Source organism: Mobula hypostoma, chromosome 4, assembly GCF_963921235.1.
Source record: "Mobula hypostoma chromosome 4, sMobHyp1.1, whole genome shotgun sequence".
Classification (NCBI taxonomy): domain Eukaryota; kingdom Metazoa; phylum Chordata; class Chondrichthyes; order Myliobatiformes; family Myliobatidae; genus Mobula; species Mobula hypostoma.
Genome location: NC_086100.1, coordinates 123,622,164 through 123,895,559, shown reverse-complemented (window position 1 = coordinate 123,895,559; position 273,396 = coordinate 123,622,164). Strand labels below are relative to the sequence as shown.

General features: G+C 41.3%; 3 protein-coding genes and 1 long non-coding RNA gene across 6 annotated transcripts; 2 read left to right on the top strand and 2 right to left on the bottom strand.

The window, feature by feature from the left end:
• Positions 1-45,227: 45,227 nt before the first annotated feature.
• prmt9 (protein arginine methyltransferase 9) lies at positions 45,228-123,225 on the top strand. Its single transcript, XM_063046451.1, has 12 exons — positions 45,228-45,608; positions 71,477-71,625; positions 73,100-73,336; positions 80,265-80,432; positions 90,822-90,924; positions 105,414-105,520; positions 114,167-114,359; positions 115,548-115,731; positions 117,584-118,298; positions 120,259-120,412; positions 120,518-120,640; positions 122,918-123,225. The coding sequence occupies exons 1-12, from the start codon at positions 45,432-45,434 to the stop codon at positions 123,134-123,136; spliced, it is 2,529 nt and encodes an 842-aa protein (XP_062902521.1). The 5' UTR covers positions 45,228-45,431; the 3' UTR covers positions 123,137-123,225.
• A 4,122-nt stretch (positions 123,226-127,347) lies between these two features.
• On the bottom strand, positions 127,348-160,032 carry tmem184c (transmembrane protein 184C). Of its 2 annotated transcripts, none has more exons than XM_063046450.1 (10): positions 159,479-160,032; positions 158,547-158,677; positions 158,415-158,451; positions 153,817-153,905; positions 149,002-149,076; positions 139,482-139,575; positions 139,071-139,183; positions 138,772-138,871; positions 133,949-134,120; positions 127,348-129,420 (listed from the first exon to the last, which is right to left on the bottom strand). In XM_063046450.1, exons 1-10 carry the CDS (start codon positions 159,593-159,595, stop codon positions 129,167-129,169), a joined length of 1,182 nt encoding a protein of 393 aa, XP_062902520.1. In that variant the 5' UTR covers positions 159,596-160,032; the 3' UTR covers positions 127,348-129,166. The 2 variants fall into 2 exon arrangements, with proteins under 2 accessions (XP_062902520.1, XP_062902519.1); XM_063046449.1 differs by having other exon boundaries at positions 153,817-154,022; positions 159,479-160,031.
• Positions 160,033-161,217: 1,185 nt separating this feature from the next.
• LOC134344912 (uncharacterized) lies at positions 161,218-202,731 on the top strand. 2 transcript variants are annotated; one of them, XR_010017562.1, is made up of 3 exons: positions 161,218-161,702; positions 193,822-194,161; positions 202,358-202,731. It is a non-coding gene; the product is annotated as an uncharacterized LOC134344912 (long non-coding RNA). The 2 variants fall into 2 exon arrangements; XR_010017563.1 differs by lacking the exon at positions 202,358-202,731 and adding an exon at positions 199,724-199,777.
• A 10,291-nt stretch (positions 202,732-213,022) lies between these two features.
• On the bottom strand, positions 213,023-270,869 carry ednraa (endothelin receptor type Aa). Its single transcript, XM_063046448.1, has 7 exons — positions 270,060-270,869; positions 269,163-269,275; positions 243,305-243,503; positions 233,691-233,843; positions 229,164-229,297; positions 217,224-217,332; positions 213,023-215,394 (listed from the first exon to the last, which is right to left on the bottom strand). The coding sequence occupies exons 1-7, from the start codon at positions 270,531-270,533 to the stop codon at positions 215,248-215,250; spliced, it is 1,329 nt and encodes a 442-aa protein (XP_062902518.1). The 5' UTR covers positions 270,534-270,869; the 3' UTR covers positions 213,023-215,247.
• Between the last annotated feature and the right edge of the window lie 2,527 nt (positions 270,870-273,396).

Genomic DNA, 273,396 nt, shown 5'->3' with positions numbered 1-273,396 from the left:
CAATCAACCTCAGTGGGAAAACCCTGCTTGCATTTACCCTGTCTATTCCCCTCATAATTTTGTATACCTCTATCAAAACTCTCCTCAGTCTTTTGCGTTCTGAGGAATAAATTCCTATCCTATCCGATCTTTCCTTATATCTCAGGTCTTTCAGTCCTGGCAACATCCTCATAAGTTTTCTCTGTACTCTTTCTACCTTATTTACATATTTCCTGTAGGTAGGTGACCAAAACTGCACACAATACTCCAAATTAGGCCTCACCAATGTCTTGTACAACTTCAGTATAACATCCTATCTCCTGTACTCAATACCTTGATTTATGAAAGCAGTGTTCCAAAAGCTTTCTTTGTGACCCTGTTTATCTGCGCTGCCACTTTCAATGAATTACGGACCTGTATTCCCAGATCCCTTTGTTCTACCACACTCCTCAGTGCCCTACCATTCACTGTGTAAGACCTATCCTGCTTGGTCCTATTGAATGCAACAGCTCGCACTTGTCTGCATTAAATTCCATTTGCCATTTTTCAGCCCATTTTTTTCCAGCTGGTCCAGATCCCACTCTGATAGTCCTCACAACCCTAATCTCGGTGTTATCCACAAATTCACTGATCCAGTTAACCACATTTTCACCCATATCATTGATGTAGATGACAAACAACAACAGACTCAGCACCAACTGCATTTGCCACAGGCCTCCAGTCAGTGAGGCAACCATTTACTACCATTCTCTGGCTTCTCCCACAAAGCCAATGTCTAATCCAATTTACTACCTCATCTTAAATGCCAAGCAACTGAAACCTCTTGACAAACCTCCAATGTATGACCTTGTCAAATGCCTTGTAGGCACATCCACTGCCTTGCCTTCATTAACTTCTCTGGTGACTTCCTTGAAGAACTCTATAAGATTGGTTAGACATGACATACCTCGCACAAAGCTGTGCTGACTATACCTAATCTGTCCAAATATGTGTTCAAATACTCATACATCCAGTCCTTTAGAATACCTCCCAATAACTTTCCCACTACTGATGTCAGGCTCAACAGCCCATAATTTCCTGTTTTATTGTTAGAGCCTTGCTTAAACAATGGAATCACATTAGCTACCTCCAACCCACCAGTACCTCATCTGTCACAGAGGACGATTTAAATATCTCTGCCAGGGCCCCTGCAATTTCTGTGCTTGCCTCCTACAGGGTCCAAGGGAACACCTTATCAGGCTCTGGGGATTTATCTACCCTAACTTGCCTCAAGATAGCAAACAGCTCTTTAATCCTTTGTGAACTGTACAGGGTTCATGACCTCGCTGCTATTTTGCCTCACTTCTATAGACTCTGTGTCTGTGTCCTGAGTAAATACCATGCAAAAAAATCCATTTAGGATCTCCCCCATCTCATTTGGCTCCATACAAAGATTACCACTCTGGTCTTCCAGAGGACCGGTTTTGTCCCAGTGCAGCCTCCTCTCCTTTGGTGAGTCCCATTGTAAACTGGGGGACCACTTTGTCGAGCACCTCTGCTCCATCCGTCAATAGCAGGACTGCCCGGTGGCCAAACATTTTAATTTTGATTCCTATTCCCATTTCGACATGTCAGCCAATGGCCTCCTCCTGTGCCACGATGAGGCCACTCTAAGGGTGGATGAGCAATGCCTTATATTCTGTCTGAGCAACCTCCAACCAGAAGGCATAAATATCCTTCTCTCCTTCCAGTAAAAAAATCCCTCCCAATCCCCTCTTCCTCTATTCCCCACTCTGGCCTTTTACCACTTCTCTCCTGCCTATGACTTCCCCGGCTCCCTTCCTCCTTCCCTTTCTCCTGTGGTCCATTCCTCTCCTATCAGATCCCTTTTTCTCCAGCCCTTTATTTTTCCCACCTACTTGGCTTCACCTATCACTTTTTAGCTAGCCTTCTTCCCCTCCCCCCACCTTTTTATTCTAGTGTCTTCCCCCTTCCATTTCTCCTGAAGAAGGGTTTTGGCCCCAAATGTCGGCTGTATATTCATTTCCATAGATGCTGCTTGACCTGCTGAGTTCCTCCAGCATTTTGTGTGTGTTGACCTGGGAGCTTTCGCCAGTGGCCAATCTGGACATCAGAAGTGTGTGGAGGAGGGAACTTCAATTAGTTCCACTGCCCAAGGATAAAAGACAGGAGTGGGTCACAGCAGCGTAATAGAGCTTTTGCCAGTGACCAATCAGCATTTGTGAGAGCAAATTAAAGGAAAGCGGGACTGTCATCACAGCGACGATCGTCTGGGTGGACACAGAGTGATGATCTTAAGGCTTTAGCGCTTTGTGGCTTCAGCAAAGAGAGGCTTCACTCAGAGAAAGCAAAGGAAAAAAAAGCTCATTTTTTTGCTTCTCTTCTTTATATCTGCTCAGCTAGGACAGCAGGGATGACCGGCAAGATAGTGAAATGCTCCTCTTGTGGGATGTGGGAAGGCAGAGAGACCACCAGTGTACCAGACAACTACAACTATGAGGTGCACTCAGCTGCAGCTTCTAACAAGCCATGTCAAGGAGTTGGAGCTGGAACTGGATGCACTCTGGATCATTCGGGAGGCTGAAGGGGTGATAGATAGGACATATGCAAGGTGCAGGACACAAGAAACAGGGTGACAGTCAGAAAGAGGAAAGCGGGTAAGGAGCCTGTGTAGAATAACCCTGTGGCCATCCCCCTCAACAACAGGTATATCACTTTGGATACTCCGGGGTGGGGGGGAGGGGTGTGGAAATGACGCAGTGGTTGCGTCTCTGGCACTGTGTCTGCCTCTGTGCCTCAGAAGAGAAGGGGGGGGGGAAGAGGCACGCTGTGGTGACAGGAGATTTGTCAGTTAGGGGAATGGACGGGCGGGTCTGTAGGCGAGAACAATTTTCCCAGATGGAATGTTACCTCCTGGATGCCAGAGTCCAGGATATCGCAGATTGAGTCCTTAGCATTTTTAGTGGCAGGGTGATCAGCCAGAAGTCGTGGTCCATTTAGGTACTGATGACATGGGTGGGACGAATGATGAGGTTCTGCATAGGGAATTTAGGGAGCTTAGGGACTTAGATGCTAAGTTAAAGAGCAGGACCTCCAGGGTTTTGATCTCATCAGGATTGCTACCTGTGCCACGTGCTAGTGAAGCCAGAACCAGGAAGATTATATGTTTAATATGCGGCTAAGGAGTTGGTTTAGGAGTGAGGGCATAAGATTTTTGGATCATTGGGCTCTCTTCCAGGGAAGATGGGACTTGTACAGAAAGGACAGCTTGCATCTGAACTGGAGGGGGACTAATATCCTAGCAAGGAGGTTTGTTAATGCTGCACAGTGGGGTTTAAACTAGACTTGCAGGGGCATGGAAACCAGAGTGCTCGAACAGTTAGTGGAGAGGTTGTGGAGGCAGATGTTGGTAAGACCTCAGGCAAAGTTAGGAATCAAAAGGTTGAGCCAGGTGTGACTAGTGTCCTGAGCAGCCTATATTTAAATGCAAGAAGTATCGTAGGAAAGGCAGAGAATAGTGCTGAAGTTGAGGTAACTGGTTTACAAGGAGGCAATGTGTTGTGAAGAGAGGTTGTTGATAAGGCAAGATTGCAGTCAACAGGATGAGTTGCAATGTAAAAGGCAGACAAAGTCAAAAAGGTGAATACAGGACTGAAGGTGCTGTACCTGAATGCGCGCAGTATATGGAATAAGGTAGATAAACTTGCAGCACAGTTGCAGATTGTCAGGTATAATGTCCTATACATCATGGAATCATTGCTGAAAGATTATAGCTGGGAGCTTAATGTCTAAGGATACACGTTGTATCGAAAGGATGGGCAGGAAGGCAGAGGGGGTAGTGTTGCTCTGTTGGTAAAAAATAAAATCGAATCATTATAAAGAAGTGATTAAGGTCAGAAGGTGTTGAATCATTGTGGATAGAGCTAAGGAAATGCAAGGATAAAAATACGTCGATGGGAGTTGTATACAGACCCCCAAACAGTAGTAAGAATGAGGCCTACAAATGACAACGGGAGATAGAAAATGCATGCCAAAAGGGGAGTATTACAATAGTCATGGAAAACTTCAATTATGCAGGTAGATTGGGAAAGTCAGGTTGGTGCTGGATTACAAAAGGTGGAATTTCTAGACTGCCTATGTTACATACCTTGTGGGTATCTTGTGACTGTCTTATGACCATGATGTAATTGAGTATCTTGTGAGCATGATGTAATGGTTTTGTGATGGTGGGGTGATGTAATTTTCCTGCCAGTGTGAATTCACATGATGACATGTTCTCAACAGGTACATAACGGGAAATCCCTGTTACGCTGCTTAATTCGTCAGTTACTCTGTTATGTTGCGTATTCGTCTCATGGTGCAGTTTCATTTTAAAGTGGAGTTTTACTTTCTATTGTAAGTCTAGTATTGGAGAGTGAAGACCTTATTAAAGTACAGGAACCTGAAGGATTGAGTAAAGTTGGTGTCGTTCGGCGGTTTCATACAGGATTGACCTTATTGAATTTTCATTCAGAAATAGTGACCTGCATCTGAGATAATCCCTGTAAGATCAGGAAGGTTTTTGCAGTGTTCATTCTCCAGGAAAAGATCATTTCCTTTAAGCCGTTTTATTTCCTTCGTCGTGAATCCTTTGGACAGAATCAGCAGTAACGTCACGTCTTCGAAGAAATCCGTTTCCAGAGAAGTCTCACCTTATTGACTGTGTAAATCACTTGGACTTCCGAATTTACCATTTTAAGACTGTGCTCGAATTTACCACTTTAAGACTGTGTTCAAATTTACCACTTTAAGAACTGTTCCAGATTTGCCGTATAGCAGTTAACTTCCAGTTAAGTTAGTCGTTTGAATACTTTTTGCTATTGTTGAGCAGAGTTTAATAAATGTTTATGTTTGTTTTTAAAACCTGACTCAATTCTATATTCATTGTTGCTGGTCACGTGACACCTATGACATGGCTTGTTAGAGTAGCTCATGGTTGAGTCCACTAAAGGATCAGCTATTCTGGATTGGGTTTTGTGAAATGAACCAGAATTGATTAGAAAGCTTAAGGCAAAAGAACCCTAAGGGGAAGTAACATGTTCGAATTCACCCTGAAATTTGAGAAAGAGAAGCTAAAGTCAGATGTGTTGGTGTTACAGTGGTGTAAAGGGAATTACAGAGGCACAAAGAGGAGCTGGCCAGAATTGAATGGAAAAGAACACTGGCAGGGATGATGGTAGAGCAGCAATGGCTGGAATTTATGGAAGCAATTCAGAAGGCACAGGATATATACGTCCCAGAGAGGAAGAAGTATTCGAAAGGAAAAATGACACTGTTGCTAACAAGAGAAGTCAAAGCCAACATAAAAGCCAAAGTGAGGGCACATAATAGAGCAGAAATTAGTAGGAATTTAGAGGAATGGGAAGCTTTTAAAAACCAAATGAAGGCTACTAAAAAAGTTATTAAGAAGGTAAGGATGGAATATGAAAGTAAGTCAATAATATTAAGAGGATATTAAAAGTTTCTTTGGAGACATAAGGTGTAAAAGAGAGGTGAGAGTGGATAATGGGCCACAGGAAAACAATGCTGGAGAGGTAGTAATGGGGGACAACAAAATAGCAGACAAACTGAGTAAGTATTTTGCATCTGTGGAAGATACCAGCAGTATGGTGGAAGTTCCAGGTGTCAGAGGGCAAGAAGTGTGTGAAGTTACCATAACTAGAGTGAAGGTTCTTGGGAAACTGAAAGGTCTGATGGTAGATAAGTCACCTGGACCAGATGGTGTACATCCAAGGGGTCTGAAGAAGGTGGCTGAAGAGATCATGGAGCCATTAGTAATGATCTTTCAAGAAACACTAGATTCTGTAATGGTTCCAGAAAACTGGAAAATTGCAATTGTCACTCTACTCTTCAAGAAGGGAGAGAGGCAGAAGAAAGGAAACTATAGGCCAGTTTGTCTGACCTCAGTGGTTGGGAAGCTGTTGGATTTGATTATTAAGGATGAGGTCTCAGGGTACTTGGAGGCACATGATGAAATAGGCTCTAGTCAGCACGGTTTTCTCAAGGGAAAATCTTGCCTGACAAATCTGTTGGAATTCTTTGAAGAAGTAGCAAGCAGGTTAGACAAAGGAGAATTGGTTGATGTTGTGTACTTGAATTTTCAGAAGGCCTTTGACAAGGTGCCATACATGAGCCTGCTTAACAAGCTACGAGCCCATGGTAGTACAGGAAAGATTCTAGCATGGATAAAGCTGTGGCTGATTGGCAGGAGGCAAAAAGTGGGAATAAAAGGAGCCTTTTCTGACTGGCTGCCAGTGACTAGTGGTGTTCCACAGGGGTCTGTGTTGGGACCAATCCTTTTTATGTTAAATGTCAATGATTTGAATGATGGAATTGATGGCTTTACTGCAAAGTTTACAGACTGTATGTAGATAGGTGGAGGGACAGGTAGTTTTGAGAAAGTAGAGAGGCTACAGAAGGACTTAAAAAGATTAGGAGAATGAGCAAAGAAATGGCAGATGGAATATTGTGCCGGGAAGTTTATGGTCATGCACTTTGTCAGAAGAAATGAAAGGGTTGACTATTTTCTAAATGGAGAAAAAATTTTTTAAAAACTGAGATGCAAAGGGACTTGGAAGTCCTTGGCCAGGATTCCCTAAAGGTTTATTTGCAGGTTGAGTCTGTGGTGAGGAAGGCAAATGCAATGTTAGCATTCATTTCAAGAAGACTAGAATATAAAAGCAAGGATGTAATGGTGAGGACGTAAAGCACTGGTGAGGTCTCATTTAGAGTGTTGTGAGCAGGGGTGGCCCCTTATCTTAGAAACAAAGTGCTGAAACTGGAGAGGGTTCAAAAGAGGTTCACGAAAATTATTCCAGGATTGAATGGCTTGTCATATGAAAAGCGTTTAATGGCTCTGGCCCATGTTCACTAGAATTTAGAAGAATGAGGAGTGACCTCTTTGAAACCCATTAATGGTGAAAGGCCTTGATAGAGTGGATGTGGAGAGGATATTTCCTATGGTGGAAGAGTCTATGACCAGAGGACACAGCCTCAGAATAGAGGCATGTCCTTTTAGAACGAAGTTGAGGGGAAATTTCTTTAGCCAGAGAGTCGTGAATCTATCGAATTATTTCCCACAGGCAACTGTGGAGGCCAAGTCTTTATATATATTTAAGGCATAGGTTAATAGATTCTTGATTGTCAGGGCAGGAAAGGATACAGGGAGAAGGCAGGAGAGTGGGTCTCAGCGGAAAATTGGATCAGCCATGATGAAATGGTGGAGCATCCTTGATGGGCCAAATGGCCTAATTTGGCTCCTATATCTTTTGGTTCTATGGTCTTATCTTGTTTTCATCCACACAACCTCCTTTCTGTTCTCCTAACTAATGAATCCCCATCATCACCGCTGACCTTTTCTCCACTCACTTCCTTTCTGAGTCACAGAGCCAGACTCTGTGAGAGAGACCTGACTACGGTGGCCTTCCTCTGCTTGGTCATCTGTCCCAACGTAGGTGGTATACCTGTTGTAATAGAATGCATACTGTGCCTGGAAGTCAAGTCATAGCAGTAATGGCAAGTAATTTTTAAGTATTCCATCATCCCTTCAACCATTTAAGTATAGTGAGGAAAAATGCTCTTACATTATTGGAATTTCATCATCAGTACATAATGTCAGTTAACTACAAGTGCCTGGGAAGCTGAGTGCATTGTGAACTAACTCTCATCTTTTTATTCTGATCCCTCCAGCATACAAAAGCAACATATGCAATACCTCCTACACCAAAACAACAGATTGTGTACTTTTGATTGATATTGTGTATGCAGCAACCTCACAATTTTGAATCCTTTGATAGCTGTATCCCTCCTGAAAATAAACGTATGTTAGCTAGCTCAATCCATTGGCCATTGTTTCTTGCACAGTGGCTTCCACTGTAGAGAGCCAGCCTTAAATACAATCACAAAACCAACAGCAGACTCTCGAAGCACTTTATTCCAAGCTTTCTTGTGGGATGTTATGAGCTGATTAAAGCTTCAAGGATGTGACGAATACTCTCTTGTAGAAGTGCAAAATCACCACTGACTCCTGGGAATTACTTACAGCAGAGGAGCAACATTCAGATGGTACTGGGACCCTCAAGGCCATACATCAGTAGCATGCAGTGGGAGCACATAGAAGCTCTTCATGATCAGTGGAAGGAATATACCACAGTACAAACTATTTATCCATAAAGTTAACAACTGTCCCATCTGTGGAAGAGTCTGCAGTACAACATTAATCTCATTAGCCACCTCAGAAACCACAAAACTAAAGCAAAACTCATCCTCTCTTCCAAAGGAATCCTTATCAAAAAGATCACTACTGTGCACCCCACTACAATTGTTCAACAACAGACAATTCAGTGAGATAATAGATGGATTGTTTTTTTTATCTATACATGGAATAAATTAAACAAGACAATTTGCTGGTTGTCATTTAAGATGATTACCTGCAACCAATTGAAAATAAATAAATAGGGAAGGTGATATTGAGGGTTGGTATAATGGGTCTTTAGGGCTCTCGGTGTCATTTGCACAAATATTTTTCTGACTTTTTAAAAAATTTCTGGTCAATCAATGTGCTCTTTAGTAATGTCATTGCCTTCATTTATGCTGGTCTATTTCCACTGATGAAACTGGGAGAGTTTTAGAATGTAGAATTCCCCTGGGAATTTCAGCAAGTCCCTTATTTACAGGATTCAAAAGGATTCCACTAAGTCATGGATAGCCTTGATATAAGAAGACATTCACAGTGTATTACACAGGAATAGAACTGTTCTGACTGTCATTTAAAGTTTGCCCTGAAGATATTCTTGGGTCCTCTGTAGCAGAAGATGTCTCAGACAGGAATTGTCCTGTAAACAAAATTGTTAAGTATATACACTGCAGAAATAGAAGTGGACTCCTCACAATGAGGCTCTGAAGATATAAAATCAGGCCTGCTTCAAGATACTTCTTTTGATTCTGATTCAGAATATAAATATTTAGAAGTTTCTGTCATTACGTCATTAACACATAGTCCTGACCATTGCTAAGGTTGTACATTGTAGAAGGCACTAAATAATAATTTGCATTTTCTTGTTAGATGGCAGTGAGTTTTAGCACTAAATAGTGCTAAATTTAGAAGAATGAAAGGGAATCTTATAGAAACATACAAAATTATGAAAGGAACAGGTAAGACAGAGGCAGGAAAGATATTTCCACTGCTAGGAGGAAGTGTGATTACACACGTGAAAATTTACAATTTGTACCTTAAGTCCTGTAAAAAACTTGGATTGATTTGCGTGATGTTACTTCCTTAGAATAGCTGCCAAAGGCTTTATACCAATGAATTATTTTAATATATATTCACTGCTATTATATACAAAAAAGATGGCCGCCAATTTACACAATACAAAAAAGCTATTCACTAATTGTCTGATTTGTTTCTCACTATTTACTTTTAATATTGCTCTTTAGTAAATTGCCATTAATAGTTGATGTTGCCAATTGACCTAAAATGCATGACTTTTCTTTTGAATTAAAATGATGATGTAATATAATATTTTCTAGGAGTCTCTTATGCAGCATTAATCATTGTTAACATTTTAAACACCTGAAGAAAAAGAAAAGGATTGAAGGGCGCCCATTCAGAACAGAACTGTGAAGAAATTTTTTTAGTCAGAGGGTGGTGAATCTATGGAATTTGTTGCCACGGGCAGCAGCGGAGGCCAAGTCATTGGTTGTATTTAAGGCAGAGACTGATAGGTATCTGAGTAGCCAGGGCGTCAAAGGTTATGCTGAGAAGGTGGGGGGAGTGGGACTAAATGGGAGAATGGATCAGCTCATGATAAAATGGCGGAGCAGACTCAATGGGCTGAATGGCCAACTTCTGCTCCTTTGTCTTATGGTCTAAATCCTTTCAGAAAGATAAATGAACAAATAGTTGAAATATTTTATTTAATCTAATCTATTATTGTGAATTAGGAGGCTTTGTTCCAGCTTGTAAATATTTAAGAAATTAAACCCAAGGGGCAGATATCCAATAGATGGTTAAAAATTAACAGGTGCGTTACCTCACAGAGGTTTTATGGGATCACAGTAATCATTGCACATAATAAACATCAGGAATGTCTGTTTGTAAGAGCTCAGTGTATCTTCCCAGAGCTAACATAAGAACGTAAGAAATAGGAACAGGAGTCAGCCATCTGGCTCAATGAGATGATAGCTGATCTTACTGCGAACTCAGCTCATCCCACCTGCCTTTTCACCATAACTTAATTCTCTTGCTATGCTAAAATGTATCTAACTGTGTCTTAATTATATTTAATGAGATATCCTCCATTGCTTCCCTAGGCAGAGAATTCCACAGGTTTGTTGCTCTCTGGGAAAAGAAGTTTTTTCTCATCTCCATCCTAAATCCATGCCCCCTAAGTCTTGAGGCTATGTCCCCAGTTCTAGTCTCACCTAGCAGTGGAAACATACTTCCTGCCTCTACCTTATTTATCCCATTTATAATTTTATATGTTTCTGTAAGATTCCCTTTAATTCTTCTAAAGTCCTGTGAATTTAGTCCTAGGCATCTCACTCTCTCTGCATTAACTAATCCCTCATCTCCTGGATCACCCTGGTGAATCTCCTCTGCATTGCTTCTAAAACCAGTATATCTTTTCTCAAATAAGGAGGCCAGAACTGCACACAGTACTTCAAGTGTGGCCTTACCAGTTGCAACATAACCTCCCTGCTCTTATATTTAGTCCCTTTAGCAATGAAGGCCTACATTCCAATTGCCTTCTTGATAATTTGTTGCACCACCAAATCAACCTTTTGCAATTCATGCATAAACTCCCCCAAGTCCTCTGCACAACAGTATGCTGGAATCTTTCATGATTTGAATAATAATCTGATCTTGTACTTGTCCTTTCAAAGTTGTTGATCTCACATTTACCAACATTGTGTTCTATCTGCCAGACTCTTGCCCACTCTTTTAATCTATCTAGATCTCTCTGCAGAGTCTCTACATTCTCTGCAAATTACTTTTCCTTTCAATTTAGTGTCATCAGCAAACTTAATTAGATATTCTACACTCAGTCCCCTCTTCTGATGTATATCATGAACAATTGCGGGCCTAGCACCAACACCTACAGCACTCCTCACCCCACTGATTACCAACCAAAGAAACACCCATTTATCGCAACTCTCTCACTATTATTTAACCAGTCCTCTATCTGTGCATTCATACCCTATGAATAAGTCTTTCATGTGGCACTTATTGAAGGCCTTCTGAAAATCCAAGTATACAATATTGACCTGTTCCTCTCGATCCACAAAGAACTCCAGTAAGTTTGTCAAATGGGACTTGCCCTTCATGAATCCAATGCTGTGACTGCTTGATGGATCCATGACTACAACTTCCATCATTTCTTTCAGTACCCATGCATCCCATCAGGACCAGGGAACTTGATTACCTTTATGCCCATTAGTTTGCTCATCACTTCCTCTTTAGTGATAGCGATTGTGCTGAGGTCCTCACCTCTCATCACACCCATAACTTCCCTTTGGCATGTTAGATATGTCCTCCATCATGATGACCAACAGAAAACAGTTGTTCAAAGCCTCAGCCATTTCCACGTTATCCAATATTATTTCCCCTTCTCATCTACCAATGGACCTACGTTCACTTTAGCCAATAATTTCCTCTTTATATAATTATAAAAGCTTTTTCTGTTTTTTTTAAATTTTTAAATCTTTTTTATTAATTATTATTGAAAATCAAAAACAAAGAAAAGTACATCAAGATAATCAAGACAGCATATCCATATGCAGAATAAGAGTTAAACTATTAACCAAACTGAACAGTATATCAATAATAATAAAAAAAACCAAAATGTTAAAGAAATTTTTTTTTTGGAAAAAAGAAAGAAGGAGAAAAGAACCCCTACTAACTAAACAAAAAAAAAACCCTAATAACAAAAAAAAGGGGGAAAAAAAACATTTGGAGCACAAACCCAGAGCTATACGCCATACTCACAGCATGCTGGAGGAACTCAGCAGGTCGGGCAGCATCAGTGGAAACGATGAGTCGACGTTTCGGGCAGGACGGAAGAAAGAAGGAGGGGGAAGGATTTGAAGAATGCTTGTAGGTTCAGTTGAAAGACCAGTAATTTGAAAGACAAAGGGGTGGGGGAGGGGAAGCAGGGACGTCATAGGCAGGAAAACAATGGGTAGTAGAAGAAGGAGGCAGAACCATGAGGGAGATGATAGGCAGCTGGGGGAGGGGCAGAGTGAAATAGGGATAAAGGAAGGGAGGGGGAGGGAATTACCGGAAGAGGGAGAATTCTATGTTCATACCAAGGGGCTGGAGACTACCTAGACGGTATATGAGGTGTTGCTCCTCCAACCTCCTCGATCACCTCCCTCAAGGTTCCACCTCCTTCTTCTACTACCCATTGTTTTCCTGCCTATTACGTCCCTGCTTCCCCTCCCCCACCCCTTTGTCTTTCAAATTACTGGTCTTTCAACTGAACCTACAAGCATTCTTCAAATCCCTCCCCTTCCTTCTTTCTTCAGTCCTGACGAAGGGTTCCGGCCCGAAATGTCAACTCATCATTTCCACTGATGTTGCCTGACCTGCTGAGTTCCTCCAGCATGCTGTGAGTGTTGCTTTGATCCCAGTATCTGCAGATTATTTAGTGTTTACGAGCTATACGCCATACAAGCTTCCATAAAAAAAAGACATCAATCCGCCAACCAAATCCATTTACCCAAGAATCAGAAAAGGACCATCTTAATTAACTCAAATCAAATGATAATAATGAGCAAAAGAAACCCACCTTTTCTCGAAGTCAAATCTAGGATCAAAAGTTTGACTTCTAATTTTTTCCACACTAAGACATAATATCGCCTGAGAGAACCATTGTATCCAAGTGGGAGCAGAGGCATCTTTCCATTTTAATAAAATAGCCCTTCTAGCCAATAATGTGACAAATTCAATTACGTGTTGGTCTGATATAGAAATATCGTGAATATTTTGAGGAATTATACCAAACAAAACTGTCAATTTATTAGGTTGTAAATTGATTTTTAAAGCTTTAGAAATTGTAGAAAAAATAGCTTTCCAAAACTGTTTCAATACAGAACATGACCAAAACATATGTGTCAATGTAGCTATCTCAGTTTTACATCTATCACACTGACTATTTACATTAGGAAATATTTTAGACAATCTTTCCTTTGTCAAATAATAACGATATATAATTTTAAATTGAATTAGAGAATGACTGGCACAAATCGAAGAAGAGTTGACCAACTTCAAAATTCGCAACCAGTCCTCTGTTATCAAGGTCATGTTAAGCTCTCTTTCCCAATCTTGCTTAATCTTAAGTAAAGGATAGTTATCCTGCTGTAATAGTAACTTATAAATTTTCCCAATGAAACCTTTCACTAAAGGGTTCATTTTAAAAATAACTAACTGTTTTTATATATTATAGAAACATAGAAACATAGAAAATAGGTGCAGGAGTAGGCCATTCGGCCCTTCGAGCCTGCACCGCCATTTATTATGATCATGGCTGATCATCCAACTCAGAACCCCGCTCCAGCCTTCCCTCCATACCCCCTGACCCCTGTAGCCACAAGGGCCATATCCAACTCCCTCTTAAACATAGCCAATGAACTGGCCTCAACAGTTTCCTGTGGCAGAGAATTCCACAGATTCACCACTCTCTGTGTGAAGAAGTTTTTCCTAATCTCGGTCCTAAAAGGCTTCCCCTCTATCCTCAAACTGTGACCCCTCGTTCTGGACTTCCCCAACATCGGGAACAATCTTCCTGCATCTAGCCTGTCCATTCCCTTCAGGATCTTATACGTTTCAATCAGATCCCCCCTCAATCTTCTAAATTCCAACGAGTACAAGCCCAGTTCATCCAGTCTTTCTTCATATGAAAGTCCTGCCATCCCAGGAATCAATCTGGTGAACCTTCTTTGTACTCCCTCTATGGCAAAGATGTCTTTCCTCAGATTAGGGGACCAAAACTGCACACAATACTCCAGGTGTGGTCTCACCAAGGCCTTGTACAACTGCAGTAGTACCTCCCTGCTCCTGTACTCGAATCCTCTCGCTATAAATGCCAGCATACCATTCGCCTTTTTCACCGCCTGCTGTACCTGCATGCCCACTTTCAATGACTGGTGTATAATGACACCCAGGTCTCGTTGCACCTCCCCTTTTCCTAATCGGCCACCATTCAGATAATAATCTGTTTTCCTATTTTTGCCACCAAAGTGGATAACTTCACATTTATCCACATTAAATTGCATCTGCCATGAGTTTGCCCACTCGCCCAACCTATCCAAGTCACCCTGCATCCTCTTAGCATCCTCCTCACTGCTAACACTGCCACCCAGCTTCCTGTCATCCGCAAACTTGGAGATGCTGCATTTAATTCCCTCATCCGAGTCATTAATATATATTGTAAACAACTGGGGTCCCAGCACTGAGCCTTGCGGTACCCCACTAGTCACCGCCTGCCATTCTGAAAAGGTCCCGTTTATTCCCACTCTTTGCTTCCTGTCTGCTAACCAATTCTCCACCCACACCAATACCTTACCCCCAATGTTAATATACTTTCATTATATATCTTCCCTTTCCTTGTTGCTTGCTTAGTAGTACTTCGTTACTTTGTAAAGTTTTCACTACTTTTGGTGACTTTATGTACATAAGTCTTTAGTTTGATGCTTTCTTTTATTTCCTTATTTATCCAAAACTGTCTCTCCCCACCTTTACTGACTTTGCTTATAACTGGAATATACATTTGTTGAGCACCGTGAAAACTGTCTTGAAAATCTTCCATTGTTTCTAAACTGTCCCACCATTTGGTCTGTGTTCCTATAGTCCTCACCATATAGGGAGTTGCTTCTAATTACATTCTATACAAAGAGTTGATCTGGAATTTAGGAGGCTGAGAGGGGATCTTATTGAAACATATAAGATTATTAAGGGATTGGACACGCTGGAGGCAGGAAGCATGTTCCCGCTGATGGGTGAGTCCAGAACCAGAGGCTACAGTTTAAGAATAAGGGGTAGGCCATTTAGAACAGAGTTGAAGAAAAACTTTTTCACCCGGAGAGTGGTGGATATATGGAATGCTCTGCCCCAGAAGGTTGTGGAGGCCAAGTCTCTGGATGCTTTCAAGAAAGAGATGGATAGAGCTCTTAAAGATAGCAGAATCAAAGGTTATGGGGATAAGGCAGGAACTGGAAACTGATTGTGGTTGATCAGCCATGATCACAGTGAATGTCGGTGCTGGCTCAAAGGGCTGAATGGCCTATTCCTGCACCTATTGTCTATTGTCTCAACAGAAATTTAATATTCAGAATCAATCTGGCAGCTCAAAGCCAAAATTCCAAGAAACACCGTGGACCACCACTAGCTGTAGAATTTTATGATCTTTTTGACCTTTACTATACCCAGAAATGGATATATTTTTTCACGCTAGTTTTATTGTCAAGTCATCAGGCCAAACCTGGTTCACTGAAGACTGTAGAAAGGTATGTCAGGAAAAGCACCAATTGAACCCACAAATGAAGTGTCACACAAGATGCCAAATGCAGCATACAGTATTCAGAGTTACGTGAACCCTCAAGCAATGGATCAGATCCTAACCCTGCTGTGAACTATTACTGAAAAAAGAAAACTCTAGAGACATTGCCTTACTCAAAGACAATGAAACCTAATACGTGTGACTGAAGCGTTGAAATGATCTTTACCCAGAAGTGGATATACGTTTGGTTTGATGCTTGAAAGCGGAAGCATGCAACAGCAGCCACACCCCGGGCAATGGCTTTGATAAGCCGGCTAAACCAGGTGAGGGTAGCTGATGGGTCTCAAACCCTCGATGAGATAGGGAGTTGTCTATCCCAGCATGTGAAGACAGACTCCAGCAGACTGAGCGAACAAGACAAATGGAAGGTCCAACGGTCAAGAAGGCGGTCTCTGCAAGCGTTGTGGAACGTGTAGAGCACGACAAGACACAGAAGACATCCTGGTCATCCACTGCACCTAGTCCCATCTCCAGCCGTCTCGACTCTTGTCTTGCCACTGGATCTAGATGGGAATTGGGAAGAGAGGGTGAGGCTGACGCTGCGCAACTCTCCCTCACTTAAATCCAAATTACGTGCTAGTCTCGACACCGTCATAGTGGTGTCGAGGTCCTCATTGACATCGACGATGGACAAGCGAACACATAGGGTGATGGTAGGCTAGTGGGGTACCTTAGGTGTTGGTGGAGGGCCTAATGTCATTTCTCATTTATATTTGCAGATGACATGAAAGAAAGTGGCATAGTGGACAATTGAAAAAGTTACCAAAAATTACAGGGTGATCTTCATCGGCTGAGGAAGTGGCCAAAGTGGAGTTTAATTCAAATAAGTGCAAGGAGGTACGTTTTGAAAAGTCAAATCCAGGTAGGGTTCTCACAGTAATTGGCGGGGCCCAGGTGAGCGTCGTAGAACAGAAGGGCCTTGGAGTACAAATATGGTCCACTGAATGTGGAGTCACAGGTAGTGTTATGAAGAAGGTTTTTGACATGCTGGCCTCCATAAGACAGGACATTGAATATAAAAGCTGGGAGGTCTTCTTTCAGTTGTACAAGATGCTGGTGAGTCCACACTGGAGTACTGTGTTGCCCTGCTAAAGGAAGGATGTTATTAAAGTAGAAAGAATGCAGAAAAGATTTACTATGATGTTGCCAGGACTTAACAGACTGTGTTACAGAGAGCAGTTGCACAGACTAGGACTTAATTTCTTGGCACATAGGAAACTGAGAGGGGTGGTCTTATAGAGGTTTATAAAATCATGAAATGCACAGACAGAGTCAATGTGCAGGGTTTTCCCCAGGGATTGGAGAATCAAAAACTGGAGGGGATAGGTTTAAAGTGAGAGTGGAGAGCTTTGATAGGAATTTGAGGGGCAACTTTTGCATACGAAGACTGACAAAGTGGTCGAAGCTGGTACAGTTGGACAGTTTTGGAAAAGTTTAGAAGCTTATAGTACAAAGCTTGAAAAGTAGGATAGTTGGATGGGACATCTTGGTCAGCATGGACCAGCTATGCTGAAAGGCCTGTTTCTCTGCTGTGTAACTCTCTAACTCTAAGTGGAAACTGGATGATTCTTCTTACCTTCCTCCAAAAGCCCCACCATCACAAAAGCCCATTTTCAATTCACACCTCTTGATAAGAAGCAGCTGAGTGCCTGAAACCAAGCAAAACCATGGCATAAAGAAATATCCTAATTGTTGCTGATAACCTGTGCCCCAGAACTAGCCATATCTCTAGCCAAATTCTTCCTGTGCATTTATGTAACAATGCAGAAAATATTATTTACAAAAACAATAAATCTAAGCTGGCCAATTTTTCATCCAATCTCTTAATTACCAAGCAGCGTTGAAAGGTATTGTTGGCAATTGCACCAAGCTGTATTTCCTGGAAAGTTGTTCACTGCTGCACAGTCTAGGTTTTACCAGCATCACACAGCTCCTCACCTCATAGTGGCCTTCATCCAAACGACACAGATTTGAATTCCATACTACCCATGGCAGTAGGGGAACATTTAACCAAGCATGGTACCAAAAGTTCCAAGTAAAACTGATTTCATTGGGGTTCGTCAGAAGAAAAAAACCTTTTGCAAGCTGAAGCTGTAACTTGCATAAGGAAAGATTCGAAAGGCAGTGCCTCGGTGGGTGGCATCCATCATTAGGAACCCACACCAGGACATGCGCTCCTCTCAATACTACCATTAGGGAGGTGGTATGGGAGCCTGAAGACCCACATTCTTCCCCTATGCCAACAGATTTCTGAATGGTTCATGAACCCATGATCTCCACCCCTCTGTTCCTCCTTTGCACTTTTTATGTAGTTATTTTTATTGTAACTTGCAGTAAAGTTAAAGATAAAAAAAAGACTCTGATTCTGATTAGTTGTAGATGTTGGAGGGCATTCTTTCTTCTCAGCTCCAGGATATTTTTGAGAAATTCTTCAAGGCAGTGTCATTGACCACACACATTCAGCTACTTAATTCCCACACCATAGCTATCATCATATGGGCAGATACTCACTTATGATTTCATGATGCTGAATTTCATTTACAACTCCTCGGAAAATAAAGCAGTCCACACGTATTTGTAGTGAAGCTTTGACAACATTTCGGCATGGGCTGATCAGTGCATGAAATGATCATGCCACACCAATGTCAGGCAAAGATGCATCTACAACAAAAGAGAGATTAACTCCCTGCATTTAATATTCAGTACCATCAACATCACTGTATCTCCCAATTTACATTCAAAGGGGTGGTGAGAGCAGACACCATTCACCAGAAATTTAACCAGACCAGCTACTGTAAACACAAGAGATTCTGCAGATACCGGAAAGCCAGATTTAACACACACACAAAATGCTGGAGCAACTCAGCAGGTCAGGCAGCATCTGTGAAAAAATATAGTCAACATTTGAGGATTTGAGGCCTAGACCCTTCATCAGGACTGAGAAGGAAAGGGATAGAAGGTAGAATAAGCAGATAGGGGAGGGGAAGTGTACAAACTAGAAGATGATAGGTGAATCTAGGTGAGGATTGGTGGGGGAGGGGGATGGAGTGAGAAGCTGGGAGGTGATAGGTGGAAAAGGTAAAAGGGCTGAAGGAGCAGGAATCTGATAGGAGAAGAGAGTGGACCATGGGAGAATGGGAAGGAGGAGGGAGACCAGAGGGAGGTAATAGGCAGATGAAGAGAAGAGAAGGGGTAAGAGGGGAGCCAAGGTGGGGAATGAAAAAACAAAGAATGGAGAGGGGAAAGAAACTACCGTGTTTAAGAAATTGATGTTTATGCCATCAGGTTGGAGGCTACGCAGACAGTATATAAAGTGGTGCTCCCCCAACCTGAGAGTGGCCTCATCATGCCAGTAGAGGAGGCCATGGACCGCCACACCGGAACAGGGATGGGGATTGGAATTAAAATGTTTGGCCACTGGGAAATCCCGCTTGTTGCGGACGGAGCAAAGATGCTCAGCAAAGCAGGCCCCCAGTCTATGTCAGGTCTCACCAATGTAGAGGAGGCCACACTAGTGGCACTTTATAGATACTTGCAGGTGAAGTGTTGACTCACCTGAGTGTGGGGCCCTGAGTGGTGATGAAGGAGGGAGTGAGTGGGCAGGGGTGGCACTTCTTCCACTTGCAGGGATAAGTGTCAGGAAGAGGAATGAATGGACAAGGAAATCATGGAGAGAGTGATCTCTGCAGAAAGCAGAGAGTTGGGGGGGAAGAGATAAAGATGTGTTTGGTGACAGGATCCCATTGAAGATGGCGGAAAGTGCAAGGAATAATGTGCTGGATGTGGAGGCTCATGGGGTGGTAGGTATAGACAAGGGGAACAAAGCAAGTAAAGATCCTGGAGGAACACCAGAGATAATGGAGCAGGAAATGAAGTAACTGGACAACAGCAGAGAGGTAATAGAGAAGAGTGGTTTATCAACCTTATTAGGTGCTGCAGTCAAGTCAAGAAGGAAGAAGGTAGTTACAATTATCATAATCACATTGGATGTCATTAGTGCGATTTGACCCATTGGCCACATACATGATGAGCTCTGAATAGGATGAACTAAATGTGAAGAAGATTGACAAGATGATCCCCAGATGATGAGGTCAATGCCATGAGTCACCAGGGCTTTAGGGATTGTGGCCAGGACAGATTGAGTGATGGACGTGCAAGAAGCTGTAAATACTGGAATCTGGAGCTACAAATGATCTGCTGGAGAAACTCAACAGGTTGAGCAGCACCTGTGGGGGAAAGGAATTATTGATCTTTTTGGTAAAACAGGCAAATCCAGGATAACATGAGAAAGGATCTAGTGCTTTCCCAGCATATATGATGAATAAGCTCTTCTCAGGCTTCCAGCTGGGTACAGGTATCGATTATAACTGACATTTCAGTGACAAACTCTGACACCTTCATCAGAGATGATGCCTGGGTATGTCTAGTCCGGTGGTATTTATACCCCCATAGTCCATCCCCCCGATTGGTTAGTCCTCATCCAATCAGGGTTTCCGCTCTCCCACCTTGTTTACAATCGAATTCCAGGTCTTACTCAGAACAAGACCTTAATCTTTGTTAAAATTCTTTTCCTCTAGTTTTATTTCAGTGGCTTCCTTTACCAGGCGGTCCCAAAAGGCATTGGTGTAGCAGAGTAGTTTTGTGCCATTGAAGTCCATCCTATGCCCATTGCAAATGCAGTGTTCTGCTTCTGCCAATTTCTCCAGGTAACCCAAACAGATACAGCTCCTGTGCTTCTTGATGCAGGTTTCCACTCTGTGTCCTGACTGGCTGACATACGCTGCTCCGCATTCCCAGGGAATACTGTAAATGCCAGCCTTCCTGACTCCCAGATCATCTTTGACCCACAAAAGCTGGGACTTGAACTTCCTTACAGGTTTGTGGATGGTTTTAATCTGGTTTTTCTTCAGGATCCTGGCAATCCTTCCAGAAACCGTGGAAATATAGGGAAGACAGGTTGTAGTGATGCACACCTTCCCAGTATAACAACAGGTCAAAGATGACCTGGGACTCAGGTTGGCTGGCATTTATAGGATTCCCTGTAAATGCAGAGCAGCATATATCAGCCAGATGGGGTACATGGTGGAAACCCGCATCAAGAAGCACAGGAGGTGTATTCATTTGGGTTACCTGGAGAAATCAATGATAGCAGTATACTGCATTCGCAGTGGGCACAGGATTGACTTCGGCAGTACAAAACTACTGTGCTACACCAATGGTTTTTGGGACCGCCTGATAAAGGAAGCCATTGAAATAAAACTAGAGGAAAAGAATTTTAATAAAGACGAAGGTCTCGCTCTAAGTAAGAACTGATATTTGACTGTAAACAAGGTGGGAGAGCAGAAACCTGATTGGATGAGGACTAACCAATCAGGAGGGATGGACGATGGGGATATAAATACCACCGGATTAGACATGCCCAGACATCATCACTGATGAAGGTGGCAGAGTTTCTCATCCAAATATCAGTTATAATTGATGTCAGTACCCGGCTGGAAGCCCAAGAAGAGTTTATTCACCAGGATAACATTGTCAAATTCTCCAGCAACATTCCAAAAGGATGACATCTTACATGAAATCTGATCTCATCTTAGAGCTTGACCTATTGTTTTTGAAGGGTGGCTCAAGCTGAGAAATGCCCAGTTGAAATTCTGACGTGGTGCAAAACAACTGGGAAATGTCTATTAATAAGGTAATTGTGGGAGAAGTCTATTTTAAATCCAATAGCACAGAATTTTGAGGTACAGTTTCTACAAATGACATTTAAAATTGAACTAACGTTATTTTTCAAGTATGGTGTATAGTGTGATGGCCTTTATCAACCGTGGGATTGAGTTTAAGAGCCGTGAGGTAATGTTACAGCTATTTAAGACCTTAGTTAGACCCCACTTGGAGTACTGTGTTCATTTCTGGTCACCTCACTAACAGGAAGGATGTGGATACTATAGAGAGAGTGCAGAGATTTACAAGGATGTTGCCTGGATTGGAGAGCATGCCTTATGAGAATAGGTTGAGTGAATTTGGCCTTTTCTCCTTGGAGTGACGGAGGATGAGAGGTGACCCGATAGAGGTGTATAAGATGAGAGGCATTGATCATGTGGATAGCCAGAGGCTTTTTCCCAGGGCTGAAATAGCTAACATGAAGGAGCATAGTTTTAAAGTGTTTGGAAACAGGTACAAGGGGGATGTCAGAGGTAAGTTTTTTACACAGAGAGTAGTGGGTATGTGGAATGCATTGCCAGTAACAGTGGTAGGGGTGGATACCACAGGGTCTTTTAAGAGACTCTTAAGTAAGTACATGGAGCTTAGGAAAATAGGGGACTATGTGGTAGGGTAATTCTAGGCAGTTTCTAGAGTAGTTTACATGGTCGGCACAACATTGTGGGCAGAAGGGCCTGTAATGTGCTGTAGATTTCTATGATTCTATGATTATATGATACCTGTGAAGTTTGGTCTAATTTCCATTGAAATTTTGCCATCAAATGAAACAAAAGTAAAAAGAATTGTAGATGCTGGAAATCTGAACTAGAAACAGAAACTGCTGGAAAACTCAACTCAGTAGGTCAGGACAGAGGAAAAATTTATATTTCAAGTCCACGACCTTTTTTCAGAATGGGAAATGAACTCAAATCTGAAACAATAAAAATTTCTATTTCCAAAAATGCTGCTTGATCTGCTGAAAGTTTCTAGCATTTTCTGAATCAATTGCTGTTAAAGTAGACTGACTTCAAAGTCAAAATCAAGTTTATTTTCAGATGCACAAGTGAAAAACTTGCAGCAGCATCACAGGGACATAAAATTATATAAGCAGCATTCACAAGAAAACAAATTATATGCTATTTTTACATGAAAGAATACAATTATATGCAATTTTTACAGTAAAAAATATGGTCATAGTGTTACTAATTGGTTGTGATTAGAGTTGTGCCAGTGATTAAGGTAGCTGTTCTTAAACCTGGTGGGTTCCAAATTCCAGAGAAGCAAAGATTATATAAATATTTGGCAAATCACATATTTTAAAATTATATATTATCCCAAATAAGCTAGCTTAAGACACGCTGTCTCGCATTTTAGAAGTATTGACACCAAAGTATTGCACTGGTTTCCATTCAGTCATGCTCAGCCTGGTTAATCAAATCATTAATTTATTTTTCATGACTTTTGTACTAAGTTGTGCGTTGATGGTCCACATAGTAAACTGCGGGATAGGTCAAGAATTTACGGGGAGAATAAATTTGATATTGGTCTGTCAACAACTGTTAAAAATGGCAAATATCCTGCTCTCTCATTGCCAATGGGAAGTTAAGTCAGCTTGCTGACATGCAAGTAAATCTTAAGGAGAAAAATCAATACAACCAGATTAGGAATTGCTAGTTCGTACAATGAGCTGAGCCTCTTCGTAAGGATACGTGGCATAATTGCTTACTTTACCATAATGCTAGAAGCAATATGTAATAAACATATTTCAATCTGCCTTCCAAAAAGACAGGAAAGTACATATGATGATGTATGTAAGATAATACAACTATACAGCATTAAGTGCAATGAGTTATCTTATTGTTACATTCCTCAGGTCATATTATAATTTAAAGAAAGAAAGAAAAAATAAATAAATATTTTTTATTTAATTATAAAATTTCATGAAAATAAAGTGGTCACAAATTACAAGGGGGCACTAGCAGAGCTGCGAACTAGATTCACCAGAGAAGTCTGCACATTCTCCTTATATTTGTATGGATTTCCTCCAGGTTCGTCAGTTCCCCTCATATCCCATAGGCTGGTATTGCTTGGTTAAATAGATGATGCAAATTGCTGATAGGGTTAGTGGGAAGTAAAACCTCAGGGGAGTTGTCGTGTACAGGTTACAAATAAAATTAGTGGGAAAAGTGATCATTCTGTGAACCGGCATAGACTTGAAGCACTGATTGGCTTCCTGCTATGTAATAAGGAAACAGGAAGATGTTACAAATGCTTTACATTCACTGACGTATTGTTTTGAATAATTCTAGTATGATAAATGTAACAGGCAATTTGAACATACAGTAACAATCTCCAATTCAGCACTGAGAAAAGACCTGTTTTGGAGACATTGATCAAGGGATATACTGTACATGGCCCAGGAATAAATGATTATGCTACTGGTTCCTTCCTACTAATGCTGTGGACTCCCTTCTGTCCATCTGAGCAGGCAGAAGGAGCCTGATTTGATACCCTACTGTAAGATGCCACCCTCCAGTGTCAGACTGCACTGCCACTCTCGTTTTTCACATATAGCTCTTTGAAATGAGACTTGAAGTGATGAAGCTATCATCTCAACTAGCAAAGGTATCCTTCAGTTCAACTGAGGTCCATGTTGGGGTTTTAGCAATGATCCTAAACCCAAGAGTAAATGTTGTCATATAGTCCAGTGGCTAATGGTGTTTTTGTGTGTCAGGAATATAATGAGAGTCATCTTCCATTACTAGTGTCCTTCGGCTCACTGAGCAATTTTTAAAAATATTTAAAATATTTAAAAAATATTAGATATCAGATGATTGCAAGTGATTAGTTTCCTGTTGCCTTTATCGCACAAAGGCAGCAGGAAATAAACGTAGATGAAGAGACACAGAAGTTCATCTCCTAGAAAGAACTAAACTGTTACACAATGCAATTTGACTGCTTCTGTAAATAGGCAAATGGGCTAAATGTACATGTTTGGCAACAGTCAGTTAAAATATATTTCAGAGATTTTGCTCGTCTCGATGGTTGATTTGCACTTTCTAGAAAGAAATTTCATAAGATATAAGTTATATAAAATACTCAATTTAAAATAATTTATAAAAACATTTATGCTGTTTTAAATACCCTCACAAATACCATACAAAATCTTTAGAAAGAACCCTTGCTATTTTAGAAAAAAGTTAAAACGTTGGCTGTTCCTCTTATATACAATGCTTTACAGTTAGTCTGGGATCTCTCTTTTAAATGCTGTTTTAAGAAGCAAAACTGAATTTACCCAACTTGTGCAGCTAAAGCTGATGGTGAAATTCTCAAGTGTCAGGAAATCACAAAAGCACCTGCAGATGCTGAAAATCTAAAATACAAACAGGAAATGCTGGAAATGCTGAGCAGGTCAGGCTGAACAGTTGGGAGGAAAGAGTTACTGTTTTAGATTTCAGGGTCTTTGACCTGAAACATTAAAACTTAACTTCTGCTACTCTTCTTGCAGATGCAACCTCACCTCCTGAGTATTTCCAGTTTCTGTCTTTCATTTACAGTGGCATGCAAAAGTTTGGGCACCCCTGGTCAAAATTTCTTTTACAGTGTATAGTTAAGTGAGTAGAAGATGAACTGATCTCCAAAAGTCATGAAGTTAAAGATGAAACATTCTTTTCAACATTTTAAGCAAGATTAGTGTATTATTAAGATTATTAAGATTAGTGTCCTGATGAAGGGTCTCGGCCTGAAACGTCGACTGCACCTCTTCCTAGAGATGCTGCCTGGCCTGCTGCATTCACCAGCAACTTTGATGTATGTTGCTTGAATTTCCAGCATCTGCAGAATTCCTGTTGTTAGTGTATTATTTTTCATTTTGTACAATTTTAGTGGTTAAAAAAAAGGAAAAGAGTACCCCAAGAGATTTGAGCTCTCAGATAACTTTTACCAAGGACTCAGACCTTAATTAGCTTGTTAAGGCTATGGCTTGTTCACAGTCATTGTTAGGAAAGGCAAGGTGATGCAAATTTCAAAGCTTTATAAATACCCTGACTCTTCAAATCTTGTCCCAACAATCAGCAGCCATGGGCTCCTCTAAGCAGCTGCCTAGCACTCTGAAAATTAAAATAAATGATGCCCACAAAGCAGGAGAAGGCTATAAGAAGATAGCAAAGCATTTTCAGGTAGCCATTTCCTCAGTTCATAACGTAGTTAAGAAATGGCAGTTAACAGGAACGGTGGAGGTCAATTGAGGTCTGGAAGACCAAGAAAACTTTCCGAGAGAACTGCTCATAGGATTGCTAGAAAGGCAAATCAAAACCCCCGTTTGACTGCAAAAGACCTTCAGGAAGATTTAGCAGACTCTGGAATGGTGGTGCACTGTTCTACTGTGCAGTGACACCTGCACAAATATGACCTTCATAGAAGAGTCATCAGAAGAAAACTTTTTCCTGCGTCCTCACCACAAAATTCAGCGTCAGAAGTTTGCAAAGGAACATCTAAACAAGCCTGATGCATTTTGGAAGCAAGTCCTGTGGACTGATGAAGTTAAAATAGAACTTTTTGGCCGCAATGAGTGAAGGTATGTTTGGAGAAAAAAGGGTGCAGAATTTAATGAAAAGAACATCTCTCCAACTGTTAAACACGGGGGTGGATCGATCATGCTTTGGGCTTGTGTTGCAGCCAGTGGCATGGGGAACATTTCACTGGTAGAGGGAAGAATGAATTCTATTAAATACCAGCAAATTCTGGAAGCAAACATCGCACCGTCCGTAAAAAAACTGAAGATGAAAAGAGCAAACACGAGGAAATCTGCAGATGCTGGAATTTCAAGCAACACACATAAAAATTGCTGGTGAATGCAGCAGGCCAGGCAGCATCTATAGGAAGAGGTACAGTCAGCATTTCGGGCCGAGACCCTTTGTCAGTGTGACGGTTGAGTAAAAAAACAGCGCAGCACTTGTTTCTTCAGGAAGGGACAGAGTCGACTGAGTTAAAAAAGGCAGAAAATGGACAATTACATGGGTTCATAAACAGTGAGTACTGGATGATTAAAAAAAAGCAGAAATGGCTGGCTATATCAGAAAGATAGATGCATTAGATTGCACAAGAGATAACAGGATATTGTATACTGTGCGAATTGACTTGTATTTTGAAGCAAATGAAATAGCGAATGAAAAATGAGTGCCACTTTTGCTGAGTGCTTTGGGTTTAAAGGCATACAGTTTGCTTAGAAAGTAAACTGCTTCAACCAAACCAGCTGAAATGATCTTTGCTATTAACATGAACATAATTCAGGAACATTTTGAACCAAAACGATTATTGATAGCTGAACGCTTTAGGTTTCATTGGTGGAATCAAAAGAAAGGGGAATCCATTTCAGTGTATCTGGCTGAATTGGAGAAGTTGTCTGAGTATTGTCAGTTCAATGATAGGCTTAAAGATATAGCTTGTGGAATCTTACAAGAAAGCATTCAAAAATGGCTCCTAACTGAAGCACAACTCACATTTAAAAGAGCAATTGAAATTGTGGTATCAATAGAAACAGCTGATAGAGGTGCAACTCAGTTGCAGTCAGGAATGAAAGTGAACATGAACAGAATTGCAACGTCTAAACAGAAACAGTCCAAGCCAAACAAATTGTGCTACTGTTGTGGCAGGGGTTCCCATAGACTAGAACAATGCAGGTTTAAAGGTGAAACACAGAAAATACAATAAAATATGACACATACAAAGAGCATGTTGGGCAGACAAAAATAAATGGACAGCACAGGGAAGATAAAAAGATAAAAAGTCAAGTTGCAGTTTCAAAATGAGCACCAATCTGCATTCTGCTGATGAAAAATATGGGAATGTTTAGTGACACAGGACTGGGTAGTCTTCAGATTTACAATGTGAGTACTAATAATAAACAAGCAATATGGCTTAGATCAGAAATGAATGGCAAATTAATTAAAATGGAATTGGACACTGGTCTGGCCATTTCAGTCATTCCACAAAATGAGTTTGTACAGCATTTCAAAGATGGTGAACTGAAGCCTGCAGAGATCCAACTGGAGAAAAGATAACTCCTGTGGGAATGACATTCGTAACAGAGAAATACAACAACCAACAGGCCGCATTGGGCTTGTATGTGGTAAAACTAGGAGGGCCAGCGTTGTGGGGATGTGAGTGGCTGATCCAACTACAATTTGATTGGAGATCCATCCACAATTTGCATGGCACATCCTCTGTAATAGTATCAACTGAATGCAAATTTAAAGAAGTACTAGATGATGCCACGGCAGTGCTAAAGGATGACAATGGAGAACTAACATATACCAAAGGGTAAGTTAGTGTTATATGAAAATGTCACACCTGAGTTTTACAAAGCCCATCTGGTTCCTCATACTATCCATGATAAAGTAGCCAATGAGTTAGATTGCATGGAGGCTGAAGAAATTATTTTCAAGACTGAGTGGGGCCCATGGACAGTGCCAGTGGTCCCAGTAGCTAAGAGGAATGGGGCTATCCGGATCTGTGGAAACTTTAAGGTCACCATCAACTCAGTACTGAAAGTAGATCAATACCCCCTGCCCAGGATAGAGAATATCTTTGCAAACCTTTCTGAAGGAAACATTTCAGCAAAGTGGACTTAGCCAAGGCCTGTCTATAGATGGAGGTGGAAGAAGATTCCAAAGTGTTTCTTACCATGAACACTCACTAAAATAGGCTTATTTTTGGAGAGGCATCTGCACCTGCACTCTGGCAGAAATCTGTGGACCCGGAGCTACAAGGCTGCCCAGGCACTCAGTGTTACTATTGTTGTTATTGGTAAGGATGACAAGGAACATCTTCAAAATCACTGGACAGTGTTAAAATGATTATAAGGTTATGGGCTCAGAGTGCAGCACGATTGCAAATTCTTCAAACCAAGCATCACTTGCTGTGATCACAATAGTCAATAGACAACAGACAATAGGTGCAGGAGTAGGCCATTCGGCCCTTCGAGCCAGCACAGCCATTCACCGTGATCATGGCTGATCATCTACAATCAGTACCCCATTCCTGCCTTCTCCCCGTATCCCTTGACTCCGCTATCATTAACAGCTCTATCTAACTCTTTCTTGAAAGCATCCAGAGAATTGGCTCCACTGTCTTCTGAGGCAGAGCATTCCACAGATCCACAACTCTCTGGGTGAAAAAGTTTTTCCTCAACTCCATTCTAAATGGCCTGCCCCTTATTCTCAAATTGTGGCCTCTGTTTCTGGACTCCCCCAACATCGGGAACATGTTTCCTGCCTCTAGCGTGTCCAATCCCTTAATAATCTTATATGTTTCAATCAGATCCCCTCTCATCCTTCTAAATTCCAGTGTATACAAGCCCAGTCGCTCCAATCTTTCAACATATGACAGCCCCACCATCCCGGGAATTAACCTCGTGAACCTCTGCTGTACTCCCTCAATAGCAAGAATGTCCTTCCTCAAATTTGGAGACCAAAACTGTACACAATACTCCAGGTGTGGTCTCACCAGGGCCCTGTACAACTGCAGAAGGACCTCTTTGCTCCTATACTCAACTCCCCTTGTTATCACACGATTGACGAAAACAATTAACCAAGTGTGCTGAGAAAATTCAAGCAGGGTGGATGCCCCAAGGCCAAAGGACATGTCACAGTGTGGCGTTTTTTAGGATTTGTCATTTATTAAAACAGGTTCCTGCCAAACCTGGCTACTGTACTCCACCTATGAACTCATTACTACAGATCAGGAAAAAATGGTAATGGACAAAGTAGTGTGAGGTGGCTTTCCAAAAGGTAAAGGAAATGGCAGACACTGCACTCACACATTGTGCTGCACATCGTCCATTGAAGCTTGGCATTCACTATTCAGGATGCCAACACGTCCAGATGAAAGGTGTCTAGAGCCGTCAAAATCATTTCCTGCAGTCACAGAGTCAACTTCTACAACCACCATGGAGGAGGCCCCAGAACCAGAGATTGTTTCACAGTCACAAGCCTCTCCTGCCAAGTAGAGTGATCGTCCTTACTCTTTGTCAGGAAAGACATTATCCCACGAGAGTACGAAATCCTCAACAATGATTAAATATTTGTGTGTGTGTGTGTGTGTGTGTGTTTATAAGCTGAGATGCATTCTAATTGAGTTGGAGTTTATAGCTAAGCAGGGAAGAGTGTTTTGTATTTAATATTTCAGTATATCTGAGTAATATTGTAAATCTATTGCTTGATTAAGCAGTCTTTGTTGTTTACATAATTCATTATACGTTATATGTAAAAGTACGTGAATGTCATACATCATCACGCCATCACATCATATGTGCATCTTGCTGAAAGTAAAAACAAAAGTAGACATACATTATATTCTGGCTCCTTGATTTTATTTTCATTAGTTTTATATTTTGGAGTTACAAAACATATCAATAATGCTTCTTGATTAGTAAGGTCACCAAAGGTTGTGGGGAGAAGGCAGCAGAATGGAATTGAGAGAGGTAATAAATCAGTCATGATTGAATGGTGGAGGAGATTTGATGAGCCAATTGGTTTAATTTTGCTGCCATGTCTTATGATCGTATGGGCTTATCACTAGGTGTGGCCTGGCAGCTATGATACAGACAGACACCTGAGGCAGGCTTCCCTCTTGTCGTTCAATGTTCAAAGTTCAAAGTAAATTTATTATCAATGAATGTATGTGTTATCATATAGTACCTTGAGATTATTTTTCTTTCAGGCATTTACAAGGGAAAGAAAAAGAAATAGAATCAAATTTACAAAAATCAATACATAAATAAAGACAGACAAACAAGCAATGTGCAAAAGAAGATAGACTGTTCAAATAAAAAATAAATAAAAGACATGCCCTCAGTGAGATGCCAAGTTGTCCTCTGCACTCAGCAAGCAATTCCTTAACTGAACTTCAGTGAGGTGCAATTTATGAAGGATGAAAACTAGATTTCAATTATCCTTACATGAATTGGATAAGGAACAAAGCAAAAAATAAAAAAAGGTACAACAAGCTTAAAATGCCTTCATGGAATCTTTTTATTTATTATATTGCTAATCCAAGAAGAGAGGTGGCAATACTAAATATAGTCTTAGGCAATAGTCCTCAGGAAGTGGAAAAGCTGGCAAAAGCGGGAGAAATGTCCTAAATTACAAGTAAGCTAATTTTTAAGAGGCTGACTTATAATTTAGTGAGGGTGGTCCAGTCACAGCTGTCTGAGGGTAAAACACTATGAGAATAATCTCTTCATTGGGCATTCGCATGGGATCCAGGATGACTTACTTCACTCTGGTTTTGTGGGTTTTGAGGTAGGTAATGCCATGAAGACAAGCACTTCTACTGAAGGGCCATAAGGTAGATGGTTTGTGAAGTGGTGCACGTATGCAAGGTTTATGTTTGCTCCTGATCCTTACTGTTGATGGTGATAATGTATCTCTTGCAGTTTGCTGCTCCAGAAGGTGGTGTGTCTGAGCAACGCACACAAAATGCTGGAGGAAGCTTTTCCTGTGTGTTGCTCTGGATTTTCGGCATCTGCAGAATCTCTTGTGTTTATGGTGTACTGAGTTTGTTTAAAAATGTTTAAAAAATGTTTAGGAGATTAAATCAATGAATATTCTCAGAATTTTTTGATGTATAAAAGCATAGAATAGTACAGCACAGGAACAGGCCCCTTGGCCCACAATGTTGTGCTGAACCAATTAAACTAGTAATCTCTCTCTCAGTGGCACTGAGGCTGTGAGTCTGCTCCTGCTGCTACGCACTTTGAGTCTGCAAGCTTTGTGGCAGTCTGTCCCGCTATACGATGAACTTAAGACCCAGGCTTTGGGCCTACTCTAGCTGCTCCAGGGATTCGGGCCTATGGATTCAGTTTGGCTCTGAATGCTGTTCCTTGCTTCTATTATTTGTATGATTTGTGTTTATTTTCCTCTTCCACTGCCCTTGGGTGTTGGTCTTTCTTAAAATCAGGTTGTTTTGGGTTTCTTGTTCTGTGGCTGCCTGTAAGCAGGCAAATCTCAAGGTTGTATAATTTATACAAACTTTGATAATAAATGTACTTCAAATCTTTTAATATTTTTCAATTTTTAAAAGTCTGATAAACTGGACCCTTCAACTTATACAAGTCTATACCCCTTTGATCTCTGTACATTCGTGTGCCTATCTAAGAGCTTCTTAAATACCTCTAGCATGTTTGCCACCACTACCATCCCTGGCAGTGCTTTCCAGACACCCACCACTCCTTGTGTAAAAGAATTTCTCTGCACATCCCCTTTGAACTTATCCTTTCTTACTTTGAATGCATGTCCTTTGATATTAGACATTTCAATCATGTGAAAAAGATACTGGCTGTCAACTCTACCTATGCCCCTTGTAACTTTACAAAATGCTTTCTCCTTTTCTGCTCCTACAGCTGCTCTCTGTCCCTCCCTAACCAATCCCTCATCTTTCCCCTTAACTCCCCACCACTTTCCCACACTGCATCCTCTTGCTCTCCAATCTCTCTGTTCTCCCACTCACAGCTGGTTATTCGCCTCACACACCCTCACTAGACTCTCTGTACTCTACCTGCTAATAGCCTACTTTTCTTCCCAGTCTTCTTCCTTACCAATTCCTTATATGGTTTCCACCATCTCTCTCCCCCACTTCTCATCCATGCACCACTTCCCTCCCCATCTCTCTTTCCAAACCTCCTAAGTGCTCTCTCATCACTTTCTCCCCATCTTTTCCTCCTATTCCAACTCCACTACTTACCCCTCCCTTTCTCCTTCTTCCTCAACCCTCTTCCCCCAAAGCCTCATTCCCTCCCCTCTCCCATTCTCCCTTACCCTTCCACTTTTTTCCAAACAGAAATTTATGGTTAAAATTAAAGCATGTTGAATCAGCCTTATATGCAAGCTCGGACTGAAAATGGATTGACTGACAGGGGACGGAAAGTTGGAATAAATAGATCTTTATCAGAGTGCCAGGTAGTGATCAGTGCTTGGCCTTTATTATTGATGATATATAGCAAGGATTTGGAAAAGGGATCTAATTTATTATTTTAGGCATACCGATGATTTGAAACTGGCTGGGCATGTGAAGAGGACACAAAAAAGCTTCATGGTAATTGAGTGAGTGGAAAATACATGGCAGATGATGCATAATATGAGTAAAAGTGAAGATATCCACAGAAAAGCAGAGTATTATTTAAGGAATGAAAGATTGAGAAACGTTATGTGCAAAGGAACCAATAAAAGTGTGATCTGCAGGTAAAATAAGGTAGGTTGTCCCTAATTGTAAGAGGTTTTGATCACATTTGCAAGTATACCTTATTATAATTTCACAAGGCCTTGGTGAGGCCATACCTGGAGCACTTTTGATTTCCTTACCAAAAATAGCAGTATACAGTACTTGCTAGAACAATTCCAAGGATGGAGAGACATTTATAAAAGGAGTAATTGGATTCCCATCAAAACATACAAAAATGTGACAGAGTTTGGCAGAATACAAAAAGGGTAGTTTTCATGGCAGAGAAAACTTAACAAGTTAGACTTTCCACTAGCAGAAGAACCCCAAACTAAGGGACATAGTGGCAAAATTAGCAGTCAGTCATTTCAAACTGACGTGTGAATTTGTGCAGATTAGATTAGATTATGAGGACACTCATTCCTTGCTCATTGTCACTTAGAAACGCATGCATTAAAAAATAATACAATGTTCCTCCAGAGAGATATCACAGAAACACAGGACAAACCAAGACTAAAACTGACAAAACCACATTAATTATAACGTAACGTTACAACAGTGCAAAGCAATAACGTAATTTGATAAAGAGCAGACCATGGGCACGGTAAAAAAAAGTCTCAAGTCCCGATAGCCCCATCATCTCACGCAGACTGTAGAAGGGAGAAACTCTCCCTGCCATGAACTTCCAAGCGCTGCAAACTTGCCGATGCATTGGAAGCACCCAACCACAGCCGACTCTGAGTATGTCCGAAAACTTCGAGCCTCCGACCAGCCCTCCGACACCGAGCACCAAGCGCAATCCTCTGCCGACCCCACTCCGACTGCCGAGCAACAAGCAAAGCTGAGGACGCGGGGCCTTCCCCTCCGGAGATTCTGGATCACACAGTAGCAGCGACATATTATTCCCCACTCTCTTCTTACTCCTTCCCTTCCCTTTTCCCATTCTCTCTGCCCAATCACCACCCCTCTATATTTTCCCTCCTTATTCTTCACTTTCTCCCCATCTATCCCTCCCTAAACTTTCCTTCTCTCCTTCCCACTCTCTGCTCCTCCTTCTCTCTCTCCCCTCCCCAATCTCTTCCTTTCTTTTCACTTCCCCTGTATCTCCCACCTGATCCTGACCCCTCCCTTTTCTACTCTCCCTGACATCCAGATTCCTTGAATGAGTAAAATAAGTGCATGATGATACAACCATTGTTGGTAGAATTTCAGGTGGTGACGAGAGGGCGTACAGGAGTGAGATATGCCAACTAGTGGAGTGGTGTCGTAGCAACAAACTTGCACTCAACGCCAGTAAGACGATAGAGCTGATTGTGGACTTCAGGAAGGGTAAGAAGAAGGAACACGTACCAAACCTCATAGGGGGATCAGAAGTGGAGAGAGTGAGCAGCTTCAAGCTGATGGTGTCAAGATCTCTGAGGATCTAACCTGGTCCCAACATATCGATGCAGTTATAAAGAAGGCAAGACAGTGGTTATACTTCATTAGGAGTTTGAAGAAATTTGGTATGTCAACAAATACACTCAAAAACTTCTATAGTTGTACTGTGGAGAGCATTCTGACAGGCTGCATCACTGTCTGGTATGGAGGGGCTACTGCACAGGACCGAAAGAAGCTGCAGAGGATTGTAAATTTAGTCGGCTCCACCTTGGGTACTAGCCTACAAAGTACCTAGGATATCTTCAAGGAGCGGTGTCTCAGAAAGGCAACGTCCATGATTAAGGGCCTCTAGCACCCTTTTCTCACTGTTACCATCAAGTAGGAGGAACAGAAGCCTGAAGGCACACACTCAGCGATTCAGGAACAGCTTCTTCCCCTCGGCCATCCAATTCCTAAATGGACATTGAACCCTTGGACACACCTCATTTTTTGAATATATAGTATTTCTGGTTTTTTTGCACTATTTTTAATCTATTCGATATACGTATACTGTCATTTATTTGTTTATTTATTTATTTATTCTATATTATCTATTGCATTGAACTGCTGCTGTAAAGTCAACAAATTTTATGTCACATGCTGGTGATAATAAACCTGATTCTGATTGTGAAACGAGGGTGAAGTGGGACAAGGAAAGGATAATGAAGATTGATGTTCTTATTTTCCATTGCTTCAGCAGCCCTACCTTTAGCCATTACCTCAACATCAGCTGTGTCAGATATTCAAAAGGCCATTATTAAGGTACCCCTTGATAGACTAACGGATATGGTAAAAAGTATGGAGTTAGGAGACAAGTAGTAAAAGTTTCTTAGTTGGTTTCTGAATTAAAACCAGAGACTGATAGTGAGAACTCCCTATTCCTAGAGGAAGAAAATGGGTAGTAGTGTTTCAAGGTGTTTGTTGGATCAAAATTTATATGAATACCTTAGAATCTGAAATCAAAAATACAATTTCTAAATTTGCAGATGATGCTAATTTGGAGGGTGGAACTGGAAGGGAAATGGGAAATGGTCATTACTGATAATGATTCCAAAAGATTAGGATAATATTAATAAACATATAATGGGTGAATAATTGGAAAATGATTTTTATCATAGATAAAAAGGCTGATGTAAATCTAAAGAAGAACTTACCAAAGGTTCAAAATACTAGGTAATGATAGAGATCAAGAAGATTATAAGGCTAGCAGGAGGAAGCTTCAGAATGAAATTAGGAGAGCCAGAAGGGGCCATGAGAAGGCCTTGATGGATAGGATTAAGGAAAACCCCAAGGCATTCTACAAGTATGTGAAGAGCAAGAGGATAAGATGTGAGAGAATAGGACCAATCAAGTGTGACAGTGGAAAAGTGTGTATGGAACTGGAGGAGACAGCAGAGGTACTTAATGAATACTTGGCTTCAGTATTCACTACCGAAAATGACCTTGGCGATTGTAGGGATGAATTACAGCAGACTGAAAAGCTTGAGCATGTAGATATGAAGGAAGAGGTTGTGCTGGAGCTTTTGGAAAGCATCAAGTTGGATAAGTCACTGGGACCGGACGGGATGTACCCTAGGCTACTGTGGGAGGCAAGGGAAGAGATTGCTGATCCTCTGGCAATGACCTTTGCATCATCAATGAGGACGGGAGAGGTTTGGGAGGATTGAAGGGTTGTGGATGTTGTTCCCTTATTCAAGAAAGGCAGTAGAGGTAGCCCAAGAAATTATAGACCAGTGAGTCTTACTTCAGTGGTTGGTAAGTTGATGGAGAAGATCCTGAGAGGCAGGATTTATGAACATTTAGAGAGGCATAATTTGATTAGGAATAGTCAGCATGGCTTTGTCAAAGGCAAGTTGTGCCTTATGAGCCTGATTGAATTTTTTGAGGATGTGACGAAACACATTGCTGAAGGTAGAGCAGTAGATGTAGTGTATATGGATTTCAGCAAGGCATTTGATAAGGTACCTCATGTAAGGCTTATTGAGAAAGTAAGGTAGCATGGGATCCATGGGGACATTGCTTGTGGATCCAGAACTGGCTTGTCCACAGAAGGCAAAGAGTGGTTGTAGACATGTCATTTTCCACATGGAGGTCGGTGACCAGTGGTGTGCCTCAGGGATTTGTTCTGGGACCCCCTACTCTTCGTGATTTTTATAAATGACCTGGATGAGGAAGTGGAGGGATGGGTTAGTAAATTAGCTAATGACGCAAAGGTTGGGGGTGTTGTGGATAGTGTGGAGGGCTGTCAGAGTTTACAGCCGGACATCGATAAGGATGCAAAACTGGGCTGAGAAGTGGCAGATGGAGTTCAACCCAGGTAAGTGTGAGGTGGTTCATTTTGGTTGGTCAAATATGATGGCAGAATATAGTATTAATGGTAAGAATTTTGGCAGTGTGGAGGATCAGAGGGATCTTGGGGTTCCAGTCCATAGGGCACTCAAAACAGTTGCACAGGTTGACTCTGTGGTTAAGAAGGCATACGGTGCATTGGCCATCAATCGTGGGATTGAGTCTAGGAGCTGAGAGGTAATGTTGCAGCAAAATAGAACTGTGGTCAGACCCCACTTGAAGTACTGTGCTCAGTTCTGGTTGCCTCACTACAGGAAGAAAATTATTTAGATTAGAGTGGGATCTTGATCAAATGATTGGTTAGCTAATGGATGAAACATAGACATATAGAAAACCTACAGCACAATACAACCCCTTTGGCCCACAATGCTGTGCTGAACATGTACTTTCTTTAGAAATTACCTAAGGTTACCCATAGCCCTCTATTTTTCTAAGCTCCATGTATCTGTCCAGGAGTCTCTTAAAAGACCCTATTGCATCCACCTCCACCACCATCGCCAGCAGCCTATTTTCCACACACTCACCACTCTCTGCATAAAAAACTTACCCCTGCATCTCCTCTGTACCTACTTCCAAGCACCTTAAAACTGTGCCCTCTCATGTTAGCCATTTCAGCCCTGGGAAAAAGCCTCTGTCTATCCACACGTTCAATGCCTCTCATCATCTTATACACCTCTATAAGGTCACCACTCATCCTACGTCGCTCCAAGGAGAAAAGGCCAAATTCACACAACCTATTCTCATAAGGCATGCTCGCCAATCCAGGCAACATCTTTGTAAATCTCCTCTGCACTCATTCTATAGTTTCCATATCCTTCCTGTAATGAGGTGACCAGAACTGAGCACAGTACTCCAAGTGGGGTCTGACCAAGGTCCTATATCGCTGTAACATTACCTCTTGGCTCTTGAACTCAGTCCCACTGTTGATAAAGGCAAATGCACTGTATGCCTTCTTAACCACACAGTTAACCTGCACAGCTGCTTTGAGTGTCCTATGGACTCGGACCCCAAGATCCCTCTGATTCTCCACACTGCCAAGAAAGAGTCTTACCATTAATACTATATTCTACCATCATATTTGACCTACCAAAATGAACCACCTCATACTTATCTGGGTTCAACTCCATCTGCCACTTTACAGTCCAGTTTTGCATCCTATCAATGGCCCGCTGTAACTTCTGACATCCCTCCACACTATCCACAACACCCCCAACCTTTGTATCATCAGCAAATTTACTAACCCATCCCTCCACTTCCTCATCCAGGTGATTTATAAAAATCATGAAGAGAAGGGGTCCCAGAACAGATCCCTGAGGAAGATGAATCTTAATTCAGAAAAACACAAGGTATCGTATTTTGCTGAGACTAACCAGACTTACAGAATAAATGGTAGAGCCCTGGGGAAATGGTTGGTGAAGAAGGTGTCAGGTATCCTTGCCTTCTTGGGCGGCTATCATGTGACAGCTATAAAAGGTGTTGGTAAGGCCACATTTAGAGTACAGCAGTCCATTCTGTGCACTCTGCTATAGGAAGGATATCATTAAACTGGAATGGGTACATAGCAGATTTCTGAGGACATTACCAGGATTGTAAAGCTTGGGTTATAAGGAGAGGCTGGATAGGTTAAGACTATTCTCCCTAGGAAGCTAAGGGAGGGTAGGTGGGATGCTTGTTGAAATTTCCAAAATCATGAGTCGCATAAAGACAGGAATCCAGAAAGTCCTTTCCCCAGGGTAAAGGAGTCCAAAACTAAAGGGCACAAGTTTAACCTGAGAGAGGAAAGGTTTAACAGAAACAAGAGGGACAACTTTCTCACACAGACGATGGTGAGTATATGAAATGAGCTGCTGGAGGAAGTGGGGACAATTCTAACTTTAAAAGGCATTTGAACAGATACATGGATAGGAAAGGTTATGGGCCAAGTGCAGGCTTAGCTCTGCTTATCAGCTTAGTCAGAATGGATGAGTTGGCGAGGAACCTGTTTCTGGGCTGACTCTGTCTATGGCAGGAAGAGTCTTGTATTTTATCATTAGTGGTGAGATTTGATCTCCGGCATTGCACTGTTTTAATATTTGCATTTAATTACTGCAAAGCACAATTAGGCCATATTGTCATGTGTTAAACATTTGCCCTGATTTATCTCATTTCATCCTGTACGTGCAGCACACAATGATTGTTATTTATAATAGACTTCAATACATGATACAGAAATCATAGTTATCCCTTCCTACAATATTTAACAGTCAATTTTCAAATACCTCAGTAAGAGAAGAAATAAACATCTTTAGAGTAACTTCATTTACGCAACAGGTCTATTTACATGCACTATAAAACTGAGGTGGCCGAGGAATGTACTTGCTGAAGCTAAAGCATGCCCCTACCTGTTCACAACTAGATATTGCTTAAATTTCTGTTCTGCGCCTGTGATTTCATTGTGAGGTGTGTCCGGTTTTGAGACCCTAACTGGATTAATTAGTCTGCTGAGAGGATTTTAACTCTTAAGTAGGTCTCAGACAGAAAACTTCCAAGTTTTTTGCCAAACAGGAGAGTTTCGGCCATCTTTGTTGGGCCGGAATGGGTGGAATAGATCATAGCATGATTGTAAGTAGCCATGGATAAGGTGGATCTGGGTAATTGGTTAGGGAAGGTTTGAAAAAGAATTGGACCCGATGGTAGTGGGATTGAAGGGAGTCATTGTAGACTGCCCCTGCTGTGTCGTTATGTGGTGTGATTCAGGGTGGAATTGATAGGAACATGTAAGAATAAAACATGTTTGTGTGTGTGTGTGTGTGTGTGTGTGTGTGTGTGTGTGTGTGTGTTGGAGCTGGGGTGGGCTATGGCGTCAGATTCTTTCACTGACAACTGAAAAACAAAATGACTTCTCTGGATCTGAATTAATGTGTACAAATCATAGAGTCATGGAAACAGGCCCATTGGCCCAATTTATCCATACCAACTGACTTGCTCAGTAAGCTGGTCCTATTTGCCCATATTTGGTTGTTAACCAACTAAACCTCCCATATCCAGATACTTATCTAGATGGCTTCTAAAGGCTGCTAAGTGCCCACCTCAACCACTATTTCTCGTAGTTCCTTCCAAATATGCACCACCCATTGCATGAAGAAGCTGCCCCTGACGTCCCTTTTAAATTTCTTGCCTCTTTCCTTTGACCTATGCCCTCTTGTATTTACCACCATCACCCTGGGAAAAGGACTATGTGCTCTCACCCTGTTTATGCCTCTTATGATGTATACATGTATTAGATCACCCCTCAGTTTCCTATATAGGCATCCGTTAGTCTCGTGAGACCATGGATTTGCACCTTGGAAGCTTTCCAGGGCACAGGCCTGGTCAAGGTTGTATGAAAGACCAGCAGTTGCCCATGCTGCAAGTCTCCCCTCTCCACGCCACTGATGTTGTCCAAGGGAAGGGCATTAGGACCCATACAGCTTGGCACCGGTGTCGTCGCAGAGCAATGTGTGGTTAAGTGCCTTACATGCTGCCTCAGCCAAGGCTTAAACTAGTGACCTTCAGGTTACTAGATGAACGCCTTAACCACTGGGCCATGTGCCAACACAGTTTCCTATATTTCAGGGAATAAAGTCCTAGTTTACATAACCTTTCCTTGTAACTCAGGCCCCTGTTACATATTTCATGGATATCTTGTGACTGTCTTGTGAGGATGATGTAATGGCCTTTTGGAGGTCACCTGATATAATTTTCCCGCCGATGGGAGGTCATGTAATGACCTGTTCTCACCAGTTATATAAGAGTAGACCCTTGGTGACACAGTAGGTTTTCCAGTTAGAACATCAGCCAGATACGCTGCTTAGCTGCGTATTTGCCTTATGACGCAGTTTTGATTTAAAACAGAGTTTTACGTTCTATTGTAAAGTACAAATGTGTGGGCTGGCAGTTTAACCAATTGCTGCCAGGTTTGTAGATGTATCTTTTCAGTAAAATTGGAGAATGAAGACGGGAACCTGAAGGAGTCGTTCAGCAGTTTTGGTTAGGATCGACCATTATTGAATTCGTTCAAGAAAGAGTGATCTGCATGAGATAGCCTCTGCTAAAAGCAGCAGAAAACGCTGTGCAGTATCTAGTATCCAGAGGGAAAGGTCAGTGCCTTTAATCATTTTTATTTCTGTCATCGTGAATCCTGCGGACAAGACAGGATCCGGCTGGGATTGGCAGTGACATCGTGTCTTCGAGGAATTCTTTACTTCAGGAAAGTCTCTCCTAATTGACTGTATAAATCTCTTGGACTTTCAAACTTATCAGTTGAAGAACTGTGTTTGAACTTACCACTTTCAGACCGTTGTCGCAATTACCGCTTGAAGAACTAGTACTGAGAGGCAGTTTGTTAAATGGCCGCATAGCAGTTTACATCTGGTTAAGGTTTTTGTTTGTTTATCATTTTATTAATTTTGAGCTGAATTTAATAAATGTTTGATGGTTTTTATAAAATCTGACTCAATTCTATATTCATTGTTGCCGGTCACGTGACACCCCCAAGTCCAGCCAACAGCCTGGTAACTCTTTGCTGCACTCTTTCAAGATTATTAACACCTTTTCAATAACAGGGTGACCAAAACCGTACACAATACTCTAAATGTGGCCTCACCAACACCTTGTATAACTGCAGCATACAGCAACTTCCTGACTTCTACACTCGATATCCTGATTGAGGAGGGCTAGCATGCAAAACATCGTTTTCACTATCCAATTCTCTATAGCAGACAACCCCAATAGGGGCGGACCGCGAGAACCAAATGTCTGGACTGCGCCGACCCATTGGCACTTACGTGAACGCACCTGTCATAACATGTAAATAAAACGCGTACTGCTTTAATTTATTTTAACCTCATCCCACACCGTACACTTGACCAACGCCCCCGTAGAGCGCGCAACCTACTGCACGCTCTCTACGGTCCTCAACTAGACAGTGGCACGCACCAGCTACCCGCTTGTCATCTAAGAAGCGAATCTGTTATCTAAGCAAATTGTTACCAGCAGTAAGTCACGGATCCTAAACCAAGAACAACATGGCCTGCGCGAAAAAGCACAAAGTCGACCAGGAAACCCGTCAGTTCAAATCTGACTGGACTAATCAGTTTTGTTTTATTTTACTGGACCATGCCAATGCTAAACCGACATGCTTAATATGCATGCAGTCCGTAGCTGTCTGCAAACCAGAAAATCTAAAGTGGCACTTCAACACTATGCATGCTGCCACTTTTAATGCCAACTACTCCGCAAAATCAGATCAACGCAAACAAAAATTGCAAATATGATAACATCATACAAGCACTCCGTTTCTACTATCTGTAAGTCAACACCTGTATAAGAGAGTGCAACAGCTGCATCATTGTATGTGTCATGGAATTTTGCCAAAGCTAAGAAGCCATTCACTGATGCCGAGTTGATTAAAAGGTGTGCAATCGATATGGTTGGCAAGTTTTAAGTCATGATGAGAAAACCAAGGAAACGGTTGTGGAGCTATTAAATATGGTGCCATTGTCGGCTAACACAGCAACAAGAAGAGTAGAAGTTTTAGCGGACAGAAACAGACTCTCCAATGCACATCTTGGCCAGTGCCTCAGGATTGTGACAACAGAATACAGGCCCAACATCAGAAGGATTGCCTTATCCCGTCGCTGTCACTTCTCTCACTGATTTGTGAGCGAATCAATTTATTTTTGTCCATTTGTCAATTTTATTGTGGTATAATAATTTTACAACAACGATAATACTTATAATTTCATTTATAGCTACACTTCATACTTCAAATGGTACATAGCTTAATTAAAAAGAACAAATAGATTAAATGAGAGAACAGAAACAGTGGAAAAGGCAGTACTACTAAAACTCTTTGTGTGGAAGAGAAGTGGTGAAGACTACCATGTTTACAATGTGTGTGTGTGTGTGTGTGTGTGTGTGTGTGTGTGTGTGTATTTAAAGTCCCAGATGAGTTCTCAATGTGACAGCTGACAGTTGTGATAGCTAGAGTCATAATTAAATGGTTGGTTTTGGACTTATTTTGTTTCAAGAGTGCATTTTTTTTCTTATGTGACCCACAACACAAGCTTTGAGAATCCCAGGCCTAAATTATTACTACTATCACTACTACTACTACTACTACTAATGGTAATAGCAGCAACAACATCATCTGCCCGAAAAACTTACTGGTGCAATGAAAAAAAACCCTGGACGTTTTGGCCCTTGGCTTGGCATGCTTGACATAATTTGACCCTTGTGGAAAACTAATTGGGGAACCCTGCTCTATAGTATAGCAATTGCTATCTTTAGTGATTGTGCATGCTTAAAAGTTTTTGAGGGATTCTTCATTTTGTCTACTTCCTGACTACTGTTTCATGCTGCTATGACCTCACTTTTGACCAATCAAGACTGATAATGATGCCTTACTGAGGCAGAGAGAGAAAGGTCATGAGTTTACAACTATCAGTTTTCTAAAGATTATGGGCATTAGTATCCAATTTTGATGACAACATCCATCGCAACTATTAAGAAAGGATTGGTGCATTTCAGAGTGTAGAGTGTAACCTTTCCAAAATAATACTGACTCATAATTGAAAGAAACCAACTTATATTTTCTTGGTTCTTTGCTTGGTGCACAGATACCGTGCAGTGCAACAGATTTAAGAAAATTAAAGGGCTTCAAGGTTCCTGTTAAAAATCTTATTATTCCACAGTAATCCCTTGTATCTGGGCACTGCAGCCAGGAACATGTTTGCAGTTTACTCAGTTCTGTGTCAGGTACCTTATCACGTTTATTTGCAAGACATTGCTGCATCAACATGCCAACATAGATTTCTTCATAACAAGTCCTAAACCATCAATGATCAATTAGTAGTGGATCTGATGCAATACAGGCATTAGAAGAGCTTCCTCTGTCTGCTCGATATATGCTTTAATATTGGAGAAATACAAACAATTTTAATTTGAGCAATGAATGTGCAGAAATACTTGAATATTGACACTGAAGTTGCTTGTATACAAGAGACAGGGAATTAGCATTATTAAAACACCTTCTTAAAAATAATCATTAATTACTGGTTAAGTTGTCGGTCTAGTGATATGAAGGTCGCTAGTTCGAGCCTCAGCTGTGAGGCAGCGAGTTGTGTCCTTGAGCAAGGCACTTAACCACACATTGCTCTGTGATGACACCGGTGCCAAGCTGTATTGGCCCTAGTGCCCTTCCCTTGGACAACATCGGTGGCGTGAAGAGGGGAGAGTAGCAGCATGGACAACTGCCGGTCTTCCATACAACCTTGCCCAGGCCTGAGGGCTGGAAACCTTCTAAGGCATAAATCCATGGTCTCACGAGACTAACAGATGCCTATATAAAAAAAAATCATTGATCTATTTACACAAGTGATTCTGCAGATGCTGGAAGTCTTGAGCAATATACACAAAATTCTGAAGGAACTCAGTAGACCAGGTTGAGACCTGAGTCTTGGTCTGAAATATCTACTGTTTATTCCCCTCCACAGAAGCTGCTGAACTGCTGAGTTCTTCCAGTATTTTTGTGTGTGTTGCTGATAATATATTTACAATAGTTACATCAGTCTTAATTACATATTTAATAGGTTTAAGGCAACGAAAGTAGTTTGGAATAAGTGCCTGGATTGCCTTAGCTCAGTTGTTAGGCTTGTATTTAAAAAAACTACTTGACTCACCCAGACTTTATGCCTGAGCACGTTATCATTGCCTCAGCTTCATTCCACAGGAGAAGGGTGTATCTCCAACTATTGCAAAGTCAATATAATTGTGGAGAGCTGAAAAACCGAATTGTTACTCAGAGTTATTGGAATGTTTACAGTCTCAGTTATCCGATAAAAAGGGTGTGCTCCTCAAGTTTTATATTGTTAGAGAGGGCAAGTCCAGTGCACGAATACAGGTGACGTGGATTAAGGGAAAGGGAAGATTGTGAGAATTCAGAAGATACTCAGCGAGAGTGTGTAGCAATAGAACATGGAGGACGGACACAAATGTGGAAATATTAAAGGAGGCAGACAGTCTTGAACACTGAAAGGTGCATTGTTCAAGAAGTCCACTGAACTATAAATAGAATATCTTCAATTCCTGACATTATGAAATACTATGAATGCAAGAAAGATGAATTCTACAGTTTGCTATCTTATATAGCAAAAAGCAGGATGGAGAAAGAGTGAGTGAGATTGGAGCAGGACCGAGAGAGTGAAAAATTCTGAAGAAAGGAACAGAAGTCGGGGAACTTATCAGGGAAAGCTTTTGTGGTTGGTAGAAAAGGAAAGGGGTGGTGGGAGTGGGAGGCAGGATGAGGTGAATGGGAGGGGGTGACAGGGAAGGGAAGGGGAAAGGGAGGGGGAAAGGGAGGGGAAAGGGGGGAGGGGAAAGGGGAGAGGGGGGAGGGGAGGGGAGGAGAGCGGGGAGAGGGGAGGGAATGTTAGGAAAGGGAGGGGGATTGGGGAGGGGAGGTGGTGGAGGGTAGGGTCTGGAGAAGTGGGTTGGGAGAGAGAGCAGGAAAGGGAGGAAGAAGTTAGAGGGAGGGGGTGGGGGAGCAGGGGCGAGGGGGAAGAAAGGGGAGGGAGGGGGTGAGGGAGTGGGGTAAGGGAAGGTGAGACGAAGCGTGGGTGGTGGAGGGGAGGAGGGGAAGGGGAGGGAGTGGAGTAGGGTAGTGAGGAGGAAGAGGGAGAAATTGTGTGGATTGGGGTAGTTATGGTAGTGAGGGGAGGAGGTGGGGGAAGTGGGGACTGGGAGGTAGTGAGGTGGCAGGAGGGGTTGAGCTTGAGGGTGAGGCGGGGCAGTGGAGGGATTGTAAGAGTGTGTTGGGAGGGGGAGAAGTTGTGGGGACGAGAGGTTGGATTGAACTGAGAGGTGTGAGGGAATGGGAGAAGTTGTGATGGTGGGGGAAGGAGAGAAGTTGTCGGGGTGGGTCGAAGGTCGAGGTGAGTTAGGAGCGTAAGGTTCAGCAGTGACGAGAAGATTAGAGGTAAAGTGTAAAATGACGGGGAGAGTAGAGTGGCTGGCGAGGGATGTTGGGTGGAACTGTTCTACAGCACCACATTTTCCCCGGCTCGGTATCTGTGCTGCGCTTCCGTAATTGTGCCCCCGGGCCGGAATCCGTGGGTTCCCTGTCAGTTCCTCGGACCGTCGTCTGTCCTCATGTCGGCTCGCAGGTCCGGGCGACGTGCCGGCAGCGGCAGCCGAGGGCGGGTGCGCCTGGTTTACCGCTCGTTGCAGAGCGCCCAGGATTACCTAGAGAGCGGAGACTTCGGCACGGCGTTCGCTCACTACTTGTTGTTGCTGAACCTGGCGCCCGAGCTGAAGGAGATCATCAGGGTGAGTGGGGCTGGAGTGTCGCTTCGGACATTAGGGCTGCGGACTTGGAAATAGACGCTGAAAATCAAATGACTGCAGGAAATCGGAAATAAAAGCAGAAACCATTGGAACAATCGGCAGGTTAGGTAGCATCTCAAAAGATTTAAAAATAGATAATATGATGCTGCCTGACCTGTTGATTGTTTCCAAGACACAAGCTATTCTGCAGACGCTGGAAGTCCAGAGTAATAAACACAAAACGTAGGTAGAACTCGGGCAGCATCTATGGACATGGACAAACAGTCGACGATTCGGCCGAGACCCTTAATCAGACTGAAGTGCTTCCAGGAGTTGCCTTCTTGATCTCCATCAAAGTTGTCCCGATGGAGCTGCTACTTTTTCATAGAAAAAATAATTCCCAAGAAGGATGTTGTTCTGCCTGTCCTGTCCATGCTTCCTTCCTATTTAGGCTGATTCCACTTAATAACTTACTTTGAATTTATTTTGGGATCTGGGCATTGCTGGAGTTTATTGTTTATCCCTGACTGTCCCTGAGAAAGTTGTGTGAGAGGCCCTCGTGAGTGAAGATAACTCTATGGTTCTATTAGATTTGGAGTCCAGAGATTTACAATTAGCGATAATAAAAAGGCTGGCAATATAATTCCTAATTGAGTTCTGTGTCTTGGAGCCTTCAGGTACGTATTGATATCCCCGTGACCTGCTTTCTTGCCCTTCTTGATTAAGTACTAACAGTAGATGAGTAAGTATCTTTAGTCAATTTTGTAGCAAACACATTAGAATTCATTTAAATCTTACATCCATCCCACATTCTAGCCAGCATTGCTTAAACACGTGCTTGTGAGCAGCCGTTAGCAAGATGAGTTCTAAGGTATTGGAAAAGCCTAAAAGAGCTCGTAAGGGTGTTACACTTAGCATAAAACTAGACATAATTAAGCATTTTGATCGTGGTGAACGAAGTAAGGACAAAGTTTGGCTTGTGGAAGTTGACGAAGATGATGTTGAAGAGATTTTGGCACCCCATGACCAAGAACTGATAGAAGAAGAGCTGATGCAATTGGAAGAGGAAAGGATAACAATTGAAACCGAATGCAGTAGCGAATGGACCAAAAGTGAAGTCGTCCAGGAACTGAATGTGAAGCAACTGCGTGAGATTTTCGCTGCAATGATTGCAGAAAAGTATGACTTTAATTTTGAAAGGGTACATAGGATTAGGGCATATTTGCAGGATGGTTTGAGTGCTTACAAAGAACTGTATGATCTAAAAATGTGCGAGGCTAAACAGTCAAGCATACTGTCGTTCTTCACAGGCCTTCCACATCAGCCACAGCAGACGATGAACCTCGACCTTTGACATCAAGGCAGGCAGACATAGAAGAAGATGACCTGCCTGCCCTGATGGAAACAGACGATGATGAGATGACACCCCAGTGTCCCACCACCCCAACCCCCGGGCCGCAGACCGATACATTGCCGTGGAGAATGCAGTGGTAGCCGGGATGCACCCAACACATCTTTAAGAAAAAAGCCAAAATAAACAAGCTAATTAATTAGGTGTTATTTGACATGATTTGGTAGGTTATTTTTTGGGTCTGCGAACGCTCACAAATTTTTCCTATATAAATAAATGGTAATTGCTTCTTCACTTTACGACATTCTGGCTTACGAACCGTTTCATAGGAATGCTGTACCTTCGGATGGCGGGGGAAACCTGCAACACATAAAACCTAAAATAACAGTAACATATAGTAAAAGCAGGAATGATATGATAAATACACAGCCTATATAAAGTACAAAATACTTTTCCGCAGCACTGTCTAGCGCAGCCAAAATCTCGCAGAAGCACTCTCGGCAGAAACATGGCGCAAGCGCTCACAGCAGAAACACTCTCTCCGGTAAAGTAACCTTTAAACTATGAAGCTGACAAATCATACCAAGTAACACATAAAAATACACAGCCTATATAAAGTAGAAATAATGTATGTACAGTGTAGTTTTACTTACCGGAATTGGGAAGTCTCCAATAAATTGCAGTTTCGTCACAGTTAAACACTTGCTTATACGAATAACCACCTGACGCAAGCAGCAATCGCCTCTGATCTGGGCTGACATTTACGTGCCAGGTGGCACCTAATTAATTAGCTTGTTTATTTCGGCTTTTTTCTTAAAGCTGTGCTGGGTGCGTTCTGACTACGGCTGCACCCCTGCATGCTTTGCAGCAATGTATCGATCCGCGGCCCAGAGGTTGGGGACCACTGCTTAAACTATGAAGCTGCCCTTGCCTCAGAAACCGATCAAACCACCCATGACTATCTTTAAATTCCACTTTCGCAACACTTTCATCACCACCGTCCAGTGCTTTCTGTTTCAGCTTATTAAAAAGACTGACTGATTTCTCCTCAAGTATAAGAAAACTTAACGGAACTCCACACTTTGTACACCCATCAATCCACTCAAGCAATAGACTTTCCATTTTATCCATTATTGGATGCCGACTAAGAGAGACCATTTTGCTATGAGCAGAACCAATAGTAACATCGGCAGCTTTCAAAATTCTTTCTCTCTGCGTATAAATAGTGCGAATGGCGGACGCAGGCAAGTTCAACACGCGGACAATGTCCTTACTTAGTTCACCATGATCGAAACACTTAATTATGTCTAGTTTTACACTAAGTGTAACACCCTTACGAGCTCTTTTAGGCTTTTCCGATACCTTAGAACTCAGCTTGCTAATGGCTGCTCATAGGCATGTGTTTAAGCAATGCCGGCTAGAATGCAGTTCCGGGGGAGGAGCTTGGCTGTTCAGGCGCGTGCTGCCTTTTTTTCGTAACAGTGAAAACACCTTCTGTTAGCGAAAACAGGTAACTAATGTAGGTCTTTCGTAACAGCGAGGTGTCGTAAAGCGAATGTTCGGAAAACGGGGGCCACCTGTATAATGCCTTCAGTCCTGTAACTGTAGCCCTTTTCGATTTTGTCCCCCTCTTGCACTGCAACTCATCAGGTTAACTACCTTATCTTTGATATTTTTAAATTTCTATGCTACCACTGTCAATTTAATTGCTTTAATTTTGCTTGGCAATATTTTATGTACTGTACAGGACATTTGGAGATGCATATAATTATTGTACCGTGGAATCTCTGGTTTCATCAATGAGTCCAAATCAGGTTATTCATACACATTTATCTCTAATAGATCTATTCTGATTTTCCTATATCTTTGTAAATTCAAATTGCCTTTTTTTCTCTGGGTTTAGTGTCCACATTAGGATATTATGGACTGTAGTAGTTGGTTTATTGTCTTTTTCTGTTTTGATTTGGGATGTTATAGACTGATAACTTGTTTAGTGTTGGGATGCATTTCTGGGAGCGAGAGTGCTCACAAATCGGCGCAAGAAGGTAAATTACAGCATCTTGATATTGATTAAACATCTGTGCTGGGAACATGGTGTAAAGTGCCCTCACTGCTGCTGTGCTGGGGATCTGGGTGCTGGCATCTGGTACAGATTTCTGCCCTCTGCTAGTGTTCCCACTGCAGTAAAGCACCTGCAGCTGCCTTTGTGCTGTGGTATTGGTCGAGCCGCAGCAAGCGGTGTGGCTAGTCACTGCTTTGAAGAAGAGCTCCATGTTTCACTCTGGACAGCACAGTAATTCTGGGCCATTGTTTAGAATAGGAAGTGGCTGATTTATATATGGACAACATCTGATGGAAGCTATTGTCTAGTTTTATCTTCATTCATCTATAAAGCTTTCTGCATTTCAGAGTTGTCTGTGGAAACAAGCTCAATGGCAAGTGACCATTGAGAAATCTCAGATCTTGGGACATCGTTAGAGTGATGGTACGCTCAGGCTGGCTTTTCAATATATGGAGTACCTTAGCATTTGCCATGCCAGCCTGGTCAAAGCCCTGAGGTCCATGTGTGGATGCTGAATAGCCAGGCTACCTGCTCCAGGTAGCCCAAAACCACCTCTCAAAACTAACTTCACGTGACAGTGAGTATAGGGATAGAATGAGGTGGAGAATAAATGCGTGGCTGAGAGATTGGAGCAGGGGACAGTGATTCGGATTTCTGGATCATTGGGACCTCTTCTGGGACAGGCGTGACCTGTACAAAAAGGATGGGTTGCACTTGAATCTGAGGGGGACCAATATCCTGGCGGGGAGGTTTGCAAAGGCTATTGGGGAGAGTTTAAACTAGAATTGCTGGGAGGTGGGAACCAAACTGAAGTGACGGAGGAAAGGGAGGTTGGCTCACAAATAGAGAAAGATTGGAGACAGTACAAAAAGGAGGATAAGCAGGTGATAGAGAAGGGACGCACTCAGACAGATGGTTTGAGATGTGTCTTTTAATGTGAGGAGTATTATGAACAAAGCGGATGAGCTTAGAGCGTGGATCAGCACTTGGAGCTATGACGTTGTGACCATCACAGAGACTTGGATGGTACAGGGGCAGGAATGGCTACTTCAGGTGCCGGGTTTTAGATGTTTCAGAAAGGACAGGGAAGGAGGCAGAAGAGGGGGGGGGGGGGCGTGGCACTGTTGATCAGGGATGGTGTCATGGCTGCAGAAAAGGAGGAAGTCATGGAGGGATTGTCTGCAGAGTCTCTGTGGGTGGGAGTTAGGAGTAGGAAGGGGTCAATAACTCTACTGGGTGTTTTTTATAGACCACCCAATAGTAACAGGGACATCGAGGAGCAGATAGGGAGACAGATTCTGGAAAGGAGTAATAATAACAGGGTTGTTATGGTGGAAGATTTTAATTTCCCAAATATTGATTGGCATCTCCCTAGAGTGAGGGGTTCAGATTTTTCTTGACACAATATGTAGATAAGCCTACAAGAGGAGAGGCTGTACTTGATCTGGTATTGGGAAATGAACCTGGTCAGGTGTCAGGTCTCTCAGTGGGAGAGCATTTTGGAGATAGTGATCACAATTCTATCTCCTTTACCATAGTATTGGAGAGGGATAGGAACAGAGAAGTCAGGGAAACGTTAGTCCTGACCAAGGGTCTTGGCCTGAAACGTCGACTGTACCTGTTCCTAGAGATGCTGTCTGACCTGCTGCGTTCACCAACAACTTTGATGTGTGTTGTTAGGGAAACGTTTACTTGGAGTAAGGGGAAATATGAGACTATCAGACAGGAACTTGGAAGCATAAATTGGAAACAGATGTTCTCAGGGAAACGTACGGAAGAAATGTGGCAAATGTTCAGGGGATATTTGTGTGAAGTTCCGCGTAATACGTTCTAATGAAACAGGGAAAGGATGGTAGGGTACAGGAACCGTGGTGTACAAAGGCAGTTGTAAATCTAGTCAAGAAGAAAAGAAGAGCTTACGAAAGGTTCAAAAATCTAGGTAATGATTGAGATCTAGAAGATCATAAGGCTAGCAGGAAGGAGCTTAGAGTGAAATTTGGAGAGCCAGAAGGGACCATGAGAAGGCCTTGATGGACAGGATTAAGGAAAACCCCAAGGCATTCTACAAGTATGTGAAGAGCAAGAGGATAAGACATGAGAGAATAGGACCAATCAAGTGTGACAGTGGAAAAGTGTGTATGGAACCGGAGGAGATAGCAGAGGTACTTAATGAATACTTTGCTTCAGTATTCACTAGGGAAAATGATCTTGGCGATTGTAGGGATGACTTGCAGCAGACTGAAAAGCTTGAGCATGTAGATATTAAGGAAGAGGATGTGCTGGAGCTTTTGGAAGGCATCAAGGATAAGTCACCGGGATTGGACGGGATGTACCCCAGGTTCCCGTGGGAAGCAAGGGAGGAGATTGCCGAGCCTCTGGTGATGATCTTTGCATCATCAATGAGGATGGGAGAAGTTCCAAAGGATTGGAGGGTTGCGGATGTTGTTCCCTTATTCAAGAAAGGGAGTAGGGATAGCGCAGGAAATTACAGACCAGTGAGTCTTACTTCAATGGTTGGTAAGTGGAAAAGATCCTGAGAAGCAGGATTTATGAACATTTGGAGAGGTATAATATGATTAGGAATAGTCAGCATGTCTTTGTCAAAGGCAGGTCGTGCCTTATGAGCCTGATTGAATTTTTTGAGGATGTGACTAAACACATTGATAAAGGTAGAGCCTTAGATGTAGTGTAAATGGATTTTGGCAAGGCATTTGATAAGGTACCCCTGAGAAAGTAAGGAGGCATGGGATCCAAGGGGACATTGCCTTGTGGATCCAGAACTGGCTTGCCCACAGAAGGCAAAGAGTGGTTGTAGACCGGTCATATTCTGCATGGAGGCCGGTGACCAGTGGTGTGCCTCAGGAATCTGTTCTGGGACCTGTTCTCTTCATGATTTTTATAAATGACCTGGATGAGGAAGTGGAGGGATGGGTGAGTAAATTTGCTGATGACATAAAGGTTGGGGGTGTTGTGGATAGAGTGAAGGGCTGTCAGAGGTTACAGCGGGATATTGAGAGGATGCAAAACTGGGCTGAGAAGTGGCAGATGGAGTTCAACCCAGATAAGTGTGAGGTGGTTCATTTTGGTAGGTCAAATATAATGGCAGAATATATTATTAATGGCAAGACACTTGGCAGTGTGGATGATCAGAGGGGTCATGTGGTCTGAGTCCATAGGATACTCAAAGCTGCTACGCAGGTTGACTCTGTGGTTAAGAAGGCATACAGTGCATTGGCATTCATCAATCGTGGGATTGAGTTTAAGAGCCGAGAGGTAACGTTGTAGCTATATAGGACCCTGGTCAGACCCCACTTGGAGTACTGTGCTCAATTCTGCCTCACTACAGGAAGGATGTGGAAACCATAGAAAGGGTGCAGAGGAGATTTACAAGGATGTTGCCTGGATTGGGGAGCATGCCTAATCAGAATAGATTGAGTGAACTCGGCCTTTTCTCCTTGAAGCGAAGGAGGAAGAGAGGTGACCTGACAGAGGTGTATAAGATAATGAGAGGCATTGATCGTGTAGGTAGTCAGAGGCTTTTTCCCAGGGCTGAAGTGGCTAGCACGAGAGGGCATAGTTTTAAGGTACTTGCAAGTAGGTACAGAGGAGATGTCTTTTTTACGCAGGGAGTGCGTGGAATGGACTGCCGACGACAGTGGTGAAGGCAGAAATGATAGGGTCTTTTAAGGGACTCCTGGATGGCTACATGGAGCTTAGAAAAATAGAGGGCTATGGGTAAGCCTAGGTAGTTCTAAGGTAGGGACATGTTCGGCACAGCTTTGTGGTCTGAAGGGCCTGTACTGTGCTGTAGGTTTTCTATGCTCCTAAGCCACGGCTAAATCACTTATGTGGAGGCACCACTGGGGAGAGTTAGTATTTTTCCTGACATTGCAGAGCACAGATTCCTTTCTTCAGAGTACAGAGGGGAATGTATCTGCAAGTGCTTGGATTGAAGGATCAAGAATGATATACTGAACTAGTGTTCTGTGGGGTGGTGTTAATTGGAACACTAGATCTGTCCCACATTTAAAAGCTGCTGCAGTTCTCTAACTGACCTTATATGCCTCCTTCGACTTCACAAGTAAGCACTTGATTCTAAGGAACTGTCTAAGAAGAAGAGTTTTTTTTTATCTCCTGTTAATATTTATGTATTTATTAATTTTATTTATTTGGAACTTTGGCTATCCATTCACATATTTGTTATAGTTGTTCATTCCAACATCAGCTTTTTTGTCAAATCTCAGATTTAATCATAATGATGTTTACAAGTTAAGCAGGTACAGTTCTTGGATCTTGTGGTTACTTAAGATTTTATGTTCTTTTAAAATCTGTTATCCTCTATACCTTTTTGCAGTCCAGCCAGGCTTTCTCTATTTATAATAGTTGTTGTATAATGTCAACCATAAATTTGTTGATATTCCCTTTTCATACTAATTTAAAAAAATCTTTGCTGTGTGTATCTAGGATTCCCTTGTGAATGATGTCAGGATATAATTCAAGTTCTTTGTGATGCTTGTGGATATTTTCTAGAAGTAATTTAGCAATTAGCTTTTTAAATGCAGCCTTAATTGATATCTGTTTGAGATATCAATTCTTCACATCATTATAACAGAAAACACTTTAACTGACTGTTGTCTTTGCCTTTCGAACTGATGCTCAATTCCAAATGCCCTTTATGTTTTTGGCATGTACCTGTGTATTTGCTAATGGCTAATCTGTTTCTAATCTAATCTATATGGCAGACACAAGAGATTCTCCAGATGCTGGAAACCCAGAGCAACATGCGCAAAATGCTTGAGGAACTCAGCCGGTCAGGCAGCATCTATGGAAATGAAAGAACAGTTCACATTTCAGGTGGAGACCTTTCTTCAGGATTGTTTATTCATTTCCATAGTTGTTGTCTGACCTGCTGAGTTCCTCCAGCAATCTTACTTGTGTTTCTTATGGTAGATTTTGTTTAAGAGTTTGCTTTTCTTATTTGTTTCACTTTGGGAAAACAGGATCGGATTGAAAAGAAAACATGTAAATGTCAGTTGAAAGAAGGTGGAGATAGCTCATTAATTGCAGTTGCTGTCTGGAGAGATGTAACTAGAAAGAGGAGAGAATATAATACAACATGGATGCCAGAACTATGAGATCCGTAACAGCGAAGTCTTTGAAACTTTAAAATAAAATAGAATACTGGAATTAATGCAGCATGTCAGTGGAAAGAGAAAAATAAGTTAACTTTATAAGTTGATAACCTTGAATAATAGTGCTGCACAAATTTGAAAAAAGTGGGATCGAAAATTATTAAATTCAGTTTTGTGTCTGGGAATGATGAGCTCATTGCAGAGCTGAAATGCTCTTCTTTGATTTTGAGTTTTATTGGAGCAATATAAGATGCTAAAGTGACAACTCAGTTTGGGAGTGGGATGGAGAATTAAAGCGAAGGCAGCTGAAAACAGACTGAGTGGATGCATTTTGCAAAGCTGTCAGTCAATATGTGTTTGGTTTATCCAATGTGACGGATCTCATCACGAGCATTGAATGCAGTGCACTAAATGGGAATACACGCAAGTGATTGCTGCTTCACCTGGAAAGGATAATTGTGTCTTGGATGATGGGGGCCGGTGGGGAGATGTTAAAGGACAGGTGTTGCATGTCTTGCAGTTGATAGGAAAGTGCCTTAAGAAGGGAAATCAGTGTTGGTGAAAATGGAAGAGTGGAAGTTTCAGATGGAATGGCTCGATGGATCTTCAGAGATGCTGAAAAGGGAAGGGAGGTGAAAATGTGTTTGGTGGTATTTCACTGGGTGATGTGGAGGATAATTCACCGAATGTATAGGTTAGTGGAATGGAAGGTAGAAGTCTTTTCTTGCTCTGGGGGGCGGGGGGGTGGGAGGGGGTTGACACCAGAAGTGCAAGAATTATCACTGATGTGGTTGAGAATCCTGTCAACATTTCTGGAGGAGAAACCATAGTAAGGGGTAACACTTCAGAACCACCGGTATAGCAGGTGTCATTATCAGAATAGATATAAAAGAGCCAGAGTAGCTGGGAGAATAGAATAGAGTCCTTGCAGGAAACAGATGGGAGGAGTGGTTGAGATAGCCATTTGAGTCTGGAGTTGCAACTTGGATATGAAGTTATTAAATTATTTATAAATATATTGAATAACCTAGGTCTTTGTAGAGATCCCTGAGTACACGGCACAACTTCCCCTAACATTTACTCATATTTTTTATCTATTGTCTCCTAACCAACAGCTATCTCCCAACTTCATGGATTCTACCAAATGTTCTTGATAGTTTTCAATTTATCAAAAGCCTCTTGACAAGGCTCTGTCCAAACAAACTTTTCATTTTTCCTCAAGAGGTTAGTTAATGGAAGAGCAATGTTTGCAAAATTCAAAATTTTCGGTAATATCCTACCATACCCAAGAATCTTCTGAGAGTTTTCTTACCAGTTGGAGTGGGTACTTCTAAAATTGCCTGAACTTTTGCCTGAACAGGAGCTAATTTTCCTTCACCCACAACATAACCAAGGTAGGTCACCGTGGCATGACCAAGTTCGCTTTTAGCTAAGTTAATAGTTAGGTTAGCTTTTGAAAGTCTTTCAAATAGTTTCTCCACTGCAGTAATACGTGCTTTCCAAGTATTATTTCCTGTAAGTAAATCATCAATATAGACATCTGTATCTTTTAACCCATGAATCACACTATTAATCATCCACTGGAAAGTACCTCGTGCATTCTTCATCCCAAATGGAAGAACATTATATTCATATAACCCAGATGGGGTTACAAATGCAGAAGTCTCTCTACATCTATCCGTCAATGGAACACTAATAACCTTTTAACAAATCAATCTTGGTAAGGAACTTTGCTTGTCCAACTTTATCCACACAATCATCTACCCTAGGGATTGGATATGCATCAGTTTTTGTCACAACATTCACCTTCCTGTAGTCTGTACAAAACCTAACACTATTGTCTGGCTTAGGCACCATAATACACAGTGAACTCCAATTAAAATTAGAAGGTCTAATAATATTATTCTCTAACATATACTTAATTTCTTGTTCAGCAAGTTCACATTTTTTCCCTGTTCATCTGATATGGTTGTTGTCTTATGGGTTTTGCCTCTCCAACATCTACATCATGTGAAACTACTGTGGTTCTTTTAGGAACGTCTGTATTTAAAAATTAACTGTTTCATCTGCTCTGGCTGTAAATGAGCTAATTTCTCATCAGTATTCTCCAGAATTGTGGAGTTTGGTAATCTGGCAGAAATAATGTTGGGTTTAAAATAAGTTTCAGATGAATTATCCATTAAGTTCCCCATGGGATCAAACTCATTATTATTGACCACAACAGTCATAGTAGCAGCCTGTTTCTCATAATACAGTTTTATCATATTTATACGACACAGCTGTGTTGCCTTTCTTTGATCTGGGGTTTTGAATCACGTAATCCGCATCATTTACTTTAGATTTAATCTCATAAGGACCATGAAATTTAGCTTGTAATGGATTCATTTGCACTGGGAAAAGAACTAACACCTTATCTCCAGGCTTAAATAACCTCATTCTAGCTTCCTTATCGAACCAAATTTTCATTTTCTCCTGAGCGGATTTTAAATTTTCCTCGGCTAAACTACAAGCTTTATGTAATCTTTCTTTAAATTTCAAAACATAATTCAGCAAATTAGTATGTACCTCTTTATTAATCCACTGTTATTTCAACAAGGCCAAAGGTCCTCGAACTCTATGCCCAAACACAAGTTCAAAAGGGCTAAAACTTAATGATTCCTGCACTGCCTCCCGTACTGCAAAAAGTAGTAAATATACGCCTTCAGCCCAGTCCTTTTCATTTTCCACACAATACGTCCTAATCATAGTTTTAAGGGTAGAATGGAATCTCTCCAAGGCTCCTTGCGATTCTGGATGATATGCAGATGAGGTAATCTGTTTTGCTCCCAGTTTATAAACTATCTGCTGAAACAATCCAGACATAAATTACTACCTTGATCAGACTGTAGTTCCTTAGGCAACCCAAAATAAGTAAAGAATTTTATAAGAGCCTTTGTCACAGTTTTGGCTGTTATATTCCTAAGAGGTATTGCCTCTGGAAACCTAGATGCTGTGCACATGATGGTCAGCAAATATTGATGTCCAGTTTTAGGTTTTGGAAATGGGCCTACACAATCTATAATAATTTTGGAAAACGGCTCACCAAATGCTGGAATTGGTTTCAGTGGGGCCACTGGAGTAACTTGATCAGGTTTACCCACAACTTGACATGTATGACATGTCCTGCAAAATGTCGCTACATCTTTTCTTAAACTAGGCCAGTAAAAATGTTTAAAAACCTTGTTCACAGTTTTCTTTACACCTAGATGACCACCCAAAGGCATACTATGAGCCATAGTTAAAATCTCATTGCAATAAACTTTAGGAACTACTACCTGGTGATTAACTTCCCATTCCTCACTAGCAGGAATTGTAGGTGATCTCCACCTTCTCATTAATACTCCCTTTTCAAAATAATATCCTACTGCCACCTTCTCAATTTCACTATCTGGAAGAGCTTGTTCCTTTAATTTGATAATCTCAGGATCTCTACTCTGCTCTGCTCTACTCATCTCCTTCCGAGATAAAGACAAATCTTCATGGTCAGACTTACTACAATAATCTTGATCAAATAATGAAGGTAAGAAAGTTTCTGGCACATCCTCAAAATTTGAATCCCGAGCTGAACAGCCATGGGTAACAACCTCATCCTGTACATCAATCTTTTTAGCCATAGCTCGGGTTACAACAGATGAAATATCTGTGTTAGAATCCCTCTGTGGTTCCTCAGAAATAGGCTTTATTGTCCAATGCACTTCAGGAAAAACCTGTCCATCTGCTAAGTAATTCCCTAACAAAAGGGAAACATCATTCACGGGTAAACTGGGTTGTAGTCCTACTTTAACAAGCCCTGTAACTAACCCTGACCTTAAATTTACTCTATGCAAGTGTACCGGCATAAGGGCACTCCCAGCTCCTCTTATATAGTTTACCTCAGCAATGTCAGACTCATCACTAAACTTTAGAGCACTGTCTAGCATTAGTGATTGAGAAGCTCCAGTATCTCTAAGGATTCTTATTGGTACTGGATTGGATCCCTCTTTCAAGGATACAAATCCTTCGGTTATAAAATGATCATATCCTCTCTTAACTTGGTCAGACTCTGACAAAGCTTCATTAGTATTTGTCGAACTCTGTGGATTTACAGGTGTTTCAATATGCTGCACACAAGCATCTGGGACTGCTTCCTTCTCTTTCTTCTTCAATCTAAATCAGTTAGCTATTACATGTCCAGGTTTCTTACAATAATTACAAATAGCACCAAAATGTCTTTCCTTCACATGTCTCCCTTCATCCTTACCTTTCTCACTAACTTCAGATTTAATTTCTGGTTTACCTTGAATCTCTGTGCTATTTTTCCTTTTAAAAGTTCTACCTGGAGAAAATTTACTCTTATCAATTAAAGCATACTCATCAGCTAATTTAGCAGACTCTTGCAATGTAGCAGTGTCCCTTTCATTTAAGTATGTCCTCTCTTTAACAGGAATGCTCCTTTTGAATTCCTCCAGTAAAATCAACTCTTTTAATTTATTATACTCTCCATTCACAGTTTTAGAGGAAACCCATCTCTCAAAACACACAGATTTCTCATAGGCAAATTCCATGTAAGTTTTTTCCACAGAGTTCTTCAAATTTCTGGATCTTTCTCCATAAGCTTCTGGAACCAGTTCATATGCTTTCAATATATGCTGCTTCACAATATCATAATCAAGTGCTTGCTCAGCAGTTAAAGCTGTATAAACATCTTGTGCCTTGCCTCTAATTACACTTTGTAACATCACTGGCCATTTCTCTTTCAACCACTCTAAACTCAGAGCAACAGTTTCAAAATGTTGGAAATATTTGTCCACTTCTGCTTCACTAAATGGAGGAGCCAAAATAACCTCTTGACTAGGAATAAACTGTTTCCTAGAACCAGAGAACTGATTCTCGGACTTTAATTTCTCCATCTGTAGCTCAAACTCCCTCCTATTATTTATAACCATATAACAATTACAGCACGGAAACAGGCCATCTCGGCCCTTCTAGTCCATGCCGAACTCTTACCCTGTCCTAGTCCCACCGACCTGCAGTCAGCCCATAACCCTCCGTTCCTTTCCTGTCCATATATCTATCCAATTTAACTTTAAACGACAATATAGAACCTGCCTCAACCACTTCTGCTGGAAGCTCATTCCACACAGCTACCATTCTCTGAGTAAAGAAGTTCCCCCTCATGATACCCCTAAACTTTTGTCCTCTAACTCCCAACCCATGTCCTCTTGTTTGAATCTTCCCCACTCTCAATGGAAAAAGTCTAACCACGTCAACTCTATCAATCCCTCTCATAATTTTAAACACCTCTATCAGGTTCTCCCTTAACCTTCTACGTTCCAAAGAATAAAGACCTAACTTGTTCAACCTTTCTCTGTAACTCAGGAGATGAAACCTGGGCAACATTTTAGTAAACCTCCTCTGTACTCTATCAATTTTATTGACATCTTTCCTATTCGGTGACCAGAACTGTACACAATACTCCAGAATTGGCCTTACCAATGCCTTATACAAACTCAACATTACATCCCATCTCCTATACTCAATGCTCTGATTAATAAAGGCCAGCAAACCAAAAGCTTTCTTCACCACCCTATCCACATGAGATTCCATCTTCAGAGAACAATGCACCATTATTCCTAGATCCCTCTGTTCTACAGCATGCTTTAATGCCCTACCATTTACCATGTATGTCCTATTTTGATTAGTTCTACCAAAATGTGGCACCTCACATTTTTCAGCATTAAGCTCCATCTGCCATCTTGCAGCCCACTCTTCTAACTGTCCTAAATCTCTCTGCAAGTTTTGAAAACCTACCTCATCATCCACAACTCCACCTATCTTAGTATCATCTGCATATTTACTAATCCAATTTACCACACCATCATGCAGATTATTAATATATATTACAAACAACATTGGACCCAGTACAGATCCCTGAGGCACACCGCTACACACCGTCCTCCAATCTGACATGCAGTTATCCTGACGAAGGGTCTTGGCCTGAAACGTCCACTGTACCTCTTCCTAGAGATGCTGCCTGGCCTGCTGCGTTCACCAGCAACTTTGATGTGTGTTGCTTGAATTTCCAGCGTCTGCAGAATTCCTCGTGTTTGCACAGTTATCCACCACTGCTCTCTGGCGTCTCCCATCTAGCCACTGCTGAATCCATTTTACTACTTCCATATTAATGCCTAACGATTGAACCTTCCTAACTAACCTTCCATGTGGAACCTTGTCAAAGGCCTTACTGAAATCCATATAGACAACATCCACCATTTTACCCTCGTCAACTTTCTTAGTAACCTCATCAAAAAATTCAATAAGATTTGTCAAACATGACCTTCCACGCACAAATCCATGTTGACGGTTCCTAATCAGACCCTGTCTATCCAGATAATTATATATGCCATCTCTAAGAATACTCTCCATCAATTTACCCACCACTGACGTCAAACTCACAGGCCGATAATTGCCAGGTTTACTCTTAGAACCCTTTTTAAACAATGGAACCACATGAGCAATACGCCAATCCTCTGGCACCATCCCCGTTTCTAATGACATTTGAAATATTTCTGTCAGAGCCCCTGCTATTTCTACACTAACTTCCCTCAAGGTCCTAGGGAATATCTTGTCGGGACCCGGAGACTTATCCACTTTTATATTCCTTAAAATTGCCAGTACTTCCTCTTCTTTAATTGTCATACTTTCCATAACTACCCTACTTGTTTCCTTTACCTAACACAATTCAGTATCCTTCTCCTTAGTGAATACCGAAGAAAAAAAATTGTTCAAAATCTCCCCCATCTCTTTTGGCTGCGCACATAGCCGTCCACTCTGATTCTCCAAGGGACCAATTTTATCCCTCACTATCCTTTTGCCACTAACCTAACTGTAGAAACCCTTTGGGTTTATTTTCACCATACTTGCCAAAGCAGCCTCGTATTTTCTTTTAGCTTTTCTAATTTCTTTCTTAAGATTCTTTTTACATTCTTTATATTCCTCGAGTACTTCATTAACTCCAAGCTGCCTATATTTATTGACGATCCCTCTCTTTTTCTGAACCAAGTTTCTAATATCTCTTGAAAACCATGGCTTTCTCAAACTTTTAACCTTTCCTTTCAACCTAACAGGAACATAAAGATTCTGAACCCTCAAAATTTCACCTTTAAATGACCTCCATTTCTCTGTTACATCCTTCCCATAAAACAAATTTTCCCAATCCATTCCTTCTAAATCCTTTTGCATCTCCTCAAAGTTAGCCTTTCTCCAATCAAAAATTTCAATTCTCGGTCCAGTCCTATCCTTCTCCATAATTACACTGAAACTAATTGTATTGTGATCTTGTATTTGCTTCTCTTTCTTCAAATTGCCTTTTCCTATGGGCTTCCCTAGCCTCGAATTCCTTCTAACAACACACATCAAAGTTGCTGGTGAACGCAGCAGGCCAGGCAGCATCTGTAGGAAGAGGTGCAGTCGACGTTTCAGGCCGAGACCCTTCATCAGGACTAACTGAAGGAAGAGTGAGTAAGGGATTTGAAAGTTGGAGGGGGAGGGGGAGATCCAAAATGATAGGAGAAGACAGGAGGGGGAGGGATAGAATCAAGAGCTGGACAGGTGATAGGCAAAAGGGGATACGAGAGGATCATGGGACAGGAGGTCTGGGAAGAAAGACAAGGGGGGGGGACCCAGAGATGGGCAAGAGGTATATTCAGAGGGACAGAGGGAGAAAAAGGGGAGTGAGAGAAAGAATGTGTGCATAAAAATAAGTAACAGATGGGGTACGAGGGGGAGGTGGGGCCTTAGCGGAAGTTAGAGAAGTCGATGTTCATGCCATCAGGTTGGAGGCTACCCAGACGGAATATAAGGTGTTGTTCCTCCAACCTGAGTGTGGCTTCATCTTTACAGTAGAGGAGGCCGTGGATAGACATGTCAGAATAGGAATGGGATGTGGAATTAAAATGTGTGGCCACTGGGAGATCCTGCTTTCTCTGGCGGACAGAGCATAGATGTTCAGCAAAGCGGTCTCCCAGTCTGCGTCGGGTCTCGCCAATATATAAAAGGCCACATCGGGAGCACCGGACGCAGTATATCACCCCAGTCGACTCACAGGTGAAGTGTTGCCTCACCTGGAAGGACTGTTTGGGGCCCTGAATGGTGGTAGGGGAGGAAGTGTAAGGGCATGTGTAGCACTTGTTCTGCTTACACGGATAAGTGCCGGGAGGGAGATCAGTGGGGAGGGATGGGGGGGACGAATGGACAAGGGAGTTGCGTAGGGAGCGATCCCTGCGGAATGCAGAGGGGGGGGGAGGGAAAGATGTGCTTAGTGGTGGGAGCCCGTTGGAGGTGGCGGAAGTTACGGAGAATAATATGTTGGACCCGGAGGCTGGTGGGGTGGTAGGTGAGGACCAGGGGAACCCTATTCCTAGTGGGGTGGCGGGAGGATGGAGTGAGAGCAGATGTACGTGAAATGGGGGAGATGCGTTTAAGAGCAGAGTTGATAGTGGAGGAAGGGAAGCCCCTTTCTTTAAAAAAGGAAGACATCTCCCTTGTCCTAGAATGAAAAGCCTCATCCTGAGAGTAGATGCGGCGGAGACGGAGGAATTGCGAGAAGGGGATGGCGTTTTTGCAAGAGACAGGGTGAGAAGAGGAATAGTCCAGATAGCTGTGAGAGTCAGTAGGCTTATAGTAGACATCAGTGGATAAGCTGTCTCCAGAGACAGAGACAGAAAGATCTAGAAAGGGGAGGGAGGTGTCGGAAATGGACCAGGTAAACTTGAGGGCAGGGTGAAAGTTGGAGGCAAAGTTAATAAAGTCAACGAGTTCTGCATGCGTGCAGGAAGCAGCGTCAATGCAGTCGTCGATGTAGCGAAGGAAAAGTGGGGGACAGATACCAGAATAGGCACGGAACATAGATTGTTCCACAAACCCAACAAAAAGGCAGGCATAGCTAGGACCCATACGGGTGCCCATAGCTACACCTTTAGTTTGGAGGAAGTGGGAGGAGCCAAAGGAGAAATTATTAAGAGTAAGGACTAATTCTGCTAGACGGAGCAGAGTGGTGGTAGAGGGGAACTGATTAGGTCTGGAATCCAAAAAGAAGCGTAGAGCTTTGAGACCTTCCTGATGGGGGATGGAAGTATATAAGGACTGGACATCCATGGTGAAAATAAAGCGGTGGGGGCCAGGGAACTTAAAATCATCGAAAAGTTTAAGAGCGTGAGAAGTGTCACGAACATAGGTCGGAAGGGATTGAACAAGGGGTGATAAAACCGTGTCGAGGTATGCAGAAACGAGTTCGGTGGGGCAGGAGCAAGCTGAGACAATAGGTCGGCCAGGACAGGCAGGTTTGTGGATCTTGGGTAGGAGGTAGAAATGGGAAGTGCGGGGTGTGGGAACTATAAGGTTGGGAGATCCCCTGAGCGGATAAAGTCGGTGATGGTGTGGGAGACAATGGCCTGGTGCTCCTTAGTGGGGTCACGATCGAGGGGTAAATAAGAGGAGGTATCCGCGAGTTGTCGCTGTGCCTCGGCAAGGTAGAGGTGAGTATGCTAGACTACAACAGCACCCCCCTTATCGGCGGGTTTAATAATAAGGTTAGGATTAGTGCGGAGGGAGTGGAGAGCAGAGCGTTCCGAAGGAGTGAGGTTGGAATGGGGACAAGGTGCGGTGAAGTCGAGACGGTTGATGTCCCGTCAGCAATTAGCGATAAAGAGATTCAGAGCAGGCAGAAGACCAGAGCGGGGTGTCCATGAAGAAGAGGAGGGTTGAAGACGGGAGAAGGGGTCATCGGTGGGGGTGGAAGAGTCCTTGCCGAAGAAGTAGGATCGGAGACGGAGACGGCGGAAGAAAAGTTCCGCATCATGGCGAAACTCGAATTCCTTCTGTTTATTTTCAGCATCTATCCAACTTCTTTCCAAATCAGCTTCTAATTGCTTTAACTTTATTTGTTCGATATGTAACTGCATCTCTAGATTACTCAATGGAAACCTGTCTAACACTTTTTCCTCAAAAACACCCGACTCTTTACAGTGTGCTGTGATTTTTCTCTGAATTACTGGCTTTGTTGTAACCTTCGTAATTCCTTTAAGGTCCAACCTTCTAGCAATCTCGGATACATTACCCTTTCTCGCCTTCGCTAAAAACTCCGGGTTTGGCGATTCCATAAAGTCGTCGATATTCATTGCTGCCGAATACCACCCACAGACCAATCAAACAAAAGAATTGGATATTTCCCTTTTCCAAATCAGGTTGATAATTAAACTCAAAATTGGAACAATTCTGGACGAGCCCCCAATTTTATGTCACGTGACGGGCAACAATGAATATAGAATTGAGTCAGGTTTTATAAAAACAAACAAACATTTATTAAACTCTGTTCAAAAATAGCGAAAATGTATTTAAACGACTAATTTAACCGGAAGTTAACTGCTATACGGCAACTCTGGATCAGTTCTTAAAATGGTAAATGCGAAAACAGTTCTTAAAGTGGTAAATTCGAACACAGTTCTTAGAATAGTAAATTCGAAAATCCAAGAGATTTATACAGTAAATTAGGAGAGACTTTCCTGAAGTATTTGAGTTGGGCACGTGGCCAAGTGGTTAAGGCGTTCGTCTAGTGATCTCAAGGTCGCTAGTTCGAGCCTCAGCTGTGGCAGTGTGTTTACACTGATCAAGGCACCTAATCATACATAGCTCTAGTCTGTGCGAGGAGTGGCGCCCTACACAGACTTCCAATCTGCACCTTGTAAGGCATGAAAATGCCCGACGCAGGCCTCTCATGGTCTGAGTCGACTTTCCCTCCCTCCCCCCCCCCCCCCACTTCCTGAAGTAAAGAATTCCTCGAAGATGTCACGTTACTGCTGATCCCAGCCGGAACCTGCCTTGTCCGCAGGATTCATGATGACATAAATAAAATGGTTTAAAGGAACTGACCTTTTCCTCTGGAGAATAGATACTGCACTATCCTTCCTACTTTAGCAAGGGATATCTCAGTTGCAGGTCACTTTTTCTTGAACGAAGATTCAATAAAAGTCAATCCTCTACAAAACTGCCAAACGATATCAGCTTTACTCGACTCGGCGAATTCCTGTACTTTGGTAAGGTCTTCACTCTCTAATACTACTTACAATAGAAAGTTGTACTCCACTTTAAAACAAAACTGCATCATAAGACGAATATGCAGCATAACGGAGTAACTGACTGACCATCTAAACTGAAACTAACTGCGTCACTGGGGTCTCCCTTTTATACCCGCGGTGAACATGTCATCACGTGACCTCACATCGGCGGGAAAATTACATCGGGTGACCTCCACAAGACCATTACATCATGCTCATCAGCTACTCAATTACATCATGGTCATAAGACAGTCACAAGACATCCATGAGGTATGTAACACAGGTTACCTTGAATTTTAAGTGTCCTTCTATAACAAATCTACAAATAGCTTCAAATTTTTTCCTTGGTGGTAGACCTGTAATGCCCTAATTTCAGTGTTAAGGTACTTAGACAAACATCCTTTTGAATAAAGTAGCAACATTCTTTATTTTCCAATGTAATGGAATTTCTTCCCAGTCAAAGGAATTTTGTAATATTTAAAATAACAAATCAACTACCTCACTCGCCACTTTGTCTAAGACCTTAGGTCAGAATGTAGTACATCAGGACCCAGATGCTGGTTTGCTTGCAGCTCCAGAAATTCGCTCGTTACTACTTTTCTGGTCTTTGTGATTTTTCTAGTTCCTCCCTCCCTTGCAATTTATAGCTATTTTTGGGATGTTAATAATTGTGAAGGCTGATGGAAAAATACCTGCTTAATTTATCTACCATCTCCTTGTGTTTCATTTACAATTCCTTAGCCTTGCTTATTATGATACTGTATATATGCAAATTCTTACCATTTAAAATATGTGGGTAGCTCTATCTCTCACTCTTCCTTCCTTATTAATGTTGAACATTTTTCTGTTTATATATTCTAAAATCTTTTGACCTGCCACTTATCTCTGCACAACAATATTTTTTTTAAGTTTGACAGTTTAAGCAATTTATTTATATTATTTTGCAATTGGAACTAAAATCTAAGCTGCAGGTTACCAGCATTGAATGCTGCTTGCTCCTCTTATCCCAAAGCAAGTCTTGGGAGGTGTGGCACAGGTTCTGATCTGATATCTGAGCGTGTGTGGTGTGTGGTGGAATTCAGCAGGTCAGATAGCATCCATGGGGACAGTGGGTTAGGCACTCTTTTGGATCAAGAAATTGCATTTTTTTTTGCTCCATATTCCAACTTTTGCACTCTTGAGTCTACATCCAGTGAGTCTACATCCAGTCTCCCAGGTGGATAGGGTAGTTAAGAAAGCTTATGGGGTGTTAGCTTTCATACGTTGAGGGATAGAGTTTAAGAGTCACGATGTAATGATGCAGCTCTATAAAACTCTGGTTAGGCCACACTTGGAGTACTGTGTCCGGTTCTGGTCACCTCACTATAGGAAGGATGTGGAAGCATTGGACAGGGTACAGAGGAGATTTACCAGGATGCTGCCTGGTTTAGAAAGTATCCATTATGATCAGAGATTAAGGGAGCTAGGGCTTTACTTTTTGGAGAGAAGGAGGATGAGAGGAGACATGATAGAGGTGTACAAGATAATAAGAGGAATAGATAGAGTGGATAGCCAGCGCCTCTTCCCCAGGGCACCACTGCTCAATACAAGAGGACATGGCTTTAAGGTAAGGGGTGGGAAGTTCAAGGGGGATGTTAGAGGAAATTTTTTTACTCAGAGAGTGGTTGGTGCGTGGAATGCACTGCCTGAGTCAGTGGTGGAGGCAGATACACTAGTGAAGTTTAAGAGACTACTAGACAGGTATATGGAGGAATTTAAGGTGGGGGCTTATATGGGAGGAAGGGTTTGAGGGTCGGCACAACATTGTGGGCCGAAGGGCCTGTACTGTGCTGTACTATTCTGTGTTCTATGAAATTGGTGGGGGTTGTGAAATTATGTCAGCATTGGTGTGGTTGGTAGCATAGGTGGTATTGCACGGTTGATAAGATTGATGTGGCATTGAGCCCAAAATTTTGCAGAAGGGAGAGGAGATCTTCCTGATATCTAGAGAGGTTGATGCTAAATTAAAATAAAAAGTTGGCATCAACTTTGGAAGTGCAAAGAATTTGGGAAATACCATTGGGAGGTTGCTATTGTGGTTACAATATTGTGTGTGAAATATGTTCCGAGTTTTGATGAGTGATGGTCGACGTTATGTTAGGGTGGGGGAGTAATGGTTGGCAGTCAAAGGTGGAAATTTGCTTTGGGAGTCACCATACCAAAGAATAAATAATTGATTGATGTTGTTGAAGAGTAAAGTTTTATGCACTGGGATTGGTTGGATACATTTTGGCATTGACTCAGAAGTTCTCATTTATAGATATCCTCAGGACAGTGTGGTTCAAATGATCAAAAAGGAGCTTTGAGCAAGGCATAATGGTTCACATGGCAATTGTGTCATGGTCACAAGAATATCTCATGACAGGAAGAGTCTGGTTGAGTTTTCCATTCCGTGTGAATTGATCCAGAAATGATTATAAACTTGTGTTAAATGTATTTTTAATTGTACATTGCTTTAAGAAAAAGGTGCCATGTAATCCAATTTGCAGATAGTATTCTTAAAAATTTGACTGTTAGCTTTGCAAATGCAGTGGTTTAAAATTATTTGTAGTCCATTTTTTGTCTCCAGAACACTGATATGCAGCCCCTCATATTTAAGGGGAGGGAATGCAGGCAAGGCCTAACAAGACTTTGAAGCTTAGGAAAATGGTTTCCAGTAACAATGATGTGGGGTGTGTTGATATTCAGAGCTTGGGGGGAAAAGTTTAGCCATTTTTTGTGGTATTGGATGGAAGGACCATAGACCATAAGATGAAGGAGCAGAAGTAGGCCATTCAGCCCATTGACTCTGCTCTGCCATTCAGTCATGTGCTGATCCAGTTCTTCCAGTTATCCCCACTCTCCTGCCTTCTCCCCATACCCTTTGATATCCTGGCTAATCAAGAACCTATCTATCTCTGCCTTAAATGTACCCAGTGACTTGGCCTCCATAGCTGCTAGTGGTAACAAGTTCCACAGATTTACCACCCTCTGACTAAAGTAATTTCTCTGCATCTCCGTTCTAAATGGACGTCCTTCAATCCTGAAGTCGTGCCCTCTTGTCCTAGACTCCCCTACCATGGGAAATAACTTTGCCATATCTAATCTATTCAGGCCTTTTAACTTTTGGAATGTTTCAGTGAGATCTCCCCTCATTCTCCTGAACTCCAGGGAATACAGCCCAAGAGCTGCCAGACGTTCCTTATATGGTAGCCCTTTCATTCCTGAAATCATTCTTGTGAAACTTCACTGAACCCTCTCCAATGTCAGTATATGCTTTCTAAAATAAGGAGTCCAAACTGCACACAGTACTCCAAGTGTGGTCTCACGACTGCTTTACAGAGCCTCAACATCATATCCCTGCTCTTCTATTCTATACCTCTAGAAAATATTGCATTTGCCTTCTTCACCACCGACTTAACCTGGAGGTTGATCTTTAGGGTATCCTGCAGAAGTACTCCGAAGTCCCTTTGCATCTCTGCATTTTGAATTCTCTCCCTGTCCAAATAATAGTCTGCCTGTTTATTTCTTCCACCAAAGTGCATGACCATATACTTTCCAACATTGTATTTCATTTGCCACTTCTTTGCCCATTCCTCTAAACTATCTAAGTCTCTCTGCATGCTCTCTGTTTCCACAACACTACCTGCTCCTCCCACCTATCTTTGTATCATCGGCAAATTTAGCCACAAATCCATTAATTCCATAGTCCAAATCATTGACATATAGCGACTTCTGTGGAACTCCACTGGTAACCGGCAGCCAGCCAGAATAGGATCCCCTTATTCCCACTCTCTTGTTTTCTGCCGAACAGCCAATGCTCCACCCATGCCAGTAACTTCCCTGTCATTCCATGGGGTCGTATCTTGCTAAGCAGCTTCACGTGCGACACCTTGTCAAAGACCCTCTGAAAATCCAAGTACACCACGTCTATTGCATCTCCTTTGTCTACCCTGCTTGTAATTTCCTCAAGAAATTGCAGTAGGTTTGTCAGGCAGGATTTTCCTTTCAGGAAACCGTGCTGGCTTTGGCCTGTCTTGTCTTGTGCCTCCAGGTACAGGTTTCCCCCGCCATCTGAAGGTAGAGTGTTCCTATGAAACGGTTCGTAAGCCGGAATGGCGTAAAGCTAAGAAGCAATTACCGTTTATTTATATGGGAAAAATTTGTGAGCATTCGCAGACCCAAAAATAACCTACCAAATCATGCCAAATAGCACATAAAACCTAGAATAACAGTAACATATAGTAAAAGCAGGAATGATATGATAAATACACAGCCTATATAAATTAGAAATACTTCTCTACAATCATTGCCTGCACTGTTCTCTGTAGCGAAAATCTCACGCAAGTGCTCTTGGCCGAAAAACGGCGCAAGCGCTCTCGGCAGAAACACTCTCCAGTAACCTTTAAGCTATGAAGCTGCCAAATCATACCAAATAAGACATAAAAATACACAGCCTATATAAAGTAGAAATAATGTATGTACGGTGTAGTATCACTTACCAGAATTAGGAAGACAGCGCCGCGCACACTGTTGATGGTGTGTTAGGCTGAGTCGTCGGAGGTTGGGGTGGTGTGGTGGTCCCCACCCTCCAGGCAGCGAACCAATACCGATCGGCGAAGCATGCAGGGGTACAGCAGTAGCCCGGACGCATCCAGCACGTCTTTAAGAAAAAAGCCGAAATAAACAAGCTAACTAATTAGGTGCCGCCTGGGTGTGCTGGGTGCCTCCCAGCTACTGCTGCATTCTCCGCGAATCGGTATCTGTCCGCGGCCCGGAGGTTGGGACCACTGGGGTAGTGGGACACGGGGGTGTCATCTCATCATCGATCAGGGCAGGCAGCTCATTTTCTCCTATGTCTGCCTGCCTCGATGTCGAAGGTCGAAGTTTGTCGTCAGCCATGGCTGATGTGGAAGGCTTGAAAAACAACAGTATGCTTGACTGCTAGCCTCACGCATTTTTCTATCATACAGTTCTTCGTAAACCATCTTACAAATATGCCCTAAACGGACGTATCCTTTCAAAATTAAAGTCGTACTTTATCATTGCAGCAAAAATCTCACGCAGTTGCTTCACATTCAGTTCCAGGATGACTTCACTTTTGGTCCGTTCGCTACTGCATTCGGTTTTGATTGTTATCTTTTCCTCTTCCAATTGCATCAGCTCTTCATCTATCAGTTCTTGGTCATGGGATGCCAAAACCTCTTCAACATCACCTTTGTCAGCTTCCACAAGCCAAACTCACTTTGTCCTTACTTTGTTCACCACGATTGAAATGCTTAATTATGTCTAGTTTTACGCTAAGTGTAACATCCTTACGAGCTCTTTCAGGCTTTTCCGATACCTTAGAACTCATCTTGCTAACGGCTGCTCACAGGCACGTGTTTAAGCAATGCCGGCGAGAATGCTGTTCCGAATCCGGGGGAGAGCGGCTGCTCGGGGCGGGCGCTGATTTTTTCGCGCGCTGCTTTTTTTTGTGCGCTGATTTTTTCGTAACAGTGAAAACACCTTTTGTTAGCGAAAACAGGGAACTAATGTAGGTCTTTGTAACAGTGACGTTTCGTAAAGCGAACGTTCGAAAAGCGGGGGACACCTGTACTCCATAATCACATCCCTAAAAATCGATTCCAACAACTTCCCAACCACTGATGTCAGGCTAGCAGGTCTATATTTTCCTCTCTGCTGCCTCCCACCATTCTTAAATAGCGGAATAACACTTGCAATTTTTCAGTCATCAGGTACAATGCCAGAATCTATCGATTCTTGAAAGATCATTGTTAAGGAGTACTAGTCCTAAAAGAATGTTGTAAGAGAGTTCTTCATGATCAGTTGGTGCTATCTTCATTTCCTGCTAAGTGCTTCAGTGTCACAGAAATTCGTGCTATGACTGTAAATTTGAAACTGGACTCCCAATTGTACCAGCAGGAATCCAGTATTAAGAGACCTGCTGAGTATTTTCAGAATTTTCTGTTCTCAAGCATTGGCAATGCTTAGCTGGACAATGAAGAAAAGTTTTTGGACTATCCTGTACAGAGTATGTGGTTAAAAAATAATTGGATTTCTATAGCATCTTTAATAACTTCAGAATATGCTAAAGCACCTTAGAATCAATACATTTATAAGACTACTTTAATTTGTTGCAATTGACTAAATGCCTTTTGTTTGTAAAATTACAGGAATCATTCCAAAATACCCTGTTTAAATGGGCAGAAGAACTCAATTCCTTAAGTCGAATACAGGATATATTTGACTGCTATGAACAGGCCTTGGAGCTCTATCCCAATAATGAAGTGATATGGAACAGTATGGGGGAACATTTATTTAGGTTTGTGCAACTATTTTTAGTTAAATTTGGATGCAATATTAAATGTTTGTAAGTTGCCTCCTTTATACCTTTTCTGTCATCTGCTCCTTCAAGTCCTACCCAAGAATGGCAAGTAATTTGTAAACTTGGTCGCATTGTATGTTAGTACCCTGTGTCCTAATCCAGTGAATTTTTCAACATATATCAGCTAAAGAGCTTATTTTCAGTTTTGCTTATTTTGTATGGCTCGGTAATTGATAGTTCTTATATTCATCTTATTTCTGGTGCAGCACAAAATTAGGCTATTAGGCAGTTTGTCCATGTCTCCTCCTAGGGAAGCAATTTCATTGGTTCCAGTCCCCCTCTCCTTAATTCCCTGTAGCTCTACAACTTGCTTCTTCTCAGACTGGCCCGTCAACTTCCTTTTTGACCCATTTTGTCATTTAAAGGTTAACTTTCAGTAGCTAGTTAACCTTCTTGCACATCTTAGGATGTGGGAGAAAACTGAAGCATGTGAGGTAAACTTAACCAGTTACAAGGATCATGCAAATTCCACATGTGAAGCACCTGAGGTTTGAGCTGTATCTGGGTTTGTGGAACTGTAAGGTAGAATCACTAAATGTTGTGCTACTGTCCTGCCTTAGGATATTATAGTAGTATCATTGACACTGATTATTACCAGCTGAGCATATTGGCTGAATTTGACTCCTTCACATGATATATGAACCCAAGGAGATCTTCAAGAGTGTAAGCCTCATATTTTTACTATCTGTCTTAATCTGAAGGAACTGAGGTAATTGGTGAAGTTTTCATCGTTCCCATAAATATAATAAACTAACTCAGAAATTCTGCATTGCCCTATCTAAAAGACTAAAAGAAACACCATCATTATCATCTGAAATGCAGAGATGCAGAATGATAGTTCTCTATTGCTATCTGAAGGGCATAATGAATGGACATTAAAACATGGCTTTATTGATGCCATCCTCTTATTAGAGGTAGATAAAATTAGTCTTCACAGAAAGCTTCATCAAACTTGGTCTCAAGACATTCGTTCAGCTCTAGGATAAAATACTGCCAAATGTAAAGTGAACAGGATATCACATTATTTTAATGGATTTTAAAAGTTAGTGGTGGTCTCATTGAACGTTTGTGGCCCTGGTTACCATCATGACCATTTTTAGGATGATACGCCAATTTAAGACCCATTCATGAGCAAACAAGTAACAAGTGGGGAAAAAAAATCTCTAGAATTCTTTCTACAAGAACCGCTGTCATTATCATTCACATCTATAAACAAACCACTTTCAGTAACCAACAATAAAACTGAAATGACCAGAGTGTTTACTGATCTGTATAATCAAGTTACAGCTTTGTTATTGATTCCAGAAATGTTTTGTTGTTAATAAGAATCAAAATTACCTTTTGTCATAAGAAAAAAGTCATAATATCAAATAACTTTAATGTTGGATTCTCTTTTCTGCATAATGATCAGCATGGGATTCCGAGATGAAGCAGCTGGTTATTTCCACAAAGCCATTAAACTCAATCCTGACTGTGCAGATGCAAGGGAGAATTTTTATCGTGTTGCTAATTGGTTGGTGGAGCGGTGGCATTTTTTAATGCTAAATGATAAAAAGAGGAATGTTGCCTATCAGAGAGCGATCCAGAAAGCAGTACAATCTGGCTGCACGTCTGTGCTGGATGTTGGAACAGGAACTGGCATCCTAAGGTCTGTTGAATTTTCTTGTCAAAGAAAAATTGAATGTACAGAGTCTTGAGTTTGTATGTATATGCTTTAGTTATTAATTGTATTTTATGAAAATGAGATTTGGTGGAGAAAAGTACAAAAATGTGTTTTTATTTAAAAGCATAGCATCTCAAAATCATTTCCCACATTATATCTGAGATTTTAATGCTGTTACTTATTGTTTTTAATGTAAGATAATTATTTTAGATTAACAAAGTATTTATACATTGTATTTATGTTTTTACATTGTTAAACAGGTTGAAAAATATCTATGTTCTTGAGGTTTAATCATGCTGTTAAGATTATGGTGTTAGATTACCAATGAACGTAGGGTGTTAATGTCCAGAGGTTAACCTGGTCTTCTTGCTGTCTCCTTTTCACTGTGCTCCCACTAATGCCATCACCTCCAGAGAGCTGCCACAAGTGTATTTAAAAATGCATTTGAATTGTATTTCTGAATGTGAGCAAAACTGTGCAGAACTGTGTAACTTTAAGAATAACCTCTGCCAAATGAAATTTGTCATCACTGTATGAAAGAAAAGGGTAAAGGCAAGAAAACTGTAGGAAGAAAAAGATAATTGGCTCCTCTTCAGACCAGTATGCAAATTGTCACATAAGAAGATGGGAATTTCTGTTTACATTTTGAGGGCAGACCTTGGAAGTCACCCTTACATTTTCAGCATTCTGAAGGGACTGTTCCCTTTGCAGTGCACTATACCTGCTTCACCGGCCACTCTCCTTCTCAAGGTGATTTTCCCAAGTATTCAAGCGAGATGCAACACCTGCCCCTTTTTCTTCATTCTTTCTCACTACTATCCAGGGACTCGAGCAGTTCTTCCAGTTGTAGCAGAGGTTCCTCTGTACTACTTTGAAGTTAGTACATTGCAGATATCCCACCCTACAAAAACTCATTTCAGGGAGGTAGCGCACCCCCCCCCATCAACCTCCAAGGGTGGTTGTAATACATTGTTTAATGATTTTGTCTAATCTGTAAACTAAGTTGGGTATATGCAGAAAATGTGACTTTAAAAATGTACTTATATTATCATGTTTGTTCTATTACAACTTTAAGCAAGTCTACAGGGAGTTTGGCCTCATCATGTAGGACATCAATAGAGTAGTTCCTTAGCAGCTAGCCAGCTAGTTTAAATAACATTAGCTATGCTATTGAACAAATGACACCTGTTAAACTCACCTCAACATGTCATTTACATTTTAACCCACCATGGGCAATAGAAAAGTCACTGTTGCAAACAGTGCGGCGAGCAACACTGTCATTATTTTTGAGGTCGACTGTAAAGCCTGCCCACAGAGAAAACTGATAGGTCTATTTAGCACGAAGAGAGACCAATCAGGATGCCCTCCCCTCCCCCTCAATCAATTTCCGGGATATTATATATAATTTCCGGGCATCAAGGAGCCGCTATCAATATTTGGGAGACTCCTGGAACTTCTGGGAGAGTTGGGATGTCTGGAATTGCACTCTGTACTCACCATGTGGATTCTTCTGCAGTGGAGGAAACAAATTTCAGATTGATGACCTTTGCTGTATTAAGTCTGCAGTGTTTACCCAGAACTTAATTCTCCAAACCATTCCCATTATGAGCTCTAACCTTTTGTCCTCCTGTGTTATTCCAATGATGTCCAATGTAAGCTGAAAGAACAGTTCCACAAGTTCAGTCTGAACACGTTGCAGCCTTCACAATTCAATACTGAGTTTAACATTTTCAGATAGCTACCTTTTTTTTCCTCATCTCTTCCCTTGAATGTGGCAGTGTCTTCATATTTCAATTTGATTTTCACTTTTCTCTCTTCAACTGTTGCTTTTTAAAGTAATTATCTTGATAATTTGGTGTGGGCTCTATCATAGACATTGTTTCTGTCCTCTCCACCCTCCTTTAGTCTACAGTTCTACAGTTCAAAATACCTCTTTTCTTTTACTGAAACTTGACTGCTTCTCTCCCCACAAATGCTGTTTAACATGGTGAGTGTATCGATTTTTGTTTTGGAATCCAGCACCTTCAGTTTTTGTCTGCTCCAGATAGAAAAACGCATGCCTTGTTTATATGGATTTGTAGAAAAGGATGTTGTTTTGATCTTCTATTTAAAAACAGATATCTCCACTTGGGTCTTCTTGCTTTTGCCGACTAAATGGGCAGAAAATGCAGAAAAGTGTAGCTATTGCTTAGCTTTCCATTCCAGGTAAATGCTGCCTTTGAGGCAACTGCCCCACACTTCATGGATTCCAAGGGGCAGTGCAGTCTTCCCAGCAGAAAACTGTGCTTGAGAATGTGCTGCAAGAAATGGTGTGCTGGAAAGACAGACAGTCAGCATAGGCAGCTTACTAGTCAAAAAATGATTTCCCATCACTGCTCTGTGGTGTGAATAATACAGTTGAGGTCTGAGACCTCTTGGGGTTAAGCAAAGTTATTTTTTAGCTGTTAGGGCATATTCTGGAGTTATGGAATATTGCAAATATTAATTTCAACACCAGCCAGTCCTCAGATGGGAATGTGGATTGAAGGTTGAATTTAAGATGCAGCTTGGTTCTTGGAGCTGCAGACTCGGGTGGATTGCAAACCAGGAAACACCCCATTCACATGAGATATCTGCATTTGCACGAATACAGCTCAGAGATAGCTGTGATTAACATTCAATCTTGGGTGTCTTGAGTGTTGTTGTGAAGATCTAGGTGTTTGAATCAAAGGAAGCAGTATGATTGCATTGTAACTATAGAATTGACCTGTTACATTTCACCTTTAGCATATAAAAATGTGATGTAATGTTGGGTCTGGGACTCTTACTGAGAGGGTCTCCAATGATGCTTGCTCCTGTTTGTTGTGCTGTATAAAGACTTCTATATCACCAACTTCACTGTCTCTTCAGTCAGAGTCACAACGGTAGCTTCCTACAATGGACTTAGATGTCCAAGCTTCCAAGCAGGGAGGAAAGAGATCAGGTGCCGTTAGGGGTTCAGACTGGAGATAAATCTTTGAGCTATTAGAGGTACAGACTATCAGAACCGTTAGTAGAAATTATCTAGTAAGTTTATAGGGCTGATGAGAAGTACACAGTCAAATATAGTGGTAAACAAAAGCAATGACTTGAAATCATCAATAATAAAAGAAAAAAAGTGCTTATATTATGAATCAAAGTCCAATTGATCCAAAAAAGAATGAAACATGATGGTGCTGTTCAGTACAAGCTTTGTCATAGCCATTTCCAGGGTTTCATGGGTGGATGTTGGGAGAAATTCTTTAGCCCATTTTCCAAGACAAAGATATTTGAAGGCTGTTTGTAGTACATCCATTGGTTGGAGTCTCAGGAAGTGCATAAGATATTTAAGAATATAAAAATGTGATAAGAGTTAAAGGAATTAAAGTAAGAACAGAGGGGCCGGCTGGTGGCGCAATGACATCGGCGCTGGACCTGGGAGCGGAGGTTCCCGGGTTCGAAACCAGTTGGGGCCGCTCCCGAGTACACTTTCCATCCGTGCCAGGTTGAGTGTCGAGATCGCAACTTGACCTCGTAAAATAAAGGGAAAAATACTGTGAAAATGTCTGTGTGAGGAGTGATGTGCTACACAGTCTCTCTCGCTCCGTGCCTTGTAAAAAGCCATGAAAAAGACATCGACACACACGGAAGCACGCACATGCAGATGCACACGCACGCAGGCACATGCCAAAAAAAAAGAGGAAAAAAAACATTTCTTTCCACTTTTAGGCAATTATGTTTATTCCCTGGCTAGTTTGAGAGGAACTGGAATACTGTGTTGTTCTGTGAAATGAAGCTGATGCCACTTTAGGGAATTTCCATGGATTAAGGGAGGGAAACTATGACAGCCAGGGAAGATTCTTCCATTTGACCCAGTACTGCCCATAGAAATAATGTTTATACAGTATACTCAAGAAGTGCTGGAGAAATGTACATTCTGTATCCAACAAGGGTCAATCAGTTTCCAACTTAGATGACCTATCAAGCTTGTTAGTGTTCTGTTGAGGAAAGTTGTACTCCAGTACTTAGTGTTTCTTAACTCATCTGTTAACTTTATATGTAAGTTTGAAATTGTTCACACATTGCAATTTTACATAGGTTGTACCAATACTTGGATTGGGAGGTGAGAAGATTTTATACCATATAATAGGCAAACAGAAATACTCAAGAATTCATTCTTTTCTGTAGGTTAATTTGGAAACTCCCAAGGATAATGGAATTTTTTATTGTGGGTAGAGAGTGGCCAAGAAGAGCAAAACAAGTGCAGGGTTCGTTGTGGGTGGGGAGGAAATTTTCCACTGTTTTAATAATTACAGCTTAACATATCTTATGATGTAATGGACATTTTAAAATAATTGGTGCTGTCTTGATGTCAACTCAAACTGTAATTGAATTGTCAGACCTTGGAGCTAGGCTTGTAGGAGTAGTATATATATTTATTGCTCGGATAATGTTGGGAAGGGATGTCAGTATGATATTTTGGTTTGCATATTGTGTTACTTGTATAGTGGTTTGGTTCTCCGGTGTCCTATAGAGTAAAATAAGTAAATTAAAGCCCATTAAAACATTCATTTTATCTTTTAATAAATTAAGTAACAAATGCAAAAGTAACATTGTTCTAAGAGATTGCAGCAAAGATCAAATTCTCCCACATGTCCTTGGCTGAGAATTCTCCACCCATATTTAATTGTCCACTTATGTATTTCCGAACTGATTGTTTAATGTTGTTAATAAATTCATAGTGAACTAGTACTCAGGAAAAGTGGAGAATGGTATTTAGAATTTTTTAAACAAAAGATCATGCCTTAAGTCTCATTTATTTTTATAATATTTTCTTGTGAGCAGATAAAGAACTGCCAAGTTAAATCAAGTAATGGCCATTTGTACTCACTGAGCTAATCTCATGAGGGGGATCTGCTGTAAATTAAAATATTGTAAAATGCTTGTGTTTTTATCTTAATTTGTATCCGTGCATTTGGATTCTGGCTGCTTAGCATTCAGAACTTTTGCATTGGTAGCAGCAGAGTGATTCATGTAAAAAGGATTGGGTCTGATTTCAAAACTTTTTAGTTGCAAGAGCCCTAAGAAGAAATAGTTTATGTACCCTCAGTTGAATTCCCAATGGTCATATTAGTTTAGAATTTGTCAAAAGGCACTAGAGGAACTTGGTGGGAATTTTTCAGCTCAACATAACGGAGTTATTTTTGCTTTTCACTGCATACCATTGTACTTTGTCACCAATGGGATTATTTGGTGATAACCAACTTTAATGAAAGTATAATTTCAAAAACTAGCAGTTATGCATGGGTATTTTGCTGATGGTCCTCCCCCATCTGTATAAAGGATGGAAGGAAATCAGGCATGAGTGGTAGGAGGGAGGTATGTCGTGAAGTAAGAGATCCATGGAGGGTATTTTTGAGGTAAATGTCTTCTCTCCTGTGGGTACAAACATTGCTCCACCGTGATCTTCATTGTAATATCCAAATCCTGCTGGTTTTTGATTTTTGAGCCACATTGTGCTCCATTTTGTGGTGGGCATCACATTCCGTATATTGAATAAACAGTTCTCACCAGCTTCAGTTTCTGTTTCCCAAGTTGAGACTGCTAAACCTATGGTGTGACTTTTCTTACTGCACCCCCTTCTTTGACCCTGGTTTACATAATGAGCATTAATGTAAACCAATCAATGTATCTCAGTAAACTTATTTTCTTGCGTATTAGAACTCAGAAAATTTTCCAGTCTGAATTGTACTTATTGAGAAAAAATACTTTCAATATCAGCACAGATAACATTTGAGTGTCATCGGGTTCAAAATTGGCAATACATAAAAACTTTATAAAGAACTGTTGAAAGATCTAAGTATTTATTAAATTTGCTTATAAATTGGTAAAGATTCAACGATCATATTTTGATTAATAGAAGGGGCTATACATTAAAACACAAGTGTAATCTACATCAACAAGTAACTTCTGAGACCTGATTGCCATTCGCAGGCCTGGATTTGATGAAATATATATACAGTAGATTCTGGTTAATTGGGACACATTGGGACCAGTACATTTTGGCCTAGTTAAGTGGCTGCCCCAATTAGCCAAAGTTTCATGGAAATAGTTAAAAAGGTTTATAAATGATAAACTGCCATTTAACTGAGTATCAAGTTATGTATTTAAGTGAAGTACAGAGCAAATTAGAATACTACCAATACCACTACAGTACTATGTATTGCTTCCTGATAGTTATTGGTGGAGGAATTCATCCTGTGTACACTTGCCAATGTTCTTTTTACTGTAAATGAACAAAATCAGTGCAGACATCTAGTGCAGATAATGGATTGCCTTCAATGATTACTTTCTCCAAATCTTCATTTTCATTGTAACATTCAAGATGATTGTCAAAACTTTAAAATTCTTCATGGTTCCTAACTTGATGAAGTAGTGAAATCATTTCATTTTCACTCCTGGCCATTACTGAAAGCTTAAAATCGCAGTTCTGAATCGACTTGCTGCTTATTTCTTGCCAACTATCAGTAACAAAAGTTACTGCTTCTTGCTCAGAAGCACTTGCAATTGATGCTGTAAGCATGATGTAGTGTCTAACAGCCACACGAGTGCACACGACTGAAGCTAGCTAGAAACAGTTTGGCAACAGTCTCCTCTCCCAACAAGTGGCATAGTGTCCCAAATAAACAAAAGGAATCCTGGCTATTTTCTCAATTAGTTTTTGTTTTTTAGGAGTTGTCCCAAATGAGTGGCCGCCCTGATTAACCAATGGCCCAATTAACTGGAATCCACTCTGAGGACAGTCTTTGTCAAATACCATCACTTTATCAGCAGATAAATGAAAGATGATTAAAAGATTGTTAAACCATACATATTCTAATGTTTTAATTCTTGTTTTCCTTGTTTTGTAATTCAGTATGTTTGCAAAAAAGGCTGGAGCTTGTCAAGTATATGCTTGTGAGCTGTCCAAGACAATGTATGAACTTGCCTGTGAAGTGGTCGCCTCGAATCAAATGGCAGGAGAGATAAAGATTCTGCACATGAAATCATTGGATATGGAAATTCCGAAAGATCTGTCCAGCAGGTGTGTTTGGTCATAACTTAAAATCTTTGGTTCAAAATTATTAACTTCATTCTGCTGACAAAATTAATTTAACCTTTGGCAGTCCTTCAGTGAAGTACTGCAATATTATTTAATCCTTTTTTCAGACTGTAGACATGTTTGTTTGTTTTTTGATTAAAAGTGTTATTTTGACTTTTCAGTATGCAGCTTGCTATTTCTTCATCTACTTAGTTCACAAGTTTACAAAATATTTTTCTTTTCATTAATAATTACAATAGAGGTAGGCTAATGTTAGAGAAGCACAGACAGTTACTTGTATAGGTTAGGTGGAGGAACACGACTAATGTATTGAATTAAATTATCCTTCTGACTTGTCTTTGAATACATAGGTGGGATATATAAATACCAATACTCGGTAGTGTTCAATATGTTGGGCCGTTTGTGGGGCATGTTGTATTGCCTCTTCTGAAATGTAACCATCTGCTTTTAATTTATGGGAGATGGAATACTGTGGGGAGAGTAACTTTCTTGTTTCTATATTTTCCTGGAACTAGTGCCTAATGGGAATAACTTCATTCATGCCCTTTGAATTGACCAAATTGTCAAATAGGATTATTCAGACAGAATTAATTGCAAATGCACATTGTATAGGCAGGTTAACAAACAGTCCAAAATAGTATTACTGTACATGTCTGAAAATATTTGTTAAGCAGTTATCCATCAGTTTGTAAGAGATTTTAGTTCTTGCATAGGATGCTTCATAAGAATAAAATGAGGTTTTCAACACATCTAATTCAGGCTTATTTCAAATGACAGAAGTGTAACATAATAGTGTTTAGTTCATTTTCTGCACTACAACCAACATAAATTGAACTGTGATGCCTTATGTTAAAAGTACATAATTTCCGGAAATTGTAGCTCACTTTCCTCTTGGAGCATTAAACAGTGTCTAGCTCTGGTGTCCAGTCAACTGACTGGATAAAAAAAATTCTGGAAATTGTAGAGAAAACTCCACTTTAAAAAAAAATTAGTTTAAAAAAAAATCTTGAATTGTGTCTTAAAAAATAATTAGCTTGTATATTTCCCAAAAATGACAGACTGCAGGGATTGTCATTGCCACATTATCGTGAGTGCAAGATGTTGAATTAATGTGAACAATATGGAGATGTGACAACATTCATCAGGGATGCATGAGAACAAACAAAAATCATAGGTGCAATACACAAAATGTTGGAGGAACTCAGCAGGTCAGACAGCATCTATGGAAATTAATTAGTCGACATTTCGGCCCAAAGCCCTTCTTCACTGCTGATGAAGGGTCTCAGCCCAAATTGTCGACTCTATTCCTAGATGCTGCCTGACCTGCTGAGTTCTTCCGGCATCTTGTGTGTGTTGCTCTGGATTTCCAGCACTTGTGGTATCTCTTGTGTTTGTGTCCTGCTAGATGCGATAGGCAAGACATTCATATCCCAATGGAAGCCCTTTGAGACTCATCTTTTTGCCAAATTGATGCATGGTTTTAACATCTTTATTTTTAATGCTGTCAATGAAAAACACAAGGTACATTTTTAAAATACAATTTGTGTCAGTAAATCTGAAACAAGGTGATCCACAGCAGGAAGTGCCTGGCCAATATCTCAATGGTATCTAGTTACTCAAAATTGATCATTAGCACTAAAGTATGCAAAACTACTTGTATGCACAAATTATACAGAAGAAAGCAAACTCAAATGGGCCCATTTTCTAGGCACTAATTATTTACTTTGCAGCATTAGATAAATGTAATCAATATTTAGAGTATACGAATAAACACAAAGGATAATTAATGATAAAATGTGAAACATGCATTGTCTGGACATGACAACAGACGATGAGATGCATTTCTTTTATAACTTAAAGGTAAAAGTAAAAAACTAATTATCTCATTTTTTTGTAATGAGAAGTCGGGAACTATCAACTAGCCTCATGTCCAGATGAGGTGCGGAACATTTTCCTGATGTTGGTGTTATACTAGAAATCTCATCAATTCTCAACAGTATCAATGCCTACTAAAACATCAAGAAATTCAAATTGCGAAGAAAATTTCTATGAAAATTTTTTCCACGCAAATTCTGAGAGAGCACATTTTATTTTATTGCTTATTTTTTTGGGTAATGTTTGTGAATTCTCTGAGGTTGGCTATACATATATCCTTTGCCAAAACTTTTGCAGTTACAACACCTTATTTTAAAATATAAATGTTGCCCATAAAATTGTGCATTGAAGGAGCTAACAGAACAGGTGTATGTTGAATGTGTTGACCCTAAGCAAAAATCACTCAAAATATTTCAGTTACTTTTGTGGTATAGGTATAAGCTTGAAGAGTAGCATGTCAATGAGAGTATTTGAGAGGTTAAAATGGCTTGATCTGATTCCGGGGCAGAGATTTGTCCAATGATTAAATTATGGTCCAACGAAATGCTACAAAGTAGGGACCATCAAAACAAATACTGTATTCTACAATTATACATCCAATTCCACTTTGGTGGAATTAAGAGACAATTAGGAATACAATATTTGAGACTATGGAAATCCAGTTAACTGAAAGTATGAAAGGTGATAGGCTAGCAAATACCTATAAAGGCATTTTGGTGTTGATTCTGTTGATGTAGTGTCAAAAAACTCTTAATTTTTTGTTATAAAGCACGATTTTCAACTTTCAAAGTCATGCTAGTTCTTCATAATCAGACCTTGTCTATCCAAATGCTAGTAGATCCTGTCCTGATGAATTTCCTCCAGTAACTTCCCTAGTACTGATGTCAGGCTGACCGACATGTCCTAGTAAGGGTATGTCTTGTCCTTGCTACCCTCTTTAAACAACAGAACAATGTTAGCCACCTTCCAGTCTTAAGGAATTTCACCACTGGTTAATGATGAAGTAAATATCTCCTCTAGGGCCTTCGTAATTTTTTTCTAGCCCTCACAAAGTCTGAGGATGCACTTGGTCATGCCCTGGGAATTTAAACGGCTTAATGTACTGTGAGGCTGCAAATACCTCCTCCCTAGTAATAAGAATGTCTTCCAAAACTTGTTTCCCTGGTCTCTTGAGCTACCATGATTTTCTCCTCAGCAAACAATGAGGAGAAATAATAATTAAAAATCCATCCACTTCCTGTGGCTCAAGACATAGGTGGCCTTGCTGATTTGTAGGGGGATCTGCTCTCTCCCCAGCCACCACTTTTATACTTAATATAGCTATGGAACCTTACCTGATAGATCCATCTTGTACCAACTCTTTGACCTTCTGATTTCCTCCTTAACAGTATTCTGAATTTTTTTTATAGTCATCATGGAATTTGCTCAATCCTGACCTTCTAAACCCAATATATGTTTCCTATTTTCCTTGATCAGAACCTCAATATCCCTCGTTAGTCAAGAATATCTAAACTTGCCAGGTTTATCCTTCACACTAAAAAGAACATGCTGCTCCTAGGCGCTTTATAGAAAGAAAGATGGCGCCGGTAACTGGCGACTTTGCGCGTATTCTCCCGAGCAAACTGCCCTCTCCACTATCCTATACCCGAGAAACCCTTCTAAACCTCCGATCTAGCAAGATCAAGATCAACAACACCCTGGCGAAGCTACTGATCCAGCTGGAGACCACCGCACCAGAATTGCTTCTTAAACTCCAGACTGCACCTGGACCCGACCAGCGAGGCCCAACATGTTCCCGGAGACCTGCGGTGTGCTACTGTGCTGGAGCACTTGGAGACGCGGCCCATTCCGACCAGCACCTCTCCGAAGCAGACAACCACACAGAAGTGACGGCGGAGACCTCAAGGTGCCCCAGATGCTTCCCCGGAGCGACCACTGTAAAGCCCCGTTGGTGGCCATCCACAGCTGCCGGAAGTGAGGCCTCCGCCGCCGACCTGGGAAATCGAGCCTGAGGCTTGGCTGGAGCAGAGACCTCCGCAACCGTGACTCGGCTTAAGGACTTGTTTCAGCCAGGAGCCTGGCCATCCGGGATTAAGTGTCGGCTTTGGTGCCTGACCCAATCAACAGCCCGGGCCCCCGGCAGCTGGAAGTGGCAGTGGAGCCTCCCCCGTTACTTGGCCCGACCCGGAGCGACCCGCCGATCGATCCCCGCGGGACGGGTCCACCAACCTCAAGGAGCTGACAACAACACACTACATCGATGGAAACCTAGAAAGATGCACTATTTACCGAGGAAGTGTGGGAAAAGAGCCAGGCTGCTAGTCAGATTGAAGCTGAGGGGCTTTGGGGTCCCTGTGCCCACCATCCTACTAGCTAATGTGCAAGCCATCGAGAACAAGGTGGATGATCTTAAAGGGAGACTCACCTACTGCAGCGAGATGCAGAACTGCTGTGTATTCTGTTTCACCGAGACCTGGCTCTCCCCTGCCATCCCCGACTGTGCCATCTGACTGGAGGGATTTTCGATCCATCAGATGGATCGCACGGCGTCTTCGGGCAAGACGAGGGGAGGTGGTGTCTGCCTACTGATCAACACTGCGTGGTGCTCGGACACAGTGGCACTGACAAGCTCCTGCAGCCTGGACCTGAAACATCTGTCGGTGAAGTGTCGTCCCTACTATCTGCCACGGGAATTCACCTCTGTCATACTGACAGCGGTCTACATTTCCCCCCCAGGCGGACGTGGAGTGTGCTCTGAACATACTGTATGCCAACATCAGTGAACTTGAGACCAGGTATCCGGAGGCTTTGCTCATTACAGCTGGGGACTTTAACCAGGCCAACTTCAGAAAGGCGCTGCCAAAATTATACCAACATGTCTCCTGCCCCACTAGAGGCCCGAGTATACTTGACCACTGCTACACAGCAGTCAAGGCTGCCTACCATTCCGTCCCATGACCTCACTTCGGAAAATTGGACCATCAGGCCGTACTCCTCCTCCCAGCTTACAAACAGAAACTGAAGCGGGAGGTCACGGTGTCAAAAGTAGTGTTGCATTGGACGGAGGAAACGGATGAGGTCCTCCATGACTGCTTTGAATCGGTGGACTGGTTAGTATTCAAGGACTCGGCAGCTAACCTCGATGAGTATGCCTCAGCTGTCACGGACTTTATTTGGAAGTGCACGGAGGACTGTGTGTCTCGCAAGATGATCTGGGTATTCCCTAACCGGAAACCTTGGATGAATTGTGAAGTCAAGTCCCTTTTAAAGGCTAGAGCTGCGGCTTTTAGGTCCTGGGATACCAGTCGCTACACGGAATTCAGGCATGAACTCCGGAAAGCCATTAAGGGCGCCAAGAGGCAATATCGAGCCGAGTTGGAAGCCCACGCTAACCAGAGGGATGCCAGTAGACTATGGCAGGGTCTAAATGAGATCACTGGGTACAAAGAAAAGGCTGGGAATATCTTAATGTATTCTATGCAAGATTTGAACAGAAGAGGAGCGTCCCGCTCCCTCCAGATGAACCGGACCTGTTGGCATCGAGATTCATCGTCACCGAGGAGGACGTTAGAAGGGCCTTCCTGAAGATAAATCCAAGGAAGGCAACGGGCCCAGATGGCGTCCCAGTACGGGTTCTCAGGGCTTGTGCAAGCGAGCTAGCTGGAGTGTTTGCTGACATCTTCAACTGCTCCTTGCTTCAGTCTAAGATCCCCTCGTGTTTTAAGAAGGCAACGATAATCCCAGTGCGGAAGAAGAGCAAGGTGGCATGCCTGAATGACTATTGACCTGTGGCTCTGACATCAATTTCTCTGAAGTGCTTCGAGAGATTGGTTATGGCACACATCTAGCACAGCCCACCGGTCAACCTCGGCGCTTTGCAATTCGCCTACTGGAGCAACAGGTCATCGGCAGACGCCATCTCTCTGGCCCTCCTTAGAATACCTGGAGAATAAAGACGCATACGTAAGGCTCCTTTTCATTGACTACAGCTCTGCCTTTAATACCATCATTCCAAATAAACTGATTCCTAAGCTCTGGAACCTGGGCCTTGGCACTCAGATCTGCAGCTGGATCTTCAACTTCCTCACAGACAGGACCCAGGCTGTAATAATAGGGGACAAGCCCTCCTCTGCAATCACTCTGAGCACCGGTGCCCCCCAAGGCTGTGTACTCAGCCCCCTGCTGTACTCACTGTACACCCATGATTGTGTAGCCAAGTTTCCATCAAACTCAATATATAAGTTTGCTGATGACACAACAATTGTAGGCCGTGTCTCGGGTAATGATGAGTTTGAGTACAGAGAGGAAGTTAAGAACCTGGTGGCATGGTGTGAAGATAATAACCTATCCCTCAATGTCAGCAAGACGAAGGAATTGGTTGTTGATTTCAGAAAGAGTAGTGGACCGCACGACCCAATTTACATCAGTGGTGCGCAAGTGGAACAGGTCAAAAGCTTTTAAGTTCCTTGGGGTCAATATCAAAAATGACCTGACTTGCTCCAACCAAGCAGAGTTCACTGCCAAGAAGGCCCACCAGTGCCTTTACTTCCTGAGAAAACTAAAGAAATGTGGCCTGTCCCCTAAAACCCTCACTGATTTTTATAGAGGCACCGTAGAAAGCATTCTTCTAGGGTGCATCACGACCTGGTATGGAAGTTGTCCTGTCCAAGACCGAAAGAAACTGCAGAAGATCATGAACATGGCGCAGCACATCACACAAACCAATCTTCTGTCCGTGGACTCACTTTACACCGCACACTGTCGGAGCAGTGCTGCCAGGATAATCAAGGACACGACCCACCCCGCCGACACACTTTTTGTCCCTCTTCCCTCCGGGAGAAGGCTCAGGAGCTTGAAGAATCGTACAGCCAGATTTGGGAACAGCTTCTTTCCAACTGTGATAAGACTGCTGAACGGATCCTGACCCGGATCTGGGCCGTACCCTCCAAATATCCAGACCTGCCTCTCGTTTTTTTTTGCACTACCTCACTTTCCATTTTTCTATTTTCTATTTATGATTTATAATTCAAATTTTTAATATTTACTAATTTTTCCTATTTTTAATATTTAATATATGTAACCCAGGGAGCAGGAAGCGCAGAATCAAATATCGCTGTGACGATTGTACGTTCTAGTGTCAATTGTTTGGCGACAATAAAGTATAAAGTATATTATCACACTTTTAAAGGCCTCTTACTTGTTCATTCCTTTCCCTTCAAAGAGTCTCACTGAATCGATTTCTGCCAGATCCTGTTTAATTACCCTGAAATCAGCTTTGCTTTAGTTTAGGGTATTTGCCTTTGGACCTGATCTATTCTTTTGTTGTTCAGACGTTAAGTTCAGTCTGACTCTTTGTGACCTCATGGACTCCTGCACACCAGGCCTTCTTGTTGGAAACTGCCTCTCTAAGGTCCCCCAAGGTCACACGCATTGTCTGAGTGATATTATCTATCCATCGTAGCCTCTGTTGTTCTCTCCTTCTTTTACCTTCTGTTTTACCTAATATGAGAGTCTTCTCCAAGGAATCCTGTCTTCTCATGATGTGGCTAAAATGTTTGAGCTTTTGTCTCATAATCAAGCCTTGTAGTGAGTAGTTCGGCTGTATTTCTTCAAGTATTGACTTGTTGGATCTTCTTGCTGTCCAGTGAACTCTTAACACTGTCTTCCAGCATCCAAGTTCAAAGGTGCCGATTCTTCTGTATCCAGCCTTACTAATAATCCAGTTCTCACAGCCATACATCCATTACCACCTCTGCTTGGTTGGAGCAGGTCAGGTCATTTGTGATATTGACCCCGAGGAACTTAAAACTAATAGATTTATGGTCACTGACGCCAAAGTTCTCCTTGATTGTCACTTTCCGTTATTCTCTAAGAAGATGTCCAGTATTGCACTATCCTGAGTAGAGACCTCTATATATAGACTCAGGAAACTTTACAGAATGCATTTCACAAATTCCAGCCTACCCAGGCTCTTAACGCTCTGGGTGGTCTAGTCAATTCCAAGGAAATTAAAATCTCCCACTTAAATTATGAGCAGTTTCTCTACAACTGTACTATTCAAGTTCTAGCTGACAGTTTTTTTGGGGGGGAAGGTTGAGTTCTATAATATGACCCCACAAGAGTGACCTTCCCTTTGAAAAATTAGACATATTTGGAAACAAGATATGCATCCAAGCTTTGAAAGATCTTCATTTTGCCAGAATGTGAAAATAGTCTGTATTGATAGGGAGATTTTGATGTGCTTGATTGGAATTGTATGTAGAGTCTGATTTTTTAAAATTGTTGAACGTACTTATTCAAAGTGTAATTTAAGAAAACAGTTAATGCAGTCTGTTTTGCAGTTAAGAGAAGCAGTGTATGTAATCAGCAAGAATGCTTATCAGGGTGTGACTAACGTAGCATTTTTGTGTGTTGTTCCAGGACATTTCACTTAAGCCTGACATAAATATTGAGTTGCTTGGTTAACTTTTTAAAAATCATTTTCATCATTGTTATTGCTCCAAATTGGAGCTCCATACGGCATTTCATTCCAGCATTCCAGTGCTGGCATTAATGAATACTGTCTTAATGCAGAGGAAAGAAGGGAATGTGTCAGTTCTTTTAAATGCATGTGACTCATAGTTTTCTTTTAAGTTCCTTAATGTCTGCAAACATTTATTGCTGAAAGCTCTACAAAAAGTAGTGGATTCGGCCCAGGACGTCATGGGTAAAGCCCTCCCAACCATTGAGTACATCTATATGAAATGCTGTTATAGGAAAGCAGCATCCATCATCAGAGATCCTCATCACCCAGGCTATGATCTTTTCTTGCTACTGCCATCAGGTAGAAGATACAAGAGGCTCAGGACTCACGCCACTGTATTCAAGACCAATTACTGCTCCTCAACAATCAGGCTCTTGAACAAAAGGAGATAACTACACTTCCTATTTCTGATGATCCCACAACTGATGGTCTCGCTTTAAGGATCTTTATTTTGTTATTTCATGCTCATTATTTATTGCTATTTATTTATATTTGCATTTGCACAGTTTATTGTCTTCTACACTCTGGTTTATCTTTTGTTAATCTTATTATAGTTACTAGTCTATAGATTTACTGAGTATGCCTACAGGAAAATGAATCTCTGGGTTGTAGATGGTGACATATATGTGGCTTGATAATAACATTTACTTTGAACTTTGATTTAATTTGAATTTTTAGTTTTATTTTCAAAGTAATATTTCATCCTGATGAAGGGTCTCAGCCCATAACGTCGACTGTACTCTTTTTCCATAGATGCTACCTGGCCTGCTGAACTCCTCCCACATTTTTTGTGTATTGCTTGGATTTCTATCATCTGCAGATTTTCTCTTGTTTGTTGTTTTCTTTGTTAACTGTAATACTCCTGAGTCTTTTTCTCTGTTCTCTGTTTCCTACTATGTATTAATAATGTAATTTTTAGTGTTTTACACAAGTTCTTCACATTATTATTTTTCTCCACACCCTCTTGTCTAAAACTTCAATATAATGTTAAAGTCTAAGATCAGATGAAATATATAAAGATATTTGTAGTTTGCTTGTTATGTTTCAAATAAGGTAAATAGCATAGTGATTAGCACATTGCTTTACAATACAGGTGACCAGGATTCAATTCCCACCACTGCCTGTAAGAGTTTGCACATTCTCCCTGTGACCGCGTGGGTTTCTTCCAGCTGCCCCACTTTCCTCCCACATTCCAAGTACATAGTGGTTGGTAGGTTTATTGGTCATTGTAAACTGTCTCGTGATTAGGCCAGGATTGAACTGGGGGATTGCTGGGTGGTGCGGCTTGAAGGGCCGGAAGGGCCTACTCCGTGTTGTATGTCAGTAAATAAGTGAAATGATTTCACTACTTCAACAAGTTCGGAACTATGAACAATTTGAAGGTATTGACAATCATCTTGAATGTTATAATGAAAATGAAGATTTGGAGAATGCAATCAATGAAAGTAGACCATTATCTGCACTAGATGTCTGCACTGATTTTGTTCATTTACAGTCAAAAGAACATGGTAGCGTACACTGGATGAATTTGTCCATCAATAAATTAGGAAGCAATACACAGTATTATAGTAGTTTAGTGATATTTGTAGTATTCTAATTTGTTCTGTACTTTAATTAAATACATAATTTGTTACCTAGTTCGTCTTTTTTTATTCCTTTTTAACTAATTCCATGAAATGTCAGCTAATTGGGGCAGCCACTTAATTGGGCCAAAATGTACTGGTCCCGATGTGTTCCAATTAACTGGAATTCATTGTAAACTTTCAAAATACCTGACCATAGAAAAAGTGATTTCAGTGTAGCAACGCTGTCAAGCATGTCATGAGTTGATCAATCAAAGTGTTTGTACCCAGACCTGCAAATTATATTAATTTAATGTAGTCATAGGCTGGAATAAAGTGTGACTTTATATCATCTTATGATTGACTCTTCTAACTTTTGAATAAGTTTAGAGCTTTCAATTTTGTCCTCAGGGTATCGCTTGTTGTCACGGAGACTGTGGATGCCGGACTGTTTGGTGAAGGAATCGTAGAGAGTTTGATACATGCATGGAAATACCTTCTTCTGCCGCCAATGGTATGTATTTTACATAAATGTGACCATCTAATATTTGACCACTAGAATTAGAATGCCAGTATCAGGATCAGTCTCCTGTATGTTTACTTTTTTTCCCAGTTACAGGTGTCCCCCGCTTTTCGAACGTTTGCTTTATGAAACCTCACTGTTACGAAAGACCTACATTAGTTACCTGTTTTCGCTAACAGAAGGTGTTTTCACTGTTACGAAAAAAGGCAGCGCGCGGAAAAAGCAGCGCGCGAAAAAAGTAGCGTGCGCCCTGAGCAGCCGCTCTTCCCCCGGATTCGGAACGGCATTCTTGCCGGCATTGCTTAAACACGTGCCTGTGAGCAGCCATTAGCAAGATGAGTTCTAAGGTATCAGAAAAGCTGGAAAGAGCTCAAAAGGGTGTTACACTTAGTGTAAAACTAGACATAATTAAGCATTTCGATCGTGGTGAACAAAGTAAGGACACAGTGAGTTTGGCTTGTGGAAGTTGACGAAGGTGATGTTGAAGAGATTTTGGCATCCCATGACCAAGAACTGATAGATGAAGAGCTGATGCAATTGGAAGAGGAAAGGGTAACAATCGAAATCGAATGCAGTAGCGAACGGACCGAAAGTGAAGTCGCCCAGGAACTGAATGTGAAGCAACTGCGTGAGATTTTCACTGCAATGATAAAGCATGACTTTAATTTTGAAAGGGTACGTTGGTTTAGGGCATATTTGCAGGATGGTTTGAGTGCTTACAAAGAACTGTATGATCTAAAAATGAGCGAGGCTAAGCAGTCAAGCATACTGTCGTTTTTCAAGCCTTCCACATCAGCCACAGCAGACGATGAACCTCGACCTTCGACATCAAGGCAGGCAGACATAGAAGAAGATGACCTGCCTGCCCTGATGGAAACAGACGACACCTCAGTGTCCCACCACCCCAACCCCTGGGCCGCGGACAGATACCGATCTGCGAAGAATGCAGTGGTAGCCGGGACGCACCCAGCACATCTTTAAGAAAAAAAGCCAAAATAAGCTAATTAATTAAGTGTCGCCCGGCACGTAAATGTCGGCCCAGTGGCACCTAATTAATTAGCTTGTTTGTTTGGGCTTTTTTCTTAAAGATCTGCTGGGTGCATCCCGGCTACCGCTGTACCCCTGCATGCTTCGCGGATCGGTATCGGTTGACGGCCTGAAGGGTGGGGGCCACTGCACCACCCCAACCTCTGACGACTGAGTCTAACACACCATCATCAGTGTGCTCAGCGCTGTGTTCCCAATTCCGGTAAGTGATACTACACTGTACATACATTATTTCTACTTTATATTGGCTATGTATTTTTACGTGTTATTTGGTATGATTTGGCAGCTTCATAGCTTAAAGGTTACTGGAGAGAGTGTTCTTGCCAACAGCGCTTGCGTGAGATTTTCGCTACGGAGAACAGTGCGGCAATGATTGTGGAAAAGTATGTCTACTTTATATAGGCTGTGTATTCATCATATTCCTGCTTTTACTATATGTTAGTGTTATTTTAGGTTTTATGTGTTATTTGGCATGATTTGGTAGGTTATTTTTGGGTCTGCGAATGCTCACAAATTTTTCCCATATAAATTAATGGTAATTGCTTCTTCGCTTTACGACATTCCAGCTTACGAACTGTTTCATAGGAACGCTCTACCTTCGGATGGCGGGGAAACCTGTATTTACTTTGAATACCGTATGGCTGAAAATAAAGGGGGTTGTCCAGCTTTTCTGATAAAGTAAATTCTTCGATCATATTTGTATAAATTTTACACAATTACGTGATGAGACATTTCTTTTCCATCATTCATTATACTGAGCACATCCATGCATTTGCTTACAACATTTACGTTATGTCAACATAGCATCAATTTTTTGTACCAAAGTTTCCATCATTGCAATGTTTACAAGGCTTTCACATAGGGCCAATCTACTTGGTGTCCACTGGTGGAAAAAGAAAAGATAGATGCTTAACTTTATTTGTCATATGCCCAATGAAACATCAAAATAGACCGTGCATTGTGTTGCTTATGTCAAAGCTAATCAGCAAGGATTGTGCTGGGCAGCCCACAAGTGTCCCCATGCTTCCGGCGTTATCATGGCATGCCCACAACTATATGTCTTTGGAAAGAGGGAGAAAACTGGTGCACCCGGAGGAAACCACATGGTCAAAAGGAAAACATACAAACCCCTTGCAGGCAGAGTTGGGAACTGAACCTCAATTACTCATCACTGGTGTTGTAAAGTGATGTGCTAGCCACTACACTACTGTGCCGTCTAAGGAACCTAAACTGGGCTATACCCCATGAAACCATGCAAACACTGTTCTAAGCATTAACCTTCAGCACATAATCCTGCACCCTGTAATGTGCTAGTCTGCAGCATTTGGTTATGGACTGCTGCTTGCACTGCAAGATTTTGGGTAGGCCATGTTGTCTTTTTTTAAGTTGATCTTCCTGTGCTGCAGTTGCCTCAGTATTCACCCTTGGGTGTAAAACAGAATCAGGTGTTTGCAGTTGTTCAGAATGAACTTGAAAATGACCACAGCACCCTCATGGTAAAGGCATATTTGTGAAAGAGATGGATGACAGTGTTAATTCCTGTCACAGTTACCTGACGGTATTGTGCAGTAGTGCTGAGGCCCTGACTTGTTCTAGTTGAAATATAATAATGGCAGTCAATTTGCACACAACAATACAAAAGTTAAAAAAACCCAGCAGATCTTTGAAGTAGAAAATATTGGAAATACCGAAGCAGCAAGACAGGTAGCAGCTTTAGAGAGAAAACCAGAGTTAATATTTCATAGAGAACTGATGAAAGTTCATTGAGTTGAAAAAATAGCTGTGTTCCTTCTCAACTTATCCTGCCTGTTTATAACAGCAGTATCTAGAAATTGTAAATCAGATGAAGCAAAACTAATCTACTTTGAGGTTGTCTACAAAATGAATCAATTTTTGGGATTATAAGCAGTAGTTCTTGCAGTTCTTCAAGTACTATTACTGAACCTCTTGTGTCCTTGAGAACATAATAATACACTGGACCATTGTGAGCAATCCGGAATTTCTGTGTAGAGATTTAATCTTGCTGGTGTGCAGATTCTAACAGAATTCTGTCAGCAGGTGGCAGTAATCCCTTGAGCTGAGGTCTGTATTGTGAAATTAATTTTGCTTCTTGCTTCAATGTTCATAAAGGTTTTTGACACATTTTTAAATTAATATTTGAGTGCAAAGTAATTCTACAATTGCAAGATCCCGTAGACAACAGTGCCCCTATTTACTCAAGTAATCCCTTGTACTAATTGTGAAACCGGATTGTATTATGTTTTGACCATGATGGCTTTGATTTCTGATAAGTATGGTCATTAACGTGCAGTCCCATGCAAAGCAGATGAGCAGGATTCTGTTTGAAGCATGCACATTCTGGCCATTAAATTCAATAAAGCATTTTTAATATCGTGGAATCGTAAAGTTGCATTCAAGAATTTAATAAATGCTGCTACTGCATTATAGCAGCATAATATAACTTTTGCTTGGTTCTGTTTACGTTGTGTTTACCCTTGAAGAACAGTGGCAATGTCTATTGTTATGCAATACTGGGAGGTTGGGATGGCCATTACCATTTTCATCTAACTACTGTTAGACATTAATCATCTGAACTTGCAAATTGACTTCCAATAGCTGTTGCAATTTAGGCGTGTTGCATTGTATCAAATAGTATTGATTTATGGTGCAGGTGATTCCCAACTTGGAAACGAGAATATAGAACATCTTGTGGCTGACACATGAAATTGTGTACAGCCATGGAAAAGATCACAAACTGCACCAATTTCATGTAACGGATGTCACACCCTTGTATTTGGCACTGAGATCTGCACACAATAATCTGGTTGTGGCCCAGATATTGATTTATATAGTTGTACTATAACCTTCCTGCTGTTATGTTCTATACTTCTGGTAATGAAGACAAGACTCCCTCATGCTTCTTGCTCACCTTACCTACTTGTGCTGCCCTCTTAGAGGATCTTTGGACATGTACACCAAGCACACTCTGTTCCTCAGTATTTCCTAGGGATCTTGTAATATTGTGTATTCTTATTGTATATGTGTTCATGAAGTATTTGCTAAATATTACTCCTCTAAAGATACAGGATTAAATTCCGCCTGCCATTGTTTTTCCATTTTTACCTACTCCCCAATATTGCTCTACAGCTGTTTACAATCCTTGTTCTTGTCTTATCTGCAAACATATTACATGAAAATAATTAAAAGAACATACAGTAATTTAGTCTCTATCCTAATCCCATATCCTAATGTACAGTACATCTCACTCTGTATTTGCTTATATGTAAAATAGCAAATACTTTTATGAATCAGAGCTTTTTACTTCCTGTTTTGCTGTTGGTCAGAGTTCTTAAACCTGATTGGCAAGCAACCAAATTGTCATTTAATGTTGTTAGGATCTGCACATCCTGTACGGAAGCCATCAAACGTCAACTGGAACAAGTAAAGGACCCATGTCACAAAGCACTCAGAATTATTGTGGGCAACTGTCAACTGGCAACCCAAAAGCCAGTGTTTCAGAAAGAAACCCGAAGCTATGAATTGTTTTCCCATTATGACTGGTCTAGCTCAAGACGCAAGTAAGAAGAGATGGAAGAATTCTCATTCTTCTAGGATAATGCTTATACTTAAATTCCTATGTCAATAATATAAAAAAAGAAAAGTTTTTGTTAGATACATGAAGGTTAAGGAGAGACTAGACTGGGCATTGGACCACTTGAAAATGATTCTGAGAATTAGTAATGGGGGATAAGGAAATGGTAAAGGAGCTAAGTCAGTACTTTGTATCCGTCTTCACGGCGGAAGATGCTAGTAACATGCCAGAAATTCAAGAGAGTCAAGGAGTAGTGATAAGTGTAATGGCCATTATTAAGGAGACAGTGCTGGGAAGTTGGAAGACCTGGAAGTGGAGAAATCACCTGGACCAGGTAGGCTGTACCCCACGGTTCTGAAATAGATAGCTGAAGAGATTATGAAGCATTAGCGATGATCTTTCAAGATTCACTGGAGTCAAGGATGATTCCACTGGATTGGAAAATTGTAAATGTGACACCTCCATTTAAGAAGGGAGGGAGGCAAAAGACAGGAAATTATTGGTTAGCCTGACTGTAGTGGTTGGTAAAGATTTTTAAAGTCCATTATTAAGGATAAAATTTCAGAGTACTTGGAAATATATAATAAGAATGAAGTTACAAAAGGAGATCTTGCCTGATAAATCTGTTAGAATCCTTTGAAGAGGCAACAAATAGGTTAGATAAAGGAGTGTTGTTAGATGCAACTGTTTATATGAGGGGTGATTGATATGTTTGTGGCCTAAGGTAGAAGGAGTCAATTTTAGAAAACCTAGCACATTTATTTTTCAACATAGTCCCCTCCTACATTTACACACTTAGTCCAGCGGTTGTGGAGCATACGGATCTTGGACCTCCAGAAAGTGTCCACAGCAGGGGTGATTGTTAAGTTCATGGCCTGAGGTATGGTATGGTATGGTATAAGTTCATGGTATGAGTTATACGGCTCTCGTCACATGCACGTGCAGTTCAGCTTTTTGAGTGATTATGCAGAAAATTTGAAGTTAATAACTCATCTCCTTCTACCTTAGGCCACGAACTTATCAATCACCCCTGATGAGTACATTAGGGATGAGTACAATACATTAATGATTGTTGGAGGACATATAATAGAGCAAAAATTAGTGGGAAGTTGGAGGATTGAAAAGCTGTTAAATACCAAAAGAAGGCAACTAAAAAAGTAATCAAAAAGGTAAAGATGGAATACGAAAGTAAGCTAGCCAATAATATTAAAGAGGGTACGAAAAGTTTCTTCAGATACATAATTTGTCAAGGAGAGGTGAGAGTGGAATTGGACCACTGGAAAATGATGCTGAAGAGGTAGTAATGGGGGACAAGGAAATGGCAGACAAACTGAAAAAGTGATTCGTGTCAGTTTTCACTGTGGAAGACACTAGCAGTATGGTAGAAGTTCCAGGTGTCATTAAGTGTGTGAAGTTACCATTACTGGGGGAAGGTTTTTGGGAAACTGAAAGGTAGATAAGTCATCTGGACCAGATTATGTACATCTCAGGATTCTGAAAGAGGTGGCTGAAGAGATTATGGAGGCATTTGTAATGATCTTCCAAGAATCAGTAGATTCTGGAATGGTTCTGGAAGATGGGAAAATTGCAAATGTCACTCTACTCTTAGGAAGGGAGAAAGACAGAAGAAAGGACATTAAGGGCCAGTCAGTCTGACCTCGGTGGTTGAGAAGATGTTGGAGTTAATTGTTAAAGATGTGGTTTCTGAGTACTTGAAGGCACATGATAAAATCTTGTCTGCATTACATGGCTTACTCAGGAGAAAATGTTGTCTGACAAACCTGTTAGAATTCTCTGAAGAAATAACAAGCAGGATAGACAAAGAAAAATCGATTGATGTTGTGTACTTGGATTTTCAGAAGGCCTTTGAGAAGATGCCGCACATGAAGCTGCTTAACAAGCCAGAGCCCGTGGTATTACAAGGAAGATTCTAGCATGGATAAAGCAGTAGCTGACTGCTAGGAGTCATAGAGTGGGAATAAAGGGAGCCTTTTCTAGTTGGCTGCCAGTGACTAGTGGTCTTCCACAGGGATCTGTGTTGGGACCGATTCTTTTTAAGTTATATATCAGTGACTTGGATGATGAAATTGATGGCTTTGTTGGAAAGTTTACAGTTAATATGAAGATAGGTGAAGGGGGTGGGCACTTTTGAGAAAATTGAGAGGCCACGGAAGGACTTGGACAGATTAGGAGAATGGGCAAAGTGGTGACAGATGGAATAGAGCGTCGGGAAGTGTATGGTCACCCACTTTGGTAGAAGAAATAAAAGGGTTGATTGTTTTCTAATAATGGAGAAAATAAACAAAAATCTAAGGCGCAAAGGGATTTGTGAGACCTTGTGCAGGATTCCCTAAAGGTTAGTTTGCAGGTTGAGTCTGTGTTGAGGAAGATGAATGCGATGTTAGCATTTATTTCAAGAGGACTAGAATATAAAAGCAAGGATGTAATGTTGAGACTTTATAAAGCACTGGTGAGGCCTCACTTGGAGTATTGTGAGCAATTTTTGGCCCATTATCTTAGAAATGATTTACTGAAACTGGAGAGGGTTCAAAGGAGGTTTATGAAAATGATTCCAGGGTTGAATAGCTTGTCATATGAAGATCGTTTGATGGCTCTGGGCTTGTATTCACAGAAATTCAGAAGAATGAGATGTGACCTCATTGAAACTTATTGAACGGTGATAAGAGTGGATGTGGAGAGGATGTTTCCTATGGTTGGAGTGCCTAAGACCAGAAGACACATCCTCAGAATAGAGGGGCATCCTTTTAGAACAGATGAGGGGGAACTTCTTTAGCTAGAGAGTGGTGAATCTGTGGAATTTGTTGCCCCAGGCAGCCGTGGAGACCAAGTGTTTATATATATTTAGGGTCGAGGTTGATAGATTCTTGATTGGTCAGGACATGAAGGGATATGGGGAGAAGGCAGGAGGTTGGGGTTGAGAGGAAAAATGGATCAGCCATGATGAAATAGAGCAGATTTGATGAGCCAAATGGCCTAATTCTGCTCCCATATCTTATGGTCTTATTGTCTTAAAGATTGTGGGAAGAAAGTTGGAAAATGGGATTGAAAAAAAATCAGTCATGATTGAATGGTGAAGTAGACTCGATTGGCCGAAAGGTCAAATTCTGCTCCTATATTTCATGGTCTTATTTTCCATTACCCATTGCTGTCTATCTTTTGGCATGATCAAATATTTATTTATTTCAAGGATTGAACTGAAAAGTGCCAGTTATAGTGTTCTTGTCGGTATGCTAATATTCATATTTTTGTCTGAGGATCTTTGGAGGAATATGGTGGCGGTTGCTTCACATGTAAACTCTGTACAGCCCAGGAAGGTATCGCAAAGGTATTGTTTCAAAAAATAAGGATGTCCTTTGAAATTATTGATCCTTTGTAATACTTGAGAGTTCTGCTGATGTCACCTTCAAAATATCTCAGTCTAAGAGGCGAAGGGAATTCTGGGCATCATTCTTTATCACTGACCTCAAAGTCCCATGTACGTCACTAACTTTTTTCTGTACCATTCACACTTCCAGAGAACTTGATTGGAAAGCTTGTTCTGTTCAATGTGTTTCGTTCTAGTCTTAGATTTCTATGAATGTTAATGCCAAATCTTTAGTAGTATGCTAATGCCAAATCTTAACATAGTAGTCACTATGTTAAATCTGGATTCTATACTGAGGAATCTCTTTTCTGATCCTTTATCATGTCAAAGATATGATTGTACAATTTGTCCCACATCTGAAGGCTCCATTTATTTATATATGGCACTTCTTCATTTCTGGCCTTTCACGCAATCTTCTTTGGTCGTGCCTTCATCTGACATACTCCAAAGTATGGCATTCTTTATCCTATTCAAGTTGCTTCTTAAAATATTCTTCTTTATTTCTTCTTTGACCTAATGTTTGGGCAGCTAATGTGATCTTTTAATCAACATTTGAGACTCTATCTGTTAATTGTTTCCTGTGTTCCATTTGCTGTGAGAAAATGATTGCTTGCAGAGTAGTTTCAAACATTAGAAAGGTACCATGTAAACATAAGCAACACACATCAAAGTTGCTGGTGAACGCAGCAGGCCAGGCAGCATCTCTAGGAAGAGGTACAGTCGACGTTTCGGGCTGAGACCCTTTGTCAGGACTAACTGAAGGAAGAGCTAGTAAGAGATTTGAAAGTGGGAGGGGGAGGGGGAGATCCAAAATGATAGGAGAAGACAGGAGGGGGAGGGATGGAGCCAAGAGCTGGACAGGTGATTGGCAAAGGGGATATGAGAGGATCATGGGACAGGAGGCCCAAGGAAAAGGAAAAGGGGAGGGGGGAAAAACCCAGAAGGTGGGCAAAGGATATAGTCAGAGGGATAGAGGGAGAAAAAGGAGAGAGAGAGAAAGAAAGAATGTGTGTATATAAATAAATAACGGATGGGATATGAGGGGGAGGTGGGGCATTAGCAGAAGTTAGAGAAGTCAATGTTCATGCCATCAGGTTGGAGGCTACCCAGATGGAATATAAGGTGTTGTTCCTCCAACCTGAGTGTGGCTTCATCTTTACAGTAGAGGAGGCCGTGGATAGACGTATCAGAATGGGAATGGGATGTGGAATTAAAATGTGTGGCCACTGGGAGATCCTGCTTTCTCTGGCGGACAGAGCGCAGGTGTTCAGCAAAATGATCTCCCAGTCTGCGTCGGGTCTCGCCAATATATAGAAGGCCACATCGGGAGCACCGGACGCAGTATATCACCCCAGCTGACTCACAGGTGAAGTGTTGCCTCACCTGGAAGGACTGTCTGGGGCCCTGAATGATGGTAAGGGAGGAAGTGTAAGGGTTCTTTGGTAGTGCCTTTGATGTACTCTAAATTCTGACATCCTTTATCTTTTTCAAGTTGCTTCTTATAATATTCTTTTTTGACCTAATGTTTGGGCTCTTAACTGGATCTTGAGTCAAAATTTGTGAGCTTGTGATTTCAAATTGTTCTGTGTTCTATTTGCTATAAGAAAGTACTTCATTAAATACAGAGTACTTTGAAACATCTGGAGGATTTGAAAGGTGTTACATAAACACAAGTCTGTTTGGTAAAATTATTTTGTCTTTGTGAATCTAACTAGTTGAAGAATCAAATTACAAAACCTGCCTTGAAAAGCTTGCTTTGATTCTGATGACCAGCTAAATTGTCCTGGGAGTGATTTTTGACTACAAGGAAACCATGTACAGTATCTTGAATCACATCACATTTGGATGTGATTTATTAATACTCTCAGCTGAATTCAGCTGGTTATCCTTTAATGCACATTATATCTTAAGTGTAAGTAGTTTTAATGACCATTCCTTTCATGCACTGGTGATATCACTTGCTTACTCTCACAGGGTACAAAGAATTGCTTGTAATTCTTTGCCATCTCTGTGTGTTCTTTGGGTCTTGGCTTTGGTCGAGGCTTGTACCCCATAATAAAGTATAGAGGTCTTAGGCAACAACCATTTAGGATGAGGTGTGAGTTTGGAAACTAACAGCATTTTTAAAGTAAGCTGATTCAGTTTTTTTAAAAAAAAAGCTCTTTGCACAATCTGTTAGTTCTATTTTAAGCAATTTAAGCAACATACACCAAATTTGTTGCTGATTCCTTAACCCCAGAGTTCCAGACTGAGCTGTTGAAGTCTTGGTCCCACTCAGCTAAAGGTCTATGATAAAACTTCTTGATGGATCCGCTTGCCAACCCAAAGACCGTGAGATTCCAGGAACCTGGCAAAAGTCATGGTCACGTAATACAGAAATGGACCTTTGGGACCACAGGATCTGCATTGACCATCGAGCATCCAGTAACGCTTTCCCCCCATTCTCATTGAATTCTCCCAGATTCTACTATTTATCTATACTTGGAATAATTTATAGTGATCAGTTAGTCTACCAAACTTTGGGATGTTGGTGGAAACTGGCTCATTTGGAGTAAACCAACGTGGTATCGGGGAATGTGCAAAATACCATCAGGTAGAATTGGAGGCCAGGATTGAATCCATTTGAGAAAGCTGAGATAGAAGTGGTTGGTTGGAAGATTACCAGCTTGGCGATTAACAGTTTGATCTGCCCACCTTTTGGCCAATTACAATTACAAGGAACTTTACATGTTGCCTGGGTTAGACAGTATGGCTGAATATGAATAATTAAATACTTTACAGATTGAACTCTGTTGTTCAGCCTATATTGAATCTATAATACAGATCTGTACACATTTTAACTGCAATCTAACAAATATCTAAAATTATCAAAGATCTTTACTAATCTGTAGTTAATTAACCTACAAGTTCAACCTCTTCAGCCTCAGCTAACAGTGATCTCAGCTGACAGGGTTTTCAACTTGCAGAAACTTCAGGCTACAGACGGCTTCCATTTCTCAAAACAGTTTTCCTGCTCAGAGGAAGATGATCATGGGACATGTTCTATGGTCTGGCACCTGTATGAAGATGACAGGTCATATAGCTGAAACATGATAAGTCAAGTCTGACATATTCACAACACTTTAATTGATCTATGGGTGCAGAAATCATTTGTATTTAACTACATATTATCTGGAAAGTATACAGTGGGTAGATTGCCAGTTTTCTGCAGTAGTTTAAACTTCAGCAGTATCTTGATTGAGTATCTGGGGAATCCCAAGCCACTGGCCAATTTAAATGATCTGGTATTTTTTAAGGGAGAAAGTCTGTCAGCCAAATAAATTTCATAAAAGTAGATTTCCCACTAATTTGGGATTGAGATTCTTAAACTACAATGACCAATAGTTGTCTGACCAGAAATAAATTCTGCTTTATGAAAACTTTATTTTTTTTAATAAGATTTTGCTAATGTTGGGACACAGTATGTATGTCAGACCATTGTCTAGAAATTCACTTTCACACCTTTTAGGTGGATTGATGCAGAGCACAATCACCTAATCGGATTCCTTGCAAGATGTTATGAAATTGGTCAAATCTAAAAACAGTGTTGTGATGGCTTGCACACAGAGTTGTGCTAATACAGAACCTGCACTGTTCCAGATGGGACCTCAGCTAATTTAGCACAGCTGTAAATTCTTTGTAACCATCATATAAGGATGCTAATTTTCATGGCAAGTAGACAGCAGCAACACACTATGGAGAGAGTTGGGGAGAGAGAGAGATTACAAGATCTACACAATTCATTCAGAAAAACGTTGAAGACATGGACTGAATTAGAATTTCAGGGGAGGTATTATGCACCTGGGAACCAAGTGGGCCCCCATCTGAAGAAAATAACTAAGTGCAACACAATAAACTCCTTCAGAAAGGTACTATGGAGTGACATTGTACCAGAAGAATTTTCATGCTTTTTTATGACAATGTGTAAAAATACCTCCCCTAAACTTTCCTCCACTCACCATTGCTATTGGCTAATGCAGCCCTGGGGAAAAAGTCACTGTATCCACTGTATATGTCTGTCATAGTCTTATACACATTTATCAAGTTGCCTCTCACCCTTCTTCACTCATTACAGAACTCTGGAACATTCTTAGTCAGTGGCCTCCAGGAATAATATGTTCCATTACCACCCTCTGCCTTCTGTGGCAAGGCAACTCTGAATTCATGTAGCCAAGTTTCCATTGATCTCATGACTCTGAATGAGCCTACTCTGGGGAACTTTGTCAAATGCCTTACTAAAATCCATATAATCATATCCACTGCTCTATCTTCATCAGTTTGTTTTGTCGCCCCCTCTAAAAACTCAGTTAGGCTTGTGTTAGGAAGAATCCTCTCTATTAATCTTCCTACCACTGATGTAAGAATCATTGGTCTATATTTCTCAGGATTATCCTTATTACCTTTGTTGAACAACAACATTTGCCATCCTCCAGTCTTCTGGTACTACTATTGTGGGCAGGGAGGACACAAAGGTCATTGTCAACACTCCAACAATCTCTTCCCTCCCTTCCTATCATAATCTGGAGTACAGCCCCTCTGGTACTGGGGACATCTATCCTTTTTTTTTGGAAGCTCTAACACTGCTTGTTTTAAATGCTTTCCCATATCATACCTTCCCATCCTGTACCATTTCCTTGAAACGAGGGGGACTAATCTCCTAGTGGGAAAGTTTGTTAATGCTGACTGGAGGCCTGTGACTAGTGGATTGTTGCTGGGTCCTTTGTTGTTTGACATCTATATCAATGATCTGTATGTTGATCCATTTAACTGCATTATCAAATTTGTGGATGACATCAAGATTGGGGGTGTAGTGGACAATGAGGAAGGCTATCATGGCTTGCAGAGGGATCTGCATCAGCGGGAAAAATTAGTTGAAAATGGCAGATGGAATTTAATGTAGACAGTGTGAGTTTTGCACTTTGGTAGGACCAACCAGGGTAGGTCTTACACAGTGAACAGTAGAGAACTAAGGAATGTGGTAGAACAAAGGGATCTGCTAATACAGATACATAATTCATTGAAAGTGGTGTCACAGGTAGATAGGGTTGTAAAAAAAATTTTTTGCCCATTTGCACATTGGCCATAAATAAATGTATTGAGTACAGGAGATGGGATGTTATGTTGTAGTTGTATAATATGTTAATGAGGCCTAATTTGGAGTCCTGTGTGCAGTTTTGCTCACCTACCTACAAGAAAGATGTAAACAAGGTTGAAAGAATGCAGAGAAAATTTAAAAGGATGTTGCTGGGTCTGGAGGACCTGAGTTGTAAAGAAAGATTGACTAGATTAGGACTTTATTCCTTGGAATATAGAAGATTGAGGGGAGATTTAATAGAGGTGTACAAAATTATGAGGGGTATAGATAGGGTAAATGCAAGCAGGCTTTTTCCACTGAGGTTGGGTAGGACTACAATCAGAGGTCAAGGGTTAAGGGAGAAAAGTGAGTTGTTTTAAGGGGAACATGATAGGAATCATCTTTACTCAGAGGATTGTGTGAGTGTGGAATGAGCTGTCAGCGCAAGTGGTGCATGCGAGCTGAATTTCAACATTTATGAGAAGTTTGGATAGGTACATGGATAGTTCGGAAATGGAGGGCTATGGTGCCGGTGCAGGTTGATGGGAATGGGCAGATTAGCTGGTTTTGGTATGGACTAGATGGGCCAAAGAGTCTGTTTCTGTTCTATACTTAAAACGATAATAAAAAAGAAAGGTCATCTGCTCCTATCCTTGTCTATGGCTATGCTAATAGTCAGAGAGTTGTGGTCACTATTTCTGAAATGCATGCCTATTAAGAGAACTGTCACCTGACCAGGTTCATTGTTCCGTGATCCAGTATGACCTCTCTTCTAGTTGGCCTGTCCACATACCATGTCATGAATAATTCCGGGACATATGTAGCAGATTCCACCCCATCTAAAGTTTTTTCACTAAGGTGTCAATCAATGTTAGGAAAGTTGAAGTCACTCATGACACCAACCCTGTTACTTGTGCACCTTTCCAAAATCTGCCGACTTATCTACTCCTCAGTGTCCCTGTTACTACTGGGGAAGGATGCTATAGAATATTCCCATCAAAGAAGATAGACTTTGCATCACATGGATTGGGCTTTAAATTATTTTCATTTGTCTAATTCAGGGGGTTCCCAACCTTGCTTAATGGTATTGGTCCATGGCATTACAAAGGTTGGGAACCCCTCATCTAATTCATTCAATCTCAGGGATTCTTATCATACTTCAAAGGTACTTTTTAGTTGTAAAATGTTTTGGGCAGTACTGAACAGAATGTGGAAGAGGTTATATCAATGCTGGTTTCCTTTTTTATTTAACTGCTAAATAATAATAGTTTGACAGAAGTACAGTTGTAGGCACTAATCTTTCCATTTTAATTTTCCCCTTTTTGCTTTTACTTGTTTTTCAGCCAGCAGGGCAGGAAGGTCCCACAGAAGGATTTGGTCGCGTTATCCCATTGCACGCTGTTGTATTTGGCATGGCAGTGGAGTGTCATGAAATCCGCAGACATCACAGGTGAGCTAAGGGGATTATTTGAAAATGTGCCTATGTTAGAAGCAAGACCAAAATGACAACGTAGGCTGACAATGCTCAACTATTACTTCAAACAACTTGTATTTCTCCTCTACTTTTGGTTTATTTTCTTCAAATGAAAATGATTTGTTAACGTAAAATGCCTCAACACCATCCTTAAGTGGCATTTTCTGTCAAAACAATATGCTGTTTACATTTTCAACATCAGCTGTATAAGGGGAGTGTTGAGCACAAATGCAAGTTTGAAGTTTGAGAAGAGGGTTGAGTTTTGTACTTGTAAATTAACAAGATTAAGAGCGTAATAGATACAAGAGCAGAAGTAGGCCATTTGGCCCATCAAGTCTGCTCTGCCATTTCATCATGGCTGATCCATTTCCTGCTCAGCCCTAATCTCCTACCTTCACACCATATTCCTTCATGCCCTGACTAATCAGGAATCTATCTACCTCTGCCTTAAATACACCTAATGACTTGGTCTTCACAGTCACCTGTGGCAACAAATTCCATTGATTCACCACAATCTGGCGAAAGAAATTCCTCCTTTCCATTCTAAAAGTATGATTCTGTGTCCTCTGGTCTTAGACTCCCCTACCATAGGAAATATCCTCTCCACATCAACTCTGTCGAGGCCTTTTAACATTCAGTAAGTTTCAATAAGATCCCCTCCTCATCTTTCTGAAATCCAATGAGTACAGGCCCAGAGCCGTCAAACCCTCCTCATATGATAAGCCTTTCAACCCGAGAATAATTTTCGTGAACCTCCTTTGGACCTTCTCCAATGTCAGCACATACTTTCTTAGATAAGGGTCCAAAACTGCTCACAATACTCCAAGTAAGGCCTCACCAGTGTCTTAACTCCAGGCTGAATTACACTTCTTCCCAAGAATTTGGCTTTGGGTTGAAATGATCTTGTGAAACAATTCATCCAAATTTGTCTTTACAGCTATGATATGAACAGCTAATCTGCAAGCATTGTATTCAAGATGAGATAAATAAAAAAAAAACTTTTCCCCCCAAGAGTTGAATGTTGTTATGCAGACTGTGCAGAGACTAAACTACTTAATCAAACTTTTGATCCTTTCTTGTCCCAATTATATGGATTTCATTAAATGAGCTCTTCAGAATGTTTGTTGAAAAATGCAATTTTATGTGCTCTTAAATGGCTAATTGTTTACCACCATTGATTATATTATTGATTTGTTAAGATCGCTTTTTTTAAATGAACATTAACTGCCAGAAAATTAAAAGATAGTCGGTTACTTTCAAAATCATGCTGTTGGTGGGAAGCAGTTCATCATATTGAGGCTGCTGTTCAGAGTTTGCAAAACGATGCTAATTATTATCTGCTGCATGCATGATGTTGAGTCGCATTAAAAAGATTCATGTTGAATTTTAGCTTGTTTGATTTAATTAAAGGGCATATTTTTGTTAAATAACATAGAACATAGAATAGTACAGCATAGTACAGGCCCTTTGGCCCACAGTGTTGTGCTGAACCTCAAACCCTGCTTCCCACATAACCCCCCACCTTAAATTCCTCCATATACCTGTCTAGTAGTCTCTTAAATTTCACTAGTGTATCTGCCTCCACCACTGACTCAGGCAGTGCATTCCACGCACCAACCACTCTCTGAGTAAAAAAACCTTCCTCTAATATCCCCCTTGAACTTCCCACCCCTTACCTTAAAGCCATGTCCTCTTGTATTGAGCAGTGGTGCCCTGGGGAAGAGGCGCTGGTTGTCCACTCTATCTATTCCTCTTAATATCTTGTAAACTATCATGTCTCCTCTCATCCTCCTTCTCTCCAAAGAGTAAAGCTCTAGCTCCCTTAATCTCTGATCATAATCCATACTCTCTAAACCAGGCAGCATCCTGGTAAATCTCCCTTGTACCCTTTCCAATGCTTCCACATCCTTCCTATAGTGAGGTGACCAGAACCGGACACAGTACTCCAAGTGTGGCCTAACCAGAGTTTTATAGAGCTGCATTATTACCTCGCAACTCTTAAACTCTATCTCTTGACTTATGAAAGCTAACACCCCATAAGCTTTCTTAACTACTCTATCCACCTGTGAGGCAACTTTCAGGGATTTGTGGACATGTACCCCCAGATCCCTCTGCTCCTCCACACTACCAAGTATCCTGCCATTTACTTTGTACTCTGCCTTGGAGTTTGTCCTTCCAAAGTGTACCACCTCACACTTCTCCGGGTTGAAATCCATCTGCCACTTCTCAGCCCACTTCTGCATCCTATTGTCTCTCTGCAATCTTCGACAATCCTCTACACTATCTACAACACCACCAAGCTTTGTGTCGTCTGCAAACTTGCCAACCCACCCTTCTACCCCCCACATCCAGGTCGTTAATAAAAATCACGAAAAGTAGAGGTCCCAGAACTGATCCTTGTGGAAAACCACTAGTTACAACCCTCCAATCCGAATGTACTCCCTCCACCACGACACTCTGCCTTATGCAGGCAAGCCAATTCTGAATCCACCTGGCCAAACTTCCCTGGATCTCATGCCTTATGACTTTCTGAATAAGCCTACCTTGTGGAACCTTGTCAAATGCCTTACTAAAATCCATATAGATCACATCCACTGGACTACCCTCATCTATATGCCTGGTCACCTCCTCAAAGAGCTCTATCAGGCTTGTTAGACACGATCTGCCTTTCACAAAGCCATGCTGACTGTCCCTGATCAGACCATGATTCTCTAAATGCCCATAGATCCTATCTCTAAGAATCTTTTCCAACAGCTTTCCCACCACAGACGTAACGCTCACTGGTCTATAATTACCCAGACTATCCCAACTACCTTTTTTAACAAGGGGACAACATTCGCCTCCCTCCAGTCCTCCGGTACCATTCCCGTGGACAACGAGGACATAAAGTTCCTAGCCAGAGGCTCAGCAATCTCTTCCCTTGCCTCGTGGAGCAGCCTGGGGAATATTCCGTCAGGCCCTGGGGACTTATCTGTCCTAATGTATTTTAACAACTCCAACACCTCTTCTCCCTTAATATCAACATGCTGCAGAACATCAACCTCACTCATATTGTCCTCACCATCATTAAGTTCCCTCTCATTGGTGAATACCGAAGAGAAGTATTTATTGAGGACCTCACTCACTTCCACAGCCTCCAGGCACATCTTCCCACCCTTATCTCTAATCGGTCCTACCTTCACTCCTGTCATCCTTTTGTTCTGCACATAATTGAAGAATGCCTTGGGGTTTTCCTTCACCCTGCTCGCCAAGGCCTTCTCATGCCCTCTTCTTGCTCTCCTCACCCCTTCTTAAGCTCCTTTCTTGCTATGCTATGGTCCTCAGTAGACCCATCTGATCCTTGCTTCCTAAACCTCATGTATGCTGCCTTCTTCCACCTGACGAGATTTTCCACCTCACTTAGACCATAAGACAAGACAAAGGAGCAGAAGTCGGCCATTCGGCCCATCGAGTCTGCTCCGCCGTTTTATCATGAGCTGATCCATTCTCCCATTTAGTCCCACTCCCCCACCTTCTCACCATTACCTTTGATGCCCTGGCTACTCAGATACCTATCAATCTCTGTCTTAAATACACCCAATGACTTGACGTCCACTGCCTCCCGTGGCAACAAATTCCATAGATTCACCACCCTCTGGCTAAAAAAATTTCTTCTCTGTTCTGAATGGGCGCCCTTCAATCCTTAAGTCATGCCCTCTTGTACTAGATTCCCCCATCATGGGAAACAACTTTGCCACATCCACTCTGTCCATGCCTTTCAACATTCGAAATGTTTCTATGAGGTTCCCCCTCATTCTTCTGAACTCCAAGGAATACAGTCCAAGAGCAGACAAACATTCCTCATATGCTAACCCTCTCATCCCGGAATCATTCTAGTGAATCTTCTCTGTACCCTCTCCAACGTCAGCACATCCTTTCTTAAATAAGGAGACCAAAACAGCCCACAGTACTCCAAGTGAGGTCTCACCAGCACCTTATAGAGCCTCAACATCACATCCCTGCTCCTATACTCTGTTCCTCTAGAAATGAATGCCAACATTGCATTTGCCTTCTTCACCACCGATTCAACCTGGAGGTTAACCTTAAGTGTATCCTGCACGAGGGCTCCCAAGTCCCGTTGCATCTGAGAACTTTGAATGCTCTCCCCATTTAAATAATAGTCTGCCCGTTTATTTCTTCTGTCAAAGTGCATAACCGTATACTTTCCAACATTGTATTTCATTTGCCACTTCTTTGCCCATTCTTCCAATCTATCCAAGTCTCTCTGCAGACTCTCTGTTTCCTCAGCACTACCGGCCCCTCCACCTATCTTCGTATCAACAGCAAACTTAGTCACAAAGCCATCTATTCCATAATCCAAATCGTTGATGTACAATGTAAAAAGAAGCGGCCCCAACACGGACCCCTGTGGAACACCACTGGTAACCGGTAGCCAACCAGAATAGGATCCCTTTATTCCCACTCTCTGTTTTCTGCCAATCAGCCAACGCCCTATCCCCGTATGTAACTTTCCTGTAATTCCATGGGCTCTTATCTTGTTAAGTAGCCTCATGTGTGGCACCTTGTCAAAGGCCTCTGAAAATCCAAATATACAACATCCACTGTATCTCCCTTGTCTGGCCTACTTGTAATTTCCTCAAAAAATTGTAATAGGTTTGTCAGGCAGGATTTTCCTTTAAGGAAACCATACTGAGTTCTGCCTATCCTGTCATACGCCTCCAGGTACTCTGTAACCTCATCCTTTGACAATTGACTCCAACAACTTCCCAACCACCGATGTCAAACTAACAGGTCTATAATTTCCTTTTTGCTTCCTTGCCCCCTTCTTAAATAGCGGAGTGACATTTGCAATCTTCCAGTCCTCTGGCACCATGCCAGAAGCTATCGACTTTTGAAAGATCATCGCTAATGCCTCCTCAATCTCCACAGCTACTTCCTTCAGAACACGGGGGTGCATTCCATCTGGTCTGGGAGATTTATCTACCTTTAGATTATTCAGCCTCTTGAGTACTTTCTCTGTCGTAATTGTGACTGCACACACTTCTCTTCCCTGCCACCGTTGAGAGTCCAGTATACTGCTGATGTCTTCCTCAGTGAAGACTGATGCAAAATACTCGTTCAGTTCCTCTGCCATCTCCTTATCTCCCATTACAATTTCTCCAGCATCATTTTCTATCGGTCCTATATCTATTCTTACCTGTCTTCTACTCTTTATATACTTGAAAAAGCTTTTAGTATCCTCTTTGATATTATTTGCTAGCTTCCTTTCGTAGTTCATCTTTTCCCTCTTAATGACCTTCTTAGTTTCCTTTTGTAAGCTTTTAAAAACTTCCCAATCCTATCTTCCCACTAATTTTCACTTCCTTGTATGCCCTCTCCTTTGCTTTAACTTTGGCTTTGACTTGTCAGCCACGGTTGCATCCTTTTTCCATTTGAAAATTTCCTCTTTTTTGGAATATACTTGTCTTGCACCTTTCTCGCTTCTCATATAAACTCCAGCCACTGCTGCTCTGCCGTCCTTCCCGCCAGTGTCCCTTTCCAGTCAACTTTGGCCAGTTCCTCTCTCATGCCACTATAATTTCCTTTACTCCACTGAAATACCGACACATCAGATTTCGGCTTCTCTTTTTCAGATTTCACAGTGAACTCAATCATGTTATGATGACTGGCCCCTAAGGGTTCCTTCACCTCAACCTCTCTAATCATCTCTGGTTCATTACACAATACCCAATCCAGTACAGCCAATCCCCTAGTGGGCTCAACAACAAGCTTTTCTAAAAAGCCATCTCGCAGACATTCTACAAATTCTCTCTCTTGAGATCCAGTGCCGACCTGACTCTCCCAATCCATTCGCATGTTGAAATCCCCCACAATGATCATAATACTGCCCTTTTGACAAGCCTTTTCTATTTCCTGTTGTAATTTGTAGTCCATATCACTGCAGCTGTTTGGAGGCCTGTATGTAACTGCCATCGGGGTCCTTTTACCCCTGCGATTTCTTAGCTCAACCCATAAAGATTCTACACCTTCCGATCCTATGTCACCTCTTTCTAATGATTTGATATCACTTGTCACCCATGGTTCCTTCACCCTACCATTCTTTATCTTCCTCACTGGGACAAATTTATCCCTAACATCCTGCAAGAGATCCCTAAACATCGACCACATGTCTATAATACATTTCCCTGCAAAAACATCATCCCAATTCACACCCGCATGTTCTAGCCTTATAGCCTCATAATTTGCCCTTCCCCAATTAAAAATTTTCTTGTCCTCTCTGATTCTAACCTTTTCCATGATAATGTTAAAGGCCAGGAAGCAGTAGTCACTGTCCCCCAGATGCTCACCCACTGAGACATCTGTGACCTGACCTAATACTAGATCTAGTATGGCATTCCCCCAGTTGGCCTGTCAACATACTGTGACAGGAATCCATCCTGGACACACTTAACAAACACTGCCCTGTATAAACCCTTGCATAACTTGCATAATTTTAAAAAGGATGCTGGCAAAACCTTTCCTCTGTCTCAAGTATATTAGCTTTAGAGAAATACCCAAAATACTAATCTGTCAGGACAAGCAATTTTAATTTTGACACAATGATCCAAAAGAATTACAGATTTTGTCACTCAAAATATGTTCTTTCACTTTTGAAGTTTAAGAATTCGTTAGTCATCACTGAATCACAGCAAGTTAATCCTTGGAACTAATGGGACCCATGGCAACTACGCTTCCATGCCGAGATCACCCAAACTTCAGGTGTCATTTGCACTTCCACAATTTCAGAAGCTGAGCTCCAAACTAATTTCAATTACCAGCCAAAGACTGATGGCCGCAATGATGTGAACCTGGAAAGCATGGATCAGTTCTCGAGAACCACTTTTCAGCAGGAGAAATTATTAAGCCGTTTGCTTCAGTATATCAGTCCTTGATTGATTGAGGATGAGGGTATTTGGCAATCCGGATCTCAGACCTGGCACAAAACTCATGGTTTAAGCAGGTAGCAGATCTTTGAATTCCTGTATGTTTCTCAGACCAGGGCCACCCATAGTAAGATTGGAAAATATACCAATGTTAACACTTGCAAAAATCTTCAAAATTCTTGGAAACATCGAAATTATCTCCTTCATCTTAGGTGCTCCTTTGTGATCAAGCGGAATTTGCTCCCACTCCAATTTTGTGGGTTCTGAGTAGGTGGAAAGGAAAATAGGAAGCTCAGTAACATGCTGATAAATATGATATACATGGATTCTTCAGTACTGTAAAGGGTTTCTATGATTATGTACTCAAGGTCACAAACCACAGAGCTGAAGAGGAAGATGCTTATCAAGGATAAGGAGTGTTACATTCCTCATGAATATCTTGTGATTGTCTTATGAGGATGATGTAATGGTCTTGCAGAGGTCACATGATGTAATTTTCCCGTCGATGTGAGGTCACGTGATGACCTGTTCTCACCAGGTATATAACTGTAGACCCCTGGTGACGCAGTTAGTTTTCAGTTAGATCATCAATCAGTTATTCTGCTACGCTGTGTATTAGTCTTATGAAGCAGTTTAATTTTTAAACGGAGTTTTACTGTCTGTTGTAAGGTACAGAGGTGTTGGGCTGGCAGTTTCACCAATAGTTGTCAGATTTGTTGAAGTACCTTTTCAGTAATATTGGAGAGTGAGGACAGGAACCTGAAGGAGTCGTTCGACGGTTTTTTGGAGAGGATCGACCATTATTGAATTTGTTCAAGAACGAGTGATCTGCATGAGATAACCTCTGCTAAAAAAAAAAGCAGAATAGGTTGTGCAGTTTCTAATCTAGTCTACGGAGGAAAAAGGTCAGTGCCTTTAAACGTTTTATTTCCGTCATCGTGAATCCTGCGGACAAGGCAGGTTCTGGCTGGGATCGATAGTAACATCGTGTCTTCGAGGAATTCTTTACTTCAGGAAAGTCTCTCCTAATTGACTGTATAAATCTCTTGGATTTTCAAATTTACCATTTGAAGAACTGTGTTTGAATTTACCACTTTAATACTGTGTTTGCACTTATCGCTTTAAGAACTAGTACTGAGTTTAGCGGTTTGTTAAATGGCCGCATAGCAGTTTACTTCCGGTTAAGGTTTTCGTTTGTTTATCTTTTTACTGATTTTGAGCTGAGTTTAATAAATGTCTATTTGTTTACAAAACCTGACTCAATTCTATATTCGTTGTTGCCAGTCACGTGACAAGAGATAGTCAGCACCTGCTTGAAAGAATGCCTCAGCTAAGATAAAAGCATTCATGACTTGATTTTATGGCTTATAAGCCAATCCAATTTCTTCAGCTAAGTGATATTGTCCTACAAAACATCATGCCTAAGATATCAGAGAGGGTGGAATGACAGCAAATGGTGCAAGGAGGAAAACCACGACCCAATCCTGTTGACAGATAATGCAACCAAATACAATTTTGTAGCAGTTTTTCTTCAACAAATTAATAATCTGATTTGAAGCAAAAGGAATTGTGATGTTTCAGTGTGTCAATGAAAGGACTAAAAGAAGTTTTAAACTTTATGTTAAATTATGAGACCTAGTTTCATTACGGAAAGCTTTTGATAATCTTGAATCAAGTTTATTCTTTTCCTATTTGTCAGAGTTTGCTTCAATGAGATTGGTGGGTTGTGGATGAATGATACAATAATGTGGTACAGCCCAGTCAGCAGTGAGCTTTGTAATGGTGATGCTGCTGAACCTTACACCACTGAACGAATGAGGCGAGTACCAGGTGGATACACCCCTCTGACTGATCACTTCCAGGCCATGACAATTGACTTCAACAGTCCACAGGTATGAGAACTGCTGCATCAATTCCAAGGACATTATCGAGAAAGTGTATTCTGGGCTTGAAGTTGCCCTGTGACTGTATTTTGCTAGTACCAGTGAGGCATAATATTCATAGTACTGTTCAAAAAACAGTGCAACACTTTTACTTTCAGGCAAAGATGTAAAGAATTAACTGTAGGGGAATACATGTGCAGTTGTGCTCTCAGTTTTTGTTATGTTTCACTCTATGTTAGCCCTCAAGGTCATCTGATTATTTATTTGGTCGGCTGCAGAGTAAACTCACTGATGTTTCATGAGTATAGGGTAAACACTATTGGGTAAACCCCATTGATGGGATATAAGTCACTGATGCACATAAAAGCATTTGAGGTCAGAGCCTCAACATTAATGTATTGTAACAGTTTGTGCTCCCTTTGAACACAGTGGTGAAGGGATGTGAATTTATACTGACATCAGAAGGGTTTTGTAAAAATAATGGTTCACAGAATGTGAACATTGACCATTAATTGTTGGGCTGTTTCAGAGAGTCAAGGACAGATTAGCTAAGGGAATGTTCCCTTCTGTAAAGGACATTAGTGAACTAGATGGGTTTTTACAACAATCAAGTTGTTTCTTCATCCCTACCTGTGATATTACCTTTTATTCTAAATTTTATTTAATTGGGATTCAACTTGAGATACCTATTGGATCCCAGTGAAATGCGATTTAGCTCGTATCTCCAGTATTCAGGCCTCAAGTCCAATGAGCTACTGTATCCAGAGAGTGAAGCAAATAGTTTAAAGTTAAATTGTAATGCACCAGTGGAGTAAAAGATCAGTATAGATATTCAGGCGGTATTGCTGAATCTTTTTATTTCTGGTGGAGAGCTACATCCAACCTTTATACCATTTACTCTGATTATTGTTTCTTTGAAAGAGTAAAGTCGGGAAAATTTCTGTCATTGTTAAGATTTGTTTGCATGTAAGCATTTTTGAAAGGATATATTTTTGCACTATTTAATTACACAGTAATTCAGCATATGAATCGTATTATAATTCAGAAACTAAAAGAAAAATTCATTTTATATAATATCTTTAAAAAAAAATCCCTTGAGAGGTAATTTGGTATCTTGTTCTTTTGAAAATACCATGCGCTAAGTATAATGTGAAGTCTGCAGCAAATGGCGGTCATTATGTTTATGTTTTATATTAGGACTTGGAAGAACTTACAAATAGGAAACCTTGTCGACTTTATCTGCCAGTAGTTAAGGAGGGTGTGCTGGATGCTATCGTTGCTTGGTTTGTTCTGCAGCTAGATGATGAAACTAGTCTTTCCACTGGCCCTGATGAAGAAACCTGTTGGGAACAGGCTGTATATCCTGTGCAGGGTGCACTCGGTCAGTATGAAATAATAGAGAAATTTGTTAAGGGAAAATATTTTAATTCACTAGTAGTGATTTCAGAACTATGAAGGATATTTTTAGAGCAAGTAGAAAGAAACTGTTTTGTGTGGCAGTCTGTTGATGAACGATGGTCATAGAAACGGGAAATGAGAATTTTTGCTCTGCCACACTTTAAAAAAAATGCCATTTCTCAAGAACTTTCAAAATAATTTGGAAAACAACCTAAAGTGGGTTAATATAAAGGGAAAACCTTGAGTGCAGGGCTGAATTAGGCCTCTCTTTCAAATAACTAGCACTAGCATGTCAGATCAACTGGCTTTTGCTCTATGATTTAAAACTCTATAGTTTGCTGAGAATTTGTTCAGTGAAAATTTACTCTTTCAATCAAATATAAACATAGTATGAACAGAAAAGATTTTGCCAATGCTGGAAATCAGAGCAAAACACACATAATATTATATAATATGAACAGATTGTTGTATTCTCCAAATGAAATGAAACCAAAATGCATCAACCATTTATCCTTGATAAGACAACAACAATCTGATTCTATAGAGTGCATTCACATAGTAAAAAAGTCACAGGAAAGTTGTTGATAAAATTTGCCACCAAGCCATGTTGGATGACCAGAGTTCTATTTGAAGAAACAAGTTTCAAAGAGGACAGTGAGGTGGAGAGGAATAGAGAAATTCCAGTCCATAAGATACAGACACAACCATTAACGGTTGAGTGAAAGAAATCTGAGCATCTTGGGGACATTCGGAATTGAGAGAGAAGTAGAGAGAAGCCATAGATTCATTTTAAGCTTTGACCAAACAGACAGTTCACTCTATTGGGGTTGAACAGAGTAGGATAGAATTTGTCAAGAAATCTGAAGCATCATCCCAATACTTCATTTAAAAATGCTGTTTTGTTTTAAAGAAACTAAATAAAAATAATGAAGTATAATTAGTATTTTTGAGGAAAGCAGATGAGACTTTTTAAAATCAATACTTTATACATTTTGTAAACATATATAAAATTTATACATTTTTATCAATATTAGATGATATCTCAAATAAGCAGATTTATCATAATAGAATGATAGTTGTTTCCTTATTTGAAGATACTAAAAATATGAAACACTTCCTCATACATTTTCCTTTCAATTACTTTGCGATAGACCTGTCAACAACAATGGGAAATGGTTGGAACTGTGCTTTTTGTGTAACTTTCTACTCTGTCATGTATGTGCTTTGAGGCTCATCTTCCTGTCCCACAGTAATTGGAAAGCCTTTAGAACACTTCCTCTGGTTCTCAGTTGAAGTGTTAAGATTATTTTTGAGTTATCTAATTTCAATCTGTGAAGTATTGGCAGTTTAGCAGGAATCCTATTTGGCCACATCAGGTTTTTGTGAGCAGCGTAATGTGTCTCCAAACACAAGTATTTATTATTTAGCACATAGTTAAAGCTGCTGCTGCAAGCTTCAAATTTGGCATGCCCTCTTTGCCTTAGTAACAGAACAATTTCATGCTAACTATCACTTCTCACCAGGAGTGAAGTCTTCAAATTTGCAGTTAATAGGGCCAGAATTTAGGCTGAACTTCTGCCATGCATTTAGCTCAAGAGCAGTGTAAATTGGCAAGACACAGGTTTCTGTGCCTGATGTACAAGGATCTCAATTTTGTGATGATTTATTTTCAGAACCAGAAATTACAATTGTTATGAGCTGAATGCACACATCTTCATGTATTCATTCTTTTGTGACATGAGTAATTGTCCTTGACTATTCATACACTTAAGTTCTGGGAGGGAAACAGGTCAGCAGAATCTGGCTTAGGATTTATATCTGCTCTTATGTTGCAGGCCAGATAGTGAAATATGGTGATACTCTTGTAGTTGATGTTTCCTGCAAGAATTCATACCTGGTTTTTCACAGTATTGCTGTATTGAGACGTGAAAACAAGAACACAGTCGAAATGAACACTTCGAGTGATCAGCCAAGTAGCCATCTTGCATGTGAAGCTGAACTGTGTAATGCTTTGGCCAATCTTCAGACTACGAGTGACTCTGGAATGACCCTCCATTGTATGCTTGAATCGTCAGAAATAGCTCGTCTCAATAACACTCAATATAATGACTGTTTCAAATCGGCTCTAAACAGTGTGTTATCTTCATTAACACCAGTGGACAGCGGAACCTGTTTCTCACAGAGAGTGGATGACATGAATTGTGAAAACACAAACTTCCATAATTCTTCAGACCCAACCTTTGACACTTTGTACCTGTTAGATGTATCAGAGGGTTTTTCAATTTTGCCACTGATTGCTGCTAAGTTGGCACCCGTTAAAGTTTTTAGTTCCTTAGAGAAAGCACAGCAGCAAGCTACATTGAGTATTCTAGCAGAATCCAACAACATTTCCAAAGATCTGTTAGAGTTTTGGCATAATTATCTGGACGATGACTCGACACTTTTGCAAAGGCCTCAGTCAGGCAAGCTCTGGAGTGTGATTATTCTCGATGCTATAGAGACATGTGGACTTATACGACAAGGCCTGGTAGAGAAAGCAGTCCTTGCTAGGTATGTCTAATTTTCATCTTGTTCTTTAAAAGAATGCATATAAACTTCTTGTCTTGCAGAAACAATAAGCTACTGATTAATGGTATAGATGGTAAAAGTGACGTAAAATGGGGAGGCAACCCAAGTTTGTCTCAGTCGGGGATATTTTGATGACGAAATGGGTTTTATTCTCCTGGGCCACATCTTCATGCAGTGTAGAGCCAGTGGCCAATTATAGATCCTTAATGGGATTACTGATTTAATTTGCATGTGATTTTATATATTTCTACATTTACTCAGCAATGAGCAAATACACTCAGTGGCCACTTTGAGGTACACCTGTACACCTACTTATTAATGCAAAAATCTAATCAGCCAATCATGTAGCAGCAACTCAATACATAAAAGTTTGCAGATATGGTTGAGTTGTTCAGACTAAACATCTGAATGGGGAAGACATGTGATCTAAGTGACTTTGACTGTAGAATGGTTGTTGATGCCAGATGGGGTGGTTTGTGACGCGCTGATCTCTGGGGATTTTCAGTCACAACAATCTCTAGAGCTCAGTGTTGCAAAAAACAAAAAAAATCCAGTGAGCAGCAATTTTGTGGGTGTGGCTGGAGCCGTTTAGCACTTTAGTGCATGGGTATTTATAGGTGTGTGAAAAAATCAAACGTAATTTGACAAAAGTTTCACAAAAATAGTGAAAGGAAAACTGCCAATATTTACAACAAGATTTCTACCAGAAAAACACAATAATGGTTCTTTACTTATTTTTGTCCAGTGTGAACTCCTGGCAGCTCTTTTCCCTCTCCCTTACTGAGGGCGACTGTGAATGCACGTATGTAAGGAGTACATTTACCGAGTGCTCTTTAACAGGCGAAAATGCCTTGTTAATGAGAGAGGTCAGAGTAGAAGGTCCAGACTGGTTCAAGCTGACAGGAAGGTGACTGCAACTTGACCTCACGTTTAGAACAGTGGTGTGCACAAAAGCATCACTGAGTGCATTACGCATCAAACTTTGAAGTGGATGGGCTACAGCAACAGAAGACCACACCATGTTCCACTCTTCTAGCTAATAGAGTGGCCACCGAGTGTCATGTTGAAAAGAAAACCTCAAAATGTTCAAACTAAACAAATAAATAACAGAACAAATTAAGATTCTGTGACTTGACACCTGACTATTAGAATTGACGAGTCATATATTAAACCTTTTGGTATTGAGGTTATATTTAAGAGCTATAGACAGCCAGCTCCTTAAGGAATGTGACATGTTATAGAGAACCAGAACAAAAAGAACATCTTATTTTTGTTTTCTCATGCTTAACGATTGGAATTCATTTTTGTGTATTAAGTATAATTTGAACTGTAAACTCTATGAAGCAATTGTACATCATAGTTTAATTTAAGACCTGTTAGGCCCATTATTGTAAAATGCACAAATATAATTAAGTCATTAAATTGATCTAATGGTGGGATATTTTATGTTAATATTAAACTTGTGAAATTAAATCTATTACTTATACACTGCAAGAAAAGTCCTACATGCCCATTAAACTTTGCACTCTTTGAGACCAGGAGCTTTTTTTTATTTTTTTTTGTTGGAAGAAAAAACTCAATGACTTTGATTTTAGTTCATTCCTTTGACTTTACCTCAAACCTGCTGAAATCCCCATCTATTTCTTTGCTTCAATTGGATTCATCCTGGAAGTTACTTGATCATACGTTAGATTACCTCTCATCCCTCCACTTCATGCTTGGGATCTGTTTTTGTTATTTGATGTCTATGGGGTGGGATTAGAATTTCTTTTGTGTGTTAAATGCATAAATGCCAGATTTTAATTTGGTGTTTACCTCTGCAGGTTAGGTTCTGTAAGGTATAATGTGGTGCAGATACCATTCTATATCAGTAGAGAGGGATATATAAAGTTTGTTTATTGTTGGATTATCTTAAGACTGCTTAAATGTTTGTCTTTTTTAGATGCTTGCTTCGACCTGAGGGAAGGTTGCTGCCTCAGTGTATAACAATATATGGAATACTCATCGAGTCTGACACTTTACAGCAAGAAAGTGCTGTTCAGGGAAAAGAACCCACATTAGATTTCAATATTGCACCTTTCATCAACCAATTCAAGGTTGTTTCTTGTTAGTATAGTGTACATGTTGTACAAAATCAATTTCTTATATTAAATAGATTTTCCTGTGGTAAGTATGAAGGAATTTATTTCTTTCCCCTACAGGTACCTATCCATGTATTCTTGCATTTATCCACTTTACCTCATGTTCAACTCAGTGAGCCAGTGGAACTATTAAAGCTGAATCTCCTGGACCTTGTTACTGATGATCTGTGCAGTGAAATCAGGGTAAAGTGTATTTTTTTAAAGTTATATCAGTGGTTATGGGAACTTTGAATTTTGCTTTTGTTTACAACTTTACATTCTAGTACCAAAATTAGTCATATTCTTTCACTGCTAATTAAATATTCATGTGAATAATACCCTTTTGAGCTTAAGCTGCAACAGGGACTCCACTATCTATAGAATGTTTGTTGCATATAATTTTAATGAAAAACAAGATCATAAAACATCAGAAAATAGGAACAGGAGTCGATTACTCTGCCTCTCAAGCCTGCCCTTCCATTCAAAATAATCAGAGTTGATCTGACTCAAGTCTCATCTTTTCTGTGCCCTTACCTCATAGTAATTCGTACCTTGATTTTTCAAATGTTTATCTTCATCCTCTTTAAATACCAATGATGCAGCCTCCAAACTTTCTGAGGTTGAAAATCCTGGAGTTCCTACAAGGAGGTTTTAAATGACCACCTCCTAATCTTGTAACTATGTCTTTTAAACGTTTGACAAATAATTTGTTGTAAATATTAAGCGCGTATTACATGTACAAAGGCAAAATATACCAACCTGCTAGACCTGTGAATGATATAAATGTTAGGAAAAATATAATTTAGTTCATCAAAGTATAGGCTGAAATATAAAAACTTATTGTTCATATCAATACTCTTAGTTATAATTTGTATCTTTAAATTTGAAGACAATACGGAGAAATTTTCAGGATATATAGACTTGGTCAATTACGTCACTATAATGATAATGATGTAAATCCCTCTCCATGTAACAACATTACCTATAAACTTTGTGTACATATAAAGCAGTTTGACCCGAAATGTCATCCATTAATTTCTTTCTACAGACATTGTCTGTCCCTGAGTTGGGTTAGATATTTACCAGTGTGGACCACTGTCAAGCATCTTTGCTCCGTCTGCTGCAAAAGGCAGAATTTTCTGGTGACCATCTATTTTAATTTCATTTTCCATTCCAATTCCGATATATTGGACCATGGATTTCTCCACTGTTACAATGAGACCACTATCAGTTTGGAGGAGCGACACCTTATATTCCACATGGTTAGCTGCCAACCTGATGGCATGGGCATTGATTTATCTAATTTTTGGTAATTTCTCCCTGCTGCCCTTTCTCTCTTTTCCCTTTCACCATACTGGCTTCCCTCTCATCCCTTCTCTTCTCCTCACCTACCCATCACCTTCTGGTGCTCTCCTTCTCCTTCCTTTCTCCCATGGTCCACCATCCATTTCTATCAGATTCCTCTTCCTTCAGCTCCTTACCTCTTTCACCTATTACCTTCCAGCTTCCCACTTCACCCCTCCTCCACCCACCTATATTTCCCCTCACCAGGTTTATCTATCACCCACCAACCTGTACTCCTTCCCCCCCCCAACATTCTTATTCTAACTTCTTACCCTTTCCTTTCCAGTCCCGATGAAGGGTCTTGACTCAATATTGAATGCTTTTTCCTCTCTATAGATGCTGTCTGACTTCCTGAGTTTCTCCAGTATTTTGTGTGTATTGCTCTGGATTTCCAGCATCTGCAAAACCTCTTGTGTTTAAAATTATCATCATTTTCTTTCAATACCCATGACCTCTCCTTTTAGCATCACTCGATTACATCAGCCCCACAATTCTTTGTGAATTGTGTTCTTCCAATTCTGGCTTTGTTTTCATCTCCAATTTCCATTGTTTGGACTTTAACCTTTAAGACACACATTAAAAAGTAAATTCTGTCACCACATTCCCCGATATCTCTTTTGTGGCAGGATTTTCCTCAGATGGGATTTCTGAGAAGCATCTTGGGATATTTTGTTATGTTAAATGTAATTGTGTTGTATATTGTATTATATTGGGCTTTAACAATTGCTTGACTTTCTAAGGATTCAGTTATACTTAAAGAGATTCACAGGTAAGATGCCTGGATATTATCTAGTTCAACTATAAGAATCATATCTAGAGATTCTTACTGTTTTCAAGTAAATTCATAATATTCTTTGAAACAAAGACAATACATGCGAAATCAACTGCTATTGTAGGTAAACTTACTACTTTATAACAGAAGCGGAACAGTAACAGAAGTTACTGTTAGCAGCAACAGAAGTAGTAGTCTGTTACTACTTTATAACAGACAGCAGGATGTCTCTGCTGCAGTTTTAACCATTTCAATGCAACAGCTGGTTGTAAACAGTAGGAATTTCCGATCTACAATTCAACCATATGCTTTTGGACATAACTAAAACCATACTAATTTTAGTTTTACTCTCTTTTAACTCATAGGTTCAAGTGCACTCCGCTGGAAGTCTAACTGCTATTCCATTTTGGTATGAAATTTGCCTGGACGTGGACATCAGTCTTAACACATGGAGTGAATCTTCTCATTGGAAGCAGGCTGCGTTTGTTCTAGATAATCCAATACCAGTTAACAGGGGAGATGAACTTCTGTTAAAAATTCGTTATCACAAGAGTAGTATCTCAATAACTGTAAACCATGTGTAGCAGTAGTTTTTAAAACGCAAACAACAGGAATTCTGCAGATGCTGGAAATTCAAGCAACACACATCAAAGTTGCTTGTGAACGCAGCAGGCCAGGCAGCATCTCTAGGAAGAGGTACAGTTGACGTTTCAGGCCGAGACCCTTCGTCAGGACTAACTGAAGGAAGGGTTAGTAAGAGATTTGAAAGTGGGAGGGGGAGGGGGAGATCCAAAATGATAGGAGAAGACAGGAGGGGGTGAGATGGAGCCAAGAGCTGGACAGGTGATTGGCAAAGGGGATATGAGAGGATCATGGGACAGAAGGCCCGGGGTGAAAGACAAGGGGGACGGGAACCCAGAGGATGGGCCTTATATTCCGTCTGGGGTAGCCTCCAACCTGATGGCATGAACATTGATTTCTCTAACTTCCGCTAATGCCCCACCTCCCCCTCGTACCCCATCCATTATTTATTTTTATACACACATTCTTTCTCTCACTCTCCTATTTCTCCCTCTATCCCTCTGACTATACCCCTTGCCCATCCTCTGGGTTCCCCCCACCCCCTTGTCTTTCTCCCCGGGCCTCCTGTCCCATGATCTTCTCATATCCCCTTTGCCAATCACCTGTCCAGCTCTTGGCTCCATCCCTCCCCCTCCTGTCTTCTCCTATCATTTTGGATCTCCCCCTCCCCCTCCCACTTTCAAATCTCTTACTAGCTCTTCCTTCAGTTAGTCCTGATGAAGGGTCTCGGCCTGAAACGTCAACTGTACCTCTTCCTAGAGATGCTGCCTGGCCTGCTGCGTTCACCAGCAACTTTGATGTGTGTAGCAGTAGTTTTTCAGGGTTAAAAATTGCTATTAATAGAATTCGCCTGTTCACAGCTCAAAATTATAGCGAAGTTCCCCAAAGCAGTGAAGTAAAATAAATCTCTTCCATTCCAAAGTACAAAAATCATCAAATGGGACTATTAATTTCCCATTGGAAAGATATTCCCAATGTTCGACCATTGAACTGAACTGCCAAAGATATGAACAGATAATTGGATGATTGCATGATTTGTAGACCTGTATGCATTTGTCCTTATTTCTATGGCTTTCTGATTTAAATTGTTCATGAATTTGTCAGTTTTAATAATGTATATAAAGACAATGTACTTGGAAGAAGAGTGTTCTTTAATCATTTGTTGAAAATGAAATTTGGGTGGGGATGGGAAGAAGAGAAACTGAGAGAAAGAGGGGAGTGAATTATTGAAGTAGACTGAAATAGTCCAAAGGCCACTTCCTGCTGTTTTTACAGTGCCTATAAAAAGTATTCACCATCCTTGGACATTTTCTTGTTTCATTGTTTTACAATATTGAATGACAGTGGATTTAATTTGGCTTTCTTTGACACTGATCAATAGAAAAAGACTGTGTCAAAGTGAAAACAGATCTCAATAAAGTGATCTAAATTAGTTACAAATGTAAAACACTAAATAATTGATTGCTTAAGTATTCACCCCCTTCAAGTCAGTATTTAGCAGAAGCACCTCTGGAAGCAATTACAGCCTTGAGTCTGTGTGGATAGGTCTCTATCAGCAATTGGACACTGCAATTTTTCCCCCATCTTCTTTACAAAACTGCTCAAGCTCTGTCAGATTGTATGGGGATCATGAATGAATAGCCCCTTTTTAAATCCGGCCACAAATTCTCAATTGGATTGAGGCCTGCTGCAGTGAAGCATCTCCACAGCAAGATGCAGCCACCAACCTGCTTCATGGTAGGGATGGTGTATTTTTGATGATGTGCTGTATTTGGCTTATGTCAAACATGGCATTTAGTCTGATGGCCAAAAAGCTCAATTTTGGATTCATCAGACCATAGAACCACCTTCCATTTGACTTCAGACTCTCACATGCCTTCCGCCAAACTGGCTGAGATTTCATGAGTTTTTTTCAACAGTGACTTTCTCTTTGCCACTCTCCCATAAAGCTGTGACTGGTGAAGTACCCGAGCAACAGTCATTGTATGTGCAGTCTCTCCCATCTCAGCTTGTATCTCCTCCAGAGTTGTCATAGGTCTCTTGGTGGCCTCTGTCACTAGTCCCTTCCTTCCACGGTCGGTCACTCAGTTATTGAGGACGGCCTGCTCTGAACAGATTTACAGCTGTGCCAATTCTTTCCATTTCTTGATTGACTTAACCGTACTCCAAGAGATATTCAGTGACCTGGAAATTATCTTGTATCCATTTCCTGACCTTTACCTTTCAATAATCTTTCTGCAGAGTTACTTGGAGTGTTCTTTTGTCTTCATGGTGTAGTTTTTGCCAGGATACTGACTCACCAGCAGTTGGACCTTCCAGGTACAGGTGTATTTTTACTGTGATCAGTTTAAACTCCTTGACTACACACAGGTCTCCAAAAACAGATTTCTATTTAACTAATTATGTGACCTCTAAAACCAATCGGCTGCACCAGTGATTATTTGGTCTGTCATATTAAAGGGCGGGGGGGAGTGAATACTTATGCAATCAATTATTTTTTGCCTTATATTTGTAGTTAATTTGGATAACTTTGTAGAGATCTGTTCTCACTGAGACACTAAAGTCTTTTTCTGTTGATCTGTGTCAAAAAAGCCAAATTAAATCCATTGTAATTCAATGTTGTAAAACAATGAAATATGAAAACATCCATGGGGAATGGATACTTTTTATAGGCTTTGTATTAAATACAGCAAAATACATACATGTATTCACCATTTGCGGATTAGCATTTGGCTTCTGTCACCATTGGAAGTACTGTTCAGTGATAATTCCTATGGTTTACAATTAGCTATTGCATTGACATTATCAAAAAGATGTTTTCTTTCAGCAAGCGGATCTCAATCTGCCTTAAGCAAATAGAGATGAGAAATGGCCAAAAAATTATATCTAATAGTAATAGATCTCTCACATTATTATGCATGAAAAATGATCACCAAATGTTGTGGCTGCTAGATGTTATTTGAAACATTAGAGCTATTACTAAGCTATTTCCATATCAAGCGAGTAAGTCTGATTTATTATGTTAATACAGAATACCCAATAGTGTATTCCCAGGAAGGCATTTTGTTTAGACAAGTTTAAGAGCTTTTATTAAAGTAAAATTAAATCACATAACCAGTTATTATGCAAAGTGAAAATTACTCTTGCCAAGGAGGCTTCAAGCAGTGTCCTTTATAGATGAACAAGAGGAATTGTGTGCACTGAATATTAGTTTAATGGTTTTGGCCACCTTCAAGCTGAAAAACAAATAAGTAATTCATTTAGCACTACAGAGCATTGGTTAGTGTGGTTTAAAAATCAGATTATGTGGCACTGTTTATGTACATTTTGATATAACCACAATGTTCAGCACACTAACTTTACTGTTTGGATCATGAAGACAACCAAACTGCTGCTGGGTCCTCTATGAATTTGATGTACATATATGCAAAAACAGCCATACATTTATGGTAGCTTCACATTGTCAGCAATGACATATGGTGCAAAAGCTGCAAAAGTACTCATAAAAATAGAACCCAAGGCAGGTGAAACCTACTTCAATGTAATTAAAATGGGACAAGCCTCACCAGGTCCAAGGTTGAAGAATCTTTTATCTCGATTTCTCTACTTTGGAACAGATTTGCTAAAACTGCTCCACAGGTTTAAACTGACGTGGGATTAGCAGGCAGATCTCCTAACACAAGGCCAGCTTGACTTTCAATGGCAGTCGAATAACCACCAGTAAGTAATATAATTGCGCAAATTTTGCCAAAATCTGCAGTAAAATATGTCTTGGTAAGAATCAGGTCATAATTTTCAAATTGGTTCACAAATAGTGGTAGTAATATTGATGAGAGTCTAGAAAGGAAGAAAGCCACATTTAAGTTTTAGAAACAATGCCCAGGTAACCCCAGTGTTGCAGTGAGCTGTGTTCTTACAAAACAGTTTGTCTCATGAATTTCAGTAAATGTGCAACAGGATTATCTGGGCATGTGTCAAGAAACTGTAGTTGCTTCCACCCACTCCCCCCCACAAATTCTGAGAGTGAATTCTGTAGCTCAGGTCTTTGGGTCATGATTTTGAATTCTGTAAGGGTGAATTTTCATTAGCTGAACAACAGTAATGTGAGGGTTTCCTGTACTTACGTGATGCTCTTTAGAACAGTCACTGAGGCATCTATTGATAGCCATGAAAATGTCCAATTAATTAAATTTTTAAAAATATTAAACACCAGTTAAAAGAAATCGAAGGTTTATTTTCCTTATTTATTTAGCTACAATATCAAAAGCTTTCACTTTTGATTTCATGTAAATAAGCATTATTACATCTGCTGGCATTAGTGTAGCTTTAACAGAAAATATTCTGATTGCTAATTTTAAAGGAACATCCTTCATTTAGCAGCATGTGCAATTATCAAATTAAGCCATGCATCAAATCTTTGATTACTGATCAAGTTGTTTTAAGGATTCTATATTGTTCCAATCTGATCACTTAAAATATAGCCCCAAGTAATTAAAAACAATGAATATAGTGATTAAGGTAGAAAACAATTTTACATAGTCTGTATATTTAATTGATTCTAACATCCAAACTGAAATGTTAAAATATAGTTTAATAACCAAAATTTGCAAGATAGCTCACTCATTTCTGAGCAAAATGCCCAACATTTGACAGATTAGCAGTCTCAGTGATTTATACAAGGCAATATTAATTTACCATTATAAACCTAACAGTTTACTAAATGACAATTCTATTTTAACAATTTACTAGTTATACTATTATACTAGTTATATACTTCTCTGATTCACACTCAATCTTTTGCAAGTTACAGCATTGAAGAAGAAATCCAAAGAAGTACATTTTGAATGCATCCAAGTCTTGTAACAATTATGATGCCTGATTTATACACAGGTTGGTAATGTGGTTAGAATGTACTTGCAGTATTAAATTTGAATAGGCAATAGTTCAGAAGTAGTAACCATAATTTTCTTTCATTTTCATGCAACATTGTCTCAGAAATAGGCCCCAAAAAGTTTTCAGATCAAGTTTTCAGCTGTAGAGATATTGGAACTGTATTTTTTTCAGAAAATTAAAATACAGGAGATAAAATTTACTGTATTTATCAAACCTTCTGCTGCACATGTAATACCCAGGAATTATTTACTACATCAGGAATGCCCTGCTCATTCTGGCCTCACAAAATTGGTGGAAATATATATTGTTATTATTTTAGAATTAAACTCCTGGGTCTGTAATGTAACACACTGGAGCTATTGCACTTTGGACTAACTCTTCCTCCAGTGTGCAGAAATGAAGTGCTGTTGACACATTTAGGATATTCCAAAATGACTTACAGCCTAATGAATGGTTTGTGGGAGTTTAGTCAGTTATGTAGATAAAGAAAAATTACTATCAGTTTGTACACAAGATCCCTCAACCAGAACTTAAATAAATGATTGGGACAAATTGAGCAAAAGTAGTCTCCCATTGCTCCTTTAAATGACTAATCTCAGTGAAAATATAAAATGAAGTGAAAACAATGAATCTGAATAAATAACCATTACATTCAAAGATGCCTTAATATTTAAATTTAAAGTCTGAAGTGGAAGCCTCCTGTGCCTTTCCTGTCCATACAAGTTAAGGTGCTCTGACTGAACACGACTTCTCAGTTCCCAGGTTGCAACCTCGTAGGGGAGTACAAATGCCCATCAAGTACTTTTTAAATTCAGACACAAGTTCCATATCCAATAATCTGGGAGATATTTGATGGATTTTATGATGCTCTGAATATTGTGTAATTTCTTCCATTAAAAACTATTATAGACATCTATACAGTAGTTAGTGATTTTCATACAACTTTTATGTCACGAAGTTCTATGATATCATATAGTTTGCTTGTTTTAATATACAGCATTAGATTTCTATTTTAACATTTTCATCGAGTTCATCTATAATGCTCGGTCTTGTTATCCATGGTACCATCAAGAGATATGGATTTAAAGCAAGTTTGAAGTCGAAATTTAACCAACAATTTAAGCACTTTGATCGGGGTTTTATGGTGTTTTGCTGTGCACAGAATTTAAGACATCTTCATTTTCTTTCTCATTTGGTAAATCATCAGTAGTATGGGGTGCAAGAGCTGCATGTGTCTGTCCAAATCCTTGATAGTACCCCTTTGGAGAAGGTGGGAGAGATGGAGAATCAGAATTTAGATCCTGACTCGCTGAAGAGAGAAGGCTGGTATGTTCATTGTGCTCCTCCTCCTCAGTAACATTTGTTTTCCTTGGTCGACCCAGCACAGTCCTTCCTGTAAAATTTAAACATTCAGAAACGATGCGATGATTGCTCCTCAGTAAGATCCACAAATTATCTTGAGTTTGTTACATTAACTATATTTAGATAAAAATTCTGTGAATTATTAGTATATTTACTCTGCAGCCACCATCCAGATAGAAGAGATTTAAGTCACAATCAGCTTAATTGTGCCTACATTTATGTTACCATGAGCAAATCCTGTAAAATTAAATATTTCCTAAACGCTATTCAATAAGAGAGATTGCTAAGAGACCAGTTGGAAGCATACATGTGTTAACTATTAAGTAGGTCTGAAGGGTGTCCAGACTGACACACTTGCAGATGAAATAAAGTTCATTGGTACAGCTGCAACAGCAATTCAAGATTCATCATTAGAATATACTATAAAATCTTTAAGTCATCAGCTTTATGCACAGCTGTTTGATGCAATCAATTACCATTTACAAATTATTAATCCTCTTTTACTGAGGAAGGAATTAGCCCGTAAAGTGAAAAACAGCTGGCATAAATGATAACTTTTCAAATTTTAGGGTTTCAGTGATCAGTCTCTGACTTCCACACAATTTTCCTTATCAGATTTACGATAAAATTGAGTTAACCAGAGGAATCCAGCAGCCGTCAGTATCCTACTGCTGGTTTAAACCTGCAGCTTTTGAAACAAAAGTATAAAGGAAAGAGTAATATATTCAATATACAGGTTGAACACTCCAAATTCCAAAAACCTCCAAAAAATACAATTTTTTTGAATTCTGACATGACATCACAAATGGAAAATTAAACGAGGCACTGGGAAGGTTCCCAGGGAATGTGCAGGTTTCTGCGAACCACAGACAGGTCAGAGAAGTGACTTCACATGTGTTAAGAACAGAATTTAATGAAAAATAGAAAAACACTGCATAAAGTGAAAAATGAAATCTCGATTGTGTATTGAAAGAGTGGATTTGTCAGCATCAAGGTGAACATATGCCACTTAATGGTATGCTGTTTCATGAAACATGCAAAGATATATCACAATGAACTGAAAATTGAAGGCCACTGAGTTAATTGAAGGCACTCTGATTGCAGAAATTTAAGAAAAGGCACAACATTACATTTAAAGATTGATAGTAAAGTGTTTGCTGATCAGAAAGCAGCAGAAAATTTCACTAAGTTTGCCAATATGGTCACTGATGAAAATCTAACACCCTGAACGTATACATGATGAACAAATGTTTGTGCTATTGGTAAAGACTGTTTACCAATAGCACATAAATTCAGAATCCACTGACTGTCCAACTGGTTTGCTGAGGTAGTGATAGCTTACTATTCTGATGGTTCAATGTACACATTGTTTCATGAACAAAATTATTAAAAATATATAAACCTACCTTCATGGCATTTGTCCAAGTTGTATATGTAATGTCAATTAATTTTGTGTTTTGACCTGGGTCTCATCCCCAAGGTATCTCATTGTATAGAAGCAAATATTCCAAAATGCAAAAAAAATTCCAGCATGAACCATTTCTAATAAGTGCTCAACCTGTATAACTAATTTTGGAGAAAGAAGGACATCTTGTGACAGTAAGGGGAACTGCAGGAATGCAATATTCTGTCTTAGGTTTCATGAACAGGAAAGCAGGATAATAGTCCTTAAGACAGGAAATTAATTACTTCTGAAGACAAACATTCGGAAGTATATTTTTTTGCCCAACATGTACCTCAGACTGAATGGAAATCTTAAGTGCCTCAGAGTATGTGTGTCCGAGTCTGATGAGATGTCAAAAGCACTAACCAACTTCCAAACATTTCAGAAAATGGGAAATGTGCTAAAGTCCAAGATACTTGGAAATAACCCAGGAAATGATAGTATTAGTCAGTTATGTTGTTTTGGCTGCAAGTCAACTTCAAGAATTCAAATAGGGTAAAATTGATGTATTAAGGCAATTGGCCAAATCAGCAAGTCAGTATGGATTACCTCTTTACACTAGGACATATCAACCAAGCAGAAACAGTCCTGACCCAATACTTTAAATGCAGACTTTGAGGTCTTACTGTATAAGAGTCAGGGATATAAATCAATGATCTGTACTTCCCAAGCCCAAAAGCAAAGACCAAATACAGTTCTCGCACTATTGTCCAGATTGAGGTTAGTTGGGTCAAGACCCAGATTGAAATCAGAAACATCGCATTTTGGCAGGACTCTTGGTCATGAACTCCTGGGAACTTTTAAAAACAGTAAATCCTCTTAATTTTATAACTATTTGACAGCACCAGTCATTGCTGAATCACAGGCTGTAGACTTGGGAAGAAAAGTAAACACTCTCCACAAATGGTAATAGGTCAATTTGAAAGACCAAGATGCCCAGCTTACGAAGTAGCTAATAATAAGGTCCATCAAATGTTCAACTACATAACAAAATATCAAAATACTAGTCAAAGGAAATCTTTAAACCAATACAATAAGAGAAAAACGTATCCCAAGTAGAAAAGTAGCCTGATACAGGTTGAGCACCCCTTATAACAAGATGCTTGGGCCTAAAGGTGCTCCATATTTTTTCGGACTTGATAACATGGGGATGGAACCCAAGTCTAAACATGAAATCCATTTACATTACATGTACAGCTCATACAGATATGAAGGCAGTTTTATATAAAAATTGTTAATACTTTTGTGCATGAAATAATGTGTACATTGAACTATCAGAAAAGTAAGCTCAGCTGCTCAGGTGGACAGTCTGTGGCTGTTTGGCATCACCAACATTCCCAACTCTGAATTTATGTGCTACTAGTAAGCAGTCTATCTCACACTTGTTAATCACACATGTATTGTTGCAGCCTTTCAGTGTGTTAGGTTTTCATCATCAACGATCTTGGCAAACTCAATAAATCTCTCTGCTGCTTTGTGATCGGATGATACTTTATCTCCATAAATCTTTAAAAATTTAATGCTGTGCCTTTTCTTAAATTTCTCAACCAGCCTGCTGAATATTCACAATTACCTTCAGTTTCAATTTGTTGCAACAGATCTTTGCTTGTTTCACGATCAGCATACCGTTAAGCTGCACATATTCACTCCAACACTGACAAATCTGCTATTTTCATACACGACTCAGATCTGTTTTGCTTTATGCAGTGTTTTTCTGTTGTTCTGTTTTTCATTAACTTCTGTTCATGACATATGAGGTCACTTCACCTTAACAGTAAGGCCAGTCAGTCCCTGTGGGCAGCAATATCTCTCATCCCAGTATGTTGAGCACTGGTGCTCCCATAAGAACATAAGAAATAGGAGCAGGAGTAGGCCATCCGGCCCATGGAGTCTGCCCTGCCATTCAATAAGATCATAGGTGATCTGTCCGTAAACTCAGCTCCATCTACCTGCCTTTTCTCCATAACCCTCAATTCCCTTACTATGTAAAAATCTGTTTCTTATTTAGTGAAGAAGCTTCAACTGCTTCCCTGGGCAGACTCACCTCTCTCTGGGAAAAACAGCTTCTCCTCATCTCTGTCCTAAATCTTCTCCTCTGAATCTTGAGGCAATGTGCCCTAGTTCTAGTCTCACCTACCAATGGAAACAACTTTCCTACTTCTATTATATCTATCCCTTTCAAAATTTTGTATGTTTCTATATGGGAGTAGTCGAGCATCGGACCTGAAGCCCCTACAAAGTACTGTGAGATCAGCTGAGAGGATCATAGGGACCTCCCTACCATCCATTGGGGATATTTATCAGGAGCGCTGTGTATGCAGGGCCCTTAGTATTATTAAGGATCCAACCCATCCATCTAGCATCCTCTTTGACTTTCTACCATCAGGCAGGAGACTCCGATGCGTAAAAACAAGAACGGTCAGGATGGGAAACAGATTCTTCCCACAGGCCATTAGGCTTCTGAACTCCTGGCCACATCGAATTCAAAGTGTCACTGGTTAATCTGTTCCATACCTTACAATATTTAATATTAATTCACTTTGGTTTGTTATTTATGTGAGATTCCTCTGTAGATCTTATCCTTACCTTCATAACTTATTGTGTGTTATGTGTGTAATGTGCTTTACACCATGGTTCGAAGAAATGGTGTCTCGTTTTTATATATGTAATATACATGTATTTTGGATAAGGGGGTGCTTAATCTGTAGTTACTTCTGAAGAATGTTTGGGATACATGAAGTCCTGTCTAAAACTAGATCATTGGCTAGGTGAGTTCAGGTTAACAAGAAGACATTTTAAATGCTAGTTTCTTACAAGAATAATTTCTACTGACTAATTAGGTAGACCTGTATTTTCTTCTAAGTTTCCATATAAAATGATGCACTTCTAGTCTTGCAAATACAACATATAGTATGATCTTAATGGGGGATCTCTTCTGATATGATTGCTATTAAACAAAATAACACAACATTGTCACTGGCTTCATTTGAAACTAAGTCAAGATGATACTTTGGAACTGACACCTTTGCACTACAAACAGGTTGAAAATTTTTAACCCGAGATTAAAAGTTTCAGTGTCAACATGCAAATGATCCCACTAACACAACTTCCTTACCAACATTCCGCACTTGTTCCGATATGTCTGCTCTGATGTCAGAGATATCCCACATTGCAAGAAATGAATCCAAGCAGGAGCCTTCCTCAGCTTCCTGCACATAGGGCTTATAGGAAAAGCTATAATGATGACCAATCGCGGCAAAGAACATTTCTATACAAATGACAAAATCCTGAGGAGGAAAATAGAAAAAAAAAGTTGATCAAATTACTTTTTTTCAGGTTTTACCTTTCTTCCTACTAGCTAATTTCCTCAATTAATCTATTTAATCACATTTAATTAAAGGTTAAGAGGAATGGCTGAAGATGGATGTTGTGTAGATCGTTAGTATTAGTGTATAAGATGCAAATCAAACACCCAAAATGTTGCTCATTCTGATGGCCTCCTTTGTGCATGGGTACATAAAACTTTGGAGGTCTCAGAATGCAAACGCCGAGTTTCACCTTTTGGCGAAATTCTATCTTGCTGGCATTGCAAAGATGTGTTTGGTCACATTGCTGAACAATGTTCCATTCTGCATACATAGAAAGCTGTGCTGTATAGGCTTTTCAAACACAGACAAACATCAACTGCTGCTGGAAGATTATCAATCTTTTGATCTTGCCTTGGTTTTTAGTGAAAGAGGTATCGTGACCCAAGTGTTGCAGAATAGCAAATTCTAAAGTCTGGTACCACGTGCTGAGGAGTATTGAATCTTGATGCAGCCACCGGACTCTATGGGATCATTGAACACTGATCGGCTGAACCTATGTCAGAACTACTCGGACAATCTAGTCATGGAAATTATACATAAAGTGTTACCGTAGTGATCATAATAAAAATCTTACAACTCAATGGAACATTGTCTGATAATGCAAATGGTCATATATGAAAATATCCAAAAGAATCAACAAATCTTTGTAGTTTTAAAAACCTTTGCTTCTCAAACACATTTTACAAGTCCTTAATTTACCTTAATTTTGAGAGCCTTTCCCAAGTTCCTTGTGTGATGTGCAATGAAAGATCAGCAGGTTACAGAATTCACTGATAACACAGTCATATTTGAAGTTCCTGGGACCCACTGGATTTGTCCTCACTTTTTACTACCCAACCCATCTCTCAGCAACCAAGTTCGAAAATTTCATATATGCAAACATGTTAAAATCCTACCAACTACAGTTCCTAATCATTCTGGACCTTATCTAGCAGTTTAGCTGCCATTCCTATCTAGAATTTCAAATCATTTACTAATATTTCATTTTTATAAGCAGTTCTTTCTCCAAACTATGGCAGCATCACTGAGTTCATATTTAGATTACATAGCTTTACTTGTCACATGTACAAAATTTCAAAACATACAGTGAAATGTGTCATTTGTAGCAAGTCAAATCAGCATGACTTATGCTGGGTAGCCTCCATGTGTTGCCATGCTTCAGGCACTCACATAGCATGTCCACAACTCAATGGCCCTAACTAACTCATGCATCTTTGTAATGTGGGAGGAAACCAGAGCACCCAGAGGAAACCCATGTGGTCACAGGGAAAATGTACAAACTCCTTACAGTCAACAGTGGAGAATGCACCCCAATGAACTACCACCCGCCCGCCCTTTTGTTTCTTTGTTAACGCAACAATCTCTCTATTCTCATTTTTATTACTTCCCAGCTACATTCACATTGATGACTTCAAAATTTTAAATGATTCAAATAAATGCCTAATAATATTCGTCCCATTGATCTTCTATTTTTGCATGAATGCCTACCACTCAGTTCTTTGTGAAACCAGATATGCACGATCTATGGTTCAGCTACTGAAGGACCAATATTTCTATAATGCACTAGGGCTAGGCTGAGGTCCTTTCTTCCATGATCTCCCATCATTGTGGAGATTACAGAAGAGGTAAGAGGGAGGATGACAAAAGGGGAGGTAATGATAAGTGACAGTAGACTATAAGGGAGGTATGTTCAATGTTGGTGGAGAGGAGAGAAAATAGTGAAAAAGGTGTTAGGTATTTCATTAAGGGACAGGTTGAAGGAAAAATATTTTGGTGGATTGGATAGATCAGAAATATGTGGTTTAAGATGGTGCCCAGTGACGACTTATTGGTGGCAAAGAAACAACAGAAAGAAAACTAAGTACCTTATTAATAACACTTTATTAATAAATGATTAGCACTAGCAATGGAGAGACGTGCAGTGGCACAGGTGAAAGAGCAGATGAGAAATGGTTGGAACTTAAAATTAATGTACATTTTGGTGTTTATTTATTCTATTGTGCTCTCTATATTTAAAATTGCACACTTTAGAACGTTGGTCACCATTTTGCACTTAATAGTTATTTTGTGTGTGAAAATGGCATCGCATCATTTGCATACTAACATTACATAACTCACCAGTGGTGAACACTTTAATATTTGCAAAGTTTTTTTTTTAAACTTGTTGCTTAAAAGGTTTTGTTGTTACATTGACAGTAAGAAATATACTTGAAGGCTGGCTCTCAAAATAGTAATATTAAACACAAACTGATCAGAAAAATACACCTGTTAAGCAAAAAGCAGTATAATGGAAAAATACTTATAAGTAACTGCATTCTTCCATCTGGCAGCATAGATTTAAGTAACTTGCATGCAAAAACAAGCTTGTGATTTACTATATTCTTACAGGGAGGAGACTGACCAGCCTCCTGACATTTCTCACTATTTACTGCAACTCTTAGTTAAAGGCTACCAGCGAAACAATAACAATAAAGCGAAACAGAAATAATAGAGTTACCAGCACAGTTCATATTTGTGGTCTTTCTGTAATGTATCCTCAGTGAGATGAAGGGTTCATTGTACAACCTACCATTTGAGTTCTTCCATAAAAGGATAAGAACCCAATTCCTTCAATAACTAGGGACAAGCTGCACTCTCACTCCCAAAACTATATGAACTTTGAAGACAGAAGTATGAATGCAAGAAACAGGAGTAGGCCATTCAGTTCTAAAGGCCACACCGCCATCAGTAAGATCATGGCTAATCAATATCACACCTCAGAGCCACCTTCCTGTGCTAATCCCATTTGTCTTCAAAAATGTATTAATTTCTGCCTTGAACATATTCTTGGGTAGAGAATTACAAACATTCACCAATTTCTGCGTGAAGTTGCTTTCAATTTCGATCTTTAGTGGATGACCATTTATTCTGAGATTGTGTTCCCCGGCCTGGGGAAAGCATCCTGCATCTGCATTGCAAAAGCCTGCAAGAATATTAAACGTTCCAATGACATCTCTTATCATGCTTCCAAACTTCACGAATGGGATGATGTGTTCGTTGTACATGGAAAATTAAGCAACCTCTCTCTGCACCCTCCTCACATCCCATTTTATCACCCAGCTTAATGTCATCAGCAACTTTGGACTCAAAGCAATTGTGAACTGGTGGGACCCTAGCACTGGTCACAGATGCCAAGCCTGAAAGTGACTCATTTGTTCAGATTGTTTTCTGACAGCCAATACTCAGTTCAGGCCAGAACATTCCTCCCAATCTCAAGTGATCCAATAAATAGCCTTGTGGCATATTCCCTCATGACAGGTGAACCCAACTGGAGCTGGCAATCTGCTCTCCCCTCATTTCTTAAAAAATGCAGTTACTTTGACTACCTTCCAGTTCTATCAAAATTTTATATGTAGATATCCAAATTGAGTGTGGTTGTGACCATCTAATCCCATTAACTTAATTTATTAATGTTAGTTTATTTTAACTTATTCACTTTAAACTAGTTGGCCTCCACTCTTTCCTGCAGGTAATACACACAGTACTTATTTTATTACTCAGTTACTTCCTCATTCCCCTATTTATCCTGTTTCAGTTATTAAGCTAAATATTTATTTTTAAGACAAAACAGGTCTACAGAAGATATTCCAGACTATATATGTGCTTTTCTGCAGATTTCTCTCATTTTCTAATACTCCTTTCCTGATCAAAGTGTCTGGATTCCCAATTCTTAGGCTTACTGCTCTTTAGGCAACAAAAAAATCTATTATTTATAACCTTGTTTGCCATGAGTAGAACATTCTTCCTTTGGCTTTTATGCTTCAAAAAGGGATATGTATTTGTAGAAAATTACGCTAGAGACACTTCCTCACCGTCAAACCTTTTAATGCAGCAATCTACTATTCAGAACCACTTTAAAAAAAAACTTTTTACTGTTATGAGGTTTGTGCTTTTTAAAAAAACGTATGTATTTTTCACAGCATGTGATGGTTCATCAGCACTTACTGGCAAACAGCGGTATTAACAGTTAAATTAACTGCTGTATCACCTTTCTCAGTTTTCATTGGCTAAGTATTAGCACATTACCCACATGATATGATAGCTTTAATTAGCCTATTAACTAATTTATTCTGTATCTAAGGGATTTTCTTAATCTTATCTATAAAAGTGATGCACTTTTCAGAGACGCCATCTTTATTCTTTTTGTGGTTGCATCTATTCACCCCTTGGCATCATTTCTCAGCTCTTTATTTAGTTTGCTTAGTATCTGTATGTTTGTTTGTACTTTAAAATAAACTGAAATCTTAGAATTAAGTTGGCTTGTCATTCCTGACTCCTGGAAGAACCCCAAGGATCAGAACACTCATTATCAGAGATCCAACACTACCAAAGACAACCTTCAAAATTGTTCACATTTCCAAACTAGATGATTCCATCTTTATATAAAATTCTACCATATTATGATTATTCTTCTCAACAATGGTAGCTTTAAAATAACCTGTTCCTAATTAGCCATCCTTGCAAACTAAAATAGATTCCATAAAAGATGCTGCTTTTAAGGTTGCTGTACAAATACAACTGCTAAAATTACCTGTAGACCAGTAGCCACAGCTTCTACACTCTCCCAGTCCCAAGTGTGTTTCTCAGATATGACCCCAACTTTCACAAGTAATGCAATAAAGGCAGCTTGCCTAAAACGATTGAAAAAGAAATTTTAATAATCATGATAAAATGATCAAAAAAGCAATTCAACAATTCGGGTTTTGATTTTTTTCATTAATGTAGTCAACTAATTTATATTATTAAATTCAGCTTTAAGAAAACTATTGTTTTTTTAACCCAAGGAATAAAAAGCCTTAGGAGAATAAAACATTTTTTAAAACAACTTACCAGAAAGATACAAAAACAACCAGCTTCACACAGAGAAATTTGCCCACTGGCTGGATGGGATTCAATTCATTTCGCAGCACTTTATAAAATAGCACAAGGCAATACATGGCAAACTTGAAAAACAAAGAACAACATAATCACCATTACAAGAATAAATAGCAGCACTTATGCATCTTTAATATAGAAAAATATAACCAAATATGCTTATGATTTTGAATGAATCAGAAATTATGTTTGAATAGCTGTTTCTTTTCAAAATTTAGTCAAACCTTAAAACTTCATTTTACAGTGAAATTCTTGAATTTAAGACCAAACCAAAGATAAATGGTCTTCAAAAAATTTAATCAAGTGCAACAAACCAGGAAAATAAAAATTACATTTTCATAAGCATATACATATGTCAAGACTTACTAGCTGTGAAAGATTGTTAATTATAACCAAGTATGTCCAAGCATTCTTGAAACTAAAGTTCCCTTCATCATAAACTCCAATGAGTTCGCAGATTCTATAGATGAAAAGAAATTTCAATTATTGACCTTGAATAAAGCACACTACTTAATAGCATGCTTGCCTGCCTCCAAGGCTGGCATGCCAAAAATCTAAAATAAAGCTAAATATCAAGAATATCACACCATTCTCTGGTAGCCTCCTTAAATAATTAATAGAATCACACTGCTTTTGTTATAACTGAATAGCCCCAAATGTTAGTGAGATAATTATTTAAACAAAATGAATACCATACCAGATCATGCCAACTTTTGCCAGTGATTTGGATCAGGACCATCAACCTTCATTTAAAATCTAAGTAAACACACTCTTGTGCTCACATACTGTGAAATCTCCCCACATGACCCTCCAAAGTTTGGCGTCATCCACAAATTTTGATGCTGCTGATTCCAAATATAAAACCATGTAACTTGGGCTCATCCTAACCTCTACTTAATGTGTCCACATAAGACCATAAGACAAAGGAGCAGAAGTAGGCCATTCGGCCCATCGAGTGCACCAAATACCAACTACACGTCAGTCATGCTCACAGGAAGGTTGTACACCTCCCCTCCCAGCTTATTCTGCCTTCTGCCCCCTTACTTTCCAGTACTGGTGAAAGGTCTCAGCCCAAAATAGTGACTGTTTATTACCCTTCATAAATGCAGCCTGATCTGCTGAATTCCTCCAGCATTGTGCGTTGTTCATTAACCTATTTGGTACAGCAAAATCTTAAGCACTAAAAATGTTCAAAGTATGCATGTTACCATATACCATCTTCAGATTCATTTTCTTGCAGGCATTTACAGGAAAAAATACAATAGAATTTTATGAAAACTTATACATAAACTGATAAAGACTGACAAACAACCAATGTGCAAAAGACAAACTGTGCAAATAATGAGCATTGTTGTCTCCATACTAGACCATGATACAGCCAGTTAGGATACTCTCCATTGTGTATGAATAGAAGTTTGTCAGACTTTTTGCTGACATGCTGAATTGGCACAAACTTCTAAAAAGTAGTGGCACTGTTGTGCCTATTTTTTGTAATGGCACTTATGTGCTGGTCCCAGGGCAGATCCTCTGACAGGATAATGCCAAGGAATTTAAATCTACTGACCACCTCCATCTCTGTTCCCTCATGAAGACTGGCTCATGGACTTCTAGCTTCTTCCTCCTGTAGTTGATAATCAAATCTTTGGTTTTGCTGATATTGAGTGGAAGACTGTTGTGGAACTATTGAACCAGGTTATTAATCTCCGTCCTATATGCCATTTCATCATCAACTTTGATTTGGTCAACAATGGTCATGTTGTCAGCAAGCTTAAATACAACATAGGAGTTGTACTCAGCTACACAATTTTAAGTATAGAGCAGGGGTATAAGCCCAAAGCCCTATGGTGCACGTGCTGATAGTGAGAGTGGAGATGTTGCCAATCTGTTATAACTGGGATCTGTCAGTAAAGAAATAAAGGATCCAGTTACAGAGGGAGTTAACAAAGCCCAGGTGTTGGAGCTTAGTCATTATCTTTGAGAGGATGATAGTATTGAATGCTGAGCTGTGATCAATGAAGTGCATCTTGATGTATGCATCCTCATTCTCCAGGTGTTCCGGAGCTGAATGAAAGGCTAATGAAATGGCATCTGCTGTGACAATAGGTAAATTGGAGCAGATCCAGGTCTCACCTCAGGCAGGAGTTGATACGCTTCATAGCCAAACTCTCGACACTTCATCACAGTATATGTAAGTGCTACTGTATGATAGTCATAGAAGCAGGTTGCCACATTCTTCTTGGGCACTGGTATTGATGCCTGCTTAAAGCAGGTGGGTACCTCACACTGCTGAAGTGAGAGGCTAAAGATATCCATAAATACTCTAGCCAATTGATTAGCATGGATCTTCAATACTCAAGCAGGTACGCTGTCTGGGCTAGATGCTTCCTGTGGATTCACAATCCTGAAGGATGCCTCCATGTTCTGAGATATATCTGGAAGTTTTACGACCTGCCCAGAAAATGTCATTGTGTATCGCCAGTGCCATCTTGTACTGTTGACCAAAGTGAGCACAAGTGACATTGAGGTAGCCTTCTCATTTATGTTGCTTTGTAGGTTATAGCATTCAAGCCCTGCCACAGTTGTTGAGCATCCCTCCGTGATTAAGATTTAGTCTGGAATTGCCACTTTGCATGTGAGATGACCTTCCAAAGGTAATACCTGGTCCTCCTCTACTTTTCCAGGATCGCCAGTCCTAAATACCACTGTTCTAGCTATCAGCAGATTGTGAATTTCTTGGTTCACCTAGGATCTTGGGTAGGGAAAGACAATGATTTTGAGAGGACATACTCGTCAATGTGTGCCTTCATAAAGACAGTGACAATGTGCCATATTTGTCCAGGTCCACTAATGAGCCCTTGAAAATGGTCCAGTCCATCAACTCAAAGCAGCTCTGCAGCCACAGCTCTACCTCCTGTGTTGTCCTTACCTCTGGTGCATTGATCTTTAGTCTCCGGCTATACATTGATAGATGGTCAGATTTCCTGAAATGCAGTTGAGGGATGGAATGGTAGGTATTCTGGATGGTAGTGTAGCAGTGGTCAAGTGAATTGGGTCCGCAGTTGATGTACTGGTGGTAGCTGGGCTGAGTTTTCAAGCTAGCCTGACTGAAATCCCCAGCAAGAATGTGAAAAGCACCAGGATAAACTTTTTCTTATTCGTTAATCATGGCACTCAATACATTAAGTGCTAGCTTGATAACTGGCTTTGACTGTATGTAAACCATAGTTGCGATCACAGGAGAGAACACTCTCAATAAGTAGAATGGTCAGCACTTAATCATTAGATGTTCCACGTTGAGAGAACAAGAATGCAAGATGACCAAAACTTCCAATCACCACGATGAGCTTATCATGAAGCAGAGGCTACCATCTCTACCCTTTCCTGATGCTGCCATCCTGTCCATCAATGTATTGAGAACCCCTTGGGCTTGAGTGCAGTGACTGGAGTGGGCAGCCAAATTTTTAGGGCGTTCCATTGCGTATTTCAGCTGATGAAATGAAAGGCTTAAAAAGGGTCACATGTGGTGGCAAGTGGTGATCCCAGCGCTGGAAAGACCATGTTCACTAAGTCTCTGGATGGATGGAATCCACAATACAATTTGGGGTGCTTGGAAGTGAGCCATGTCTCAGTGAAACCAAGAATGCAGCAATCCCTCATTTCCCACTGATGCAGCAATATTGTCACAGAAAAGTACAGCACAGAAACAGATCCCTCAGATTTGCCTCAGGACAACAAGCACTTCCTCCTATACAGGATTCATGAAGTTGGTGTTGTTTTGCCTCACTTTTATAGACTCTGTCCATCTCCTGAGTAAATACAGGTGCTAAAAATTTACTTAAGATCTCCCCTATATGTTTTGGCTCCACACATGGATTAAAATCCATTCTGATCTTCCAGAGGACCAATTTTGTCCCTTGCAATCCTTTTGCTCTTAAAGTATCTGTAGACTCCCTTAGAATTTCCCTTTACCTCGTCTGCTAGGGCAACTTCATGCCCTCTTTTAGCCCTTTTAATTTCTTTCCTAAGTGTTTTTTTGGCATTTCTTATACTCCATAAATACCGTGCTTTTTCCTACCTGCTTATACCTGCTACACATCAAAGGCTTCCTACACTTGTTACCTTTTCCTTTTATTCTGACAGGCACATACAAGCCATGTACTCTCAAAATTTCTCTTTTGAGGGCTTCCCATTTACCAAGTATGCCTTTGCCAGAAAACAGGCCTGTCCCAATCCACACTTACCAGATCATTTACCATCAAAATTAGCCTTTCTCCAATTTAGAATCTCAATCTGTGGACTAAACCTACCCTTTTGCATATTACTTTGAAACTAATTGCATTGTGGTCACTGGATGCAAGGTGTTCACCTACACAAAGTTCTGTCATCTGCCCTGTCTCATTCCCTTATAGCAGATCAAGTATTGTACACTCTCATGTTGGGACTTCTACATACTGATTAAGGAAATTTTCCTGAATACATTTGACAAACTCTATCCCATCTAGTTCCTTTTCATTCAATATACGGAAAGTTAAAATCACCTCCTGTCAACAACCTTATGTTTCTTGTAACAGTTAGTGATCTCTCTACAAATTTGTTCCTCTAAATCCCTCAGACTCTTGGGATATTAGTCACCCTCCAGTTCAGGTGAAAACACTCTGTACAGGTCTCACCTTCCCTGGAAGAGAGCCCAATAGTCCAGAAATCTTATGACCTCCCTCCCACATCAACTCCTTAGCCACATATTAAACTGAGTAATCTTCCTAGTTCTGGCCTCACTCACACATGGCACAAGTAGAAACCCTGAGATCACAACCCTGGAAGCCCTGACCCTTAACTTAGCACCCAACTCTCTGAACTCCCTTGGCAGAAACTCATCACTCTTTCTACCCATGTCATTGATACCTACATAGACCATGACCTCTGGCTGCTCGCCCTCCCACTTTAATACTGAGGATTCGATCCAAGATATCCCAGATTGTGGCATCTAGGAGGCAACATACAACCCATGAATCTCGTTCTCGCCCACAGAATTTCCTTTCTGTTCCCCTAACGAACCCCCTATTGCCATAGCTCGTCTGTTCTCCCCCTTCCCTTCCGAGTCACCAAGCCAGAGATCTGACCGTTATAACTCTCCACCACTAGGTCACCTCCCCCACCCCCCCCCCGACAGCATCCAAAGTAATCTACCTGTTTAGAGGAAGGCCACAGGAGTACTCTACACAGGCTCTTTAACCCCAGTCCCCTTCTTGACGATCAACTAGTCTCCTGGGTCCTGCACCTTGGGTGTTACTAGTTCTCTACATGTCCCATCTATCACACTCAGCCTCCCGAATGATCTGGAGTCATCCAGTTCCAGCTCCAACTCCTTAAAGCGGATTGTTAGAAAGGCAGCTGGATGTACTTCTCGCAGGTGTAGTTGTCAGGGACACAGGAAGTCTTCCTGTCTTTTTGCATCCTACCTGACATCTCTATTGTTCTAACTGAAATATAAAGGGGTATGGGGGAAGACTCTACCTATAGCTTTTTTTGCCTTCTCTGGCTGAAGCCTCGAAGAGCTAAAGCCTCTAAATCTCCAATTTCTGTCTACTTTGACACTGGATGCTCTGCTTGCCCCTTCCTTACTTTAATTTGTTCTTGCTAATCAACCTCGAATGCTGATTGGCCACTGCTCAAAGTTCCAAAAAAAACCTGTCTTGAGTCACTGCATTTAATACTTGATCAATGAACCTGGGTGAACTATGTCCTTCCAAGCTTCTGACCTCTAGATTGGCTGCTGCTCGAAGCTCAAACTTGTCCTTAGATACTCCCATCTTGCTTTCCAGAGACTGGACACTGGTCAGGAGGATGCTTGGGGACAGTGGTCATATTCTCCTTTACTTCAGTCTGACCTGAGGCACCTCCCGCCCCAGCGACCACATTTCCTGGAGTAATGGCAGCCACCTCATCAGTTCCACGTGCTGTCCCAGCGTTCCTGAGGGCCAAGTATGCCAAATTCTTCAGATTTATCAGGAGATCCTAAGATCACTAGTGCATTTACGATTCAAAGGTCTGCTTCTTAAAGGGAAATTACATGCTGTAAATTGCAGCGATAACAGCTCACAAGATGTATATCCAGTAGTTTTTTCTGTGAGCCAAAATGTTGCCATCTAACATCAACTCCATTTTGAATAAGAATTTTGAAGTCATATACTTCCATGGATGGCTTTGCGTCTCTAGTATTAACCAAGAAGTTTCAGATGAGAGCAATGTTTTCGCCATTACTGTTAGGAGACAGCACTCATGCATACTATAGCTATTCCATTTCACAATTTTTTTTAAAAAAGCTACACAATATGACAACATGTCCTCACGACTTTGTCTCGAGGACCATGTAGAAGTAAATGTTACCAGGCCTATCAGACAGTTCCAGCTGCCACAAGTACATGGATGAGGATAGAATCCTTGAGTTCACTCTCCAAGTGGCTTGCTAAGCCATTTCAGTGGATGCTTAAAAGTCAACCATGTGGGATGGGTCCAAAGTCACATTTACAGTGGTGCTAGAAAGTTTGTGAACCTTTAGAATTTTCTCTATTTCTGTATAAATATGCGATCAGATCTTCACGCAAGTCCTAAAACTAGATAAAGAGAACCCAATTAAATAAATAACACAAAAACATTATATCTGCTCATTTATTTATTGAGAAAAATGATCCAATATTACATGATTTTGATGGAAAAAGTATGTGAACTTTTGCTTTCAGTAACTCGTGTTACCCGCTAGTACAGCAATAACTTCAACCAAATGTTTCCAGTAACTGTTGATTAATCAACACATTGGCTTGGAGGAATTTTAGACCATTCCTCCATACAAAACTGCTTCAGCTCATCAATATTTTTGGGATACCTTGCATGAACAGCTCTCTTCAGATCATGCTACAGCATCTCAATTGGGTTAAGATCTGGACTCTGACTTGGTCATTTCAGAACACTAATTTTCTTTTTAAACCATTCTGTTGTTGATTTAATCTTGTGTTTCCGATCAATGTCTTGTTTCATCATCCAACTTCCATTAAGCTTCAGTGGAAACAGCTATCCTGACATCCCCTGTAAAATGTCTTAACTCAAAATTGTATCAATTGTTCCCTCAATGATTGCAAGCCATCCAGGCCCTGAGGCAGCCCCAAACCATGATGCTCCTTCCACCACGCTTCACAGTTATTAGGTTTTGGTCTTGGTGTACAGTGCGTTTTTTCCCTCCAAACATAGCACTGTGTATTTCTGCCAAAAAGTTCAACTTTTGTCTCATCTGTCAACAAAATACTGTCCCAGAAGCATTGTGGAACATCAAGGTTGCCTTTGCAAACTTGAGACATGCAGCAATGTTTTTTCTTTGGAGAACAGTGGTTTTCTCCATGGTGTCCTTCCATGAACACCATTTTTGTTCCGTGCTTTTCTTATAGTGGACACAAGATCAGAGACTTTAGGAAGCTCTAAAGATTTCTGTAGGACTTTTGCTGTTACCCTTGGGTTCCTTTTCACCTCCCTCAGCATTGCACATTCTGCTCTTGGTGTAACCTTTGCAGGATGCCCACTCCTAGGGAGAGTAGCAACAGTGCAGAATTTCCTCTATTTGGAGACAATTTCTCTTACTGTGGACTGATGAACACTCAGGTCTTTAGAAATACCCTTGTAGCTTTTTCCAACTTCATGCTATTCTCTACAACTCCTCTTCTACGATCCTCTGAAAGCTGTTTTGATTGAGGCATAGTGCACTCGATGGAAGGACAACAGGGAGGTATGTCAACAAAAACACTCAATATCTTCTACAGATGTACCGTGGAGAGCATCCTGACAGGCTGCATCACTGTTTGGTGTTTGGGGGGGGGGGGTGCTGCTGCACAGGACCAAAAGAAGCTGCAGAGGGTCATAAATTTAGGTGTCTCCATCTTGGATACTGCCTATGAAGTACCCAGTACATCTTCAAGGAGCGGTGTCTCAGAAAGGCAGCATCCATCATTAAGGACCCCCAGCACCCAGGGCATGCCCTTTTCTCACTGTTACCATCAGGTAGGAGGTATAGAAGCCTGAAGGCGCACACTCAGTGATTCAGGAACAGCTTCTTCCCCTCTGCCATATGATCCCTAAAAGGACATAGAACCCATGAACACTACCTCACTTTTTAAATAGATATTATTCCTATTTTTGCACGATTTATAATCTATTTGATATACATACACCGAAATTGATTTACTTATTATTTTTTCTTCTATATTATCCATTGCATTGAACAGCTGCTGCTAATAAATCTGATTCTGATATAAAGAGATCTTTCCTAAGAAGCGCAGTTTGTCAGTAACCTGACTTTGTGTGTCTTTTCTTTTTAAGGGCAGGGTACCTCTACAACCCACACCTCCAATCTCAACTCATTGATTGGAACACCTGACCCGAAATGGCTTTTGTAGAAGGCATTACCTCAGAAGTTCACATATTTTTTGAACCTAGACTGTGATTGTTTAATTGGTGTACCCAGTAATGACAAGTAGTATAATTGTGTTATTAGTTTAGGCAGATTGTGTTCATCTATTATTGTGACTTAGATAAAGATCAGACCACATGTTATGACTAATTAATGCAGAAAAACAGTTAATTGCAAAAGGTTCACAAACTTTTTCTTGCAACTGTAGGTCAGGTTAAGGGAGATTTTCTTCCTTGAATAGCAGCATGATGAAAACCTATCACATGGTATACAAATTTGTAGTTTTCACAACAATTAAAGGGAAAGTCAGAGATCTTCTCAACCTCCTTTTCCTCCTACAAATCGGGGAGCCGCACCCCAAATCGTATTGCAGATTCCACCTATCCAGAGACAGTGAACATGATCTTTTTAGCATGACAATAACACTGGGATCACCACGAGTCACCGCGTGGCCTTTTTCAACCTCATTAAAGCTTGTAATTTCATCAGCTGAAAAACGCAACAGAACACCCTAAAAATTTGGCTGCCCACTGAAATTCATGCCCATTTTGAATTTGTGTCGTGATGGCATGCATGCATGCTATGATGGTCAATTTGCTCCTGAACAGAACTATTCTCAGTGAAGACTGAGATCAAACAAGGCTGTGTCAGTCCCACAATACTTTGCTCAATTGTTGTCAGCCCTGGAGTGGAATGAGTCTTCAAAACAAATGGAAACTCAGCCTATGGTGACTGTACACCCAAACCTCAGTAGCCTAGTTGTAGATAATGCATGTATCCACAAGATCAAGATCTAAGTTTTTACTGAATCTTGGCACACATGACAATAATAAAGCAATTCTCTACTAACTTGCCCCCACTGCCCTCCAACAACATAGGTGTGCAGTGCAACCCTGGAAAATACAAACCTTTTCTCATGCCCTGGGAATTGCCCCTCAGTGAAGGTAAATGATGATGCCACTGCCTTTAATACATCAGCACAATCTTAGATTGAGGAAAAGGGTACTTGAAGACCAAGATTCTGGACAGGTATAAAATTCATGGTTGAGCACAAAGCAGTGATTCCTTCTCCCCTGTATGCTTCTGCAGCAGGAACTTCAAGACACTGAATAGATAATAACTCTGCAAAGTCCTCCAAATTTACTGCAAGGGTAAGTAAAACCAACATCAGCATCTACCCCATACTCTAACTACACTTAGTCAGCTATTCAGGCCATAATGGTTGTTGTCTGATGCCAGACTAGCTAAACAGATTACAAGTTTGATGTTCACAGACATTTTGACAATAGGCCACGCTAAAATAAAGAGCTTAAAACTAATTTAGCATATTCAACTGGAAAAATGTGATAATTAAAAGTGGGTTTGGAGTTATACATAAACAAAAGAAACAATGGTAAATATTTTCATTCATTCCTTCAAAACATTACTTACAAAGCAATTATTGTTGTAAAAGGTCTGACAACCGTGTATTGCAGAACTCCAAGCTTGCACCTGAACAGCAATACCCTACCAAGTAAAACACATGCAAAAATGTCTGTCAGAACTTGTATTCATTAGGAACACTGTACACAAAGCTATGAATATAGCAGGTAATAGAAAAGCACTCCCTTTAATGAGATCTGCTGCTTCACTGCTCAACTCTGATCTTAATGCTGTCACTACAGAGTTTGCAACACCAACAGTGAACCGGTCTCCTGGTATCGCAATGGAGTATTAGTCTAAGCTTTGCATTCCAATCTCCACAGTAGAACTTTGAATCAAAATATTTGAGACTTGGGAGGCAAGAGTCTGGTACTAACCCATGTTTGATACAAAAAACTAAATGCAGTACTTAAGACATATTCTGTCCTCTGCAGGTGTAAGTTTTTATAATCTGAAAATAAGATATTTCAGATCGGGTGATGTTGTAGCGGGCGACAGAGTAGAGGGAGACAGAGTAGGAAGGCTTTGGCTCGAGCAGCTTCGGCGAGCAGAGGCCGAGGAAAAGCTTCACTCCAACTGAGCTAAGGCCGGGTAAGTTCCTTTAATAAATCTAATTACCTTAAGAGTAGGTAATGGAGGCAGCAGTTAGGGCAGTTGAGTGCTCCATTTGCGGAATGTGGGAAGTCAAGGCGAGCACAATCGTCCCTGATGACTACACTTGTGAAAGGTGCATTCAGCTGCAGCTCCTGACAAACCAAGTTAGGGAACTGGAGCTGGAGCTGGATGAACTTCAGATCATTCGGGAGGCAGAGGCAGAAGCAGAAGAGAACAGGAGTTACAGGGAGATAGTCACCCCTAAGAGTCAGGAGACAGGTGGCTGGGTGACTGTCAGGAGAGGGAAGGGGAGTAGACAGAATGAGCAGAGCACCCCTGTGGCCGTTCCCACCAATAATAAGTACATCGTTTTGGATTCTGTTGATGGAGATGACCTACCAGGGACAAGTTGCAGTGGCTGTGTCTCTGGCACCGAGATGGGACCCTCAACTCAGAAGGAGGGAAAAGAGGAGAGCAGTAGTGATAGGGGATTTGATAGTTAGGGGGACAGATAAGAGGTTCTGTGGAAGAGATCGAGAATCCCGGATGGTCTGTTGCCTCCCTGGTGCCAAGGTAGGCGATATCTCGGATCGAGTTCTCGGTATTCTCAAGAGGGAGGGTGAGCAGCCAGGTGTCGTGGTCCATGTAGGGACAAATGACATGGGTAGGAAGAGTGAGGAGGTCCTGAAAGGAGAGTTTAGGGAGTTAGGCGCCAAGTTAAAGGACAGGACCTCCAGGATAGCAATCTCAGGATTGCTACCAGTGCCATGTGCAGGCGGGTTTAGAAATAGTAAGATCAACACGTGGCTGAAGACATGCTGCAGGAGGGCTTGCTGCAGATTTATAGGTAATTGGGCAGTTTTCCAGGGAAGGTGGGACTCGTTCCAGAGGGACGGTTTACACCTGAACTGGAGGGGGACAAATATTCTTGCAGGTAGGTTTGCCAGAGATGTTCCGGTGGATTTAAACTAGATACGAGGGGGGAGGGGAACCAGAGTGTAGGAACAGATGTAGGGAAGAAGGAAGAAAAAGAAAGTAGTAAAGTTGTTTGCACCGTTAGTAATAAACAGAGAGTAAGAGGTGGAAAATTTCTTGAATGCATTTATTTTAATGCTAGGAGCATTGTAAGAAAGGTGGATGAGCTTAAAGCATGGATTGATACCTGGAAGTATGATGTGGTAGCTATTAGTGAAACATGGTTACAGAAGGGGTGTGTTTGGCAACTAAATATTCCTGGATTTAATTGCTTTAGGTGTGATAGAATTGGAGGGACAAGAGGGGGAGGTATTGCATTGCTTGTCAGAGAAAATATTACAGCGGTGCTCTGGCAGGATAGATTAGAGGGCTCGTCTAGGGAGGCTATTTGGGTGGAATTGAGGAATGGAAAAGGTGTAGTAACACTTATGGGGGTGTATTATACACCACCAAATGGGGAGCGAGAGTTGGAGGAGCAAATTTGTAAGGAGATAGCAGATATTTGTAGTAAGCGCAAGGTTGTGATTGTGGGAGATTTTAATTTTCCACACATAGACTGGGAAGCCCATACTGTAAAAGGGCTGGATGGTTCGGAGTTTGTAAAATACGTGCAGGATAGTTTTTTGCAGCAATACATAGAGGTACCAACTAGAGAAGGGGCAGTGTTGGATCTCCTGTTAGGGAATGAGATAGGTCAGGTGACAGAGGTTTGTGTTGGGGAGCACTTTGGGTCCAGTGATCACAATGCTATTAGTTGCAGTATAATTATGGAGAAGAATAGGTCTGGACCCAGGGTTGAGATTTTTGATTGGAGAAAGGCTAACTTTGAGGAGATGCAAAAGGATTTAGAAGGAGTGGATTGGGACAATTTGTTTTATGAGAAGAATGTAATTGAGAAATGGAGATTATTTAAAGGTGAAATTTTGAGAATACAGAATCTTTATGTTCCTGTTAGGTTGAAAGGAAAGGTTAAAAGTTTAAGAGAGCCATGGTTTTCAAGGGATATTGGAAACTTGGTTCAAAAAAAGAGAGATATCTACAATAAATATAGGCAGCATGGAATAAATGAGGTGCTCGAGGAATATAAATAATGTAAAAAGAATCTTAAGAAAGAAATTAAAAAAGCTAAAAGATATGAGGTTGCTTTGGCAAGTAAGGTGAAAATAAATCCCAAGGGCTTCTACCATTATATTAATAGCAAAAGGATAGTGAGGGATAAAATTGGTCCCTTAGAGAATCAGAGTGGACAGATATGTGTGGAGCCAAAAGAGATGGGGGAGATTCTGAACAATTTCTTTTCTTCAGTATTCACCAAGGAGAAGGATATTGAATTGGGTAAGATAAGGGAAACAGGTAGGGAAGTTATGGAAACTATGATGATTAAAGAAGAGGAAGTACTGGAGCTATTAAGGAATATAAAAGTGGATAAGTCTCCGGGTCCTGACAGGATATTCCCTAGGACCTTGAGGGAAGTTAGTGTGGAAATAGCAGGGACTCTGACAGAAATATTTCAAATGTCATTAGAAACAGGGATGGTGCCGGAAGATTGGCGTATTGCTCATGCTGTTCCATTGTTTAAAAAGGGTTCTAAGAGTAAACCTAGCAATTATCGGCCTGTGAGTTTGACATCAGTGGTGGGTAAATTGATGGAAAGTATTCTTAGAGATGGTATATATAATTATCTGGATAGACAGGGTCTGATTAGGAACAGTCAACATGGATTTGTGTGTGGAAGGTCATGTTTGACAAATCTTATTGAATTTTTTGAAGAGGTTACTAGGAAGGTTGACGAGGGTAAAGCGGTGGATGTTGTCTATATGGACTTCAGTAAGGCCTTTGACAAGGTCCCACACAGAAGGTTGGTTAGGAAGGTTCAATCGTTGGGAATTAATATTGAAATAGTAAAATGGATTCAGCAGTGGCTGGATGGGAGACACCAGAGAGTGGTGGTGGATAACTGTTTGTCAGATTGGAGGCCAGTGACTAGTGGTGTGCCGCAGGGATCTGTACTGAGTCCAATGTTATTTGTCATATATCTGGATGAAGGGGTGGTAAATTGGATGAGTAAGTATGCAGATGATACTAAGATAGGTGGAGTTGTGGATAATGAAGTAGGTTTTCAAAGCTTGCAGAGAGATTTAGACCAGTTAGAAGAGTGGGCTGAAAGATGGCAGATGGAGTTTAATGCTGATAAATGTGAGGTGCTACATTTTCGTAGGACTAATCAAAATAGAACATACATGGTAAATGGTAGGGCATTGAAGAATGCAGTAGAACAGAGGGATCTAGGAATAATGGTGCATAGTTCCCTGAGGGTGGAATCTCATGTGGATAGGGCGATGAAGAAAGCTTTTGGTATGCTGGCCTTTATAGATCAAAGCATTGAGTATAGGAGTTGAGATGTAATGTTGAAATTGTACAAGGCATTGGTGAGGCCAAATTTGGAGTATTGTGTACAGTTTTGGTCACCAAATTATAGGAAAAATGTGAACAAAATAGAGAGAATACAGAGAAGATTTACTAGAACGTTACCTGGGTTTCATCACTTAAGTTACAGAGAAAGATTGAACAAGTTGGGTATTTTGGAACGTAGAAGGTTGAGGGGGGACTTGATAGAGGTATTTAAAATTATGAGGGTTATAGACAGAGTTGACGTGGATAGGCTTTTTTCATTGAGAGTGGGGGAGATTCAAACAAGAGGATATGAGTTGAGAGTGAAAGGGCAAAAGTTTAGGGGTAACATGAGGGGGAACTTCTTTACTCAGAGAGTGGTAGCTGTGTGGAATGAGCTTCCAGCAGAAGTGGTTGAGGTAGGTTCGATGTTGTTGTTTAAGGTTAAATTGGACAGCTATATGGACAGGAAAGGAATGGAGGGTTATGGGCTGAGTGCAGGTCGGTGGGACTAGGCGAGAGTAAGAGTTCGGCACGGACTAGAAGGGCCGAGACTGCCTGTTTCCGTGCTGAAATTCTAATATAGTTATAAGATATTATGAAAAAAAGGATCTTGTGGAACTGAATCTACAACACTGAAAAACATTTAACATGCAATACATGGTACAACTCAAATTAAATAGACAATTTTAAAGTTTAAGAAAAAATTTATGCATGGGACGTACTCAATTGTTAGTCTAAATTTTTAATTAAAACAACTTACATTTCCAGCACTTTTAAAAAATTTAAATCTTCTGCAGAAAAATTGACATTTTAGTGACTACATTTAAGAGATGTGTAAACAGTTGAAGGATTGCTACTTACTCTCCCATATGCCAAGACGGACAGCAGCAGAGAGGGGGCAGATGTTTTTGTTGATCTTTAACTTCCAGTAGCATCACTAAGTTTGGGTACTGATAGGTCAAATAGTTCAGCAGGAAGATCATAAAATTATAGATGACATATGCTTCATAGCATTCCCGACATGTATCAACATATATAGCGATGTGAGGGTATTTCAGAGCTATCCACTGATTAAGAAGAAAAATGATAGTATACAGGCATAATCAGACTTTACCATACTAGACATATCATAGGTATGACTAAATATCAAACTGTTGCACAACTGGTACTTCAAATTTGATTTTTAAGAATCTACAAAATATAGGACCCCTTTCAAATACAGTGGGTTCTGGTTAATTGGGCCATCAAATGATCAAGATAACTGCTTATTTGGGACAAATCTTAAAGAACAAAAATCTAATCTAATTGAGAAAGTAGCTGGGATTCCCTTCATTTATTTGGGACACTATGTTGCTTAACTGGGACAGGAGACTGCTGCTGAACAGTACCTAACTAGAGTCAGTCGTGTACACTTCTATGGCTGTTAGACACTACACTGTGCTTAGAGTGAACAGCTTTTAAAATAGCATCAGTTGAGCATGCTTGGGTTACGTTATTCACCTGGGCAGAATGACACCAATTTTAAAAAAGTGGTGATTTTCTGTTTTTTATTTTGACTAAAAAAATTTCAGACCCTTGCCAAGATGCCACAAAAAGATTTGACACAAGCTGGAAAAAATTATCCTACATGGCAGCATAATTGGGATGAATTCCTCTGTAGATCACTATTAGGAACAAATATAGTCTTATTGTACCGTAGTAGCATTGGTATGTTCTAGTTTGTTCTGCATTTCGTTTAAATACATACCGTAATTTGTTACTCAGTTAAACTGTAGTCTGCCTGTTCTTAAACATTAACTATTTCCAGCTAAATGGGGCAGCTGCTGCACTGGTCTCAACGTGTCCCAATTAACTGGGATCTACTGTATTCAGAATGTGCTTTACTTCTACTTTCCTGAATTCTAATCTCCTGATACAAACATATACCCGAGGCTTCCAAGTATTGGGTTATAAGGTAAACGGAGCCACATAACTGTGCAATTTACCCTAAACAATTCCATTGTGCTCCAAATGTGCTTTAAAATACATTTCTTTGACTCATTCCTTCAAATTGTTTCAATTTTTTTTTGGTCTTCAAAAATAGTTTAAAGTATCTTATAGAAAATAGAACTTCAAAGTAAAAAAGTCACAGGGCTTAAAACAAATCACCAAGGAAAGTAGTGGAATTTGATATAAGATTATTCACTTAAAGCTGACGGCTATCAACCAAAGGCTTTAAATGTTGTAGCTGCAGAGCTATGGGAATGCATTGGTCATGATCTTCTAAAGTGTATCCCAGTGCATTGGAGAGCTGTTGATTTAGCATCTACAGTACATTCAAGAAAGGAAGAAGACAGAAAGCACATTTATAGATTAGTTAGCAGAAGATGTCATTGAGGAAAATGCTGGAATCCATTTAGGTAGTATTATATTAGAAATTCAAAATATGCTTTTAATCAACAGTGTCAAATGGTTTTGTGAAAGGGCAATTTTTATTAGAGTTCTTTCAGGATGTCACAGTTAGAGTGACAAGGAGGAACTAGTAGATAAACTTCCAATAGACATTCAATATGTGTCTCCTGAAAGGTTGCTGCACCAAAATGCATGGTATTGGGAACAATATATTACATAAAGAATTTGTTAGCTAACGTAAAAGAGATGTGGGATAAATAGGTGAATGGCTTAACGAGTGGGGTGCCACAGGAATAAGCATTAGGACTTCAGTTATCTACAATAATTTTAGTGACTTAAAAGGGACAGCATTGCAGCTAAATTTGCTGCCAAAACAAAAAAAAAGGTGGGAAAGCAAATTGTGATGACAGAATCTTCAAAAGATAAACTATGAAAAGTGAGTGGCAAAACATTTGGTAGATGGAGAAAAATGTGGGGAATTTCCTATGAAGAACACAAGTCTAATTCACATAACTATACATATGGAGACATCTGCGTGCCTTGTACACAGTATTAAGTTAAAAAAGCCTATGGAATTACAAAGGAGATGGTGCGTGAACGAAACTGTGCTATGGCTACATGTGGCAATGGTGATACCACATTTGGAGTATTGATATGGTTTTGGACTCCTTATATACTTGAATTGGAGGCAGTTTAAAGAAAGTTCAATAGCTTGATTCCTAGAACCAAGGAGTTATGAAGAAAGCCTGTACAAGTTGAATTAAGAATAATACTGTAATATTTTTATTGAAACAACAGAATTGAATGGACTTTAACAGGTCTAATGTTAAAAGTTCTTTCCCTTTCCTGGAGGAAAACAATAACTAAAATGAAATACAAATCAACACCAAAAAATATATTTGAAAGGCAGATCAAACCTTGTTCCAGTTAATTCATATTAATGGCAATCAAAAAGTAAAGAGGGCAGATCAGCATCAAATGTATAGGAAGTACATTCCATCTTTGGGGTTTAAATGAGTAAAGACACCATAACAAACAGCATGTTCCAGGACACTGGTTTTCAAGGTTTTTTTTAAAGACAATCCACTTTAATCAAGTACTTCACCCATGACTCAACAACTAGTTTACTATAAATCTAATCATTAGAGCAATAAAACCACTAATACAAGAACCTTGAAAATATTTCCATTGGAACTATATAAGTTTTTTAAAAAAATTAACAAGGAAGAAGGTACAACAGCCTCAGGACACAACACCACCAGGTTCAGGAACAATTACTACCCTTCAACCATCAGGCTCTTGAACCCCAAGGGATCACCACACTTGCCCCCATTATTGAAATGTTCCCACAACCAATTGACCCACTTTCAAGTTATCTTCATTTCACGTTCTCAATATTTATTTATTATTGTTGTTTCTTCTTTTTGTATTTGCATAGTTTGGTGTCTTCTGCACTCTGGTTGAACACCCTACTTGGATGTTCTTACTTTGATTCTGTTGTGGTTATTATTCTATAGATTTACTGAGTATGCCCACAAGAAAATCAATCACAGGGTTGTATATGGTGACATACGTACTTTGATAATAAATTTACTTTGAACTTTCAATCTCTATAAACAATAACTATTCTCTATTAGAACAGCAATAGCCTCTTCTGTGAACTTTATAATCGACTTCGACCCATTTTAAAACATTCTATGATCCAGTAGAGGGTTATGGCCCTTCTCCCATCACCACCGCACTGTAAAAACTACTGCTCTAGGGAATGGGCATGCACAACAGCTGGAGAGAGAACAAAGCTGAGCTGGAGAAAAGTGGAAGAATAGGTCACATGAGAATTGGCAGAGTCAAATTCAGAAGTGAGGGTGGTATGGAAGAGAGGTTCTGAAGCAGGTGAACCAAGGGAAGGTTGAGTATAGTATCTTGTGTGATAGTGGAAGCATGGAGTAGGAAGATTAGCTCAGAATTAAACAAGATTTAGTTAGATATTGTGAATAGTTTAATTCAACAAGAAGCATTTACAAGAGACAGACTGAGTCACAAATTGCAAGTGTATAGACAATAACTTCGCTTTTGCTGGAGAAAATTCCATAACTAGCCTCAGGCAAGCAATCTGACATAAAAACAGAAAATGATGGAACACTCTGTAATTTGATGTTAAGACAGTGAAACTGTATTTAAGAGGGAAAAGTGGCACAAAACTAAAGCATCCTATTTATCTGACCAGCAGATGTGAGGCACTAGATGATGACAAGATCAATTATATTAATGGCTGCCCAGAGAATCAGGATATGGCAGAAATCTGATTTTAACAATCTAAATATGGAGTAATGAGAAATTCGGGCATGGATTCAGAAGGTCACATGTTCAAGATTATTGAGTAACATGAGAAGTTACAAATTAGTTTGTAGTTTGCTAAGAGAGGCTTTGAGAAAATTGTCTTCTTGTGGAAGGAGGTATGATCAAACAAAATGAGTAAGTCTTTTTTGTCTGCTTATATTGACAGCGCCATTCTCAGCCACTGGGAGTATTTGATGTAATTTCTGATACCAGTTATTTCCTTCTGCTTTTTAAAGGTGAACTGTGTTCTAAGTAAATTCTTTTTGTATAACAAAGTCTATTTGTTCTTAGCACACGCTGCAACTCACTATCAACTAGGTCAATAGTTGGATGAACTAATACTTGTTCTTAGCTCAGATACACAGTGCAACTCACCATCAACCAGCTCAATGGTTGGATGAACTAATTTTCTTAAAATAGACTCATTTGCATAAATACTGTAAAAAATATATGCTTGCTTACCATAATATGACTTCACTTCAAACCCAGATTTATCAAATGTGAGACAATTTGACAAATTTAAAAATAATGTGCTTAGACTGTAGAAACTGAAGATCTTGGTTGAAAATCAAAAATTTCATTATAAAGATCAAAGAAACTGTTAAAATTAGATTTCTTGAATTACTTTTCTTCAATTGTATTAATCTGAATGCCTTTCCATTAGTCAATACTAAACACGAACAAGCAAACCCTCAGTAAGAAATAACCAGTGTTTTTAAATTACTTACACTGTCTAAACTATATATCGGCACCATCCACAGGATCCTGCAGAGGGATAAAAAATTATGTCACACTTTTTAATACTTAGCAATTTCTTCAGACGTACCTTGAAAGTAGCAAAATCAAAAATTATGGTGTACCTTATTATTGGTTTCTGTAAGTCTGGTTGAGTATAATGCACTAAATGTTGCAAGATGCCCCAAAGCGATATCGGAATAGTCATAAACACAAAAATACCTGCAGTGAACCATGCTTTATTGTGAGTTCCAACCTTGATTTAAAAAATAGCAAAATATTACCGAAAATAAAAATACCATGGACACAAACAATTTTTTAAACCAGTAATTCAACAGGAGAAAAATTATTTGATAGCGGGTTTAGTTTTGAGTGACATGTATGGAATGGAGATAACTTATTGTGCAACAATTATTTTTGACACAGGTATTATATTTTATCATAAATCCTTATGCCCATAGTTATAATATATCCACCTAAAAATCATTACCAGCCATGAAAATGGATTTGGCTTTTTAAATATGGAAACAGGATTCTCATTAGGTCTTTATCAGTCGCATAATCCCTTAACCAGGAACAACTTTTGAATAGCAACTAACTTCTGGAAAAGTTTTCTTGTCTCTACCGATAAGCAACATTGCTTCATTGATGAAATTCTTCAAAGTAGGGAGCTAAAGCAAATTCAGCATCTTCAAAATGTGTGCGCTTTTCTTTGTGTTTTCCTCCAGGCCCTTATTATTCCCCTCTCCCTTTTACAATCTCCCAATTCAGCCTAACCATCTTCTTCAGCCTTTTTAATCAAAAATATCATATTCCCTTCTCCTTCAAATAAATCTTGTCCGCATATGATGTATGCTTACCAAAAGCCTCAAGTCCAACTGCATTGACAAATTTTGATCACTTCCTCCAGATTACTATCAGTAGTGCTGAAGATCCATCATCCCACTTCATTCAACTTGCTATGCAAGTGTACTAAATATGAGCGTTTAAATTTAAAAGCAATTTGTTTTAAAGCAAAAATAGCTTAAAATGAAATTGAATGAGACCATCACAATACCTCAGATTTTTGCAGCTCCCAGACACAGAGAGGAATAGCAACAGCCACACCTACTATGTACAAGACTACAACCAAGGGGCGGATCCACTGTCTCCAATTCCCACAGGTGCATGCCATGGCTCCAGGATTTGGGTATACCTTTCTCACGCAATACACCTCAGTTGATCAGACCTTACTGAATTCACATGTAGCAGAACGTGTATTACACTTTCCAATACCGATCCATCGAACTTGGTTGGCACAGCTTGTCCTTCCCGAAAACATTTACCATGATAAACAAATTTACCCCAGTAAACTATCAACACTGAAGGCCTTGATATCTTGTTATCTGCGTTGTGGAGTTCACCCCGTCCCTAGGCTTCACTTCCTTCCACTTCACCTCCTACCCTTCTAGACCACCCTCCCTGTAGAAATTAAGTTATATCACAGACATCATACTCTCTACAATGGACTCAACACACCCAGTTCCCCTCTTCGGTATACTGCCTCTTGTACCACACGCTCTGCTCACTTCCTTACTGCAGGGCTCACGCCCTATACCTGTCCCAATCCCACCCTCCCCTAACACCAAGGACCCACCACCTCCTCACTGCAGGGGGCACTCTGACCACCACCTCCTCACTCCAGGGGGCACCCTGGCCACCACCTCCTCACTGCAGGGGGCACCCTGACCACCCTCTCCTCACTGCAGGGGGCACCCTGACCACCCAGTGGGCACTCTGACCACCACCTCCTCACTGCAGGGGTTACCCTGACCACCCCCTCCTCACTGCAGGGGGCACCCTGACCACCCAGTGGGCACTCTGACCACCACCTCCTCACTGCAGGGGTTACCCTGACCACCCCCTCCTCACTGCAGGGGGCACCCTGACCACCACCTCCTCACTGCAGGAGGCACCCTGACCACCACCTCCTCACTGCAAGGTGGCACCCTGACCACCACCTCCTCACTGCAGGGGGCACCCTGACCACCCCCTCCTCACTGCAGGGGTTACCCTGACCACCCCCTCCTCACTGCAGGGGGCACCCTGACCACCACCTCCTCACTGCAGGGGGCACCCTGGCCACCACTTCTTCACTGCAGGGGGCACCCTGACCACCACCTCCTCACTGCAGGGGGCACCCTGACCACCACTTCTTCACTGCAGGGGGCACCCTGACCACCACCTCCTCACTGCAGGGGGGACCCTGACCACCACTTCTTCACTGCAGGGGGCACCCTGACCACCACCTCCTTACTGCAGGGGGCACCCTGACCACCACCTCCTCACTGCAGGGGGCACCCTGACCACCCCCTCCTCACTGCAGGGGGCACCCTGACCACCACTTCTTCACTGCAGGAGGCACCCTGACCACCACTTCTTCACTGTAGGGGGCACCCTGGCCACCGGACACTTTCGGAACAGTGAGCTCCTGCTCTGGGAGCGGTGTCGGCGCTGAAGGTACCACTAGTGTCGGGTCTCCGGAAACACATTAGGCCCGAGCTTCCTACAGCCACTCGGTAAAACAGAACGGTCCCGCCGGGCTTAGTGGACACTCTGAACGGACTCCGACACCATCCTCACACAGCCCAGGTGGTGGTGAAGATCCGTCTTTCCCGAGCAGCTCCGTCCTCACACGAATCGTCACCACCTCCGTGGCGTCACAACCCAAACTACGCTCTGTGTGGTGAGAGTTGCTGTCAATCATGCAGCAGCCGGGACAGGAATGGTGACGTAAACAGACGAGGGTAGGGTTAATCAGTCACATGATTAGATTGATTACTGTGGTTGGAACGGATTTGTAATCGCTAAGGCCCACAGTGCCAGCCAGTGGGCATCAAACAGCAAGTAGAACCAGAATCCAGTGCCAGCCAGTGGGCATCAAACAGCAAGTAGAACCAGAATCCAGTGCCAGCCAGTGGGCATCAAACAGCAAGTAGAACCAGAATCCAGTGCCAGCTAGTGGACAATAAACAGCAAGTAGAATCAGACATCCAGTGCCAGCTAGTGGACAATAAACAGCAAGTAGAATCAGACATCCAATGCCAGCCAGTGGGCATCAAACAGCAAGTGGAATCAGACATCCAGTGGACAACGCACCTCTTGTGGGAAGAGAGAATTAACATTTCAGATCAGATTCCCTGCGTCAGAACTGGAAAGAGAGAAAATAAGTTAGCTTTCAGTTGCAGAGAAGGAGTGGGGAGGAATGGGAATATCTTTGTTAGGGTGACACTTTGTCTATGGTAAGCATGGCTAATATTTCTATTTGTATTTATTTTATTTCTTACATCCATGGGAGTAAAAATCTATATGTTGTGTCCCCATCACAATGTATGAGTAATAAGGAAGGGAAATGTGGGAGGATATTGCTCAAACACTAAGATTGTCAGAATCAGAATCAGACTTATTATCACTGGAAACAACGGGAATTCTGCAGATGCTGGAAATTCAAGCAACACACATCAAAGTTGCTGGTGAACACAGCAGGCCAAGCAGCATCTGCAGGAAGAGGTGCTGTCGACGTTTCAGGCAGAGACCCTTCGTCAGGACTAACTGAAGGAAGAGTGAGTAAGGGATTTGAAAGTTGGAGGGGGAGGGATGGAGCCAAGAGCTGGACAGGTGATAGGCAAAAGGGGATACAAGAGGATCATGGGACAGGAAGTCCGGGAAGAAAGACAAGGGGGGGACCCAGAGGATGGGCAAGAGGTATATTCAGAGGGACAGAGGGAGAAAAAGGAGAGTGAGAGAAAGAATGTGTGCATAAAAATGAGTAACAGATGGGTTACGAGGGGGAGGTGGGGCCTTAGCGGAAGTTAGAGAAGTCGATGTTCATGCCATCAGGTTGGAGGCTACCCAGACGGAATATAAGGTGTTGTTCCTCCAACCTGAATGTGGCTTCATCTTTACAGTAGAGGAGACCGTGGATAGACATGTCAGAATGGGAATGGGATGTGGAATTAAAATGTGTGGCCACTGGGAGATCCTGCTTTCTCTGGCGGACAGAGCGTAGATGTTCAGCAAAGCGGTCTCCCAGTCTGCGTCGGGTCTCGCCAATATATAAAAGGCCACATCGGGAGCACCGGACGCAGTATATCACCCCAGTCGACTCACAGGTGAAGTGTTGCCTCACCTGGAAGGACTGTTTGGGGCCCTGAATGGTGGTGAGGGAGGAAGTGTAAGGGCATGTGTAGCACTTGTTCCGCTTACACGGATAAGTGCCAGGAGGGAGATCAGTGGGGAGGGATGGGGGGGAGGAATGGACAAGGGAGTTGTGTAGGGAGCGATCCCTGCGGAATGCAGAGAGAGGGGGGGAGGGAAAGATGTGCTTAGTGGTGGGATCCCGTTGGAGGTGGCGGAAGTTACGGAGAATAATATGTTGGACCCGGAGGCTGGTGGGGTGGTAGGTGAGGACCAGGGGAACCCTATTCCTAGTGGGGTGGCGGGAGGATGGAGTGAGAGCAGATGTACGTGAAATGGGGGAGATGCGTTTAAGAGCAGAGTTGATAGTGGAGGAAGGGAAGCCCCTTTCTTTAAAAAAGGAAGACATCTCCCTCATCCTAGAATGAAAAGCCTCATCCTGAGAGCAGATGCGGCGGAGACGGAGGAATTGCGAGAAGGGGATGGCGTTTTTGCAAGAGACAGGGTGAGAAGAGGAATAGTCCAGATAGCTGTGAGAGTCAGTAGGCTTATAGTAGACATCAGTGGATAAGCTGCCTCCAGAGACAGAGACAGAAAGATCTAGAAAGGGGAGGGAGGTATCGGAAATGGACCAGGTAAACTTGAGGGCAGGGTGAAAGTTGGAGGCAAAGTTAATAAAGTCAACGAGTTCTGCATGCGTGCAGGAAGCAGCGCCAATGCAGTCGTCGATGTAGCGAAGGAAAAGTGGGGGACAGATACCAGAATAGGCATGGAACATAGATTGTTCCACAAACCCAACAAAAAGGCGGGCATAGCTAGGACCCACACGGGTCCCCATAGCTACACCTTTAGTTTGGAGGAAGTGGGAGGAGCCAAAGGAGAAATTATTAAGAGTAAGGACTAATTCCGCTAGATGGAGCAGAGTGGTGGTAGAGGGGAACTGATTAGGTCTGGAATCCAAAAAGAAGCGTAGAGCTTTGAGACCTTCCTGATGGGGGATGGAAGTATATAAGGACTGGACATCTGTGGTGAAAATAAAGTGGTGGGGGCCAGGGAACTTAAAATCATCGAAAAGTTTAAGAGCATGAGAAGTGTCACGAACATAGGTCGGAAGGGATTGAACAAGGGGTGATAAAACTGTGTCGAGGTATGCAGAAACGAGTTTGGTGGGGCAGGAGCAAGCTGAGACAATAGGTCGGCCGGGACAGGCAGGTTTGTGGATCTTGGGTAGGAAGTAGAAATGGGAAGTGCGGGGTGTGGGAACTATAAGGTTGGTAGCAGTGGTTGGGAGATCCCCTGAACAGATAAAGTCGGTGATGGTGTGGGAGACAATGGCCTGGTGCTCCTTAGTGGGGTCACGATCGAGGGGTAAATAAGAGGAGGTATCCGCGGGTTGTCACTGTGCCTCGGTAAGGTAGAGGTCAGTACGCCAGACTACAGCAGCACCCCCCTTATCGGCGGGTTTAATAATAAGGTTAGGATTAGTGCGGAGGGAGTGGAGAGCAGAGCGTTCCGAAGGAGTGAGGTTGGAATGGGGACAAGGTGTGGTGAAGTCGAGACGGTTGATGTCCCGTCGGCAGTTAGCAATAAAGAGATCCAGAGCAGGCAGAAGACCAGAGCGGGGTGTCCATGAAGAAGAGGAGGGTTGAAGACGGGAGAAGGGATCATCGGTGGGGGTGGAAGAGTCCTTGCTGAAGAAGTAGGCTCGGAGACGGAGACGGCGGAAGTAGAGTTCCGCATCATGGCGAACACGGAACTCGCTGAGGTGTGGGCGAAGGGGGACAAAGGTGAGGCCCTTACTGAGAACAGAGCGTTCTGCCTCCGACAGTTGAAGGTCGGAGGGGATGGTAAAGACCCGGCACGGATGAGAGCTGGGATCAGAGGGGGGAGGGGGGAGGCTGGGGGTGTCAATGGAGAAGGGAGGATTGGGGTGAGAGGAAGATGGAGCCTCTGAGGGCCCAGGAGCTGACAGTGGGATCTGAGGGAGACGGGGTTGCAGAGTATTGGTGGGGGAAGGGGAGACGGGAGTCACAATAGCAGCACATAAAGACCCGGCCTGGAGTTCAAGGCTGGAGTCGCAGTTGGTGGTTGCGCAATCGCTGTGAAGGTGTCCATGGTCGTTGCTGGAGTCCGGGTTTTGAATATGCCCTGAGGTGTTGGAGCCGCCGAGATCAATGGCAGGGGCCGCAATCTGAAGTTCATGCCTGCTAGCGTCGGGGCCGGCAGGCTCTGGAGTCCGTAGATGTAGGATCTTGCGATCTTTGCCTAATTATCACTGGCATGTGATGTGAAATTTGTTAACTTAGCAGCAGCAGTTCAATGTAATACGTAATCTAGCAGAGAGAGAGAAAAAAACAATAATAAATAAACAAGTAAATCAATTACATTTATTGAATAGATTTAAAAAAAATACAAAAACAGAAATAATGTATATTTAAAAAAAAATGAGGTAGTGTCCAAAGCTTCAATGTCCATTTAGGAATCTGATGGCAGAGGGGAAGAAGCTGTTCCTGAATCACTGAGTGTGTGCCTTCAGGCTTCTGTATCTCCTACCTTTCTTTCTTTCTTTTTAAATCTTTTTATTGAGTAAGTATACAAAAAAGGTAAGCCATATAAACATTAATACAATGTTAAAGTATAATAAAATTCCAAAAGATAACAATACCAAAAAGAAAATACTACAAACAATGTAATTTAAGCATAAGAAACCAAGATAACATAATAGTATACTAGATTTTATATATATCAATGGAAAAAAAGAAAAAAAACCCCCCAAAAAAAAAACCCACCGTGCAACTAACTAAAAGCAAAGCAAAGCAATGGGCTAACTTGAAACCAAACAGAGTTAAACTTAAAATCACGTCCTCAATCCCGACCTCCATTAAAACAGTGAAAAAAAAACAAGAAGGGTAAATATTACATTAAATGAAAATATCGAATAAAAGGTCCCCAAATCTGTTCAAATTTAAATGAAGAATCATAAAGGTTACTTCTAATTTTCTCCAGATTCAAACATAAAATCGTCTGAGAAAACCAAAAAAAGGTAGTTGGAGCATTAAGCTCTTTCCAATGTTGTAAAATACATCTTTTCGCCATTAAAGTAAGAAATGCAATCATTCTACGGGCTGAAGGGGAAAGATTACTAGAAATTTTAGGTAGTCCAAAGATAGCAGTAATAGGGTGAGGAGAGATATCTATATTTAATACCTTAGAAATAATATTGAAAATATCTCTCCAAAAAGTTCCCAAAGTAGGGCAAGACCAAAACATATGAGTTAAAGAGGCTATCTGCCCCGAACATCTATCACAGAAAGGATTAATATGCGAGTAAAAACGCGCTAACTTATCTTTGGACATATGTGCTCTATGCACCACTTTAAATTGAATTAGGGAATGTTTAGCACAAATAGAGGAAGTATTAACTAATTGTAAAATCTGCCCCCAATCATCCACAGAAATGGTAAGCCCCAATTCCTGTTCCCAATCTACCCTAATCTTATCAAATGGAGCTTTCCTGAGTTTCATAATAATATTATAAATCATAGCCGATGCACCTTTCTGACATGGATTAAGGTTAATTATCGAATCTAAAATATATATAGGAGGAAGCATTGGAAAGGAAGGAAGTATAGTACTTAGAAAATTTCTAACTTGTAAATATCTAAAAAAAATGTATTCTTGATAGGTTATATTTATTAGATAATTGTTCAAAAGACATAAGGGAACCATCTAAAAATAAATCCAAAAACCGTAAAATACCCTTAGTCTTCCAAGTTTGAAAAGCGCGATCCGTAAAAGAGGGAGGAAAAAATATGTTACCTAAAATAGGAATCGCTAACCCGAATTGATTAAGATCAAAAAATTTTCTGAATTGAAACCAAATACGCAAAGCATATTTAACGATCGGGTTAGAGACCTGCTTAAGGCGTTTCGAATCAAAAGGAAGAGATGAACCTAAAATAGAACCAAGTGTATAACCCTGAACAGATTGTAATTCCAATGCTACCCATTTAGGAATAGATAGTATATCCCGGTCAAGTAACCAAAATTTCATATGTCGAATATTAATAGCCCAATAATAAAATCTAAAGTTAGGTAATGCTAAACCTCCATCTCTCTTAGCTTTCTGTAAATGTATTTTACCCAGTCTCGGATTCTTATTCTGCCAAATAAATGAAGAAATTTTAGAGTCGACTTTATCAAAAAAAGATTTAGGAACGAAAATTGGTAATGCCTGAAACACATATAAAAATTTTGGCAAAAAAAACATCTTAACTGCATTAATACGACCAATCAAAGTTAAATATAAAGGAAACCATTTAGATGAAAGTTGAGTAATATGGTCTATTAATGGTAAAAAGTTAGTCTTAAATAAATCTTTATGTTTACAAGTAATTTTAATCCCAAGATATGAAAGGTAATTATTAATCAATTTAAATGGAAATTTATAATATAAGGGAAGATGTTTATTAATCGGAAAAAGTTCACTCTTACTAAGATTTAATTTATAACCTGAGAAAAGACCAAATTGTGCTAATAACTCTAAAACAGCAGGAATAGATCTCTCAGGATTAGAAATATATAAAAGTAAATCATCAGCATAGAGTGATAATTTATGGGACTTTAATCCCCGAGTTATCCCAGTAATATTTGAAGATTCTCGAATAGCAATTGCAAGAGGTTCTAATGCAATATCAAATAATAGGGGACTAAGAGGACAGCCTTGTCGAGTACCACAAAAGAGAGGAAAAAAAGGTGAGTTTAAAGAGTTAGTACGAACCGAGGCTACAGGGGAGTGATATAACAGTTTAATCCAGGATATAAATTTCAGGCTAAAATTAAACATTTCAAGCACCTTAAATAAATAAGGCCATTCTACTCTATCAAAAGCTTTCTCGGCATCTAAAGAAATAACACACTCAGGAACATTTTGTGAGGGAGTATAAACGATATTTAACAATGTACGAATATTATAAAAAGAGTAACGACCTTTAATAAAACCCGTTTGGTCTTCCGAAATAATAGAAGGAAGTACTTTTTCTAGTCTATTTGCTAATAACTTAGAAAAAACTTTAGAATCAACATTTAATAAAGATATTGGTCTATAAGATGCACATTGAGCAGGGTCTTTATCCTTCTTTAGTATTAAAGAAATTGATGCTCTATTAAAAGATTCCGGAAGTTTACCAAGTTTCAAAGAAGCCTCAAAAACCTTATAGAGCCAAGGAATCAATAAAGAAGCAAAACATTTATAAAATTCAACGGTAAACCCATCAGGGCCAGGAGCTTTCCCCAGATTCATAGAAAAAATAACATTCTTAATCTCATCCATTGTAATGGAAGTATCTAATAAAGAAGACATATCCTGTGAAATCTGAGGAAAGTCTAACTTATCTAAAAAATCATTCATATATTTAGAATCTCGAGGAGACTCTGATTGATATAAAGAAGAATAAAAATCACAAAAGGTTTGATTAATCCCCACATGATCCAATATCAATCGATCATTTTGGTTATAAATCTGATTGATTTGAGATTTAACATAATTAGATTTCAATTGATTAGCCAGCAGCTTGCCAATTTTATCACTGTGAACATAAAAATCACTTCTTGTTTTCTTTAATTGGTTTACAATCGAGGACGAGAGTAGTAAACTGTGTTCCATTTGAAGTTCAGTTCTTTGTTTGTATAGCTCCTCAGAAGGAGCCATAACATATTTCTTATCAATTTCTTTAATCTTGTCCACAATTGCCATCTCCTCCTGCTTCTGTTTCTTCCTCAAAGCAACGGAATACGAAATAATCTGACCCCGAATATAGGCTTTAAAAGTGTCCCAAAGAGTGTTAACCGAAATATCTTCTGTATGGTTAATTATAAAAAAAAGCTCAATCTGTTCATTCATAAAATTAACAAAGTCCGAGTCCTGAAGCAACAGCGAATTAAAACGCCATTGTCTATTGTTTGGTATATTGGCCATAATTTTAATAGAAAGCTTAAGTGGAGCATGATCCGAAATGGTTATAGAATCATAATCACATTTAATCACTGAAGGAATGAGACGAGAATCAATAAAAAAATAATCAATTCTTGAATAGGAATGATGAACATGTGAAAAAAAGGAAAAATCTTTTTCCTGAGGATGCAGAAAACGCCAAATATCCGTCGACCCAGAATCAGAAAGGAAAAAATTAATCAAATTTACAGATTTATTAGGTAAAGTCCGTAAAGGAGCCGAACGGTCCAAAGCTGGAGATAAACAGGTATTAAGATCTCCGCCCCAAATCAATGAAAACTCGTTCAAATTCGGAAACTGATCAAACAATGATTTATAAAATTCCGGACAATCCATATTAGGAGCATAAACATTAACCAAAACTACTTTTTTATTAAATAGTAAACCACTAACCAATAAAAATCTACCATTCGGATCAGAGATAATATCCTGTTGTATAAAAGTAACTGAGGAATCTATAAAAATAGAGACGCCTCGAATCTTAGCATTGGAGTTCGAATGAAATTGTTGTCCCTTCCAGAATTTGAAAAAACGTAGTCTGTCCCCCCTCCGTACATGGGTCTCTTGTAAAAATAAAATTTGTGCTTTAAGTCTCTGGAACACTTTAAAAACTTTTTTTCTTTTAATAGGATGATTAAGACCATTAGTATTCCAGGAGACAAAATTAATAATAGACTCCATAAATCCTAAAGTCAACCCACGACAAGGAGGATTGACAATAGGCGCGACCCACAAACCCGGAGAGGAAACAGAACATACAAAAGATACCGGGGAAAAGGACGCAACCAGTACTTCAATAATGTATATAGCCCAAAGAAAAACAAACTAAAACGTGAAGCCCCTCCCGCCACCCCCCAGCCCAAGACCCCAAGGCAAAATCTAAAGCAGACCCGCCAGAAAGAAGCAAGCGCTAAAACTACCCCCATGACTTCCGGTATACGCTCCCTAAAAAAAAGGTATAAATATGAAAAGGATCAGCTAATTGTAAAACAGTAAAAAAATAAGTAAAAAAAAGTTAACTCAATTAGAATACACACAGAACAGAACAAAAGCCGGAAAATATATATTAAAAAAAACCACAATAAACCTCAAACTCATGAATAGACACAGCAACAAAAAAAAATAGGATTATTAACATAAAGTGATTATAAAAAGCAAAACAGAATAAAATTTAAACAAAAACTACAAAATTTAAGGCCGCACAGGAAATACGTAAGATGACAAAAGGGAAGTAACCACCCAGAATCCCCTGGGAAAAGAAAGAAATGACGCAGTTAAAAAGAAAGTTTAGTAGCCATATTAAGAAATCGAAAGTAAACTTTTCTGCCCAAATAGGGCACAGAAAAGTTAAAACCAACCAATTCACAGCCTCCGATCGACGGAGAAAATTAAAAAGAAAGCAATTAAGATGTTGGAGATGAAAGTTGATCCAGATAACTCTGGGCATCCGATGGAGAATCAAAAAAACGAAGGGCTCCATCTGCCATGCGAATCCTTAGACGTGCAGGGTACAGCAGCGCTGGTCTTAAATCCATCTTATAGAATTCCGACATCACGGATCTGTAACGGACCCGTTGGTCCCAGATTGGTTTACTGAAATCTTCCACGAATCGGAACTTAAGATCCGAAAAATCAATGAAACCTTTAGATCGAGCGAATCGAAACAGTCTCTTCTTGTCTTGAAAGTAATGAAAACGTAAGATAACATGCCTAGGTCTATCTGACCTAGACGAGTATGATGGGATTCTGTGAACACGATCCAGTAGCGGTGGTTGGTCAGGAAATACAGTAGGGAGTGCATCTTTTAAAAGTTGGGAGAAATATTTCATGGGGTTGTTACCTTCAGCGGCTTCCCTCACGCCAATCATTCGTAAATTCTGCCGTCGCATTCTAGATTCCAAGTCAGAGTTTTTAAAAGTCAAAAAGTCAAGTTTCTTCTTCATTACATTAATTGTTTCTTCGATTTTCCCCATCTTAAGCTCACTTTGTTGCGCGAATTTTTGAAGATCAGATATAGCCGACTGATGTTCCGCAATACATGTTTGCATCTTATCAATTAAAGCGGCAATTTTCTGGAAATTAGTTGAGATTTCCGTATGAATCAGGTCTTTAACAGGGCCTGCAATTTCCGCACGAATCATCTCCCTAACAGAGGTTGAGATTTCCCTCTGAATTAACTCCGCTATCGCTTTCAAAGTCACCGGTGATTCAGTCGGAGGGAGATCCGTACCTTTCGGTTTAACCGGAGGTTTACCATCCTTGCCGTCTTTCTCGTTCTTAGACATAGCAGATCTAAGTTCCATCCAGTTGTCGGAGAATTCAGTTTAATTCAAAGTATTGTAAGAGTTGATGCCTTAATGGTTAATTAAAGTATAGCTGACCATAGAGAAAAAAAACTCAGAGGTAATGGAGCGAGTCAAGAACGCGACTTCACTCCATGAGCGCTACCGGAAGTCTCTCTCCTACCTGATGGTAACAGTGAGAAAAGGGCATGCCCTGGGTGCTGGAGGTCTTTAATAATGGACACTGCCTTTCTGAGACACTGCTCCCTAAAGATGTCCTGGGTAGTTTGTAGGCTAGTGCCCAAGATGGAGCTGACTAGCTTTACAACCTTCTGCAGCTTCTTTCAGTCCTGTGCAGTAGCCCCTCCATACCAGAGAGTGATGCAGCCTGTCAGAATGCTCTCCATGGTACAACTATAGAAATTTTTGAGTTTATTTGTTGACATGCCAAATCTCTTCAAACTCCTAATAAGGTATAGCCACTGTCTTGCCTTCTTTATGACTACATCGATATGTTGGGACCAGGTTAGATCCTCAGAGATCTTGACACCCAGGAATTTGAAGCTGTTCACTCTCTCCACTTCTGATCCCTCTGTGAGGATTGGTATGTGCTCCTTCGTCTTACCCTTCCTGAAGTCCACAATCAGCTCTTTTGTCTTACTGACGTTGAGTGCCAGGTTGTTGCTGCAGCACCATTCCACTATTTGGCATATCTCACTCCTGTACGCCCTCTCATCACCACTTGAAATTCTACTAACAATAGTTGTATCATCAGCAAATTTGTAGATGGTATTTGAGCTATGCTTAGCCACACAGTCATGTGTATACAGAGAGTAGAGCAGTGGGCTAAGCACACACCCCTGAGGTGTGCCAGTGTTGATCGTCAGCGAGGGTGAGATGTTATCACCAATCCGCACGGATTGTGGTCTTCTGGTTAGGAAGCCGAGGATCTAATTGCAGAGGGAGGTACAGAGGCCCAAGTTCTGCAACTTCTCAATCAGGTTAGTGGGAAGATTGTATACGTAACTGTTTTGTATACGTGTATGTACAGTGAGATATGCAATCTGATCAATATGTATTGATCAATCTGAAAGGAGTTGTCCCAGAGCCTGTTGGTCTTGGCATTAATGCTGTGATATCATCTGCAAATAGCAGAATTCCGAGAAATGCCGAGCAGCTGAGAGAGGAAAACAAACCAATATCACAGACAACAGGAATTCTGCAGGTGCTGGAAATTCAAGCAACACACATCAAAGTTGCTGGTGAACGCAGCAAGCCAGGCAGCATCTCTAGGAAGAGGTACAGTCAATGCTTCAGGCCGAGACCCTTCGTCCTGACTGTACCTCTTCCTAGAGATGCTGCCTGGCCTGCTGCGTTCACCAGCAACTTTGATGTGTGTTGCAATATCACAGACAGATGACTTGTGGAAATGGTTAGTCCCGTGAGAGACAGAAAGAGCGAGTGAGTACCTCTAATTGGAGAATTGTATATGGAGTCCTACATGCTACGACATGCCCAGACAACAGATGACATGTTGCTGCACAAGCCTGTTGCTCAGTGTTGTTTGTCTTTGCAGGAAGAGTGACAGAGCTCAGAGTGGGAGTGGCGTGGAGAATTGGTGTGGCAGCTGAATGTCACTACTGTAGCATAAATATAGATGCTCCACAAAGAGATCGCTTGACCTGTTTTCACGTTCTCCAGTGTAGAAGAGGCCATATCATGAACACTGAATGGAGTAGCAACACACTGGAAATGCTGGTGAACACAGCAGGCCAGGCAGCACCTATTGGAAGAGGCACAGTTGATGTTTTGGGCCGAGACTCTTTGTCAGGATGAATGAAAGAAGAGATAGTGGGATTTGAAAGTGGGAGGGAGAGGAGGAGATCCAAAATAATAGGAGAAGACAGGAGGGGGAGGGATGGAGCTAAGAGCTGGAAAGTTGATTGGCAAAAAGGATGCAAGGCTGGCGAAGGGAGAGGATCATGGGACGGGAGGCCTAGGGAGAAAGAAAGGGGGAGGGGAGCAAGGGGGGGAAATAATAAATAAGGGATGGGGTAAGAAGGGGAAGAGGGGCATTAACGGAAGTTTGAGAAGTCAATGTTCATGCCGTCAGGTTGAAGGCTACCCAGACGGAATATAAGGTGGTGTTCCTCCAACCTGAGTGTGGCTTCATCTTGACAGTAGGGGAGGCTGTTGTAGTCTGGTGTACTGACCTCTACCTTGCCGAGGCACAGCGACAACTCGCTCATGATGGACTGACGACTTGACTGTATTGCAGCTATTTCTGACAATCGTCTCCTAAACAGAGCAAGAACAAGGTTCTAAAGATCCTCATCTTTTACCCCCTCAGCCTCTGCATTCAATGAGTCAGCCTTCGCAATGTTTTCCAGCTCCACAAAATTCCACTACCAGGCACATGTTCCCTCCCTTCTCTTTCAGCACTTCAAAGGAATTGCCCCCTTCACAATTCCCTGGCCTGCTTTTCCATTGTCTCCTCCCACTCCCCTTCTTATGGTGCTTTCCCATATAGCCGTGGATTTGCAACAGCTGTCTTTTCACCTCTTCCCTCTATCCGGGGACATGAAGTCTTTCCATGAGATCAATAATAGACAATAGACAATAGGTTCAGGAGTAGGCCATTTGGCCCTTTGAGCCAGCACCGCCATTTGCTGTGATCATGGCTGATCATCCGCAATCAGTAGCCAGTTCCTGCCTTATCCCCATAACCTTTGATTCCACTATCTTTAAGAGCTCTATCCATCTCTTTCTTGAAAGCATCCAGAGACTTGGCCTCCACAGCCTTCTGGGGCAGAGCATCCCATATATCCACCACTCTCTGGGTGAAAAAGTTTTTCCTCAACTCCGTTCTAAATGGCCTACCCCTTATTCTTAAACTGTGGCCACTTCTTCTAGTGTAAAGCATTCAGTAGTCACAATACGATCCCCTCTGCATTGGAGAAGTCAGTTGCAATGAAGATTGTCACATTGTGGAGCACCTGCGATTAGTCCACAGGAGTAACTGTGAGTTCTGGTTGCCTGCCACTTTAACTCACCATTCCACTTCCACTTCCACTTTGAGCTATTTTCTAAGACCTCCTGCACTCTTACAACACAGCCTAATGCAAACTTGAGGGACAATATCTCATGTTTTTACTGACACATTATGGAATGCCTCAACTTTAAGGTAATTTGCTGTTTCTTTCTATCTTATTGGAACTGGCAATTTATAATTTTGGCTGAGGTTTCCCGTCTAGTATAGCCCATCTATTGGGCATGTCCCAAAGCCTATTGTATTGGCCACTTTAAGTCATTTGATACCAAGATATTAGAGGTATTTCCTTTATTCTATCCACCCCCTCCACCTGCTCTTCAGGCTCTCAGATCTGGAATTTTAACTCTGTTTCTATTTCCACAGATGCTTCCTGACCACCTGTTTGGTTACTGCTTTTGGTGCTATATAATTTACGATATTTAGCTTATCTGCTATTTTTGACAATCAATTTTACTATTCTGGGATCCCTGAAATTGGTCTTTGGAACTAAGACGAGTATAACATGCAGTTCATAGGAATCAATAAAATTTCAGGATCATATACTGAAATAAGTCCTCTCTATTAACTACCCCTGAGTAAATGTTTGTTTGGAATATTTTTTGGGAGGTTAATTTGTGCTGGGATCTTCAGTCTTATGGAACACCATGCAACCCTCCAAAAACGCCATGTAACATACCCCCTTTCAAACATTCACCACTGTCTATAAACTTGCATAACAATTCATTATTGCTGCATCTTAGGACCTTGGTCTCACCACAGAACCCTTAATTCTGGACTGTCTCCTGTTCTCCATTCACCACCTGGAAAAATGTACTCTAACTCACATAACAAACCCATGTTTTCTTTGTCCCTTTGAAATATTAGAAATATCTCCACAGTTTCTATTGAAGCAAGCAAAATGGTGTTGGACACCTGTGCAGGAGGGAACAGATGTCATGGAATAGTTGAGTTGTTAGAAGTCATAGATTAGTCCAGTTATCTATTATAATCAATCATGGATTAAGAATGCACATTTAATGCTCATGGACAGAGATTAGACTGAGTTATTTGTATTGAAGGGTGTATGTTTGAAAGAAGCATTGCAGCTGGCATTTAAACGATCAACTTCACCTAAATGCATCACTCGTCAGCTGGGTTTGGGAGACTGACAAGAAGTCTAAAGCTCACTGTCATGCCTAATCAAAATTCACTTGCTGTGGGTCCAACAAAGTAATGAAAATGAAAACACGAGGAATTCTGCAGATGCTGGAAATTCAAGCAACACACATCAAAGTTGCTGGAATGCAGCAGGCCAGGCAGCATCTGTAGGAAGAGTCCTGACGAAGGGTTTCGGCCTGAAACGTCGACTGTACCTCTTCCTAGAGATGCTGCCTGGCCTGCTGCGTTCACCAGCAACTTTGATGTGTGTTGAATGAAGATGAAAGATTGATGATATCATTCTATTACCTGAGATGCCAACAGAAAATATAATTTGTGGTGTGAGTAAAGCAAAGGTAGACTGGGTCTGTTCCTGTGGAAAGATGTAGTGATGATAATACTCATGATAATGCTCCAAGGCCTCTCCTTCAGAGTTTAAAACTCTAAGTGAAGTTTAAGCTTAAACACAAGCTGAGTGGGTAGATAGATACGAGGACTTCTTGGAAGAGATAATTCAGAAAGTTGGTCCAATAACAGAAAAGATTGTCTTTAAAGATATCAAGAAAATATTAAGCAATATATATCCAAGGACTGTGATGAAGCTGCATGGCAGGGAATGAAAATGTGATATTCCCAGAAGCAGAGCTGTGGTTTTAAGTTGACACTGTCAACAAAGCACTCACTTTTTGTGAGATAAAGCAACTATTGAGGTCATTCTTCAGAAGCCAGGTGTTTTCAATGCTGATTGTCATGTCACGTCTACTGGCTAGGTTGAGGCACATCCCTGTTGTGTATTTAAAGTTCCAGTAATATTTGTGTGATATTGTAAATATTTTGTTTAAGGTTTCTTTATTTGTTTACATTATTCATATTATATGTAAAAGTACGTGGATGGCACACATCACCGTGCAACTACATCACAAGTGAGCGCCTCACTAAAGTAAAACGAGGTAGACTCGTTTATCCCTGGGCTCCTGTGTTTTACTTTCAATTAGTTTATGGAGTTACAAAACATAACAGTGGTGATGATGACATTTTAAAACAAACCCGAGGCAACTACCTACCAACTGAAGTGCAGCATGTTTTTTTTTTGGAAGGAGAGAGAAAAATGTTCAAGTTTTTTAAAAAAAAAGCACAGCATGTGAATCTTTGGAAGAGCAGAAAGACGGTCAAGTTAAAAGAAAGGCAGAAAACAGATGGAATTCATGTGTTCATAAACAGTGAATACTGGGTATAATAATTATAAATGTAACCCTCAGGCTCGCCCAGCTCGTGTTCGTCTAGGGGAAACAGCCTTTGGCCCTGCCAAACTGGGAAATCACATTTGTGTGGATGCTGTGTAATGTACCCCCAGTTACAAACCCACAACGCAAAATATCAGACAGTATACCATATGCAATTAAAGGATTGAACTTTATGAATTTTAATCTGAATATAGGGTTAGTAATGAAAATAAAAGGGCCCAATTCAAGTCAAAAGTTCACGTTGGAGCTCACTCGGTAGTCATTCTTCCACCATCAATCTCCTCTGAGCGTCACTGACTTTTGGACCCTCAGATCCCAGTCCACTCCGTCCGGTGGTCTACCAGCTCTCACTACACGCGTCTTCCCTCTTCATCTCTCCTCGACAAAGGACCGCGAAAAAACATCTTTCCAGATTCACAAGTCACAGCAACAATCTCTTATTGGCTAACATACATCCTGTTATCTCCAGCCATAACCCAAACATTGCTGCTACAGGAAACCATTACCTCAGCAGTGAACATTACAAAAAAGACATTACATTAGCAGTGAAATCTTACAGTGCATTACATAAATAAAACAAGCAGAAATGGCTGGCTACATTGGAAAGATAGACATGTTCATTTGCACAAAAGATAACTGCGTGACGTGTATTGAATAAATTGAGCAGTATTTTGAAGCAAATGAAATAGCCAATGAAAAGTGAGTGGAAGTGTTACTGAGTTCAGTAGGTGGAAGAGCATGCACTTTGCTTAGAAGTTTAACTGCTCCAACCAAACTAGCTGAAATAAGTTTTGCTGATATCTTGAAAGTAATGCAGGAACATTTAGAACCAAAACCATTGTTGATTGCAGAATGCTTCAGGCTTAATAAGCAGAATCAAAAGGAAGGCGAATCAATTACAGCTTATGTGGCTGAATTGAAGAGATTGTGAGCATTGTCACTTCAGTGCTAGGCTTTGTGATGCACTGAGAGATAATTTAGTTTGTGGAACCTCACAAGAAAGCATTAAGAAATGGGTCCTAACTGAAACACAACGCACATTTAAAAGATCAGTTGAAATTGCTGCATTATTGGAAACAGCAGCCAGAGACGCAATTGAGCTGCAGTCAGGAATGTAAGTAAGCAGGAGCAAAGTTACAATGTCTAAACAGAAACCAGCCTGGCTGAACAAATTGTTTTACCATTGTAGCAGGGGCTCACATATACCTAACCAATCAGGGTTAAAGGTGAAACTTGCAGAAAATGCCACAGAGCAGGAAACATACAAAGAGCATATACTGTATGGCAGACAAAAAATAAAATGGACTGCACTGGGAAAAGAAAAAGATAAATGGTCAGGTTGCAGTTTCAAAAGGAGCACTAATCTGCATGCTGTTGATAAAAAAATACTGATAATGATGAGAGTGACACAGGTTTGAGTAGCCTTGAGATTTACAATGTAAAAATTAACAATAGATGAGCAACACACTTCAAAGTTGCTGGTGAACGCAGCAGGCCAGGCAGCATCTCTAGAAAGAGGTACAGTCGACGTTTCAGGCCGAAACCCATAGATGAGCAAAATGACTTACACCAGAAGTGAACGGCAAATTAGTTAAGATGGAATTGGACACTAGCTCAGCTGTTTCAGTCGTTCCACAAAATGAGTTTGAATGGCACTTCAAAATACTTTATACTTTATTGTTGCCAAACAATTGGTATTAGAACTGGATCCTGCAGATATGCAACCAAGAACTTATACTGGAGAAAAGATCATTCCTGTGGGAATGATATTTGTAACAGTGAAATACAACAACCAACAAGCCACATTGAGCTTGCATTCGGTAAAAACAAGAAGGCCAGCACTGTGGGGGCATGAGTGGCCGAGACAACTTCAGCCTGATTGGCGATTCATCCATCAGTTGCATGCCACATCTCCTGAAAGAGAGTCAACTGAAAGTGATGACATTGGAGAACTCAAACATATCAAGGGTAATACAGTGTTAAATTAAAATGCCACACTCAAGTTTTACAAAGCCCATCCAGTTCATGCCATTCTGAGAAAGTAGCTAATGAGCAGGATCACATGTAGGCTGAAGGAATTATTTTCAAAGTTGACTGGAGTCCTTGGGCAACACCACTGGTCCTAGTAGCCAAGAAGCATGGGTCTGACAGGATATATGGTGATTTTAGCATTCAGGTCACCATCAACCCAGTGCTGAAAGTGCCTCCATACCCTCTGCCCAGAATAGAGGATATCTTTGCAAACCTTTCTGGAGGGAAACACTTCAGCAAAATGGACAGCTGAGGCCTTCCTACGGATGGAGATGGAAGAAGATGCTACTCAGAAAGCAAGCCTATTATAGTTCAAAGTTTTTCTCATCATAAACACTTACAAAGGGCTTAATTGCTACAAATAAGCTTATTTTTGGAGTAGCATCTGTACATGCACTCTGGCAAAAAGTTATGGAGCAGGTACTGCAAAGCTGCCTCTGCTCTCAATGTTACCTGATGACATCATTGTTATCTGTGAGGATGACAAGGAACATCTCCAAAATCTCAACATAGTTTAAAAAGTTTAAACGTTAAAAGTTTAGAAGATTATGGGCTCAGAGCACAATGCAACACGTGTGAATTCTTTAAACCAAGCATCACTTACTGTGGTCACACCATTAATGCACAAGATTTACACACATGTGCTGAGAAAATTCAAGCAATGGAAGATTCCCCAAGGCCAAAGCACATGTCACCATTGCAGTCCCTTGTAAGATAAGCCACTTACTATAACAGGTTTCTGCCAACCTAGCTAATGTGCCCCTCCCCTTTAACTCATTACTACGGATTGGGAAGAAATGGCAATGGATAAAGCAGTGTGAGGTTGCTTTTCAAAAGACAAAGAAAATGGTGATGTTAGATACTGTACTCACACATTATGATCCACGTAGTTCAGTGAAGTTTGCTTCTGACACTTCACCCTATGGTATACAGTGGATGCAGTCATGCCACATGTTGTGAGTGATGGAAGTGAATGCCCCATAGCCTTTGCATCATGCCCCTTATGACTGCAGAGAAAAATTATGCATAGATTGACAGAGAGGCTTTGAGCCTGGTTTGGGGTGTAAAACATTTCATTCAGTGCCTGGATGTGAGAGAGTTTACGCTCATTACTGATCATCAGCCACTAGTGTCCATTTTCAATTCACATATTAACAACAGCAGCACAAATGCAGAGATGTTTCTTGGAGGACACGATTACAAGATCAAATTCATGCGGACAACTAATCTTGGAAATGCTGATAGACTGTTCTATTTACTTGGAAAGGAAATAACTGAACAATTTACAAAAGAGGACACTCCTTTTGATGTATTCTTACTAATGCAAATCAAAAGTCTCCTTATTACAGCAAAGATAATCCAACGGGAAACCAGAACAGACCCCATACTGTTTCAGATCTACATGGTGACCCAAAATAGTTGGAATGTGCAGCAGATATTCCTGTTCCCCCATTTTTACCAGCGCCATGATGAACTTGTCTTTGACAGAGGTGTGCTTACGTGGGGATTAAGATTTGTTGCACCATCCAAATTGAGAGCTAAAGTGAAAACGAATCTAATACAACCAGATTGGACATACACAGGCATCATCCCAGAAGAAGATCCCAGAGCTCGTCATCAAAATGTCGGTTATAATCGATACCTGGACCCAGCTTGAAGCCCAAGAAGAGTTTATTCATTGTGAGGTAAAGTGTTGGTGGAGCCTCATGCTGGCCATCTAGGTGTGGTGAAAGTGGAAGTGCTGGCTTCAAGCTTTTCCTACTGGTGTGGGATAGATTAGCAGATCAAGCAGCTTGTCATACACTGTTTGGAATGCCAACACGCCCAGAAGAAAGTTGTCCAGAGCAGTCAGTACCACTTCCTGCAGGCCCACAGTCAACTCCTACAACCACCACGGGTGGGGGGGGGGGCGCGGGGTGGTATCTAGGATCTCAGATTGTTTCACAGTCACAAGTTTCATTTGCCTAGTAGAGTGACCTCCCTTGAAAGACGTTACCTGACAAGAGTAAGAAATCCTCCACAATGATTAAATCTTTTGAGATGCATTCTACATTGAGTTAGAGTTTATAGGCAAGCAGGGAGGAGTGTTGTGTATTTAATATTTCAGTAATATTTGAGTAATATTGTAAATATTTCATTTGATTAAGCATTCTTTGTTTACATAATTAATTATGGGTTATATGTAAAAGCACGTGAAAGGCACACATCATTATGTCACCACGTCATAAATGAATGCCTCACAAAAGTAAAAGGAAGTACTGTAGTCACATTTATCCCCAGGCTCCCATATTTTTCTTTCAATTAATTTATGATATTACAAAACATAACAATCCCACTTCACTAATGTAGTAGTAGGTAAAAGAAACATTGCAATGTTTACTTTGCAATGGCAGCCAGATAGATGTTTGTGCAGAACTGCATTACTGAAGAATCTGTGAGGACTCTATGAGGTTGAAGAAGAAATCAGCTCAGCCAATCATCAGATAAGTCATGGTGAGATGTAATAGAGTGAAGCTTCGATCATTTTAAACAGTCAGAGTTCAGGGTACCACTTGGTTAGTGATTTAGGATTTTCAGAAGAATTGGCACATGTGCAATTATTGATGTGGAACAGTTCAGAGGAATATGTAAGCTGCTTGGACAGTATAAGAGAGCAGATACGGTGGAGTTTCAGGACAACAGCTGCACCATTGCTAGCATCCGCAAATATGCAAGGTGGTATGCAAAGTAAAAATTGGCATGAGATACCGTAGCAATTTTCAGAATCAGGTTTAATATCACTGGCATAGGTTGTGAAATTTATTGTTTTGTGTCGGCAGTACATTGCTATACAAAATAATAAAAACTATAAATTACAATACATATGTATATATAAAAAAGAAATTAAATTCAATAACTAGTGCAAAAAGAGAGGATAAAAAGGACTGAGGTAGTGTTCATGGGTTCATTTTCCATTCAGAAATCGGATGGTGGAAGGGAAGAATCTGTTTCTGAAATACTGAGTGCGTGTTTTCAGGTTCCTGTACCTCCTCCTTTGTGGTAGCAATGTGAAGGGGGCATGTCCTTAATGATGGATGCTGCCTTTCTGAGCTTTTGGAGGTGTCCTGGTTGCTGGGGAGGCTGGTGCCCATGATAGAGTTGGCAGAGTTACAACTTCCTGCAGCTTTTCCCCATCCTGTGCAACAGCCCCTCGATATCAGATGGTGCAACCAATTAGAATGCTTTCTGCAGTACATCTGTAGAAATTTGAGAATATCTTAGGTGACATACCAATTCTTCTCAAACTCCTAATGAAAAATAGCCATTATCATGCCTTCTTTGTAGTTGCATCAATATGTTGTGCCCAGTATAGATAGTTAGAAATCCATCTTAATTTTTATTAAGTCAGAAGGCATTACTGCAACTGAAGAGACAGTATAGGTTTTGTGGAAGAGCTTCGTTTCTATAGGGCATTTGCCATTTATGGGGTTAATGAATGGCTGGTAATGACTTTAGATTCTGCTTGATATGGTAATGAAAGATTCCACTGTGATGCAGAGGATCAATAGCTCTGAAGATCCTTTGAGGGCTATAACATTAAGCATGAACCTACTGTTGTCAGTTCCAAAAAGCAATTGAAGATCAAAAAATGCGGATGTTAGAAATTGGAAATAGAAACACAAAATGATGCAAAGACTCAGTAGGTAAAGTAGCGTTGGTGGAAAGAGAAAATGTTAACACTTCAGGTCCAAGATCTTTTATCAGAACTGGGAAAGCTAGTTTAATTTGCGTCATTGCACCTACATGCCTCTGAGCGTCAACAGAGCCTGATCTCTTCCTGTTTGACAAATAATTTGTTATTTTGGTAAATAAACTCATATTTTCCCACCCTGTATTCCATTTTCCGTGTTCTTACCCACACATTTAGCTTGTCCCCATCCATTGAAGCCTCTTTGAATGTATGGGTAAAAACATGGAAAAAAGGATACAGTGTGGGGAGAAAAGAGTGGTGTACAAGGAAGAGAGAAGTCCAATATCTATGGGAAGTCAGAGTGAAAGTCAAGGTACAAAATAATGTGAATACACACATACTAAGTTGGGGAACATTAAGTAGGAATCAAACTAAAAACAATTATGTGATTGACTTCATGGTATTTTGTAATATGGCAAAAGCAAACAATGACTGCTACACCTGTTAGTAATTGGTAAGTATTATTTATCCTGTGTTAGGTTTGGTGTCAAACAATTAATGTTAAGAAATATTTTATGACATGTATTGTCATATTGTTCACATTGTTGTAGAACAATTGTATTCTAGTATTTTAGTGTGAGTGTGAGTTACATTTCAAACCTGTTTGGAGAAGTAATCCATGGGAATTATTAATATGTGGTATGAATTCTGTAGATGTTAAGTCCAACTCATACAGTATATTATAGTCAAGACAGTCAGAAATGTAAGTGCAATTGTGAAGAAAACATGGCTGCACCTCTACTTCTTCAGGAATCTCACTTTAAGGACTCTATCTTATTACCTCATGTTTTCGTTATTTAATGATATTTATTTAATGATAATGATATTTAATGATATACATTTGCATTTACATAGCTTGTTGTCTTCTGCACTCTGGTTAATCTTTCATTGATTCTGTTATAGTTACTATTCTATAGTTTTGCTGAGTATGCCCACAGGAAAATTAATCTCAGAGTTGTATATTGTGACTTGTATGATAGTAAATTTACTTTGAACTTTGAACTTTGAAACTGAGTAAATTTATGTTTAGTTGATATGGCTCAACTTTATACATCTAAATATTTAACTGAGAGTATTATTTACTGTTTGTGGACTGTTAATAGTTTGCAATCAATTATTCCATTTTTAAAGGGGATTGTGTACATGAGTGTGTAGATTGTGTCACACACTGCTTTCAGCTGAAAGTTGATTGCCTTCCATAAAGGAAGTTTTACTTTATACTTTATACTTCATTGTCGCCAAACAATTGATACTAGAATGTACAATCATCATAGCGATATTTGATTCTGCACTTCTCGCTCCCTGGATTACAAATTGATAGTAAATATTAAAAATTTAAATTATAAATCATAGATAGAAAATAGAAAAATGGAAAGTAAGGTAGTGCAAAAAAACTGAGAGGCAGGTCCGGATATTTTGAGGGTACGGCCCAGATCCGGGTCAGGATCCATTCAGCAGTCTTATCACAGTTGGAAAGAAGCTGTTCCCAAATCCGGCCGTACGAGTCTTCAAGCTCCTGAGCCTTCTCCCGGAGGGAAGAGGGACAAAAAGTGTGTTACCTGGGTGCGTCGTGTCCTTGATTATCCTGGCAGCACTGCTCCGACAGCGTGCGGTGTTAAGTGAGTCCAAGGACGGAAGATTGGTTTGTGTGATGTGCTGCGCCGTGTTCACGATCTTCTGCAGCTTCTTCCGGTCTTGGACAGGACAACTTCCATACCAGGTTGTGATGCACCCTAGAAGAATGCTTTCTATGGCGCATCTATAAAAATTAGTGAGGCTTTTAGGGGACAGGCCAAATTTATTTAGTTTTCTCAGGAAGTAAAGGCACTGGTGGGCCTTCTTGGTGTATCTATCCTTAGAACTACCAATAAAACCTGAGAATTTCCTTAGCTTTTCCTTAGAACGTAGATACTTCACACAGCCTAGAAACTTTCCTCTTTCCTCCAAGATTTCTGTCTTTTATCCTAACATCCTTTTAATTTTCAATTTGGGACTTATGTTCTCCTAAATCTCTACCCCAACCTTTCATTACTTCTTGTCCACATCCAATTCCTGCCACAGACTTGAGACCTTCTTAATCCAGCGGGTTCTTTATGTGTGACTACTGGCATCCTCCTAAATACCAATTGGGTCACACCACTGCTTCCTCACAAGCAGCAGTGTTGCTTACTGTACCTGCCAACTGTGAAAATAGCTACTTTTGTCATTGGGCTTTCCACCCAACTAACCTGATTGAATACTGATTGTGCCAGTAGACCAGCTGATTGTATCCCTCTGTCTCTCCCCAGTATGGTCAATTCTTGGTGAATGTGCTCCATGCTAGTATGAGTATTATATAAATAATTGCAAGGAATTCTCAGACGTCACCCACACCAATACCTTACCCCCTTAAAGCACACGGTATTGGGGGTAAGGTATTGGTGTGGGTGGAGAATTGGTTAGCAGACAGGAAGCAAAGAGTGGGAATAAACGGGACCTTTTCAGAATGGCAGGCGGTGACTAGTGGGGTACCGCAAGGCTCAGTGCTGGGACCCCAGTTGTTTACAATATATATTAATGACTTGGATGAGGGAATTAAATGCAGCATCTCCAAGTTTGCGGATGACACGAAGCTGGATGGCAGTGTTAGCAGTGAGGAGGATGCTAAGAGGATGCAGGATGACTTGGATAGGTTGGGTGAGTGGTCAAATTCATGGCAGATGCAATTTAATGTGGATAAATGTGAAGTTATCCACTTTGGTGGCAAAAATAGGAAAACAGATTATTATCTGAATGGTGGCCGATTAGGAAAAGGGGAGGTGCAACGAGACCTGGGTGTCATTATACACCAGTCATTGAAAGTGGGCATGCAGGTACATCAGGCGGTGAAAAAGGCGAATGGTATGCTGGCATTTATAGCGAGAGGATTCGAGTACAGGAGCAGGGAGGTACTACTGCAGTTGTACAAGGCCTTGGTGAGACCACACCTGGAGTATTGTGTGCAGTTTTGGTCCCCTAACCCGAGGAAAGACATCTTTGCCATAGAGGGAGTACAAAGAAGGTTCACCAGATTGATTCCTGGGATGGCAGGACTTTCATATGAAGAAAGACTGGATGAACTGGGCTTGTACTTGGAATTTAGAAGATTGAGGGGGGATCTGATTGAAACGTATAAGATCCTAAAGGGATTGGACAGGCTAGATGCAGGAAGATTGTTCCCGATGTTGGGGAAGTCCAGAACGAGGGGTCACAGTTTGAGGATAGAGGGGAAGCCTTTTAGGACCGAGATTAGGAAAAACTTCTTCACACAGAGAGTGGTGAATCTGTGGAATTCTCTGCCACAGGAAACAGTTGAGGCCAGTTCATTGGCTATATTTAAGAGGGAGTTAGATATGGCCCTTGTGGCTACGGGGGTCAGGGGGTATGGAGGGAAGGCTGGGGCGGGGTTCTGAGTTGGATGATCAGCCATGATCATAATAAATGGCGATGCAGGCTCAAAGGGCCGAATGGCCTACTCCTGCACCTATTTTCTATGTTTCTATGTTTCTATGTCACCGAGAAGGTTGCATTTCTGCACAGATACCTCTGGCACATCTTTGAAGAGTTTTCTCCGCCTCCTGAAAAAATCTTGCCATGTTGGAGTTTAGAATATTAGGTGTCTGGTATTGGGCATGCGGATGATATTGTTTGCCTTATGGATTGATTTGTTACTATATAGGTTCATTTCTGGAGATATTGGCCTTGGAGACAATTGTGCTATTAGTTTGTTAGTTTGCCAGTGAATTTGTAGAATTTTTCAGAGGCGGTGTTGGTGATTTTTCTTTTATATTTTCAAGTGTCTACTGTAGATGCTGAGATCCATAGAAGAGTGGGGATTACTGCTGACCTGCTGCTCTTGAGCTTAGTTTTAGAATTATGGTCTTGTTCTACAAACAAACTTTTCCTTAGTCAATCAAAGTCAATGCTGGTGCACTGAAGGCAAAAATGAATTCCATATTTGAGCCTGCCTTTGCTGAGACGTGGTTCCTGAGATGTGGAATATGATCTATGGAGCTTGGCATCTAGAGTTGGACACATAGGAGTGATACTTACACTTGTAAATTGACTAATTTTGGAGTGATTATGATTCTGGAATGGAGAAGACTAACTTGAACAGTTTGTCTGATTAAAAAGACAATGCCCAGTAACTGATATATTCTATCATTTTTATATTTGTCATAAGGTATAGATCATGTCCACTAAATCACCTGATGGATAATATCTGCACTGGGATTTTGGAGGAACCTTTTGACCAACACTGAGAAGATTGAGGAGCATCCATAAGACCATAAGACAAAGGAGCAGAAGTGGGCCATTCGGCCCATTGAGTCTGCTCCGCCATTTTATCATGAGCTGATCCATTCTCCTATTTAGTCCCACTCCCCCGCCTTCTCACCATAACCTTTGATGCCCTGGCTACTCAGATACCTATCAATCTCTGCCTTAAATACACCCAATGACTTGGCCTCCACTGCTGCCCGTGGCAACAAATTCCATAGATTCACCACCCTCTGACTAAAAAAATTTCTTCGCATTTCTGTTCCGAATGGGCGCCCTTCAATCCTTAAGTCATGCCCTCTTGTACTAGACTCCCCCATCATGGGAAACAACTTTGCCACATCCGCTCTGTCCATGCCTTTTAACATTTGAAATGTTTCTATGAGGTCTCCCCTCATTCTTTTAAACTCCAAGGAATACAGTCCAAGAGCGGACAAACGTTCCTCATATGTTAACCCTCTCATTCCCGGAATCATTCTAGTGAATCTTCTCTGTACCCTCTCCAACGTCAGCACATCCTTTCTTAAATAAGGAGACCAAAACTGCCCACAGTACTTTAAGTGAGGTCTCACCAGCGCCTCATAGAGACTCAACATCACATCCCTGCTCCTATACTCTATTCCTCTAGAAATGAATGCCAACATTGCATTCGCTTTCTTCACTACCGACTCAACCTGGAGGTTAACTTTAAGGGTATCCTGTATGAGGACTCCCAAGTCCCGTTGCATCTCAGAACTTTGAATTCTTTCCCCATTTAAATAATAGTCTGCCCGTTTATTTTTTCTGCCAAAGTGCGTAACCATACACTTTCCAACATTGTACTTCATTTGCCACTTCTCTGCCCATTCTTCCAATCTATCCAAGTCTCTCTGCAGACTCTCCGTTTCCTCAGCACTACCAGCCCCTCCACCTATCTTCGTATCATCAGCATACTTAGCCACAAAGCCATCTATTCCATAATCCAAATCGTTGATGTACAATGTAAAAAGAAGCGGCCCCAACACTGATCCCTGTGGAGCACCACTGGTAACCGGCAGCCAACCAGAATAGGATCCCTTTATTCCCACTCTCTGTTTCCTGCCAATTAGCCGATGCTCCATCCATGTATGTAACTTTCCTGTAATTCCATGGGCTCTTATCTTGTTAAGTAGCCTCATGTGTGGCACCTTGTCAAAGGCCTTCTGAAAATCCAAATATACAACATCCACTGCATCTCCCTTGTCTAGCCTACTGGTAATTTCCTCAAAAAATTGTAATAGGTTTGTCAGGCAGGATTTTCCTTTAAGGAATCCATGCTGAGTTCTGCCTATCTTGTCATATGCCTCCAGGTACTCAGTAACCTCATCCTTGACAATCGACTCCAACAACTTCCCAACCACCGATGTCAAGCTAACAGGTCTATAATTTCCTTTTTGCTTCCTTGCCCCCTTCCTAAATAGCCGAGTGACATTTGCAATCTTCCAGTCTTCCGGAACCATGCCAGAATCTATCGACTTTTGAAAGATTATCGCTAATGCCTCCGCAATCTCCACAGCTACTTCCTTCAGAACACGAGGGTGCATTCCATCTGGTCCAGGAGATTTATCTACCTTTAGCCTATTCAGCTTCCTGAGTACTTTCTCTGTCGTAATTGTGACTGCGCACACTTCTCTTCCCTGCCGCCCTTGAGTGTCCGGTATACTGCTGATGTCTTCCTCAGTGAAGACTGATGCAAAATACTCGTTCAGTTTCTCTGTCCTCTCCTTATCTCCCATTACAATTTCTCCAGCGTCATTTTCTATCGGTCCTATATCTACTCTCACCTGTCTTTTACTCTTTATATACTTGAAAAAGCTTTTAGTATCCTCTTTGATATTATTTGCTAGCTTCCTTTCATAGTTAATCTTTTCTCTTTTAATGACCTTCTTGGCTTCCTTTTGTAAGGTTTTAAAAGCTTCCCAATCCTCTGTCTTCCCACTAATTTTTGCTTCCTTGTATGCCCTCTCCTTTGCTTTAACTTTGGCTTTGACTTCTCTTGTCAACCACGGTTGTATCCTTTTTCCACTCGAAAATTTCTTCTTTTTTGGAATCTACCAGTCTTGCACATTCCTCATTTCTCGCATAAACTCCAGCCACTGCTGCTCTGCTGTCTTTCCCGCCAGTGTCCCTTTCCAGTCAACTTTGGCTGGTTCCTCTCTCATGCCACTGTAATTTCCTTTACTCCACTGAAATACCGACACATCAGATTTCGGCTTCTCTTTTTCTAATTTCACAGTGAACTCAATCATGTTATGATCACTGCCTCCTAAGGGTTCCTTCACCTCATTACACAATACCCAATCCAGTACAGCCGATCCCCTAGTGGGCTCAACAACAAGCTGTTCTAAAAAGCCATCTCGCAGACATTCTACAAATTCTCTGTCTTGAGATCCAGTGCTGACCTGATTTTCCCAATCTACTCGCATGTTAAAATCCCCCACAATTATCATAATACTGCCCTTGTGACAAGCCTTTTCTATTTCCAGTTGTAATTTGTAGTCCACATCCCTGCAGCTGTTTGGAGGCCTATAAATAACTGCCATCAGGGTCCTTTTACCCCTGCTATTCCTTAGCTCAACCCATAAAGATTCTGCACCTTCTGATCCTATATCACCTCTTTCTAATGATCTAATATCATTTCTTACCAATAAAGTCACGCCTCCCCCTCTGCCTACCTTCCTATCCTTCCGATACACCGTGTATCCTTGGACGTTCAGCTCCCAGAAACATGCATCCTTTAGCCAGGTCTCAGTGATGGCCACGATGTGATAAATTTCCCTATGGCAGACAGCAGGGAACCCTCTCTCTAGCTGTTAGTTGGACATAACTTCTTTGTTGCAGATGGTCATATGTCATTCCTGAGATTGCTGCCAGAGACTTCTCATCCCAAATGAGGAAGGTTGAGGGCATGTACTACATCAGAAGTACTCCTTTGCCGGTAGGGATTGCATCTGCTCTGTGGTTCAAAATAACCTCATTATAATAGTGGGGAAAGACAATGAACACTGACCTTTCGTAAAATTAGATGTCCTGAGGATCTGTACTTTTAAAAAAGTTTTTATCTATTTAACATGAAGGAGTAAATATTTAGATCAAGCAAAGAAGGTGGACCAGATAAACAAAAGTAAACAAAACTTAAATTTGGTGCAGTGGAGGAACAGATTGGAAGTGAATTTAATAGCTGGAAGGAGAACAGCTGAGATTCAGAATGTACAGTTATCTATGATGCAGAGAGCTTTTTCCATGGTAAGGTACAGAGAGAAGATAGGTTCCATCCTCAGCAACTGAGGATGTTGTGGGATGTAAGGCTGTTGTAGAGATAGACAATAAAATGTTCGATTGGGGTGAAGTTTTGATTATTAGAGGCGTTTGTTTAAATGAAAAGGTTTATGGAGGACAAAATGGCAATTATCTCAGAGAGGGTAGAGTATGAGGGTCTGAGATAAATCACAGAAAGTAGCTTAGAGGAGAGGCCAAGAGGAGAAATAAAGAAGCCTGTAAGATTCAGCTGTTTATGGGATAATTAAGCTTTATCCTCAAGTATAAAATGGATTTTCAAGTTCAGTAGCTTCCTGAGGATTAAAACAAGTAAGCAAATTGTAAAATTTCTTTGTGACCAGCAACAAAAAGGTAGTTCTGTATGTTGGTATCATCAATGAAAATAGGTACTGAATTTTGTTATAGAGGTTTTAATTTTTATTCTACCCTCTTGACTTGTATATCTGTATTATTTCTAAATCTATAGATATGGGATGCATAGGTTAGTACCTAGGCTGACGTGAACTTAGCCTAATGTCCATTGATCATTCAGAAACAGGCATGGCATCAGGATAATTCCAACAAAGTGCTTTGAGATTGTTCTTTCATAAAACTTTGTTGAGTATTTCATTAATCTCATTTTCAACTGAAGCAATCAGAGAACTAAACCTCAAAGAGGGACTGATACTTTTAGGCTTATTTTAAGTTTGACACAATACATATAAAGATCTAAAATGAACAAATTGCACTCCTGACAATTTCTGTAGTAGCAAGTGTTATTACAAAATAATGAATGATACTACTATAAGATTAGGTTTGCAAGAATTGGATAACTATTTTTAAAAATGATTTTGACTGATAATAATGGCAGTTCTTTTTGAACATTGTTTCACATTTTTATTTGATTGTTCAGGTCTGCACAAAATAGAAGTGCACGGAGAGACAATTTATCAATGACAATGCACCACTAAAATAAGCCTATGTAAGTATGCATAGTCCAATAAAACAAATTCAGTTTACTATAAATCATTTGGCAGATGTAGTGTTGAGAAAATAAATGAAAAATATGTATTTGATCTCCTTTGCCTGTATGCTAAATTTTAAAAGGTTTTATTGATGTGGATTTACTAGTGAACTCCCCTGAAGATGAGAACATAGTAGTGATATTAATGATGGCTCTTTTATTCTTCCGTAAGTGTAGGTTGAAATCAGCATTTATCAACATTTATTAGCAGAAATACTATACTGCTTAGGCTATGCAACAAAGACTAAATTCTTCATTTCAGCTGTTTCATTACTAACCACAAGAGAGCATCAGAGATAGAAAAATATTATTTTGCCTGTCTTCGGTTCGTCCAAGAGGACCACAACCTTGTCATAAGGTTTTTTGGAGGCTTGTGTGCCTCGATGACCTGGAGAGCTATGTTGGCTGGAGTCAGGGCCTTGTGCTTTAACTCTTGGTAGGGTCAACCATGCCGGACAGGTCAAAGGGTAGAGGCCAGAGTAAGAATAGTTCACTGGTCCTTCAGATTCGAGGGTTCAGCTCAGGACTAACAACTGGTCCTTTTTTATAGTTACAGAAACAGCACAAAAGCTGCCCTAGATGCCAGTGGGGTAATAGGCATTTGATGATTGATGGTGATGTCTTTAGTTGGTAGTTCCAAAAGTTGTAATGGTCAGTATTGTTAGCATTGTTGTTGTACGTCTCCAGTGACTGAGCTTGATTGCTAACCTGTGGTGCTGTCCGGTTTGAATGTACATGTCCTTGTGTGTTTCCTCTGGGTATTCTGGCTTAGTCATGATCACAGTGTTGGGCTGCTAATCACCCCTCGTACAGGAAATTTGAAAATAGTCGTCAGGGAAAATAGGTTTCAGTGAAGAAGTGAAAAAAATGAGACAGATACTTGAGTTCTGAGAGCTGGCATAGACTCAATAACTTACTTACGTGCTACAAGAAAATAAGTGGAAAGTCTGCTACCTATTCTTCCCCTTCCTAAGTATTTGGTTTCATTTACTTATTGTACTGCTGTCATATCTACATCTCCTCGTACATTGTTGCAGCCTATCATGATATTAACCATATGAAGATGAGTGTCTCCCAAACTCTACATGTGGTAGAGACACGTAAAGATCTGAAAGCATTGGTACACAACATTAAATGTAATTAGACAGACTAGCAAAGGAATACATGCAAGCAAAGCTCTGAACTCATTTCCAGAGGAAAATTTGAGAGCCAACAAATTGGTTAACATATTGGACTTTGTTGAGAATATGGTGAACTGTTCTAGGTTCTATGTTATAGAAAGAATGTGTAAATGCAGGAGAAAACTTAAAAACATGTTCAGAATGAAGATACCAGAGGCTCATTGGTTTAATTTTAGGTCAGTGCTTTGAAATCCTGTAGTGCCTACACTTTAAGGCATCAGTAACTGTTGTCCTGGACAAGAACGGAGATCCGTGGTCCTTACCTTTCACCCCACCAGCCTCTGTATTGAGCATATCATATTTTGCAATTTCTGCCAGCTCGAACAAGATTCCACCATTAGACACATATTCCCCTCCTCTCTCATTTATGCATTTTGTACAAATCACTCCTTTTGTGAATCATTTATCTGCCTTCTGTCCCTGCCTTTATAAAGCACTTTTCCACGCAACTGCAGGGGGTACAATACCTGTCTTTTCAACTCGTCCCTTCCTACCATCTCAAGACCCCAACATTCTATCCAATAAATATCCAAGTTCACTTGCAACTCTCTGTACCACATTTAGTTTTCACAATATGGCATCCATTTCATGGGGGAAACAACATTGAAATGATGATTGACTTGTGGAGCCCCTGCACTCTGTCTGGAGGAATGATCCCAAGCTTCTAACTGCCTGCCATTTTAATTCACCCTAACACTCCATGCTGATTGTCTCTGGTCTCTTTCACTGTTGCAATAAGACCTATTGCAAGATCAAGGAACAACACCTCATCTTCTTTCGGGGCATGTTGAAAACTTATGAACTTAACTTCTCTAAATCTACATATTGTCAGACCTGCTCCCACTGACACCCCCTAGTCTATACATGCAGGTTCCTCCCAGTCTCTATTTCGGTGGTTCCAGGTGCTTCTTGGGCTTCTCCAACAGGTCTACTGCTTTTTCAACAGGAACTACAACCAAATCGTCGATCCTCTCACTCAGCAAAACTGGCATTCGCTTCTCATCAGCTGTTTCATTTGCTTTAAAATACTGCTCAGTTTGCCTCATATACAATATCCAGTTACCTTTTGTGTAATCAAGTGCATTAATCTTTCTAAGTTAGCCAGCCATTTCTGTTCTTATTTTGTGATTATTATCACTCACTGTTCACGAACCCATGAATTATTCAGTTTCTTGCCTTTTTTTAAACTTGACTGTCTCTGTCTCCTTTTCTGAAGAGCATGTGCCGCATTTTTTTTGACTGTTTCTTACTGCGCTTTTTTAACTCAAACGCCTTGCTGGCTTTAACAGACGGGTAGTTGTCCTGGGTTCGTTTTAGCCCTCCTCATCACCACTATTATGTTTTGTAGCTCCAAAACATTAAACTAATTGAAAGGAAAAGATAAGAGACCAAAATATGAGTCTAACTTCATTTTTTGATTTTAAGCGAGGCATGCACAATTCATGTGGTGGCGCCGTGGATTATTGAAACAAAGAAGAATGCTTAATCAAACAATATAATTACAATACTACTTAAATACTACTAAAATATTAAATTCACAACATGCAGTACCTGGTTGACTGGGAAGGGTACAGCCCAGAGGAGAGGTCTTGGGTGCTGTCCAGTTACATCTTGGATCCATTGCTCATTGAAGACTTCCATCGGTCCCATCCAAATCATCCTGGGCTGTTGGGTGTCAGCTGTGGGGAATTTCTGTCAGGCCTGCTCCCACTGATTCATCTGCCGCTTGTTCTAGACTCCTCACCGGCAGCCTATTTAATCCCAATTCTCATCCATAGTCCTTGTTTACTCATTGAGTTGCTCGTTGCTCTCAATCTCCCTGCCTGAAGTTTACCTTGTTGTCTGTTGTGTTTAGTTTCTCTTCTCTTGTTTTGTGGTGCCTTGTTGCTTGTTATTTTGCAGCTTACTATTAAAGTTATTATTCACCGCTGAATCATTTCCACTGCCCTTCTTTTCAGTCAAACCTCCTCTACATTTCCTGACAGGATGAGTGAACCAGCAATTGACCCAGCAGAGTATGTTCACCGAAAGGAAGTTGTCCACCGGCGTGAGTACATTATCCAGAAGCAGCAAGAAACCATTGGCCATCTGTCAACCACTCTCATCCAACTCTCCGCCTTGGTGCAGCAACTCCATGCGGGTCAACCTCCTCCCTCTGAGGCCAGGATTCCTGTGCCAAATGCTTTGATGGATCTCCAACTCGATGTCATTATTTCCTGTCCCAGTGCATCTTATACCTTGAGCTCCAGTCATTTTCCAAGCCTTCATTAATTAGATCCTCTGAGACATGTTACACAGGTATGTGTTTGTCTACCTCGACTACACCTTCATTTTCCTCAAGAACCCCTAAGACCACATCGTCATGTCTGTTCAGTCCTTCAGCATCACCTCAAAAACTAACCGTATTGCAGTTTAGAAAAATGCCAGCTCCACACTCGGTCACCTGCTTCCTGGGTTACATCCTTTCACCCCAAGGTACCACCATGGACTTAGAGAAAGTGCACACCATCATTGAATGCCCTTGGTTGTGCACCCTACAGCGCTTCTTGGGCTTCTCCAACCTCTACTACCATTTCGTCAGAAACTACGGCCAAATCACCAGTCCTCTCACCTCCCTCACCAAGTCACCTACCTCATGGATAACTGGTTCGCGGCTGCAGACCACACTTTTGAGGACCTCAAAAGATACTTCCCCACCGCTTCCATTCTCCGCCATCTGAACCCCTCCTGTTCTTTTGGGGTAGAGGTGTGCACATCTGAGGTGGGTGCTGGGGTCATCTTCTCCCAGCGAGCTGTGGCCGGGAAGACACACCCTTGTGTCTTCTGCTCATGCAAGTTGAACCATACACAGCGTCGTTATGGAATAGAAGCTAGGGAGCTATTCACTATCAAAGGGGCCTTGGAGGAATAGAGACATTAGCTGACAGGAAACATCAAGCTCTTCCTGATCCATACTGACCACCATATCCATACAACAAACCTACCAACTCAACCCATGCTCGCTAGGCTTCTTCTTCAAACAATCCCACTTCACCACCTCTTCCCAACCTGGTTCCAAGAACGGAAAGGCAAATACCCTGTTATACAGTTCAACCCAGATGGAACAGAGATTGACCTTCATTCCATCCTCCCAGATCTTGACCCGATTGTCCGGGAACCAGATCCACCAGGCCCTAAAGCATGAGCCTGCTCTGGCCGACAAACCTGACAACTGCATGTACTGATGCTCACCAGTGGGCCCACTCATCATCCCTCTCCAGCCATCCAGGTGCATGACAGACTCTGAATTTTCCATGATGCTGGTTCTGGTGGCCCAATATTTTCACAGATGTACGTTAGTTTATCACTACCTACCTTCAGTGTGCAATTCTTCCAACTAGTGGCCATCTGGGCTCCTGCAGCCCCTACTGGTGCCTCGATGCCTGTAGTTCCACATCGCCATGGACTTTACCATGGTTTGTTATTTTGCAGTTTAGTATTAAAGTAGTTATTCAACATTGAGTTTTCTCCACTGCTGTGCTTTTGGGGCAAACCTCCTCTACATTTCCTCACACATAAGATGTTATTTCTTCCTGTCTATATCTTCCTGCAGTCCTTCCTTCCTTTATCTCTCTGTGCAGTCTTTCTTGTTAAACATACCAGAAACATTCAACCATAAATTATACAACCATAATATCTATCTGCTGATGTGTTCACTCTATTGAAGAAATCCCAGTGGTTTCGCTTATAATTTGTTGCTGTCTATACTAACAGTTTTTCTTAAACACGAGATTCTGCAGATGCTGGAAATACAGGTGTAACCCTCAGGCTCACTCTAGGGGACGACAACCTCCGGCCCGGCCAAATTTGAGAGATCTTGTTTGGGTGGATGCTGTGAGATGTGTTCCCCTGTTACAAATCAGTACCCCGAAATAACAAACAGTCCACAATATGCAATTAAACGATTGAGCTTTATAATTCTTAATTTGACTATAGGTTTAGTTAAGAAACAAAAAAGAAAAAGGGCCCATTCTCATGAACCAGTCTAATGTGCAACGTTGGAGCTCATGGTTTTCCCGTTTATTCGATCTCCATCGATCTACCCACCGGATGTTGACTCCCGACCCCATTCCAAGTCCACTCTGTCCCGCAGTCTACGACTTCCCCGTTCTGGCATCTTCTCTCTCCATCTTCTGTCAAACAAAAGACCATGAAACCTTCACTTAGGCACCCAAGAAAGGAAAACATCTCCCCTCATTGGCCAGCGCACATTCCAAAGTCCCCGTTATCTCTAGTCATAACCTAAACACTGCTCTACAAAGAAACCATTACATTAGCAGGGAAACCTTTACACTCTCCCCCCACCAAATTTAGGCATGTCCTCATGACTTTGAGATAATTTGCCAACCCTTCCTGCAAAACACAAAGTCCAATCCAAGTGTAAATGGCTGTGACATATCTCCCCAAAACTGTAGGGGCCACACTTTGTTCCCCCGGTGCTACACAGGCCAGCCTATCTGGTGGCCTCCTAATTCTCCGAGACCTCCATTCCCCCTCACCTAACTCTTCAGGTTCTGACACTCCTGGGGATACTTCTGGTCTACCTGGCGAGGCCTCCCCTGGCCTCTCACTCGTGCCCACCGGCAACTCGGACCCCTCTGTCCTGTGACCAAGTCCCGCATCATCCCTTGCAGGGTCCAGTGCAACCCAGGCTGCCCACAGATCGTGCCCCCCCCCCCAATTTCACCTGACTCAGCAGGAGAAGGGCTGAGAGTCTTCCTCAGCCAATGGGGAGTTAGCAAGAGGCAGCATATACCACACATCCAGGTCCTCATCCTCCGAATCAGTATCCCTCTCAGGGATGGGGGCCAGCTTAATCTCTCCGGCTGTTGGCCCTACAGTCACCCCGTGTTTCTGCAGAGTCCTCTAACTAGGTGTAGGCTCCAGGTGGGGCTCTGGGTCTACCTGCACCTCTTGTCCCAGGGTAGCAGGTGGTTCTGATAGAGAATCTTGACAGGCAAATTCCCATCTTCTGATTTCTGCTGGAAAACTGGTCGGTTTGGCATCTGACTCTCCACCACATAGGCCATAGCCACCCAGCAGTCAGCCAAGTTATGCTTCTCAAGTAGCCCCAGATTCCTTATGAGGACTCGGTCTCCTGGCAGGAGTTGGGAGAACCTCACCTTTTGATCTTACCTCCTCTTATTTCCTTGATTCTGTTTGGCAGCCATGCCCCCAGCTAATTCATAAGCCCTTTTCAGCTCTCTTCTCATATCAGACACATTCTTCAGATAAGTCTTCGGTGGTAAATTGCCATTGTCAGTCCCAAAACAAAGGTCAATGGGCAACCTTGCCTCGCGCCCAAACATCAGATAGTATGGCAAGTACCCAGCAGCTTAATTTCGGGTACAGTTGTAACTGTGGACCAGATGTCCAATAAGTTGACTCCACCTGCTCTCCTTGCTGATCTCCAAGGTCTCGAGCATGTCTAGCAAGGTCCAATAAACCTCTCGGGCTGGGGATCACCCTGCGGATGATAGGACGTGGTCCTCGACTTCTTGACTCCAAGCGTGCCCAGTAACTCATGGATGAAAGTCCTGACGAAGGGTCTCGGCCTGAAACGTCGACTGCACCTCTTCCTAGAGATGCTGCCTGGCCTGCTGCATTCACCAGCAACTTTTATGTGTGTTGCTTGAAGTTCCAGCATCTGCAGAATTCCTGTTGTTTGCGTTTTTAAACTCATGGATGAGTCTGCTCTCGAAATCCTATCCCTGATCACTATGTATCCACCTGGGAAGGCCATAATAAATGAAATACTTCTCACATAACACTTTGGCCACCGTGGACGCCCTCTGGTCCTTGGTAGGAAAAGCCTGTGTATATCTTTTATAGTCGTCTGTGATGACTAAGACATTTGCCATGTTGCTGGCATTGGGTTCTATGGACAGAAAATCCATACACACCAGGTCCAGGGGCCCTGCATTCTGCAAGTGTGACAGAGGAGCGGCCTGCACAGGCAGTGTCTTCCAGCGTATGCCGTGAATGCATGACTTGCTGTACTCTTCAACCTCTGACTTCATTCTGAGACAGTAAAACCGGTCTCTGAGCAATCCGTAGGTCTTTTCAACCCCCAAATGTCCAGAATCACCATGAAGTGACTTCAACGCAATCCTCTGATACTTCTCCTGCAGAACCAGCTGGCAACACCAAGGTCGGTCCGGGGGTGATGTGACCTGGTATAGGATCTGGTTCCACAACTCCATCCGAGGCCATTCTCTCAGTAATGGAGGCACCGCTGCATGTTTCATCTTTTCTGCCTGAGTCATGTCTTCCTTTTTGACCACTGACCAAATGGTACCAATGCCCGGGTCATCTCGTTAAGCAGCTACCACTTCCTCAGAGCTCAATTCCGGCAGCTGATTTGTCTTCAGAGCAGTCAGCAGCTTGCCCCTCAAACTCAACCAATCTCTGTCGCTTTACATCATCAGAGCACTGCCTCTCATCTAACAACTGAGATGTTTACTCCGTCCAAGTCTCATACTCCTCTTTCCCTTTGGGGGTGGGCGTTATTCCAGGGAATAGGCACGCTTACCATAGCTGGGACTTTGAACCAGGGCATTTTTCCATTTATTCGCCAGAGAGGTAAGGGCAGATACTAACTCAGAATTCCCACTCTCCCCTGGGGGACGGGGACTAATTAGACATTCCAAATCTGACCGCTCCTCAGAAATGATAGAACCCTGTCTTTGAAATCTCTGCCCCCCCCCCCGTTACCGCTACGTCAGTGCTGGTCTGCTTTAAAATGAGAGCTGCACCTACCATTTTATCAAACCTCCACCCACAATCACAACTTTAACAGTAATTAACAGGTGAATTAACAATTCATCTGGAGTACGAATATCTACCCCACTGGTTCAATGTTCAGGGTAATCATACAGCGTCCAATGAAATCAATCCCGGATGAGCCCCCACAATTGTGACCCTCAGGTTTGGCTAGTGGCTTACTCTAAGGGAAGACAGCCTCTGGCCTGACCAAACTTGAGAAATATTTGGGTGGGTGCTGCATGATGTGTTCCCCATTACAAATCAGAACCACGAAATAACAAACAGTACACAATAACAGTACAAATGATTGAGCTTTATAATTCTTAATTTGACTATAGGGTTAGTAAAGAAACAAAAAGGAAAAAGGGCCCATTCTCATGAAACAGTCCAATGCGCAACATCTAACCGCTCACGGTTTTCCCCTCTGTTCGTTCTACATCTATCTTCCCACTGGGTGTCGACTCCCGACCCCATTCCAAGTCCACTCTGTTTTACAGACTACGACTTCCCCATCTTCTCTCGCCATCTTCCACTGAACAAAAGACCACAAAACCTTCGCTTGGGCAAACAAGAAGGAAAATCATCTCCCTTCATTGGCCAGTGCATATTCCAAAGCCCCCCATTATCTCTAGTCATAACCCAAACACTGCTCTGCAGAGAAAATATTACATTAGCAGGGAATCCTTTCCCAGGTCGTTACACAGGGCAACACACAAGATGGTGGAGGAACTCAACAATTGACACTTTGGGCCAGGGCTCTTCGATATTTGGGGTTCAGACCCTTCATCTGTACTGATCCAGTTCAGTTGAAAGGTGTTGACCTGAAATGTTGATTTTCCATTTTCATACATATAAGCTGTCCAACCAACTGAGTTTCTCAAGCACCTTGTGTATTAATCAAAGTATTGGCGAGGGTGAATTCTGTTGGAGATGATCAGGGAGGAGAGAAAGTCAGAGTGGTGGGAAGAAGAATTTGGGGATATTGTAGTTGAATTGATGTTTAGGCTGTGTCAATGAAAATTTCTATCAAAGTATGATCTTGTTTTCTTTCAACAGCCTCAGTGACTCTCCTTTCCCTCCCCTCCACATCATTATCAAACTTAATTGAAGTCCTACATGTCAATGATAGCTATTGCAGAGAAGGAAACACAAGAGTTCCTTTTTGAAGCTGTGTACAGCTAGAGCCAGCTCTTCTTCACTCACTGACTCCGCCTCTTCCTCACGAGGTTAATGACAAATCCTGTGATTCTTCAACAAACATTGTCAGATAATGTGAATTGATTCAGAACATTAAGATAAAGGTGAAAGTATCAACACATAGAATTTCCTCTTGGACCATGTCTTTAATGTAGACATGGAATACAATTGTAGCCCTCGTTTACTACTTGGTTGAACTCAATTAACAGCATGCAACAACAAAAGCTTCAGGATTCATTAATGCAAGATTTATGATGTCTGAACTGTTCTCTTTCCGGCTTCTTGTGGGTGTCAGTAACATACCCCCCTGCAATAAAACATTCATATTAATTTAATGATATCCTTACATGTAAAGAGTTATTTCATCTTTAATTTTTATGTTCAGTTTTGTTCATGTAATTGTATGAAAGATCGTTAAATGAATCATCATCATTTTAGTTTTCTCTGATATGTATCTCCTTAATTTTCAAAGGACAATTGTGAAAATAGCTTCAGGATATCAATTTAGCGTTGCACTCTATAGTGAACAGTGGAATCACAGATAGCAATCACATCAGTTCCACAGGACAGGAAGCATATAGCAAGCCTTAGAAAACAGGACCAAGGTCCACTATTTGAAGTAAATGCATTTTACTTCATTTGCTGTTTTTAAAACCATCTTGGTGGGGGGGGGGGTGGGAAGTAAATCAACTCTTCAAGTTTAACATTTTTCTTTTTAATTTCACTTTGTTAGAAAAAGCCAATTTTACTTCCACATTTCTTTATTTTCTCTGCATTTCCCATGCACAGAGCATGTAAATTTGACAAATTTTAGGCAGGTGCTGGGATTCCAGTATTTAATCACTGTGGTTTTTAGTCTTCCTATAAGCAGCTTTCTTTGTCATCAGTCTCTCATTTATATAAGTTTAAGGCTGATGATATTTCAAAATATCCTTTACATTTGTGTTCCAATAGGTAATCTGCATTTGTTTTTCACCCCCCCACACTCCCATGATGTAATTAACATGACACCAATAGTGCCAAGGGAAGTATAGCCAGTGTGATTCCACTGGGCCATGGACTTCTATCACCAGAAGACCGTGAGATTGGTGATCTGATTGTACTTAATAGATCCACAAACCACAAGAGTCAGCAGAAGTTTTCAAAATCACCAGGATCTAGAAACCACAATACAGGCTACTCCCCATTTTGTTCTCTATCGCTATCAGAGCTTCAATCTTTGCTTCAATGGGGACGAAGCCAACTACCGGTCCCTTGTTGCTTGTGGGTTGGAGTTTTCAGTGCAACAATAGTTAAAGAACTGAAGATCAGAGTTGCCACTGCTAGTTGTCACATAATTATCAGAGACTGTTTTGAGAAACTGAACTTAGGTGCAATGATCTTTAGCCATCATTCTTTCGATCTAAATAAGCATGAGTTCTTGGTCCTCTGTCTCAAAAAAGATTTTTGCAGTCATCGAACAGCTTCTAGTGGCCAATAATCCAACCTCAGCCACTATGCACTGCCCTAGACCCTGAGGGCATCTTGTGTCATATCCTTGTCATATCAATTATCCTAGTACGCCCGATGCAGCAAATGTTACAGGAAGTGAGTTTTGAGCAGGAGATGAGACAAGTAGGGACTCATATTTGCACATGTTTGGACTAATTTTCCTCTTTGCTTTTAATCTCTTCATCTTGGCTCTCCTTGCCTTTGTCTTTATCACAACGTGGAAGGAGGGCACTTGTTTCACCATGTTTCTCTCCACTGCAGTTTAACAATCCAGTTAATCGTACTCTGTGTTCTTTCCCCATGGTCAAGCATTTTTTTTCTCCAATGTGTTCCCTTTGGGTGTTATTATTAATCCCACGTCCACCAGGATTTTAGTTGGTGTATTCAGACAACTCATAGGTTAATGTTGCCTCCGAATGTCACATTTGGATAGTTTGTCATTGTATTCAACCCATTCCCTCTTGATTGATTTATTGATCTAGCACTATTAGAAACACTTCATTTGTATTTTTATGTCATAATCCTGCATAACTTGCAAAATCTCCTTAATTACCCTTGAACCTCTTTGCCCCATGGAGGAAAATCCTTGGTCTCTTCGTGTACCTGAAGAGTTTTATCTCAGATAAACACAATATAACCTACTTGGGCTGCGGGGGATGGTACTGAGTGTTGAGTACAGATACATGGGCTATGTTCTTGACACTGATTTTATGTGAGAAGGGCCATCCAGTGATTTAATATTTGTATTGTGCACGATGGAAATATGTACATTGGGAAAACACTATAATTCTATATCTATTCATTAAATATTATAATATTGTGTTATCTACTCTTCTGACCATTGTTGTCACAGTTGTACTCTGACTGTTTCTTGTGTAGGATTTCAATATCTCAGTATAAGTACTTGAGCCCCTAACTTGCATGAAGGAGGGAGGGAGGAGAAGATGGCGGCGCGATGCAGCACGCGTGGCCGTTCCGAATGATATTGTATGTGTTAACTAGGGGCCATGCACAATCCTGATTTGATGGAGACAGCCGTGAGAAGCACAGAGAAACTTCTGAAATGCCCGCTTTGCTGCCACTGCTACTGTGCGATCGAGAATCTCTGGAAGGGAAGGCCCCAAACCCTCGGCTTTGCCAATTGCCTGTTGCCGGGGCCGGGGTTGAAGCGCTCGGCAGAGATGGTGCTCGGTGCTCGGTGTCGGAGAGCTGGTCGGAGGCTCGTAGTTTTCGGACGGACTCGGAGTTGGACTGTGGTCGGATGCTTCCAGGATGCTGCATCAGCAAGTTTGCAGCGCTGGAGGTTCACCATCTGCATGAGATGATGGGACTTTCGAGAGACCTTGATATTTTTTACCGTGCCCATGGTCTGTTCTTATCAAATTACGGTATTGCTTTGCACTGTTGTAACTATATGTTATAACTATGTGGTTTTTGTCAGTTTTTCAGTCGGTTTGTCATGTGTTTCTGTGATATCATTCTGGAGAAACATTGTATCATTTCTTAATGCATGCATTATTAAATGACAATAAAAGAGGACTGCATGTCCTCATAATCTAATCTAACCTAATACCTTTGATCTCTGATACCAAAATTGTAAACCCCCCTTCACCTTGTTTAATGACTTGATATGCTTCCCAGAACACATCAAGATCAGAAGCTCTGCACTCCTGCTGAGCTGTTTAGAGATTCCTATACACGTATAGTTATCCATGACACATGAAACATCCCCAAGTTACCAAATGACGCAGAAAGTGAAAACAATGAATTGCAAATGTATCAACATTTTACTTAAAACCTCTCTACCTGTTATCTATACCTAAATCTATGTAGCTATTGACCACTTACCTTCTATTCTAATGATAGTGTAATTTATTTAGTAAATTTTATCCATTTAGATCTAATTAATCCTGTTTTTGATTTTTACATTTAAAGGTATTCTTATTAAAAATTTCTTCCCCTCTGAACCCATTTCTCACTGTCATTATATTCTTGCTTGGTAACGTGGGACAAGAAATTTTAGAGCTTGTCATTCAATCAATCAGTTAATTTATCCTCATGTACAGTACTCTTCTCAAGGTCTCCCAGGCTCTGTGTCCAGAGGCAAAAAGGGAGTTATCTGGGCTGTTCATGTCCCTTCTTTCTCTTGTGCTCTTCTACCCCTTGTTACAACAGAGGGGAGCAGAAACTAAAATTCTGTGTGCCTTTTCCCATTTAGGCCTATGGAGACAACAAAGGCAAATACTTGTACCTGGCTGAATTTTTAATGGGAGGCCAGGATAATTGTGTCAATGGTCAGATATGCTCCTAGAACTAGCAACAATACCAGTTATAAACTGTGGTGTTTACAACAAACTTCATTATACTCTTCTTCCAGTAGGCATCGATTTTATATGGGGATGGTCCTCAGATACTCTTTTATCTGGATAATGCACCAGTGAGTAGGACGGGGAGCATTAATCTGGTATATGGGCAAAATATTTCGGGGTCGGGGGAGTGTGTAAATGTAATTATTGGCTCCTGGGCTAAGTATGATGGGCCAGCGATCCACACATTTCTTTAAGAACTTTACAGCTTGTTCAATTCTCATCTCCGGTGCTGTCTGTGTGGAGTAGGTACATTCTGATTTCCCCCAGATGCTCTGGTTTCCACCCACATACCAAAGATTGCAGGATGGTGGGTTAATTACTCCTAGTGTGAGAATCTGGGAGGTGTTGATGGGTATGTCGGGAGAATGAGAGTATTTTAGGGTAAGAAGCATGTAAAAGATGGATGCTTGTAGATCAGCATGGATTTGATGGACAGAATGTTATATCTTCCCATGACTAAGACTCTAAGAGGATGAAGAGTGTATCAAACTACAAATAAGAAAGAGGGAGGGAGGGAGGGAGGGAGGGAGGGAGGGAGAGAGAGAGAGAGAGAGAGAGAGAGAGAGAGAGAGAGAGAGAGAGAGAGAGAGAGAAAATGTGGTATGTTACTTTACAATGAAAGTAATTGAACTTCTTGTGGTCCTGGTAACTATCATGGAGGGGGAAGTTTACATGTTCCACTTCCTTCCAGGGGATTAGAATGAATCTTTGTAGGCTAGGTGGTATGATGATCTATTGTTTGGAGTGTTCTGTGGCTCTTGGTCTCAATTACCTTCAAGAGAGTCTGCAACACTACTCTGCAAAATCCTGAAGACTGTGCACTGAACCAGTGAATGAGCCAAGCACTGCTCAGTTCTTACTGTCTGCATCTGAGTCTGCTGCTGAAGTGTGTGGGCCGTACCATATGTTTAAACGGGAGAGTTGTATTTCCATGCTCTACAATAAATTGAAATTGTTTTAAATAGTACTTGCATTTTCCTGTTCCAAAAAACTTTTCGAACAGGGAATTCCTCCTGCATCATGTAAACATGACTCCAGGTCACCATGGGGATTTGATTTGTTTTCAACTGATGTAACGGTTGATTGTGATGTGAGTATCAGCATAAAGAGGACCCCTGGGAGAAAGAAGGACAGAAAGGAAACTGGGAATGAAAAGATGGGTGAGACTGATATGCAAGTGAAAACCCACAGTCTGTACTCAATGCTCTGTCACTGTCTAGATCTGCAATTAAACAAGGCCCAGCAATGGGAGTTTACATGGAGTTGATTTCATTGAACAGTTTGGGTTGTTTACCATGTGTATAAAAACAGCCTTGATTTACAGATGACGCAGGAGAGACTGCAAATGCTAGAAATCTGGATCAACGGACACAAAATGCTGGAGGAACACAGTAAGTCAGATGGTCTATGGTCCCGATGAAGGGTCTTGCTCCAAAATGTCAATGGTTTACTTTCCCTCACAGATGCTGGCCAACTCGCTGAGTTCCTCCAGTCTGTTGTGTGTTTGTTTACTGATCAATATGAGGATTTTATTTACAAGACACAAATATTTGGATATTTATGTAGATATTTGTGTTTCATAAAACTTGATGCTTAGGTCGATGTTAATGGACTCTCTTGGAGTTGCAGACTCATTCAGCTTCTTTGTAGGAACTTTCAGGAGACATTAGATCTTTTGTTAATACTTCCTGAGAAGTGCACATGATATACCAACAGAAGCAGTGGGATAAATTCAGTCTTTCATGGCATCCCTGGTGTTGCCCTGGAATTTCCCCAGTGAAAAGATAGCAGTAAAACTATGGCAAATGAAATAGTACTTCACTAATTGCACAATGCCTCAAGACCAACAGAGAGATAGAAACACAGAAAACCAACAGTACAGTACAGGCCCTTCGGCCCACAAAGCTGTGCTGAACATCTCCCTGTCTTAGAACTACCTAGGCTTTACCCATAGGCAAGATAACAAAGCAGAGGGCATAGTTTTAACGTGCTTGGAAGTAGGTACAGGGGAGATGTCGGGGTAAGTTTTTTTACACAGAGATGGTGAGTGCGTGGAATGGGCTGCCAGCGGTGGTGGTGGAGGGGGAAACGATAGGGTCTTTTAAGAGACTCCTGGATGGATACATGGAGCTTAGAAAAATAGAGGGCTATGGGTAAGCCTAGGTAGTTCTAAGGTAGGGACATGTTCTGCACAGCTTTGTGGGCCAAAAGGCCTGTATTGTGCTGTAGGTTTTCTATGTTTCTAAGTGTCACAGAAATGCAAATATTTTTTCCTTTATGGCTTACCCCCCCACCACTAGTCACAGCGTTTGAGATTCACACCTTGCTGTGTAAAGAAGAATAAGAAGAACAGGAAGTATAAGGAGAGTGAAACAGAAACTATGTTGTTATCAAAGCCCAGCCTTAAGCATCTTCAATCCAAAGGTCACCTGGACATGAGATTGCAGTACACTGGTGATTGCAGCAACAGTAGTGAGGACCAAGAAGGTTTGGACAAGGGAAGCACAGGAGCGCCTACAGGACTACTTTGAATTGGTGGACTGGACTGTATTCAGGGATTCATCTTCGAATCTGGATGAGAATGCTGCAGTTGTTACCAACTTCATTAAAACCTGTGTGGATGAGTGTATGCCTACAAAGACTCACTGTACATTCCCAAACCAAAAGCCGTGGATGAACTAGGAGGTATGTCGTCTGTCGAAGGCTAGATCTGTGGCATTCAAGTCTGGCAATCCGGGTCTGTACCTGAAAACCAGGTATGATCTGCGGAGGGCTATTTCAAGGGCGAAGAGACAATTTCGAACGAGGTTAGAGGTGACATCGGATGCACGACCACTGTGGCAGGGCTTGCAAGACATTACTTCCTACAAAAGGAAACCCAATAGCGTGAATGACAGTGATGCTTCACAACCAGATGAACTCAACGCCTTCTATGCTCTCTTTGAAAGGGGGAATACAACTACAGCTGTGAAGATCCCTGCTGCACCTGATGACCCTGTGATCTCCATCTCAGAGGCCGCTGTTAGACTGTCTTTCAAGAGAGTGAACCCTCGCAAGGTGGAAGGTCCCAAGGGAGTACCTGGTAAGGCTCTGAAAACCTGTGCCAACCAACTGGCGGGAGTATTCAAGGACATTATCAACCTCTCACTGCTACAGGCGCAAGTTCCCAGTTGCATCAAAAGGGCAACAATTATATCCGTGCCTACGAGGAATAATGTGAGCTGCCTTAATGACTATCACCTGGTAGTACTCACATCTACAGTGATGAAATGCTTTGAGAGGTTGGTCAGGACTAGACTGAAGCCTCAGCAAGGACTTGGACCCATTGCAATTTGCTTATCACCACAATAGGTTGATGGCAGATGCAATCTCAATGGCTCTTCACATGGCTTTGGACCACCTGGACAACACAAACACCTATGTCAGGATGCTGTTCGTTGATTATCATCATTTCCACAACCTCGATTGAGAAGTTACAGAACCTGGCCCTCTGTCCCTCCCTCTGCAATATGATCCTCGACTTCCTAACTGGAAGACCACAATCTATGCGATTGGTGATAAGATCTCCTCCTTGCTGATGATCAACACTGGTGCACCTCAGGGGTGAGTGTTTAGCCCACTACTCTACTCTCTATATACCCATGACTGTGTGGCTAGGCATAGCTCAAATACTATCTATAAATTTGCTGACAATACGGCCATTGTTAGTAGAATCTCAGGTGGTGATGAGAGGGTGTACGGGAGTGAGATATACCAACTAGTGGAGTGGTGCTGCAGCAACAACCTGGCACTCAATGTCAGTAAGATGAAAGAGCTGATTGTGGACTTCAGGAAGGGTAAGAAGAAGGAACACATACCAATCCTCATAGAGGGATCAGAAGTGGAGAGAGTGAGCAGTTTCAAGTTTCTGGGTGTCAAGATCTCTGAGGATCTAACCTGGTCCCAACATATCGATGCAGCTATGAAGAAGGCAAGACAGCTGCTATACTTCATTAGGAGTTTGAAGAGATTTGTTATGTCAACAAATACACTCAAAAACCTCTGAAGATGTACCATGAACAGCATTCTGATAGGCTGCATCACTGTCTGGTATGGAGAGGCTACTGCACAGGACCGAAAGAAGCTGCAGAGGGTTGTAAATTTAGTCAGCTCCGTCTTGGGTACTAGCCTACAAAGTACCTAGGACATCTTCAAGGAGCGGTGTCTCAGAAAGGCTGCGTCCATTATTAAGGACCTTCAGCACCCAGGCATGCCCTTTTCTCACTGTTACCATCAGGTAGGAGATACAGAAGCCTGAAGGCACACACTCAGCGATTCAGAAGCAGCTTCTTCCTCTCTGCCATCTGGTTCCTAAATGGACATTGAACCCTTGGACACTACCTCACTTTTTAAAAAAGTATATAGTATTTCTGTTTTTTGCATGATTTTTAATCTATTCAGTATACTCAGACTATATAAAGTGTACTGAATAAGGGTTACTTATTTATTATTATTTTTTCTTCTATATTATGTATTGCATTGAACTGCTGCTGCTGTTAACACATTTCGCGTCACATGCGGTGATAATAAACCTGATTCTGATTCTGACATACTTGGTGATCTACTGGGCAATTGGTCTGTGGGCAAAATGAACTGTAGGCCACTTGCTTCACCACCAGTGATTAAGTTTTTAAAGTTCAAAGTATTATCAAAGTACATATATGTTACCATATAAGCCCTGAGATTCATTTTCTTGTCGTCATATTCAGTAAATCCAAGAAGCATAGTAGAGTCAATGAAAGACCGTACCCAACAGAGTGGGCAAATAACAAACTGTGCAAATACAAAAGTGAAAAAAAAAACTTTATAATAATGAATAAATAAGCAATAAATATCGAGAACATGAGATTAAGTGTCCTTGAAAGAGAGTCCATAGGCAGTGGGAACAGATCAGTGGATGGGGCAAGTGAATTGAATGAAGTTATTCCCACTGGTTCAGTAGCTTGATGGTTGAGGAGTAATAACTGTTCCTGAACATATTTGTGTGAGTCCCGAGACTTCTTCACCTTCTTCCTGATGGCAGTAGCAAGAAGAGAGCATGACCTGTTTGAGAAAGGAGGGCTAAAATGTGGAGATTACCTGGTGCAGTGGGAAGTACTCTTGTTCCTCCTGAATCCACAGAGAGATAATTTAACAATATATATATTTAAATTAGCTCTTGTCTATTATTGGTGGTTATATGGACCACTGAAAAGATTTCAGTGATGCAGGAACAACTTTCTTCACTAATCAATTACTAATTTTGTAATCTTGTTGAAAGAAATATTAATTCGCTGACCAACATATTCAAATAGTATAGCACTTGCTTTAGACATCAAACCTGGATATTTAAAGAATAGGCTCCCCGTGTTGATTCCTCAGGATAAGGACCTAGCAATACTTCCATGTTGGAAGATTGGAAGCTAACAAGCAAGACACTAAACTTCCCAATATATCTCAACCCCAGACTTCAAGGCTATGTTACTTCAGTACCTAAATTCCTTTAGAAAAGCAGGGCGTTATGATCATGCCAAAAAAACTCACAATATCATTGTACTATGTAGTAAAGATATTCAAATATATAGATATTGATTTTACAAATTTCAATTAATAAAGAACAATTATATAATTATAGTTAAACTGAACACTTGCCCTGATTTTCTCGCTTGGGGATAACTAGTACAATCAGAAGAGGAAGTGCTTTTGTATTTTATTAATACTGTACTTTGATGTGCATGCTTTGGCTACATGTTCAAATAAAAGTCTCAGTTAATACTCTTAGGGTGAAAACATGTACCCAGGGGAATGCACAAACCACAAAATGCTGAACTGAGTCTCTGTTGAAAATGTTGAATGTTCTCCACATAATAAATTCCTGAGCTTAGATTGTTGTGCAAATATTGCACAGTGAAGGGAAAATTATGGTGTAAAGTCAAAGTTCGGTGAGGTTTGCATGCTTGCCATTTTGGTGGGTAATGATGTGTGCCAACAACGAGCTCAGTGCAAGAAGATGGGCTAACTTATTACGATAGAACATATTCAATAAGAAACCATGACAGAAGGCTCAAAGATCATCTGAAAGCTGTCCACAAGCTTCAGAGTAACATTCAAAACACACTATTCTAGACAGATAAGGGCAATTTGCCCTATGTGGCCAAATGTAATTTTCAGCTGGCTTTATTTCTGGCAGTTTTATCTTGTGAGCCTTGGGAGGAAGGAGGGGAAAAGGGAGAATAGGCTGAGAACAGGCTGGCAGTAACAAACAACGGTGATATGGGATGTGGATCCAGGTGGAGTGCACCTCCTGGCTCCATGTTGTTGAGTTTGGATCTTGCCTAGGTCAAAGTTGGGTTGTGTGGTGGCTAAATATTGTCAGGCACTTAATCATGAAAAAAATCACTCTTACCCAGAGTAGATCACACTTGCATTTATTACTGGGTGAAATCGTACCAATGGAGAAAATGATGACTTCTGTGAACCATTTTAATGGTCTGGGCCTTTATCTGGAGATAGCCAAGCACCAAACTAAGTCATTATTCATGTAATGTCATTTCTTTTCATTGAAATGAAACTTGGAGCTGATAGTCCACACTTGGACTTGAGTGCAAAAGTGCCGGTTGAGCTCGGAGCACACCACACTTCTTTATTGTTTTTCTGTTTTCGGGGGTACACCGCTGAAGTAGTGAGCAGCCTCAGAGCTCACTGAGGACTGGTTGAGCACCTTTGAAAGGTTGCAGAGCATGCTTGTACCGACAAGGACTGTTCTTTTCTCTCCAGCATTAGGTTGCTGAGATCCTCATTCATAGGTACTTCAGTGGTGCACCACTGATGGTGCTTCATTGTAATGGCTACAGTCAGCTTCTGAGAGCCTCAGGAGAAAGAGGTCAAAATGTGTCCATCACTGAAGAGCCTTCTTGCAATGAATCTTCACAGTCACTGATACTATTTGGACCTCTCTGATGAACAGTACACTGTATTGGTAGGCTTGGGTTTCCTCAAGTTTGACATTACTGAGTTATTGGACATCCTGTTGCCATGCTCCTGTAGCTAGACTACTCTCCCCTTGGAGGTCAAGGTCACCTCAGCCTTCAAGTTCGTCTCCATAGTATCCTTCCTACTGGCTGCAGTAGATTATTGCTTGATTAATGCAGTTTCAGATTCATCCATTTCAGAAGAAATTACTTAATCTACATTGATTTCAGTGAAAGGAAGGTGGTGTCTCAATCACTAGGATTTTCCAGCAATGATGGCTTCCCAGAAGTACTGGCAACCACTGACTTACTCATGAGCTTGCAGGAATCTGGATCTCTAGGGAGCCTGAGACTTAATCATCGGTAAAGCTTTCCATTTTAAGCATTTTCTCATGGTGCATGACACATTTCCGAGAACGACATTACTCCTTCGTCCCAAGCAGAATGTGTAGCTAGGCATTTTCAGAGGCTAGTGCTACCCACCTAGATGGGTCTAGGGACAAGGACTATTCCATTCTTTATCTGAGTGCTCACTTCAGTGTACTCTCTGACTACCAGAGCTGCGTGCAGACCAAATATGATGCCCATACGTATCAGGATAGTAGTGAAAAATACTATTAATCTCTGCAAAGTAAGATTGAAGTGATTGGTTCAGTCAGGAAAGCCCTGATGTATATACAGAGTGGATGTGGAGACATCATTGTCTCATGCTGATCACAGGTGGTGCAGAAGAAGAGCAACATAGAGACGCAGGGCCTGAGGTCCATGGGGCAGAGCCTGGAGAAAGCGGACTAAGAGCAACAGTAGGAAGACGAAGGCTGCCGGAGATGTGTCCCCTCAGCCTCTGTTCATCTTCTAGATGAACAGAGGACAACCATTCTGCTGAGATTGGGGCACCTGATTGGGCAGCTTCAGAAATCATTGCAAACTGATGAAACCCTTCCATCGTCTGCAGCATTTGCAGAAATGGAGTAGTATCGGTATGGGCTACAAGTAACTTTAAGGAGCCTCAAATCATAGTTCCAGTGCAAATCGATCATAATTCCCCATGCAATCATTGTCACCAATACTGTACATCATTAATCATGTGAGGGAGTCCAAATGACATATAATGATCCTTAACATCTTGTTATTCAGGTACACTGCACTGAGGCGCAAGATTAAATGAATCCATACACCAATTATTTAACTAGCTTGCTATGTTGTCTCTATATTTCATGACAAACATTTATAAATCTGCATAAAATATACTCAGGAATTTCCACCCTGATGGTGTAAACAGGTAACCATGAAATATCCTTTGAGGACAAAAGATTTCTTTCTTCTTTGCCCCACTGTGCAGGTATTCCATGTCTGTTCCAGGAGGAGACTACAGCCAACTCCTATTGAGCTTTTCCTTTGGTGACTCTCACAAGTATTTTAGCTCTAAGGTGTACAGTATCCCTTTAGCCTAGTATAGCATTAACCCTGGACTTAATGGGGGAGCTTTCTTCCTCTTGCCACAGCTTCTCTCTCCTCTTGTAGGGAGTGTAGCAGCTGTTTGGCTGCCATGGGGAGAGGGCCTTTGTGGGCTGCCACGCTTCTCTGATTAATGGACAACAAGCTGAATGAGTTCACCGTCAGAAATTGCCGAGATTCCATCTTAGTACTTGCTCCTAAGTTAAACCACCTTAATGCTCCTTCACATTAGACTTTGATTAATTTAACACACTTACTTTTGAGAGGGACACACTTCGGGGCTGGCACACAACAATGTTTTAACACACCAAAAATAGGTGAAATTTAAGTACCTAATTAATAATCTAATATGATTAATTTCTAGCTGTATCTGGGAAAGCATGCAGGGGGAGTTTGGGCAGAAATGTGCTAGCTCATTGGTGCAATACCACAGAGGATATTTGTCCAAGCCCCCCCCCCCCCCCCACACACACACACACACAATGCTGGAGGAACTCAGCAGGAAGCAGGTCAGGCAGCATTTATAGAAAAGTGTACAGTCGACGTTTCGGGCCGAGGCTCTTCATCCTGAAGGTTGTCAGGCTGTCCAAAAGGTTGGAAAGGTACTTCAGCCAAGATCCATACTTCCTGAAGCAGGCTGTGCCAAGCAATCAGAAGTGGAAGAAATTTCCAATTCCTTTCAGACCTGGATGTTGAGAGAAGTGTTTTCCTGTTGCCCACCAACTTCTGAATCAATATGGAAGAGTGTTGAAATTTGGGTTCTGCAGTCACGGGACTCAGCACAAGATGGACTATGTGGACTATGTGTTGCTGCACTGATGGATAATGTGGAATTTAAATCTACATATAAGCATTAGTGAGATATCCATCATTTGTTGTGAAAGGGTGGACAATTCACTGAATAACAACTATAAAATGGGAAAATACAAACTGCTTTGACTTACACAAAATATTCATTCAAGGGCAAGTGCATCCACTCACATTTAATGGAAAATTGAATGTAAAACAAGTATTTTAATTCTGCAGTACATAATAGTTATAGAACATTGTAAAACTATTAACACCTTGACTTTATCTAAGATCAGTGACTGAAATTCAAAGGCAAAGAATATAGAAAGGCAAACTTCTCTGTGATGCGATCCATCAGCGTCACACAACTTGTTGCTCGACATTATAACACAAGTCAGATGTACTCTACTCAACATCTGGAAAACAAATGCAAGAGTTAATTGGTTGCAGATGGCATATGAAATGTTTAGAAATAGCATTTATAGTGGCATGTTGCATTAAGTACTCAAACAGTATTTAAATGAAATTAGAGTAATTCAGATAAACCCTTGATTGAATTGTACTGTGTGAGAGCTGCAGAATTAGTTACTAACACCAATAAATCTGAACTCATCTGAGACATATTTTGTTGCATTCAGATCTTGTGATTAATATAATTTTTAAAACTTTGATGTGGGAATTAGGTTTTGTTGATAATGTTACTGATGAATTCTTTATATCCATATGCACATCTATGAACATTGCTAGAAACAGACGATAAACAATATATAATGAACACAATTGATTATATATAGCATGGAAAAGGATATAACTTCCCTACAACTAATCATTGAAACGCCTGTCATGCTTTTTGTGGGAATGATGAAAACGGAGACAATTCCTTTTTTGTTGACTACAGTATAAATCTTTATTAAAATGTACTAGTTAGGTCAATATTTGAATTGAATCAAATTAATTGCTAAACTTGCTTCCTGCTCTACCTGTTACATGCATGAGAAGGTACAATCCCAGATGTTAAAAGGCAGGTGCTAGAAAGTTCACTTATTCCATTTTTGGTGTGGCAAATGTGCCTTGTATAATATTTAATGCCAAAATAAATCCCCTGTAGAAATTTGAGAAAAATTACATTAAAAAAGTGTTACAGCAGTTTACACACATCTGCTTAAAACTGATGTGTCTTTGTCCCAGCGGTTAAGTTCACCAGACTGTAAAGAAAATCTCTCTATGGCAGCCATAATATAGCAGCATAAAAAGTAGTCATGGTTGTGACAGAAAATGCATGAAGGGAGAGATATGGATCTTGTAGGGAAGGCAATCCCTATGTGATAGATGACCTGACTGAGTCCTGTGTCACAAATGGTGCCACTGTGAGTGCAGAATATTCTAGGGGCCAGAGATTATTTTAGGTAGCTTGGTTGTATAGTGAATAATGAGGGTGTAATTAGTGATGGAGCAAGTACTGTTCTACCTTGAACACTAAACTCAGAGTCTGGTTGTGTGTAAAATAGCGATGCCAATATACAGACCATTTAATTGACATCTCATTGTTGATCCCTGTGCAGTGCTCCTAATCTCTTTATGACTGTTCCCCAAGAGCTCCATCTACACTGGTACAGCAGAACATTTGCCATGTGAATTTGTGATGTCATTAAGTTTACAACTAGAGCCACGAAAATGCCAACTCTGGGTAAATTTAGTAAGAAAGCACCAGTAAAAATCCCTCACGCACACATTTTGACCTGGAAATGCATATTGGCATGATTTAGGCAAGCTAAAATTGCTTTTAATTGAGTTCTGCACAAGGAAAATAGGTACCAATGGATCCAATTGCTAGGATAGAAGATTTTTATACAAAGATTATGTGTATGAAGAAGTCTCTCATCTTGGATGTTAGCATGTAACATCTGTGTGACAGAAACTGTGAAATGTCAGTTTCAGTCTCAATTTAAACAACGTTCCATTGGCAGATATAAACCTGCTGTAGTCCCCAAAGACACTTCAAGAAGATAAGTATTCCACCTGCATATCTGGATTGGTCAAAGGCACTTGATTTTGAATATTTCTTGATGATATTCAAAACAAAAATACTTCAGTGGTGATATATAAACAAACTCTTTGGAACAGACAGTCAGAGTTCTTTGGGAGCCCAAAATGAGTCTGAGATGATGGGCCCAAGTCATTTTCCATCCTGTCTTCTGTTCCACCACAGAGGGTGTCATGAAGAATGAGACATGGAGGAAGGCGCGAACTGTGCTCATTTTGAAATGTCGGCTAGAACTTCCACCTTTCAGTTCATGCTATCCTTCCGACTGCTACGATCGGCGGGGTTATTGTGCTCCTGGTTTTTCCAATGCAAGCTTGTATGCCTGGAGGTGTCATTCATGGGCATCATATTCATCAGAGTTTGACTCTGGCAACAGCAACACAAGCAGGACTGAAAGAAACACAGGTAACATTGGATCACACCAGTTTTCTACTTATGTCTCCAGCAGAACCAACAGTGAGATAAAAGACTGCTTAGAAAAGACATGCACCGATTTTATATTATTACATGCCTTTCTCTAGTTCATAGCCATGGGCAGCACAGTGTTGTGGCTAGTAGAGCTGCTGCTCATTGATCTAGTGACTTGGTTTCAATCCTGACCTCCAGTGCTACTTGAGTGGAGATTGCATGTTCTGTCTTTGACTGAAAGGGTTTCCTCTGGGTGCTGCACTTCCCTCCCACATCACAAAGACCTGCAGGTTGGTAGGAAATTTGCTATTGTAAAATGAGCCCAGAGTATAATTTGGAGTAGGGAACGTAGGGAGAATATTTTACAGGGAGAATTAGTGGGCAAATGGGATTGCACTATGAACCAGCATAGACTCAACGGGTTGAAACGGCTTCCTTTTACATTATAAGGAAATATGGAAACGGAATATAACCAGAGGGATCAGTACCTGAGTGAGCCAAAGTAATCAGCTCATTGAAGGAAGAGTGAAGTCAGCACAGTGTTAACCGTCACATCTCATTGCATGTCCACCTCTATACTGATGCCGCCAGGAATGATATTCAAGCATCAGGAGGGAATATGGATTGGCCATGGAGGCATGACCAATGCTGGTTAATGAAGGGAGGGGACGTATTGCAGCAGTGAAGGTCCATGTTTCTAGGTGGGGCCTGGAAGACGTAGTCCCCAGAACCTTTCCAACATTTAGTCCACTGAGCAGGAAGTTAGTGCACTCACCCACTGCTGGCAAGTCTACTTGAAATATGCCAATTGTTTCTCATGGATATAATGAGTCTGCAAACTTATCAGGTTATTCAGTGAATAAGCTTTCATGGTTACTCCTTAGGTGAAGCAAGCTAGACCCTTCCTAGAAGAAGTCGAAAAAGGTAAGTACATATCTGGGGATCACACAGAAAAATCAGAGCTTCTCTGTCATGGACACCCACTCCCTTTTCCCACTCACAAGGCCTCACCCAGACTGCCTTAATATGCCAACCTTATCCCTTATCTTGGGCATTCCAACACTCCTTGGGCTTTGCAGAATTTTCTACTGATGTCTTTGGTTTCTCCAGGTAATAATTTAAATAAGGCTCAGGAATTAAAATAGCTCTGGCTTCATTTTTGGAGCAATGGCTGAGCCCCAACAAGTGTTAAAATCAGGGCTTGGGTGTTCAGATATCATATAGTTGAATGAAAGACCAGACTAACATTTGAGAAAAGCATTTATTCATTGGAGAAATGGCTACTGGATTCAGTTAAAACTCCTTTAGAATCAAGGATCTGCATGCCCATGAAGCTAAACATGATAACACTTTCCTGGCGCCATCAGTAGAGATGCAAGTGGAAAATATGACAAAATACAATCCATATTTTTACTCCACACACAGAGGAACACTGGTGTAATTATTCTATTAAACCATTTGTGACATGTCTTATATTCATGTTGTAGACCAAGTATGATTGTAATTGTTTATAGCTTAATATGTTGGTCATACATTGAACAGGAATATTTGTTTTTTAATATAATCTCAATACACAAATTACTGGCAGAGTTAGAATTTAGTGCCCATCTCTGATAATGCTTTGAAGGTCTTAATGAGATCTTCTCTTGAATCGTTAAAGTGCGTTTGGCATTCCTACTTCAGGGATTAATATGGCAAACAAATTTATCTTGATTAATATGTCAGGTTATTAAGTATGAACACACACGTTTACACTGTGTCGTGGAAGACTCTAAATTAGAATAACATATAATTTAAATTGAGATTCCTACCTGGAAGCAATTTTTAAATTTCTTGCTCACGAAGTACAAAGCGATGGGGTTTATACACGAATTTAGAGTTGCTAGATTGAGACCAATGAAATTCAACATTAGCAGGACTCTGTAGAAAAGAACAATTCATTGTTAGTGCAGTCGTTGTATGAACAACCTAAAATAGTCCATCTTGAAAAAGGCAAATAAAAATACATTAAATGATCAACTTCTTGCTGCAGATACTGAATGAAGTATGAATTAGGAAATTGGTTTTCTATTCTGAACTAGACATGCCCTGAAGATTTTGTAATACCAGAAATTAATCTGAAGAAAAACATGGAAGCTGAGAATAACTTGTGTATGTTTAGTTTTACTTCAGTGAGGTGTGCACACATTACGTGGTGGCATGATAACGTATGCCATTCACGTAGTTCTTTCATAGAACCTGTAATGAATTATGTAAACAAAGAATGCTTAATCAAAGAATATATTTGCAATATTACTTAAATGTTACTGAATTATTAAATACACAACACACCTGTTTAGCTATAAACTCCAACTCAATATGGAAAGCATCTCAACAATATATACAGTATATGATATAATACAACTACTATATAGACATAGCAAATTTTAAATTGTCCCATTCAGGCCTGAAAATGTAATCACTGTGGAGGATTTCTAACTCTCATGGGATAATGTCTTTCCTGATAAGGGGGATCACTCACCGTGGCCGGTGAGATTTGTGGCTGTGAAACAATGTCAGGGTCTGTGTCCTCCTCTGTGGTGTTGTAGGAGTTGACTCTGAGGCTGTAGGAAGTGATTCTGATGGCTCTGAACACCTTTCTTCTCTAAAAAATGACTCTGCTCTTCTCAACTGATCGACATGTTGTCTCCAGATGATATCAGACACAATCTCCAGAGTGGTTCTTTGCTACCCTTTATCTTTCCGTGTCCCCACTTTTGATCAACTCTGTACTCCCTTGCCAGGATTGCTAATCCAGGAGTGAAACATCAAACCTCTTTGTTGGGGAGTCCATGGTTTAACTCGGCTCTTTATCCTGCATGCTCTTTGTGAGATTGGGTTTGAAGAGATTCAAGCGTGAGTGCAAGGGATGACCCTGGAAGAGCATCTTCTGGATGTGTTGGCATCCCAAACAGTGCATGACAAGCTGCTTGATCTGCTGATCTATCCCAGGCCACTAGACAAAGCTTTGGGCCAATGCTTTCATTTTGCGTAGAAGATGGTCACATAGCTCCTCTAACACTTTAGCTCTTAGCTTGGATGGTAGAACAACTCTCAATCACCAGGTAAGGCAACCCTCATCAAGGGCAAGTTCAACTCAGCACTGGTGAAAATGGGGGAACTGTAACTTCTGCTGTACGTTTCAGCCATTTTGGGTAGCTATGTGCACCTGAGACAGTGTGGGGTCTTTTCAGATTTCCCTTTGGATCATCTCTGCTGTAATATGAAGTCTTTCAATTTGCATTAGGGACAATACAGCAACAGGAGTGTCATCTTTTTGTATATTTTTCAGGTATTTCCTTTCCCAAGGGTAAATGGGACAATCCATCAGCAATTCCTTGATTAGTTGTCCTCTTGAATTCAATCTTGTAATTGTATCCACCAAGTAACAGAGCCCCAATTCTGCATTCATGCCGGTTGCTCTTAGTGGAACACCGTTCTGTGGACTGAAACTGGACACTAGTGGTTGATGATCAGTAATGAGGGAAACTCTCTCCCATACGGGTACTGATTGAAATGTTTTACCCCTCAAGGTCTCTCAGTTAATCTGTGTGTAATTTTCATCTGCAGTGGCCAAGGCTATGGGGCATTCACTTCCATCACTCATAACGTGTGATACTCTGTAACATAAGGTGAGGTGTCACGTGCAAGCTTCACTGGACTATGTGGACCATAATGTGTGAGTACAGTATCTGACATCACCATTTCCTTTTCTCTTTTGGAAAGCCACCTCACACTGCTTTGTCCATTGCCATTCAGAAGAGATTTTATAAAATTATAAGGGGTACAGATAAGGTAAATGCCAGCCGGCTTTTTCCACTGAGGTTGGATGGCACTACAACCAGAGATCATGGGTTAAGGGTGAAAGGTGAAAAATTAAGTGGAATATGAGGGGAAACTTCTTCACTCAGAGTCTCATGGGAGCATGGAATGAACTGGCAGCACAGTGGTGTATGTAGGCTCGACTTCAATGTTTTAAGAGAAGTTTGGATAGGTACATGGATGGTAGGGGTATGGAAGGCTATGGTCCTGGCGCAGGTTGATGGGAGTAGGCAGTTTAAATGGTTCAGCATAGACTAGATGGGCCAAAGGGCCTGTTTCTGCGCTGTACTTTTCTAAAACTCTATTTCTTTCCAGTCGATAGTAATGAGTTCAAGGGGGGGAGCATGGTAGCCAGGTTTGGCAGGAACTTACAACTGTGACATGTCCTCTGGCCTTGGGTGTGATCATGATAAGTGATGCTTGGTTTAAAGAATTCAAACTTATTGCGTCATGCTCTGAGCCCATAATCTTCTAATCTTTTTAAGTCTGTCTTGAAATTTTGGAGATGTTCCTTGTCATTCTTGCTGGTAACAATGTCATGCAGGTGACATTGACTGCCTCACTAACCTTCCAGCACCTGGTCTCCTCTATCCTGGGCTGATGGTATTGATCTACTTTCAGTACTGGATTAATGGTGACCTTAAAATCAGCACAGATCCTGACAGACGCATTCTTCTTGGCAACTGAGACCACTCAACCTTGGAAAGAATTCCTTCAACTTCCAAGCGGTCTAGCTCACTGGCGACTTTTTCGCAGATGATAGAAACAACCAGACGAGTTTTGTAAAACTTGGATGTGGCATTTTCATTTAACACTTTTATCCTTGATGTGTTATTATACCCAATGCCATCCTTGAACACTGCTGTGGCGTTATGCAGTGCCTTTCCAAATTCTCTTTCAGTTGACTCTATTGCAGGTGACATGGCATGTAAATAACGGATGAATCTCTGATCAAGAAATTTGTCTCAGCCAATCATGGCCCAACAATGCTTGCCCTCCTGTTTTTACCACATACAAGCCCAATGTGAATTATCAGTTGTTGTATTTCACAGTTACGAATGTCATTCCCACAGGAGTTAGCTTTTTTCCAGTATAAGTTCTTAGCTGGATATCTGCAGGCTTCAGTTCAGTATCTTTGAAGTGCAATTCACCCTCATTTTTTGGACCTGACTGAAACAGCCAAGACAGTATCCAATTCCATTTTAATTAATTTGCTGTTCACTTCTGGTGTAAGCCATTTGATTGACTATTGTTAATTTTCACAGTGTAAATCTTAACCAACAATATGCAGATTGGTGCTCTTTTTGGAACTATGGCTTGACTTTTTATCTTTTTCTCTTCCCTGTGCAGTCCATTTACTTCTGTGTGCTCCAAATGCTCATTGTATATGTCCTACCTTGTTGAATTTTCTGCAAGTTTTGCCTTTAAACCTGGATTGTGAGGCCCTACCACAATGGTAACACAATTTGTTCAGCCAGGCAGATTTCTATTTAGATGTTGCAGTTTTGTTCACGCTCACTTTCATTCCTGACTGCAACTCAATTGTGTTTCTGGTGTTTCCATTGAAACAGCGATTTCAATTGCTGTTTTAAATGTGAGTTGTGCTTCAGTTAGGAGCCATTTTTGACTGCTTTCATGTAAGATTCCTCGAACTAAACAATCTCTCAGTCCATCATTAAGCCCATCACTGAACTCACAAGTCATACAATTTCTTAAGTTCAGCCATGTAAACTCAAATGGGCACCCCAGCCCTTTATTCTACTTATGAAACCTAAGGTGTTCTGCAATCAACAATGGTTTCAGTTCTAAATGTTCCTGCCTTACTGTCACAATATCAGCAAAACTCATTTCGGTTGGTTTGGTTGGAGCAGTTAAACTTATAGGCAAACTATGCTCTTCCTTCTACACTCAGTAAACTGGCACTTGTTTCTCATCAGCTATTTCATTTGCTTTAAAATATTGTTCAATTTGTTCAGCATACATGATCCAGTTATCTGTTGTGTCTGTCTTTCTGACGTAGCCAGCCATTTCTGCTCTTTGAACATTTATTGGTATTAGTTTATGAACCCACAAATTTCAACTGTTTTTTGCAGTTTTTAAAAATTTGATTCTCTTTCTCACCTTGTGAAAAAAATTAAACATTTGTGCTTTTTTCAATTCAGATGTCTCTTTTTCCCCTTCTGAAGAAAAAAGTGTGCTGCACTTTAATAGGTAGGTAGTTGTCTCAGATTCATTTTAAAACTTACTCGCCACCACTGTTACATTTTGTATCTCCAGAAATTAATCAAAAGAAAATCTTGGGACCCAGGGATAACTCATGTACGTTTAGTTTTACATCAGTGAGGTGTGCACGTATGACGTGGTGGTGTGATGACATATGCCATTCATGTACTTCTTACATAAAACCCGCAATGAATTAAGTAAACAAAGAATGCTTAATCAAAAAATACATTTACAGTATTACTCGGATATTACTGAAATATTAAATACACAACAGATTTCTCTCCACAGATGCTGCCTGACCTGCTGAATAGTGTGTTTTTGATGCAGGGATTAAATTGACATTTATCTGTCATGAACATATTTATTCAATTTTTAAAAATTTAATGCAAGAACGTTAGAATAAAGTCTTCACCAAATCAGTATGGATTGCAGTTTATGAACTTTGGCAAGGAACAAAGATTACCTTGAATATCTATGTACATATTCGAAGAAGGAGTCTGAGAGTCTGAGTGGGAGTGCCGAGAAAGACATTTTTGAAATTTTCGTTATTTTTTTCTCCAACGGCGTTCTGAGAGGCGGGACTGCGCAGGCGTGTGACGTCGGGCAGTGCAGCGCGGCAGATTTAAAAGGAATAGAGCCTCATAGAGCGGGCAGCGTAGTTTGCGGGCTGCGGAGTGAGCCAGGAGCAGAGTGAAGACTTAAGGGTTCGGCTCAACTGGCTTAGGCGGAAACGGGCGAGGCGAGGAAGGTTTGGCATTCATTTTCTGTTGTTATTTGAGGAGAGGGGCAGTATGAGTGTGAGGGCAGTTTGCTGTTCTCGGTGTCGGATGTGGGAGGCCCTGGAGTCTCCAAGCCTCCCGGACGTCTACATCTGCGCCAAGTGCATCGAGATGCAGCTCCTAAGGGACCGCGTTACGGAACTGGAGCTGCAGCTCAATGACCTCCGTCTGGTCAGGGAGAGTGAGGAGTTGATAGGAGTTGCAGGCAGGTGGTCACGCCGGGGCCATGGGAGGCAGACAAGTGGGTCACGGTTAGGAGGGGGAAGGGGAAGAGTCAGGTAATAGAGAGTACCCCGGTGGCTGTGCCTCTTGACAATAGGTACTCCTGTTTGAGTACTGTGGGGGGGCGGGGGGACAGCTTACCCGGGGGAAGCGACAGTGGCCGTGCCTCCGGCACAGAGTCTGGCCCTGTAGCTCAGAAGGGTAGGGCAAGGAAGAGGAGAGCAGTTGTGATAGGGGACTCGATAGTAAGGGGGTCAGATAGGCGATTCTGTGGATGCAGTCCAGAGACCTGGATGGTAGTTTGCCTCCCTGGTGCCAGGGTCCGGGATATTTCTGATCGTGTCCGAGATATCCTGAAGTGGGAGGGTGAGGAGCCAGAGGTCGTGGTACATATAGGTACCAATAACATAGGTAGGAAAAGGGATGAGGTCCTGAAAGGAGAATATAGGGAGCTAGGAAGGGAGTTGAGAAAAAGGACCGCAAAGGTAGTAATCTCGGGATTACTGCCTGTGCCCCGCGACAGTGAGAGTAGGAATGCGATGAGGTGGAGGATAAATGCGTGGCTGAGGGATTGGAGCAGGGGGCAGGGATTCAAGTTTTTGGATCATTGGGACCTCTTTTGGCACAGGCGTGACCTGTACAAAAAGGACGGGTTACACTTGAATCCTAGGGGGACCAATATCCTGGCAGGGAGATTAGCGGGGGCTACTGAGGTGACTTTAAACTAGAATGGTTGGGGGGTGGGAATCAAATTAAAGAGGCTAGGCGTGAGGAGGTTAGTTCACAACAGGGGGATGGGAACCAGTGCAGAGAGACAGAGGGGTGTAAAGTGAGGGTAGAAGCAAAAAGTACTAAGGAGAAAAGTAAAAGTGGCAGGCCAACAAATCCAGGGCAAGCATTAAAAAGGGACACTTTTCAACATAATTGTATAAGGGCTAAGAGAGTTGTAAAAGAGCGCCTGAATTGTATAAGGGCTAAGAGAGTTGTAAAAGAGCGCCTGAAGGCTTTGTGTGTCAATGCAAGGAGCATTCGTAATAAGGTGGGTGAATTGAAAGTGCAGATTGTTATTAATGATTATGATATAATTGGGATCACAGAGACATAGCTCCAGGGTGACCAGGGATGGGAGCTCAACGTTCAGGGATATTCAATATTCAGGAGGGATAGACATGAAGGAAGGGGAGGTGGGGTGGCATTGCTGGTTAAAGAAGAGATTAACGCAATAGAAAGGAAGGACATAAGCCGGGAAGATGTGGAATCGATATGGGTAGAGCTGCGTAACACTAAGGGGCAGGAGACGCTGGTGGGAGTTGTGTACAGGCCACCTAACAGTAGTAGTGAGGTCGGAGATGGTATTAAACAGGAAATTAGAAATGTGTGCAATAAAGGAACAGCAGTTATAATGGGTGACTTCAATCTACATGTAGATTGGGTGAACCAAATTGGTAAAGGTGCTGAGGAAGAGGATTTCTTGGAATGTATGCGGGATGGTTTTTTGAACCAACCTGTCGAGGAACCAACTAGAGAGCAGGCTATTCTGGACTGGGTTTTGAGCAATGAGGAAGGGTTAATTAGCGATCTTGTCGTGAGAGGCCCCTTGGGTAAGAGTGACCATAATATGGTGGAATTCTTAATTAAGATGGAGAGTGACATAGTTAATTCAGAAACAAAGGTTCTGAACTTAAAGAGGGGTAACTTTGAAGGTATGAGACGTGAATTAGCTAAGATAGACTGGCAAATGACACTTAAAGGATTGACGGTGGATATGCAATGGCAAGCATTTAAAGGTTGCATGGATGAACTACAACAATTGTTCATCCCAGTTTGGCAAAAGAATAAATCAAGGAAGGTAGTGCACCCGTGGCTGACAAGAGAAATTAGGGATAGTATCAATTCCAAAGAAGAAGCATACAAATTAGCCAGAGAAAGTGGCTCACCTGAGGACTGGGAGAAATTCAGAATTCAGCAGAGGAGGACAAAGGGCTTAATTAGGAAGGGGAAAAAAGATTATGAGAGACAACTGGCAGGGAACATAAAAACGGACTGTAAAAGCTTTTATAGATATGTAAAAAGGAAAAGATTGGTAAAGACAAATGTAGGTCCCCTGCAGACAGAAACAGGTGAATTGATTATGGGGAGCAAGGACATGGCAGACCAATTGAATAATTACTTTGGTTCTGTCTTCACTAAGGAGGACATAAATAATCTTCCAGAAATAGTAGGGGACAGAGGGTCCAGTGAGATGGAGGAACTGAGCGAAATACATGTTAGTAGGGAAGTGGTGTTAGGTAAATTGAAGGGATTGAAGGCAGATAAATCCCCAGGGCCAGATGGTCTGCATCCTATAGTGCTTAAGGAAGTAGCCCAAGAAATAGTGGATGCATTAGTGATAATTTTTCAAAACTCGTTAGATTCTGGACTAGTTCCTGAGGATTGGAGGGTGGCTAATGTAACCCCACTTTTTAAAAAAGGAGGGAGAAAGAAACCGGGGAATTATAGACCGGTTAGCCTAACGTCGGTGGTGGGGAAACTGTGGAGTCAGTTATCAAGGATGTGATAACAGCACATTTGGAAAGCGGTGAAATCATCGGACAAAGTCAGCATGGATTTGTGAAAGGAAAATCATGTCTGACGAATCTCATAGAATTTTTTGAGGATGTAACTAGTAGAGTGTATAGGGGAGAACCAGTGGATGTGGTATATTTGGATTTTCAAAAGGCTTTTGACAAGGTCCCACACAGGAGATTAGTGTGCAAACTTAAAGCACACGGTATTGGGGGTAAGGTATTAGTGTGGGTGGAGAATTGGTTAGCAGACAGGAAGCAAAGAGTGGGAATAAACGGGACCTTTTCAGAATGGCAGGCGGTGACTAGTGGGGTACCGCAAGGCTCAGTGCTGGGACCCCAGTTGTTTACAATATATATTAATGACTTGGATGAGGGAATTAAATGCAGCATCTCCAAGTTTGCGGATGACACGAAGCTGGGTGGCAGTGTTAGCTGTGAGGAGGATGCTAAGAGGATGCAGGGTGACTTGGATAGGTTGGGTGAGTGGGCAAATTCATGGCAGATGCAATTTAATGTGGATAAATGTGAAGTTATCCACTTTGGTGGCAAAAATAGGAAAACAGATTATTATCTGAATGGTGGCCGATTAGGAAAAGGGGAGGTGCAACGAGACCTGGGTGTCATTATACACCAGTCATTGAAAGTGGGCATGCAGGTACAGCAGGCGGTGAAAAAGGCGAATGGTATGCTGGCATTTATAGCGAGAGGATTCGAGTACAGGAGCAGAGAGGTACTACTGCAGTTGTACAAGGCCTTGGTGAGACCACACCTGGAGTATTGTGTGCAGTTTTGGTCCCCTAATCTGAGGAAAGACATCCTTGCCATAGAGGGAGTACAAAGAAGGTTCACCAGATTGATTTCTGGGATGGCAGGACTTTCATATGAAGAAAGACTGGATGAACTGGGCTTGTACTTGTTGGAATTTAGAAGATTGAGGGGGGATCTGATTGAAACGTATAAAATCCTAAAGGGATTGGACAGGCTAGATGCAGGAAGATTGTTCCCGATGTTGGGGAAGTCCAGAACGAGGGGCCACAGTTTGAGGATAGAGGGGAAGCCTTTTAGGACCGAGATTAGGAAAAACTTCTTCACACAGAGAGTGGTGAATCTGTGGAATTCTCTGCCACAGGAAACAGTTGAGGCCAGTTCATTGGCTATACTTAAGAGGGAGTTAGATATGGCCCTTGTGGCTACGGGGGTCAGGGGGTATGGAGGGAAGGCTGGGGTGGGGTTCTGAGTTGGATGATCAGCCATGATCATAATAAATGGCGGTGCAGGCTCGAAGGGCCAAATGGCCTACTCCTGCACCTATTTTCTATGTTTCTATATTAAAGAAAAAAGAGATTTAGAAGGGTCTATTTCACCTGTACTGCCATTGGCACTGAATGGGCCTTATGACAGGCATTAAAGAGCAGCTGCTCATTGAAGGTGGGAATGATCCTCAGTGTACCAGTCAATGGCAAGATGATCTCTTAGCTCTGGAGGAGAGCTAGGGCCAACAGTTTTTAAAAAATTCCTTCCTTGACTGAAGGTAGCTAAATTGGCATTTTCATCTTTTTGTCTGCCTTTTGATTAAAAAAAAAAGGCCCAAGCCACTAGTTATGGAAACAACTAACAGAAGTCATTGGAAAAGATGCCCCATGATGTAAAGGATGCAAACTAGAGGAACATGAATACTGATTTCTCCAGTTTCAGGTAACACACAGCCTTCTGTTCCTTTATCTCTGCTTCTTATGCAGCTGGGTTCTTTCAGATATTCCCTTCTTTTTAAACAGCTGCCCTCAGCCCCAGCCTCTGGTACCCACATCCAACTTGGTTCTAGCTGCCTATCACCCTTATAGTCAACCCACTAGATATCATATCTCCTCCCCCAGCTGTTCCCATTTGCCCGGCATTCATCCCTTGCCAGGTTTCAATTATCACCTTACTTTCTTACCGGATTCCATCATCTGCAGCCTTTTATTGTCTCCACGTATCACCTCCCAGCCTCTGTTGTTATCTGTGCCCTTCCTGGCTCCATCCTCCAGTCAACCCTATTTCACCTGCACTTGTCAGCTCCTGCTTCTTCCTACCCTTTCCACATCTTTATGCTGGCCATCTCCCCTTTAGTCTCCTGGTCCTGATACAGGCTCTTGACCCACAATGTTGATGCTCCCCTTCCTTCCACCTCTGCTGCTTGATCTGCTGAATTCTTCCTGCAGCTTGTTTTTTTTCTCCCTCCATATTGCAGTGTTTGCAGTACCTTCAGTCCCCGTCTTTCTATTTGCACTGAAATCCAGGCTGATATCCAGCTTTCAACTGCCTTATGTACCCTGAATCTATCCTTTCTGACATGATTGTAGTGGCAGGTAGCAGAATGGGAGCCTGGGTAACTGATTTGTTGGTTTCCTAGCCCATGTCTGACCTGTTGCCATGATACATTATGGGTTTTGGAGCTCATATCGAGGACCATAAATTGGCTCTGCAGCAAATATAACCATGCATCGACAATTGTGTTAGGTCTTTCTTGCTCCGATTTGTGATGTAGGACTCTAGCACATCGTCTTTAAGTGTGAATCTATGAGCATGACCATGGCAAGCTGTTACTTGATAAGTTTGTGGGACAGATCTCTCAATGTGGTACAGTGGATTCCTGGACAATCACAGTTGCAGGAACTATTGCCAGCTGCAGGAGCTTAAATTCCATGCATTGAAACTTGAGCAACAGCTGTCATTACTGCAGTCCCTCCAGCTGTTAGTTGCATGAAGAAAGTTGGGAAAGCTTATCAAAATAGTTCCAGGGATGAAGCACTTTAGGTATGTCGATGAACAGGGGAAGCTGGGGTTGTTATCCAGGGAACAGAAGAAGTTGTGAGAGGAACTGATGAATTATAAGGGGGGGGGGAGGGAGGGAGGGAACGTCGACTCAGACCATGAGAGGCCTGCGTCAGGCATTTTTATTCCTTAAAATGGCACATATTGGAATTCTATGTGGGGCGCCATTCCTCGCACAGTCACACAGTCTCGAGCAATGTGTGATTAAGTGCCTTGCTCAAGGGCACAAACACGCTGCCACAGCTGAGGCTCGAACTAGCAGCCTTGAGGTAACTAGACAAACGCTTTAACCACTTGGCCACGTGCCCAACACATTATAAGGACACAGAGTAAATGGAAGGAAACTCCTCATTGCCAGATAAATCAAAAACAAGTTAACAAAGAACATGGTGTTTTTTGGGAAATATGTATTTTTAAATACACATATGAGATTCTGCAGTTGTTTGGAAATCTTGAGCAAAACACACAAAATACTGGCAGAACTCATCAAGTCAGGCAGCATCTGATGAATGTTATTGGTCTAAAACACTGGCTGTTTATTCCTCTCCATAGATCCTGCTTGACTTGCTTAAATGCAAAGTGAATGTGGCTCTGAGCCTGGAGTACTTTTACAAAATAAAAGCACATGAAACCAGAAAGACATTGGGCTTAATTACTTAAAGGGAGAAACAGAACATTTTCCCTGGATAAAGTCAGAAAATGAGACAGGAGTTATGTACTGAAATTACATTTCTTAACTAATGAATGATCTAAGAAATCTTTCTCTTTGGAAAGTTTTCCCATGTACTCTGTTCCCTGTTGCATATTCTGGCCGTGCTGGCCATTTGACGGCTTTAATAGCCATCAAGCTCGGGTGTGTGGCTTCAGCATTCAGGCCAGTAATGGCTGGAAATGGAGCAGGCTATCTCTCAGGAGACTGAGCTTACAGGCAGGTTGGAGGAGACAAAGTCTGAGTGCCAGCTCACTTATCCCCAGATAACCTGTCACTGTAAATTCACATCTTAGCAATGGTGTGCCTTCTGAGGATACACTTGTGGTGAATATGCTTTAAGAAGTGCTTAATACATTAAAGTTTCTATACAACTATAAGTTCCTTTCTGTGCTTGTATACTTAAACTGCCTTTCCCCTTTCTGATAGCAAGTTAGTAATTTTAAACAGGTTAATAATTTTGGTACGTCTGAAGAAGAAGAAACTTCAATGAACTTATTAACAATTCATGTCAGTATCCCTGAAAGGGAATTCAAGATTTACATAAAGAAAATGTAACTTGTTGGTCTAACTTACTTATAGAATTCACATCTCTTCGGGCCAGCTTCACGGAAAATAGTTTTCTTTAAAATTCTGCCAAGATGGAGAGGGAACCAGCACAGAGCAAAAATCACAACTAAAAATAAAACTGTTTTGGCTACTTCTCGGCGCTGAAAAATAAACACACAAGGACGCTTCAGTTCAATGGGTATTAACCACTTAAATGTAGCCTGAAGCCAAAAAGACATATCTCAAACCAAATATCTGTAACATGAAGGCCTAGATTTATCAAACAGTTGGACTTACTTTAATGACTGTGTGGCTAAGCACAGCTACAATGCCATATTTAAGTTTGCTGATGACACCACTGTCAAAGACTGATTCAAAAGTAATGACAAATCAACATATAGGAGGGAGATTGAAAATCTGGCTCAGTGGTACCACAACAACAACAATGTCAGCTGATTATTGACTTCAGGAGGAGGAAACCAGAGGTCATTGAGCCAGTCCTCATCGGGGGAATCAGAGACGGAGCGGGTCAGTAACTCTAAATTCTTCAGTATTATCATTTCAGAGGACCTGTCCTGGGCCCAGCACGTAAATGCAATTATGAAGAACTTCCTTAGGTGTTTGCAAAGATTTGGCATGACATTAAACAGTTTGAGAAACTTCTATAGATGTGTCGTGGAGAGTATATTGACTGGCTGCATCACAGCCTGATATGGAAACACCAATGCCCCTAAATGAATAGTGAATATGGATGGCCCAGTCCATGGTGGGTAAAGCCCACCCCACAGTTGAGCACATCTACATGCAATGTTGTTGCGGGAAAGCTATGTCCATCAGGAATCCCCACCACCCAAGTCATGTTCTCTTCTTGCTGCTGCTATCAGGAAAAAAGGTACAGGAGCATTAGGACTCACACCACCAGGTTCAGTAACAGTTATTACCCCTCAACCATAAGGCTCCTGATCCAAAGGGGATAGATTCATTCAATTTCATTTGCTGCATCACTGAACTGTTCCCACAAACTATGGACTCTATTTCAAGGACTCTTCATCTTATGTTCTGATATTTATTGCTGATTTATTTACTTATTTATCTTTCTTTTTGTATTTGCACTGTCTGTTGCCTTTTGCACACTGGTTAGCTGCCCTGTTGGTGTAGTCTTTCATTGATCCTATTATGGCTATTGGATTTATTAAATATGCTTGCAAGAAATGAATCTCAGGTGTGTATGTGGTGACATATTTGATAATAAATTCACTTTGAACTTTGACCTATTCACAATTTAACACTAGTGAGACTTATTTCATTGACTAATGGAGTCATACAGTAGAGAAATGAGTCCTTCTGCCCACTGTATTTGTGCCAACCACTGGGTACTCCTTCATCTTCCATTTTTTGCCCATGGCCTTTGTTTGTTAGGTGGGTCCAGGAAGGATTCCAAACACAATATGTAGACAGACTCACTAGAGGTAAGACCATACTGGATCTGGTACTAGGTAATGATCCTGGTCAAGTGATAACTGTTTCCAAAATGCCGGGTGAGCATGAGGCTTTGGGTAGGTTTGTCTCATTGAGGCAGGAAAAAAGATGGTAAATGAGGGAATCATGGCTGACAAGAAGCATACTTAAGGTTTAGCAAGCAATGATCAGACAGGGCTCTAGACAGTTTCAAGATAGTCATGAAGGAGTTTCAGAATGGACTGAAGAGAGCTAAAACGGGACATGAGAAGGCCTTGGTGAGTAGCATTAATGAAAACCTCAAGGTGTTCTACACATACGTGAAGAACAGGAGGATAATAGAATGAGGGTAGGACCAATCAAAGATAAAAGATGAAATATATGCCTGGAGATGGAGGAGGTAGGAGAGGTCCGTAATGAATACTTTGCTTCAGTAGTCACCAGCGAGAGGGACCTTAGTGAATGTGAGGACGGTGTGAGGCAGGCTGTTATGCTGGAATATGTCGGTGTCAAGAAAGAGGATGTGCTGAAGCTTTTGATTAACATTAGGACAGATAAGTCTCTGGGCAGGAGGAGATATATCTGATGAAGGATATTGCGAGCAGCTAGCAAAGAACAATGATAATAAATGTAATGAGTAGATCTTTTCACTATCTACCTTGTCTATGTCCCTCGTAGTTTTGTATCCCATGTTCACAATAATGGTGGGACTGGCTTGATGGGCCTAATAGCTTACTCCTACTCTTATTTCCTTGCGTTCCCTCATCAACGCACTAAGTTAACTTCTTGAAGAAATCAATCAAATTACTTAGACAGGATTTCCCACCTTGCTGATTATCCCTGATCAGTCCCCCTCTCTCCTTGTGCAGATTAATTCCAGTAATATTTTCCAATAATTTCCCTGCCACTGATGATGCACACACCCACCTGTAATTACCTAACTCATTTTTGCTGTCCTCTAGTCATCAGGCACCCTTGTGCATTCAGAGGAGATTTGGGAATCTCTACCGAAGTCCTAACAATCTCCCTGTTTGTCTTCTAGGACTGATACACTTTTAAGCCTATTAAAACATTGAACATATCCTCCTTCTCAATGATAATTTATTTGAGAATTGCACTGTTCCCCTCCCTAAATTCTCCAACCACAATGTTCTCGTCCAGAGTGAATACAGAAAAGAAATATTAATTCAAGACTTTCACCTAATTCCTCAATCCTGACACATTTTGAATACTGTCAAACCCTACTTTTTACCCCTGTTGTTCTCTTGCCCATAATGTACGTATTTATAAAGTGCTTTGGGATCTTTTTTTTTGCCCACCAGTGCTCTGTTGGCTTAAAATGCTTTCCTGGACACACTTTAAAAAATCTACTTCCTCTAAACATTTCGTTCTGAAATAATCACAGTTAATATTGAGGAAGTTGAAATCCTCTACTATTATTAACTTACTATTTCTTTGTGTTTTAGTGACATATCTACTCCTCCACCATCCCCACTGACTCTTTGAAGGCCTACAGTATACTCCCAGAAGAGTGACTGCCCTTTGTTTTTTCTGAACTCCATCCACACCCTCATTTGAAGAAACTTCTGAGGTTTCCTACTTCCTTGCTCCAGTAACAGACCCCCAGATTAATATTTAAATGCAACCACCCTATCTAAACCCTCCCCATATTGCATCTGAAGGTTGTATTCTGGAATTCTGAGGTGTCAGTCTTGATCATCTTTCACCCATGTCTGTGTGACAACAATAATATCATAATCCTAAATTAATCACAACTCTTAGTTTATCTGCTTTACTGCTGAGGCTCCTCATTGATATATTGCAGCCTTGCATTCCTGTAAAGTGCCTTATCAAATCCATGCATGCTCTGCCAACTGAACTAACATAGTTTTCCTTCTATATCTGTCTACTGTACTGATCTCTGTCTCATTCTTCTGCCTACTGAACTATCTCACCCTTGCTGTACTCTGTCCTATTTCCCCTTCAAATCCACTCCAACAACATTTAGCAAACCTCCCTGTCATGATGTTGGATCTCTTTCAATCCCTGCTTCATTCTTCCCCACCAATCTCACCAGTGGCTAAATCAATATTGACCATTTAACATAATTTATAGCACCAGAGATTTTTGGGAAGATTAGTAAACTGCTGGATTTCAAGGTAAGACCAACTGCATAGTGACCTGATAGTTTGGAAATACTATTTGAGATTTCCTACTGGAACATCCCTGTACTCTGGGATTGTCTTAGCAGTAGGATCTGGACCATGAACTTGTCATGCTATGTTGTATCATTATTGGGAAGACACCCAACAAATATTTGATGAAGGATATTGAATCTGATACGTAGCTGTTTCTCCTTTTACAGACCTGCAGAGTGTTTCTATCATTTTCTGCTTTTTTATTTTTTTTTATCATCAATAGTTTTTTTTATTTTTAAAGATATATGTGCACTTTGTTTAGCTAAATACAGAATGGTTAGAAGTGCATATTTCATCTTTTAGGAGCTGGTGTCCTTTCTCCAGTGTCCCTGATAATGAACTTACGATACTTCTTGCTGACCAGCAAAAATACAATGAAGTAATAATAAATGCAAGAGATTCTACAGATGCAGTAAATCCAGAATAACACACACAAAACGCTGGAGGCACTCAGCAGGTCAGGCAGCAGCTACAGAGGGGAATAAACAGCCAGTGCTTTGGCCCGAAATGCCGACTATTGATTCACCTCCATAGATGCCCCTGACCTGCTGAGCTTCCCCGGGATTTTGTACATCAAAGAAATAATACAGGAGCATTAAACAAATGGGATTGAAGAATTGCTATTATATTGAGAACAACTTCAGGTACTTCCACATCTCTCTCACTCATTTTGGTCTTTCCACTAAAAGTGTAAGATTGTTAGACTGGCCTTGTGAATTTTTTTTTGGAATTATTAGCAATGTAGTTGACCTTTTCACTGTAGGTAACTAGGAGGGGTTTGAAAGGCATGTAACTTACTGGAGACAATTTAGGAGAGCAGAACTCATTGAAACTAGGAAGCTGGGTCAGTTTAATTGACACAAATCTTTTATATTAATGGATGAGCCAAAGATCTTACCCGTTTCAAGTGCTCACTCAAAGCGATCCTCAAACTCTTGTTCCTCTTATTCAGCATCTCACAGGTCATCAAAGTGTAAAAGAAGGCAGTGCAGGCTAGCGGCATGCAAAAATAAAACACAAACAACCACCAGTCCTTCACGTTGATGTAGAACTGTAAGAAAACAAATCACTTTCTGTTAGATGGAAACAAGACACAGCCAAACAAAATACACTGCTCATTTTTGTTATCCACATAAACAGCATTTTCAGATATATTATCCTGTTTTAAATTTGAAACTCACAGTTCAATATGTGAGAAGTGCCATGCAGGACACATTAAAGATTGGCAAAAGAAATAGCTGATTTTTCTAGTTGACGGGCAATGTTTCTCTGGAGGGATAGCAGGGACACAGATTGGAGCAGAGATTTCAGCTGTGATGCTTCCCGTCTTAACTCTAGACAGATTCCTTCGATCAGGCAGTATCTGAGTAAACTTGGTTTTCTGGATTATCCTTTGATTTTTATTATCACTGCTGTGATTCCTTCTAACTAAGTACTCAAATGACCAAAGACTATATCATCAGTCCCCGATTCCATCCCTTTCCCTGCACTGTGTGTGACTGTATCAGAATATTCACAATCTTTGTACAATCAGACCCACAGCTGACCTTCTGATCTCATACCTGTGCCATCTACATGACCTCCTGCTTCTACCTCTGTCACATTGCAAACACCACCTTGTCCTGGATTGTGAGCTGTTCATGATCTCATCCACATCTCTGTAAGCCAAAGACTCCATTTCCAATGCTCTACTGTCCTCCCATCTTCCACACCAACCTCTCCCCCTTAAGTTAATCAAACTTGAATTCATCAAAGCACTGTTACCTTCATTCTAAGTTCCAACAGCTTTTCAATGTGCTCATTCTGTGCACCATCACCCCTTCTGGTTCTGGTCCAGACTAATTTAAAGTTCTCATTTGATTTTCAAATCCTTCCGTGGCTTCCCTTGGCCACATGCACCACCACATCCTGCTCCATTATTGGTTTTCATGTCTCCATCTGCCTTGGAAATAATCTTTGAGATTTCCTACTAGAACTTCTCCACCTGTTCTTTTTGCTTCCAAGATGACACTTAAAGCCTATCTCTTACCAAGTTTTTACGAGGGGATGGTCATATGGATTGATCTTAAACAGAATGCAGCTTTAACAATTTACTAACATGAAAGTTAAATAACATGGCAGTTGGAAATGAAAGAACAAGCAGGTGGTGCAGGATGGTGGATCTCAATCTTGAATTGGCATTCAACTCTGAACAGTAGAGAGGGAGAAGTTTGATCCAATGTGTCCAGCCAGAATCAGAGTCATTGCACCACTGCTCTAGAGGAGGGAAGGGGGGAATGCAATAATCATAGGAGAATAGATGGTCATTTCTGTAGCTGCAAATATGATATTTACAGAGGAAATCGTAGAGCATTTTGGGTTGAGCAGTGGTATGTTCTCAACTTCATTGATCAGTATGTTGGTGACCAACATTGTTTATGTCATTTTGAGAACATATACCTATCACTCTGATTAGTTAGGGGAAAGGACAAACAGCAATCAAAAGTACAAATATTTAATTGAATGAGACTCATTTTAGTAGGTTGGAAATCAATGTAGATCTGATAAAACTGTAGGATTAACAGAATTAGGAGCAAACTGGCAAGGGGATCTAAACATGATTATTTTAAATGATATCTCTATAGAGGCAAGCCATATCAGAATTTTGCTATTGATTAAAATGTGATTATAGTCACTATTATTTTGTAATTATTTTTAATTACTTGATTAATTGTAATACATTTTTAAACACTTGATAAACTATGATTAGTTGCAAACCCTTCCACAGCATTGTATTATGGAAGCTCATTACTGAGTGACGAAAGCTCTGATTTGTATAATGCTTGTCATGTAATCCAACTCCTGTTTGCAGAACACAATCAAAAACCATGAGGACAAATATGCATGACAGACATGAAGATTTCATGTCAAAGAAGTTTTCATCATATTTGCCTTCTGGCCCCAATGCATGAGTATTTATGACTTTGAGAGGTAAAAATATATTTTAATTATTCAGATTAAAAAGAATTAACCAAAAAGATACAAAACAGAGAGAAGATATTTCAATGCTTAACAGATCAAGAAAAAAACACCAGTGTTTTAAATAATGATTACTACTTGGGAAGTGAGAGTAAATATAATGATCATAGTCACATGTGTTCTGCTTCATCAATAAAAAGTTACGCAGTTACTGTATTCAGATTCATAGAGTCATTAAGCATTGGTATAGAGTAAGGCTTTTCAGCATTATTTCCAGATTGTAACAAACCATGGTGATCTCATATTCACACTCTGTTTCACTACGGTTTCTTAAGTACTTGTATAACTCCCTCTTAGCTGCTCTGATACACTTGCCTTCATTATAGCTATTTACTTCTGCTGGGAAGGCATAAATGGTGATCAGTGATTGTTTTGGTTAATGGCTCATTGCACCAGAGTGCAAACTGGTTGGAAACTGTACCTTTACAGATGTTCCAATGATTTTCCTTCCCTGAGACTGAAATGGAGGTAACAGACAAGTTTGTGCTGCTCACTGGGAGGGGTTGAGGTTTTGGGGTGGAGGGAAATGGAGATCAAGACTTAATGGCACTGGCTGCAGTGGTCAGACACAATGGCACATTTCCTGGATAGGAAACTATTGGCACTTCCTGGAAGGGAGAATGGAGACATTAACACTCTTTCTGGAAGAGAGGTTATGGATACTGGCACCTCTTCGCAAGGGGTGATAGCGGGTTACAGATTCGAACAAAGATTTCAGGTAGAGCTTGAGGGTTGTGTAATTGTTTTTGTTTCTGTGTTAAATATTAAAGCTTAATATTCTTTCTTAAATCCTACAATATGAGATCTCAGTTAATTAAGTTTGAAACTGGACCAAGGAAGGAGCACAAAACAGTTCAAAGTCACTCCAAACCAAAACGAAAATAATTTAGCTATGATTTATCATTCCCTAAAAGAAATGCTTACAGTAAGCCATTCAGCTGGCTGTTAAAAGATTCGATAGGAATAATTGCAGGAATAACAACAAGCCAGCTTTTTCCTTAATAATGTAGCGAAACATGCCACAGCTGCTTTAACAAATTTGGGAAACAAGCCACCAAAGGATGAAAAAGAAATCAAATGTTTAGACAGAAAGGTAGATTTTAAAAGATGTCTTAAAGAAAGAAGAAGAGATACAGTGGCAAAAAAGCACGAAAGGAGGAATTCCTAGAACTGAAGGCCCTGCAGCTGGAGGTAAAATTGTTAATGGTGAGAAATCAATACTGGTGGTGTGTGGAGTCAGATGAGAACTCAGATCTCAGAGAGCAGCAGAGCTTGAGATGGTTATGGTGAAAACAATGGCCAAGCACCAGGTTTAGAAAGCAAAGGCAAGGAAAACTGAAATCAAAGCACGGCTAAACTAGCAGCTAAAGTAGGTCAGTGAAAATGTAGATGATAAATGGCTGGGACTTGCACAATCTAAGAGCATGAAACAGACCCCTCCCCATCATCAGAAGTACTTATGTGAGGAGCTGCCTGAAGAAGGCAACATTCATCATAAAAGAACCTCACCGTCTGGGCCATACCATCTACCATTGGACAGGCTGTAGAGAAGATCCTCACCACCTGGGCCATGCCATCTACCATTGGACAGGCTGTAGAGAAGATCCTCACCACCTGGGCCATGCCATCTACCATTGGACAGGCTGTAGAGAAGATCCTCACCACCTGGGCCATGCCATCTACCATTGGATAGGAGGCACCGAAGTCTCAAGTCCCACACCATCGAGTTCAAGAACAGCTAATTTCATTGAACCATTTGGTTCTTGAACCAACCTGCACAGCTCTAATCACTACCTCAATGAAATGACTCTATGACCACATTGCCCTACAATGGAATTTGATTTTTTTTCTCTAATTGAGTTTTTTCTTGTATAATTTACATTTTTCTCGTGGATGTTGTGTATCTGATGTTATGTACCTGCAATGCTGCTTAAAGCAAGTCTTCCATTGCACCTGAGCATACCTGGGCACAGAGGTTAGTGAATACCTGGAATGAGCTGTCATAGGAACTGGTCAGGGCAGGTACATTTAACAGGCCTTTGGAAAGCTGCATGAAGAGGAAGGGCTTGGAAAGTTAAATGTCAAAAGTGGGTAACTGAGACTAGCAGGGTTAATGCTGTGGTCAGCATGAATAGTTGGGCCAAATGACCTGTTTCTGTGCTGTATTACTCTATTATTCTATGACTGTACTTGTGCACATGACATCTTGATTTTGACCTCAGATGAATGATGGTAAATGAGAGGAAGAGTGCTGGAATAGTCTAATCTAAGTACAGCAGACATGGAAGAGTAAGGCACACTTTAAGGAGAGCAATGCAGATTTGCACACTGCAAGCTGTTCCACTTCCAAGCAGTGGTGTGCTTGCTCTAATGATAACTGCAGCTCTGAAGTGAACACTTCGATCAGTTTCATAAAGCTTCATGCATAACAATGCAATCCTGCTACTTGATGAGTTAGCAACACACAGGTTGGCCTGCAGGGTCATATATTTGACAGAGTAAAATGTTCTTTTACATTACAACATGAACTGGGTATTTTTCTAAAGTAACCCAATGATACTTAATATAAAGGAAATGACCCTGCATTAAAAACTTTGAGTTATTTACTTCACTAAGGGAAATCTTTTCAAATAATAAAGGAAAATGAAGGCTAAAATCTCCTCCATGATCAGCGCTAGCTTGTCAACCTTCTCACTCACTGACGATCATATTCAAAGCTAAAGAGTAATTAAGGAATAACTTTTCATCACAGTCATAATCAGTGACGGTGTTCTTGAATAGAGTATTGCATGTAGCCAAATGGGAAATCATTGCCAGCTGTTTATTTGGAATGAAGTCAACAGCATACGAGGTAGTCTCAGTGAGAAAGTGAACTCAGAGAGGGCAAAAGGGCAGAAAAGGAAGAACTAGAGAGAGAATTGCTGATCCAAAGCTGGACATGGCTTGCAGGTGTCTGTGTAAGAAGAACTGGAACCATGTTCCTCATTTTGTATTTGTTCTTATACAATTGCCCTGTCGAGAATTTTATTTTCAATTCCCACTCCTATCACTTTAATGATTTTACAGATATTTGGCCATTGTTGTTTCCAAATGGATTTCCCTAACCGAATCTGGCGGTAGGTCTGACTGTCTAAGACCATAAGATATAGGAGAAGAATTAGGCCATTTGGCCCATTGAGTCTTCTCTGCCATTTCGTCCTGGCTGATCCATTTTCCCTCTCAGCCTCAATCTCCTGTCTTCTCTCCATATTCTTGACTAATCAAGAATCTATCAACCTCTGACTTAAACATGCCTAACTATCTGGCCTCTACGATGAATTCCACAGATTCACCACTCTCTGGCTAAAGAAATTCCTTCTCATCTCCATTCTAAAAGGACATCTCTATTCTGAGGCTGTGTCCTCTGGTCTTAGACTCCCAGAGGACACACTCTCCGAATAGAGGGACGTCCTTTTAGTGTGGAAAGGAAAGGCGTGGGGAATGGGATTAACAAAGACATCTGACACCTTCAGTGATACCAAACAGCAGGAGCACATTGCATGCTGGATATAAATGTGGTGCTGCTGGAGGAGATGGTTTACTGTGCAAGAGAAAAAGACTCGTTATTTTTTTCTCTGGATGTCCCTGGAGTAGTCAGAGGTTCAAACTGAGGCGAACGAGGCCCAACAACATTTGATACAATCCTGTTGAATCTGCTAACAGTTTGCTCTTTATGATGGATGATATTTCATTGGAAAAGCACATCTGTGCTCCTCTGGAACAGAGTGAGGATGGGAACTATTCCATGTAGGAATACTAATTTAAGAAAATAAGGAAAATTCTGCATGGGGACAAATGATTATATTAAGGAAACTAAGGTTACAAACTGAAATATAGTGACTGCAGAGATGCTTGCCACTTAAGAGATAATATTCTGGCAAATAGTTTAGCTATTTTAAGAAAAGATTACTATATAAGGAAGTAAAATTCTCAAGCTGTCTGATACTCATGCCAATCATTTTAGAACCTTGAGACCGAAGATGAACTATTGCTCAGGTAAGGGTCTGATCCAACGTATCTCCATGGGTGATACGCTTCGAGAGGATCATGGTTATGCAGCCAAATTGAAGGCTGAAATGCAACAAAAACATGTCTTTAAAATGTGGGAAAAATAACTTCACAGCATGAGGATGCATGGTATAATACATCCTGTTTGCAGATAAAAATGTGCAAACTTCCTTCTGTCTTTCATGATAAACTGTTCTTTCATGCATCATATCCATATGTGATACTTATATTAGGACTTTTTGTTCATGCTTACAGCTAAAATATTGAAACTGGACCAGTTAAGATAATTGATAGAAAGCCCGCATCCATGTAGGCAGCAGTAGGTTTGACTGGCTGCTAAATTGACCGATACCTGACATGCTGAAGATTTCAGTCTTTTTTTTATTATTATCCAGGCTAGCTAGGTTATAAGGGCTACCTAAAATGAAGCGACTGGGGGCTATCTTAATAAATTTAGAATTGTTTGGTTTATGGCCTGTAAAGTGAATTTAACTTGCTGGTGATAATGGGGCAAAAAGAATGCTATACAATTGATGTATTTTCAATGAGAACTGTACTTTGCTTACTTACAATTGGATGCTTGAGTAAAACATTTATCCGTCCGTTTTGTGTTCATTTAGAGGAAACTGTGGTCCGCAGTGAACAAGTGGCACTAGCCACATCCATTCACTAATAAAATTTCCAAGGGATTTTCCTGGAACTCGCTATGTTTAAAAATCTACTTTACTGTAGAGTCCTTCAAGGACATCTGGGACAACAATAACGGTACCCCCTTCATCAGACTGTAGAAAAACAACCGAGCAGTGTTTGATGATAAAATATCTCACAATTTTACAGGAGAATGGGGTGCTTTTGAGATGTTTTCAACCGAGGTCACCCAAAACTCGACAGCCTTTTTCCTGATTCTTCCGTGCACTATTTACCCATCTCTTTTTTCTTTGTCAGTCCCTCAGGATCAAGACTGGCTTGCTTTTAGTTAAGTTCTGCGGGTTGCTAATGGGGGAACTGCAGACTCCTAACACAAATGGAGCAGGAAGTTGCTGGCAGGGCTGTGAAGTGGATACTTTGTAATTGCTCACGGTTCTCAGTGTTTCTCAGATGATCCTTTTTCACTTCAACCTGCCTTGGCCCATAGATTCACACAAGTCAATGCAGATGCTGCAATTTTTTAGTAAGATTTATACATATCCTTGATTTCTTTTCCTCGTCTGTTCAGGAGAATGGTATTCTCCATGCAAATGATGTGGCCTGCTCAATAGATCTCACTGAGTGTAACAAGAGCCTCGCTGGTGGAGATAATGGTCTGGAAGAGAACAATAGTACTTAATGTTCAAGATAGCACTTCAGTGAATTTGGAGGATGACATCCTTTCGGTGCCTTGAGGTGCCTATTGTAGATAGTCCAAGTTTCAGAAGTATTCAGAAGGTAGGTAGACCATTTGGCAGGCTTGAGGTCTTATTCGTCAAACACTCTTTTCCTCAGTTGCCTAAGGCTGTGATGCGCACTGAAGGCAATGGTAAATTTTGGCATTGATGTCCACCTGTGCTTTGCTGAGAAATGTTCCACACTTTTCATGGTCTTGGCATGAATTTGTACTGTCAGAGGATGGTGTTATAGAGTACGGGTGGGTTGGTAGAAAATTTTCAGAAAGTTGAGTGTAAAACCTATCCTTCTAGCTGCTCCAGAGAATGGGCTAACAGTGTCATCAAACTCAGCCTCTAAGTCCACTCAAGCCACACTTCTGTGTCTGCTAGCCTGTAATGGCTCTTGGTTAAGTACTGTCTCAATTTAAAAGTTCTCTTGCTAGTATTTAAATCTCTTCATACCTTCCCCATCCTCATTTCTGTAGCTCTTTCAACCCTAAAACCCACCGCATATGAACTTTTGACTCTCAACAATGTCCCTTGTGGCTCTACCTCCAGTGCTCAAGGCCTACACTCCGGAAACACCCCTCTGATCCTTTCCATTTCCAAATTGCTCTCTCTCCATTTAAGACTCTCCTTGAAACACACCTTAGGTAATCTTCCCCAATGTTTCCTTATATGGTTAAGTGTCAATTGTTGTTTGAATGTGCTCCTCTGGAATGACTTTGAGCATTTTACTATGTTACATTGGCTCTGGAAGTACAAATTACTGGAGTAGTTATAGTGATCTCCATGACCTAAGCACAATAACTTAATGCTGGGCCATGTGTACTATTTCAAATCTGGTCTCATCAGCCCTATTCTGATGTACTTTTGAGACTCTTTCTATTAGATTGGGCTTTTCTGATTTTGTCGATTTTTGGCCTTTACTGCTTCCAAGTGACTGCTTCCCAAAATGTGTGTATACTAAAAAAAACATCCAAAACATATAACCATATAACAATTACAGCATGGAAACAGGCCATCTCGGCCCTTCTAGTCCATGCTGAACTCTTACTCTCACCTAGTCCCACCGACCTGCACTCAGCCCATAACCCTCCATTCCTTTCCTGTCCATATATCTATCCAATTTAATTTTAAATGACAACATCGAACCTGCCTCAACCACTTCTGCTGGAAGTGAATGAAATGAAAATGAAAACTATACAGCAGTAAAGAACCACTTGAAAAGAAATCTGGTTAAAATATTTTCTTTGCCCCTTCTACTGTTCAGTAGAGTTCTTTTGTCCCACTGACATACCCATTGTAAAGTAGGAAGCAATCATGTGTGCTAGTATTTATGTAAATGAAGAGCAGATTTAAATATGTAAGGCAATCTTCAAGTTAACAGGGGAAACTTTAATGTTAATCACCTGTTGAGAAACCTATAGTTACTGCAAAATTGGTTTTACTCCTAGATCATTTTACCTTCTAGGACCACAACCTTGTCATGGGTCTTGGATGCTTGCATGCCTCAATGACCAGGAGTACTTTGGCTCTTGGTAGGGTCACCCATGCCAACAGGACAAAGGGTAGAGGCCAGACTAAGAGTGGTCCACTGGTCCTCCAGGTTCAGGGGTTCAGCTTAAGGCTAACAATCCTGACTGGTCATAAAAACAATAGCTATGGAAACAGCAATGAAGAACCCTTCCATACAGACAGAGATGGAGGACCCTCATTGCAGCCCTAAACACCAGTGCCGTAATGGGCAGTGAGTAAGTAATTTCACTTTCTGCCAATGACAGTAAGAAACCATGAGTTCACAACCAGGAAGTGAAACCAAACCTAGTGCATCAAGTGTCTAATACCAACTAGTAAGGATACTAAATTTCATATGGCCTGAATTTTATTTGCTTTCATGATACCTGTTTTAATAATCTCAGCATTTCATTTCAACCCTTTTCTAGTCTTTACTTATGCAAACCATGTATAGAATGCAATTACCAGTTTATAATAGATAAAATCACTAAGTTTTTACAGCTTTCTTGTTTTTATTTTACATGGTGATATTTTGCATCTTTATTGTTCTTCAGAGCAGTCCTACCTTATTAAATGGTGTTTCTGGAAGAAGGAGACAGACATGGAACAACCTTTCTCGGTATTGCAGTGGATATATGTCAAAGGCCATGGCCTCAGGAATAGCCAAGACGATAGAGAGAACCCAGATAACAATGATCTCTAACGCTGTCTGTAGGGGTACTCCAATCCCCTGAACTCGACTCCAGGAGACAACAGCTCGGTACCTGTGTCATATACAGAAAAATCTCTATTAAGTTTTCTTAAACATGATGGATCATTATTTAAAACAGTATCCTCAATAACCTGTCCATAGGGAGTAAATATTCAAAAATATTTAGGATATAAGTTACTTATTAAATATAAATGTATTGAAGGATGCCAAACACAGAAGGAAAATTTTCATCAGTCCACTACCACTGTCTAACTCACCTGGCAATACCGTACCCTGCTCCTAATGCTTGCCTATTCAAACATTTACTTCATATATTGTGATGTTAACTTTTGGAAAGCAATTTTCTCAAAACATCTCTGAAATCCTTCACAAACTGTTTCTGTCACATAAGCAGTACGTAAAATGGAAAATATGCAGCCCAGATAGCAAAGACTGAAAAGAATGAAGGTTGAAATTTTTTGCCTCTAATTGCAGTCATGCAAATGAGAACATTAAGCAAGAACCTTATGATAAAAATCAACATAGATCTGGACTCTCTGACGGTGGTGTCTGAAAAGAGGATGCTGTCCAAGTTGCATGCCATCTTGGACAATGTCTCCCATCCACTACATAATGTACTGGGTGGGCACAGGAGTACATTCAGCCAGAGACTCATTCCACTGAGATGCAGCACAGAGCGTCATAGGAAGTCATTCCTGCCTGTGGCCATCAAACTTTACAACTCCTCCCTTGGAGGGTCAGACACCCTGAGCCAATAGGCTGGTCCTGGACTTATTTCCTGGCATAATTTACATATTACTATTTAACTATTTATGGTTTTATTACTATTTAATTATTTATGGTGCAACTGTAACGAAAATGAATTTCCCCCAGGATCAATAAAGTATGACTATGACTATGACTATAACATAGTCAGAGAGGTGACAGTCCTGCATATGGGAGACAAGCCTGAGTGGTTGAGCAGAGACTGGTCCAACTACAGGAAACCAGACTCTGGACTGACGGCGGGGACAGAGGGACCGGACTGACGGTGGGGACGGAGACACCGGACTGACGGTGGGAATTGGGACCGGAGAGATTGGACTGACAGTGGGAACGGAGAGACCGGACTGACGGTGGAAGTGAAGAGAAAAGTCTTACAGGAGGAGAGCAGAGACATATCTGACAATGAAAGTGGAGACACTGGTCAAATAATGGGAGCACAGAGATTGGTCTGACAGTGGGAATGGAGAGGCTGGATGGACACTGTGAATGGAGAGACAAATCCATCAGTGGGAGTGCAGAGATCAGACTGACAGTGGTGTGCTGGTCCAATAGTGGGATCAGGGAATGCTCTGATAGATGGAATGTAGAGCCTGGTCCGACATTGCCAGAGCAGAGACTAGTCTGAGAAGTTGATATAGGTAGTCTAAACTGCCAATGGGGATGTTGAAGTCATTCTGAAACCTGAAAGGCTTTGACCAGTCTGGCTGTGACAAAATCCAATTTTTTCTCCAATGGACAAGGGTTGGTTCTGACATCCAAGCATCATGCAGGTGTTGCACCAGGGTAAAAACTGAATCCATCCACCCTTTCCTCACTTCCACAGGTCACTGCCTGGAGTATTTGCTGAAAAGTGAAGCAGGGCACATTGAACAGAATGTGAAGGACAGGAATAGCAGACTGCACTGCCGACTCCTCTGTGCTGTTGTTTACGCTCCAGTAAACCTCCTCCCACTCTATTTACTTTAGTTTCTGCTAACAGCATTTTCTCCAACTTCCTTCTCTTTGATGTTACTCGGATTTTGCGTAAATCCTTGCTGTTAGTTTCAGCCACTTCATGAACTCTGTTCTCAGCCCTTTCTTGGGGCCAAGCTTTTGAAGCAATTATTTTCGTGTTGCTCAGTGCAGGAAGGAATCTAAGTACGTAATGGTATTGAATTTCCCACTGGGAGCTCAGGATTGAGCAAATAAGGCTACTGTTTCAATCTCCTCTGGGTCCTAAAATTCTACGTTTCTATTTTCTGCAATGGAGCAGCAGGAGAAAGTATAAGTAAGCTCAGAGCAGAAATGATTATCTAAAGGGTGAAGTTCAGGTGATTGGGTGATGGTGAAGGGTTGATGTTTGGTTGCTGAGTGTTAACCTCCAGAATTAAATAGTCTAAAGAAAACATGGCATATTGAGAGAGCTAATTGCGAAACAATTGCACCTCCTAAAATGCATCCAGCTTCATTCCCCTGGTAGCTTTAATATGTATGATAGTCCATGTGTATTCCATGTATTGATGCTATTTAAATATTCATGACTTTGGGTGTGAGATCTTCTCAATTTTCCATTTTCCCAGTTCCCCATGAATTCTCCATCTGTTCCTTGGTCAGTTAATAGATACAGCAACTTTGGATATCAGCTCCTGTGCTGTGAGATCTGATTTAATGCAGATTCTATTTAGATGTACAGACCAAAAGGCATACCGCCTAAAAGATGCGCTTTTACGTCAGGAACGTCTCCTGTTCGTAAGGTCTATGTACAAGTGTTGTTTATTTCGACAAAAAAAGACCTCTCCAGATCAGATGTTGACACCAGCCTGAGCTCAAGTATTAGGCCCTGTCCTAAACTTGTGAAGCCAGTCATCGGTGGAGGAAGGTGTGGTGTAAGATAGGTAAAAAATCAAGAGTCAGTGAGGATAAAGAAATTAGCTTCTTTCAAGCCCCACTTTGTTCCCAACACCCACACTGCCATGTAACCTCAAATAATTCTTAAGGAATACTGCTTATCTCCACTCCTAGTCCTGATGCAGGGTTTTGACCCAAAATGTTAACAATTCCTTTGCCCCCACAGGTGCTGCTTGACCTGCTGAGTATTTATTTATTCACTTATTGAGATACAGTGTGAAATAGGCCCTTCTGGCCCTGCGAGCCACACCGCCCAATTTAACCCTAGCCTAATCACGGAACAATTTAAATGACCGATTAACCTATCAACCAGTATGTCTTTGAACTGTGGGAGGAAACCAGAGCACCTGGAGGAAACCATGTGGTCACAGGGAGAATGTACAAACTCCTTAGGGACAGTCCCCCAGCAGATTGTCTGTTCCTCCAGATTCCAGCATCCGCAGCCTCTTGTGCCTCCATTTTCTGGGTGCTAATCAGGTGCGTGAAGGTGCCTGCGTCAGGCAGTACAGTTGAACTACCATACAATTTCTTTTAATTTGTGTAGCAGTGGGCTTCTGCTTTGTTGATGTGACAGAGGAAAGTAGAACAGACACCAGATGAAAGGTTGAACAACCTTTATGGTTCGGCACTTCTATCATTCTGTTCAGGCATCTGCAGCAAAATGGATATGGGAAGCTGCTGAAGCTCCTTTGCAATCCAAAGACCACCCACATATGCAAGCTGGAGAGGGTCACAGTTCAGAAAGGTGGCTGGGCAATATCTGCCTCAGGCAGAAGATCACTTTGTGCAGCTAAGAGGAGCATGTCACTCAATCACCCAAGACCACTGCTGGTAACATTGATAGTGGGGGGAGGCGGGTTCTTTGAACAGCTTCCGCAGTTTTCTTTGTTTTGTGGCTGTCTGTGGAGAAGACGATTCTTAGGACTGAATACAGCATACATACTTTGATAATAACTGTGCGTTGAAATTTGAACTCTGATAGTTCTGCACAGAAATCCCCACTATAGGTGTAACATGAGCAGGTAGGTGAGAAGTGGTAATGCCTTATTGATAAGGGACGACATTACAGCAGTACTTAGAGATGACATTCTTAGGGGAATTGTCCAGTGAGGCCATATGGATCAACCTTAGGAACAAGAAGGGGAGGGTCTCTCAGGTGGGGCTCTCTTATTGTGGATGAGGTGTGTAATGTGCCCTAGAAAGTTTCCTGAGTTGACATATATATAAATAGGGTACTAAAGTGAGCAGGGCTCATTTTGGGGGAACGAGGCGGGATCTAGCAGGGATCAATTGAGTGAGCCTGTTTGGAGGAAAGGGAATGAAGAGCACATGGAAGGCTTTTAAGAGTGTGACGTCAGAAGTCTAGAAGCAGAATGTTCCCATTAGGATGAAGGGAAAACCTGGCAAGCACAGGGAATCTTGGCAGATGAGAGATGTTAAGGCTTTCGCCTTGAAAATGAAGGAAGGATACTTTGGAGGTTTGAGGATGAGTAAATCTCTTGAGGACTATTAAAGGATTAACATTACTCTTAAGAGGGAAATCAGGGAGACAAAGAGAGGTTATGAGGTGGATCTTTCAGGTAAGGTTATGAAAAATCCTAGGAGGTTCTATAGTTATATTAAGAGTTGAAAGGTGGCTCAGAAGAGAGCAGGTATCTTTAGAGATTAATAAGCTGAGCCACAGAAAAGATGTATAATTTTCTGATCACATTCGTGCTTTAACCAATGTGGCCCTCATACTGCAAATAGTATTTCCTAATCCATCAATTATCTTATAACCGATTCACATTAAGGAATTGCACTATAGCAGAACTACCTGTATGCAGATTTTGCCAACTTGGTCGTAAGGAATGGAACTTATTTTCATTCACAATCTTCATAAAACATAGAAAAGTACAGTACAGGTTCTTCAGATACGAAATCGTGGTAACCTTTAAACCTAATACAAGATCAATCTAATGCTTATCTCCTTCATAGTTCTCCATTTTTCTTTTATCCATGTGCTTATCTATAAGTTTCCTAAATGTCCCTGATGCATCTGCCTCGACCACTACCCTGGCAGAGCATTTCATGCACCACTGTGTAAAAAAACTTAGCTCTGACCTCCCCCCATACTTCCCTCTAATCACCTTAAAATTATGCCCTCTCATATTAGCTATTTCCATCCAGCAAAAAAGATGCCGGCCGTCCACTTATCAGCTTATACACTTCTATCAAGTCACCTCTCATCTTCCTTTGTTCCATAGAGAAAAGCCTGAGCTCGCTCAAACTTTCACACTGAATGTACAAAGATTAGCTTTAATTGTCACATGTACATTGAAATATCGAAACACGGCATAGTTTTGCCTCAACGACCAAAGCAGTCCAAGGGTGTGCTGGGGCATCCCTCAGGTGTCTTTACGCTTCCAACACTAACATCGCATGCCCACAATCCATACATCCTTGGAAACCAGAGCACCCAGAGGAAGTACACGAGGTCAATGTACTAAATCCTTACAGGCAGCTGCAGGAATTGAACTCCAATATTACAGCTGGCTCTGCAAAGTGTTAGGCTAACTGCCACACATGGGCATGCTGCAATAGAAACTTTAATGGAATTGCAAAGTGCTTGTCTATATTGTATGAGTATTGTAGGGAAATTATACACTCAGTCGCCACTTAAGAGGTACACCTGTACACCTACTTGTTAATTCAAATATCTAATTAGCTAATCCTGTGGTAGCAATTCAATGCATTAAAGCATGCTGATGTGCTCAAGAGGTTGTCATGGTCCGGTCCGTAAAGTCCATATTCCGGTTCACGGTCCGGTCCATCGACCCTTGCTCCAGGTTTTCCTGTTTACCCTGTTTCTGATCTTGTTGAGCTCTAATTGAGGCAGCTGATGCTCGTTGGGGCTGGCTGCATAAATACCTTCAGAGACCAGGGTGTGGCTGCTGGATTGTTCTTGTCCTATTCCTTGTATCCCTTCCTCTGCCTTCTGTTCCCTCGCCTGAAGCCCTGCCCTGCCTTGTCTTGCCGCTAACTCTCGCCTCACCTGAAGTTCTCGCCTCACCTTGCATTGCCTGAAGCCTTGCCTTGTCTTGCTGGTAACTCTCGCCTCGTCTCGCCTGCAGTCTTGTCCTGGAGCCACCCTGTACCTAGCTCCCTTCCTGTCCCTTGATTCCGCCCAGGTAAGCCAGGCTGTCTTGCCGTTACCTGGGGTTGGTTCTGTCCCTTCCTGTCCCTTGCCTCCATCGGGTGGTGATCCGCGCCCTACCCAGGAGTACTGCGCCCTGCCCAGGTGATCCATGCCCTACCCAGGAGTACTGCGCCCTGCCCAGGTGATCCGTGCCCTACCCAGGAGGAGCCAAGCCTCGCCCCAAGTCTCCTGCCTCCGGCCTCGCCTCGCCCCAAGTCTCCTGCCTCCGGCCTCGCCTCGCCCCAAGTCTCCTGCCTCCGGCCTCGCCTCGCCCCAAGTCTCCTGCCTCCGGCCTCGCCTCGCCCCAAGTCTCCTGCCTCCGGCCTCGCCTCGCCCCAAGTCTCCTGCCTCCGGCCTCGCCTCAAGTCTCAAGCCTCGCCTCGCCTCAAGTCTCAAGCCTCCAGCCTCGCCTCAAGTCTCAAGCCTCCAGCCTCGCCTCGTCTCAAGCCTCCAGCCTCGCCTCAAGTCTCAAGCCTCCAGCCTCGCCTCAAGTCTCAAGCCTCCAGCCTCGCCTCAAGTCTCCTGCCTTCAGCCTCGCCTCAAGTCTCAAGTCTCCTGCCTCCAGCTTCGCCTCGTCTCAAGCCTCCAGCTTCGCCTCGTCTCAAGCCTCCAGCCTCGCCTCAAGTCTCAAGCCTCCAGCCTCGCCTCAAGCCTCCAGCCTCACCTCGCCTCAAGTCTCTAGCCTCCATCCTCGCCTCAAGTCTCAAGTCTCCAGCCTCACCTCAAGTCTCAAGTCTCAAGCCTCCAGCCTCGCCTCAAGTCTCAAGTCTCCAGCCTCACCTCGCCTCAAGTCTCAAGTCTCCAGCCTCGCCTCGCCTCAAGTCTCAAGCCTCCAGCCTCGCCTCAAGTCTCAAGCCTCCAGCCTCGCCTCGCCTCAAGTCTCAAGCCTCCAGCCTCGTCTCAAGCCTCCAGCCTCGCCTCGCCTCAAGTCTCAAGCCTCCAGCCTCGCCTCGCCTCAAGTCTCAAGCCTCCAGCCTCGCCTCGCCTCAAGTCTCAAGCCTCCAGCCTCGCCTCAAGTCTCGTCTCAAGCCTCCAGCCTCGCCTCAAGTCTCGTCTCGCCTCCAGCCTCGCCTCAAGTCTCTCGCCTCCAGCCTCGCCTCAAGTCTCGTCTCGCCTCCAGCCTCGCCTCAAGTCTCAAGTCTCCAGCCTCACCTCGCCTCAAGTCTCCAGCCTCACCTCGCCTCAAGTCTCAAGCCTCCAGCCTCGCCTCAAGTCTCAAGCCTCCAGCCTCGCCTCGCCTCAAGTCTCAAGCCTCCAGCCTCGCCTCAAGTCTCAAGCCTCCAGCCTCGCCTCGCCTCAAGTCTCAAGCCTCCAGCCTCGCCTCGCCTCAAGTCTCAAGCCTCCAGCCTCGCCTCGCCTCAAGTCTCAAGCCTCCAGCCTCGCCTCAAGTCTCGTCTCGCCTCCAGCCTCGCCTCAAGTCTCGTCTCGCCTCCAGCCTCGCCTCAAGTCTCGTCTCGCCTCCAGCCTCCAGCCTCGAGCCTGAAGACTCCAGCCTCCTGCCTAGCCTCGAGCCTGAAGACTCCAGCCTCCTGCCTAGCCTCGAGCCTGAAGACTCCAGCCTCCTGCCTAGCCTCGAGCCTGAAGACTCCAGCCTCCTGCCTAGCCTCGAGCCTGAAGACTCCAGCCTTTAGCTTCTAGCCCCAGCCTCTTGCCAAGCCAAGTCTCTAGCTTCTTGCCTCTTGCCTCTTGCCTAGCCAAGCCAAGTCTCTAGCCTCTTGCCAAGCCAAGCCAAGTCGCTAGCCTCTAGCCTCAAGCCTGAAGACTCCAGCCTCGTCCTGCCTGCCTGCCAAGCCTCATCCTTGCTTAGTTCTGGGGTCCGAGCCAGAGGCAAGACCTAGGTACTGGGTCCTCATCCAGTCTCTGGCTCAGAGTCCAAGCCCGGGCTCCTAGCTCTCTTGTTCAGTCCTGTTCCAGGTTCCTGGTTTTCCTGTCCATGTCCTTGCCATCGCCCTGTATCCTAGTCCTGTCCCTAGTACTTCAGTGTCTGTGTCTTGTACTTGGGTCCGTTCCCAGCCACTGCCGTATGACAGAGGTTCAGTTGTTATTCAGACAAACATCAGAATGGGCAAGAAATGTGATCTAAATGACTTTGAATGTGTAATGATTGTTGGTGCCAGATGGGGTGGTTTGAGTATCTAAGAAACTGCTGATCACTCGGGATTTTCATGCACAACAATATTGAAAATGGTGCAAAAAACAGACAAAACAAATCCAGTGAGCTGCAATTCTGTGGGTGAATTGCTAATGAAAGAGGTCAGAGGTAATGGCCATATTGGTTCAAGCTGACAGGAAGGTGACATTTACTCAAATAACCACACGTTACAAAAGTGGTGTGCAGAAGAGCACAACACGTCAGACTTTCTCGTGGATGGGCTGCAGCAACAGAAGACCATGATTATACAATCAGTGGCCACTTTATTAAGTACAAGAGGAGTGTGCATCTTGCTTACTTTATTTTGCTAATATTAGAAATTTTGCATATATTATGGGAGAAGTAACATACTGTATTATTTAAGAGAGTTTTTCAAATTCCAGTTCAAACCAAGTTCTAGAATTTACTGGAATATTTTTGCTCTGCATTTCTAAAATATATGTAGATAAGGCTATAAATAATGGGAAAAGGAGTAGGCAACTATAAGCTTCTCAATCCTGATCTGCATTTTATTAAGACTGTTGCTGACATTAGATCTCAATATTATATTTCTTAATTTCTCCAACATGCAGAAGCCTACTGATCTTAGTTTTAGGTTCTCTGGGTTAGACAATGCCAAATTATCACCACCATTTGGATAAATAAATTTCTCCTTATTTCACAATTAAATGGCTTTCCTTCAGTTGAGACTAGTTCTAGATTCCTCAGTCTGCAGACCATCTTTGCTGTACCTACTCTGTTAAGCCCTCTCAGAATTTTGTATGCTTCAGTGATTTCTGCCTCTCATTTATCTAAATATCAGCAGGTAGGGGCCTAACCTTCTCAATCCCTCCTGATATGACTGACCTACTCTTCTAGGAACCAGTCTGGTGAATCCAAGGAATCCTTGATGGTAATTACATCCTTTTTCAAATAAGGAGATCAAAAGTTGTACACAATACAAAGCTCTCTATGTACCCATAGTAAGAAATCTTTACTTTTGTACTTAAATCCTCTGGCGTAAAGTCTGCATGTTAATCATGTACATGGACACCTGGACACCTTTGTGAATCAACATTTCCCAAGTTTCCTCCCTTTGAAAATATCACAATTATTTACTGAAGCAGAGAATCTCATATTCCTCCACAGCGTACTCCATCTGTCATGTTGTTGCTTGATTACTCAGCTAGACTCTATCCCCTTGAAGCATCATTGCATCCTCATTGTTAGACCCAATCCAACCTCAGTACCAAAGTAAGTTTTTCATTGCACTTGTCCGTACATTAGCTTGTGCATATGACAATAAACTCAATCTTGACTTTGAGAAAGACCTATTTATTCCTTCTATCCCCCCATCTGTAAACGAATTCTCAATCCACACCACTATATCACCCCTAATTCCATGGGCTTCATCTTTGTTCCTTTGTGGGACCTTATCAAAAGTCTTCAGAAATTGGAAATGGACCTCACCCACAGGATCTCATCTCTTCTACTTGATACATTCTCAAAAATTTCTATTAGATAAGTCAAATATAATTTTCCTTTCATAAATGCATGTCAATTATAATCAAAATTGTTTTCAATTTAAATAATTGCTGCAATCATGTAAAGCTTTCCACCAAACATTATTTCTTTGCTTGAACATATGCTCAGTATGTTTGTTTGAAACATTTTCTCCACTTATTAGGAAGTGCTAAGTCATCTGGAATTCACTAGTTACACAATGTTTCAATATGTGCCATCATGTCAAGTACGTGAGATAACATCTTGATGAAAATTACTCATACTTTTCTGGTTCAACTCATTCTTGGGCTAACATATGTTTGCCAAAATATTCTTTCAGCATGACAATGCCACCACAGTTATTTTTTTTCTACCGTTCAACTAGACAAAGTTCGCTGGCCATCTATTTGTTTCAACAGATGCAGAGCTGACATTCTCCAAATGGTGCTTTTAGCAGAGCAGACTGAAAATCCAATAGGAATTGTTCAGCTCTTCCTTTGCGAATACAGTGGCAAATTGCCAAACCTGTTTTCACAATGCATCTCCTGCTGATCTTAGCCAGGAGTTGTGAAATTCCATCAAGGAATTCCAGGATCTGTCACCTGTGAATCCATCTGGACAAGGAACACTTCACCCGTGCACACTGAATTGCCCATGTACAGCTGACACTGGGTTGCAGGAAACCATACTGAATCATTCTGTTGCATAGAGTCACAGTGCATGGAAACAGCTCATTTGGCCTATTAACTACCTATCTATATTGATTCTATTTTCTGGCACTTGTCCTGTTGCTTAATATGATACAGCATTTTGACATCTTGATGCAGGGTTGAGAGGAATAATAAATCAGCCACAGTGAAATGGTGGAGCAGACTTCCACAGGTAGATAAAGCATAAAGAGACGTTTTGGCACATTGGCTGCATAAATCAGAGCACTGAATACAGGAGTAGAGATGTTATGTTGAAACTGTATAAGACGTTGGTGAGTCCAAATTTAGAGTGTTGTGTGCAGTTCTGGTTACCTACCTACAGGAAAGATAGCAAAAATTACAAGGATGTTGCTGGGACTTAAATACTTGAGATAAACGGAAATGTTGAATAGGTTAGGACTTTTTTCCCTGGAGCATAGAATGATGGGAGATTTGAGCTGTTGGATATTAACTCTACTATTTTTGCCACTGTACTGCCCAGGAATTTTCACAATTAAGTTCCAACTGTCATTCTCAGAGAATCTTACCAATCCATATCGACTTGTAACCATTGAATACTGTCCTCACTATCAACACCAATGTTTGCATTATTTGCACACTTCTAATCGTTCAGATCTATCAGGATATGTATCTGACAACAAGGATTCAAGCACCATTGGTTATTACTGTAAAAACCATCCTCTGTTTCCTATCACTCAGCCAATCTAATTCCAGATCTGATTTTCCAAATTGTCCTGGAATCCATGCATTCTATCTTTTGCACCACTTTCCCATGTGGGACCTAGTCAAAGACCCTCTCGAAGTCCATATAAACCCCATTGATTGCATTACCTTTTTCAACACACCTAATCACCTCCTTGAAAAATTCAGTCAAACTAGTCAAGACAGCATCTCCCCATACAAAGTCAAACTGACACCCAAGACAGAAGAAATTTTTGTAGAATAATATAACATGCTCAGAAATCACATTACTTCTGCGGAGTACCTGACACTCTTGATTGTCTACTAGCTTGGATGCCTGCCCTTTTTAAAAAATGCTGTGTGGATGTTTATAATGCTGGTATATGGTAACTGATAGCAAAGGATGCAGTGCCAACAGATCCACTTATCCGTGTCTTTGAAAATGTTTCTCTTTTTTTATTGACTTCAAAATTCAGCATAATGTGATACAGCATGGGAACTCTTCTATGCCAACCATGGCACCAACCAAGCTAGTCCCACTGCTCATAGATGGCCATATCCTTGTGAAACCCACCTACCCATGTATTTATCCAAGGGGTTTTTCAATGTTTTTACTGTATCTGCCTCAAGCATTTTTTTTCCCGGCAGCTTATTCCATATACCAACTATCCTCTGCAAGAAGCTGCCCCTCATGTCCCTTTTAAATCTTACAGCTTTCTCCTTAAACTTCTGCCCTGCAGCTTTTGGTTCTCCTCCCTGGGAAAAAATGTACTTGTTCACCCTGCCTAAGCCTTCGTGACTTTATAGATATCTAGTGTGTTCAAAATTAAAACTCTGAAATCTGTGATGGCGAGTGTAGGATAAGCTTCCTTGGGGGTTCTCCTACATGACATTTGTAATATTACTGATCTATTGACAATAGGCTCTGCCTTGTACTGGCCTCCTTTAAGCTATGGCACTGAAGAAAAGAATGGCAATTGACCTCTGCCTGCATCGTCAGTCCTAGGGGAGAAGCGAGAAAAATAAACCCATTTACATTTCAGTTGATCTTTCCTCCATGTTCCAGTGTTAGAGCTTAAAGATCATGATACTCCTAGGGGGCACACATCTGTGTGGTGCCTCCACTCGTCTGGATACGAGTCTCTGTAATTTCTGTAATTCATGTGACCCTCATTGTACAAAGGGTGGGTTCGTAGTCAGGTCAACACAGCTAGATTTTTCACATCAGCCATTGAATCAATTTTCTCTATCTGAAACTAGAATTCCAGCCAAATATTTCCAGCTAATTGCAGATAATCAGTTACTCTACAAGTGAACAGCTTTCATCATTGGGAAAATGCAACATTTTTAAAAATCACAATGCCTTTTGAAGTATAACGAGTCATGTTACAACTTTATTCAGTGAGAATTTTTGAGTAAAATCAGGGGTTTACCTCAGATACAATGTTGGAAGTCAATTCACTGGAGAAATTAGTAAAACTATAACATTTTTGTGAAGTCATCCTCTTGAGGATTCTCAAATTTTTGGAAAAGAAACTTGTGAAGTTTCTTTTCCAAAAAATTTGAGGGGTTAATGAAAGAGGCTAAAGGTGAAACTTCCTTAAAACTCTGGCATTTTGAACAAGAGCCAAAGGTTTTATTTGGATAACTTTAAACTGCTTCCCTCGATTTTGCTCAGGTTGCCTTCAGGTCTCAATTTAAAATAAAACTGAAGTGGTATTGACCTGCACCTTCAATAATGGAGGTTTCATAAGAGAACAGAGACACTATTACTGCCCCTAAACATCCAGTAACAGAGGTTAATAAGCAGACCATGAATAATAGACTGCAGCTTTCTTTCCTGTCTGACTTAGTTTTATTATCATTGCCTGCCCAACATGTACTCAATGCACACCCATAGTTTACATTTATGTGCAGTTACTTACATCTTGCCAGAACCAATCAGATCACAAATAATTTCATTACATTTGTCAATCATTCCTTTCGTACATTTAGAATTCTTTAGTTTTAAAATTAATATGGAAAGAAAATGGTGCCATGGTGTACTATATATTTCATAGCCAGGAGCAATTATTAATAATGATCACACAACAAGACTTTCCAGGACATCAGAGATGTTTTCCCTCTTCAAAGAATGGGGGTCTGTGAGCACCTCCACTCCATCCAAAAAAAGTCGGAATTTCCTGGTGCCCAACAATTGTACATCTGATTCCCATTATTATTCAAATCTGTTGGTCCATGGCCTCCTCTTGTGTCATGGTAAGGCCACTCTCAGGATGGAGAAGCAACATCTCATATTCTGTCTGGGAAGCCTCCAACCTGATGGCACGAACATTGATTTCTCCTAGTATATTTTTTCACTCCTCTTTCCTTCTTCTCTTCCCCACTCTGGCCGCCTACCTCTTCTCTTCACCTGCCTATCATCTCCCTCTAGTGTCCCTCCTCCTTCCATTTCTCCCATGGCCCTCTCCTCTTCTCTGCAATCAGATTCCTTTTTCTCCAGCCCTTTGCCTTTTCCAATTATCATCTCCTAGCTTCTTTCTTCATCTCCCCCTCCCCACCCACCTGGCTTCACCTATCACCTTCTAGCTTGTCCTCCTTCCACTCCTCCTCACCCTCTTACTCTAGCATCCTCCCCTTTCCTTTCCAATGCTGATAAAGGGTTACGGCCCAAAATGTCAATTGCTGATTCATTTCAATAGATGTTGGCTGACCTGTTGGGTTCCTCCTGCATTTTGTGTGTGTTGCTTTGAATTTAGCCAAACTATGCAATAAATCATTATTGTAAAGTAGAGAAGAAATCAAGCAAGAACAAGTGACATTGAATGTTTAAACTGTGACACCACTGCTTAGGAATACTTGATTGTGAAATTGGGGTCTACAATCAGTGGTCACTTTATTAGGTAGCTCCTGTACCTACTAAAGTGGCCAAGGTCTTCTGCTTCTGTAGCTTGTCTAGTTCAATGTTCGACATGTTGTGTGTTCAGATATGTTCTGCTACACACCATTGTGTAACGTGTGATTATTTGAATTACTGTCATTTTCCTGTCAGCTTGAACCCACCTGGCCATTCTCATCTGACCTCTCCCATTAAAAAGACATTTTTGCCCATAGAACCGATGCTCACTGGATGTTCTTTGTTTCTTGCACCATTTTTGAGACTGTTGTGTCTGAAAATCCTGGGTGATCAGCAATTACTGAGATACTCCAACTACTCCATCTGGCACCAACAATTATTCCATGGTCAAAGTCATGTAGATCACATGTTTTCCTCCCATTATGATGTTCGGTCTGAACAACAACTGAACCTCTTGATCATGTCTGCATGCTTTAATGCATTTGAACTGCTGTCACATAGTTAGCTGATTATATATTTGCATTAATGAGCAGCTGTGCAGGTGTACCTAATAAAGTGGCCACTGAGTGTATAGCTCCTGCTGTTTGCACACTCCAGTTACTATAGGCTGGCTGAAACATTATGCACAGTGTAACATTATGCTCACATGTCTAAGAACACAGAACATAGAAAAGTACAGCAACAATACATAATATTATGCCAACCCTTTAACCTACTCTGAGATCAATCTAATGTTTCCCTCTCACCTTTTATTACCTTTATCCATCTTAAATCTCCCTACTACCTCTACTGCCATACCTGACAATTACTCCCTCTTGTATTAGTCATTTCCGCTCTGGGAAAATGTCTCTGGCCGTCGACTCTATCAGTACCTCTCATCATCATGTATACCTCTTTCAAATCACCTCTCACCATCCTTCAATTCAAAGAGAAACGCCCTCGCTTGCTCAACTTTTTCTCATAAGACATGCTTTCCAATCCAGGCAGCATCCTTGTAAATCTCCTCTACACCCTCTCCAAAGCGTCCACACCTTTCCTATAATGAGGTGACCAGAAATGAACAAAATACTCCAAGTGCAGACTAACCAGAGTTTTATAGAACTGCAACATTATTTCATAGCTCCTGAACTCAACCCCCTGACTGATGAAGGCCAAGACACCATATTCCTCCTTGTACGACAACTTTGAGGATCTATAGACTTGGACCCCAAGATCCCTCTGTTCCTCAACACTGCTAAGAATCGTACCACTAACCCTGTATTCTCCCTTCAAGTTCCACCTTCTAAAGTGAATCACTTCACACTTTTTCACTGAACCCCATCTGCCATTTTTCGCCCAGCTCTGCATCCTATCAATCTCCTGTTGTAATCTACAACCTTCTACACTATCCACAATGTTACCAACCTTTGTATCATCTGCAAACATACTAACCCATCCTTCCACTTACTTATCCTACTCATTTATAAAAAATCACTGCGAACAGGAGTCCCAGGACAGATCTCATTGGAACTCCACTGGTCACCTACCTCCAGGCAGAATATGCTCCATCCACTACCACCATCTGCCTTCTGTGGGCAAGCCAATTCTGAACCCATGCAGCCAGGTTGTGAGCAATTTTGGTCCCAATATCTCAGGAAAGGTATGCTGGCCCTGGAAAGGATCCATAGGAGGGAGGCTCACCGGAATTGAAATCTTATCATATGAGGAGTGTTTGATATCTCTGGGTCTGAACTGGATGGAGTTCAGAAGGATGGTAGGAAATCTCATTGAAAACAACCAGATACTGAAAAGCCTTGATAGAATGGATATTTTGAGGATGTTTCCATCAGTCAGAGAGTCTGGAATCTGAGGACATGATCTTAGAATACAGCCTTAAAGATCAGTTGAGGAGGAATTTGTCCACCCTGGTGATAGTGGATCATTACCATGAAGAGCTGTAGAAACCAAGGCATTGGGTTTATTTAAAGCAGAGATGGTTTGGGTCCTGATAGGTATACAGCTTAAGGACTATGGGGAGAAGGTGAGGAACGCAGAGCAGACTTGATAGGTTGAATGACCTAATTCTGCTCCACTAACCCGTGACCTCTATCTCACATCACCCAAGGCTCCCTAAACATGCCAGACCGACCCTTCACCCTAAAAGGAACATACTGCAATGGACTGTTGGTATCTCACTCTTAAAAGCCTCCCATGACATTCATTCCTATCCTTTAAAATAGGCTTACCCAATTAACCTCTGCTTGATCCTACCTGATTCCCTCAGAATTAATTCTGCTCCAGTTTAAAACCCTAATCTGTAAACCTGCCCTTTCCTTTTCCATTAATAGCCCATCTTCCTGTAACAGTCTGTCTGACTGTACTGAGAGACTGCTCAGTGGTCTTCTATCAGGATTATTTTTCCTATGTATATCATCCTATTCAGTACTCTAATATTTTTGTACAGTATTGATCTTACTTGGCCCTGTTTCAATAATACCAGGATCTTAAAGATAGGATATATTTTAGTCACATTAGATAGGATGTTACTTTTTCTTGGTTCCAAGGTTGTCAAGCTGAGGAGTGGTACTGGGGACAAGCTCGCACTACCTAAACGTGCTCCTCATGGCATGCGACTCAAATAGCCTCTGACAATCAACTCCAACTCCTGGCCTTCTCGTGTGGCTTAGCCTCTAAGCCTGGCGGAACTGTTTCTACTGACAGGAGAAGGGGCGAAGGCGGGTCCTGGCACCTTAAAACCAGTGCTTCGGGTAGATGGAGCTTGCCAGCCTGGGGAGGCAGTCCATCTAAGAGAGGGAAAACTCTGATTTCAAACCTCCGCTGTCTTGCGGCCATACCCACTCATGGGAAAGGCTTCGGGAGTAAACCCTGAGGACAAATCTGGAGCTGGAGTCCCTAAAGCAGTCTGACGTTGCCTTCAACCTCATTCTGGCAACTCCTGTGATGACGCCAGTGCCAAGCTGTACTGGCCCTTGCCCTTCCCTTGGACAACATTGGTGTCATGGAGAGGGGAGACTTGCTGCACGGGCAACTGCTGGTCTTCCATACAACCTTGCCCAGGCCTGCGCCCTGGAGAATCCAGGCACAGATCCACGGTCTTGCGAGACTGACGGATGCCACCAGCACCTTTTCCTGGCAAAGGATCCAAGAAGAGTAAGATCCATATGAAAAACATCACAAACACGAGACCCTTCAGCAGGACAGCCCGAAATGTCGACTGTACTGTTTTCCATAGATGCTGCCTGGCCTGCTGAGTTCCTCCGGCATTCTGTGTGTGTTTCTAGGATGGTCTATGGTCAGGGAGGGGTATCCCTAGATTCAACAGCACTAGCTGTAAACCATCTTCCTGTGTCTTTTCTGCCCTTTCACGTTGTCCCCCTCCTATGGTCTTCCTACCAGCACAATGATTTCACCTTGCTCCCACACCTCTCGCCTCGCCTAAAATGAACTTTCCCTTACTGCTCCTTCAAGCTATGATGCTGAGCGATAGAAGGCAGTGAACAGGACAGTTAGTTCTGTGCAAGCTGGCTTTGCCTTAATCTACGAGAATGTGATAAGGGAGTGAAATGTGCATCTTGTTGTTCAGTGGTGAACTTTTATAATGGGAAATCCCAGGGGAACGCTCCACTTTCTGTGTTACTATCTACACAAACTCTGTGCACGGCACCTTGTCTCCCCTGCAGGTTTAACCATGTGGGGTTGAACACATCATGTTCATCTCAGTAACTCCGGCTTGTGCCCAGAAAATGGCACTTCAGATTCATTCAGGTATCTGAACGACACCTTCAACCTCACTGATCGTGTTCTTAATTGGCAACATCAGCCACTTTTTAACTGAGTATCACTTGTACCTGAGTGCCATATGATAGGTGTGGTCATAGAGTCAAAGAGTCACAAGCACAGAAACAAGCTGTGTGGTCCACTGAGTCCTAGGTTCTAGATTCTGTCACTTCCCTGCACACGCATTGGTCAGTGAACTAGCCAACCTGCATGTGAGGTGTGGGAGGAAAGTAGAGCACCTAGGGGGGAAAAAAGCATCTGAGCAGAGGAAGGACACTCAGACTCCAGATATCACTGGAGATCAGAACTGAACCACCGCTACTCTGTTAACTGTGCCACCACATTCGCCCATTGAGTTCAGTGGCTTTCAACTACTGCAAGGCAAAAGCACTATGGAGACTATGTTGTAACCTCCCACAGACTGCCGGAACATCTTTTGTTCTTGCACACCAACTGCACATGGATGGAGTGGATTATCTTGTGTTGAGAAATGCTTCAAGCTGGCATGGAGGATCCCCTTATATGGCACAAACAGGCTTCAGTGGTATCTTGTTCCTCTGCAAAGGCAGTTGGAGCCACAAGCATAGGTGCTGAGTCAATTTCACTGCAGAACTGCGGGAAGATTTTATATGACAATCTATCCTGACTATTAGCCCTCTATTTTATGTACCATTGGCTGTTATTATGAAACCCAGCAAGTTTCTAGGAAAGAAGCAAAGCAAAGAAGTCACAGCTTCTGGCGATCTTTGACAACTGACAAAATTTAGCCACCAGGTAGAGTTGGCGAATGTTCTCTTGTTTCAGTGGACTGTGAATGACTGCTTCCTCCTCAGCTTCTGAATATTCCAGTGAATAGTCTTCCAAAGGCGGTGGAGCTCCCCTGACACAGTGGAGAGAGTGTCCAGTTTCAGGTTCCTGGGAATATATTATCTCAGAAGACCTTACATAGTCCACTAACACCACAACAATAGTTAAGAAAGCACAGCAACGCTTGTTTTTCCTCAGGACGCTGAAGAAAACTAGTCTACCCGAACAGATGCTGGTGACGTTTTCCCGCTGCACCATAGAGAGCATCTTATCATACTGCATCTCTGTGTGGTATCTCGGTTGTACAGCAGCTGATAGGAAAGCACTTCAGCGGGTCATCTCTAGCGCACAGAAGATCATCGGGACACAGCTCCCTGCCCTGGAGGACACCTACAGCTCTCACTGCCTAATGAAAGCTACAAGCATCTGTAAGGACAATACACACCCATGCAATCATCTGTTTGAACTTCCATCTGGCAGACGTTATAAGATTTTCATATGCTCACACTTCCAGACTGAAAAATAGCTTTTACCCAGAGCTATAATTGTTCTGAACCAATCGATCAAGCATCATCCATAAATTTGTTATATTGCTACTTTAATACTGGTTTTATGGCTGTCATGCATCTGAGTTGTGCTTTTGTACTGCTGGACATTGCTCGTACTGGCTGGTTACTTGATTTATTTATTGTATATTTATTTTATTTGTTGTTTTATAGCGTTGAGTATGAGAGTTGTAAACTCATTTTCGCTGTATTGGTGCATGACATATTGTGCTATGCAATGACCATAAAGATATTTCATTTCATCTCAGTGTCCTCTGTGGAGTGGCAGGGCTGTGAGCAGCTGGTGTCGCTCTTGCAGTTGCAAAACCTGTTCTTGGTCACCTTTGTCCAGATCGGCTGTCCAAGAAGGACTCATGCTGATCTAGAGATCCAATCATGGACACAGAACTCCAAAGTGCAGATCATGACTGCAAAATTGTAAAACTAACCTCGAAATTTCTGAAGTTAAATTTTCTAGTGTGTATCATAATAATTTAGCACATGTATAGTCAACAAATTCTTCCACACAAGACACAAAAGATAATTTATAAGTTGTTACTAGCATATTTCTCTGTTATTTCTTCACACATTCCTACCTCATTACCTCATGCATCAGGATCTGGGCAATATTACAGGCAAGGGATAATCTGGTTGATAGGTAGCCAGCGATATTTGCAACACTTACCACAATGATCATAAGTTTTCAACGATCAAAAGCTTTCCCCAATCAGAAACCCATGGATGAACAGAGAAGTTTGCCTCCTGCTCAAAGCCAGACATTCAGTGTTCAGGTCTGGAGATCGGGAGGCTTACAGCTCGGCCAGGGCCAACCTGAGGAGGGGAATCTCTCAGGCTAAGCACATATACAAACAGAGAATCGAGGAGCATTCAACTCCTCGGACCCCTGGTGCATGTGGCATGGCATACAGGTCATTACAGACTTCAAACCACCTAGTACTGTGCCCCCTTCCAGCCTTGCTTCCCTCCCTGATGAGCTCAATTACTTCTACGCTCGCTTTGACCAAGAGAACAAGGAGGTCACCCTCAAAGCGGATCTCCCACCTGGTGAACTGTCTCTCTCACTTTCCACCTCCGATGTTTGCCCCACCCTGAGTAGGGTGAATGTACGGAAGGCAGCTGGTCCAGATGGAATACCTGGCCATGTGCTCAGAGTCTGTGCAGGGCAGTTGGCCGGGGTTTTCACGGACATTTTTAATCTGTCCCTGGCCCAGGCAGTTGTCCCCACAAGCTTCAAGGTCGCCACCGTCGTGCCAGTGCCAAAGCATTCCACTGCCACGGGCCTGAATGACTTCCACCCAGTTGCACTCACCCCCATCATTGCAAAGTGCTTCGAGAGACTAGTTCTATCACATCTGAAATCCTGTCTGCCCACTACCCTGGACCCCCTTCAATTTGCCTATCACACCAACAGGTCAACAGAGGAAGCCATCTCCACGGCACTTCACTCTGCCCTGACCCACCTGGACAGCCCCAACTCTTACGTCAGAATGCTGTTCATTGACTTTAGTTCGGCATTCAATACTATGATCCCCTCCAAGCTGATCACCAGACTTCGCCAGCTTGGTATCAGCTCACCCCTTTGGACCTTGGACTTTCTGACTAACAGACCCCATCAGTAAAGTTAGACAACCTCTCCTCCTCCACTCTCATCCTGAACACCGGTGTGCCTCAAGGCTGTGTGCTGAGCCCTCTTCTGTACTCCCTTTTCACCTATGACTGTGTTCCTGTACAGGGTTCTAACTCCATAATCAAGTTTGCAGATGACACCACGGTGGTTGGCCTGATCAGAGGGGATGACAAGATGGCCTACAGGGACGAGGTCCAGCACCTGGCCATGTGAGTGTGCGGACAACAACCTGGCCCTTAACACCCAGAAGACCAAGGAGATCATTGGACCTCAGGCATGCTAGGAGCTACACTCATGTCCCCATCTACATCAACAGAGCTGTAGTGGAGTGTGTATCAAGCTTCAAATTCCTTGGTGTCCACATTTCCGAGGATCTCACCTGGTCCCTGAACTCCTCCGTCCTGATCAAAAAGGCACAACAGCGCCTTTATTTCCTGTGGAGCATCAAGAAAGCTCACCTCTGTCCCAGGATACTGATGGACTTTTACTGCTGTACCATTGAGAGCATACTTACCAACTACATCTCAGTGTGGTATGGCAATTGTCCTGTATCGGACCGCAAAGCACTTCAGCGTGTGGTGAAAACTGCCCAGTGGATTATAGGCACCCAATTGCCCACCATCTACCATAAATGCTGCCTGGGCAGGGCAAAAAGGATGCATCTCACCCTAACCATAGACTTTTTACTCTCCTCCCATCCGGTAGGTGCTACAGGAGCCTCTGCTCCCACACCAGCAGGCACAGGAAGAGCTTCTTCCCTGAGGCTGTGACCCTGCTGAACCTCACATCACAGCGCTAAGCAGTATTGTACACATATTGTACTGTCTCAGTACTTTTATATTTGTGTGCTGTAGCACTTACTTTTTAGTCGCAGTTATTTTGTAAATAACACTATTCTTTGCATTTCTGGTTAGATGCTAACTGCATTTCATTGGCTTTGTATCTGTACTCGGCACAATGACAATAAAGTTGAATCTATCTAATCTATCTGCAACAAGAGAGAGACTAACCACCTTCACTTGATATTTAATGGAACCACCTCCTTTAAGTTGCCCACCTCAGACATTCATTATTTAAATTCTGCAGTTACTGAGTAAATTGTGTCAAGAGCAGTTTGTAGGTTGGGTATCTGGCAGCAAATGGCTCAGTTCATGATTCATGAAAGCCTTTCTGCCTTCAACTGAACATCGCTTGTAACTTTGATGCAAAATGCTTCTTTTGCTTGGATTATTGCAACTCCAATAACACTTAAGAAGAGCAGCAACATTCAAGACAAAACAGCTTTCATAATCAACATGCCATTCTCCACATTAAATATCATTTCCTCTCCACCATTAATACATTCCAGTTGTACTGTGTACATTTACAAAATACATTATAGCAATATTGACTCTGTGGTTAAGAAGGCGTACGGTGTATTGACCTTCATCAGGAGTGGAATTGAATTTAGGAGCCGAGAGGTAACGTTGCAGCTATACTGTACAGGACCCTGGCCAGTCTTCACTTGGAGTATTGTGCTCAGTTCTGGTTGCCTCACTACAGGAAGGATGTGGAAACCATAGAAAGGGTGCAGAAGAGATTTATAAGGATGTTGCCTGGATTGGGGAGCATGCCTTATGAGAATAGGTTGAGTGAACTCAGCCTTTTCTCCTCGGAGAGACGGAGGATGAGAGGTGACCTGATAGAGGTGTATAAGATGATGAGATGCATTGATCGTGGATAATCAGAGGCTTTTTCCCAGGGCTGAAATGGTTGCCACAAGAGGACACAGGTTTAAGGTGCTGGGTACAGAGGAGATGCCATGGGTAAGTTTTTTAACTCAGAGAGAGGTGAGTTTATGGAATGGGCTGCTGGCAAAGGTGGTGGAGGCAGATATGATGGGGTCTTTTAAGAGACTTTTGGTTAGGTACATGGAGCTTAGAAAAATAGAGGGCTATAGGTAAGCCTAGAAATTTCTAAGGTAGGGACATGTTTGGCACAACTTTGTGGGCTAAAGGGCCTGTATTGTGCTGTAGGTTTTCTATGTTTCTATGTCAATCCAATAGAAAGGACAAAAGCAGAGGACTAATGGGAATTCCAATAGCTCCAAATTCTCTTCAATGCAGCCAGATTTGAAAACACACCATTTTTTAATCTCTGCTTTGTTAAATTCTTGGTACCTCCTACCTAACGTCATTGTGAGAGAACCTTCACCACACAGGCTTCAGTAGTTTAAGAAGACAGCTCATTAGCTCATTAGTTCTAGGATAATTTGAGCTGAAAAATAATTGTTGCCAATGAGTCTACATTTCCCGTATAAATAAAAAGAAACATCTAATCATGAGCTGTGATACTTTGTAATTTTGAAATCAGTAGGTGGGTCTTTGGTTTATTGTTTTACTTCTCAGACCTTTAAGTGGGGCTTGGAAGTAAAACATTTAGTTCAAAGTTGGAAGTGTAGCAGTTGAGTGAAAGGAAATGATGAGTGTCCTATGATATTCCTCAGCACTGGTGGCTCAGAAAGCGAAATAAATAGCTGATTCTTCTGCTCCTAGCCGTTATGTTCGATGGTGTACATATCAGGAGATTGGGAGTCTGTTCCAGTCGCTCCAGTAGTGAAATAGATTGTAGATGCTCAGCCCAGGATTACAGTTAAGAATGTTGAATTGCTTCTGAGGCTTCCAGTACCACATTATGAGGAAAGTAAAGAGGGAAGAATTTTGGGAGTAAATTTCTGCCAGGAGGGGTTTCGTGTTGAACTCAGCGACGGACTGGACTAATGGGCCATCATTTCCTGTCCCATGTCTGCTCTAGTCTTTGACCTCTTTTATACACTTGGCAGATGGGCCAAAATGGTGTCCTTTCACGGCTGAACAAATTGAACCAATAAGGTGTGTTGCTGGCATTGGGTGAAATGATTGTCTGCATGGGAAGCTAGGTGTCCTGGTGAAAGGAAATATTTCAGCTCTTCCAATTATAATTTCATTTTTATTTTTATTTTATCTCATTGCACAAGCAGCAGGCTTGTTGGTGGGACAATGTACATCAATTATAGCTAAAATTGATAACTGGGATATTATTTATTCTATGAGACACAAGATTTCCAAATTAAAAGTGGTCTTTTGCCTTGGTCAGACAGATGCTTTGGATACTCAGTGACAACCCTTTTGAATAAACATGTTGGCAGCATTGCCAGAATTAATCAGATAGTAAGAATACATTATGAGGCCATTGAACCCATTATATTAATACCAGGCAAGGGCAACTAATTATTATCACTGTAAAATAAACTTAGCTCTTTAATGACTAAGTTTTTAAGATAAATGAAATGTGTAAATGATTTAAATCCTATCAGAAATTTAATTAACATTGCTGGTCAGTTTATTTCCCAACTTGGGTGGTAGGCATCTTTTAAGTAAATGCCAGAATAAAAAAAAATAAGAAATGAAAGAGAACACAGCTGAATTTCCTTCCCTAACTTAAATGAAAAGAAACTTGCTCCTGATGTTGGCATATTAGATCAGTGTAGATGGGTAAAAACGTTTGGCATGGACATGATGTGCTGTATAACTCTATGAGAATTATCTTCACATCCTTATTTTATCTTTGATGCTCCCCCCCCCCCCCAGGTAATGCCTTGTGCTCAAGCAATTAAGTCTATAAACCAATAATAAGCATGGAACAAATCATGGATTTAAAAAAAATAAAACTGCAGGCACTGGTGTGTATTTTTTTCTCAGCTTTTTAAATGATCATCAACTTTGAGCTTTTGTTGTTCAGTTATCAGACAGATTAAACTCAAATTAAGGCAACTGATAAAATTGTATCCATAGACATAGGTCAGGGAAATGGGGTTGTATTTGGTAAAAAAAAAGCTTTCTTGAAAAATACTCCTGCAGCACACACATCAGACATGTGATGACAAAATGAAATGACGTCTTGTTCAAAATCAGCAAATCATCTGTTGCAATTAGTGGTTTCCTGAGGTGGTGGGCTGTTTGCAATTTTAGGATTTGGGTATTTTTTTTCAATCAGTTTTTGCCCTAAAATAGGTGAAGTGAAATTAAAGCAACACACACAAAATGTTAGAGGAACTCAGCAAACCAGGCAGCATTTATGGAAAAAAGTGCAGTCAATATTTCAGGCAGAGACCCTTCAGCAGGACTTGGAAGTAAAATTAAGCTCATTCCTATATCTGGATCGTGAAAACCAAAGTTGAATGAAATCATCAGACTGATGTGATACTATTAACTTGAATTTAATTCTTAGGTTTGCATCTAAATTCAAATATTCCCAGGCTAGATTCAAATTCTGTTGTCAGAAATCAAACAATGTGGTAATGTGGGTACTGGTGAATTTCATTTAAATTGAAGCAGAATAACATAATGGTAATTTCAGCCAGAGAATTATATTCAATATCAACTATCCTACTTGCAATGTACTATGCTTTAGCAACTCCATTGTGATTAAATTTCATACAAAATGGCACTATGTATTGGAAAAAAACTGTCACATTTCCTATCTTAACAAAATGTAAAATCTCAAAGGAATGTTCCCATAACTTACTTGCATTTTAAGCCATTGAAAACAGCAACATATTTATACTTAACCTTCTGTTATAATATATAGCAGCATGCATATACACTGATCTGTCATTGTTCGACTTATTTGATTAAAGAAATGTAAATAACTTAAGTTTTTGTTGACTAGAATGGAACTAGAATCCTGAACTTCAAATTCCTGAACGTTAGCTTGATTCTGTTTCTTTATAGGATTTTTTTTTCTACCTTTGAATGTATTGTGCAATTTAAAGTAGTATACAGGCCATTCCCAGGTAATGAATAGTCTTAAGTCAATTTCATCATGTCATAAAATACACGTAAGTATTTCAGTATGTTAAGCTTTGGTATTGTAGCGAGTGGCAGCAAATGCATGTTAGATTTATACAGAGGAACAAATAATAAAAGTGGGGAGAGAGAGAGAGAGAGTGGAAACTAGTTCTGTTGTTTACAAGAACAGATCTATATGTGTACATCATAGTTTTGAATTTAATCATATTATAGGAGCTGTTTTGCATGTAGGGGTGTCCCTATGTCAAGCATTCATAACTTGGGGTTGGCCTGTATTCCTGGTCACAAGATTACCTAACATGCTATGTGCCAAAACCAGGCTACTGGTAGAACTGGGGATGGTGATCAGATAACAAAACTATAAATGCTACACAGAAGCGAGAATACGCCTACCTGTCCACACTCAGAGCACACAGGTTCAGCACTGTGATCCCCACTGATACTTTCTGTAAGAAAGGCACCAGCTTGCAAACAACAATCCCAAAAGGCCACTTTGGTAACAGAAGCTGGAAAAGATGGTTAATTGTCAATTAACGAGACTAAGGAGACCGAGGAATAAAAACTAGCATTAAATAAAAGGAATAAATTATGAGAACAATTACTTGTTCCTTTACCACAACCTCTCCCACACCCCAGAACACAGGAAAAAGTAAACAAGTAATCTCTTGGTCAACAGCTAACCGGGAGTCAAAGGAAGCTCCAAGGGCAAATTAAAAGGCTATGAAAACCATTGATGACGACATGCAGAAGATGGAGGTCTAACGAAGAACAGGAAGAACCACTTAAATGTTGGAAAAGAGTTAAAACTGGTACAAGACAAGGACCTTGAAAAGAAAGAGTTGGTGAACACCAGAAAGTGAGAAGTGACTGAAAATATTAAAACTTGACAGGAACTCGAGGCCTTTTATTTCTGGTTCAATTCCATGAATTAATATTCAACACACAAACTATGTCATAAAAGCTGGTAAAATCTCCGAGGGTGCCGAGGGGAAAGAGAATAGCCTGGATAGCGAATGAAAAAACACAAGCCGGAACGCCGAGAAAGAACAGAGACTCGGAGAAAGGTGAGATGCGACACGGATAGTGAAAGGAGAGAAGGGAAATAGTAGCGGAGAGGGAAAAGTGAGAGTGGGGCATTGGGAAATGAAGAGATCGTGATCGGAGATGAAACAATAAGAAAAATGGTTAAGGCAGGAATGGAAAAACGCGAGCAGACGCGAAGGAGACAAGAGCCAGCCGCAGAACCCTGAAGAAGTGGTGAAGGCAGGGGATGTGAGTGAAAGTTTACACCTTAACTATGTGGATCGGGATGTCGATCATGATGTAAAGCAAGTCTCCCAGGGCCAGGCTGCCGATCAACAGGTTGGGACCATTCCTCATGCACTTGTTCTTGTAAATGATCCGTAACAGGGTAACGTTTCCGATCACTCCGACCACGAAGATAACACAGGAGATGGCCGCGTTGATGTACTTGAAGGCAGGGTCGCTGTCGGGCGCATCGGGGCAAGAGAAATTGCTGGCACTGCCCGCCGACCGGTTGATGTCCCTCAACCCGTCCTGAAAATCCGGGGTGACGCTGCCCTCATTCTGCTTGTGCCAGACTGCGGTGGGGTGGACCACGTCCATGTGCTGGGACGGGGAAGAGAATCTCTTCGCAGTCTCATTGTCCGGCGTCGGATATTCTTCAGTACCCACCGGCAATATCGCGAAGCCAGCGAAAAGTGGAACCCAACACAGAGCCGTGCAAACATGCACGATCTCCATCCCCAAGCAAACTCGGGGAAAAGTAGTCAGGAATTCGATCCTACAATTTCACACGTTAAAACCGCACCAAGCCTGGAGCTCTTTGCCACCTCAGAGCTGAGTAGAGAACTCAAGCTCAAATCCAGTAGATCTCTCTGCCGCTCACTTCCTCGGCACCTTTCCTCCACCGTGTCTAAAGCTGTCCCGGGAAGAAATTCAAACCTTCTCCGCACGCAATTCCTCGGTCCTGAAGCCGGCGTCTGGCCCCATCCAACTGAAGTTCTTCACTCTATGAAGCTTCCCTAAACGGAGCGACGAGAGACGGCGAGAGTGAGTGAGAGAGAGAGAGAGTGGGGAGGGGGGTGGGAGGGGTGCGAAAGTCAAACCAATCTCTCCCTTCCCTCGGCTGAGCAACGACCCGTTCGTTTGGGGAGTGAGCGGGGAATGGGTCGTCCCGCACGCTAACCAGGAAACAGCAACAGCTGACTCCGATCTGTCCATTCACTCCGCTGAACTGGGGACCGATGCTGATAAAAGCATTTCGTGAGCCGGGAAAGGGACCACCTCATTACAATGAAAACCAGAATTGCGTGCTGTACAATTTTTCCCTCGCTAACTTGGTTCAGACGTCAGGAACCGCGCTTCGTATTAAATGACACCAACATTTCGTGACTAGAAAAATTGAACAGATCCTTACATATACCTGGGGTTATTTTAAAAGCAGCTGAAGAGGAAACAGCGACTTTGAAAACTGCCTTTCAGTTAAATGTTCTGCTCCGCAAACATTTTTGTGAAGTCTCCGGGACTCATCGTTCCCACTCTTCCGTAAACAGAGTGTAAAGACAATATCTGCTATATGTTTGAACTCTCTGTGTTTTTAATATTTTTGATTTGTCAAATGGTTGTTTCCAACGCTTGAGGAGCAGCGATCAACAGCTAGAGTATAGAAAATGGAAAACTGCGCTGCTTTAATAGCGAGAGCTGTTGGTGGGTGTGGCGGTGGGGCAAAATGGGAAATTTAAGAAGTCAAAAGATTATTAAAAACAGTTAAGTCAGATTGTCGAAGGAGGGAGCAAGAAGAGGAAAGGAATGGTGGTGGTGGGGGGAGGGTTGAATGAAAGGAAAGGGAGAAGTTAAAAGATTCAGGTTCATTATCAGTGGCTGTAAGCACCTCGTGGTTTGGTGGGAAGGTGGGGATGAGCGGATTTTATTGATGGCCCGGAATACAATGTTGGAGTTAGACCTATTGAAGAGGATGGTAAGGATTTTTAAAACTGCACGTTGGGGGCACCTGAAGTTGGGAGACTTTAACTGAGCTGAACTTGCCATGAAGAAGAACTGAGTTTTGGACAAGCGGGGTGACGGGGCAGGAGGAACGATTGCCAGAGGTAAGTAAGTCACTGCTGTGTCGAGAATGCGGAAAACCACGCTACCGACTGGAAGGTGGAAAAAGTTCGGGATGGTTGTAGATAAGGAAACTTCTCCCAACATTCTGATAGCATTGTTAAAGCCCATGTGTGGATGAACAAGGACAGACGTAGTTAGGGCACTTTACTAGAAGCTATTAGCAGTCAAGCAATAGCCATGTTTCTGCAAGCAAAGGAGGACCATTGCCAAGGCAATTCCACGGGGATGGACACTGGAGGAGAGACTTAAGAAAAAATGCCGTGGTTAATTAAAATAAAATATATTTTATGGTGAGGGAGAACAGGAAGAGGATAGTCTAGACCTAGAATTTCAGTCCCAAAATATTTAGTTTATGATTATAACCAGGGCAGTCTCCATTGTCAGAAAAGAGTAGAAAAGGAAGTATTTCAGGCAGCGTGCTGTGAAAGGAATGAGTACACACTTCGAGACTTTAAGAGATGAACGGGTTAGAGTTGGTGCTGCAGCTAGTGTGGATAAGTGGGTCAAGGGAGGGCAATGACAATGACGTTTCTGAAAGGAGAAGGATGGTATCTGAATAAAGAGAGGTGCTAATAATATCAGTGAGCATATCCTCCCACAAGGAATGACTGGAAGTAAGAACCTGAGGGAGCAAAATTGGGGTCTCAATCTGAAGATAATGTTGGGGAAAATAGGAGAGAAATTGAAGAGTGATGGGGGACTGCACTTAAATTTTGCGGTACCTGCTTTAGTGAGGGTTTAGAGAAAGGATGAAGTTGAGGGAGTTGATTAAGGTGAAACAATTCATAAGATCTTTTGACTGGTGATGGAGTTGACTTGCAGTGAAGGATGAAATGCTGGGAGATGCAAAACTGAGCAACTTCAATGTCACATAAATGGGAAACTTTTAAAAAGAGTTTACAAAGGCAGTTTTCATTTGAAATAGTTACTTTGGAATTTATGAAGGCAAAATTTAAGACCATGCTTTGATATTAACTTTACCCTTAACCTCCAATGTGCCCTCCTTCCCACCCACCAACCAACCAACCAACCAACCAACCATGATAACCAGGAAAGGAGCATTTGTTACTAGAGCCAGCTGAATTTCATCCATTGATTTTAATGACATTAAAATCAGGAAGCTGGGTGATCCAGATTATGGCTCAGGAATTGAAGCAAATGCTATCTCTGTGGCTCCATGATTCAAAAGGATGTATGGCCACATTGAAGCCATTAAAACCTGGATAACTTAGAAAATGACCTGGTGAACCTCCTTATAAATTCTCAGAACACAATAACTGAGCCTGAAAAAAAAATTCACTAATTTAAAATGGAAGCAGGAATCTCTTTGTTACAGAGAACCCATTGCAATAGTTTATATAACACTGCAAAAATAGCTAGCAATCTCATAGATTTAGAATAATTTATCTACAACATAATCCATGGCAAATAGTATGTTTTGGAAATTACAGACCCTTTGGAATTACTGTCAGATAAT

Excerpts from the sequence above, each read along its gene's own strand:
- prmt9 (XM_063046451.1), top strand. The coding sequence starts at position 45,432 with ATGTCGGCTCGCAGGTCCGGGCGACGTGCCGGCAGCGGCAGCCGAGGG. Across the intron at positions 45,609-71,476 it reads AGCTGAAGGAGATCATCAGG|GAATCATTCCAAAATACCCT; the intron begins GTGAGTGGGGCT and ends GTAAAATTACAG. Across the intron at positions 90,925-105,413 it reads ACCTTCTTCTGCCGCCAATG|CCAGCAGGGCAGGAAGGTCC; the intron begins GTATGTATTTTA and ends CTTGTTTTTCAG.
- tmem184c (XM_063046449.1), bottom strand. The coding sequence starts at position 159,595 with ATGGCATGCACCTGTGGGAATTGGAGACAGTGGATCCGCCCCTTGGTT. Across the intron at positions 149,077-153,816 it reads CCGTCTTGGCATATGGGAGA|GGTATTGCTGTTCAGGTGCA; the intron begins GTAAGTAGCAAT and ends TTTACTTGGTAG. Across the intron at positions 139,184-139,481 it reads TTAACAATCTTTCACAGCTA|TTTGCCATGTATTGCCTTGT; the intron begins GTAAGTCTTGAC and ends TTGTTTTTCAAG.
- ednraa (XM_063046448.1), bottom strand. The coding sequence starts at position 270,533 with ATGGAGATCGTGCATGTTTGCACGGCTCTGTGTTGGGTTCCACTTTTC. Across the intron at positions 243,504-269,162 it reads TGTGCTCTGAGTGTGGACAG|GTACCGAGCTGTTGTCTCCT; the intron begins GTAGGCGTATTC and ends TATATGACACAG. Across the intron at positions 215,395-217,223 it reads AATTTAAAAATTGCTTCCAG|TCCTGCTTGTGTTGCTGTTG; the intron begins GTAGGAATCTCA and ends TGTTTCTTTCAG.